Source organism: Argiope bruennichi, chromosome X1 (genome assembly GCF_947563725.1).
Source record: "Argiope bruennichi chromosome X1, qqArgBrue1.1, whole genome shotgun sequence".
Classification (NCBI taxonomy): domain Eukaryota; kingdom Metazoa; phylum Arthropoda; class Arachnida; order Araneae; family Araneidae; genus Argiope; species Argiope bruennichi.
This window is the reverse complement of record NC_079162.1, coordinates 92501395-92789752: the sequence shown is the minus strand read 5'-3', so window position 1 is coordinate 92789752 and position 288358 is coordinate 92501395. Positions and strand designations below refer to the sequence as shown.

General features: G+C 29.9%; 2 protein-coding genes across 7 annotated transcripts; both read right to left on the bottom strand.

The window, feature by feature from the left end:
- Positions 1 to 50430: 50430 nt before the first annotated feature.
- Positions 50431 to 161587, bottom strand: LOC129958177 (spermatogenesis-associated protein 13-like). 6 transcript variants are annotated; one of them, XM_056070439.1, is made up of 16 exons: positions 123982 to 124086; positions 75119 to 76075; positions 74265 to 74408; positions 70418 to 70498; positions 67554 to 67707; positions 66674 to 66798; positions 65729 to 65905; positions 64569 to 64757; positions 62849 to 63028; positions 62165 to 62269; positions 61804 to 62061; positions 61557 to 61682; positions 60995 to 61079; positions 59422 to 59580; positions 57873 to 57950; positions 50431 to 54440 (listed from the first exon to the last, which is right to left on the bottom strand). In XM_056070439.1, exons 2-16 carry the CDS (start codon positions 75974 to 75976, stop codon positions 54232 to 54234), a joined length of 2928 nt encoding a protein of 975 aa, XP_055926414.1. In that variant the 5' UTR covers positions 75977 to 76075; positions 123982 to 124086; the 3' UTR covers positions 50431 to 54231. The 6 variants fall into 6 exon arrangements, with proteins under 6 accessions (XP_055926414.1, XP_055926412.1, XP_055926413.1 ...); XM_056070437.1 differs by lacking the exon at positions 123982 to 124086 and adding an exon at positions 121831 to 121939; XM_056070438.1 differs by lacking the exon at positions 123982 to 124086 and adding an exon at positions 121831 to 121939 and having other exon boundaries at positions 75125 to 76075.
- A 1027-nt stretch (positions 161588 to 162614) lies between these two features.
- On the bottom strand, positions 162615 to 233481 carry LOC129958178 (uncharacterized). Its single transcript, XM_056070441.1, has 3 exons — positions 233084 to 233481; positions 164299 to 164601; positions 162615 to 162707 (listed from the first exon to the last, which is right to left on the bottom strand). The coding sequence occupies exons 2-3, from the start codon at positions 164575 to 164577 to the stop codon at positions 162684 to 162686; spliced, it is 303 nt and encodes a 100-aa protein (XP_055926416.1). The 5' UTR covers positions 164578 to 164601; positions 233084 to 233481; the 3' UTR covers positions 162615 to 162683.
- Positions 233482 to 288358: the final 54877 nt, after the last annotated feature.

Below are 288358 nucleotides of genomic sequence, written 5' to 3'. Positions count from 1 at the left end.
CCACGACAAAATAGTTTTAAACTTCAAATTTTGATAGACTTATAAGTCATATTATTTTAGAAACCTTATACTGTTCTTTCTCCCATCGGGGGCTCCTCAGAAAGGAAGATGAAAAGCTTCCGGTATGGTGGTTGGCTCTCTCCACCCTGGTGGATACAGGAATTGTAAGGGTTGCCTACTTTCTATTGATGACGGGACGTACTTGCTACGGGAATGGCCGTATCGTAACCTGTGATGGCCCTTAGGATTCAATCGTAGTTCTCTCCATTGTTGCTGTCGCGGCAATCCAGTCATTCAATTTTGACCTGTGTTGCAGGGCAGAATGGAGTAGTCAATTTATGATAAGACCATTCTTTTACTTGTGCTATACATTTCCCTAATTTAAGTCTTTCAGTTATATCACAGGAAGAAGTAGGGTTTAAAAAAGTTTGCTCTTTGAATATTTTTTGCTTGATACCTAATTCTGAAATCAAATCTTAATTTTAAACACAACGAGATTTAAAAAATTAAAACATGGCTTATATTGAAACTTATTCTGAATGAAAAAATAATCCGAATTTAGACCTTGATCATCAACAAATTAAAAAAAATCCAGGATGAAATATTAGTTGCAATAATAAAATCGATTTGAATATTTCTTCGACAATGTAAGATAAGCGTAAAATATTTTTAAATGAATTAAAAACAGAAAAAATAATTATACTGCAAAAAAATTATATCATTGATAAGACAATTTTTTGAATTTTAAGATGATGTAAAGATAATTATTGCATTCTAATATTCTTAAATTACCGCAGGAAAACATCAAAAAGTTGCTTAATTTCAATTAATTAAAATTACAATTAAGTTTTAAAGATTACTCCTAGGTGCACATTCCACCCTCCAAAATAAGTATTTGCTAAATTTAGTAGCTCTAAATTAAAATAGTTTGGCCTGTGGAATGCCAACTCAGACACGCACGCGCAAAAAGAGACACGCATTCATCTTTATTATAAGTATGCATAACTGAACGAATGCAGAAGCATTATACATTAAATAAAACTGCAAAAAATAGGAAATTAAAGATCTGTGTAAGAAAACAAGATTTATCTTTCGATACACGTATTTACTTCGAACTGACTTCATTGTGTTATTTTGTTTTGGGAGATTTAAGCGAAGAAGAAAGTTTTGGGCGAAAGCTAAATATATCGCGTACTATCCAAATTTCCACATCATATCATCATGCGAGTATTTAATTCATAACGCCATATTTAACGAGCGACATTAAAAAAGAATTGGAATCGGTCCTCAGATTTATTAACCCCTATTGTAAAATTATTGCATCCAGTTAATCACGATTCAATTATTCGCTGTTATTTCACTACCGTTAACGATAGCTGCTTTTATATTTCTATAAAAAAAATCTTTGTTTTAATTGTTTCAGCTAATGCATGTGAACCACTTCAACCTCCAGTCAATGGTTTTGCGACATGCGACACATGGCAAGATGGACGTTTGTGTAGTGTTTACTGTGCTGAGGGTTACCATTTCGCCACGGATCAAATAGTTCCAGAAGCTTTTGAATGTAAAGCAGTCGGTCGTAGCGGAAGCAAGTGGCTCCCTTTGTTAACCCACAATCAGCATTTCAATTTTCCGATCCCAGATTGTTCGAATAAGTTGAACCTTTAATTATTACAAAAAAAAGTCTGCAAAGAAGGTTTTTTTTTTTCATTTTGTTTTATCAAGCGTCTATTTTTTTTTTTCTTGTATATATTTTTTAAATAAATTTAAAATAGTTTTTTTTTATTATTTTCTATTGATATTATATATCCAAGGTAGATAAACTCGACAAATCCAAAGCGGATTAGCGGGTAATTTATCTATATATAAAAGGCTAACGCGCTTACACAGAAATAATTCTTATTACTTATTGTCGAATAACAATAGTGAAGTATAAACAAACCGCCGCACAGACGTTTCAGATTGCTTTAATGAATGTTTTCGCACTTGCACTTAAGTTCAATGCTTTGTTTAGCTGATAAATAGAGCTACAAAATATTAGAAATGCTCGGAAGAGATTTCTCGGTGTCACCGAAACCTTCATTCAATCAAAGAAAAAAAAAAGATGTGAAAGGAATCAAGATAATAGAAAAAGCGACAAGCAGAAAATTTAATTGAGCTCAAAAATGGACTTAACTGTCGCCAGATAGATAATTGCTTTGACTTGCTATAGAAATTGATGGTAACCTGTAAAACGGATTGCAAAGATCTGATATAAATTGGCGAATGGTAATTGTTCATCAGACGTTAAAACGCTGCTTAAAAAAAGTTCGCAAGATTTCATAGCTTTAGTGAAATTCTTAACTAAACAAGTAGTGTAATAACATACATATATCAGATTTTTTTTTCTTTATGTAAATGATTTTAAACATAAAATATTTATTTCAGGATTTTATTCGTCACGTCATATATATAATGTGTAGATACATGAAAGATATTAGTGGGTTACATACCTTTTATGCTGAAGAGGATAGCTGATGTCAAAATAAGTCAAAGATTTTATATATAAAAAAAAAGAGGAAACATATTTTATATAAAAACTCTATAGTATCTCGTGACAAATCCGTATTTTAAAATAAAAAGAAAAATTATATAACCAAAAAAATAACTTTAACTTTCTGTTAGTACAGCTCCAGCACTAAATCCACAAGATCGTACGCCAATATCAGATTACTAAATCTAGCTACTCTTTATTTAATATTAAATATTATCTGTATATTTAATATTTGAAGACAATTTACTACTTGGCGATAAATGGCTTTTTGGCTACTTGGCGATATTTTAACTTGGTTCCGTACTTTCAGAATTGAAGTGCCAAGCTCTGATGCAAATATTTAGCTACTACGTTTAGCTGTAATTTATATTATACTGGCAGCAATAATTGGCGAAAAATTAGTGAGTCACAATTTTTGACAATATTTATTATTGACAATGAATGCTGCTGTGCTAACCGCAAAGTACTCAACAAATTATCTATTTTAATAAAAGAAATATCATCAAAACATCTGTGAAAACAAAGCAGTTTTTTTAAAAAACAAACTTGTCAGTAAGTCGTTTTCTGCAGATGGGTGTTTCTTTTTCAGCAAATTTATCATGCCATCGCATGAAATGCATCAAGTTCGTTCTTGAAATTGCTTCTCACTATTGATGCATTTCAAAGCCGCTTCAGTAGTATAGCAAAACAATAAAATTTCAAACAACTTTATAAAAATCCCTTTTCACTTTAAAAGATATTTTTAAAGATTATAAAGTGAATTTTCTTAAAAAGATGTTGACAGGTTTGTTCTGCTTCTGAAGTCAAAATTTATGATTATATGTAAGATAGTTTTCTAATTTTCTTTAGGGCGAAGCCCATAGTTTAGCTATCGTTTGAATCGCATGTATTTCACATTTGCTTTCTAATTAAATTTCTGATTTCTGTTACTGTTAAGAGATGGCGAAAAAAAAACCGGTCATGTAATTAGATGTAGTCCGATTCAGATGCTTGAGTTGATCCAAGAAGTGTGAAACAAACGCTACCGTATTCCATCTTAGTCGCTGGCTTTATAAAATGCATTTCACTTACAGAATTTTGAGAGCAAATACATAAAATCTGCGAAAGCTTGTGCTAGCAGGACTTTATATTCAAGTTAGAATTGCTTTTTTTATTTACAGGAATTAGCAAGCGACAAAGTGTCAATGGATCTATTCAGTTTAATTACAAAGTGGATATTTGTAACGCCAGAATAGCGAATAAAATGAAAGAAAAATTTGTAAATACTCTGAAGGTTAGTATACTTTTAATTCAAAAATTTTAATTGTGTTATTGTTTCTTTGTTGAACTATTTTTTTATTTCGCTTTTCTCGCCGTTTTCTCTTTCATCTCTTAAAAGCATACAGAACTCGTATTCTCACGTACTTTCTTATTAACAAAGAAAGAAAAGAATATGAATTTTTTTTCTCATACCCCAAGTTTCTGAATAAGTTTTATATTAATATATTTTTATTTCACTTAATATGATAATAAATTTCCATACATGGTATATCTTTAATAGTGAATTAATTAATTTACAAATCTGTTTTTGCTATTATAAGATCAAAGTAGGAATGAGAATTGGGTGGCTTTAGTTCAGTTATATCAACATCCCGTGATTATATCACTAGAACTATATTGTAACGGATCTCATAATCGGTCAGATGACGAGGACACCTGAAATGGCTTCCCCCTCTCCAAACTTCTGGACCACACCATCGGGAGGGCATTTGGTCTAATGGCTTTAACGTGCATCTGACTTGCTTACACGATGGTTCTTCGATGGATTTGGGTCTCGAACCAGGAGCCCTTCAGTCCCGAAAATGAGACTTTACCACCAGGTCACCGCGTTAAGAGAATAAGGAGGCAGAGTTTTGATTAGTTAGATTACCATTATGATGTTAGCAAGATTTACATTGTTTTGTGAGGAATCTAGTTTTGGGACAGACTTCTCAAATTAAAACCAATATCAGTTAATGAGGCTCCACATAAGCCAGCACCCTATTCTCTAAACTTCTACACCACACTAACGAGACAATATTTAACCCCCAATCAATTTAATGATTATCAGTACCAAATACATGATGAATTTTCAATAGTATCGTATCTCAAACACAAATTTCTCAAACTTGTGGTGTTAGGACACTTCTTTCCAAGGCTCCAAGTGATAAAATTATTCCTCAATCTTATTTCTAACTAAAAAAAAAAAGGAGGGACTGGAGAATGAAGTGGTTAGTATAAGAAATGAAGTAGGGATGGAATAAAGGATTTTTTTTTTTTTCAGTACCGGTATCTAATCAAGGATATAGCATGTGCTAGTCTCTACTATTTCAACTTCAATGACCATAAATGCATAACGGATTCATGTTATAAAAGGGATATAGAATGCGTCATTTGCCTTTTTTGAATTATTCCTTTATTACGTTTTTGTCGAATAGAAAAATCGTTTGAGATGAAGAGATTAAAGATTACATGCTTTGTAGGGATTATACAAAACCCGACTTTTTGAAAAACCGGTTTTCGAATTCAATATTTCCAAAAAACCGGTTTTAGCCGGTTTTCGAATTTTTGTCAAAAAATGGAAGGGAAAATATTTTATTTAATTTATATAAAATAACAAACGAAATCAATATCAAAGTCAAAATATATATTTAAAAAAATTAAGGATTACATATACATATTACTTGCACAAAATAACGAAAACTCAAACAAAAATTTCAAAAAATATTTATATTATTTTCACTAATTTTAATTTCTCCTAAGAAAATAGGATTTTAAAAAACATAAAATATTCACTGAACGGTGGCTAAGTCTTGTTCTTATTTTGGACATAATATTGGCTGAAATTGAAAATACTTGTTCACTAGCTATTGAGCTTGGTTTTATAGTTTTCAGGGCATGAAATAACAAATCTGTTTTTTTTTTCTTTTATTCGTTTCCACAAATAATGAAAATTCAGCTTACAGTGTCTTTGTATTTGTTTTTTTTTTTCGGGGTCTTCAAGAAGCTTATGCATTTATTTTTCTATGACTTCTTTTAAAAAAGCATTACTCTGATGTAGTATCTTCGGTTTGCTCTTCATCAGAATCGGTTTCCACATAAGAATTTGGAAATATTCAAGACAATATCTTTCCAGATAACTTAATAGTTTCGGTTTTTGGAGCTAAAGAAAGTGCACTTAATTTCTTCTCTGAACGAGAAATGTTTTGTGGATTTTGCAAATACAGCAAAAGAGTTGGTAATTCTACTTGTCTTCTTTCTTGAATTCGTTCTTCTAAAGCATAATAATTTCAAACTTATTTCAGTATTTAAATTTTTTAGCTCAATTAACAGAAATTCAAATATGCCTTCACTTGTTAATAAGCTGGCATCTCATTGCCCTACGCCTTCAGCTGCTAGACGAATCGGTCTCAACCAATAAAGTTCAATTTTTTGAAAACGAAGAATTTCCAGGCGTACCGGAAAACCGGTTTTCTTAATTTAAAAACCGATTTTCAAATGTGACAAATTTTCTTTTAAAAAACTGATTTTTTAAAACTGGGTTTGCAAACCGACAAACCCTAATGTTTTCTGTTGTTGGAAAAAATATGATAATATTACAGCGAACTAACTTATTATATTTACAAAATGTCTTCTATAAAAATGTAACAAAAAAAATTTATATTTCACCGAATTTCCATATTTTTTTTAAAATTAACTATTATTCTTTCAACCTTAGTTGAAACAAGGATGCATGTAAAGTTTTCAACGCAGATTTCATTTCTGAAACATTTTTTATCTATGCGCTTTGTAAAATCCTCTCAAATAATTTTTTTTTCCAATTTTTTTTCATCATTCCTCTTTTTTTTTTTATTTATTTTATAATAATCCAAGGTTACTTGATAGTATGAAGGCTCAACTTAGAGAGAGTCAGTTCACGATGACATCTCTGTGGGAAAAGTGTCCGTTTCTCCAATGTTAAGAAATGTGATAAATAACAAATTTAAGAAAACTTTTGGTAGCAATTTTTTTTATCAAAGCTTGAATATTTTTTATGGAAACCTTAAGTTAAAGTATAATTGATATGAAAAGCCCAAAATCTTGAATATTTAACAAAAAAGAATTAATAAAACTCCATCTCCTTCCCGGTAAGGTCTTCATATAAGAAATATGGAAATAACTTCATTTAAAAACCTTAAGCTTTAAAATAAGTTTAAAAAATAACTTAAGACAATAGTTTTTTTTAACTTGATAATTATTTCACTTTCGTTTATAAAATACACATTGGTAAAAATTGTATTGCAATTAATTTCATCTAACTTAATCAAATATTTCTCGGATACTATTTAAAACTAGTTTATAATTTTGAATAAATAAAAATAACTTATTTATTACCAAATTAGAAATAAATATTATGTTTAAATGAAAAAAAAAAGAACCAAATGGAAAGAAATTAGGAATCTGGCCTGAAAACTTTTTCAAGGGTCACCCTCGGGCAGGGGTCAATATATTCACGACGGGTCAATAGTTGCCTGAATCCCTGCCTGAGGTTGACTCTTGGAAAAAAGTTTTCAGGCCGGATTCATCATTCCTTTCCCCCCCCCCCTTTTTGCGTTTAAATTTAATATTTATTTCTAATTTGCTTATGCTAATTTGTGTTTTAATTGTAGCAGCAATAGTATTTTCTAAATACAATGTTTCTTTTATTAGTTTGGTTCAGGAAATATTTATTTTTAATTGAATTTCATAATGATTGCTTTTTTTTATTGATAGTTTCTTGTTATTTATTACATAACTGTTTTTATCTTAAAATTTGTAATTGAATTATGTGAGCATGTAATAATTTAAATTTAGTTGCGTTCCAAAAATTATTGTCGAATCAGTTGAACGCGTACTCCATTTTAACTTCATTTCTGAATTGCGCTGGCTTTAACTTTCCTGCCGAGATCAAAAGGCTGTATCAGCAATTTCCTCTCTAAAATTATACAAGTTCAAAATATTTTCACACGGGCTCTTGTTTTTGCTTTCCTAATCGGTATGCTGCGATGCACTCGCATTTGCCTAAGAAAATATTGGTTGAAGAAAAAACTGGGACCATTTCCTTAAAAAATAAGAATTGTTAAAGAACTCCACTCTTGTTTCTTCAAAGAATGGTATATATACAGGGCGATTATAATTAAAGTTACGATTTCAAAAGTCGATATTTTTAAAACTACTGGTCAGAATGACTCATATTTTAGCAATACAGTCGTGAGGCAATAGAATTCAGAAAATGATTGGATTTTAAATCAAATAATAATAAATCCATGACAGTTTTCTACAAATTAAAACACGGATATTATAAGCAATAAAAAGTTGTGATGTGATTTAAGATGGTGTGGATACAATACCTATTCTTGAAGCTAGGAATAAATTTATTCCTTTAATTTTAAACCATATGAAATAGTAATGAGGTGCGAAATCTCATGGTGACATAATGAGCGGAAAGGCTTATTGCACGTACCCCCCCCCCCCCACTTGTAGATCCTCCCTGATAATAACCTGGATTACTTGGGATCGAAATAATGTAGAATACTGTAGTATAATGCCAATATACAATCCACATGCATGATTATATGCCTCTCAATACAGTGCTCACAAACGTATTCGGATTACTAAATTTGAGCGATAAATTGATTATTGGTTAGTTATAGATTGTAAAGTGATGAATTTTATTACGATACGAATCCTCACTTCGTCATCTGAATTAATTAAATTGTAGAAATAATCGGATGTTGAAAGATGTTGATGTATTTCCTTATGACAGAAAGACTACATATTCAAACCTAATGACATAAGGTTGTTTAGATTTGACCTGACACTTTTTATTACCATCCAGATGCATTTCGAATACGAAGATTGGAAGTCAATGGCTCAATGACTCGGACTGTGCCTTTACCGAGGGTAGTTTGTATTTCCTTAAGGAAGCTAGTATGAAGCCATAAGTCTATTTGCTGCGATACGAAGTCCACTTTTGTGATCCTTAGTGGAAGGTCATACATTTTTTGTCCACATCTTAATACCGAAATGTAGATTTCTAAATTATTATTTATCCCAACGGGGAACATTTTAAATATGAAGATGAGAACTATGGAATAAGTCAGCAAGTTCTCTCTGCCCTGGAAAGTGCAATAATGGTGGTGAGATTGTATTGCCCCTTTCCGATGATGGAATGTACTTCCTTCGAAGGAATGATGTGGGGGGGGGCAATCATATACATTCTGTAACTAATCACAATCTAAGGGGTATTAAATTAAAACTTCCACAATGCCTAGATATCTAGGACCTAGATGCCTAGGCATTGTGGAAGTTTTCATTTATTGCTTGTGGTCAAAAATTATTTCGCTTTCATATTTTTCTAAGATATAAATGTTTATGTTCATCATTTTTTACCTCCTATAGTGGAATTTGAAAATGAAAAACATCTTATATCTAATATTTTATAGTTCTGTTTGACCTACTGTTAAGTAATAAAGGCATCTTTTATAGCATTCTTTTGGACCAATTGGAGGCATCATTTGCCCAACAAGTGTAGGTTGTCAGCCCGGAAATGTACAAGTATCTTGCGGAAATTATCCACATCGAAAGTTCAAGCGAAGTGTGTATAGTCAAAATAAAGTTTTGATTGTAAACCTAAGTGTAGCTATGTTTCAAGTTGAAAATGAAGTCCAGAATGGGATAGTTGCATCAGAGGTAATTATACGAAACATACTACAGCAACAAATAAGTAATGATTTTTTTGTATACTAAAATAGCGATGATTTGTTTTTTATTCATATTTTCTTAATAGAGGTAATATTTTATTAATATTTGAACTCTAATGTTTAGGTTTCAGAAACCAGTGAAAGCTATTTAAATATGTCTGGACTTTTATTAAAAGAAATCGTACCAATAACTACTCAAACTGTGAAAGAAGTTTATAATACAGATTTTATAGACGTTCCAGAAATCAGCCTCCAAGTTAATCGGATTTGTTCTCCAGGTCAAATTACGATAAACAATTCTTGTGGTAAGTACTAAAAATGTGATTTCATTTGCTTGTATATTTGTAGAAAATAACATCTCAATACCATGAAATAGAAAAATGCAAAGATTAGAGTGAGCGAATTAAATCGCAATGAAATTTATTGATATATGTCTCTGTAAAGCAATTTTTCTATTCGCAAGATAGATAATTTTTCTTATTTTTATGAAATTTATCCCTTTTAATCGTATAGTATCTATTATTACTTACGCAAAACTTCTGGAACAAATTCCTTGCTATTTCCCAACTCCTCCGATATCCATCGTAGAAGACAGTCAATGATTTTGCAACAGCATCTGTCGCACCCGTTCGTTGTTGTCGCTAGTCACACTTGTTGAGGGTTGACTTGAACGTGTTTTATCATCGATAGATTCCTTTCCCTCCCGAAAACGTTTAAACATGCACCAATATTGCATGCATTTCAGTGACTTTTTTTCCAAATTTGTAATAAAACTCCATGTTAATAAATTTCTCCATTTCAATTTGACCTTAGTTTTCGTACACACGCCGTTGAACTGCCCGTAGCAGAATAATCTGAGCCAATTTTTTGCGCTCCTTGCTACGTGGCGTCCATATGTCCTTTCCTGATAATACGCATTTTTCACTCGCGTTGCTTTTGAGATATCAATCCATTCACCGAACTTTTTAGATGCACCTTGTATAAACCTTTTATTTTTAGACCTACTAATATATATTAAGGCAGCGTTTAATGTTCTGATGAAAAAGATCCTAAAATCTAATTTCCATAAAAGTATCCTTGCAATTTTATAGATATAGCTGAAATGTTTTTTAGTTACTCATAACTAAAATAAATAACTGATCATAAAAAGTAAAGGTCAATTATTTTCTTAAAAATAAAACATATATTTTTTCGCTACATTTTACGGATTTTCAGTTCCAGAACCATTTTTTTTACAGTGAATTGTCCAGCTGGTACTTATAAACACGATACTAAGGAACAGTGCATCAACTGCCCGCGAGCAAGTTACCAAGATAAGAAAAACTCTTTAGCCTGCCTACCTTGTCCATTGGGTTATACGACATACAGAAAGAGATCAAAGTTCTTTTCTGATTGCAAAGGTAATGAGAATATCTATTTTGCCACCGATAATTTATTAAGTTATGGTTGCATTTGATAAATGCTTTTACTAAAATCTGTTATTCAACTTTCAATCCAATATTCCATTTTCCACTGCTTTAAAGTAAACTTTACATTGAAGTAGTCTTATTGCATCTTACCGGCCCCCTTTTCTGGCTCTTAAGTACATACACAAATGTTTGAAGAAATTTCAAAACGGCAAATGTTAATTTTTAGGAGTGACTCGTCCATAAGCACTGCGGAAATGCAGTATCGGTAACTTTATTCAATGCGTATGTCACCGTTAAAGCTCGAAAGCAGTTAATGTGCCGATTACCTAGGTAATCTGCAGATTAACTGATTTTCTCCATTAAAGTGCGGAATCAAGAGTTTTCGGCATTTTAACTAGTTAATGTTCATATTAGCGGCTTTTGTGTAGTTCAAGTTCAAAATCTTGGTTACCTCATTTCCTTTCCCCTCTTCCTCGATTTCCAGTTTGGTTTCGCCAGCGTCTGTTCGCCGCCAGTTGCTTTTATTTCTCATAATTTGCGGTAGCTGCCAGTGTGTAGCATAATTCATTTTTTTTCCAATTTCGTTTCTGCCAGTTAGCGCCTGCATTTCGGTTGTGATTTTTTTTTTTAAAGCAGAAAATTTAGCTCAAATTATGCAGGCAAGCGCCGAATTGGTGAGTAAAAGGAAGAAATGGGTCTTCGCAAACCTCTTTAGTAAAGATTCAAAATATAATGATATTTTAATGACAAAACGAAAATGCGATTGCATAATTGGAGATGCAAAGCGAATAAAAATTTTCCAAGAAGAAAGGAACATCTCGAGATTATTGAATAATTCAAAAGTATGATGTGTTGACTGCACAGGCTGTAAAAAAACTCTTTGAGCCTTAGTCAGATGAGCGAGAAATTGTGAAAAGATTTGTCCATGCCGAAGACATTTAATTTAATCGTACAGAAATGTTGCTGTTATTCCAGTAAAGACCTTAATTTCACTTTAACGAGTGCCGACTAGGTAAAGAGCAGGTTAACGAGTGCCTAGTAGGTAATGTGCAGATTATCCAGGTAATTCTCAGAATACCTAGGTAATTTGAGAAATGAAACAATTTCCCGCACTTTAACGGATTATCCTAGTAGGTAATGTTCAGTTTATCCAGATGGTTCTCAGATTAGCTAGCTAATGTGTAAATTAATTGATTTCTGCACTTTAGCGGTAACATATAACTATTATAAATTTAATTTTGTGCTTTGATATCTAAATCCTTCTAAAATTTAACAGCCTTGCTTTTAGAGCTTACAGTTTTCGGAAGAAACGAAGAAAATCAAATGCATTTTTTATGAATTAATAAGATTTCTCCCATTACCAATTTTTGCCGCTGTGCACCCGCATTAACGAAGCGTACTCGTCTGGCTGCACAGTTTGTGAAAGAAAAAACATACTGCCGGAGATCTTTCTTCCCTTCCAAAGATATTTATAGCTGAGTTCTAAACATTTTTAGGAAGTAAAAATTATTTTTGGGAGCCTGAAATTGTGATGCTAAGAATGAAGAATAATTATAGATTATTAAAAATAATTTAAAAGACGTAGTAGTTTTTTTTCGTAAATAAATGCAAAGGTAACATCTCTACATTACGAATTTTTTAAACCTTTGAAAATTCATGCTTCTTAATTGTTAAACCGCAGTCGAGTAAATGCTTATACGAGTGAAAGAAATATAAGAAAAAAAATCGAAAATTTCTATTCTAAAGTCAAATTTTTATTTAAAGGTAATTAAAAATGAACTTAAATTATTCGCTTCCCAGGGAAAATTTATCTAAATCAAATCAAAAATATGATTACTATTTTTACTTCATAATTATTAAATTATACAAAATAAACTAGATAAGGCAAAATTTAAGCTTTGCCGAAAGATATCACTGCACAGTGTCGGATATGTTAATGCCACCCCCAAGTCTACAATGAAAGATCCGCCACTGTAAAATTTTCCCTTTTATTTTCTCGTATACGAAACATAAAAAGGAAAAGTTTATAATTGTCGAAACATTCCATGTCGAGGTTTTAATGAATCTGAGTTTATTACACATTTTTGGAATTATTCCTTTATAGCGCTTTGAGCTATATGGCTGATATTTGGCCTGTGTTGACAAGGACTTTTGAACACAAATCTTGCTGGTCAGATAATGTGGAGGAAAATAAATACAAGTTGATTTATAAGGAAGTATACAGTTTCAATGCACTATAAACCAAGAACAATGTCGGATATATTTCACCTGTAACAGAATAGTATGGGGTTATTTTAAGTTTTGTTAGAGACAGTCACTGATGTTCTATATGTGATCCCTTAGAAGGGGTCGTACGTTTTCTTTCTTGACTCTGCACAGAACAAATTTACCTTGGGGGAATCTCGCATGTGTTGCAGTATGAATTTGTGATTCCCTCTTCCTCAAAAAGGAACTTTGTGCTTCCCACTGACATGAAATGTTGCTTCCTCAATGAAAACAACCTAATTTTCAAAACGAAGCTGCATATCGGCTCAAAATTCGAAGCGCGCTTGTTTATCGAAGTCATTCAGATTTTGCAATACCTGCACATTGCATATAATCATTTTCACCTTCTTTCTCAAAATTCTTCAGACGGTGGGCTGAGAAATCTGCACTTCACGATTAACCCTCCGCGTTGATTTTTCAGGGCTTCGTTGAATGACGACTTCTTGCGCTACAGTCAGTCGACCAGGACTTATACCTTTTCACAAACAACCTGTAGCTTTAAATTTTTCATGACATTCATAAATAGATTTTCTAATTGGAACTTCTTTGTGAATTGTGATCGAAAACACCAATGCACAATATTTGCGGATTCCGTTTTACCAAATTGAACACAAAAAGCCTTCTCAACTGCAGACGCCACCAATTCAATTGACACGCCACATGACACACATACTACTGCCTATGTGACTTCTGTCAAGAGCTTAACACAAACTTTAAGAATACATCTACCTTACGATTTGCTAAGGTGGTTCGTGTCTTTGACTGTTACTGTTTTACAGCATCTGGAAAGTGTATACTTCTTTACAAATCACTCTGTACAATTAATCAATAAACTTATGAATATACTATAATATTGGATAATATGTGTTAAAATTTCTGGAGAGTATGATTTAAATACATATTTGATACGTTTCAGCCCCCTGTCAACCTGGTACTTACTCTCGTTCGACTTTCGAGCCTTGCCAGCCTTGCCCATTAAATACATATCAGGAGAAAGCTTCAAGAAAAGAATGTTCCAGATGTCCGAGCGGATTGTTTACTTGGAGAATCGGATAAAATTCATCTAAAGACTGCGGTTGTAAGTTGAATTAATATTTTAAATTATAATATAGCTATATCAATATTAACTGTCTTCGGTGATCAGTTGGCTCTTTAGCTTGTAAATAATAATGAATTAATAAAGTTTAAGTTTTGCAAGATATCTAATATAATTATTATTGTATTTTATATTAATGAATTTGAATTAAAATTATCCAATTAAATAATTTCACAATAAAATGACTCGTCTCTTCTTTTTTCGAGATGTAAAACAGTAAAATGTTTCGATGATTTTAAATGCTACAATACATTTCGGAAGAGATTGTCAACATTTAGTACCAAAATCAACGATTAAATTTATGTTGATCTAAAATGAAACTGGAAAAATAGATGAAAAATGTTCAGTGTTAGATAAATCAATAGAAACATGAAAGTTTATCATTGTCTAAATTAAACGTGAAGTCTGTATCTGTACTGTCTTACTGGATTCATTTAGAAGTTTGGTTCAGACATAATATGAAAAAAGATTAGGGAATATTATTCGTGAAATCAGACAAATGCTTGAAAAGTTATTGTGTGTAATAATCACTTAGAAAATCATTCATAAAAAATTAAAAAGTCATCCTTTAATTATTTAAATATAATTCCGAAAAATCATTCAGGATGTGTAGTCATAAATGCTTACAATTTCCTGATTACTTAGTTTTAATTTTTTTTTTCTTTCTCTGTTGTTAATTTTGATCAATTGAATGAATACCTTTTATTGAATCTTGTAACCAACCGAAAAAAGAAAGATAATACAAATGGTCTTAATTTTTTCTACTTTTTGTCGCTTTGTGCATATTATATTGGTCAATAAAAATTGTGAGTTTTAACTAATTGAGGCATTATGGCTACGTTTGAGTCCACTTAGCCTTTTATTTTTTCACAACCGGGTATGTCGCTAAGATTTGCCGAAAAAATTGTTTGAAAAATTAAATTGTCGTTTTCATTTCCTTATTGTGTATTTGATTTAATTTAATTTTTTTCCACCTGAAATTCTGTACTTCTATGCTCTGTGCATTAAAGGGTTAAGCTACATTCAACCAGGTTATTCAAATACATATTTTTGGAAGTAAACATTTTATCGAAACTTCTGAAAATACATTATATGTTTATAATTTCACAACATCCACTGAAACCATATTATTTATTGCAGCTCCATGCAAACCAGGATCCTACTCTGACACGGGCTTAGAACCTTGCAGTTTGTGTGACTTCGGATTTTATCAAAATCAGCATAAGCAAAATGCGTGCGAAATTTGCCCAGATGGTACCACCACAAAAAGGAAAGGTTCTACAACTCTAGAACAATGCAAGGGTATGATTTTGAAAAATAGTAATATATTATTTTTAAAAACATTGACTTTATTATATATTTATTGAGGTGTTTCTATTATCAGTTTCCTTTTTATAACAGTGAATTTAAAAAAAAACTATAGATGCTTAAACATGCATTTTACTGAAAGAAATTCATTTCTTATTTTTTGTAGAAGTCAATATCTGCAAAGAACTTCATCCATGCTCAAATTTTTCCACGTGTGTGAAGATGGGAAACAGTTACACGTGCGTGTGCCCTCCTGGAAGCTTTGGAAAAGATTGCAAACAGAAAATAAATTTCTGTGAACCAGATTCATGTTTCAATGGAGGAACTTGCATTGATAAACTTGATGGTTACGTGTGTTTATGTCCTGAAGGTTTCTCTGGGCAGAACTGCGAGATCAATGTGGATGACTGCAAAAAAAGTAAAAGTGTTTCTAACTACTTTGATATATTTGTGGCGCATTCTTTTTCTATATTTCTAAAGTATGATTTGTATACAGACAAACATATTCGGAAGTAAACTGACAAACGGCAAGGGGTTGTTATTCTTCAATTTCGAAGATAATGATTTTTGTGGTAAAAGTTATACCAAAGGTTTTCTTTTGCCTATTGTTTGACAACGGACTCTAAAACCCTCCGCATGCGTTAGGAGGAGTTTAATTAATTAAAATAGGGGTGAGAGGAAAGTTGAAAAGAGGGGATATTTACATTTAACAATAAAATAAATTCGGATTACTACAGACTGAATTAAAATAATACGGTCAGAAGCGACACGATATTCATATGCACGTGAAAAAAAATTGAACAAAAAAGTATCTAATTGGGCGAAAATCAGGGTCAAAGAATGACGAATAATTCCGGAAATGTGCTCATACTTCCGCGTCTCTCCCCTTAATGAGATAGAATCGTCGAAAAGTGATCGTCTCAGAATACTGAAACGAACAGTATGACACTGAATAAGATCTCTTTCTTTATTCAGAGTATACTGGCCTTTATATAGTACTTTCTTTATACTTTTTTATTTTATTTCTTACTGGGTGATTTCTTTTGGGGTCCTTTTAAGTCCTTTAAATTCAAAGCAACGTTTCGTATAGACAGGTAAGTAACGTGACCTAATTTAAAGTATGCCGAATTTATTCGGACAGGGTACAACGCACCTAGCGGCGAAATAAGGAAGTTACGAAAAATAACTATAAAAAAAAGAGATCTGCCAAAAAGTCCAGTTAGTAAAATGTATGCTATACCATAATAAAAATACAGGGAAACGCTTCATGGAGTTATCTGTAAAATTCGAGGGGATATTGACTGTTAAAATTATGAGCTGAACGACGGGACTTGAAACAAGTTTTGTCCAAAAATTGTTAAATGTATTTACCTGTATTCCTACCCCCAAATGTGTTTTTTAGATTTTTTTAAATATTATTTTTTATTTTACTTTTCCCGTTGCTTAAATTTCACTTTACCGTTGCTTATCTCGGTAAAACTTTTAATTTCAATTTAGACTAACCTTTAGACTTTTCTTTCACGTCGCGGAAAGTTTATAATTTTAGTAATATCTCCGCTAATTTTACTAGTAACTGAATGATACTTTTTCTTGAATTTTTACTATGGTGTAGAGCGCATTTTGCTAATTGGACTTTTTGGCCGATCTTCTTTATTTTTTATAACTTCCTTATTTCGCCGGTAGGGGCGCTGTAATGTGTCTAAATAAATTTAACATTATCACTTTACTTTAGGTGCATGTTACTTGCCTGGCTATACGAACACCGTTTAAATTTAAAGGGGTTTATCAATCACTCTGTGTGTGGGGGGTGGGATTTTACCGTATCACCGAATGAGATATTATGTAATTTAGATTATTATATCCTAAAAAAGAAAAAGGACGAAAAATTCAATAACTTAGAAAATCTTATCGTGGTGACGAATGATAATTTGGATAGCGCATAAATAATTTCCTAACGATTTAAAAATTTATTGGAAACACTGATTCCTGAAAAATTCAGTGAAATGCTCTTTCTCCTTTTCTGTTGGATAAGTACGTTCCTTCGGTTATACTCCCATTTTTTATTTTTGAGGAAGTAAAAAAAAAAAAAAAAACTGTTAAATTTGCTTCACCTGAAAGGATATAGATTCGCTTCTTTAACAATTTTGTAATACCGTCAGCAAAAACAGCATTTCGTACCCCAGATTCAGAGTTAAATTAATAAATCTTCGTCTTCATTTACTCAAGTTCATCATTATTGAAGAATTTTTCATTAATTTTTTTTAACTCTTTGCTCATTTCGACCTGCATTTGTTTCTTTTTTTAGATTTAATAAATCGCTTGGGTCTTAGAAAATTACTCAAATGAAGTGGCAGATGATGAAGAATAAATGCCATAATGTGCATTTATTCTTTCATTACTCGCAGTTGAAGGTTATACGAAAATAAAGGCCAGTTAGCATCCTAATTAATGATTACCGTTTTATTTTCAGATCCCTGTTACAATAATGGGGAATGTATCGATCTTCTCAACGGTTTTGAATGTGCTTGCCTTGAAGGGTTCACAGGTTCAAGATGTGAAATAAATATTTTTGATTGTTTACCTGACCCTTGCCATAATGGAGGAACATGCTTCGATAAAGCAAATGTAAGGAATCCACTAAATTACTTTTTGCAACAAAAGGCATTTTTCAACAGTGAAGTACATTTTTAGCTCATTTTTTCTGCTACATTTTAGTTACAGATTTTATAATTATAAACGCCTATTGTTTCTGAACATCTTGATGCGGATAATGTTATGAATTAGATATTTTTTTGCAATGAACTTATGAACTTAACCATAATTGGCAATACGCAAGGCTTGCCAACCATGGCTTTCCATCAAGAGCTTTTAACATCACGAATATTATAAGCACTTGACGGAAAATCGAGTATAGGCTGAACATTCTTGCTGCAAAAGGAACTCAATTTTTTCCCACGAATTGAAATTTATTTCGCCTTTTCTTATTTTTGCAATTTTCAGAATGATAATTGTCTTTCATGGCCACCTTCTATATTCACTATAAGCTATAATAATTGAATGAAACAAGTTAGATAATTATTTTAATTTCAAATAATAGAACTAATATAAGCTAAATAAATTTAATGATTGTGAAAGCAATATTATGATGTCCCCATTCCTTCCAAATAACCAAATCTTGCATAGAAGTTTCTCATTAGTATCGTCAGCTGCTTTGGAAAAACTTTGATTTAAATTGATTATAATCTCACCAAGTTAATCAAGTATAATTAAGTCTGGGAGCTAAGTAATAAGAACATCTTCCAGTGTTGGAAACTTGATAATTTGTAGCATCGTGGACGGACATTGATTGACGAACTTCCACTGTCAAGTGTCGCACATTCGTATTGGACCAATTCGTATTCGTAGTGCACATTCGTATTGGACCAATTCGTATCCGTAGTGCACATTCGTATTACAGCCAATTCAAAGAAGATCTTAAACATTTGAAGTGAGCCATTCGTTTGTGTGTAAGCAAGGTTACACAGTATAAATCATTTTCTGGAATTAATCAAATAACAATTTATATTTTACTTTCTTTAGATTTCTGCTAATATACTTACAATTCGTTAGACAGAGGTTTCTTTTTCTTTTGGGGAAAGAGACATTTTATTTCCGTGGTCAAAGGCATAGAACACTAACATTCTCTGATTCGGCATTGATAGATGCTCTGTACCGAATTTTAAACTGCATATTTTTTCATATTTAGTCAAAAATTGATTAAGCATGTATTTATAGAGATGACTACATATATTTGGCATTTATGTTTTTATTTCCAATTTTTTTTTATATTTTTTCATTTTTCTTATTTTATTTCACTAAGAGACCTTTGAGGGGAAAAAAAACGCTCTTTCGCTGAAACAGAAAAATATTCTTCAGTTTCATAGATCTCTAAAATGAAAAGGGCGCAGAAAAAAATATCTATAATCTTGAAATCCTTTTTTCCTTATTCCGTTAATTGTTCACTTTTCCCGTCAGTTTCAGCATAGCCCTCTCGTTTTCGACATCTCCAAAATTGGAGTGTTCGAGCATTTCCTGACGTTGAATAATAATTGGACAAACGTTAGGTAAAATATAATTTGTCTAAACATTTACCATACTTTGAAGCAGAAACACTTGTGTTTGTAGCTGTTGAATCTTTTAACTCAAACTGTGGATCAAACATTGATTATCATTGACGTTATCATAAACGTTGGAGTAACATTTTGAAACATCGTGTAGAGTCAGTTCCACATTAATTTCTGCTTCAAGGGACATTAATATTGCCATATCATAAAGAAACTTCATGCTCGAAATAAAGCAATATTTCAATTTCTCTAAAACTGAATCTTGCTGCAGAAACAGATCTGTGGTATCTGTTATTTATCTTCCATTCTTTGTATGCACGCTTTTTTAAATTGTTTTCTTTTTAACGCCTTGTTGCACTTTGACGAGTCTGACTCATGATAACATTTTTGAACCAAACATAAATATAACAAGTCACACTTATGAAAATGATGATCAGGCCAAACGTTAGCATAACGAATCAGACGCGTAAAATGAAGATCGAGGTATATATAGTGCTTAGGCTTGGGTAGTATCATAGAAGCTTTGTGTCGTTTAATCATACATAAGCTAATTGTCTATATAACTATCTTTGACACTGTAAAAATGAATCCATTTATCAGTTACAATTTCTTTATTACAAACTGCTTGCTTAAAATATGCTATTTACTTTTAGATATCTTGGCGACGTCTTATCTAATGAACTTTGTCATTTTATTATTTATGTGTTGTTTGCTTAAGTGTATTGTACACAGTATATATAATATAAAAAGGTTAAATTAGTTTTGAATTTAGCAAGATTTCTGTCGTATGAAGCACGCATATCCGCATTCGTCTCATATTGCAACTGTTATCGCTGTAACATTCCCCGTTTCCCAGTACTGATAAGACATTTACAGCCAGCTGTGTCGTCGCTGTTACTTACTAAACTCCTCGAGATAGCCAGATGGTGGATCTTTTCACCTGGGTGGTCTCGCATCTGTTCATTAGCGACTACAATGAAAGACCACATATGGAATTCCTCGTCCAAGAGGTATTGATAGTTCCTTCAAAGAGAAAGGGGTGTCCAAACATCTGGATGCTAGATGTTTCTCTTTGTGAAAGGACCTTTCCACGACCCACGGGCGCCGCTGAGAGAGCATATTGCTGAACCCCGATTGGCCGAAAGAGAGCTGAAAGGGCAAATGTAAATTAAGAGGCGGATACTGTCGCCGAAATAAAGTGTGGAGATTTTTTTAGAGGAGAGAAGAAACGAATTGCAGGAGACGGTTGGACTACGCCCACGAGTTCGGAGTCTGAGAAACTACCCCTGGTGTGATCGTGTTGACGTGGTGGAGAACTGAGTTTCAAGAAAAACCTTTGACTTTGATTGTTGTATCTCCTACTACAGGTGTAAATAACTATTTATTTAACCAAGATTAGAACAAGTTGTTCTTTTGTATATATAGGGCTATAAAATAAAGAATTGTCTACAAATTCTGCTTCGTTATTTGATTAGTCTAGATCAGGACATTACACCGCACATCGAGCTGGCCCATTTAGCACGCGTCTTCTCCTACCGACCAGGATTTCGAGTTAGTTAATCGTTTAAGGATTAAGTATATTTGTATGACATAAAAAAATCTATTCTGTCATAAGTGCGATAAAAAGCTGTCAGATTCATTGTTATTTCATAAAACTCAAAACATTTCAAATGAATATAAGTATACTAATTCAAACGTTTAATGCATATAACCAATGCATTCAACTTAGATAACTTTTACAATAAACTGGTGGATTGAATTGTAATAGTTTTATTAAAAATTAACGTACATTTCTTTTTTCGTTCCATCTAGGGATACAAATGCTGTTGTCCTCCGGGCTATGCAGGCAAACGCTGTGAAATACAAGAAAACCCATGTGACAAAATTGTGTGTAGAAACGGTGGGGCATGTGTCTCGGATGGAATTCAATTCGAATGTAGCTGCAAATCTGGATTTGAAGGAAAATATTGTGAAAAGAAAATTAACTATTGCTTGAACTATACTTGTCTCAATGGTGGCTCTTGTGAGAATGGATTTGACAATCCCATTTGTAAATGCACTGCAGATTACATGGGATTTCATTGCGAGAAAGGTAATACATTCCATGATATTAAAATGATTTACAGTATCTTAAAACTAATGCTCACATTTATCTATATGTCTAGAAGAGTGTATTATTTTTTACTGGCTGCTAGAGGAAGAACACATTAATATAAAAGTTAAATACATTTATAATTACAAACAGGGTGATTCAAAAAATATGGAGTAATTTGAAAATTATTAGCCCACTGAATAAATAAAAACAGAAATATGCTGGTAGCACAAAAAGAATGGAAAGCAAACAGGATTTTTTTTGTCTCGAAGCTAAAATTTATTAAAAGAGTAATTTATGATTTGTACCATTAAACGTCTTTATAGTTGTCAAAACATGCATAATACAGAATAAAACAATAAATGAAGTAACGGTTTTCAAATGATTATTTTCTTTTTACAAACGTAGATATCAAATGATGAACCAGACTTTTCGAGTATTGAGTATTATATTTAATGGTATGGTCAATTATCATTTTTTAGTAACTAGCAATATGTCCATTTTCATCGGTTTACGAAATGTCAACTTTTTAAATATTATTTTTTACTTCTAAATCATATGCATCTCCCTATTTTTAATATGAAGCACAATAATGTACAATTTCTTACCAGAATTTCATCAGAATCAGAATTCTCAACTTGAACAACTGAGTTGCATATTTTTAACCCTCATGTTCATTTTGTATAATATACCATACATACAACTTAATAAAAATATACTACCACTATAAAATAAAAAATATATCTAAAATATATAAAATAATATATATATATATATATAAAATAAAAAATATAAAAATATGAAATATAAAAAAATATATAAAATATAAAATAAGCTACCTATATACATTTTTTTTTTTTTTTTGCTTTTCTTCAAAAAAGCAATCTTGCCACGATAAGAGTTAAATACAAGAATTTTTCTTGATATAGCGAACAAATATTTATATTTTCTTAAAACAATGGTTTATTTTTTAAACAAGTGTTTATATTTTTATAAAGGTTTTATATTTTTATTTTACAATGGGATTTTTTTCATTATTATAAAGATTTTAATGCCTTCGAAAACTGAATGATCAGTGATCATAAATTGTTTATATATACGATTATATGTGTGTGTAATTTTTTTCAGAAATTATTCCAATATATTCTCTGAATTTTAAATCTCCCATTACTTCGAACTTTGCAAAAGTGGAAAACAGACTCTTCTTGCATGCTATCACTGTTTCTTTCTTCATGCGTACTCAACTTAAAGCTCCTAGAAAAAGGCCAACTCCACTTTCTTACAGTTACTACGACAAAGAGAGGAATGAACTGGTTGACAACGCTTTAACTCTATTTGATGTCAATAAGATAGTGCTCTATTTACATGGACAGATGCTACATACTGGATATGTCGCCAACAGGAAAGTTTGAGCTCATGTTTTTTTTTTTTTTATCCTACTTTTGTCTTTGATAAATTTATAAGTGACCTTTTATTTTCTTTATAACAGTTGCGGTTTCGTAGAATGTTTTATAAAAGGTTTTACATGCGAAATACCTTTGATAGTAGGATTTTGAAATATTTCTAATTTGAAAAGATTATCATTAAAAACTGTTTTCACACTGGGCACAATCCACAAAACTGAAAAATTGCCAAATGCTGCAACCGAATCAAAGCTTTTAATACTTCTGTCCAAATTTGCTTTCAGCATAGATGGTTAAATATTAAGCCAATCCTCTTTGATATAATTTCATAATGTCATATTTCTTAAGCTTGAATAGACAAAATCGAATTTTGTCAAAGGAATTAAAGAATTAGGGTGGAATGAGCTTGAAATAGTACCGATGCAAATATTGACCCAGCAACAAAATTAAAATTTAGGCATCTTTGGTTGTGCAACACTGAAAGAAACTAAGTTTCACGACATAACTGTGTCATTAACTCGTAATGTATTAAAATAAAATATCGAATATCTTAGGGTTGTTTGGGAATTGATAAGAATGTTTCTTGTTTCATTTGTCCAATCATAACGTTCATTTGGTATTTTGAATCATGAATTCATATTCTGAATATACTCTTTCCAAAGTACCTACGAAAATTTTCCAGTTAAGTACAATTTTATTAAAAGTACAAAGACCAACTACAATAAGGAATATCTTGTGTTAAAATTTCTAAACCTTAAATATTTTACAATAACTAATTTTATGCTTTCAATAAATATATATGTTACTGTCAATGCGATTAATCGGTTATTATTAATAGCAACAGCGATTTGTATTAAAAATATCAGGTAATTATAATAACTGATCGATGTTATTAATCGATTAGTCACTTTTAGCGGTTATTATGCTAATAACAGATTATTCACATTAATCATTATATATATTCATTAAATTTTCGTATTAAATAACAGTTTAATTTATGAATATTTCAAAATTCTTTAGTTTAATTATGATAACTCTTAATATAAACTTGCTGACGAGTAAAACTTTGTGACGAAGCAAACAGATATTAAATGATTAATAAATAACAAATATTTATTTACGTTTTATCATATAAAGATTGAAAAGTGGCACTGTTTCGTTTTATTATTAATTCATCAGAGCTTTACTCGAATATCATAACTTTAATCGTAAAATGTTATTTACATAATTTTTGATAGTTACGAACTTCAAAACAAAAATTTTATTTGCATTCATAAATAATCACAATTTATTTATGAATTTCTCTTTTCTTGAGAATATAATAAAATAATTCATTCGGTTTGAAAAAAATGTGAAGTATTTTCCAACCCTTCAACAAATTTTAACCAAAAATAATTATCAGTTTTCAGATATTCATTCGTGTATTTAAAGAAAATGCATATTAGATACAGAAATTCGAAACACATTGTTGTTTGACACTAAATAAACATATATTAAACAAAAATAAATTCAAAAGTTATAAGCTTTTAATTTAGAAAATATTACCCCCTTAGCTGTTGCAGCTGAGATTTATTAGTTCGTGAAATAATTATATATTTTAAATAGTAAGCAAGCATTAAGTCATTCACAGATGTCATAACTTAATTCATGTATTATGTGGAATTTAAAAACAATATTATTCCATGGACTCTTAACTAAATCTATATAATAGCAACTTTCCAAAACCAAAGATGTCATCGAAATAGATAGCAGAGGAAATATTCAGTTAAATAATAAAGAAACATTGAGAATATGAGTTTCAAAAGATTTGATAAAAAAAAAAGGAATTACTTGTTAGAGAAATTATGAAACAATTATAAATTTTACAACAATATTCTCAAACAGGCTCTTGTCTCTGACATTAATGTTCGCTAGAATGAAAGGAATACAATTGAGAATCGAACTGAACGCAACCAATCGCATAATTAATTCATATTATTGAAGACTTAATAAAAATATATCTAAAAGAACTTTTCGGGATTTTCAAAAAGAATAATTAGGCAGATAAAATGAAGAATAAGTAAGCTAATAACAAATAAGCAGAACAAGTAAGCTATTTTCAGGAAACAAACTTTTATGAAGAGTAAAAAGTAATTTAAAAATATGGAAACTTTAACCTTCCAAGACTGACGGGACATCTAGGTATATTCAAGTTAATGCAACGTTTTTTAAAATCGGTCTTAAAAGAGGTTGTAGCATACTTGAAATGATTTTTCTTTTTTAATTCTTAGTGATGCAAACTGGCATCATTATGCTGTCACTTGGGAGAGAAAGGAAGGAAAGTGGTCCTTCTTTGTGGATGGAAAATCCGTCGTTAGCGGTGCACATGTGGGGAGAGGAAGATACATTTGGCCAGGATTTTTTGTGTTGGGACAAGAGCAAGATAGTTTAGGTGGCACATTTAGTATATCTGAAGCTTTTGCTGGAGACATTACTGAAGTAGGCTACTTATTCAATATATGATTCCTTAAAAGTTATTTTTTCTTACTTTGGACACCTCTTAATATGATCGCGGTTAATGTTGTCATTCACTTTATATTATCAAAATCCTCTGGCCCCGAACAGGCATATTCAAATTCACTCAAAAATATTAATTTAGTGCGATCACTACATCGTTTAATGTTGTCAGGTTTGTAGTAGAAAAATGACCGATTCTTCGTTCCTCAAACTCCGCTAATGATTGTCTTTCTTGGAATTTTTTGCTGCACTTATATGGAACCATCTGGAAATCATTTTCCCCTCGGATGAAGTTCACTTTCTTGTATCTGGACTAGAGTGGTCCAAATCGGTTTAAACTGACAGCTACACAGCCAGGTCCGGCTTAATATCTGTTGAACCTTAAACCATTTTTGCATGTTATTGAATTATGAAAGCAAAATGGATGCATATATACAGAAGTGGTCCAAATTGTGGAAACCTTTAGGAGGAAAAAAGCATTTTTGAGATCTGATGACTCATAACAATCTTATTATCTGAAATACCGTAAAATTATGTATCATTTTCAAGTTCATTTAACCAAGAATTTAATGAACAATACACAACACAAAAATTCACAATTCACAAAGGCATACACAAAAATTCTCACTTTTGATATTTAATACTCGTTTGGATAATCTTTGACATCAGTTACAGTCTTTCAGTGTTATCCTATGGAGTTCATCAATGCTTTTAGTTCCTCATCTATTATAATGTGACACTGTGGTTGAATTATTGCTTCATTTAATTGGGTTTTATAGCTAAGTTTCGTCTCTGTAACAAGTTACTTTAGTCAACTCCAAAATTTTTTAATTAAGTTAAGGCCCGGGATATTCCTAGACCATTCCAATAGTAAAATACGATTGTCTTATATCCAATTTTTACATACAAGGTCATAGAACATAACGCTGTATCCTGATAAATTGTAAAATTTTCATTATCTGGGAATAGATTCCATGAGGACGGCAGTAGTTTAGAAATTAATATTTCATTTAGGTATTCTTGGATATTTATATTCCCATCAATCACACTTATTCTGCCCATGTATTTCGATGTCGTACAACCCCAGATATATTATAATAACTGAGCATTTAACAATAGATGCAATGCAATCAGAAGAATATTGAGAAGAAGAATTGAAATTTTCTATTCTTCTTCTCAAGTATTTTATGTCATCACTACCAAACTCTGGATAAAATATAAGTTCTAGGATGGAATTATTACCCCATCAATAGTATTCTCCTGGGAACTAGCCCTCTATTTACCACATATGCAGATAGCGGCAACATTTCTTCAGTGAAAAAATTTTTTCGTAATGTCAATATTTTTATATTCAAATGCTCATACATTTTACCAATATTTATAAAGAACAATCCTTATTCTGCAGATCCGATAGTCAAACTTCGCCCTATCGATATTGCTTCGTTCAATGGTGGTGGGGTGGTCGGCTGTATATAAGAAAAAAAGTCAAACCTTGCCCATAAGGGAAACTGTGGAAATTGCCTCATGAGGCGAATTGTAGAAATCTGCCCACAAAACAAATTGTAGGTAGCAAGAAACGCATTGATAAAGAGGATGATTGCATAATTGACACAAAATAAAAATTTGTTATAAAATTGTTTGCTTTAATTTGAAGAAAATTGCGACATCACATGTTAGAAAAGCTATTTTTTTTTATGAACAATCTTTATTCTGCAAATACAATAATCAAACTTTGCCCACAAGGGAAACTGTAGAAATTGCCCCATGAGGTGAATTGTAGAAATTGCCTCATGAGGTGAATTGTAGAAATCTGCTCAAAATACAAATTGTGCGTAGCAAGAAAAACATTGAAAGTAACGATGATTGCATAATTGGCACAAAATAAAAATGTATTATCAAATTGTATGTTTTAATTGGATGAAAAATGTAATAATAATAATGAAGATACAAAAACATTTAAGTAATGCGCATCAAGCAAAAAGTCGTGCAAATATTTAAATTGAAAGATTAAAAATAATCCTATTAAAAAAAAAACTTTATGAGACGGAACAAAATGGAAAATATGGAAAAATAGCCATTACTTCTTTGAATTTCCTTGCTATCTGGGATAAGATTCAGCTAGAGGTTTCACTCAGTGATTATCACTCCAAAGAGAATTCAATCCTCATGCGAGCGGTTTACCTTTTATAGTCTCCCAAGAGAGTATGGAATCTTTTAGCAGCATCTCCGAGTCTCAGCTCCTAATAGAGGTATCCCCATAATTTTTGTATTTTTCCTAATCGTCATTTTACTGATCAAAGTCTCCAGATGGCCGCTAAATCTGTAGCTAAAGTCGGGGTTTATTGGTTTGGCATCCATTCAGCATCCATTAAAAATGTATAATTCTCCCTAGCCTATTGCTCAGAAAAACACTATTATAGATTCGTAAAAATATTGTTCGCTCTTTCTTCCTACTTCATTTAATGTTTTAATTCCTAATATCAAATAAAAGAAATTTCTTCAATAATTTGTTTTAGTTTAATGTTTGGAACTATGCTATGTCCCAAAACGAAATTGCATCAATATCTTCCTCCTGTGGCAGAGCCGGCAATGTTGTCTCTTGGTGGAGTGTTTCATATTACGTGTATGGCAGTGTAGCTGTTTCAACTGACAACAATCTATGTCAAGGTAAGGATTATCTTTCCAATTTTAATTCAACTGGAAAAAAAATCGTTCTTACATAATCTGATTTTCTTCGTGCTTAATTTGTGATTTTTATTTCTTAATTTATCACAAAAGCAAATTTATTATAAACATTTAATGCCTTCAGTTAAATATATCTGGTAAGCCGATAAAATTATTCATAATATATTTTTTTTTCTTTGTATACCAGTATAATTTTTGGATCAAGCTAATTCGAGAAATTAATAACTTATTTCAATTTTTCCAGAGCTCTGGAAATGCACTCATTTTATTCATTATATATCACCCCTCAGAGGGGTAAAATCGTCCAAAAGTAATGGTCCCGGGTTCTTGAAATAAACAATAAATATAGTCTTTGTTTCAGCATTTATTTGCTGTAATAATGCAATTTCTTTGCCATATAAGAGCACACTTTTAAAATTGATATATAGACAAATGAATCAAAATATTATTATATTACTATGTTTCAGACGAGAGATTTGAATCTTGATTAATTTATTACTTTTTCTTATGCAAAATGTACAAAGAGAAACTATTATGATTACCAAAAAATTTGACCTCCAAATTTTTCTTTCTCACTTTCAAAATATACAAGGAGAAAATATTGTGATCACCAAAAAATTTGACTTCCAAATTTTAACGAATCTGTATAGTTCAGACCTCTGCGAAAAACACAGTTATGTTTGTCTGCCTGTGAACAAGATAAGCTTGTGGACAGCATAAAATCTTTGAGCTATAAGGCTGAAATTTTGTATGTGATATTAACGCTAAATTTCTATATTTCTGTGGAATTTTGTAATTCCGTACACAAGAAGTTTGTCTGAGTGTCTGAATGCAAGTAAACACGAAAAGTAAAACAAAAAGAGCTAAATAGATAAAACTTGGTACATGGTTTTAACATCTAAAGTCTCCTTATCAAATTTCGATAAAATACATCAATGTATTAATCGTCTGTTTGTATATTCGCATACAAGTAAATAAGATAATATGAAATCAAGACTTCGATAAATGAAAACTGGTATGCAATCTTGCAGTTTAAAATTGTAACTTTATGACAAATTTTGATTTTAATCACTCGAAAAAAGTCGTCCAAAATGCAAACTTTGTCTCTTTTTTTTTTTTTCACTATATTACGAAGCATAAACTGCTATTTCGGGAATTTGAAAATGTTAATCTGAGCACTCGTGGCGTTCACAACCTTGACCAAGGTTAACTTTTTGCAGAGAGGAGGGGGAAAACCTTTTTAGTAAGTATATAAGAAAGTTTAGGAGGAATGTAAATTTGCCATCCTCTGCTGTTATGAGTAACTGATTACACTTTCTTGTAGAGATCTCTTTTTATTTATAGACCAAAAACGTAAGAGATGGAAATTTACCTCATTGCGTAATAAAAGAATTAAAAAAAAACTCAAGATTCGTTGAAAAAGAAGATATTTAGTAAATTCTAAAAGAACTGGTCAGACTACTACAGGATCAGTATAGGACAAAAAATAAATCCCTTTAAAAAAATACTTTCTTTCTGTAGAAGGATATGTCAGCTCTACTGTGTAAACTATCATTTTACTGTAATCATTATTAAAACTAATAATGTAGGTACAACTAATTAGAAATTAAATTGACTCCTTCGAATTTCTTCTAACTAATTTACTGTTAAATGCATTCATATCAGTGCATTTTACTGCATTTCAATGTAACTTTCATTGCAGTTTACTAAAATGTAACTCTTTACTGCATTTTACTGTAATCAGAATTAAAACTAATATTAAGATTTTTATTAATTACAAACGTAACTCCGTCGGATTTCTTCTCGTTTTAAATGATTTTTTAATAATGAGACTGATATCATGTTAACTTCATTCATTGCATTTTTTTACTGAGTTTTAATGCAACTTTACTGCAATGTAACTTTTTACTACATTTTACTGAAATCAAGATTAAAATTAATATTGTTACTAATTTCCACTTCCTGGTGATTTTTGATAATGAGTCTGATATATTATTTCCTTCGCTGCAATACTTCATAAAAAATTAAGAAACAGTATAGGATAAATATAGCTTCTTTAAACAACAAGAGAGATGGCACAAGTTTCATTGTATTAAAAAAGTATTCTTTCTTGTTTCCGAAAATTGAAAAAAGAGCTCCAATTTGAGAAAAGTGTATTTTGGAGTTAAGACGTTGATAATATGGCAGTGTTTATTTTGCTAAATTCCGAAATTTTTTTAGATAAGTGGCAGTCTAACAAAAATTGAAATTTTTGTTCAAATTCGAACAAAAATTTGAAGTAGGTGCTACTAAAAATTGTATCTACTTTTGGGTTTTAAACATTTATTTGAATATGCACAAACACTAATTTTTTTTCCTTTTTGTCCTTTAGAAATTGGAATTTGCGCGGAGAAAGACTGTCATTGCATTAATTCAACAGAAGAAAAAAGTAAGCAAAATCACTCTGTGTGGTGTTTTTAAAACGAAATATGTCTTTCATTCTATCTACAATGATTAAAAAGTTTTCTAGTCAGCTATCTATGCATTTCACAATTTTTTGGCCTTGTGACTCAGCCAAATCCCTTAATCTTTAAATATTATTATATTTATCAACATTTATAATGAAACGACGGTGAATAACCAATCATAATTCTAATTTTCAGAAAGAATTAAATATAATGAAAGTGAATTTAATAAATACCAAACTCCAAATTTGCTTTAAGTAAGCTGAAATTTCAGTTTTTTCCCATTTAAATGTATCTATATTTTACATGTATATAATAAACAATTAGTTAACAGTATTACAGTTATTAACAAAATAGCCATCTATTTTCAAGTTTTATTAACACTAGGTTTACCAAGGTTTTATTTTGACTCTTCTGAGAAAACTTTTCGTTAATTTTCAAGAAAATTATTGCCGTATTTTATGAGCATATTTTAATTTATTTTTATTTACATTTATAAAACCATAAAATCTCAAATTATTCTTTTTAGTTTTGGTGGAATGCATATAGTATACCTACTTTTACCGAAGGGGTCATTTTGACCATTAGAATAAATGTTGAGAGTAAATACAATATATATTTTATATAAATACGTAACGGCTTGATAGGGATGGTCATAGATATAAATATTGATATAAGTATGCGTGAGTAAAATGTGCGTATATAAGAAGCAAGAAGACGAAAGTCAGTCATATAGAAGCTATTATAGGTTATTAGTAAGAAGGCGTGTGAGTCAATGTTTTGGTAGAAGAATAGATGGTCGTGAAGAATAAGATTAGAAAATAAACACTTTTTTTAGTAAATAAACACAGAGGAACTGCCTTTTTATCACACCACTCCTCAACAAATATGTTGAAAATAGAAAAGTTTTTTTTTCTACTTTGACTTCATAATAGGTAGGTCAGTTTATATTTTTTCTAATTAAATACCGAAAGGGGTCATTTTAATCCCTTTGGTAGAAATAGGTATATGCCAACTCATGGAAAACCTAGTATTAAAAGTTGATATATCCGGTGTTGATAGAGATTAAAACACCTTTAAGTATAATATTTATAACATAAAAACTACTTTTATATAAAATAATATGCGAAATACTTTTATCAATCGGTTTGAATGAAAGTTAGTATATTAATTGAGCCAGACGCTTTATAAAAACAATTGATAGCTAATTTTCTTCTCTAAGACCAACAAAAGTTTTGTCAAAAGATGCATTAACATAAGAGAAATAAAAAAAGTGGTAAAATACTTCAAATCTTAAAAAATACAAAATTTTTGTTCGTTTCTAGTTAGTTAAACATTTAATATCTTTATTATTATTAATTATTAATTATCTTTTGAAAAATTGACAGAATGATTATATTTCATGTTCTATAATAAGTGTGTAAAATTTGATTTCTCACTTGTTCGGAAGAGATGAGGAACATGCGTGCACACACACACACACTCGCTCACTCGCTCACTCACTCACTCGCTCGCTCGCTCGACTGCATAGCCATAATGATTTCTATTTATATTAAGATTTGAGAAGGGAAAAATTGCGAAGCAAGTTATAGTTATTTTGCACACATTTGAACAAATAGTCTGCATTGACACTTTCCATTACTCTAGAGCTGAATGACATTATTGTTTAATAATTTTGAAATCTGTTCATGCATTCAATACCCCCTCTCCATTAATTTGTAAACCTCAAGCCCTTCCTAAAGAGTCTTAGTATAACTTAATATCTTAATACTGGATCATGCATCGGTCTCTACTAAAGACTGAGACGCCAATCTAAAAGTAAATAGTTCTTAACATCGTTATATCGCAGACGCTTGTTGGGCCGCGGTAATCTGGTGGTAAAGTCTCGGCTTCGGAACAGGTGGGTTTCAGACTGAAGGCCCGATCCCCCCGAAGAACCATCATGTAAGTGTGTCTGGTTCACGTTAAATCCGTCAGAGATAAAGTCCTCCTGCTGGTGTGGTGTGGAAATTTGGAGAGGGAGTACCAGCTCAGATGTCGTCCTCTTCATCTTACCGCGGTTCAAAATGACGAGGTCCATCCCAAAATAGCCCTAGTGTTGCTTTATAAACGGGGCGTTAATATAACTTAACTAAACTAGACGCTTGCTGAATTTTATAGTGAAAAGTGACAAACTTAAGCTAATGTATATTTGTCTACCTTTCTAGCTATTGCATGCCAATATTCGGTTCAAGGATGCGAGCCAAATCCGTGTGCCAATTCTCAATCTTGCTTCGTATATAATTCTATAGCATTTTGCAGATGCAGTAGTGGATTTGATGGAAAATTTTGCGAATATGGTAAATATGCAAAAAATTATTTCATGTTTTTATAACTTAATATTTAAGAAAATATATATAAAAAAAACTTTGTTTTCAAATACAAATGTCTGCCATTATTATCGAATGGCAGCTTAAAATTTGCTTTTAACAATTCGAACAGCAGAATTTTGATAAAAATTCCAACGATATTTAGAATTCTTTTTTTTTTCTTTCTGGTTTTTGCAATTGCGTTTTTCTTTCTATTTTAGATTTAAATGAATGCTTAGAAAACAACGGAGGATGCAGTCATGTATGTGTTAATACCATAGGTTCTTATGAATGCAAATGTCCCGATGGCATGATTCTTTCAGAAGATAATTTGAATTGTCAAGGTGTGTAGTTTTTGTTGACACTTGATTATTCCCATCATTTTTTATTGTGAAAGTAGTTTAAATGTATGCATTGCTTAGGTGATTTATTGGTTTTAGAAAGATTAACTTTTTCCTTCATTATCATTCATTCATTTTTAACAGATACCAGCTTCTGTAAAGTGGATGATGAAGTACACTTAGTAAGTATAAAATTTGACACAATATACATGAAAGTCTGAAATAAAGTAAAAATCTTGCGAATTTCTGATCAAATTGTATCAAAAGAATAAAAGATTTACTCTGCATTCTATTACAGGATGGAGAAACTTGGACTACGTATTGTGGAGCATGTACATGCAAAAGAGGAAATGCAGAATGTGTTAGAATGAGTTGCATTGGTTTGTTCTGCAATCCTGTAAGAAATGTTCTTAAAATATATTAAAAAGTGTTTCTAACTAATGCATATTGATTATAAATTAGATTAGTTTGCTAAAAAGTTTTGAGCAGATAATTTTTTTTTTCAGGACTACCCTTGGACTCATCTTCCTGGAGAATGCTGTCCAAAATGTGTTTCGTGTAAGTAAATCTGAATATTTTTTTTAATTTTTATTAAATATATTATTAAAGAAGTTTTCATACATTTCCCCTAACGTGTATTCAGTTTTTTTTTTTTGTATGGATTAACTTGTTTTATATAAAAGTTTCATCGGCTTTGATTTTGTATTAAGACATGCATAGCCGAATTAAACACTCTAGGAATCCTTAAGTAAAGAAATTCTCTGGCACCCCTTTCCATTCCCCAACTGTGACAAACTGAACAAACAAATAAACTGTGACAAACTAAAAAAAAAAAAAAATTTAATTGCAGTGCATTTTTAAGAAAGTTTGTTTTAAAAAAAATCAAGATTCAAATATGAATTCGATTATAAACAAAATAGTAAAGAAATTGCAACTTTTTATGATAATCTAAATATTATTTAATTAAAGGATCAGGCAGTGGTATATTTTTTTTAGAATTTAAAATAACTTTCAGTTTAAAAACCTGCTAAAATAAATAATCAGGCATCCGATTCAAGTTACATTCCAGGATATGACTCGATACTTAATTTTACTTGAATAAGTTCGAGTGCACGATCAGTATAAATAAAATTTATCTGTAGACATCGCGCACACACACACATGCGCGGGCGCGCGCGCAAGCGCACACTTACTTATTTATTTATTTATTTATTTACTTACTTACTTACGCATGCACGCACACTCACACAAAAAAGTTGGAATACTTTGGGCTCTCTTTCTAGAGCTGTGGAGCCTCTACGTAATTGTCTAGTTTACCTATTTATTAATACGAACCTAAAAATATATGAAATCAAAGAAATAATATCTGCATTAAAATGATAAACAAACATAAATTTGTTAAAGTAATGTGGGCAGTTTTTTATTCGCAGGACATATTGTAGTGTTTGTTTCTTTTCATATTTTTTTCATATTTTCTTAACTTTTTTGCTCGTATGCCATATTGACAATTTGATTTCTCTGTTGCTGATCTGTTTTGCCCCTATCTTTTCTACTTTTAATATCAAATTAGTCCTTTGGATGGCGATAGCTGTAGGTTAAATGCTAGTTAACAAGAACCATTTGTTCCATTCTGTGTAATCCAAAACTGTGAGCTTTTTTACATGCTCACATTCTTCTTCGTTTCATTTTTATCTCTTAATGCTCAGATTTTTATATGCGTTTTATTAACCAATTTATATCTTCTTTTTATGCATAAGTGGAGGGAAAAAATAAGTAAATACAATTATAGTAGTAATTGTAATCGAAAACAATCGTGAAGTAATTGTACTTTGTACATACAAAATGATAAATGCAAGATCCCTTTTGAGACCCTCCACTGGGAATAAAAGACAACTTCCAGGGAAACATTATTATATTATTTGCAGTAAAAAAGTTACTCTAAATGCTTAAAATTATTGGAAATATTAAGTTTAATGACATTTTCTTAGTTATAAATGTAAAATTAAAGAAAAATATGGTATTGTTTTGGATCGAATTCGTGTTTGTCAATAGATTTCTTTTCTTTTATATTGGTTTAATTATATAGTTGATCATTTTGTGGGTAACAACTGATTTAAAAACTTAATTTTCAAATTCAGTTTTTTACCCATATGTGTATAAAGTTTTTTTTTTTTTGAAAGTTTTATGTTTTTTATATAATCGTATTAATTCGTTCTCTATTTCGAAATTACTTTCATTTTTTTTCTTTTTTATATTAGCTTCGGCACAATTTAATATGATTAATAGCGATTCAATTGCATTCTATTTTAGTCTTTCACCGTTACGATTGATTGTAGCTGGTTTTTAAAATGTTTCTACAATTTTGCTCTCAGGTCTGCTGGTTCATGACTTCAACTTCTACTCTTTCATCCATTCTATTAGTTTATTTTTTCATAATTCTTAAATAAAAACAAGCAAAACTTCGATTCTCCATATTTATAGCCGACCAAGGTGCAGAAAAACTATTTGAAACCCTAATTTTTTTGCAAAGTAAAAAAAAACGAAAACATATTACTATTACCTGTTTTTTTTAATGCGCGATTTTGTTTTTGCTATTAATTATTTCAGTAAATTTGCAATTTCTTTTTCGATGCTTAGCATAGCAAGTGCATTTAAACATTATGCACACATGCCTGACCGAAGACAATTCGTTATTAATTTTAATTTGCTGAAAGAGCGCTCATCATTTATTATATTAACAATATTAAGCATTTTATAGAATGAATTATCAAAGAAATATATGCAATTTAACTTAGTAGGTATGGTAAATGACTGTACTTTGTTTACAATATGTTGCACATTTGCACTAAGCTGTATTATATCTGAAAACTTAGTAAATTTCAAAACTCACTTATTGTTTCAGTTAAATTTCTTCCTCCTTTCTCTCCATCCCGCTATTACCGTTCAGAACCTTATTTTAGTTCTTGATTATGTTGGGGGTCCTCTCAATCGTGGAATGGCCGGAATTGTCAATATTATACTTCAGCTTGAAAAGCCAGTCTTTCATTAGATTGGAAAGTTGGAGAACTGTTGGACCAATAATCACATGGAGAAGATAGCTGTTTATTTCTAATAATCACACGATATTATTGATTCAAAAAGAACTTTTTTACAGAATACATGTTTTACAGAACAATTTTCAGAATACATTCTGAAAATTGATCAACTATATATAAAAAAAGAACTTATATTTCTGCTTTGTAGTGTCTAGCCTATAAAAATATACAATACTCCATCTTAGAACAAAAATATTATTGCGAATGAAGTATGCATAAAAGTGTAATAAACCACCACAGTACTCTCCCCTATACTTTCTCGCATACACTATAATAAAGAAGACTAAGCTGCTTAAAATATGTAAGCCTTGGGCAAAGACATAAACACCATGAGTGTGCAGCTTTTTATTTTGTGAGTGACGCACGAGAGCGTTTTGTGTTTCAGAAATGTAGTGAAGAAAACTGGACGTGTTTTTTTGGACGACTTTTTTTTTTTTTTTTTCCCCTATCCACTAAAAACAAAAGCTTGGTGGATAAAATTTGGCAACATTTTTGACATCCAGAGTACAGAGATGTATATAGCATGTGAGATAAATTCATCAAAGACTTAACAGTCTGTCGATTTGCACATTCTTATATACATGTAAATGCAATGCCTCGAAAACGCCACTCTTAAATTGAATATGTGATAGTTTAAAATTACTATTTGATCTTATAACTAAAATTGTAGTTTTGTGTCAAATTTTGGTTTCGATCGGTTTTCTTCAATGTATTACGAAGCAATAAACGCTCGTACGCTGGACTTTGAAAATAAATATCTGAGTGCTCGTGGCTTTCACGGCCTTGTTCAAAGTTCACTACTTTTATGTTAGAAAGATAAGTAAACGCCTTCATTAGGAAATAGATGAGAAAGTTTCGAAGAGAACTCTCCTGCTGGTTTATCATGTTAACATGAATCGTGGCTGATTGCATATAATATATAAAATTTGCGAATTAATCTTTAACGACTCTGCTGAGCGATGTTGTGGTTATTTTTAACATGTTAGCTATCACTGATATCAACATACTCACACCTGAGATGTACACTTATCTAATTAGATTACTCCCTTTTCTACTATAGTAAGAGAGTAGAGAATAAGTCATCTAATTAGATAAATGATGTGAATCATAGGCAAGAATCATAGTACCGAATGCTTTAAAAGTCAATAGAGAAATTTTTTTTTCCCGATTCAAAGAAAATGTCGGAATTTAGATAGTGCATAAATCGACACGTGCATTATTTGTCTAGGCAGAATTCGGAGAAATTTTCCTTATGTATTTTCTTTTGTGTTGTCTGTTTTTACAGTCCTTCAGTATAGCTTACTAATTTAATACACACTCCACAGTCAGATTGTTCAGTTTTCAATCAAACATAACTCAATTTTAAAGACACGAATATGAATTTTTTGTGTTTTAGCTGCACCACCAAAGGAGGGTTTGGTTAATCAAAACAAAATTTTAAAAATGAAACATTATATTTTAAAAATCCATCAATTCGATTCTGAAACCGTACCAAATGATTATGTAGCGTTTTTATGTAAGCAATGCTATTCAGTTTGAATAAAAGGCAGATTTAGCAGGTATAAAAGGGAGTTCGAAGTAACCGATGCACCATCGAGTACCTGCAAGAATACAGAAATGAGAACGGGTCCAAGACAAAACAGAAATCCAATGAGTAATTTTATACCAGCGTATAGAATCTCTTTTCAGTCATCTCGACGTACAATGACATACTAAAAATGTTTCATAGTGTTAACAGAGAAGAAAGAATTGCATTTTTCTTTTCATATTTTAACTCCTTACAACGATCGAAAATTTGATAATCGAAAGAGGTTGAATTAATGAGATGAATCGAATAAGGTTAAGAGGTTGAGGTGAATCGAATAAGTTGGGATAAACGAAAGAGGATTATAAATGCTATAAAATTGTATTTATATTCATCTCATTTGAAAATTATAAAGTTTTAAATTTAATTCTTTCTTTCATTGTATTTCTTAACAAACACTTTATTCTCCAGATGCATTTTGTTCCATCTCATCCGCTACCACTCTTCACTTGTTTGACAACAGCTCCATTACAGTTTCCGACTCCTACGATTTCACACTGGTTGAAGATGGTAACATTCAAGATTATTATATGAAGAAAACGGGTATAATGATGCTGTAAGACCATTATCTGAGAGTATGTATTCTTATCAGGTACCTAATTTCAAATAATGGTTTTTTTTTAAATTGTTCAGACAAAAATCTATCCCAAATGAATTATTGCATTGAAAGATTTTATATATATGAATTCATCGCAGACCTTAACAGAGCACGTTGGCAGCATTTAAATGAATTTAAAATTTCTACTGTACAGATAAGTTTGCAGTATCAAAAATATATACATCTCAGATAGTTTATTTATAAAACTCGTGCCTTCTAAATTTCCTAATAAGGAAATGGAGCTGTTTAAGTTGAGGGTTACTGTAATGTAAAACACATTCCTAAGCCCTGTTTATTAGGGTGATTGGGAAACATCAAAAATTCGTTTCATGCGACTATAACACGAACAATGTGCGATTGTTGAGAAATAACTCAAGGCGTCAAACGAATAATGTTTTTTGCTCCCACATGGGCCTTAAAAGTGGTCTTAAAGGACTGTTTTCATTAATTTTCAAGATTTCGATTTTTTTCCCTGTTTCTTTATTGTAACATTAAATGTTAAGTACTCCACTTCTTAAAAATATTTTTTTTTTATCGATATTGGTCTATTTTTACGATCCCGCAACCCTTCCAAATTTGGCAAAAATTATGTGATACTACTTCAATATATAATTTTTAAGTCCGTAAAATTACAGCATCTTCACAAATAAACTTGCTGAAATGCAACAAGTCGATGTAAATCCATAGCAAAAGATTATTTAAGAGTAAAATCCTATCTATTTATTATCTTTATATGTGATTACATGCCGAAAATTAAGTTCCGAAATTCCAATATTATATGTTACGAATAAATGGAAAGAATGCAAAAGGTAAAAAAAATTGACATTTACAAGCAACATTTTTATGTCAATTATTATTATTTTGCATGGCATTTTGATGGGAGAACACGGCATGACGGACCTAACCCCGAATTTGACCAAAATATACCATGTAAGGATTGATGGCATCTCCTCAATATTTCAAATGTCTCAAAATAGCCAACTCTTCAACAGATTTTGCATATCTGAGATTCTAGCTAATTGCATGCGGAATAGGTTAAATATTAAAATAAAGAAATCGTTCAGAAAGCCGATTCACGCGTTTAAAGTAATTAAAATACTCATCACCATTCCGAAAACCTACTTAAAATTAATACAGGAATAAAATACTTTTTTTTTTTTTTTTTGCTCTTTACTGAAAGCACGACATTTATCATGACATTGGATGACAGAAAACGTATTAGAAAATTGGACATCAGACAAATTTTAAAAATGACATCGTCAGGTGCAAAAAGAAAAATAATTAGGATAAATATAGAACTGTAAAACAAAAATAGTATAGAAATTCGGGCTGTAAAACAGGAACGAAAAAAATATCTGCAATAGTGACTTTTATCAACAACTTTGGTTTTCCAGAATTCTTAGGTTTTTTTCGTATTTTTGTTTGTGATACGTTTAATATTCGTTAAAAATTCTTCGATTCTTTTTAAATATTATACTAAAAATATTTTTTTAAAAATTGACTAAATTACAACAAAAAAAATTATATTGTGAGAAACTTTGTATCATAAAAAATATAATTTTTTGAATTTTATGATGTAAACATTATTTTTGTACTATTATATTTTCGGAACTTTTCTCGGGAAAACGCCAAAGTATTGTTTCATTTTTCATTTAAATTCTAATTAAAATTTCCAGGGAAAAATTACCACCTACCAAATTATGCATATGCCAAGTTCGGTAATTTTAGATGAAACGTTTGACCTGTAGAGCACACACACACACACACACACACACACACACACACACACACACACACACACACACACACACACACACACACACACACACACACACACACACACACAATTTCAATTTCCTAGTTCCACGAAAGATTAGACTACACCAAAAGATTTTTAAAAACTACCGTTATCTATTTTTTTTTTTTTTTTTTTTTTTTTGCATATGTTGCAAACTTTTTTTTAAAGAATGTATAAAATTTAATAAACATTGCGAGTGGAAACTCGGAAACAAATAAAAAAAATATTTGCAGCATTTTCATTTTCAGCAAAAGAATGAACACTAAAAAAAAAACTTTATTTAGAAAAGTTGCAAGTTTTAGTTAATATACGAATTAAATATTTCATAAATTGTCTTTAAATTTTCATTATGGCTCATTACATTTGTGAAGAAAATTTGAAAATTATCCACTTACTATTCTGGATTTATATAGAGTAGAAAAAATTTTTTTTTTAATTTCACTTTAATTTATAAGTTTAAAAGATATAAAGTGTTATGTTAATTTTATTTACAGAAAAAATCTTTTACAAGTACACACGCGATGACATTATTCATTTACATTCTTGTTTATTGATACATAAAATTTGCAAATGTCGTATATGTGCTGAAAATTAAATTATTTACTATAATTTAATAAACATATTTTGGTTGTGAGAACCGATACATCTACATGCACATATTGTTTAGTTTTATGAAGCTAACTTAAACTAAAATAAAACAAAGTAATTGATTTATTTAATAGAAAATTACTTCTTAATACTGAAAAATATTAAATTAATTTTTTTACAATCCTTTCTGGAAATTAGCAGTTATTTTGTCATTGCTTATTTTTTAGAAAGGGAGCATGAGTCTCTCTCTCTTTCATCAGAAACTAACATCTCTCTCTCTCTCTCTCTCTCTCTCTCTCTCACACACACACACACACACACACACACACACACACACACACACACACACACACACACACACACACACACACACACACACACATCAGAAACTAACATATGTTAGATTTTCCAAGTGTAGCTCTACATTTAATTTTCAGCTACCATTATTAGTATTGTTTTCCAACAGATTCTAAAACCCCCGCGCTTCTGCGCATGCATTAGGATGGATTGAATTCGTTAAAATAGGGGTGAGAAAAAAGATGAAAGGTGGAGATGTTTACATTTAACAATAAAATAAACTCCGATTACTCGCGGACTAAATTAAATTAAAATAAAATAATAAGGTCAGAAAAGACAGGATATTAGCATACACGAAAGAAGAGAGAGAAAAAAAAAGAAAAACCTGAACGAAAAAGTATCTAATAGAGCGGGAATCTAGGTCAAAGGACGAAGAATTCCGGAAATGCGATCATCCTTACGGTGTTTCACCCCTTAGTGAGATAGAATTATCTAAAAGTGGTCGTCTCAGAATACTGAAAACGAATAGTACGAACAAGATTTGAAAGTTTTTATTCCATTACAGTGGATCAAACTCAAACGGTATATTTCCTTATGAAATTAAAGACACAATGAATCTACCCGAGGAGATCATTAGAGTGCATATTTTTTGCAAAATTATTAATAGGATAGATATTTTAAATTAATTTAAGGTATCCAACTAGCTTGTAAAGATGCTTTTCCCAGAAACAAATTTGAATTTTTTTTATGATCTGAAAATAAAGCCCAAACTTCGTAGATTCTAAAACAGACTTTGTTTTTAATATATGTAATGTATATTTATAGCTACAGAAGTTTCAATAATACCCAACAAATAAAAATGAAATCGGAAACAGTGGTATTTTTAACCGAAAATAAGTGATTTTATTTTGTTTTTACCGTAAAATTCTCCAAAATAACATTTGATAAGTTTATATTAGCTCTCTACCTACTCAGTTTGTTCAGGTTACTCAGTTACTACGTAGTTTGCTTATTTTTAATATGTCTGTTAAAAAGTCATGAACACTACATTTATTTCCCGTGCATTTGGATGAACTAATTTACAAGTACAATATCTAAACGCATTTTCTGAAAAATTAATATTTCACTTTCTTTGGTTCAGAGCAAACATGATATCTCAAAATTGATTCAATAAAATTTCATAAAATTTGGTATGCATGTGTCCAAAGCATATGAGGGTGAGATAGACCGCGGATTTTAAGATAGCTTCATTTAGACATGTTTTACAGAAACTTTAAGTTCAAAACCTAGACAAATTTTGACAAAAATTCCTTAACGGCAACTTCAAAGGCTCAAAAGTTTTTTATTTTTTAAAATAATTTTTATCTTGTGGTCTGCTACATTTTATGTATTTTACGCTATATCTATGTGAAATAAAACTTATATATTTCCATTATTTTTTTTAACTTACTCTGTTTTTCCTAACATTGAAAATTTTGCCAATTTTTTTATTAAATAAGCAATTTTTTCGAAAACTGAAGCAATGAGTGCAATTTCTTTTCTTCTAATAGTGACCTTTCAAGTCAATTTTAACTATTTAGTACAATAAAAAATGTTTATGTATCATTTTTTAAAAATTCGTCTCTGAACCTAGTCGAATACCTTATCATTCGAATTAACAATTTATTCACGTGCTCCATTGTGATTTACTGAATTTATGAGGGGGAGATGCTCTATGTATTCCTGAATATACCTTAAAAGTTGTAAAAAGTGGAAAAAAATCAACTGTTTTTTCAATCAGTTTTAGAAATTTAAAACGTGTGTGCGTGGGGGGGGGGGGGTAATTCACTGCTAAGTTATAAACACCAAAACCTGAAACTTATATGTTAATTAAGAACAAGTGTAAGAATATAGAAAAAAACGAAAATTAAAAGATCTTTAAGAAAATTTTATGGCTATTAAAACATCTTACGTATACTTTCTTTTAAATTTTTTCAACGGTACTTTACTCTTTCTCTCATCTGATGATACATGTCTAATTGTTGGAGAAACCCAGGCATTACGGTTAAAATTGTTGTCTATCAAACAGTTTTTGGACATAATAATAAATATTACTTAATAATAATTTATTAACAAAACTTTTTGCGGTGCTTTTAATCACCGCTACTCTTGGATTTTTGAGGCTCCTAAGCGCAAATATTGAGAAGCCCCAGCAAATTATTTTTTTATTGTTTCATGAATATTATTTCTCAATGGAGAAGAAGCAAAATCAGGATATCAATATATTAATCTTACAGGTAAAGAAAATTAGTTATTGAAATGACTAAACAAACAAAACTCTCCTGTTAAAAGATAAAAATGAATGGGTTCAGCATCATTCGCAATTGGATATTTCAAATGGCTAAATGACCTACACATAATTTTTCTTGCTAATATCTGATGTTAAATGACTTGTAATTTCATATTCTATGCTGTTATCTTCTAAGTTATTATTTCTTCTCTGTATAAGCTATTTTGTATGCGTGGGTTTGGGAATAAACCGTAATGCATTTTAAAATTTTATAAGAGTTTCTAAGCTAAGTGCACGATAGCTCAATGTGAGATTTACTACATAATGGCAGATTTAGGTATATTACGCCACTAGGTAGTACACATTATGATGCCTAAATAACTGATAAATTTAGTTTCACATTTCAAACTTTAAAATAAATTTCTAAAATCTTGATTAATTTTTTTATTTTAGCAGTTTTGTGAAAAATACATGCTTTTATTTTTTAATACGCATATTATGGGGAAAAAATAACTTAAATGATAAAAATCTTGAAAATTGAACCATAATTATTATTAATAATTTATTTGCAAATATGAGCATTTATTTCTTATGATAGATTATAAGGAACAATGAATTTCAAACAAATATATCATTCAAAATTATTATATTACCGAACATGTTAAGTGAAATATAATACAATTAGTTAAATGAATAATTAATTTCGCAATACATTATAATTAATTTTAATTAATGACTTTATTCATTGTAAACACACCTTGTATTTCTAACATTTTAAAATTTAAAGAATTTCAAATTAATGTAGTAATTAATCTAATAATATATTTCAATTGATCTACCTGCGACTTCCACTCAACTCAACGGTCCTAGGCAGCTGCCTAGTGGAAAGTCTCTACTGGGTATACACTCGATTAACCAACCTTATTGGAACTCAGCTTTTGATACGTTTGACATATCAATAAGTGTTCTGTGCTTAATAGGAAAATCTTTTCATACCCTATTCAAATATTGCGCTAAACTGAATTTTATTATCACTAATATCTTGTAAATTGAGTTTTGGAAGACTGAAACATTAATTTACAAGATATTAGTGATTATTAAACAAATCATATTGGTAAAGGATTTCACGAAATATAACGATATATGTACTTAAATCTCTGAAGAATCCATAAAAAGATATAAATTCATATTTAAAATACTATTAACATCAAGAAAAAAAATGCCAAATTTTCCATTGCCTTCGGTTAGAAATTAGATTACATTGTTAAAGTATATCAATTTTTTTTAATGAATTTTGGGGGAAACTAACAAAAATCAGGGAAATGAATAGTAAAATGAACAGAGCGTCTTTCTAAATATGAATTATATATCTATCAAAATTTAAAGTTAATGCCTTCTTCAGCAATATATTTTTAAGACCAAACTACATAAAATATTTAATTGAAAATTTTAGCAACCATTTATCCTGGCAAACTAGTTGGTCGACCAAAAAAAAAAAAAAGTTCGCGATAAAAAGGTTTTGTGCATTACAATATTTTATGTAAAAGTATTTTTTTACCTTTAAAATTTTAGATACATTTTTAAAAAGTGAGTATATTAGCGTTCAGAATGACATGAGTGCTAATATTATATTTTCACATTCTCACTACTGACGCTTGCTTTACGTAGTCGTCAACAGCTTATCTGAAAGTGAAAAGGGCAGCGGTGACCTGGAAGTTAGGTCTTAGCTTCGGAACCGGAGGGTTTCAAGTTCGACAGAAGAACCCTCGTGTAAATGTGTCTGGTGCATGTTAAATCCGTCGGGGCCAAAGTCATGGAAGTGGAAGTTTGGAGAGAGGGGTACCAGCTTGGGTGTCGTCCTCGTCATCTGACAGCGGTTCAAAATTATGAGGTCCGTCCCAAAATAGCCCTATATTGCTTTAAAACAGTCAATGTCACTAAATTAACTGATAAATGAAAACTGTAGCATTAGTTATACTTGCAAGTCTCTCATAGTTTGCTCACAAATATTAAAATATAAGGAAGTTGTTTCATCCCGGGCAATGGCGTGTATATAATCTGATATCTGATAATAAACTTTGATACTACAAGTAATTTTTAATAATTGTATTTATTTATATTGCACAATGCTGTAGATTAGCTTCTATTTTACAATTTTTAAACAATTATAAACTTGAAGCTACAAGTAGTCTTAAATGGCTGTATTCTTTCATTTACTATCCGATATCATAAGCTAATTAAATATTTTATTCGAGTGATTTGCATTCAATCGAATTTTTCTCTTTCGGTGTCTAGGAACATTTCAAAAGAAATTGACCCTTAATTTAATATTGTGCGTTAGTGCTCATTATAATACAAATAAGCTGACTTAATTTATCAACATCTTGCTTCTGCTAATACATCCCTTTTCCAAAATTCTGCACCAAAGTTCAGATTTCTAGAGGAATCGGATTTTGAACTAATAACCCACTAGTGACCAAGAATTACCACAAATATAAAATCCGTATAAGAACTAAATATTTTGATATTAAGGTTGACAGATTCATAGATTTTTTCAGAAATCAAGTCATTACAATACCGAAAGTTTAGTTCTATTAACGTTTCGTTTTAAAGGAACTCTAGCACTATTTTTGGGACAAAAATCGTAATTTTAAACCGCAGTCAGATTACGAGGGCAACATCTGAACTGGCAGCTTCCTCTCCAAATTTCCACACCACACCAGCGGGAGGACGTTTGGCCCCGACGGATTTAACGTGCACCAGACAAGCTTACACGACAATTCTTTGGTGGAATCGGGTCTCGAACCTGAAACCCTCAGACTCGGAAGCCGAGACCTTCCCACCAGGCCACTGCAGCCTACAATACCGAAAGAAAAAATTAATCTTTGGGAAAAACGAATATTGAGCTTGCAATTCTAATTAGTCATTATTCTATATTGATTTTGCCTATTCATTCAGGTGTATATTAAAAATTAAAATCTTTAACTTAAACCTAAAAATTTTCATTTTGCAATACAAATCTACAACGATGTATTACTAAAGACAAATAAATAATAATAATAACCTTTATTACACACTAATCTGTTTTTCTTGGAATTCAGTCAATAAGCCAAATTCAGAAATATACCATCGATAAATTAGTCAGATTATCATAAATATTTAGTACGGAGGTAGGAAATGAATCAATTTGATTTCATACAGCATAGCATTGCAAAAAAGATGGGATAGTGTCAATAGTATCCATCTATTTATTACTTAATTTTTCTTGGGTCAGTAATAAATTTATACTAAAATCCTGTCATAAGGTAATATTAAAAATTTAAACAGAAAGGAATGACTTTTCGAAATCTTTTCAATTTTATTTAATTCGTATAACTAGATTTCCACTAAATTGATTTTGCCAACTGTTTATACGGAAGCTTTAATTATCGAACATGAGAATATGAATACTCAAAATAATTTATTACCTATTTCGACTTGAATCTATAGTCGGTGTTATTAAGATATGGCTAAAACTTTTGCAACTTTTATCTAATGAACTTATGAGAAGTATATAATTTAAAATGCCAGAGTGGCCAGCATTTCTGCTGTTTGAATTTTACTGACATTTTTCCACTGTTTCTAATATTTTCAGTCGCTTTATTTTATTCTCAATAATTATTGCACAATATGTTCTTAACTGGATTTGAAAATTTTTTCTACTCTCTTACCTACAATCATTGTAAAATAAAATTTTATTCTTAGGGGGAAATTTTTTTTTCACTAATTGAATTTCGGATAAGTTTCAATGATAAAAAAACCTTTCCCTTTTTTTGCAAATATATTAACCAATACTAGAAGATACATGCTCATCTAGACCGACTTGTAGCCAAAACAGTAGAATCTCAGAACTGTATGTCAGATTTACTCAAAAATACAGTACAAAAGCACTCCACTAATGTGCACATGCTTAAGAATGAAATGATTTGTTTCCTTCCATAGGTTCTCCCTATCCACACTGTTCACCAACATTCATTTATAAATAATTTATAAAATATTTATAAATAAAAAACATTCATTTATTTATAAATAAAAATTCATTTATAAATACGAAATGAAATCTCGGCATCAAAATAAAAAAAAATTCTTCAATGAAATTAAAATTGCATTGACTTTTAGTTCACCAACTATAATAAAATAAATCGCTTGTACGCTGGCTCAATGTTTAGCCCATAAAATAGTGGAAAATTGGTCCTTATGAATTTTCTTTATTGCATAAAAAGAAATGTTTTAGAGAAATAAATTTCAAAAAAGATACCATGAAAGAATTTTGTAAATTTTTGTGGCAACCAGTTTTATATGCTTCAAGTAATTTTTTATACGGTTTGATGTATGTCTACTTATAATGTGTGAAACAAATTAATTTCTCGTGTTTTAATATTATTTTTTGTTTAATCTATGGGGAATTTTAAACGAACACAAAATTAAGAAAAAAAATTAAATATTAGCAATAACGTCCATTTCATATCGTCTATTCATATAAAGAATTTTTTTATTGTGCACTATTTTTAAATATTTCGTACATGGATTAAAGTTTTACGGAAGTAATTGCAATAATGTTCCATACTTCATAATTCAACAAAAAGATGTCCGAGAAGAGGGGAATAATTATTATTGTTAAATAATTAAAATAAATTGTTTTGGAATTATAATAATGGGTCAATATTTTACAACCAGTTTTGAATATTAATACCTAAAATTCATACTTTCACTCTAGTAACACGTGGTACGATTTGTTTGATGTTCGAAAGAAGAAAAGTTGTGTGTGTGTGGGGGGGGGGGGCTCTGTCTATATATATATATAATCTTTTTAAATAAAAGAGAAGCATTAAACTTAAAATGGTAACAGGAGCTGCGTTTTAATCTGGCTGCCTTTTGCAATTGTACGCAAAAACATTTTCGCTAATTACGTCGATTGTTTTTTTTTTTCAGAACGAGCTAACAAAAACTTTCGGCAAAAATATTATATATTTATACATATATGCAATAAATTAGATAGGGCGGTAAATTCTTTCTCTTCCACAATCTAGTTTAGACTATCAGTAAAAATTTGATTTTCTTTGGTTGCCAACGATGTTTCATTCTACTTACGAAAAAATACCAGCGAAGTATCATGTTCGATAAAAATTACCCTCTTTAGAAAAAAAAAAAAAAAAAAATAAATAAAAAATCGTTTTTATAATAAATTTTCCTGACTTTTCCCGACATCTCGGAATCCCCTAACGATTTCCGGTCAGCTGGCCACCTTCTATATATATTAAAATATTTAAACATTTGTATAAAATGCTTTTTAACTCAGAAAAATTAAATTTCTCTGAAAGGTAATCTAATTTATAGCTATTTAATTTCTAAGAATGTTTACTTTCATTCACTAATTTTTTTTAAAATTTTCTTTGCTAGTTATTGGTTATAGAAAATAAAAAAATTTACCTGAATTAATTGGATACTATATATTATGTGTGACTGTAAATGTGATTAATCAGTAATTATGCATAATTATCTTATGTGTAATTATCAATAATCACCACTAAACTTATTTGTGATTATGAATAATAGTCGGTAATTATACGCAATCACCAGTTTATTACATTTGCCGTAACATATAATTTGAAGTAGCAGTCATTGCTCTCTTCATACTTTCAATAGAATAATCCAAGAATTTCAATTTTTGCCAAGATGTCTATATCCAAGAACATCTTCATCAGCACAGCGAACTGAATGAATAGAAAGACTGAGAGCAGCGGGGGAAAGAAAAAGTGATCGCGACAAAATATTCTGAGTCTGTGTAGTTTTATAGAAAGGAATTTATCGACTCCGAATTTTGATGCCATGAGAAAATGAATACTGTAACTTCTATATTATTTGGGTAAAAGCTGGAGTTAGAGTGTTTAGAACATATATAATTTCATTGAAATTCAGCGATATTCCTTTTTTTTTCAGTAATGTTTAAATTCACATAAAGAAGGAAATATATCAAACTGCAAATCAAAATTTAATTTTAAAAAAGTTAAAAGACTGGTATATATTTGGATAAAGACTTGTTGCAAAGAAAGGAAAAAAAAAAAATCTATATTAAATGAAAACAAATTCATTCTTCAAAGTATTTTCCAAATTAAATGTCAAAAAAGCAAAGCTTCTAATTATTTTTACTTGTTCTTTTAGAGATTTTATATTTCAGAACAGCAAACAATATGCAGATACAATAAAGAAAAATTAACCGGGGAAAAAATAAAGTGAAATCTCGAAATTATTTCATAATAAATAACGATAGTTTCCAAGATCAATTCAACATGCCAATGTAGAAGATTGTTCACTGTTCTTATATTTGGTGTTGCGCTATTTATTGAACGGCATTTTACGAACAGCAAATGCAAATATCTTGTTGCGCCATGACAAGCACGTGTTCCATGCAAAATTAATAAGACAAATTTTAAGACACAGTTCCAGCAATAAACTTAAGTGCTATGTAAGATAAGGCTGCAGCAAAGTATTTCTATCAATTGTTAAAAAACGAAGTTAATAAAACAATATTTCCTATTGTATTTTAATTCACATTTTTGTTTTCTGATTGCATTACACAAATTAGAAAAAGAATACAATTATGTTTATACTAAAAGGGAGTTTGCAAATGTCATATTTTTATTGAGATCCACCCACATCGATATGAGCAATGACTCTTTTGCAGAATAAATTGTGGAATTACAAGCATTTATATCGTTTTGATCCTCATTTTTTTATTAGATTTATCGGTTACGATCTTTGGTAATAGTAAATAGATCCTAGAATATGTAAGAAAACCTGAACACAATCGTGCAATTTTTTTTAACACAGAATGCATTGACAAATTGAGTAACAAAAAGAAAGCAAAAAAGAACACGCACGAACAATAACACACTTTAATATGAAATGATATGTTACAAGCAGAAATCTATTGGGGAAATGTGATAAACTGCTATTAAAATTCATGTGCCATCTTTAAATAACTTCACATATATATATATATATATACACAATTCATGAGCCAGTACACCAAAGTAGTCATTATAAATAATTTATACATCTAAACATATAATTTTACAATATATTTGAAAAAGCCATTTAACATTTCTTCATATTTCTTTCTGAATCACGAAGGCTACTGCAATTTTCAAAACTTAAGTCCTTGATGGAAACAGTTGGGTTCAATTGCAAACAATAGCGAAAAGTACCAAAGAAAAAATATACAAACATATTTCTAAGACAATTTCTAAATTTTTCTTAAAATTTTCAAACAATGCAATGTTAATCGCCAATAATTGATAACCAACATTTTAAAACAGCTTGCATTTTTATTCATAAAACTACGAATCAAATTTTACAGAAAAGAAGCATAAAGAAACAAATATTTACAATACATTAGTAATATGTATGTACAAAACTGATATCCAACCTATTAATTTAGTTTCAGCTTCCTTAGAAATGCTCAGTAGTAATTCGCAACATTAAATACATCGGTTCAAAGGTATTAAAAGCATCTTTCTTTAACCATTTTAGATGAATGGCAAAATTTAAGTTAAAGTAATGAAAGTAAAATGCTAACAAAGATGATACATTCACATGGTCATAAAAATTTTGGAATCTAAATTAATTTTTGTAAAAGCTCAAGATTTGCTTAATAAGCCTATAATGAAGTTAACTAATATTTAAATTAAAAGGACTGTACAAAATAAAAATTATAAAATAAATTATTATTACAATTATTATTTTTCTATTGAAATTGAATGTGTATCGAGTCAGTATCCATAGGAGTCAGTTTCCAATGGTAACAAATTTAAAAGATTTATTAAGTTACAGCTACATAACTATTAAATTATGTAAAATACAAAAAAAAAAAAAAAAAAAAAAAAAAAAAAAAATCTTTTGAAAACAGGTAATACTAAAAAATTACAGTATTTCTAGGATGCAAATTTGAAAATAGGGATGGCGTCAAAATTTGTCATATAATAAAAATATATATGAAAGATCATGGACATTTAATAAATGCGCATGTATTTTTGTTAGACAGTAAAAAAATATGCAAGATTCTCAAACTTGACAGTATAATTGCACGTAAAAAGATTTAAATATTTGAAGAAAAATAGAGTTCCAACTAAATAAATATTTTACTAAACCGTCAGAAAAGACGTAAATGAAGACGGTTTGAGCTTCAAAACTAAATGCCTCAAAATGCCAGAATTATTCTTAACCAACAATAACATTAACATAACTGAGTTTTGCGACTATGTGCCATTCAGTGTTATCACAATTGCATGTAAGAAAACTCTGGGGCATTAATATGGATAGAAAAACAATATAGGTGATGATTATATACAGTGAAGTTTACAAAAAAAAATGTTTTCCATTTTTTTTTAAAATTATATTCAAGACCATTTATCTCGCCCACTACAATCTGTACAGATATACATTTAAAAACACCAGCAGGATGCTTTGGACTAGGCAAAACATTGCAGTTTATGTCACATCAATGAACACGAAAATGACAGCAAAAATTATACAAATCGTGCAACTTTCCCCTAATAAGAAGCAAAGTACAACAAAAATCACATGCAGCACATGCTTTGCAGCACTACAGTATGAGATGAATTCAATTATTAATCACATATATTAATTGCATGCAAATAAAATCTGTAGTATATCAGAAGTATTTTAATATCCAGTCCAAAAGTTTCTTTTGGGTGTAGTTCAAACATTGTTGTTAAGAAATTCATATATGTATACTTTCTAAATCGGGCATTTAAAACAATTATAGAAACAAAGATATGTATTTATGTCTTTCAATACAAACAGGGAAAAGTTTCCAACTAAGATACGGGTTTCAAATGATTAATTCAGTCAGAATGCTGATGTTTCCTTTTATAATACAAATCAGTTAAGTAGTAATAGCATGTGAAGAATGAACCAGTCAATTAAAATTCTTAGGTTATTATGTTATAAAATATTTGAAATTTCAATCCTCGCAACAAGTTCTATAATTTATTCTATAAAACTATTACCTTTTTGATACATATTGTAAAATAATACTAAAGATTGTATTCTTGAGTAAACAATTAACAACTTTATATTATACAGGATTTAAAATCGTGTTTTAATGAACAGGTTATAAAGCAGCATTAATTTGCTAATACTATGAAAAGGTAAGATGAAAACTCCACAGTAATTAATTCATTTACATAGATTTTTATTCTTTTTTTTTTAAATATCAATACTCAAATTCTCATATAATAACAGAGGATGTTGCAGTATGTTCGATTTCAACTATAAGATTAACTGATTTTTAATAAGTAGCTATCATCAATACATTTTATATTGATAAACTTATCATAACATAAATCGCTATAAAAGAAATTATCACACAAAACTTTAACAGGTTGCAAGGGAAGAAACTGAAAGCAAATATTTATCTCCATCAGAGGTTAGCTTACAGCTAAATTATTTCTTAAATTGTAGTTTATTATTATCAATGAATTAAGTTTCTATGGCAAATGAAAACGACAATCATGAAAAAAAAAAAAAATGTATTAACTTCCTTCAATCTATATCTTTAGAAAAACAGGTACAACAATATGTGTTTGAGTGAACTCTTCCTTTTAATATTAATAGACATCTCAAATCCCATAAATATTTATACTATTATTTACAACAATAATAAAATTATTCTTATTTAATAGAGAAATTATAAGTACCTAAAATATTCATGCATTAACTACAGCAAGTGTTAAGAAGCATAAAAAAGATTCACTTAAATAAGTGTATGGTCTGTTCTTATTTAAAATGTAAAGCTGCGAGATCAAAATACTGAAATTCAAAAAACAAGCTGAATTTTCAAAAGAAACAGTTTTGTTGATGAGACAATTGTATTTTTAAATCCTACAGTTCATAACTTCTAGGCAAATATACTTGCACACATTTCAGCACATACATGCAACAGTTACTCGAAGAGATAAAAAAGGAGAATGGACAATGAGTTGATATGCTTTAAATCGCTTACAAGAACAGCATAAAATATGCTGTAAGACACTGAATCCCAGATCCATCTGTTAAATGAAAACAGTTGTTACATCATATTTTTTTTTCTCTGCATCATAAGAAAAAAAAAAGCTCTTAATATCTTAAGAATATATAGATAAAAAAGGTATATTTAATAAGTTACTAAAATAATCAATGCATAAATATCTAATTAAACAGCCTGGCTGAAAACACTATTTTAAAGCTTCCACCAGGTTTTAAATTATTTTATGTAATTAATGCTGAATATTAATGTCTTCATGATAAAAAAGAAGATTGAAACAATCAATGGAAAGATTGTATGCATATATCACTCTCAAATGCGTGAAAAAAAACACCTTTTTTGTAGCGCAAAGTACCAACAAAATTAGTACAGACATACAATAATATTTTGAAGACAATTTCTGTTAGAAGTTTCTGACAAGTGAAAATTTAATTCAGACATAAATAAATAAAAGATTGATGCTCATCGTAATCTGTAGCTTGACTGCAAAACTAGAGTCCATTCTTTTAAAAGTTTAGAATCCTTCACCAGAATTTACTGTTGGCAGTACTTCTGAATATTAATTAACTCCTACATATAGTAAACGTGTTGTAAGTACGACAGAACTGTATGGCACCTAAGCTGCAAAGTCTTCTGAATTAAAGGCAAACTTTAACTCTTTGGTTTTTTGCCGCTTCCAAAGTGAAACCAGCCAGATCCCTTTTTCCTTGTGGGACCTAATTTAGCACCAGCCATGATTGCTAGTTCAGGATGAATATTTGAAGGAAGGCTTCCACTGCGAGATTTGGCATTTGGTGAATCAAGAAGAAGCTCTGTAACAGCAACGTCAGGATGGCAGCGTCGACCTTTTGTAAATTTTGCTAAAAAAAATTTCAATAAAAAAATTATATTTTTTGTCAACAATATTTACATCGCAAATGAAACTCGAAGTAACAACAACAAAATATACATAGACGCATTTAATTTTTGAAAAATATATAAGAAATAAATACATTTAAGCATTTTAGCTAAAGTAATGATTTTCAAAACTATTTCATTACTATTTCCTATATTTTCAAACTATGTCATTACTATTTCCTATACCAGTAACTTTTCATCACAGCTGAAATTCTGCGACAGCCCCCCCCCACATAATAATCAGAATAAATTAACACACTGAAATAAAGATTGGTTTTAGGAAAGAAATCAACCTAAACTGATCACAATCTTTCACACACTACACATTCCCATATTCAAAAAGAGAAGGAGTTCAAAAAAATTAAAAATTCGTAATTTGTAGTATAGTAATTACATACTTTTAATAAATGTAATATAAGGCGCAATTAACGAAATACATTTCGCACACTTCTTTCCCGGTACTTAGTTACCTTAGGCAGTGCATAATATGAGGCCCCTCTAATAATAAGATTTAGTTTCCCAATTCAGCACATTTATATTAAGAATGTATTTTAGGATAATAGTTTTTATTTTATTAGTTTTATGACTATGTACTTTGTTGATATACATTTATTATAAGTGCAGATTACCTGGTATTTACATTTGTACACACTATTATCAAAGTAGACATATATTAGGATATTTATAAAACCGAACAATTAAGTGAATGCAGTGGAACTTATAGGAACCTGACCAATTTTACTAAATACAATGTTAATAATTTACTAACATTTTATTATTCATAGAATTTATATTTTTTATAAATTTATTTGGCAACTAGGAAAATAATGTTGTTTAACCTAGCAGCTTGTGAACCCATCTCAGCCTAATAGTCCTAAGGCAGTTGCCTATTTGGAAATCCTCCACTGCATCTTCCATAACAAACTAGTATTTTTTAATAGAAATATCCCGGTAGTAATGACTGTCATTTATTTTAAAAGGAGAAAAAAATTACACAACATAATGATACTTGACATGTTTTTTTTATACAAATAAATGGACATATGAAATAATTCTTTAGCATAAATAATGGCCTTTGAAAGTTTTGTTTTAGAAATTATTTTTTAAAATTATTTTAAGGAAAATCATAAATTTTATTTACTAACTCATGACTTCACGGATTCACGTTTATACACAATTACATTAAGCAGATATTATGCTTTTATAAATACTGAAAGGAATAAGTGCATGCAATCAAATAGTTAAGAACCTGCTCAATTATACACTCATGTCCAAAACTAAGGTCAAAAAAATGTTTTTTCAAAGTAATTCTAAATGGCTACCAGTAAAATTTAAACAAATTATATCTTATATATTGTGAAGAACCGGTAACATGATATTAACCTTTGTTGTGGGAAAAAATGTTGTTTAGCATTAGTTTTTGAGCAAATACTGAAATTAGACCGTTTAGGCATCGGAGAATTTTGCCTGCAATTTTGTGAATATTGCATTAAAACAAAAAAAATTTAACCTGTTTCCAGTGAAAATGAGTTCTCATAATCGTTTAGATGATTCCTTCAGATGGAGAGCCGTTGGCAGGCTCTGGGCAGACTCAAGCGGAGGTGGCTCGATGGTTACAAGTGGCACCGAAAGTGGTATCCAAGTTGTGGAATCAGTTCCAAACAAGTGATACTGTAACCAGGAAAGACGGCCAAGACTATCACAGAGCAACGGCGCCTGCACAGGATTGCTATTTGGCACTAAGTGTACGACGACATTGACTGACAACGGCTCCTCAACTTGCTTGTGACCTTGCTGATGTGTCTGGAATAAGAATTTCCAGACAAACAGTATACAGACGTCTAGCAGAGAGGGCCCTTTATGCCTGGCGACCAATTGAGTGCGTCCCTTTGACTGCATCCAACAGAAAAGCCCGGTTGTTGTAGTGCCGAACACATCAGTCTTGGGCACAGCAAGAATGGTACCGTGTTCTTTTCAGTGTTGAGTCGAGATTTACCACACAGAGTAACACTCGTCGAATCTTCATCTGGAGAGAAAGAGGAGCTCGCTATCATCCCTCCTACTTAAAAGATATCGACAGATTTGGTGGCAGAGGAATCCTTATCTGGGTTGGCATAATGTTGGGCAGTCGTACACCACTGCACGTATTCGATGCGGTTACTGTCAATGCTCATCGCTATAGGGATGAGATCCTTGAAGCCTATGTGAGGTTATTCCGGGGTGCTTTTGGCCCAGACTTCATGTTTATGGACAATAACGCGCGTCCACGCAGAGCCCAGATCATTGATGATTTGCTTGAGGAAGAGGATATTCGACGTATGGACTGGTCCTCGAGGTCTCCGGATCTCCATCCTATTGAACATGTTTGGGATAGTCTCGGAAGAGCCATTGCACAGCGTAAACCCCCTCCTAATATCCTCCAAGATTTAAAAGCCGCGCTTTTGGAAGAATGGGCTTTGTTACCCCAAGCATTTATTGACACCCTCATAAACAGTATGAAAGCTCGTTGTGAAGCCTGTATAGCAGCGCACGGTAGTCACACTCCATATTAGACGGGCTTTTCCCGAGATAAATGCTTTATCTCTGATTCATAATGTAACACTTTTTGATATACCCTGTTTCTAATTCCCAATTAAAATCTTTTTCATGTTGTTATGTGTCTATGTTCTTTCTTCCATTATAGTGTACATCTGTGCCAAATTTCGTGGCAACACAGTGAATAGTTTTTTTATTTTTCGCAGATTTTATGTTTGTAACCTTAATTTTGGACATGAGTGTACTAGACAAAATATTCATATTAGACTAATATTGTATAGCCGAAAGAATTTATAATTTTTATAGATTTATGTGGCAAATAAACTACTAACATTTTCAATATGGACCTCCCTACCTTTTGATCTTACAGCACAGCAGTCTTAGGCAATTTTTTTAATATGCTCAGTTGAAAATTTATCAATGCATTATTATTCTGCAGCATGTGGCATAACATATTTGACATAAAAAGTTTTTCTTTTTATTCAGAAATTAGTATTTCAGATAACTGAATTGTTTGCAGCAAAATAACTCACAATGGTTGTCCAAGTTTAAAGTTTTTTTAAAGAAAATTTAACTTTATTATTATTTTTATGCAAACTATAATTAACTTAGTAAGAAATTTTGTGAAGAGGAAAAAAAGGCATCAGATTTTTGCAAATCCGAATATATTAACAAGATTCTCAACAAAATGGAAATAAGACCATTCTGACATTAAAGAATTTATTTTGTCTTAGAATGCAATTAGAATTTGAGATACCGGACACATGAATTTGTATATCTAAATATTTTTAAAATACATAGTTTGAAACAAAAATTAATAATTCAAATTTGCAGGAGCCTTAAAAATTTATATCGATTACCTCTTGGTCGTTTAGGTTTGTGCTTGTTATGTACAGCTAGTCTGGCACTTCTCTTGGCTTCCTCCGTAACAACAAATGCTGAGAAAATAAATATTAAATCATGAAATTTCTACTTTTAATTTTCTTATACAGTTCTATAACAGTTCTTTTGTTTGAACAAACCATATAATAAGCATCTAAACATTTATTAAAGTTATTCAGCCCTCATTTAATTTCTATCACAATAACTGAAAAATATATAAAAATAAATACATAAAGTTAATCCCTTCATAATTTCACTACAAAAAGTTTTACAATAAAAAGAAAGCAAAAACATAAAAAAGTTTTGGGAAGTGTTCACATACACAATTTGAACAGATAAATGCTTTGAACAGATAATCGGTGAGAAAAATAGAGCAATTTCAAGTTATTTCAACAAATAATTTTGGAACAGAATAAAAAACATAAACTAAGAGGGTGGTTGAATTTTTTACTGACTTTTTGCCAAAAAAACATGTTTAGGAAAATTTCAGAACCCTATTTAGTATCATCACATTTATTTATTTATTATAACTAGCCGCTTTTAGTAACCAGTTTGTTCACCCATATTGCCTTTTTAGGTTGTTAAATGATTAATATAGAATGTATTTTTAAAATGTCACCTTGCTATTTGATATGACTGAATTCAGTTGAATTTGTTTACTGCAAACTAAAGCGGAAGTGAAAAACCTACTATGGAGTTAATGACTGACAAAAGCATGTGGCTGAATGTTTTGATGGACGAGTTTAAATTCCTTTATAACATTTTAAAATATTGCTATATCTAGTTACTATCAAATTGAATAAAAAGATATTGTTAAAATTAAGAGAAAAATTGTAGGAAATGGAATTGATACCATTAGAAAGGAATTTTTTAAGTTAAGATAATAAAAACACCATTTTTGCAAGATAATTGTTTTGAAAGATATTAACTTTTGTAAGCAAGTCAGCGGTTACTCATTTGCTCAAGCCTATTTTTGCGCTAGATAAAACTTTCTATTTGCATTCTTTTTATTGCAAACTACTCTGACTAATTGAAATTTTCGATTACACAGCAAGCCCTCTCCAAAACATTTCACATATCTTGCATCATTATTCGAAGCTTTGAACTCAATGCAGCTGAGAAAATATTTAACGAAGCAGTAGGAAATTCATTTATAGTTTACTGTTGCCATTTGATAATAAAGAAAAATAACGACTTCTGTGCCATGCATTAGCATTTTACAATTATAGATTATTTATAATATAAACAAATATTTATTGAAAAACCCATATTATAATATTCGGTTACTATTAACTCTCATTTTTAAAAAAATTTAAATAATATATATATATATATATATATATATATATATATTATTATTATTATTATTATTATTATTACGAAATGTTTAGCACAGATGGAAGAAAGAACGATACGAGTTAACCATGTCTTTTCCAATCTATTTCTCATTTAATTTTCAGTTTTTAAATGAGAAAAAAATTAACAGATAAAGTAATAACTTCTAAACAATTCCATAAAATTATTTACCTTGTTTCTCATCATCACTAACCCGTTGTCGCTCCGCTTTAAAAGCGCGTAACCATTGCTCTTTTTCTGGGAATGTCTTAGCATAAAACAAATACCATTTTTCTTTGTCCTTACAGTAAATTTTCCATGCATTCTTTACATTAACAGCAAACTGTGAATCTAAAGATAAAAGTAATGTTTATAATCACCGCAATGAAATGTATATATTTTTTTAAAAATTAGAAAATGACAATCATATATATATATGTATAAATGTCCGGTATAAATTTCATATTTTACGGTCAGAAAAAAATTAGTGCCAAACTTAAGAAACTCAAAATAAACACGTTGAAATTCATTAAATTTCAAGTTCCTTTACATATTTCTTATTTGATTATCTCAAAACTTTTATTTCTCAAATCTAAAAAAGTTATAACATTATGTGTTAAGATGGAAATGCTTAAAAATGAAAAACAATTTCTTCTAACTGATGAACAAAAGCTAAACACATATAATTTCTTGAATTATTTTACAGTCAGAATACTATTGTTTCATAGATAATTCATAATTAGGTTCACTATTCATTAGCTAAAATATTCAAGCTAATTACAGTAAAATATTTCAACAATCGCATCAGATTATCAAAAACATCAGATTCCTTAATTAAATACTGAGCGAATACGTATAGTTAAACATAGACGTCTGATTAAACGCTTTGTGAAATTAAATTATTTGGACATGACTAACTAAATAATAGTTTTTATACAGGGAAAATATGATGTAAAATATGCCATATATTTTTACAAATGTTCATTTGAATATTCACTTGTTAATCGAAATTTCTCACAATTTTCTTACAATTCAAAACTATGCGATAGTTTCTATAGCAATTTCGTGACTATAGAGTACTAATGTAGTATGCTAGCAGGAAAAGGAAATAATCTTAAATTTTTATTATGCAACTCAACAATAAAAAAAATCTGACAGAAGCATGCTTTTATATCAGAACTTGTTTATTTCTATCTAAAAAGCAATATTTAAATGCGAACATTTCTTAAAATTATGGAATAGAACTGTATCTTTTTAAACGAAGTCGATAGTTTTTCTTCACACAGGTGAATAACCAGTTACAAATATAACCTGTTTAATTGCAATTTTATGATGGTTTAACGAAAACACTGAATGACATAATAAATAAGATATAGGATGACCAGAAGCATTCACAATCAAATTTAAAACTACCATTAAAAATCGCAACTCATTTCGTTCCCCACTCCCATGTTGCGATTAACTATTGACCACAGTTCACTCGAAATGCTGACAAACCCTTTAGATAATAATTCGAGATATTTTTTTTAATCTTTCTATTCTAGTGTTTTATTCTTTTTATAAATCTAATTATTCTGAAAAAAAAAATCACTTAATTTTTTAAAAAGGAAATAAAATGAAAATGTGTCTAGGAATTAAGGTTGCAATCAAAAATCAAAGCTTTTTGGTTTGAATAAAAGACTAATTTTTATTTAAATTTGAAAGAGCATGTCAAATACACAGCCTCTACTTAAAATTCTTAACACAAATAATTTAAGTTTATTACCTTTGCCATCTTCAATATCAACAATATCACAGTGATCAAGATTCAATCGGCCCTTGTAAGCATATGTATGTCGTTTCAATAGATCCTGTAAAGATCCAAAATACATAAAACTAATTGAATATCCTTCTCTTATATCATTTTCATACATACTTCAGATCAAATATATTTCTAAAAACTTTCAAATTTTATCTTGCAGAAATCGAATTTTATCATGGATAACATGAAAAGCAGTTCTACACTTTTATTACTTAAACAGAAAAATATACTGTTAAACACTAATACATTATTTTATAAGAAATTCTTGAAAATAAAATGTGAATAAGTACAGAGACTTTAAAATAGAAAAATGAAGTTATCTATATTAACACAATTCTTAGTACCCTGATATGAAGTTCTACAGTAAAGGAATAAAAAAAAAAACTTAAAACTGTTTAATTCAATAACTGAATTTATTTGCCAATAACAATATGCAAATTTCCATAACTTTATAACTCTTTTTAGCTCAGAGCGCAATGGGCATACACAAATGCGCTTACATAATTTAAAAGAATGTAATGATTACCTTTTTGCAATATATAAGCTGATGATCAAATAGAAACAAATAAATATCTCGTGACCATGAAGATGAAACTCTAGTGACCTCTCCACAATGAATAAGTACTGAACTCGTATCAAGAACATCAGGACCCTACAAAAAAAGCAAGTACTCATTGGACATAATAAATACAACATCATTATTGCATTGCTAATAACTTGTACAAGAAATAAAAAATAAAATGTGTACATATAAAAATAAAATTTGTACGAACCTCCCATCCTTCAATTGTACTCTGCCACTCAGCTAATCTTTCTAAGCATTCCATTCGCCGTTTGCGTTCATTTACAAGTTCAGCAACTTCTTTCATTGCAGCTAATGCATTTGAAACAGGAACATGATCAGGATGATTTTCATCAGTAAATTTCAGTAACTCTGCCAGTTGTAACGGATATTTACAAATTCTTTGAATTGGAGTCAATAAAAAGCCATCTAGTGAAATATCTATCATTTCTTGCAGAAGACGACAAGCCTAAAAATATTTTTTTTTTTAATTCTTAATGCTTACATTCTTATACTTTAAAAATAATTAGATAATATACTTAATATAAAATGAAATATGGAGAAATACTTACTTCAAAAAAATGGATATACTGAGAATCACAATAAAGCTCTTGCAATTCGCTAACAGCCAATGGATGGTTATTACAGTACTGGGAATATATTTTAAACTCTTCTTTCTAAAAATAATTTGATAACTTGAAATATTAATTTTGACAATTCTCAAATATTTTTTTCAACAAAAAAATATAATAATATATAAAGAAAATTAATATATAAAGAAAATTATCAAATCAGAATGCAAATGAAACTAAATACTTCACAGTAATCTACTTGCTAATAATAAAACATTCTGTAAATCACATTGAAAAAGTTTTTACATTCATTCATACGAAATAACTACAGTAATAACAATTATACAGTATCCAACTTGCAAGATTAATAAGATCACTTAAAAGTATTGCGTAAAAAAACAGTGAATTAAAACAATTATTCATAAGGCCTATTAAAACAAAACTTCTTTTCAGTAATTATCTTGATCTGGCATGCACAAAAGTTTTTTTTTTATAAATCAACATTATGATAATATATAAAAAATTACAAAATACAAGACATTTTCAAATTATAAATAGACAAAATCAACATCTTCATTTTAAAATAAATTTGATGAAGAAACAATAAGAAGAGGAATACTGAAATAATAAGCAAGAAATAGAAATCTCTGATAACGATTCTTAATAAATATAAGACAAACTTACATGGTTCAAAAAACAATTTCCAATTTGGCTTAAGTGAGGAGATTCTTTATCCAAACACTCTTCCAATTCTTTGAGGAATTGGCTTTGAAAGGTATAAATTTCTTTAATATTTCCAAATACCGTTTCAATTCTCTCTTTGCTAAACATATCTGGGCGTCTATGAACTTGCTTTAAATAGCCCTGCATTGATAATAAATTCAAAATTATATCATACACGAGTTCACAAAACAAAATACCACTTTAATGCAAAAACACAAAATTATTTTTTCATTGCACAACTGAGGTAAAGAAATTAATAATGATGATGATACACAAGTGCACGATGAAATAAACACTTCCATTGCAAATTAGAAGCATGATGGCACAGATCAATGAATTTCCATTAATAAAACAAAATCAACTCGCTTCATTTAAATTAATATGTTCGTAACAATATATATTTTGATTATGGAAGGTTAACGAAATTTTTTTTAGATAAATGGGTTTTGTGAAAATAATATTAATTTTTAGCTAATACAAAATAGCCTAAGCTTAGCAAAAAATTAAATTTTGCGTAAATAATAAAAAACGCTTCTTTACACGCGAACACTGCCTTTTGTAATTATTTTTGATTCATATATTTTTTCGAAAATCACTTAACTCAATAATAGCAATTAACAGAAAAGTTTTTTTAAAAAAATTAAATATTTCAATCATAAATCTATCGAGAGCTTAAAAGCTATCTCTAGAGATGTTTTCTGGCTCAAATAAAAAGCAAAAAACATCGCTATTATTTGCCAGAATCAAATGCGCGAAATATTCAAGAGATTAAATTTAATGCAAGAATTAAGAATTTAGACGGCAATAACGATACCAAATTAGATAAAATCTACTATTTTTATCATATCAAGGAAAAAGAATAAACACTTACCTCAAGTTTATCTATAATTTACTTCAAAAATAAAAATTTTGAAAAATTTATGCTTTTTTGCTTGTCAACATTTATTCCTAAATAGTTCACTTATATACTTTTTGAACTTATACCGTTTTTAAAAATGAAAGAATGTGTTTTCACAACACATTCTTTCTTGTCAGAGTCAACAATATTTATTGCTTATTCTTGCTCATAAAAAACTAGCAATTTTTTCAAAATCTTCCAAAGCGGGTGTGAAATTTTCAACTGCGCTGCAACATTCTGAGTATTGACATCACTCAGATAAATTTTAAAATGTTAATAATTTCAATTTTGTGTTTAACACTCAACACATTTTCTTTTCTAACCAAATGCTCTCATATTTCAGTTACATGTCGTGGTGATTTAAGGCTGTTCAGATTTCCAACCCGGCAGCGTAACTGTCCTTTTAAACTAATTCAGATAACTTTAGTTCAGACAAAAGAATATGAACCTCATCCCTTGGGAAAAAGTACTCCCAAATATATCCTTATCAGAGGAGCAAAAAATTCTGTGAAAGTGAATCGTTAACGCCGTTTGACAAAGTTGGATTGGCTATTTCTCTACTTCAATCCTAATAAATTTTCAAACAATGTAGAGATCACACAAAACGAATATTTTTTATGCATCTGAATGCGTTGTTTTGGGACCAGAAGATTTTGGTAATATATAAATTGAATTATAACACAAACCATGATCACATTAAGATGCGTCCATTATATAACTATTTGTATTTCAAAAAAAAAAAAAAAAAAAAAAAAAAAGGAAAAAAGAATTCATATATATTACCTCAACAACATCTTTTAAATGTTTCACATAATCTCTTTCAGTAGCAACAATTTCTTGAACTATATTAGCCCGAACTTGTTCACAACTTAGGTTATTCATGCTAACTTTACAAGGTGAATAAGGAATCTGAATACCATCTGACTGCTGCCCATTGAAGTGAAGGGAAGGACCTCGGTGACTCACATATAGCTAAAACATAAATGTAAAATCAGCAAATATTCCTATCTAATAATTTTTCTAAGACTATCAAGCAATAAAAATGCACGATATAAACTGCTGGTAGTAAAATCAAACAAAAATAAAAATATTTAAGATATTTTCATAGAATTAACAAACTTATTATTATATGCATATTAAATATAGTCTACAGTGATGACAGCAAAATGTTCATATGCATCGAAATAGCAAATATGAGCATTTCCACTCCATTTTCACAAGCCAATGAAAATACTTAATTTTAACATTTCTACCTTTAGGTGTCTTATTAACAAGATAATAACCGAAAATCAATTAAAAACATCAACTAAAATTCACATTTTAATATAAAATTGAAACATTATTTTTCATAATGTATTATAAGAAAAAACTTTCTAGATGCATCGATGCATTATGATAAGCCGGCAACAACATTGTCTCCATTTATTAATGTTCAATGTATAAAATTTAGTTTGGCAAAAATTCTTTAAAAGTCAATAATTTGAATTAAATGGTGAAACTTAAAAATGTAACAATGGCCACTTAGGTACACTTTAAATTTTTGATATCCATATTTAGAAAATCAATTCTTAAAATGCAAGCTGTTTTTTTATGATTGTAAGCTAAAAATACACTTCTTCCTTTAGTATAAACGCATCGAAACAAATACATACTAATTTGAGGCATACAGTGTAATATAATATAAGTATGTTATAGTACTTGAGAATATAATTGAACGGAATAAAAAATATGAAATAATAAAAGCAATAAAATTATCATTTTTCTATTCATACCAAGACAGGCTAAATTCTAGCATAAGTGCATTTACACAAATTTGTAACTAAGACAGGCTAAATTCTAGCATAAGTGCATTTACACAAATTTGTAACAACTTAAATTTTGTTAAATCTTTTTTAAGTTGACAAGTTAAGGGAAGGAAAAAAGTTAAAAATTCGTCAACATACCCTAACAAAAGCAGATGGAAACCACCCTCCTTGTCCATCCTTGGTTCCCCACCACCAATCTTGATCACTTGTATCTGTAACTTCTATAATATCGCCAGCTTGGAATGGTAATTCTTCTGAATCAAGAGTTTCATGATCCCACAAGGCTTCAGCATACATAGTACCATCAGCTGAAAGCTGTTACAAAAGTAGTAATTTTTTCTCAATCAATGGCATAGGAAATTATATTATATTTTATATATATTAGAAAAGTGAAATTAAAAATTGGTACTAATGTAGACATACTTAAAAGATCATATTTCGCTAAATAAAGGCTTTCAATAAAGGCTACATAGATGTTGATTTGGATTTCTAACAGATTAAATTCACAATAAATTTTCAAATACTTCGCTAACAATATTATATATATATATATATATATATATATATATATATATATATATATATATTCAAATAAAAAATTTCTTAATGTTAAGGGAGAAAAAATCTTGAAACAATATTAATTTGTGATACATATATGTTATAAATGAGACGAAAGCATATTGAAAGAAGAAAGAGGACTGCATTTAATGGCACCTTTCGTAGCTATATCATTAGGCAAAAGCTGGCTGCATCTTTCAGAGGATTTTAGTTATGTATTTATAGGCTCAGGGTGGGTCATTTACTGAAAAGTTAGATCCAATGAAGTTAAAAGCAAACACAATTCAGAAGGAAGAGTATTTCTGGGGTCTGAAAATAAATTAAACCTTAAAAACGCAGATGATTCGAATTTATCACACAAACGTAATAAAACATTTGGCAAAACAGCAGGAAAAGAGTTCTTAAAATAGCAGGTATATCCTTTTTCTTCATGGTAAACAGAAAGTTCAATTTTTAGTAGTATACAAAAGAGTAAGAAAGCGAATAAATAAAATCAAAACAAAGCTAATACAATAAACTGCTTACCTCCCAACAAGTGTTTGATCTACGAGTTGGACTGCAACAGTAACTATGATATATATCACTTTCTGAAGAAGCTTCATCCTCCGATGATAAACTACCTTTCTGAAAGCTATCATGATCAGCAGAACCTTTAAAGAGTATTAAAAATTATAGGAATCAGTAAAAAGACATCAGGTAAAAAATAAAGAGGATATCTCCAAATCCAAATTGAAAATTCCTCAGGAAACATGATCCCCAAAATAATGCAATTAATGAAATCACCAATATGTATAACATAAAAGAAAAACTTCAATCTTTAAACAACAAAATAAAAAATCAAGTTTCTGTTCTGGAAAATAATACAATTTTTTTAAAAGCACTAAGAATCATTTCATTTAATTGCGGGTGTAACAACGATAATATAGGTTTATATATTTTGCCTGCATTAATTTTAACCATTTATTAAAAATTAAAATCTTCATTTATTTAGGAATAAATACTTTTTTTTTATAGCTTAATACTTATTTGTTACTGTCAATTAACCTTAACTTCAATTATTACCAACTTGCATAAAAAAACTAAACTAACTATAACTTTATGAAATTTCATAAAAAAGGGGACTACTAACTATACTACCCCCATGCGAAATCATACCAATAAGTTTTCCTAAAATTCATTTCATCACAGTTCCCTACTCAATCTTCAAACTTACTTTTTACAATATATATTTCCAGAGAGAATTAATATTTTTCGTCCAACTTTAAATGCTTGTCTAATATCAAAAACCAAGTAAAAAAGATAAATCAAAGACATTAATAACTTAAATTTGTTATTATTATAATACAGACTTGCAACTGATGGAAGTTGATTAATCAAATTGCAGAACTAACTGCAAAATAATTACCATGAGTAGACTCCCTTAGGTTATGCAGAGAGCCCGACATTTCAAGTTCCACGGGTTGACTAATGGAACGTCTGAGACGATACCGGCCCTTATGACGGCACATAAGTAACCGAGAATGCACTCTGCACAATTTTACAGGATTGGCTCGCCAAATCTAGACAAGGGGAAAAAAATTTCAATAATCTTTTTTTTTATATTTAAACTAATCAGAGTGTGATTTAAAACATTACATTTAAATACCATATTGAACATTTCATTATAATTAAACATATGATCAGTTATTAATTACCTTTTAGCTTTTATAAACAGCACAAAGTTTATAAGTATATTTACAAAATTCCTGAATTATTTCTTAGAAACAATAGAATAGAAATTTTAAAAAAATATGAAAACCCAGTATTACAATTAGGGATTGCAATACCGGACCAAAATTTCAATACCGGTATTCGGTATTTTTTAAATCTTAATACCGGGATACCGGTTTTAATACCGGTATTAAAAATTTTAGAAAAAGACAGAAAACACAGGTGTTTCTTTGTTTTATTTGCCAGTTTTGTTAGAGAGAGTAAATATCACAAAAAATAATTTGTAAATTATAAATTATAACAGTATATAATCACAAAAAAGCAAAGAAAAATCTTATTATTTAAATCACAAAAAAAAGTGTAAATATCACTATTCAGTCTGTGGTACTATTACAAATTTTTGAAATGTGATCTTAAAAAACATAATGCATCATTTGTACTGTCATTAAGCATGAAAAGTAATTTTGTGTAAAAATTACCAGCTGTCGAAAACGCTGTTTCGGCATCTACGCTAGTTGGTGGTACTGTTAGCAATGCGCGATACACTTTTTCCAAGTATTTACCTCTCCGAGTATTTCTCGTCTTCAAATAAATCGATTTCTCGTCGGATGGTTTTGGATATAGCTGATTTCTGTATTGTATTTTGGTTCGTTGAAATTTTTTTATTTATCGCTTATTCTAATTTTTGTTCAAGAGACAATTCCTTTTCACTATCGACAGTAGTGACATCCTACTCTTCGATAATTGAATCGAATTCTTCTGAATGTGGATAGGTTTGTGGGTAAAAAATTTTAAGAAAATTTACTATAAACTTAATCAGATTTCAATTTGTTATCTTTTCTTCTTTTCCATTTTCATTTTTAAAATCATTTTAATTATGTAAATACCATAAGACATTTTCTATTTCGGTATGACTTTCTTCTGTGCGATTTTTCAATGTAACATATAATTCTTCAGATAGTGATGTGTGCTGTTCTTTCAGTGACTGCAACATGAAATTTATTGTTGCATTAGCTGTTAATAAATTAGAATCTCTCCGACATAATGCCTCAATAGTCAGTTTTATTGGAAGTAGAGCAGATATAGTTCTGGATATTAAGTCGAATTCTCTATCTGAAAAATTAATTTACAGGTTTAAATCAATTATTGCTTTTTGGATTGGATTTCTCAGTTTCAAAAATCGTTCCATCATTAGGAGTAAATTGTTCCAAAGTGTTTTAAAATCTAATATTAATATATATTACGTTTTATTTTCAGTTAGTATATATTTTAGTATATATCCTTTTTATAGGAGAACGTTTAAATATCTTAACAATTTTTCGAACTTTATAAATTATAGGAAGCAATTCTTGATAGGTTAATATTTCATCCTCATTAGCAATATTCTTCTTCAACAATTACATTGTCATTATCTTCATTGTCAATATCACTCTCACTCTTACTCTTACTCTTTTCAAAGTTGGAATTCGAAATTTCTATATCCACAGTATTTGGATTCTTCTGTTCTTTATTTTTTTGGTATAATACATCTATTACTCCTAATTGAATTTCATGAGAATTGCACAGTTGCTGATTTGCACCAATCAACTGTCCAACTTTTTTCATAATTGTTGCTCCATCAGTCGTTATAGATACAATATTTTCTTTCAGGGATAATCCACGTTTCGCTAATTTAGATTTAAGCAATTAACCATGCCATTAATTAGTTAATTAATTTCGCCTGTTATGGAGACATAAAAACAAAAGCGTATACTATTTTGCAATGTTCGTGATACCTGAACATATATTGGAGACAATTTTAAAAATTCCTAGTAAATACCGAAAAACCGGTATTTAAACTTGTGAATACCGGTATTACAAAATTGTACAAATGGCTCAAAATACCGGTATTCGGTATACCGGTATTGCAATCCCTAATTACAATATACATAAAAAAAAGTTCATTTCAATTATTTAACATAAAATATTACAAAAAAACATTTAAATCGTACTATCTCAATAGTCATTTAATTCATAATAAAAATTCAGTATCATCTTTATGTAGCAATTTTCATTTTTTTTTATGTTTGTCATAAGTACATATAAAGGACATTTATAAATTGATAAATTTTTAAAAGTTAGAATTTTTTATTACTTTTAATAGTTTGCAAAGAAGGGCACATACAATCCTATAATTTATTTTGCTTCAAATTCAGTATAAAACATCAAATATGTTTTATTTCATTACAAAATAATTAAACTGTGTCAACTACTTACTGATGTATTCTGACTAGTACAAACATATATTTTCATTTATTGTCATATTTAATATTAGTTCAAAGCAGTGACAATTGAAAAGAAAATTTAAAATATTAAACTGTGTGACTATTAAGCAACTTTCAACAATGCTCAGGCGAGTTAAAATACATTCTATTATGTAGAAAAAAAAGATGAAAATATGGGATAGTTTTAAACCACATAATCCCAAAGAATTAATACTTTAATAAATGCAAATCTATGTGATTAAGGTTGGGGGAAAAAACTGAAATTTCAATTTAAAATGTTACAAATTAATATTACCTGATCGAGACTAGTCAGGTTTTTCTGCTGGTCTTCCGGATTTACAGTATCTGGAGGTGTTCTAAGATCTTGTTTTCCATCCTAAAAAGAAACAATTAAAGATTATAAATATGAAATCGAAATAATTAACAAAATTTTAAGCAGCATACAAATGCTCAATATCAAATGTCTTGAGCATTGTAATACAAAATTCATGCAAAAGCAAGAAATTTACCCTCTTTCACAGATACTACTGTTCTGCACGAACATTTTCACTTAAACATTTACAAAAATTCTCTTTAAATAACAAATTATAAGAACGTTTATAACTCTTGAGAAAACGTGTTCATTAACATATTCCTGTTCAATGTTATAATAACAAACAGACAGACATGTAAACTAGCATTAAAGTGATCAAAATTTTATAAATAGAACTCAAAAATTACATAAACATTCTTGTAAATTTCATTCTTACAGAGAAAGCAGCTAATGTGCTTGCTTCCAACTGTTTACTGAAAAATAACTTAGACTCATCGGTAACGAGCTCGCGATTATGCCGGTTGTATTTTAATATGTACGAGAAAATGCCGCTTTTCACCTCCCCAGTTCTCAGAGGCCTATTCTGTTTTATCCATTTAGTTTTCATTCTCATTTAATGTTAAAAATAATTTATTCGAAATTGTACCATCCTTTTTCAACAGATTTTTTTAAAGGCATATATTATCATAGTCCCATAAACGGAAATATTTTGGCGTAGTTCGAGATGAATTAACAAGACAACCAACATATATTCCATAAATTTTAATACTTTTATTAAAACTAATGATTTTTTACAAAAAGAATTATAATTGCTACAATACTCAGAAATTCGAGTACAAAAAGCAGAAGTCAACCATTTATTAATAATAAAATGTCAACCAAGTCAGAACTATTTAATTTCTTAATCAGTTTTTCTGTAAACTACGCGTACATCTATTAATACAATAATTACTTGGAAAAATAAATTTATCGAATATTATATGGATTCTGATAGAAATGAAAACGATAAAACATTCCCAAAGTAGGTGTCATCTAATTAGACTGAAAAAAAAAACAGTGAAGGGGTTAAAACGCAAATTCGGAATGAACGAAATGTCAGAAAAATACAAGATCCGAATTATTTTCTTTAGTCTTAATAGCAAAATTACCAACCAAATCAAAAATATATAGTCTGGGTTCATTTATTTTCAGAGAAAATCAATGATTACAATGTATTGCAGCAAAATCATAGAAAAACCATTTCCTGAATATTTAAATGAAAACTGAAAAGAAATTACAGAACAGGTGTGTAACTGAGAACTTTTATTACAAGGAGATGTTTGTCCACTTTTTCCCGACAGTGAAAATTAATTTCTTTATCAAATCGATTCTTCTTATCGCTTTTCAGTAACAAAAACGAAACAATTAATTTTATATTTTCTTATCATACACCATTTTATCTTCCGATCATTATTATTTCATCATTCTTGAACAACAAAAAATATATAATTGTAGTGAACACGATGAAGGAAATGCAAGAATAATGCAGAAATGCTTAATATATGTTAAAATAGTAAAGTGCTATTTCACAGAATATTATCAGCTATTTCATGGAATAACTATGAATTCTATGAAATGACTGAATTACACACTTTAACGGTAATATATAACTTTTTACAGTGCTACATGATAATCGCATTGTTGAATTTCTAGTGCCGCATTTGCTACATAGCACTGATGATTAATTTATTATAACACAACGTAAAATAGGCTAACCTATATCACATAAGTTAATAAACACCATTACTTATATTAAATAGATTGGAGGATAAAAGACACGTTTAGAAACCATTAGTGGTGACAAACTCAAACTCTGAACTGTAATTTGATGAAAGCATCCGAGAATCACTCCATTCCCTAAATTTTCCAATCAGAACAGAGTAAGGAGTGTTTGATCTCCCGGCAATAATTAATTAAAGTATGGTAAGTCCCCATTCCACCTCACACATAGAGAATTTTAGAATCTGAACTCTATTCCTAAATTATTCCATATCCTACGAAACCTAAACTCTACCCATTAAAGTCGAAACAATCTCATATCAGAAACTGGTACGCAATATCTTCCTTTGAATGAACCACAGCGTAAAATGACACTTCTGCATATATTCATGGCAAATTACCAAAATGAATGTAGGTATTAAAGGGAAGGTAACATTGGAAAATACAATTTACTAATTGGTTGAACAAATCATTAGCTATTCTTTATTCAGATTATTTTAAAGAACTCCAAAGTTGCTTTTTTCTGGTATTATGTGGGAAAAAAATTCTTTAATAGTATTCTTCTCTAAATTTTGGAAAATTAAGAAAAAAGTGTAATTTTTCACAATAAATAAAGGAAATCCGATTTTTTCCCCCGCATGTGGTTTTGATATGAACCTTATCATATTCATATAAAAAATGAAGAACAAAAATATTCGTTATTGGTTGCGAAAACTTCAATTTTTCTTTTGCCAAATTTTACGTTGCTAGTTAAACAATGACATATTGCTTTCGGTACCTTTCCTTTATAATATTCTAATGATTTAAAAATTAGTAACAACAGTGATCACACACTATTTTGATATTATGAAATTCACTTTTTTTTTTTTTAATATTCTGCTATATTAAAAATCACAATTACAAAATACAATTTGTAAATAAATAAAAAAAATATTTTAGAATTGATAGCCGAGAGGGGAAGTTAATATAGATCAAAGATGGTTCATTATCGGGTGTAAACAATCAATTACATTTGATAACGGCTCTCCAATACAGGCGACGGCTGGAGATAATGCAGGAAATGCTATTTCGATTAAGAGATACGGCGTTATTTCAAAGTAACTGAAAACCTTTTTACATAGTTTAAAAAAGGTTCTCGTGTCGTATTTGCGGAGATTACAAACCATACGAAAACTGCAATCTCTTCAACATGATTAGTTTTAGTATTAATGCCATAGGTTATTAATTAAAGGCAAAATTATATCACAAAGTTTCATATGCACACACTTTATAAACAATAATCCATGCAAATAAGGAAAGAACAATGATCGACTTTTGAAGTATTTATATTTTTTGGGTCAACGAGATACATTTGCTATTTTTAAACAATGGTGGTACAAATTTCTGAAAAGAAATCAAATTTGTTGTGGACGAGGTAAAATTCGAAACAATTATGAAGGGAAATTCCACAAACAATTCATGTTTTCCTATTGTTATCCGCTTAAATATTCACTTCCACTAAATTAATCGCTGAAATTTTCATACATTCAGTACAAACGGGAAAGCATACTCAAGTCATCCGAAAAATATCGCTTTTGTAACAAAAAATTTGAATTCTGTTTTTCGCTGAATCGTACAGTGATTTTCAGAGTTAATTCTGAAATAAATACAAAAATAGCCACGAACTTTGTAGTTTTTATTGCTTGCAAAAATGTACCTACATATCGAAACAATAAAATGCTAATAATTTGTTCACCCATTTATGTAGGGACATGGGGGGAAGCGAGTATATCTTGCAAAAAAAAAAAAAAAAAAAAAAAAAAAAAAAGGCCCACATTCATTTCTCATTGATACCACACTTTAATTAAGATGAAAATATTTACCTAATTTTGTAATAATAAATGTCATTTTACAATTTTTACAGGTTAATACTGTTGTCAAATTAAACTAATGAGCTTAGATAAAATGTAATCTTTTAAATTTGTAGTTTAACAAATTAGAATCGTTCGAGTTTTATTAGGATGACAGAAATTTATACGAAAACTAAACGACTTAAGAATATTTGACAATTTTCAAATATTATATTACATACAAGAGTTTTCGAGTCGCCGTTATTTCTTGTTATGGAGCAATCAACAACTACTGGACGTTGTAAATCGTTCGTTTGTGGAGAATAATCTGATGTAGATGCAGTTCTTTTCCTTAGAATATGTGGATCAATTCCAGTGAAATGAGGCTGAGGAAGAGAATTAAAATTATTTTAAGTATTCAAATTGGGAAAAAAATCGAATTACAAATTTAAAAAATCCGTAAGATTTCCAACTCATTGTTAAGATTTATTAATGTATGAATCATTTGTTGTCAGTTGTATTCTGAATCTATAAATAGGTCCTACATTTGCAATGCAATTAATTTCATGAATCTTAACAATAAGGTTATGAGAAAGAAAAATTCGCCTCTGAACAAAACGATTAGACTTTTGGGGCTCATAAAAGAGGAAGCAATGAATTATCACTTGCAAAAACAATGAAGGAAGAAGTAGCCTCTACATGGATTAACTGATTCTACATTTAAATTCGGCATAAAAGAAATCATAACAAACCAAAACACATCTCTCTCACTTTAATAAATGAAAAGTTGGAAAAGGGGAAATGAGAAAAATATTCGATTTTACTCTTCAATTCCGAGTTTTTCTCACGAAAGGTGGTGGGCAAAATTCATTCGAAAAAGTGACCACTATTATTTTGATAAAAAAAAAGGGGGCAAAGAAACAATAAGATCGGTGGTAATTGCCAATAAAATATTAAGTATAAAAATGTAATCTAGATATAAAATTATGAATAATATAGCTTTGACATAAATTAGAAATTAATAAAAAAAACAATACCAATTTACGAAATATTTATTTCTAACACAGACGAAGAGAGATTTTGCGCATGAACTTACACTTACCATGCGACATTTATCCACACCTAATTTATTAGCAGTATCGAATACACTATCAACACTATCACAGAAAAGACTAGTACGCCAATCTGTTTTTCTTTTATTTCGTTTCCTGCAAGTAGAATAGGTCAATGAAAGATCTCTTCGACGTACACTTGGACTAGTCTTTTTATCACATATATTAGCTGGTTTTGATTGGCTTTGGTCGACAGTTAAAAAATTGTTTTGAACATTAGAAGTAGATTTCTCTTTCGGAGAATCAGCTGGCACTTCCGAATTACTGACAAGATCCGTTGAAGGTTTTGGAGAAGTTGGAGTGCCAGCATTGGACGCAGATTCCGACTTCTTTTTAAATCGAACAGCGAAACTTTTGCGAAATCTTTGGAGGAGACTATCGGCAGGTGAAAGTTGGGGTGTTGAAGTGTGTAAAGGCAGATGTCTGTTTACCAATCCTGAAGATGGTTGAGGAATATTTGAAATTTGGTCGACAGCACATAACGAAGGTTGCGAAGAACTCACTATATTGCTAATCTGCCCTAGGTTTGGTTCATTCTCCGGCTTTAAATCGTATTCTTCTATGTCATAAAATTGAGAAGATGGGCGCTTTTTATTGCTCGAGCTCTTCTGCTCATTTTTATTCCATATTTCTGATGCACTTCTACCTTTGGCATATCTTTCTGATCTACTGGTTTTATTTTGTAGTCGAAGAACTATCGGCGTTTTGTTTTTGTTCATGGATACAGGAACCTTGTTGTTCATAAGCTTGCTGTCAGAGGTAGCTGGCAAGTATTCCTCCAGTACGCTCAAATTGCTGCTGCTATCAATCTCATTCAATATATAATTTCGACCTAAGCCCATTATTATGCCGGACTTTTCTTGTAAGTCTTTATCACCATTTAAGGCACTTTGTGGAGAATCCAATTCATCGACAATTGAAACAGTTTTCTTTTCGTGTTTCTAAAAAAGGAAAATAAGAATCAGTATAAGCACAAAAGCAAAACATACTATATACACATACAACATATATACGCAATCATATTGTTATTCAAATATTTTATTACTGAGTTTTTGACACTGAGAAAAAATTTGGCTCACTAAAATATTATAGAAAACTATAAAATTAACTTTTTAAAAAGTGCATTTCACTTTACTGCCTCCCACTAAAAATGAAAATTAAAACGAATCTTTCATTTTTAAAGGGTGGGACAAGGTTGCATTGCTGACCTTATAAAAGGGTGGTACAAAGAAAAGCCACCTATCAGTCAGAGGTATATGCGGTTAGAGCAACTCCTCCTGATTAAAAAGGTTTTATTTCGTATCATTTATATCGGATCTCCCTCGGAAAATTAGATTCCATTTTTTCTCCTTCAAAAGTACAGGTATGAGAAAATAACTATACAAGTACAAAAAATATTAATTATATGATTTTATCGATTTTTTGAGTTGGACCATTTGATACATATGAAAACATGCACCTACAACAATTTCGATAAAAACGCAATAAAAAAAATATATTTGAAAAATTTAAAGCCAAAGAGTAATGATACATCTATAAAAAATAAAACTCTTGAACAAAAATTTCCTTATCTCTTAAGATGGTATCATGATATTTTTCTTTTAAAAGTTTCGCCTTCAATCCACTCTAGACAGCCTACGACAATATTTAAGCTGATGCTTAGGAGGGAAAAAGGATGGCTTCGATTTAAGCCTGGAAAACCCCACTATCTTCAAGACCTAAGTTAGCCTTTAACCTTCTGATTTCTGTCTCGTATCTAATCCTACTTTTGTAATGGGTATCATTCCAACTTCCTCGAAAAATTTTCGAATATCGTAAATACTACAGTTCCAAAACGTTATATTAATTCCACAGATTTAAAACAATTGTCAGTTACAAATCTGAAGCACTGAATTGGATCTTTTTTTATCCATTCGTAAATAATTTGCACCGACTTGCCATTCAAAATTTGATCTGCATTATTTTCACATTTTTTTTTTATGTACTTACACGTTAAATTAAAAAAATATACATATTACGCACTTATCTTTTACCCAGTTAAGAGGCCGAGGGAACACATTTTACTTATTTATCTTTTTGACAATTATATTAAGAAGAAATTACGAGATGCTTAGAGATTTTAATTTTCTCTGGCTAGCATTTTGGTTATTTAAAAAAAAAATATCCTGTAAAACAGGAATTAGAAACAATTTTAGATTTTTCCTATCTAAGTACAAAGAAACACCTCTTGGAGCACTTGAGAAATATAAGTTTCCAGATCCCTCCACCCCCCCCCCAACTTCCAAAACCATTTTTTTTTTTTATTGATTTAAAATTAATTTCCATACAAGTTGTTTAAAGAAGTAAATTTTAATATAACGTAATTATAAAATATTTAATTGTGGGGCTATTTCCAAAGAGCAAATTCAATAAAAAATTCAAAATTTAAAAGTAATTTTAAACAAACCAGTAAAAAAACGAAAATATTTAGACTACATTAAAAAATTTAAAATCGAACATAACTAAATTTATAAAGTAACGTTTTAAGTAATATGAAACAATATAATATAAAATTTGCAAAAGGAACGCTGTTAGAATAAAGTTCCAAAATTTAAGATACTTGATTTCAATTTGAGTAAGTTGAACAGCACGGCCCTCGTAAATTAAATGACCAAATTGAAATTACAAAAAAGATATTTTAAGACCTCGGAACCTCCAAGGCAATGGTCAACTTTGACTGTTTAATATTCAAATCCTATTTCTGATCCTTTGGGTCATGGGTTCAGATCAAATATAAAGTCTCCTCGTTTTATATAATAATTTTTTTAATAAAATATGAGATAGCGTTCTTGTTTTACATCTCAGTGATTAGTAAAGGAAAATGTTTTAATTACAAATATTCTACAAAATATTTCGTATTAAATCTGATAGATAAGATTAACAGCTTTCGCGAGCATTTCAAACCAATCATATAAATAAAATTTTATAGACCATGTTTCCGTCATTTGCAAAATCACGGCTTTAGGAAGATCATTCTTGGAAAAAAGAGAGAGAGAGAGAGAGAGAAAGAGATCACTATCAGAGCGAATTATCATTTGTAAATACAAGTCATCCACTAACATGAAGCAGTCTATTCAACTAATGATCAGAAATAACTAATATAAAAATTAACATATTATGAATTTTAATCTTTCATATGTAAACCGTCTTTCCGTTTCTTGAATTAAATACAAAATTAGGAGAAAACACTTTTCATAAAAGTAAAGAATTCACAAATCTTCAACACTAAAACTGAAGAAATAATTCGGGCAACAGCATATAAATCGTGCAAAATCGATAAAAATAAAGCAAAAAAGACCTTACCAATAAGCAAAAGAACTGATTAAAGAACATTACCCTTTAAATTTTCCGGATCGTTAAAACAGCACAGAAAACTTCAGGGAATTCAGAAATTAAGTCACTTGAACGAGTTTTAATGAAACAGCGTCTCGCGAGGAAACGAGACAAAGGCGTCGATAAACGGAGAAGAAATTCCATAGAATGGCGACTTTCTAATTCATTAATCACTTCAATAACGTTAAAAGTTTAGGGGACAGCGCGTATTTCCTGTCGTCTGGAAGTGAAAACTTTAATTTTCACGCTATCACTAGGAAGACGGTTGGAAAGATAAAGCATAAAAATAACGAAGATATCGACAAGATAATGAAGATAAGTATTTTCTTTAGTATTGATCATTTCAAAACACAGGAAATGTTTATTACGATCAGAAATGAGAAAGCTCGCATAAACAACGATTGTCAGCAATGCTTTTATTTATACATTTAAGTCTTCTTAGTAATGAATGATATAGTTGAAATTTTAGATATTTCAAATGCAGAAAAATGATATATACATTCTGTACAGATTAGTAAACGTAATGAATTCCGAAATTAATGGATTATTTTCCCCATGGGCAAAGACGGTTGTTATAATAAAAGTGCATAACTGAGACCTTGACGGTTTGTAAGTGGTAATTTAAAACTCTAATTATACGTTATAATTTGCAAAAAATCAATGGTAGAGTCGAGAATGTTAAGAACGAGGAAATAAAAATTAAAAATAGAGATAGATGGAGATACTAATATCAGCGAAGCATAACATAGTTGACAGTGAAGTAATGTAGCATCTCACGAGATTCATTTGAAATAGAAGAATTCTATTAACTCCACAAGTTAATTTCACAATTTAAAATAGACTTTTGTATCACAATAATATTATAATAGCATAAATGTTTTCCAAATTACTTTCCACTGATGTTATAGATTTTTAACATTTTAATGAATTTTTATCATTAACAGATAAAATTTGTTCGAAATATTTTATTCTAAACTTAAAAGTAAATCCTTATATTACAGTTCAAAAGGAGAGCCCATTTAATGTTTAATGAAATGCGTAAAAGAAGAGCATCCATTTTATGAGTACATAAGAATGAAATTTCTGGCAATTATTTATATAAAAACAATCATTTATCACTAAAAAAGTTTCAATGCGTATTCAACAAACTTTGCTTAATGGAAAATGAAATATGAAGAACACATCTTCATATTTCATTTTCCAATACGAAAAGAAAGAGAATCGTACTACCCATCCAATAAAATTGACCATAAACTTCAGATCAACAATGCTAGTTGAAAAATATTAAAAGCAAAGACTTGGCTATAAAACTTGTGTACATGTATCAAATTGATTTTAAGAGTGCATTTAAGATAGAAGTTTTAGAGCTAACGGCGACGTGGGATAAAAATGATAGCACAATAATAAGGCAATGAAATAGGAAAGAGCGCAACCATGCCTTTAAGTTGAAAACGCAACTAAATGTGATGTACAGGGAATTTTCAGCAATGAAAACAAACACCTGCTACTGCTTTAAAAAACTCAATGACATCGATATATTCACATGAAGGTCGTAACATTCTTAGCTGCACGTACTTCTCCCCATATTTCCTACAAGTAAAGCAAAAACCTAGCAAACAGTTGAGAAAAATGCGAAAAAGTAAGATTAACATAAGGTGATTAAACAAATCAGACGTGTGCATGAATATATATTCTATCATGAACATCGGCCAAGATTTCCTCGGGTTATGAAAGACCGGATGGTTGAGCTCTGACGTGTGGTTAGCGAGCCCCAAGCGGTTTCCGAGAACTATAATTAGTGAAATAGGCAGGTTGTACAAATTGAACACAATATGACATTTGGCAATGTCATGCGTCCAGAAAGGAGTAGTAACAATAAATATTAACAGTCTTTTAATTGCGAATGAAAACCCCTGATGTATGAGGGTACTAATCTAGTCTAACATGATGTTAGCCAAAGTTGTGAAAAAGCAACAAGAAAAGGGATAGAAAAAGAAGGGGGAAAGGGGGGGGGGGCAAAGTATATAAGGAGAGAGAGAATTACCTAAAAAAACTGCGAAAGAAAACAAGCAGCTGAAATGGCAAAATTATGGCAATAAATTATCTTTGAAGGTTACGGTTAAACATTTAGAATGCTTTAGGAGGAAAATTAGTATTTAAAAAAAAAAAAAAACTTTTATTAGCATTTTCCAAGAATCTCATAAAGCATATCTTTTTAATAGTGCAATAGAATAAAATTTCAAACATTTACTCAAAATTTCTCGCATTAAATGTAAAGATAACCTGGAGAGCTGAAAAAAATACCTGTGCATTTTAAGTGAAACGAAAGTGCTTGTTAAAACTTCGAAATTAAATTTGGTTACAATTTACAATTATTGATAGCTTAATTTGCACAAAAAGATTAAAAGATATTTTGAATTGTAGCTTTTGCGGAACACCCGTTAATACGAACAACAACTATCCCCTCACTTCTCAATTCATACAACTTTTAATTTTCTGGTTTCAGAGTTCTTTCTCCTTCATAGTTAAAAAGGGAGGGAAAAAGCGGAAAGATTAAAATTACCAGAAAACCAGGCAATTCATGAGAAAGTAATGAAATAATGGGAAAGCAAAATATAAAGGAAAAAAAAAAAACATTCACACATTGCCTTACGTAATTCATGGACATACTTCATCGTAAATATTGTTACTCAGTCAAAAGGGAAAATATTGCTTTGCAGGAACTGTTAATCTTTCAAAATAAAGAAAGAATTGGAAGTCATCGTTGCGTAAATCAATCCATATTTACCGAGTTTTATGCACGTTGGACGACATGAAGTTAATTTTGAGGTGAGAATTTATGAAGCAAGGAAAATTAAAAATTCCACTTCAACAAATCTAAATGCTGTAGACATTTTCATATAGAAAATATTTTTTGAATAAGATAAAATTAACATTCTCCAGAAATTTAAAACTTGTTTACTATTGGCATAAATAGAAATATTATTTGGAAATCTTAACCTTTTCGATTCCGCTAAATAATAACGCCTGAGTCTAAAATTAAAATGCAACGCATTTCACAATGAAATTATCTGCACTTCAGAAGTTCTGAAATAAAACAAGTTAAAAAAGACAAAAACAAAAAATCCCACACAGCTCTAGTTTTCAAATAACATTCGCCAAGGATTAAACACATAGTAAATAATTCTTTTCAAAACAGGGTTTTTGATTTTGCAAACTAAATCAGATGAGGCATAAATTCACACTGTTGGGAATAATTTCGAGACAATACATCCGTGCGACCGTGAAGAAAAAAAAAATATATCAATAGAATCGCAAAAACCGGAAGGCCAAGGCCAAGAATTCAATGAGATATCCTACATCAATAGAGTAAATGTTTCTTTATTTACAGTTTATCAGCAAAATTGAACAGTACAACTGTACTCTGAATAACCTAGAATGACATAAATGTGCCTTTAAAATGATTAAATCTTCATTGTCTAGAAAAATACTCAGTTCAAAGAACAAAGAACAAATGGGCGAAACGTCAGTTATATTTTTTTAACGGTCAACGAGCTTAAAACGTCAGTGTCATTTTGGGCAAAGGCCAAGTTACTTACGAAAGTGGAAAATCATGTTTTTATTAAAAGAATAAATGGAATAACTTAAAAAAACGTAACTTATTTCACTACGTTACTAAAAGATAAAGAAGTTGTTTTAAGATAAAAACAAATGCCTAGAAAACGATATCTTGTATACCAACAGATTTTTACAATAACAATTTCAAATAAAATACCGCGTTATCTGTTTGTCACCGTATGCTCTGTGAAATGGAAGCGCGCTTTGTTTATTTGATATAACCAAGCAGAGCGGTAAAATTAGTGGTGATTTATATAGTAAAATTGGCATTGGAGTCAATTAAAACAATAAAGCCAATCAAAAGGTGTTAACATAGAAATTTTCAAAAAATATAAATAATGATTTAGCAGCTGAATTCAATACATGTGCAGAGCAAACAACGACCTAACAGCTGAATATAGTACATGTGCAATTATTAAGATGGTGTATTTTTTTATTGTTACTAAGAAATAAAGCTTTATTTTTTACACAGCAGCAAATTATTCGAATCAATATACAATTTTAAATGAAATAGATTGAAAGCATAACTGAAACATATCACATTTAACAACAAAAACAGGAACTTAGTTGAATTTTAAATGAAATTTATCCATTTATCGTTAAACAGCACATGGTTAAAAATTTGCCATTTAAAAAATTAAACAATTGAAATGTAAAACAGATCATTTATCTAAAATCAGGCATTAGTGAGTCAGCAGAAATGAGTAAACTAATTGCCACGACCAAGAATTTGACCTCAAATAAACTGCAAACAAATGTCATAGCCATTTGGCCCATGATACAAATGATCATTCAGATCTGTAGCGATCAATGACTATCGATTTGAACAGGGAATACATGTATTAGAGGGAGAAAAAAAGAAAAACTCTCCGTGTCATTATCTGAACATTTTTCATAGCACCCCATATTCTCAGATACATTAGTTGCTGAGATATTTTTTCGAGGCATGAGGGGCCTCCACGTATTGTTAATATACAATAAAACAATCAATTCAACAATTAACTTCTGCCAGGTAGAAAGATCAAAAGCGTGACAATATAGTGCATAGATTATGATAAAAATAAATTGTTAATACAAGCGATCATAGCGAAGAAAAAAAATGTTTTAACAGATGCGGCAGATATTTGTAGGCATGTTATGAAAGGCAAGAGTTTTGTAGCTTCGTTGCTGAAAGTACAATTTCGCATGGTGTATTTGATATGCATTAATAGCGATCGATCATTTTCTACCAATGTAGTAGTATTAAAATAAAATATAACTGTCTGGCAACCTGGTCGAAATAAACCCGTCTGTCCAGTGGCGACAGGAAATTCGGTCAAGGTAGGAACTTTAATTAGATCGACATATCAGCAAAAAAACCACAAGGCATGTCTGGCGAAGGCTATCTTTAGATATCTTTTTTTTCTTTCTACCGATTGAAATTAGAGGAAAAAATGCCAAGTTGAAAAAAAAAAAAAAAAAAAAAAGGAAAAAAAGAATGAATGATTGTATACCAATATCTCTCATTATGAAGCAACAAAAAATATATTATATCCTATGATGTCGGATTTGAAAATGCCTAATGTAAACGGAGGTGACAATTACAAATTTTATATACTTTGATTGCTTCTAAAAAAGGCTAGTAACACTTAATGTCTGTAATGCTAGTTGCCTCAAAATTTATATGTATTTCATTATTTTCCTATTTTATTTTTTGAAAAAGCTTTAAAAATTGGCATATTAAAACAGTTGTTCAGTAGCTAATTTTACCGAAAGGCTTTTAAGACAGCTATAAAAAATAAAAAAGGATCAAATTTCTAGTATAGTTTTGGTAATACAACTAATGGTAGAGATAAAAAGATTTTTTAAATAAAAAAAATAGATATTATGGATGACTTAAGACATTGAAATTATATATAAGATGTCAAGAGCAATTCATTTAACTAACAATCTTATACACATTTATATATTTTATACAAATTTTATTTTAATATTTAAATATAAACGGCAGATAAATCAGAAATGATTTGCTAGTTTCATTTTAGGTGTATGTTGCACAATATTAAGGAGAAAAATAACATTTTGCATTTTCCCTCCTCGGAGGGATAAACATGTTTTTCAATTACATTCTGTAAAATTTAATGTCCCATAGATGATTGCTAAATTCTTTCCTTGTTTTCAGAAAATCGATATATTTTGAAAGTTACAACTTCTTTAAAAAAAATTCAAAAGACAAATCAATATACCTGGATTGTGAAAGGATTCTCGTTAAAAGTAGAATCCAGTTCATATTAAAGAATTATAATCACGAAAAGATCTCCGAGTTACCTGCCACCATCATTTACAGCTCTCTAGTAGGAATACTGGCCTTGATGCGAAAGAAGAAAAGCATTTACAGACAGGAAGAGAGAGAGAAAAGCAAACCGTGAGAAAGTGAGTATTTTTCGTTTGTATTTGCAATAATCGTGAAATGTGCTAACAGTGAATAGGTGACACGATGTTCAAGGTCTTGACATAGTTTAAGGTCGCATCTCTTTTATACGTACAATGGGAAAGATGACATACAATATGCAACATGAATAAAATGTAACGAAAATTTTTCTTGCGAGTAAACAATTCCTTCAAAAACCAATAAATATCATACTTTTCTATAATGAGGAGGGGAGGGAACGATTGTGGAATTCGGTTTCTAATTTTACTTTCTACCAGAAATATATAAAGACATAAATGGAAGACTTTTGGCTAAATTTATGTCCCATTTTGAAGCAATAAGAGAATTTTTTTTTTTTTTTTTTTTTTTTTTTTGCGTGGGAGGGGACAGAGTTTGTGATCTTTTACAAGAATAATTGTTAGTATGAACCAATTAAAAAAAAATATTATACGATATCTTAAGGGGACGGTGGACGCTATTAGGCACTTATGTGAATTGTTCATTTAGGATTATGAATTGCTTTATGCATATCTACTAAAATATAAATACGTCAAATTTCTTTTTAAAAAATTAAAAGATATGAATATTTTTTTTTAATTTCACAATATTCCAGGCGAATTAATTTTTATTTTTTTTTCTATTATTTTTCCCCTTATTATTCAATATAAATTTGTTTGGAACAAAACTGTGTATAATTTTGCAATTCCAATTAAATGCTCATTTTTTACAAATATTTTTAGGCACACTTACTGAATTTTCATAAGAATTATATTTTTTTCTGAACTAAAATTGATTTTTAACTATCTTAAAACCCCCTAAATACAAAATGTATACCCTATTTTCTTTTAATATTTAACCGAAATATTTATTAATTTCCTCAAAAATTAAGACACCTGGAGCATTTCAAAGATATTTAAATCTAACAACAATGCCATTTCGAGAAAAGTCATTAAAATGTACTTTTTTCCCCCAGGCCTTTCAAATGTTCATTTTATTGAATAATACATTTTATGACATTATTTTAGTTGAAATTAAACATATATTTTGGAGATGAAATTATAAAAATAAAAAGTCTTTTTTTCATCCATTTTTGCTTATTTCAAAGTCCACTGTCCCCTTAACAAAGTCCCAACCAAATGAAAGAAAAAAAGAAAAAGAAAAAAAAAAAAAAAATCAAAATCCACCGATCTCTCGGCATAACCCTCAAACACTGCTAAATATGAATAAACTGTTCATCTACCACCAACTCCTATTTCTACAATCAAAGAAATAATTAAAATAAACAATAAAAAGGGGAATAATAAAAATCTTAAATTATTCATTAGAGGGAAATATACCAGAAGCACCTGACATTAAAGGAACTAATGACTAGACATGTCAATAACAGGGTCCATAAATCACTACACAAAATCATTGGCAAATTTTTTTAATGAATTTATAAGTTACGCCAAGAGGGTGTTATCACGATCAGGTTTATGATTTATGGCAGCATAAAACAGTCGATTTCCTTTAATATAAAAATAATAAATTCCGAAGAAAATTACCTGACAGGTATTCTTTAAAATCATTTACTTTTTTTCAAAATCGCAGGATTGCAGAGCAGATTTATAAGACGTATAACAGCTGATTCTTACAACTAGTAATAAGTCTCAACCAATAATATTATGAAAAGCATAAATACTGAGCCGTAACATTTAGAAGGTTTAAATACCACAAAAAACTCATTATGACAGAGTTTTTATAGAAAGAAGACGAGAATAGTACGAAACAAATACAGTATGTAAATACGAAGCAAAAAAGATAATCAAACAGAAAATTGGAAATAACTGCAGCTTTATTTAAGCCTTGAAATTACAGCCTTACGAAAGAGTTCTGGGAGTAATGTCTTATAAAAATCATTAGAACGTCATTAAAATCAAAAATCATTTCGCTATGCAAATAAACAAAAACCAAATCGGTTACGTGTCTTCATTATTTTGGTTAATTTACAGCTTGAATTCAAAAGATTCGAGCTATTCATTACAGGAAAATGTAAATTAAACTAACCGAATTAGATATACACAGATGTTATGAAACATTTTCTCATTACGTAAATGAACTCATTATTTTCTTTTATTAGAAAAATAAATGAGGGAAACAATTACCAGGTTATCAAAATATTTTTATTTAATAAACATAATTTTTTATTTATTCCTTCTTTTAGACCGATATTAATACATAAATATTATACACACAAAAGCTATTCAGGGCAAGGCAGAGAAAATTTTTATGATGCGCAAGAAAGAAGTTGAATGAGAGGCGACTAAAAATGCTCATAAAATACAAGAATAAATATTCGATGGCTTTATGAAAAACATCGGGGAATGAGTCTATGTAAAAAAATCCGAAAACTTTGAAAAAGCTCGTACAAAAATGTTTTGGAATTAATACTCAGTTTGTACGCTGCACAAGGCCTATTCGTGTAGGATCTCGAAATTTTCAACTCTGATCAGATGGAAAGGATATACAAATTTCCACCTTCTACTACTGTGAGTCATTCAGTTCCTGTCAAATTAAACGTATAAAAAACTCGCATATAAGCAGTGGATTATCTATGGAATCGGTTTTCAAATCCGCATTAATCTCAAAGTGGAGACTTCCTGATCAGGCTATGCAGTAACCAATATAAAAAAAATAAAATGGCGAAAAATTATAGCAAAGAGCCACAACCAGGGGCAAATCCTTATAAGGAATGTTAATATTTATTAACATCTGCATAATTCGTTCAAACGAGTGGAAATTTAAATCTCGTGCACGATTTTTGTTTATGTTTGGACAGTAAATGTTCATTTGTTCGATTCATATAGATAATTAAAAATCCAGATTTCTGATAGATTCGAACCCCATCCGCAGTTTACGTTCATACATCAATTGCTCATTTCGTTTTGCTTATTAAAAATCTAGATATCGAATACACTTGCAGTTTATGTTAACGTAACAAGTAAGTGATATTATATATATCTTCTTGATCTAACCATGCAAAGAGGATGAAATTTAATCGTCAAACCAGTTTATAACAGCTGACAAAAACAGCGACCAAACAAAAGTAAGCAAGAGAGAAGAGAAATTGAAATCTTTCAAGTGGGAGGTCCAGACTTCTACCGTAATTTCTTTCCTAAAAGTGACAAAAAAGTTAGGAGGGATTTTGTTCATATAGGAGTTATCTTTGTCACCAAGCAGCCAAAAGTTACCTCCGTATAAAAAGTTGCCTTTGAAAGAAGCTCGGCCAAATGGATCTTCAATAGCGATTCTCATTTTCAGTTTGATGTCCATTAAGAAGAATCATTCCACATAGGGTAAAAGGAATCTGCTCCATATATATAAAAAAAAATGAATCCAATTTCACAGGAAAGAAGCAATCAACAGTAGCGTGAGTGGAATTTCCGGATAGAAGACGAGAGGAAATGATACAGAAAAAAAAAAAAAATGGAACTCGAACAATAATAGTTCGAAAGAGCAGAAAAGGACAAAAATTAAGCGTATATGAAAAAGAAAAAAAAATAGCAATACATTTTGAAATCATGAAGATGTTTACAAGCCTTATGCTTTATCTAACACAGGATATCCTCTAGCAGAATTATTTTAAATCATTTAAGAGCATTGTAGAATCCACAATCATGATCAATATTCCATACAAACGCTATCACGTTTCACATGACAAAGAACAGACATTTTAGTTAACTGTCATGATATAAGATAAGAATAAATGTCCCAAAATAATTACACAAAACACGTGAATTCGCAAAAATTTTATACTTTTACAAAAATAGAATACCTGATCAAGATCTTGTAGTAAGGAGATTGTGATACTCGACTTTGCTGCCGGTTAAGGTTATAGATTATTATTGCTATCAGAAATTCTTTTTATTTTCAGAAAGAATCATGCAATCTGCGTGATTTACGTCCATTAAATTTACTTTTTAATCAAAAGAGAATTCGCCTGCAAAGAAACAATTCACATACAGTATGTTCAGGAAAAGGTTAATGGTCTAAAACTTACCAAAATGAAACAAAGTGAAGCACGACAGTTTTTTAAACTATTCTTGTAAAAAATAATAAACGAGTCCAGGAATTTCTGTTAGTACATTTCTTTATATTAGTACCAAATGACACAGTCACATGACGCTACGACTACTATATGAAGTAGAGTTAAATTTAAACCGATGTGTGAAATTATTGTATAGATTTGTGGCTATCATTAACGTCTTCGGCTATCAATCCAGAATATTATGCTTAGTGCCAGACGGTACACACCATCATAGGACTGGTTAGATATTAACTTTCCTGTGGGAATGTTTTGATAATAACGTCACTGCAATAAATTACTGATTGGTCATCGTATTCGCTGGGCCTTAATCTGGATGATTTCTTCCCGCATAATTCACTTAAGGACGTGGAGAAAATCATAAAGTATCACTCCATTAGCGATATTATAGAATGTCGTAGCTAATTTCCTACTTCACTTGCATGGAAAAGGTGGACATTTCGGAATTATAGTATTTATCCAACAGTTTTCAAATTATTAACAGCTTCTAAAGCAAAAGAGTTGCCTGTCGGTGGCATTTTGAAAGAAAAAAAAAAGGGGGGGGAGGTAATATAACAAATTTCTACTTCCACTCATCAATTTCTTACAAGAATAACCTCAATAATTGCCATAATTTTCTAATTATTCTATTCAAAAAAAAATTGCCACCATTTCCTGGATAAATAATTCAATTATTAAATCAATACTACAATAATTAAATTACGAAATGTAATTGCCTAACAAGACACTAACAACAGCATCATTAAATTCAACTTTTTCAATCAAAAAATGCGAAATTTTTTTTAAAAAAATTTATACATCTTTCGTAATGCACAATAAGGTTTATAGACGGATTACATAATATTATGTAATTAGTACATGAGCTACGCAATGAGAAAGTTAAAATTTGGTGATACGTTCACGATAAATAGAACTTTACATCTACGCTATTTAGCAAGCGTTTTTTAATTTTCAAATAAATGCGAACTTAAAATTTTAATATTTGGACTACAGAGATAGGTTAAGTAGTAAATGAACAGGAAATTAATAGTAAAAAAGGGATAGCTACAACGAAAGAAAAAAAAACTCTAAAAGATCTCAGCCTACCAGCATTTACATGCTGGTTTCGCAGCATGTCGCGATAATTTAAATGCTGTTTAAGAAACTGCATGCATAATTAATATGCGTTCAAGAAAAAAAAAAGATGACAGGTTACAAGTCTGCAGAGCAGATAGATGAACTTCAGTAAACCTAATTCGGTCATTAACGTTTTATCTACATGACTGCTTCAACACAATGGCTGCAAATAAATTATAAATTGAAATTCATTAATGGTAACTGTGAAAACTGATTGCATTATAAGCAGTTTGATTGGACTTGTGAACTGAATAAAACGGAACTGGGATTTAAACTGCTACCACTGGGCATTTTATTCCGAATTATTTCACGTGTCAAACTGATATGTTTTCTAACATGAATATATTCTGATTTTCATTTTCGGTATGGCTGGCTTTCGCTTGAGTTTCTCATCACTAGGTAACGCCCTCTAGTCAAGGAAGGCTGGTTCAGAAGAATGTAATGGGAATTAGCATATTCAAAATAAAACTCTACCGCTACTGTTTATATCTTTCAGTTGTTTTGGAAAAAGGAATTGTAAAAAAATTAATCGAATTTTTGAACGTAAAAAGACGCTTTTTTTTCTTTCATAAAAATAAAAGAAAGGCATGACCTAATCAAAATTAAATATAATATTACAAACTTCCTTGTTTTGAAAAATTAAAAAGAAAAAGAAAGAAAGAAACTTGATCTGCTGCATTTCGTTTTGAAATGCACATAATATACTCTAATAATAAGATTACTAATGCTTTTGAGGAAAGAAAAAAGTATAACAAATAGAAAAACGAATCAGTAGAGGAAATTTTTATTCACACCATTTAAGAGAAAGTTTACTTTAAAAGACACAAATTCGGTTTGCTGCAAAAATGTTTTAACACCATGAACTTTTTTTCTAATCAACATATTACATCCTTAAGGCAAAAGCACAATTTTCATATTATTTTCTTCATGCATAAAAACAAATTTTCGAGAAAAAGAGCAGAAGAATGACCTAAAAAAGTTTCAGATACTTCTTCCCGGTTGATTACAAGTGCTTGCTTTTTGGTATTTTGAGTTTAGATGCAACAGAGACATCTTGGATTGCTTAAGATACTTAACAAAAGCAATCACCCATAAACAAAATACATGGGTCAACTATGGTAGGGAGCGATGATCGGATGACTTCCCACGAAAATGAAATTTCTGTTAGCTTTTATTCGTCGCCAATTTTTGAAAAATGTTACATGAATTTAGATTGAAGTATTTATCATTATAGGAGTTATGATGCCAATGCTTAACACAATTTTTAAAAAATACATCAAATCCAAGATAAATAAATGCTGCACGGACTCTGAATAAGTAAGTTCCTAATAGGTATTTGACTTTATAATAGGAGAAAAAATGTAAATCTAAGCACGTAGTACAGAAGTTCAGGATATCAGTGTGGTTGCTTTGAAGTTATAAACGAGAAAATCACTGTTAAAAGAACCAATAGTAAGGGAAACAGATTGAAAGTTGTTTCTTTCCCCACAATATTTTATTTTATATATTGTTACAGTAGAGAAGGTAGAACAATCAATGTTGATTGGATCAGAAGGGTTTTGTTTAATTACACAGAACTATTTGCTTTTTTTTTAAAGATGAATAAATTAAGTAATTAGAGACGACCTCCACATCAATTGTGCATATAGCAATGTAAACTTTAGTTTCTCCAGAATTATTTGCGCAGATAAAGAGAATTTGATCTCTTCTCTAAATAATGGAACGGTCACGTTTGCAACAACTTCGTAATTATTAAAAGGGAAAAGTGAACGTGTTTAATAAGTCAGTAAGAAGCAACGCGTAGCACATAAAAAAACATTGACACAGGAAAAAGAAGTCATATAAATGAATGAAAAATTATAAAAACATTAGAAGTCGGAAGCAATTGTGATAACCAAAAGTTTCAACTGAATCTCAAGACATTTTCTAGTGACAAACACGCTATGAAAAGGATTTCAAAATAACTGTTTCGCAAGACACTCTATAGGTAGCATTTTTGTGGTTAAGGTGGAAAGACCGGAAAGCAAGAAGAATCTACTACAAAAAGTTTGCAATTCTTTAAACCTAAAAACCTGAACAAATGGCCAAACAAAGAAATTTCAAGTTGGATTGATGGTCTGCATGGGGGGGAGGGCAGACCGCAGACAGTCAGGGTCAAAGGAAGTAAGATATCTGATATGCAAATCAAAGCACTTTAGAGTCAAATCTCTGTTAAGCTTAAAGTGGCGTTTATCCATATAATTATTCCAGTCAGGGCGCGCAGTCAATGCACTTGTGCATTCTATGATAGTTAATGGAGTTGCTAATAATTTGCTTCCACCGCTACAAACTGCAAATAAACATTCCGAAATTAGCATAGATGAATTTCTTAGGGACAGAAACAACTGAGCTTTACGGTTCAGCGAGTATTATGCAAAATGGATTCCGTAAATAACCTTTTCTCCTGTATCTATAGAGACAGACGAAAAACAAACTGCTAAATTATAAGAAAGGTCAGAAGAAAAATAGGTAAGAAAAGAAAAGAAAAGGAGAACACGCGTTTTGCAATACGTTTTTGTTTGTTTCTCAGAAAAATAAAAACAATTTTATTTCCCATTCAGAGAGAGTTAATTTAAAACAAACTAAATTATGAGTTCTCTTGATATTTCTTATGGTCAACTAATGCGTTCTTTAATGAGTATCTATTGCAAAAATAAAAATAAATGAAAACCAATGGACGTGATCTACAAAAGTTCACAACAAAAACTGTTGAAAAAACTAAAGTCCAAGATTACTTGTGCAAAGCCAATATCCGAAACAAAATATGACCTAAATTTGAAATTGCAAGCCAGATGCTTATTAAACAGAATAAAAATATTAGTGTTATTATTTTACTAAGATAAAAACAATTTTCCAATACATGTAATTATCATGAATTCATTCTACCTCTTACGTCAACTTTGAATTATCAGACTTTTTGTATTTATTGTGCAGAAAAAACAGCAGTAATTTTTCAGCACAAATTCTTCTTATAAAGTTGGTATATATATTTAAAAAAAAAATTTTCTTCGTAATTTCGAATCAATTTTAACTTAATTTCGAGCATACTAATTGATAAAAATTTATTATAAATGAAATGTTACATCAAATAATTCTCCCTTTATCATACATAGCTGCAAAAGATCCAAAATCAAAAAAGATAAATCTCAGATTATTCTATTGTAATTTAACACATTAACTGAGTTCAAGAAAAAATACCCGTCTTCAAAATAAAAATAGCCGAATAATTTATTATTTGCATCCATTTAAAAAAGTTGTATTAAAAATTAAGCTCATAATAGAAGTTATTTTTAAAAAGTTAATTATAAAATGGAATTAAAAAAAGTACTGCAGAAAACGAAGAAAATAACAGCACTTCACAATCTGGAATTTTATTGCTTTTCCAGACTTTATTTGTTCTCTCCAATTCAAAGCTTAAGAAAAGAAAGAATTTTCCAACTCGTATAAACACAATCCGAATGAAGAAAAAGCAAGTAGAATCGCCGATCGTGATCTTACGTTTACGAGGTAGAAAGAATACATATTCTGGAAACTGGTCACGAGAAAGTCAGGATATGCCAATAAATTTAAAGCGAAAATCCTAGAAGCTTTCCGAAATGACGGCTGTGGTAGAAGAGATAACGATACTTTATAAATTTCTTCAGTTATCGATTAATATCAATTTTCAACTCCAAAGCTACGAGTGTCATTTCGATTAATCGTCGCCTTCGCAATATCCATTTTAAAACAGGGCATACATAAGCATGATGCCAAGGACAGTGGATTTATGTGTTGTTTGACAGTTATCATTGAATTAAAAATTTGACCTTCAAACTGGGAGCAGGCCGCTAGGATAAAATAGCGGTTTAAATTAAAAAGGATCAAAACACACTAAATTATATTTAATTTATTTTATTTAAAGTTTAAAATTAAGTATAACATGCTTGAATAAGGAACCTTCGTCGCGAATGAATATATTTTAATTGGACGAGTCTACTTGAAAAATAGAAATGAAACTAGTTAGAGAAAAAGTGTATTTGAGAATAAATGTTCATAAATTCACACACACACACACACACACACACACACACACACACACACACACACACACACACACACACACACACACACACACACACACACACACACCAGAAGATTCAAATAATCCGCTATTTTCTTATTTCAAGTACACAAGACACAGCATAGATGAACAGTTTATAGAAAGAACAAAATTGAAAAGGGCTGGAAATAAAGTGACAGAAAATTTTAAATTTTATTCATATTTCCATTAACCGTAATTTTAAGATTCTTTTTTTCAGTACTCAAATGATGAATCTAAATTGGAGAGTTTGAAATTATATGACAAAGTAACATTAGTGCAGGTTCTTCAATTTTAATAAGAAAAAAACCCATCCAAATTTGAAATATCTCAGTTATATTTCAATATAATTTTCTTTCTGGTAATCACTACTTAATGCTTCACTGGATTATTTTACTACGCACAGGAGTAGTTTGAGATTCAAAAAATTTTCCACACATTTATATCTATGGTCGCAAATTCTCAACTATTTAGGTAAAATTCAATAAAGAATTTAAAAAATTCGACTGCGCAATATTCCAAACTTCCCAATGAAAGTAAAAGTAATGAAGCAAGTGATGGAAACCTTCAAATTATAAAAAAAAAAGACTTAAGTTATTACTAATAAAAGCAGGAAACAATACATTAGCATAAAAAAATAAAACTGAAGATGAGAAAATGTGAGAAAATAACTGAAACGAGGTAGAGCAAAACAGAAGCGAAGGTTAAGAAAAGAAACTCTTAAGCAATTTATAGCGTGATGCAGCACCTTAAGTATAAACCATTTAAGCCTTTATCATGAATATGCATTTTCTTTGTTTTCAGCACAATTTAAGGAAACTTTTTTTTCCCCCTAGAATGTGTGCTTTCTGACTTCAGTTCTTTCAGAGTCACGTCTTCGGAATTAAATAATTTTTTTTTTTTTTTTTTTTTTAGACTTCGGCGTGTTGTCGCATAAAGAATGCAGACAGAAGAATAGGCGGCGAAAAATATGATTTATCGAGTTACTCGAACAGTAAAATCCCCAAGGAAAGCAACTGCATTATATTCTAGAAGATAATCTGTAAGATTTGCAGTACAGAAAATTTTTCAACTGCATGAGATTAACGAATTTTTATGTTCGCACTTCTAAGCAACTGCTCTGGGAATACAAGGAAAGGAAGGCGATATTCAAAACCACAGTATATACATTGTCACAAATTTTAATATTTAACACGGAAAAAGAAGAAAACGAATAGGGAAATTGTACATTTTTCGAAACAAATAAAAATAAATTAATACAACGAAGAGATCATGTACAATGCAACTCATTTTCGTGAAGCATCAAATAATTTATTTCTAAAAATTAATTATCAAAACAAATTACATCCGATTACATTTCAATTTTTTTTTCCCCACAAAAAATTATTGAAGAACTCTTTCACTCATTTCCTAAAATCAATCGATTTTATTTCTTCGAAGTTTTAAATTAAGAATCTAAAAATTTATTTAAAAACTTTAAAAAATTCTTTAGAGAAACTTAAATTCTTATGAGGAATTCTTTTATTTATTGAATTTAAACAAAGCAGTATGACAGGACTTAGTTCAGATCTTAAGGACCAAAAATTCAGGCAATATCATAAATCTAAAACGGCATGGCTTTATCTTTCAAGATTTACAAAACGAAATAATTTTTTGCCGGTTGATAAAAAAAAAAAACTATTGAACTTCGCTTGAAATTCCTAACGGATTTTGATATCGACACACATCCTACAGTAATTTTTTTCGTTATTTATTGATAAAACATTTACAATAAACAAACAACTGTCAGATAATAAAATTTTGGAAATGTTACGAGCAACTCCAAATGACACGAGATTAATGTCTAAATAGAAATTAAATAATTATAAATTAAGACAAAAAAAAACCCCAGAATAACATCTATATTCTTCATACTTTTTCTAATTTTTGACATAAAAAGAAACCTTCCTAACATTTTGTGAACAATCAAACTCCTTGTCTCCAACAAAACCACTGGAAGACTCTTCAGAAATTTAATTTTCTTTTCGGTTACTTTCTTTAGAGAAAAAAAAAAGCAATCACTTTCACTTAGAAACCTTTTTCTAATAAAATAAAGCCAATTTCACAGAAACAGCATTCTGAACAGAAGTACTATTGCAAAAGAAGCAGGTTCTCTTACTAGTGAAAATGTGACATTTTCCCGATACATATCTTGAGTACTCTGTAATGTGTTCAATCGGACGTATTAAGAGCTGGAGAGATTAAATTGGTAACGAAAAGCAGTAAGGCAATCGGCCCCCAAACAAAAACGGAGCCGACCCAGCGTGGGTAAAACCCATCGGACTTGACGCCAGGCTCGTATTGATCCGCAAGAGGTGCCCCGCCCCTCCATGATACTAAGGCCACCGAAGCGATTCACCAAACGGCAGATGCTGCCTTTCAAAAAAGACGTCCTTCACCGGATTTTGATAAAATCTTTTTTTCTCATGAAACAATTGAAAATCCTTCCTTTAACGAGTTCAAAAAATAAAAATTGAAAAGAATTTCATTCCCCCGAATAATTTTGAAGTATGCAAAACACTTTCTTCAGGGCATTGACCTCTTGCCATTCAAATTTTCTTTAATGTTTAATTAGATGATACATTTTATGTGGAGGTGTGCGGGAGAACTGCTAATATGTGCAGCTAATATGACATTTGGAATATTTTAAATTTTGAAATAGTTTATGTATTGAGTGGTAAAGAGCATGGGAAATATAATTTTAGTTTAAAAATTTTAAATTCCGATAAGCCAATGCCAATATGTCTGGGTCATCAAATGGTATCAAGGCATAAAGAAATAGTTATCAGCAAGTATTGCTGATTATATAATGTTAAAATTCGTAATTCGTTAAAATTCATATACTCAATATCATGGCTATAAGCCATGTCTTCTTTTTAAAACTATTTTTAATCGCGGCTCCGTGTCGGTTGCACAAATATCACGCGACCTTATTTTTAAATGTAAAATTGATTAGCGCTGTCTAATATTTATAGAAAACGGAAGGAAAAAATGATGATTAACATAAATTTGGTTAGTTATTTTTTTTTTACAAAATTTCAATAAATTATTCAAATTAAAACAAATATCGAATGGTTTTCGAATTATTTCTGACTGCTTACTTTGAAGATAGAACCACTTATTATTTGTATTTTTGAAATACCAAAACGAATGCTCTGGGCCCCATTTGGAGTGCAGACCCCATAGCTTAAAAAATTCTACTATAAATAATCGAGTTTAAGCGGAAGAAGGGGGGCTTAACCCTTTATTTACCGACAGTAAATAAAGGGTTGTATATATTATAAGGGTTGTATAAAAGTATTGTTTAAATCCGGCTGATATCGTCATAATATGACTATTTTTTCTAACAATATTTGAAAGAACACGAAGAACGTATTTCCAATGGAAAGCAGTAGATGTCAAACTAAAAATAATATTAAAAATCTTTTATTATTTATTTAATTAATTAAATTATTTTAATTAGAAAAGTTTTTTTTTTTCTTTCTTCTTCCTGGATTTATTCTATGTCAAACCGTAACTAATGGTTCAAAAATAAATTTGAGAAATTGATGGTAAAATAATTCGGTAAATAAAGGTTTAAAGTCATTTAGTAAAATTGAATTGTATCAAGAAAAAAAACTATCAGTCAATTAATGTGTGTGTTTTTTTTAAACATTTTAGATTCAAAAAGATAAGCCAGCTAATGCGAAAATCTGAAATTATCCCGTCAAAGAAGAAACCTAAGGAATGCATTTTGAATAATATAGAAACAAACTAATATTTTACTCAGCAGCGAATACTTTCACCAATAACACTGCTAGACATGCAAAATGAATTAATCCAATTATGGGTATTACCATTTCTGCATCCGCCTATCTGTGTCTGTCAGCGTCTGAAAAGCCTTAAGGCATGTTCCTACAACCTGAAATACAATACTGAGAGCCTCTAAGCCATAAACATGACTGAAATCGCGAATGGATTTTGTATGAAGCCATAGCAAACTCTCTATCGATCAGAATGTCAACGTGGTTCAGCAAAGCATGAAGTAAAATGAACAATGGGTAAATCCATCAATTGCTTTAAACATGGTATCTAAAGGGAGTGATTAAGAGAATATTACACTCAACAGATAGATTTACTCATTGTTTTGATTTTCATTCATGCAAATCAATAGGAAAAAAAAATAACCATAAATCTTCAGACTAAATGGGATATAATCAAAGTTTTTACATAGTCTATGTGGAAACAAAACCCTAAAATGCTCGCCAAATTATTGGCATTGAATAGTCTTTTCCCTTACATTTCACTTTCAAATACTACATTCACACAGACAGAAAGCAATAAATCGGTTTTCTCTACTGTTAGCTTTTATTTTTTTCAAATTACAATTTATGCTTTTATATAAATATTGCCACTGGATACATTTTCAAACTTCACCTTTGCATATAGAAATTTTGACTTTTCAAAAAACCTAACGATAGAATAACAGAACAGAAAATGAAAAAAAAAATTGAATAAATTTATAGTAGGAAATATAATTGCATTACAGTTCTTAAAAAAAAGTGCCGGGAAAAATGAAACAACTAAACTTGATCTGACAAACTGATTGCAAAAATATATTACGGTTAGATACGTAGTATAAGTTAATAAGATGAGATAAAATATAAAATAAATATTCTAAAATAACTAAACTATATCTGCAAAAGTCACATTTAAAAAAAAAATATTTCTTCCTTTATTCAAAAACTTCACGCCATGTAAAACAGGGCGGTGTGTGGTTTTGGGGATGCTTTACAAGACGAATAAATCTTCTTTTCGCAGAAAACCACTATACAAAAACACGAAATTTAAAGAGTGTATACATGATTCTAACAAACAGCTTTGCAAGTAGCAGAAAATGCCTGTTGGACGAGAAAAGTGATTCCACTTTTCAGTGGAAATTTACAAAAGAGGAAAGAAGAAAGAAAAAAAAGGGGGGGGGGGTTGTTAAAGAGGTGACATTTCGAACGAAATGACTCTACGAAATTTGGTATGCGCATTTTATTAGAGCCGCCAAGAAAGAAAGTGAAATTTTTTAACGGTTGGCAGTTTGGAAAATGGCAAAACCGTTGAGCGAATTAATTTTTAGGTAAACAACGCATATACAAACTCTTCGAAGCGCATTTTGGAAAAGGTATTAGAAATGAATTTGCAGCTCCTTCAAGGAGGAACAAATGGCTCTAGGTGTTCAAAGGAAATGAGATGCGAAGAAAGGCGGCACGCTAACAAGAATGGTTCACACTTTAATTAAATTACATGCTTAAAAGTGTTTACTAAATAGTGCTTATGTTGTATGGCTCTTTTAAAAATTAAAGTCAGATTAGAAGCCTCATATTTGTCTACAATATTAACTCCATATAAATACAAATTAAAAGAAAATAATTTAATGAATTTGAAATTTTTCTTAATAGTTTTCATTTAAAAAAAAATGGTGATTCTTTTTGACATCGCCAATAACCGAAAAATATCGAAATCGCCTACATAAAGCATTCATTTTTACAGATATTTAACAATAGTTTAAAAAAACAATTTAATTATGTATTAAAAAGTTTATTTTCATAATTTTTAAATTTCAGTTTATTACAACATTAGGTGTTGTTTTTTTTTAATTTTAGATTGCCATAATTATTATATATTTTATAAAATCGCAAAAAATTCCAAGTGATGTCACTAGAATGGAATCAAAATTAAATTATATGAGAAGATTAACTGACAATTAAGTTTTGAAAATATTAAAAACAGAATATTGTTCGTGGAGAAAATATAAGTGTACAGTATTTTACAATTATAGTACATCAAAAAGTAAGTGAAAAATCTTATTATGAAATTCTATCTTTACAAAAATGAAACATTTCAAGTTAACCAGACAGAATTAATTAAAGGGGGGAAAAATCATTCTAAGCTAAGATTCCTTTGTTTCATATCATGTATTCTTTTATTAATTTTACAGATAATTTAAAACAAAGTACTGTTTTACTCAAAATAATGCGTGGCACAGTTAACACAATAGGCAAAATAGAATATTCTTGTTTGGCTATTTCGTACTAATTGCCGAAAATGGAAGTCCAATATTTATTTTAGACCTTTTTAATTCGGGCGTTGTCAACGAACAAACGCATGAATAATGTAAATGCGCATCAAAGACCGCTATAAGGTTACTGCTTTCTTATCTGGCCGCTGTCGGAAAACAATTCAAACCATCAAAAATTAGTAAAACAATTCCTTAATGACTTATTAAGAATAAAAATTCATAATTTTTAAAAAAATCTACATAAATTTCACTACTATACATAATATACATAAATACTGTAATCATAAAAAGCATTTTTCTCGCTCCAATTTCTACTCTTCATTGAGCGCGTCTTCAATGCCTCTGGACGGAAAATGAAAACAAGTAGGGAAAACATTTTGGAAATGAGAAATAATAAAGGAGAATCGAAGCGTAAAACCGTTAAGGCAGGGAAGAAAGAAAAAAAAAAAAAAAACTTGTTATTAGGGATAAAGCTAGGCAACACTTAAATAACCCACAGACTATCTGCGAGTACTTTAGTCCGATGCATTCCATTCACGGATACGAAAGGAATCCTGAATATTTGATGTTACGAAAGAAAAACAGAATAAAAGATAGCCCATGTTTTGAATTATTAATAAAAGCCTTGTTTACAATAAGCTGTGATCCAATATCTGGAATAGATTTAAAAAATTCGGAGTGGAGTAACATATTAATAAAATTGTAGGACTGGCATACATTTGCTTTTAAGACTATTGTACGAGCAAATCATATTTATTTATTCAACAGCCAGAAAATGAATGTTATCAAAATTATGATGATTTATTTATGGATCAGAGGAGGTATAAGTAATTACTCAGATGTATTGCATTGAAAAAATAAAATCGTATCTTTGACCCTAGAAAACATGATTTTTTTTACAAAAAAAAAAATCGCGTGTGTTTGAATAGCTGCATATAATTTAGTAAGGTAAAAGAATTGATTTATTTTTTCTGGCGAAATTTTAACAAAACAACTAAAATGTGCCATTTGGCTACATTATGAATTAAACAATATCCCAGTGACACAAATCACATTATAACACTTCTGCAATAAAAATCCCTTTTTTTTAACAATGCAAAAAAAAAAAAAATATTTTGATAGCATTTTTAATGTTAGAATTATCCATACAACAAACATCTTAGATTTAAAATGAAAACTTAGAAAAATACCAATTCTAGTACGGTTCGATCTTTCTTGCAAATGCTCATCAAAACGCAATTAAAAAAAAGGATTTTCAAGCATTTATTGTTGTCCTTTGAAACGGTCATGTGAAGCGTTTAAATGGAAATGAAAACGTGTAGCCAAATGGCTATATGATGCATTGTAAGGCTAAATCTACATAAGTAAGAATGAAGAATCATCTTGTGGTAGAATGTAGATCATTATAATCCGTGCAATGGAAGGAAGGGGATGCATGTTTTCGGGAACATTTCTTTAATGGTCACATTTCACACAAAACAAACACAGAAAACAAGACAATCCCGCGCGCACACCTTAACAGAACAGCGTATCATCTCATTATTTACAATCGCAGTGCGCCATGGGATGCGTACCTAATTAGGCATCGCCATCTATTATCCAAAAGAGAAGATAGAGCAATGCAACTACTACAGTCTTTAGATAACTAGAATACAACTAACCATTTTAAAATAACATCTAAAATGTAATTATGTTAAACACACAATATTGAACCCGAAATTAAATGAAAATCCATCAGTTTAATCGCAATAAAATGTATTGCATCAAATTTATACAATAAAATTCCGTTTGAAATGTCAATAGTTCTTTAATAATAACCATGTAGCCTAAATACTTAAATTTTTAGAATTAGACAAGCAGGAATTCGAAAAAAAAAAAAAATCATTAGCTACTTACAAAAGAGAACAATTAAAACATCAATAAAGATTCGAAATTTAGATCAAGAAATTCAAAAGGAATAGAACAAAAAGAGAACAGAGTTCTCATATGCATGAAATGCCAATTCTTCCTTAACAGTGACAGACAAATCAATTTTACTATAAAAGGAAATGTATCGGTTAATTATATTCTATTCACAGATCAAGAATTTAGACGCGATGTGAAAAGTTTGGTGATTATTTTCGCGAACTTTGCAACTCGTTCTGTTAGAAGGAAATAGCTTACTAAATCTTTGATTCCCATGCAAGTCCCGAAACGATCATTTCCCATGAATGAAGAATTCACAGAATTCAGGCGAGATGAAGGTTTGATAGGATGGCGGGTTTTATTGGCAGTAGAACCCAGCTTTATTAACGGGAGAACGAGTCAAGTTTCGTTTGCCACAATTCTGTTCTTTTAAGATAAAATGAGAGAGCAAATGGGAATTAGTGATCAATACAGAAACGAAATAAATAATAATGACAAAGAAATATGTTCTAATGGAATCTTAAATTCTCATTCCGCTCTTATCAAATATCAGCAGAAGCTACGAATATTACATTTACATTAAGAGATTATAATTTACTATTTTATGATAAAAAGGCAATTTAGAAATTACAAAGAAGTATCGACATTTGTAACAAACCTTTTAGTGTCTAATATAATTTTAAAAAGAGAAGTCAAAACGTTTTATTGAAGCAAATCGTGGATCTTTGAATTAAAATACTACACACTCATCTTTTTATGAATGTCTAGTCTCATAAAAGTTATTTCTGCTTATATAAGATGTAATATTGTTTTAGGACACGTTGGTTGCCACTTGAGTCGCGCGTGATTCACAACTATTTTTCAATAAGATTTTTTTTTTCCCACCATAGTTAAGAAACAGTGAAGAAGCGGTCATTTAACTAGACAAATCAGCGGTTTCCAACCTGAAGGGCACAGAATGCTAGTGATTTATGTGAAAGTGTTTTCTTAATTTTATTTTCATATTTATATGTCAAATAAATAAATCGAATAAAATATGACTCGCGGCTGAATCTATGAAGCTTTAATCTAGATAATGATTCTCTCATAGAGACAATGTCAAAAATCTCATCGAGGGCTTTTCTTTTATATTGACCACTTTAAAAAAAACATTATTACATTAGGTCAGCTAAGTAATAAATTTTCAGCTTGAGCTATATAAGCATTATATTCTCAATCTTTTTATAATACGCTTTACTAATAACTGACATATATATGCATCTATTTTAAATTCATACATTTAATTAGTGGGCTTTAAAATATATTTTAGACAATAACTGGTACAAACAACTAAATAGAGAACCGCTGGGATAGATATTTGGAATCACTTGCCAATTGTAGCAGTGAACGAGTTAATATTCTATTATGATGATCAGTGAAAATTTCGTTCAAGCAGATGCTGCCAAATTGTTAAATACTATTAGTTTATGATATTTCCCCCTCTCCCTTTGTTCAAATGCATACTTTCAGGCAACTACCTTCGTCATTCTATGAACTACTTTCGATTATAATCTTATTACAATGAGAATAGTTAATCAAAGGAAATATAGCCCGAATCTGTTCTTTCAATCTCCAATTGAAAAGGTCATTTGAATATTTCATCCAATTTTCACGACAGACTTTTCAATCCCATTTCAATATTATTAACACATATATCTAAAGAGAAAATTCGAATGTAACTGAAAATTATTATTATTGAATTAAAACGTGTTGGATAAAAGGAGTTCTTGCGACTTATTTTAAAAGCAATTATGAAAAGCCACACAATGCTTTAACGCAAAATTAATCAAAACACAGCTGGGAATTATTTACTTTGGACCAAGGATGACAGGAAACAAGTTTTTTAAAGAATCGCAATGAAGAGGGGGAAAAAAAGGTGCAACCTAAGTCAAATGAAAGTTTCCTCTATCAATTGCGAAGACTGTTTCCTCACTTTAAATACAGCATACTAATTAACACATCTGAATTGCCCAATAGAAGTCAAAATGTGATTTTAATTTCATTAAAAAAGAAATTTTCCTAACTCAGCCGCATTTAAAGAAAAACTCCATAGATCATTGATAGATTCGATTCATTATTTACATAATAAAAAAAAGTTACTACTGCATAAAATTTTTAAATATTTTCTGAAAATAGAAGGAATAAACGCGAAAGTCTATAAAATATAACTTTATCACTGTAAAAATCTTCTAAATATAATATTTTTCAAAAGTCAGCGACAAAAAACGAAATTTCTGTAATGTCACTGTCAATAGTATTTCTGAAACAAAACCGATAATCCTATATCTAAAGGCATCAGAGTCTGCGCAGATAACAAACTGTAAAGACGAAAAACAAATGTCCGAACATATATTTGAATTGCTAAAAAAAATCAATTCCTTTTAGTATAGCAATTCTAAAAATAGCATTACTTTGAAACTTCAAAAACATGGAATAAAATATATACACTGAATATTCTATTAACAAATATCAAAATGCTCCTGAAACAATGTGATCTGTAGGAGAGACGACCCGCGAAATCCCAAACAACACAAACAGAATGATAAACAACGTTAAATTCAGTATAGTGAAAAGCAAAACAATAAAACAAACGAGAAATTTTTCATATAAAATCAAAAAATTATAGAACGTATACTTTCACATTCTAAACAGTTTTCCATATGAATTCTATATACATTTTTCAAATATCTAATTTCTATAATCATTGAAGGGTAAACGCATATAAAATGTTTGATGGCGGAACCATGGATGACTAAATTTCAGTTTCAAAACAGGGCCGAATGTAAAAAGAAACAGGAATTTGAGAAATAAGGCTACTTCCTGGAAATCATTTGAATGCAAAAGGCTACGAGTTTGCATATTTACTAGCTTTGGATCGAAAATAACTAAGGAAAGCAACATTTGCAAGTGACTTCAAAAACGTGATTATACTGTAAATCTAAAAAGAAAAAAATCACTTCTCCAATATGTACATATCTATCAAGCAGATCGACCTAATTGACAAATATTATCAAAAAGTAGTAGATGAATATTTCAAAAATAAAAAGGACGTCGCATATGATATAGATAAACACAAATGCTCTAGTAATGATAAAAAAACAGCAAAGATAGGAGAAATTATAGGGTATTTTTTGTACAGTCAATATTTATTATAAATAAATTACTGAAATTCTTCCAAGAGGACCAAGGTAAAATACTCCCCCCCCCCTCCTTTAATCAACGTTGTCACTATGGGAACCGAAAGAAGACTAACAAGAAACACCTTTCGTGACACAAAGATGTATTAATAGATTCTACGAGAAGAAAAATCAACGTCGCCTCAGAGTACATAGACTTCTCCATGGAGACTAATGAGAATAAATTAAAAACGCGGAAAGTGTTTTTTTTTTTTTTTTTTTTTTTTTTTTTTTTGTAACAAGATTGATTTGTTTACCTTTTAGTCTACTAGAAACAAACTGGTCAAAAGGTTTGGTTAATTACAGGGTCCAAGAAATATATACTGTCATATTTCATTTCGACCCGTTTATATCAAAATGTCTTGTGTTAAATTTATCAAAATCGTTTATTGACGCTAGAAACACTTTATATTTTTTAACCAATCTCTAATTATTGCACATTATCATAGGATACTCAAGTTACAAAAATGAAATATCTAATATCGCCGGTGGTTCCAACAATTATATTAAAATATTACAGTATAGCTTTTTGCATGCGGCACTTTGATACATGAGATTTCTAGAGAATGCACAGGTGTTGGATCTGTTTCATTTATATATTTTACAATCATATTCCACTCATTGATGATACTTGCGAACTTGTAATAACAAGAATGTTTGAAGTGTTTTTACTAACAAGCATTTAATAAGTAATAATAATTTAAAATATTATTTCAATCTAATCTAGCAATAAGCAGTTTAGAAATAATTCTCCGATAAATCCGCCCGCATATTTCGTTTCACAATTCATTTCAAACGCATCGACTCGACAAAAACCTTTTTTCATACATCGCTGAAAAAGAATCCGTCATTTTGTATAACGTACGAGTATTTTATCAGCTACATATGTAAAGTACATAAAGTATTAAAGTAAAGCAAACATTCCATACTTCGAATAACTATCTAATTAAATTACTGAATTTCATGCAAAACCAGCAACACATTACATAATTTCAAAGAAAATTTTTAAAAAATCCGCCTATTAGACTTATATAGCAGTAAATTTCGGAACGAATAAAACTTCATTTCATAAATTTAATAAAGATAAAACAAATTAAAAATATTAAGAATATTTCTCCTATAACAGAATTTAAAACAATGCATTTTAAGTTGACACTACAGTAGAACTTCAAACACTATATTCGAAAACATGCAGCAATTTTTTTTCAAGGGGATTCAAACATTTACGAGGGTTAATATAATTTATTTTAAAACACAATAACCAAAAAACTTTTAGAATTTCTTTATCCTGTTTTACTCGGATGGTTTCTCTCAAGCACCATTCTACAAAGCGCTTCATTCTAACTTTTCCGATAATTAATAAAATCTTCTCAATTGTAAGAAAATCGCAGACAAAATTTTTCGAAATAAATAAAATTATACTTTTTATTTCCCGAAACAATAAAATGAGGTCTTGCATTCGCTCAATAATTATGCATCTAATTACTTTTCTAAAAGCAAAAGGCTAATATTAATCCATGAAGATGTCAATATATTTCCAAAGTTCCTCATAATCTAGTCTAAATCGGATGCATTGATTACACAATTATTTTAGATTATTTTAAAATTTGCAGATAATCGGATGGAACCTCTTGGCAAGTTATTTACCTATCATAGCGGAAATTCTCGGCTGGTTAACACAAGCAAAAATTCAATCAGAATCGCAAATGATAGATAATATTTGTAGAAAATTCCAGAACTTGACATTATTCAAAAAGTAAGCCTTCGGAGTTGAAAATAAGCAGAGCACACCAATAGTTTGTAAAAAACTGTTTTCCCATCGGAAGCGCGCCTCAAGTAGGTTAACAAAAAGTGAAAAAAAAAAAAAAAAGTGAAAGGAAGGGAGTTCTAGCCACAAGACTATGAATTAACTGTATGATATATTTATTGGCTGTCGTCGCCGGGGAGGCGCTTCGTAACAATGGGTACGATAAGTGTCATTCATATTCCAGACAAATAAAATGAAATAATCCAGAGACTAAGACCAGGCCTAATCAGATCAGATGAAAAAGAATAACATCGGTGTTACTCACTCACTCCATTCGGAAAGTACAATGCATATCGTCAGAATTCATTATATATAGCTTGCAGCCATGATATCCAATGGGTAGAAATATTAAAAAGTCAGTTCATTATAGTATTCTAGGAATCCTAGTAAAATTGTTTTTAAAACTGAAATCGACTGCCGACAAATTGTACGATATGAAGAGCATATTTAAAAAAAACTTTGTTTTTTAATAACAACTATCTTTTAATGAAAACTAACAATTAATGTGCAAAGAATAGAAAAGGATGAATAGAAAAGTTTTCAGTATTGAAAGTTTTCATATGGCATATTCAGCTCAGCAACTTCAAGAATAAATATTTCTTAACATTAAATTCATGAAGCGAGTCAATTTCACTCATCGAAGATTCCATTACTATACCAAGATATTCAGAGATTCCATTACAATATATAAAAAAAAATCTTACAAACATGTTAGTTTAAATTATGTAATTCGTCCCTCTGCTTATTCTTTAATTTCATATTTTCCATAATCACTTTTATTGTTGTGAGTCAAGTTAATTCGTTAAATCCTTTTATAATTAGTACACATGAAATTTTTGTAATCCTTAAAGAAATTTCTAAAAAAGATCTGAAATAATTGATTTCAAGAACGTTAAAAAATTCAGATGTAGAAATGCAATTTAATTCTTGCACAAAATGTATTTCGGAAACAGTTTATCTGTAAAAAAGAAAAAAAAATGTTTTCGAAGAAATTTCCATGGTACGCTATACATTTAAAATATTTTAAAATTGTTTTTTCATAAAACCTCATTTTGATTAGTTCCAGCATAAATTGAATGTATAATCATCTCTAGGTAATAACAATCAATTAAATCTTGAGTTAAAAAAAAGTCAGATACGAACTTTATTCAAAGATAAAACAAATGTTAAACTTAATCTCCTCTTAATCCTCAACATTTATTTGCTTCTTTTACGTTATGTTCGAATGCACTGATTTATAAAGGTATTTATTTATTTATTTATTTTTGTTGCAAATGCGATGGGAGTGGAGAATGTCGCGTCCTGCTCTGAAGTAACAGGATTTTTGTTTCGAAATAGAATTTATTAAGTTGAGTGGATCATAATGAAAACATAAAAAAATATGCATATCGGAGACAGCAAAAAAGTAAACAAAAATAAAAATGTTTTGAGGCAGTACTTGGAAAAATATTTACTATTATAAGACATTTTTCAATAGGCGGTGAAAAAGTAGGATACTTGAAATGCTTCAAAATGATGAAAATAGGACAGTGTTGCACGTTTATGAAATAGGACATAGTAATAAAATAAAATGCGAGAAAAGCAAAATCGTAAATATTCAAATAATAACCTTTTCAAGGATAATGATATGTGTATATTTAATTTTCTTTCAAATAAAGAAATACGAGAAAAGAAAATGAAAAATGGTTTTAAAAATTTAAAGAACTTTTTTTTCCTTAATTTTCTAAATAGCAATTAGTAAAAATTTATAAAACGTTAAAAAAAATCGCTTAAAACATTTTTTTTTCTGAAGAAGTTAAAAATAATTTAAACTAATACTCAGTTAGCACATTTTTTACTCAGCTAGCACATTCAGCTAGCACTAATACTCAGCACACATTAGCAGCAAATTTTGAGAATAGAAGTCAGAAAGTTTACAACATGCATTTTACCCTATCAAGCGCCAAGACGAGTAGGATTTCGGAAGTCCACCGCCAAACGAAAGTTCGCTGGCGAGATTGGCGGGTATCCTGCCGGCAGGTACCCGAGGCATGATGTCTCCGAACTTTAAATCGCGAAAACAATCAGATTTTCTAAAAACAAAGAAGTAGTCACACTCCGGTGAGCAGCAGTGAAGTCATCTATCTGTATGACGCCAATCAACGTTGGATTGTTGAACTAGACTTCAAAGGAATCGACACAAAGTAAGGAGTTTTAAAGTCATTTGACAACTCTGATAAGAGTAGGTAGTATCCAGATGCTTCAGAAAACGACGAACTCAACTCGCAGTTTCGGGCTACTGGACGACAGAAAAGACATGGCTACTTCTCGCAAGGCATGGAATTATTTTAGAACACAAGGATTAAAACTTAACATTATTTATATTTTATGAAAAATTGAATATGGAGAAATTTCTAAGTATAATTTTAATGTCATTTTTAATTTAATTTTAAAAGTTTCTTGCATTTCTTTAAAATTTATTAAAAAGATAACCACTCTGAGAAAGAGGTAGCTGTATATGACCAAACACGAGAATGAAACTGAAACGTAACTTTATACAATTCATTTGTACAAATGTTGAACCATTTGAACGTGAGTTTATTTGCTTTTGAAATTCGTATTATTATAAATAAAGTATAATACTAGCAAAAAAAAACAAAAAAAAACGGACGTCTAGACGGACAAAAATCAAATCACGCAAAAATGGCTGACATGATAAGAAAGAAAGAAATATTTGAAATTCGTTACTCGAATAAATTTAGTATTTCCATCAATAAAGGATTAATTACAAACAAAATATTTTTTCATTTGTTTTCCACTGACGATTTCAACTAATGCAATGAACTAATCCAGTTATTTTCTGTGTAGTTAACGGTTGGATTAATCTTTCACTGACTGTATGCTTCTTATCAAAAAGCCAATTATTTATTCTTAGCAACCAACTTTCATTATTATTATTTTATTTTTTTAAGATAAGGAAAATAAAGCATGAAAAAATGACGTCACCAAAACACAAGCCAGAAGCAATCCTTAAAAATCAGCTTGAATGTAATCATTAGTCGGACTATTTTTGATTATCCTTTCGTATTCTTTACTAATTGAAATGAAAAATAAAAGCCTATTGGAACAAAAAAACTTTTGACGCCAACCTCTCACGTTATCTTTATGAAAGTTTTTCTTTAAAAATGTAATGAAAAACGACATTTGTCAGATACAGTTAAATTAATCAATATATTTAGATTATATTATAAAATTAGACATAACATACAAATCACCATAACTAGCAAATTTCAATAGATTCCAATTAAAACATTACTAAATTATTAAAATTGCACAATTTATTAGAAAAATGAATATATGGAAATGAAATCAATTCTGAAGATTTTTCAAAAGCGAAAAACAGAACAGGGCTTAAATTTTACAAAAATCAAAATAAATTAAATATTAATCAAATCTAAAACAGCTGAAAATAGAACTTATCAGCACCTACAGGTATATCAGTTTTTCTGTTCATAAAATACTGATATTTTATTGGTTGGTAAATGTTCCAGTTTGAAGTTCTCAAGGAATACAGATTATTCCATTTAAATACTAGCATCGATCGATATGAAATGGAAAAGTAAACTATAGAACAATAAGACGATCCAAGTCGTGAAGGATATTCCATTTTGAATAACAAGAATCCCCAACAAAAAAAGAAAGAGAAGCTTATTCGGGAATTTCATTCAGTGAATTCCGGCCGACTGCATCGGTTCCCACCAACGCTCAATGGAGCAGTTTTATTTTTTCACGAGCATAAAATCCCACAGGACTTCAAAAGTCTAGAGTATTCGCTCTGTTGTTCTTGCGCAATGAAATGAGACCACACAGTTCGTTTACATACAAACAAGACCTTAAGATCCCTTTACAGATCAGAAACACAGAAAACCGTTGAATCTAAAATCTCCAAACCTGATTTCATAAGCCGATGATTCATCTGCTTGTTTAAAATCTTACTAGTCAAAATTGAATAAGTTCGATTTTATATTTGTTGTTTAACTGTTAAATTAACATTTTAAGCCTAGACTTATATATTTAACATCTGAATTAGAATAATCCCGTTTGGAATTTATTGTTATTTCAATTCATTTCATTCAAGAACATTAAGGACACCTGAGATACTTCGTGAAAGATATTCTTGTCGTAATTAAATTACGACAAGAATAACAAAGTGGTGATTAAATTACTAAATTGACTTAACTACAGAATTAAATAACGGAAATTTTGTTATTCAAATTCTTTATTACATGCAAAGGCATTAACTACTAATATTTTAATGCAAATTTATGACAAATTTTCTTGTGGAATAAATTCTTTTATGACTCCCTAACATTGTGAAAATAATGTAAAGTTATATTAGAAACTTATTTAAAACCATATGTTTATTATACATATTAAGGAATTTTTCAACGACTAAATATTGTAACATTGAAATGAAAGTCATTCATTCAAAGAAAACTGAAAAATTTAAATACATATTTTTAATGAATTTTATCTTGCATGTTTTAATACTCAGATATAGAAGTTAATTTCTGACGTACAAAAATTTTAAAATATTAGTTAAATAAATCAATATTAGTTAAAAAGATTTTAAGACATTAAACTATTATGAGACAACTGAATTGCGACCCAACTATAATGTCAAATGAGAATGTTTACTGTTGCGCGAGTGTAATAGTTTATGATGAGCACATAATAGGCAAATACTATGCTGCTCGGGAAATGTCAAGTTAAAACTGTGGGAGTGGCGATTTGTAATGACAGATAGACAGAAGATTGAAAACTCAACAATCTCAGAAATACGTCATAAACAGGGCAGATGTGCTTTAAGTAGGATATTTATAGCCAATTTAAAATATGTGATTCAGCATTCCCCCCTTCCCCATTCCTCCCTTGTTAAAGTGTCAGTGAAACAGTGCTTATAAATTCGGTTTACGATCATTGTATTCCCAAAATGAATAAATCTCTTCAGTTATTTACTGAAAAAAATTTTCAACAGTTAAAAAAAAAAAGTCCATTTGATAAAAATTTAAAAAGTTCAACTCCATTTACGTTGCAATAAAGAAAATAATAGTTTGCTCGTAATGGCTCTTAAGAGAATTCTTAAACAACTTAAAATTCAAAGGACAAAATTACAAACTTGAAAATCAACTAAAGTTCCCAAAAGACGAATTAAAGCTGTTCCACTCGAGTAAAAGACGTTCCAGAAGTCATGTTCCAGTGAACTAAAAATATTTTATTCTGAATGTACTCACCCATGTACCACTTTCCCTTACATAGATTAACCGAATTTCGAAAGCGAGTAAAGGGTGAAAAAAACGAACTATTCAGAAAAAGAAAAGGAAAGAAAAAAACGCATCTAATTAATTGAAGATTCGTCACTAAAATAGAAATATCCTCCCACTTGCTTCTCTTAATTGTTTGAGACACTTTATGCTACAATGAAAGCGTCGCGTGAAATTCATTCTTTATTTCACTAACTGAATTAAAACTTTTCATACATGGGTCGACTAAAAAAGCTTTAAAAAATGCTTATATCCTTCTTTCCAAGAAAAGTCATTTGTCTTGTTTTCCACAGTCCAGACTTGTTTGAGACAGTTGGAACAAGACTTCATCATTAAGAGAGGCGACTTCTTCACGATCAATGGTAAAAATCGCTAAAGGGAATTCGTCACTCAAAAAGTTTTTAGAAACGGGTTGGATAGAGGAGGAGGAAGGGGGCACCATTTGACTAATAATTTCACGGAACGAATAGAAAGACGAGTCTATTTCCGAAATCCTAATAAGAGGGTGACATCCCAAATTCTTATTGGCCGTTAGAACGTTCTCCAAAACTATGACAACGTTTTCGGGTAACAAAGATGTCATTAGATCATTAAGGTATAGAGGAGACAGCGTACTCGTATACGCCTTCAGCCAGACAAATGAATAGGATAATGGATGCCATCTATAGAAATAAAACACTTCAGGAATGTATTTACTGGTAGGAATGATGGAATTTTTTTCTATTTTATCAGATATATTGCACACACGAATATCAGTATCAATAATTCCATCCATGTATTCCATTCGGAAAGAAGGTTTATGATAACACCATATTTAATAATTTGTGTAGGAAAAATGTAAAAATAAAAAAAAATAAAAATTCAACTTGATAGGAAAATGTTACCATTTATTTGTTAGCTAGTACTCCAAACACAGTGTTTAACTGAAAAACAAGTTTCTTGACGTTTCGTTTTAAATGAAAACAAAATATTAAAAAAGCATATCGAAGATTTTGATTTTTGGATTGTAGATTATAAAATATATAAATACTAGACTGTTTATAATCGTTTGATGCACCAAACGTTTATAAAGTTCATTCATGAAATATTATCTTTATGTCTCCTTGAGCCTCAGAATTCAATTACGCCACAACAGGATAAAAATGTTTTGTTTTTTTTAATTTTATATTTAGAGCTGAAGAATTCCATTAACATATTAATGATGTTAATACCGCAAATTAGTCACTAAAGAATAAGAGATAAATTCAATAGACTAAATAAGCAAGAATTTTCCTATAAAAGCATAATTTGCCATTTAGAGTGAAAATAAAAAGCAAAAAGATCACGAAATAGGACCAAGAAAGAAATTGCTCAACTGCCAATTTTCCATTTATCTTTTGTTTCAGATAAAAATATTTCAATTCAGGAAATTATAAAATACATATCTATTTCCATATAAAAACATTAAACGCGCATTTAAAATCATTATTATATTCAATATTTTAATAATTGCATGTAAATATATATATTTAGTATCCAGCAATAAATTTAATATAGGTATATGAAAAAAAAAAAAAAATCGAACTATGAATCCTTTCTCAAAATGAAATTAATAAAGCTCTCAGAAGACGCCCTTCAGTCAAGTTTCTAATTTATTTATTTATTTATTTATTTTTGTAGTTACTAATATTTTTTTAAAAAAAAGCAGCGCTATTTTGTAAAAAAATTATCAAAAATCTGAATTAAATTTTCTTCTAAATTATTGCTTCATTTGTAGGCCTTTATTTTTTATTTTTATTTATTTATTTGTACTTTAACGCATACTTGGTGTCTCAGAAATTTCTGCAAACCAAAAGGGATCGTGAAAATATAAAAAAAAAACTTGTTTATTGTGAACATAAATGCAATTATTACTCAAATTTAAGGCATTGAAACTGGGGGAGCGGGCAGTCAGAAGAATTATACCTCATCTGTTTGTGTAAACCAAAGCGAACCGGCTAACTGTTTATAAACAAGCAGTTGTATGAAGGAGACAGCAGAAATGATGCGTCTGGATTCGTAGACTTCCTTCAGAAAGTGGCGATCGAATCTTCGTCGTGAAGGAAGTGAAGAATCGTGAGGAGGGAGTAAAGGGTGCGTGTGAAAGGGGAGACGCCAAAAACCTATCCCCACTCAATCAGATACACGCTTGTGTCTCAACATCTGGCCAACTAAATTATGTACGCTTTCAAAAGATGTGACGTCTCGTGAAGTAGCTAGCAGAAAATGATGGGCCATTTCTAACATGGTTTTTTTTTTTTTTTAAATCTTTTCGATTAACACTAATTTTGCTGATAACAACAACTCCATAGGTACAAAACGGCGCAGAATAGCGCCACTGTTATATCAAAATGGCGAATGTCAGATTTGCCAAAGATTTTTATTAATGCAAAATACGTGTAAGTTAATTACATTTACTCTCAAATGTGACATGCGATAGTTGTATGTTGTCATATCATCCAAATTTCACATATTTCGAAATGTGTTATTGTTGGAATATGACATCGGATATAACGACAAAGATATTTTTGATTGGTTTCTTAATTTTAAAAATCAAAATTATGCATGTTTTGATGTTTGCGTGTTTTTTTGTACTAAAATACAAAAATTGTACTTTGTTTTAAAAATACTGAGTGACATTACATCGTCTTAAAACTGAATTTGAAACAAAAATTTACAAAGTCTACTGACTTTTGATGACTTTTCTTTTAATGCTTGAATTTTTCGAAAAGTATCCTGAATTACGAACGGAAAGAAAAAATTCATTGAAGTTGGGATAATTGAATTTTACAAATATCTTACAGGCAAGAAAACATAAAATTTATATATGGAATCGTTTCGTTTAAAAGAAATACTTATTGACTCCAAACAAGCTTGAATCCTAGGTAGCAAAGACAGACGCCAAGTATCATGAAAAATAGATTAAATTTATCGTTATACTTGTTATTCTTTTAATGCACATTTTAGAAATAAACTCAGAAACTCTTTTTTTTTTTTTTTTTTGCTGTTATAGACTTCAGATTTCTAATTTGACCCCTTTTTTGCCTCCGACCGGGTGGATTACAATGACAGTTCTGTTAATCTAGTTTATCAATAAAGGAAATATTTCAAATGCAGAAAAATATACCGGAAATTCTACCACCGGAGAAATGGCATAATGTTTCACGTACTTTTGAACTAAATCATGGTTAAAAAGAAACAGACATATCAGCAGACTGGCTTAATTTAAATGTTTCCTCATCCATCTTAAAGCCAGAGATTGAAGTCGAGATAAGATGAGATAAAATAAAAATTTAAAATCGGTTTGGTTTTCCATTCGCAGCACAACAAACAAGATATCTGTCACAGAGCCAATTTGCATGAATACGTGTTTATGTTTCTCGCATGCCTGCTTATTTAAACTCAACTCTTATCTATCCTAGGAAAAAGTTATTCAATGTTTCAAGCTCATTTAAACAGATGTGATAAAATTTACTATCACATACACAAAAAATAAAGTCAAAATCTGTTAGTTAAAGGAATTGTTTATGCTACTGTCAATTTAAGATTTTCGTAAGGTACTTAAAATTCAAGCAACAGTTAATATTTACTTCATATTTAGAAATATGGTGTAAACAAATTAGGAGATAGGAACTTCATTTTTAAAGATAAGTCTTGTTATAGAAACAGCAGAAGGAATGTGTTATCTTGAACTTAACCAAAGTTTATGCTTCTCTTCTGCTATTTCTTGATATATAAATTATACTGTATAATGTACAGAACTAGATTTTAGGTATGTATTTGTCAACTAACATCATGTTAATCAAAACGAAAGCAGAAAATTTACGTAGGAATTAATGACCAAAGAAAACTTTTTTAAAAATAAAGTTAAATATTAATAAAAGTACACGAATGAAAAATAGGATGAAAAAATAAAATTGGTTCGAATTTCCTTACAACAATAAAAAGTATTGCTCCAAAAGCGTAAAAAATTTATTTCGAAAAAAAAAAAATATTTTGGAAAATAATTGCGCAGAAATAATAATTAAAAAAATGATATCACTGAAAAGCTCATTTTTATGAATTTCAAAGCAGTATGAAAATGTTTTTTTAGCGATAACATGTGCCGATTTATTGAAGAAAACATTAAAAACACGATAGATATTTAACTAAAAACTTATTTGGGAACCTCTTTCTTATAGAGTACCTATTACCCAAAAACACGTTCTAAATATAGTGCTAAAGGTCGACCGGATCTATGCGTAACGATTTTCATACCACGCAATTTACAGATAGTATGTCAGCATAGAAAAGTAATTTAAAAAATACAGAGAGAAATCAATAAAAGAATCAAAGATAGGGGAGGGACCTACAGAGGTAAAACGCAAACGACTATTTTTTTTGTGAGGAGCAGGTGCACACGTGTTTTAAATCTTTTTCTCCCTTTAACAGAACAGATAGCGCTATCTCAAAAAAAAAAAAAAGAGGGCTGCATAGAAGTCAACTAAGCTCACTGCTGTATCTCATTTCCTCTCATAGCTTCTCTAGCACCTTATGCAGGCAACTCAACGCCATCATATATTTTAGTACGATGAGAAATCCATTATTTTCCGTAAGTAAATTTCAGTACAATCGGAGATCCATTATTTTCAAGAAATAAATATAATTTTAATAATAATTGTCAATGTTTAGAAGTTATTCATTTTATTTTAACAAAAATAAAATAAAACTTATTTATTAAAAGTCGATTTCGATGTCGACTTATACAGCAGGGAGTATACAGGACTTACGGGAGTATACAGGACTTGCAGGACTTATACAGGACTTACGGGAGTTTCACTTGAACACGTTTTATTAGAGCGAGTTGTTTTAATTCTTTGATTTTTGTGTATAATTATGAAGTGCAGGCAATAATTAAATATAGATACACCAAAATAAATAATAAAAATCCACTAATATATTAAAGTTTGCCATATTATTCTTAACAATATTAAGCAGATTTTCTAATAGAGAAGTATCATAAATTACGACCTTCAGGCATCAAATCCACTTTTAAAATTCTTCTAATTACTAGTCATGCTACAGAATGATTATCCACTAGGGGGAGAAAATAGCAAAGCATTAAAGGTTCGATTTTATATATTCAATAAATTAATGAAAGCTCAAAGTTCTAGATTCTTGACATTTTTATTCACAAAATTATTAGAAAAAAAATCTATCATTGCCCAGTAAGTACACAGAATTTCACACAGAAAAAAATCTTTTAAAAGCCCAAAAGCAAAATATTTTAAAGGAAATATTTCAATAAAATATCTAAAGAATAGATATTCAAACTATAAGAAATCACTATACAAAGATATTTATATAAATTTTTGCTATTAAATGAATTTTTTTCATGCAATAACAAGAAATTTACATTTACTAATACTAAATTTAAACGCTAAGGAAGATAATTTATATGTTATTCCTAAAAATTTATTTGTATGTTATTCATCATCTGTTTTCAATGAAGAAGTACTCCGTTGAATGCTTCACCAATCTAGTATGCATGGAATTTTAAAGCATTGAATTGAGTCTTCAAAATGTATCCGCAATAATTACACAAATAATTTCTTATACCAAATCTCATAAGCAAGTAAAATTTCTGCTCGGTCATTCCCCCAACTCGTATTTCTTGCTTCATAACTGGAATGAGAGTTAGCACACATTTCCAATTCTATGAGCAAACGGAGTAAAAGTGCTTTGTTCATAAGATTAATGAGAAAAAAGAAATAAAGGAGAACGAAACGAAATACGGAAAACAATGCTTCACCTCGTTCGTAGAATTGCAAACGTTTAACAATGCAGGTTCCTAATTTCAACCAGAATCCCAAAAGTGAAATTCCAGGATTGTTGTGGTGTTTTTTTTTTTTTTTTTTTTTTTTTTTTAAAAATCATCTAACAATTCTTTTTGCTCTTTCGAAAAAAAATTTCCACCGTTATCGAAAGATACCATGTTCCACTTTGTTTTGTGGCCATTCTTTCTATCGCTTTGTAGGTACAAAGCGACAAGGCTTAACCATTAATGGTTGGTTGGTGGGACCCAAAGGAGAACGGACAAAGGGTGGCATAAAAATCAATTTTCGTTCCATTTCATAACATAAGTGTAAAATAACATGAACGCTGCGTAGCTGCAAAAACTTCCAGCAAAGAAAAAAATTGGTGAAAATAAAACCGTTCGGGTAAAAAGGATTAGCCAATAGAAATCTGAATTGTTTTGAAAAGGGAACTGGAATACGTAAGGCATATTAAGCCCTATATTAAACATCGGTTTTTCTTTACTCAAACAAAAAAGGCATGCATTTCTTCTCCGGATTTACAGATTGGTGTAAAAAAAAGAAAAAATAGGGCTCCTAAAAATAATAAAATCTTTCATGTTTATACTTGATATTTTCCCCTTCATACTGTCTACGCAGAATACTTCGCATCCGTTTACATACCAATATAATTGAAAGGGGAAAATGCGTTTTACACATTTGAATTTTAAATATAAACAAAGGATGAACATTTTTTTTAGAAATTAAAGGTTATCATCAAAGATTATCACTAAGACTATCATCAAAAGTTATCATTAAGTTTTAATGTTTCCATAGTTAAAACCCAAAATTTATCGTTAGTAATCCCTCTATATGTTTTATTAAATTTGACTATAAAAATGTAAAATACCAAAAAGGACTACACTTTTTGCATTTTCATAGCCACTAATATAAAATAATTAGTTGTTACATAGAATTATAAATTATCAGCTTTCAATATCATGCAAGAGTACACAAACAGATTACAATAAGAATTAATATAAAAAAATTAACGATGATCACTATTTATAAAATTAACGTAGATCACTATTTATAAAATAATTAAAACTTAACTTCACAAAAGGGAAATTTAAAAGTATGAATACTTTTCCTGCATTTTGCTGATGCACATAATTTTTTTTTAAACCATTGAAGTTTAGAGGAGCATAAGCTAGTATGAATACAATTAAAAAATCAATGCAAGAAAATTTATGTTTTTAAGTTCTTGCTTTTTTTTAATTACAAAATTCACTATTATTATACTATAAAGAGATGAAAAAAATCCGCTTAAAAGCGAAATTTAATTGAACCTTACATAAAATTGGTTAGGAAAAAAAATTGCGAAAATGTAAAAAAACAATTGGAAAGAAAATTTCATATCTGATGTCATTAAAAATTCCCCGAGGGATGTGATTAAAGTATTACAAATGTCGCAAAAAATATTAAATCCTAATTAAATTTTTAAAAACAAAATTAATTATTCGGTACCTATATTTTAATTTTATTGAAAACCTAATACATAAAAAATTAAGGATTGAAAAATTACATTTAGAAGTATTCTTAAACTCGTAACATAGTCTCAAATTTAACCCGAATTTGCTGAGTAAGAGCGGTGCGATTATACGGTAATATATCTCTTGTCGGAACGATTTCGCAGTCAGACTTCCGCGGAAACATCCCACGTGAATGCGCAATGAAGATTCTCTTTTGCTTAATATGGATTTATTAAGGACGATAGTGAATCATTAAACATTAGTTATCCATCTGCTACATTAAGCTATGCGATGAATTGTATAAAAATTTAATGAAATCAAGGATAATTTTAGAAATAAACATAAATACAGCAAGAGTGAAATCATGCTAATGAATTATGAATGATAATTTGATATCAAATACCTGCAAGTCAGTGACATTAAACTTATAATGCCAAGCCATTTGTTCATCTAATAGCATTAAAACATATCTTATTAATCATTTTATCACAGATTTCTTAATTTTATTTCTTTAGTAAAGTAATATATGAAGTATGGCTAACAATTAGATATTGGAATTCAATTTAGTGAATTATAAGAACTTTACATGGTCGGCGATTCGGCCAAACGAACCAATTTAAACTTGCACAAAACATTATCAAGTATAAAAGCATGGTCCTCTTTAGACGCCATGCAATTTTAATTAACTGCGTAAAATTTGCGTAAATACTTCGTTTCAAGACCGCCCCCCCCCCCATTTTCCTGCCCTCGGTGAAAGTACTATTTAACACCACCAGTCCTTTCTCTTTTTATTTGGAAAAACCTTACATCCTATAACGTAAAAAAAATGTTTATGATGTAAAACGTAAGAAAGAACCTGACAAGCATTTAAATATTCCGAAGCCAGTTCGTTGAAAAAACACATTAATTCTATTTTTTTTTTAATAGCGAAGATATCGCGAAAAATTTGTCTACCTATTATTTGAACAGTAGAATGCTTCCCGTACCATATCCATATACTGCTAATTTAAAAGAATGGGGGGGGGGGGGGGCACCCGACTAAATAAATGCAAAAAAAAAAAAAAAAAAAAAATCTGGAATTTTTGTTTTCAAAACAACATGTCAATAGGTTAAGGAGAGCATAAGTTGTGCGAACAACCAGACAACAGAAGAATAGCTCAAATTTAATATCCCTTAGGAAAAATCAGACCAGAATAAAATGCCTGCCAACAGAAATAACAAAAGTACGCTAAGGCACATAGCACGAAGCGTTTTGGCGGAAAAAAGAAAAATCAATTGTCAGCCTTGTCAGTATCAATAATGGTGTGGCAGCAATTCTTTCGCCGAGTTTCTAAATATTTTGTTCGGAGGAAACCACAAAAATTCCCAGCCAACGAAGCCAATAAAGTAGTGAGCATAGAATTCTCAGCAGAAGTTAAAAAATGTTGTTCAAAGCTTCAAAAGTAATATATTTCATAAATAAAATGAAACGAGCACTATTAACACATAACAATAGATTTCTTGAAGGAAAAAATTAATTATCAATTTAAATAAAAATTAGTTTTTATTAAAATACTGGTATACTTTTTAATGGTATAGTAAAAAAAGCAGCTATATATAATAAAGAAAAACTATGATCACTCCTCCTAAATTTTTCAGATGATTTTAGTAAATTAATATTGTTCGGAAATAAAGTAAAAGTAATAATATATTTCGTAATTAATAAAGTGCACGTTGAAACGAACCAAAGATTTAAACATTAAGGCAATCTAAATATTTAACAAAAAAAACCTAGTTATTTCATTAAAAACAAAAGAAAAACCAGAATATTAAAGAATTAAAATGGAGGAATACTGACAACGAAAAACTTGCCGCTTATATTCATTCAAGCTTAAATGGTAACATCAGGTTACTGTACATAACTGTTACAAACATCATGTGCAAGTGCGTTAATCGAATAAATATTCACGATGTATCACACATTTCCATCTTAATTTCCCAACCTCCCACACATATACAAGATCACTTTCATTATTAAATAGTTCCGGAGTCAAATGACAATTAGCAAACGTTTAACATTCGAAGACCTGTTACTGAATAAATAATGAATTTAAAAAATAAACAAAAAAAAGGATGAAAATACTCTCTTATTGCTTTTCAGATGACATTCTCTGTCTGGCGAAACCCATAAAAAACAGAATTTAAATAGATGATGCTCTGTTAGCTGCGCTATCGTTGCTCGTTCAAAACGTGCAAGGAGAAGTAACATGTGTCGATTCTATTAAGGGTTATTTCGAAAATAAATATTTTCATAATTATCTTAAACAAAAGAAGATGGTGAACAAGATTTGGACTTACATTAAGGGCGGTGCGCAACCTCATAACGCAGAAATCCCAATGTGTTCATTACATTTGATGTCATTTAGAGCACATCGCAAGAGACACAAAGCTCCTGTTGCAACACAACTCAACCAATGCTCTGAGCATTGAGATCTTGGGGATAATTTTCATTTTAGGGTTGCCATAGGAGGGCTGGACAGCACGCCAAGTGCGAGATGGGAAAGTGATCTGACTTCTCTCTTACGATGTACTTGCGAAACGCATGAATTAACTGGCACGTATCATTGTTTTCTGGAGATAAAAGATTTAAAATAATACACTTGGATGCAAATACACTTTCATATTTCAGGCCATCAGACAGACTGAATTTTATTCAGGGCTCACTGGGATGTAAGAAAAGCTTTATGTTAAGAGTAAAAACACAATTCTTCTATGTACTTCTGGTCCCGCCCTCCAACAGAAATCCGTACATTATTATTTTTTGCGTGGGAGGAGGGATCGAAAAAACAATTAAAAAAACATGCTTAAAATTAGGTTTTTATTTTAGCAAACATATTTAAGCTGCTGTAATTAGAAACATTTAAAGAAAATTTTGAATTTTTTCGAATAATTGTATTTAACAAAATATCACTTTTTTTAAATTAATTACTGCTTCGTGTCTATAATATTTTTGACATATTTGTATAGTTTCAATGGCAATATATATGAATTTGATTGAAAAAATGGTACAACAGTGCAATTGTTAAGTGTTATCATATATATGATAACACTTAACAATTGCACTGTTGCACCATTTTTTCAATCAAATTCGATAATAAAAAAATTTTTTAAGTGGATATCTTGAGTTTCTAAAGATTCTATTGGATGGCAGCAAGGGGACGACGGCGTCTATTAGAAAGAGACAGAACAAACCTTAAAGCAACATTAATATAAATTAACATTTTAGGATACACAATCCTGGGTTACCCAATCATAAAGATAATTGAATGATAATTCAACACTCTATTTATCCGAAAAACATAATTATTCTAATATTGCAAGGATTTACAAGATAAATTTAAAATAAAATAAGTAAAATGAGTAGGTTTCTCAGCTCTGAAAATGGTAACTTTCAGAATAAGGTTTTTATTTATTTAACTACCAACTTAGCGAATTTAAATTCATATTTCATATATTTTTGTTGTCAAATAGCACTTAAAAATATTTTAAAAATTCGAAAAATCTTATTTTATAAAATTATTACTCACTCTATAGAACCTAACGAAATAAGCTTATTAGTTTACAAAAAGATTGAATTAAATATAAGATAGATTAGATAATTAGAATAAGTAATTTTGTTATTTATTTTTTTAAAGAATTTAAAATAATTTGCCACTTCTTTTCTGAGAGAACGTACATGAAACACGTCAAAATCAAAATTTTTAAGTCGAGATCAGGGCTAAATCACAAAAATATCAAACAAACAATTCTGTCTTAAATCATCTCCGGAAATAAAGATTACAGAGTAAAGCTCTAAATATTTTTACTGATAAATATTAATGATTCTTCTATACTAATTTTCCCTCAAGTTTGTCAAAATTTAAGACATTGATTTTCCAAGACATAAAACATTTAAAAGAATATAATAATTAATAATTTAAATGCGATAATTTTGTCATTGGCCCATTTTCTCTGGAAAATGAACTCTTTAAAAAATGCAACTAAAATATACCAACTAATACCAAGTTAGCAACAAGAAGCTAAAATATTTTCATTTTGATATACGAAATCTTGATGGCAGACAATTCATTGACGAAAAGTTGCAAAATAAACCAAGGAATGTATAATCACAGTTTTTTTTTAATTATTATTTACAACAGTGGATAATTTACATCTTGTTCATTAAAATAACATAGAATGAAAAACAACACTATAAATGGGATATATGGGATTAGGTAAATGCAGACGATCTTCTGGATGACTTTGTTGCAATAAAATCATCAGCCAGTTTCATACTTCAATATTGGAGAATATCGTACATTTTTATGACTAAAAAACTTACATATTGCATAGTTATGAAAACTAAATACTGAATGACAATACGGGTAAAATTTCTTTCGTATTTCAAATTTCCCATTATACTTCGAAAGACATGAAAAAAGTTGATACACAGTATTGAAAAGTTCTTACCTCTGAGTTCGCACTAAAACAAGAAAATAATCCCACCAATATTTGTCAAAATGTTTCATTTCCAAAGCTGAAATTGTAGATCACAATGGAAGAAATGAGTGGCATACAATTTTCAAGCAATGATTCAGGGAAACGCACGTCATTTGACGAGAAAGGAAAGTCAATTTTTCTCACGTAATGTTTAATCAGCTTTCCCATCACTCAATTTTTCCAAGCTTACTGAATCGAAGTCATCCGATTGCTTCAGATCTAACATCACCGGTTATTCCATTTTAGTGCTGAACTACAAAACGGAAACACCAGCAACCTTTTCTCGCCAATTATAGGATGAAATGCCAAATATATAAGGAAAAGAGTTTAAGCAGATTAAAAGATTTCTCTCCTGCTGCCATCTACATGTGACACAAGGTACTACAATTTGAATATACACGCAGCCAAAGGGATACACGTGCCAGAATTATGAATTTCAAATCCCCTTCAAAATTTGTTGCTGTAAGATTTCTCACAGTAATAATCATTAATTAATACTGACAATATTATAATTATTTCGCAATCTGTGATTAGAGAAGGCATGAAAGGGAAAAGAAATATGGAAATAAACTGCTAACACCAGAGATTATAAATTTTGAAAATTAAGTTTAATGACTCATTAAGTTAAAGTTGTAATATCTTCGGATACTTTTTCTGACACAAAGAATATAAAGCATTTAATATCCTAAAAATATTTTTAATTCATTTTGCTAATATATTCCTTTTTCCCAAGAAAAACCAAACAAGCGAACTGGCACTAGAAGAAAAAATTTTCAGCAAAATTTCATAATCTAAATATCGCTATTTAAAACAGAAATATCCTTACACCAGATAAAAAGAAAGAAGAAAAAAAGGGAAGGAAAATAACTTTGGAGAGATAGCAGTTTTCCATTTTATCAGAATATTTCTGCTATTAAAAAATTTTTGGCAAATTGAATATAAAAGTCAAACGCATACCGCAATATATACATTAGGGATTTAAAAACAATGTTGTATGCAATGAACAAGCAACTCAGCTAACAACTAATACGAAAAATAATACTTAGACGATTTTGATGCTATTTAAATTTAGAAAACAAAACTAAGAACTTTTATTATTATTATTATTATTATTATTATTCACCTTATAAGGAAAAATAATTTTAACAATATTTAATTGCCAGAGCATATTTAAACTTAAATATAAAACGCCTCAAATTTTCCAGTCAAACGAGATAATCCTAATTGCGACGGAGCAACAGCAGATGGCACTAGTAACCTGTTACCACAAAGACCTGTTCGGATGACAGGAATGTTGACATTCGTCTCGCAGACCTTCTGGGCAGGACATTACATCATCCGACATTTCACCCAAGATTTAAATATTCGTACCTTTAAATACTTTGAGGAATTTAAGAAGAAAATTAAAGATTCTACTTCATATTAGATAAAATTACGAATCATTTTTTTTAATATATTAGAATAAGAATTTAATATATTTATAAAAGTCTTATTCTATTTTATATTACATAAAAACATCATAAATTCTAATAAATATATCTCTTAACATTATTTGAAATTGCACAAGGCACGAAGTGAATTATTGTCGCAGCCTTAGAAATGCTTATGATTTTTTAAAACGCTCCTAAAATTAATCCTAAAGTTAAACTGAATAATAAAATGAAAAGGAAGTAATATTGTAAATAAAACTTACAAACTCTGTAAAAAAGACAAATTAAAAAGAAAATGAAACTTAGTAAACTATAGTAAAACTCTTTCAAAACCTTAAAACGAAAAAAAAAAAAATTAAATAAACTATTCCTTTTGAAAAAGCAAGAAATAGGAATAAAAAGGACTTCGAAAAGCAAAATAATTTGAAGTATTTACAGAAGTGCACAATAAGGCGATATGGACAAAAATTCTCACTCGGAAAAGCTCGATTATTTTCGATTTATAAAACGAACTATTTATTCGTAGAATTCGGATAGAACACAGAACGTTTGTATAGCGAGCTGGCGAGGATAAATCTAGCTTTGGGCATAGTATTTTTTATTCGCTTCTTTCATGTTTGAATTTATAAAGAAAAATAAATGGACAAATATTTTGTCATCGCAACGCTCGAGGCTTCTATTCCTCTAATCCCCCCCCCCGTCGCTACGATTCTGTTCATTCAGCAATTTTCTTTCGATGTTTTTTACTGGTTTTGAAAAACTAGGATATAAAAACTAACAGTAGGTAAGGTAATAAAAGCCAAAGAAAAGATTTCTAGACTTTCTAATAATTGGATCTTTACCTTAAATGTGTAATATTAGTTGAGCAAGATACACCTTAACATCCTAAAAAATTCTATAACTTTCATTTTTAATTACAGATCAATATTTTCTATGTTCCCATCCAAAATTTCAATTTCTAGCCAACAACAAATATCAAACGTACTCTTAACGCAAAACAGACAAAATATATTAATTTATACACAAGTTCAAATTTCCTCGTAGTTTAACCCATTAACTGTCATGATCCCCCATTTGGGAATTTTATGCACATTCCTCGGTTACAAAAATATATTTGGTACGCCTGACAGTTTGATTTCATTCTATAAACATCAGTCAGTATTGTGTGTAGCAGAAAGTGCATATTTCTAGACAACAGGAGAATAAATTTGAAATTCGTCTGTACACTGAATGTAATAGAATTGCCATATTTGAAGAATTATATTTTTTGGTTTGATTTTTATTTTATAATGAAATACCGTACATAAACCTGTAATTTAGAGTTATAATAAACTTCTCTTACTTACTCAGCCTTTTCCTTTTATTGAAATGATTTTATTGACCACTTTATAGTAATAAACTTTATCAAAAATATCAAATATTTTCACAGCAAACCATAATTTGAAAATAATTATACGGTTACACGACTTTTTATGCGTATATATAACTTATCTGACTTAAAATTTCAACAACAAAAATTGGCAGTTAATAGGGTTAATATTGTGCTGGTACTTGCTGTTTTCAGTTCGATTCTCGCAGAGTAGCGTGGTTCTTGATGCACTCTACAAAGCAGAGAGGAGTACCACAGCTCATAACGCTTTTCAGAGGATAAAAATTAAGATTCACTGTAATATGTACAATATAAAAACTTAAAAGTGAATGTGCATCAGAATCAAAAATATTAAACTCAGATATAATAGAAGACATATATTTAATCACTGAATTTAATAGTGACTATCAAGTAACTGTTTTCAGATGATATATGTATAGGGATGGCATGAAATGCTGGCATATAAGAGCTTTCTTAATTGATCGAGCATATCATAGAATTTTCAATAATCCAAAAAAATAACCCAATTTATGTTCAATATCCCAATCAATACCTGTAAAATCAAGAAGTTTATCACGATCAAAACAAAAGGTTTCAAGATTTAAGATTCACCATACGTATCATTAGCGATCAAGAAATATTATGTTCAATGGTTATAAAAATAGAAAATGAGTTTTGAAATGTATTAAAAATTATGAATTAGATAAGATCGCGAAGTTTAAATCAGCAACAGTTTTCTGCTAAAGTGAATTAGAAAAGCTCCCTCTAGGACCACAATTGTACACAATCGCCTAGAATCAGTTTTGAAATTAACCGCGGCTGACAAAATAGGCCTAGAAAGGAGATGGTAGCAGAGTAGAATTGCCAATTGTCAAAAAGTCAAGTTTTACCATTCTTTTTAACATATACTTTTTCCAAATAAATCTACGTTTTTATTTATTTATTTTTATTTAATCCCCTCCCCCAGCCTACAACTTTAGACCTTGTATATACGGTTCGTACTATTTGAGTTTGGCACCGCTGACATTCATATTTTTTAAATAATACATGTTCGAAATCAATTAATAATTCGATCTTCAGCTTTGCTTTCCAACAGAAAAGAAAAAAGAGAGAAAAATAAATTCCAAAGTATAGGATATAAAAAGTAAGAAAAGAACAAAGTAAGTGACTGAATTATTAAAATTTTCACTAATAATTAAGTTGGGAAATAAATGATATTTCAAGCAAAACACAAACAAACTATCTTAATGAAAATTATGCAACGTAAAATGTCAGCCTTTTAAAGACGTATTCAAATTTAATGAAATCACAATATTTCGTCATCATCAAGAAACAAAGTGCAATTATTCTCTGAAAACCAAACGGAAATGTACATGTTTACACGCATTAAACATGAACATATTAAAAAGTTGCTAAAGAAAAGTCTATAAAGAAACATTCATTCAGTCAGTAGAAAATCTGCTTTTACTCGGAAAGTAAAACTGAAATCAAAAGAATTCCAAGACTGCATTTATTTATTTATTTATTTTGCTCCATTTTATGCTATGATTTCTTTAAATCCAAAAAAGAATTTTCTTAATTTATTTTTCAATCCAAATAGAAAATTTTGCTTATTTCAAATCACGAAACGTACAAAATAAACAAAAGTTTATAACTTGTTTACGTCTCCAAGCAAAGAATAAACTAGTCACTATCATTTATATCAATTTCTACCATGTGAAACATTGAAATACGACAATGAATTTTCAGTCTGTTCTCCAGAACAGCAAATATTAATAAAATATAATACAAAAAGAATGAATTTCAGATATAAAATAGGCATTTCTCGCAATGCGAAAAAACGTCTAATCTCAAAATATTCATCTTGTCTGACAAATTTAAAATTCGACCGAAACAAGACTATTTATTTTAATAAAGTGAGGTGGGAGATGCCTGAAGCTTTCGAAATTTTATAACTCAGTGATAATTTTATAATGAACCAAATGAAATATTGTTGAGGTGCAGATCATCACGAAGAAAAAGCAGTCATGTCGGAAAGACATAAAACTTTTATTTTACACTGGAAGCATAGTTACGAACAGGATTAAAGATGAAATTATATTTCAAATATTACTTTTAATGGATCCGAGTCATGACCATTTGAGAAAAACGCGAGCACAAAAACTTCCAAGTACGAAAAAACAACTGGCAACTTCCGTCAACTCTAAAGGGAGCTTCCAAGTTTCAACAATAGAACTGAAACGAAGAATTACTTGTGTAGTAATTTAAACAGTTAAAATTACAGCTACCAGACTGTGAGATGAAAAAGAAAATCACGCGCAACTTAGATGCTAAAATAGTTCTTAAATTTAAATTTAGAGGTTAGAAAAAGAATTTTAAAAAATCAAAAATTGAATTTATTACGTACATATAAAGAAAAGCAACTTTAAGAAAACTTTTGTTTTTACATCGCCTTTCGACAAAATTTTTAATTTTTTATAAACATGTACTCTCAGAAAAAATGTAACATCTAAAAATCGAGTTAGTGTAGCTCGTGAAGTTAAAAAAAATATTTAAGGAAATCTTTAATATTTTTCCATTAACTGAAAGTTCGTAAGGTTCCAGCTAACTAATTATACACATTAGTGGCAAATCTAATTTCATTGAATATAATGAAAAAAAAAAGTAGAAATTGGATTAGCTGCGGGAAAGGGAAAGACTCGCGATGTCTTTATTAGACTTTGGAACAAATACATGGTTTAGTTCAAGACTCAAATATTCCTTAATAAGTTATTTTCTCCCCCTCAAGCTTTCAACAACTTACCTTTAATTTTTAAATTTCTATTAAATTTTGAACAAAATCGATTCATATGAAGTATGTCTGTCCGAATGCAAGTGAAAGCGAAAACTTACAAACATAAAGAGCTAGATTAATAAAACTTGGTACACACTTCTAACATCCAAAGTGTACATCCATATCAAATGTCATAGTAAATCCACCCACGGGTTAGTCATCTGTCGGTTTGTACATATGTATGCATGTGAATGCGTTAAATCAGAAATGTACTGATTTAGGTTAATGAAATTTGCTACCTGATCTTATTATTAAAATTGTAATTCTGTGTGACAATTTGGTCAAATCTGTAGGCAGATGTTAAAATGCATTCTTGCTTTTCTTTACTGTACCACTAATTACAAAACACTCAAGTGCGGGAATCTGAAAACTAAATTCTGAGCACTCGTGGCGTACACGGCCTTTCTGAAGGGCCACAATTTTGTGTGGGAAAGTGGGGGGAGGGGTAACACTTTTATTAGAGAGTGTGCGACAAAATCTTGGAGAGATTACTTCCGCTGATTTTCGAATCAGATATTCGGCACTTGCTAATATAAAGTGAATGCAATAGTTACTAATACCAGTAATCGAATTTTCATTTATTAATTTGCAATAATTTTCAAACAAAACTATAATTGTTATGGTTAAATTGGAATGTAAATACTAAATATAGGTCAGCATTCTTTTGAAATGACGTGAATTGTAACTTGCATTCAACGCTGTACATGTAAAATGTAATAGTCCGATGCTATAACAGCATAATCTAATTTAATGTTTTCACAACGACAAGTTAACGCTAGTCAGTGAAAATTGCGAGAAGAAATAGACAAACGTCAAACCTACGTAAATCGCAGTATGCACAGCTGGAAGACTACTCAGAAACGGTACAAGTAGTCAAATTAAAATTTAATGCATAATTTTTACTTACGCTGCTCATCAGTGTTTAAGACATTCAGAGATAGACTGAATGGAAATAGTCAACTAAAGAAAGCAACAACAACAACAAAAAAAAAAAAAAACTGTACTAAAAAGATGGATTTTTAAGACAAAAACAGGACAATATATCAGAAAAGCTGTTCTGCATCCAATAAAAACATATTATCAAACGTATTCTTTCAAAAAAATCAATGTTTTATTTAGTATGTACAGCAGTTCTTAACTCTAGACATATCACGACTGGTTGTAAACTTTGTGGATTAGAAAATTTGTATTTAATATTATACCCTTTTCTCAAGTGGCTTCATGATTTTACGTTAAAAATACATAGGGGAAATTTATATTTAATATTCCCCTTTTTCACAATTGGTTTCATGATTTTATAATAAAAATTAATATAATTAAATATTCACTATTTATTTATTGCTTTTTTTTTTTTTTTGTTCAAGTAAAGATATGTAGTCTACCGTTATTTACAATGGCGGATTCAAACTAGAAAGGTAAACATCTACATAGAACTGATGGGCTAAAAGGGACCCCAGGCAGACCGATTAAAAAATGTTAATTGCTTATTTTCCAAATAAATTTATGGGAAAATACAAATTATAATAACAACATTTATAATTTAAATTATATAAGTTCATATTTTATTTAAAATTGTATGTGTTTACATTGAATTATTAAATAAAATAGAATTAATCAGATATTTATAACATACTGGAATATTAATTATTCTTTTGAGTGATTCGTTACATTCCTCTTGAGCAATCCTATAAAATAATTTTTAATGCTAAATTAGATTAAAGTTTATTATTTCGTAATAATTTATCATAAAAACTAAATGTTTTTAATTGTACTTTAGGAAATCATTAACTAATAAGGTTAATATTTCAAGAATTTTATTGATTTAGTCACTTTTTCCAAGAATACCTATTAAAAAACAAAAATACATATTTTCACAAGGTTATAAAATAAAATAAATTATTAACGTTAATTTTTTAAAATTTGTAGAAATGTGAAACTAAATTAATCTGTCATAAAACAGCCTCGTTATGTGCACTGCTTGGGGCCACCAAGTTCCTAAATCCGCTACTAGTTATTTGCCAAGACAGGTAATTTGGACTGACAGAAAATAATGTATTGCCTTATAAAGTCATCGGATCAGAACATAAGTGGTGCTTAAACATTCCAAATATATATCCTTGAAAATGAAAGCTGAAATTCGAATCTCCAGTGCGAAAGATTGTCCATTATAATGTTTTAGAATATAGATTTTATTGTCCATATCAACACTGATAAAAGCACGCGGAGCGAAATTTTTTTGTCTGTCTGTAAACGCAATAGCTTTATAGAAAGGGAATAACAAATTTTTGCTGAATTGGTATCATGGTTATCAACAGGAAAAATATTTTTAATCTCTAAACCGGCGTGAACACGGTGCCGTCGCCATTGATAGTCTCGAACCGGCTCGAAATATTGCTTTGTATACCGAATAACAAGAAAAAGAAATACGTTTTTAAAAAACGCTCGGACTTACTTCTATTCTTCACTGGACACGAAAATCTTATAATTATTGAACATATAAAAACACCCACTCCGTTCCCGCAGAGGTTTTCCCATGTATTTGACCATTCGAAAAGATTTTGTGAAACTCGTGATAATAAACTATAACCTCGTTAACATGTTTCGCACGTTTTAATGACCGTTGAGAAGTTGAATAGCATCGAACAAAAGAATCCTTTGAAAACGTGAGCTAGTTATGAAAGGATTGGAACCATTTGTCATCAAGTCCGAATCTCTTCCGTATTTTTACAACGCTGTTTCAGTACATTTTTTTCAATTCGTTCAACCTCAATCACAACAAAGTCAAACGAACGCAATGAATTAATCTGCAGCTATCCTGAATTAAAGTGGCTGTTCAATGAGGATAATATGAAGAAGAAGAAGAAGAAAATGTGATTTACTTTTTCAAATATATCGGATTTTAGAATGAACTTATATCCAAAATATCAAATGTCAGAAGAAATAATTATTAAAATTTTAATCAATTCACTCAAACACTAATTTAGTGAATTAAATTAAATTAAAATTTTAATTTGATTTGATTCACTAAGATTACATGTAAAAGAGTGAAACTATTAAACATATAAAAAAAAATTGAGAGAAATACAGTTTGGAAATGCTCGTTTTTAGCTCATGGCCTCTTTTTTTCTACGCAATTTCCAACTGCACTAGCACACACATACTCAACAGATACTTATGTGATGCATTTATTTAAAAAAAAAAAAAAAAAAAAAAAAAAGATTTAAAGATAGAGTTTGAGTTGGAAATCAGAATAAACTAATCGACAACATCCTCACAACTGAGCTAGACATTATTCTAAAACGGAAAAACACGCTTTCTTTCAAAATTCAATATGGTTTCAAAGAAATTTTAATTACCCTACAGGTGATATTAGCAATTATTAAATGTTCACCTTCAACGTTTATAAAATATTAACTGATATAACCTGATATTGCTCGCAGACAAAATAATTTCACGTCTAATGTTTTTAATGTAAAAGCTATATTTGGACAAAAAAAAATTATAATACACGAAATTATTTTAACGTCTGAAACTTTTCTTAAAATAAGAATATCAATTGAACTAGACGACTATAAAAATCGCCGACAAATTCCATCATTTCGTTTGAACTGAATTATTCGTTAAATTTGGAAAAAAAATCAAATGAAAAAAAGGACACATTGCTCAGAAATGAAAGCATCATTACATCATTATAAAGATATAAAGCTGAATTTTAAGATGATGTAAAAATATTTCTTATAGGATAATTTGTTTCGAAAATAGTAGCTACTAAAAAAATTAACTACAGCGAAAAAATGGCGAAATTTCGATTAATTTCTAATTAAATGAATATTTAATTTAACACTTTAAAAAGGTGTCAGTATTCTTTTGTCTGAAATAATGTGTGAAAATTTTGGTTGAATTCAACCCAGTTCAGATTAGCAAAAGTTGTAACTTGGTCCATTTTAGTTTTCACCCAGTTAGTAATCGAAGTTTAATGAGTTGAGGAACTTTTAGAATATATAATTTAGATAAAGGCACGAAGTAAATTTGAAATTCACAAAATTTTTTGTCAAGTTAGAAACATTTACCTGAATGATTAGTTAAAATAACTTGAATAACTGAAATAAATAATTAAAAAAAAAAAAAAAAAAAAAAAAAAAAAAAAAAAAAAACCAGAATCATTTGGTTCCGAAAGCAAGAAATTTTTTTCCTAAAATTCTGAAAAATGGAACTGAAAAACTAAATTCTGAAAATTCTTCGTACTTGAGGTAATATTCATACTTATTAGGAAGATTCGAAACTTGCGTCACTGGTAGACACTCTCCGAAAGTTTGCATCACATTTAATGAATTCACCTTACCACCGCAAATGAACTTTTCGTGACCTAAGGGTGGAAATTCTTAACATATTTTGAATTGGAATTTTGCAAGTTAAATAACAACGCACGTGATTTTCATTCGCAGTTTGATTTTCCAAAAAAAAAAAAAAAAAAAAAAAAAATTACTTTTAAACTCAGAACTTTTTTTAAATACTTTAATTCCATGCGTTCTATTACTAAGATGGAATGCTGAAACAAATTTTTCATTTACTTCATGAGGCTCCAGTTTAGTTAGTTACATTAACGTCCCGTTTTAAAATAACACTAGGGCTATTTTGGGACAGACTCTCGTACTTTTAAACTGCGGTCAGATGACGTCCTGAAGGGTTAGAACAAAAATCCACAACTTGTAGAACACGTATTCCTGAGATGTTAAGAGATGCGACAAATTAGGGATACGCGAAGGTAATGTTGGTTATGTAAAAAAGCGCAAGACGAACGAAATTAACATTGAACTACTACAGATCAACCACAGAAATTTTACAAAAAACTTTACCGAAAAGTTTGCATGAAAACACGCAGCTCCAGACTTAATATCATATTAATTTTCATTTGAATCTAATTTTATAAAACTCAACTCCACGAACCAAGTGTAAGAAACAGAACAAGTGTAACAGAAAAAACTTCTTGCATTTAAAAGTTGATTATTATGATGAGTATGTGCTAGTCTTCATCATAAGTTAATATGAAATTATTTCATTGCTGTTTTCATTTGACTGGACGTACAAACTCAATAAAATTAAAAATTAAAAAAAGATCTTTCAAACGACTTTAAGTTAATTCCATTTGTCTAACTCTTAAGCAAACGTAAGCCCTAAACATTATTCATAATTTCTTTGCGTGAAAGGGTGTTTGATGATATATGGCTGTTGGGGAAAACGGAGGGGGGGGGGATCGGAAATAAAATGATAAATCAAAGCGGGCGGAAGGAGACAAATGGTGGGAACAGCTGCGATAGAAAACTGAAATTTCGTACAAACAAAATCTCCATGACAATTCACTATTCCAGTATTTTCTACTTAACTGCCAACTATCATTGATTAAATTAATTTGATTTCGTACCCGTGGCACCACCTGGTAGCAAGTTTGGGAAACAGTAGATCTAAAGATTGAAAATAAAATCAGAAAACAATTTTTTAATTCTGTTTTGTACACTAATAATTTTTTAATTCTGTTTTGCACACTAATAAAATGTTTGTTTTTATTTTTTTTTAAATTACATTAAATTGAAACATTTTTTATTATGAGTCCCAACCAAATGGTCTTGGGAAGTACTGGCAGTCCAACCAAAATAAAGATTCTTTAATTTCACTACATATATTTGAAACAACTTCGATTCTAAGCATTTTCATAAAATGTTCCCAGAAAAAAAAACTTTTTTTCTTGCATATCTTTAATTACTGCTTGGTTACTTTATTATATTCACCAATTTTTTCTACTTTACGATCGTATGAATTAATGCTTGGTTAGTCTCATGTTTACTTGTTTATTTCTGCATTTAAAATCGTATGAAATATTTTCTATGCGGGGTCGCCGATCTTTGAGATAGATATTTAAATGCTATAGAAAAGAATTTTAAGAAGCTCTAGTTAGATATATCTAAATCCTAATTTACGTTAAAAAAAACTAAATATGTAAATAAGTCCTAATGAATGCATCGAAAAGACAAGAATGGGTAAAAACAATCCAACGAAAACAAAAATGTTTTCATCTACTTATTGTTATTACACATTTAAACTTGAATATTCAAAGACATTTAGCGAACAAATAAATACACCAATGAAAATCCAGTCTAGGATCAAGTACATTAAGAAAATTAGGTTACACATCTACAAGGTCTTCAACATACCAACCCACCTGAACAGAACTGGTTGATAAAACTTAGTAATCAAGGCACAATCGAAAAGTTGCCGGTCCTGGAATGAATTCCTTTTCCCCCAGTAACTACTTTTTAATTGCCTACAAAAGTTCAACAAAGGCATTGCAGGTAACCATATAAGAAACAAGGAAGGCAGAGCAGAACCATGTAAAACAGTTAGTGGGAAGTAAAACAATCTTCATAGGTAGAAATATAAACACGTATTAACCATGTAGGCTAAAATAATAAGCATGAGTCAGAAAACAAATTTGAAGTTCAAACAGAATAAGAATCTTATTCAAGTGTAAAAAGTGAGGGAAAAAAAAAAACCTGAATTAAGAAAAAGAAAGTAATTAATGAACTGAATCGAAATTAAGAAGTGAAAAATAATTGAATTAAAGAAAACTCGATAATCAAAGGGCAGATATGCTTTGTGAATGATCCAAGGTTATTAATCTCAAAATGTTAATGGAAATCTTCAATCAGAAATAAAATAAATGTTTTAATAGTTTTAAAAAAAACCGTGGCTTTTTTTTTTTAATATAAGGAATAAGCCAACAAATACAAGAATTCAAATTTTAAAAAGTACAGAAAGTCCGCAAATATAAAAATCTACTGTTTATTACGACAAAGTATATGTAGGCTCTTCACTGTACATAAAAATTGTTCAAATGCATTTTCGAGATAATTTTTGCTCTTTTTCGGTCATTTTGCGGATTACCCTCAGTTGCTGTATCACCCAATTGTGTGAATAAACAGGAGTTAATTGTGTTTTCTTATTGTATGGGTCTTGATTCATTGTGTTTTCTTATTGTGTGGTCATACAGATTTCACTTCAAAATAATGTTAATTCTTACCACATTTATTGAACAAAATACATTCAATGAAAATCTAAAATATTGTCTGATAGCAGTAAATCATTACCTAAACCCATTCCAGTTCAGTTTAAATTTCTTCCGAGTTATCCAGGCATAGTATGGCCAAGAATGGCTCTTGCGCCAATAAACCAAACAACAACCGAGTTACCCAAAATTGATTTGACCAGTGGTGCTCTATTTGTTAGTGACGTTAAAATCAATATCGTGGAGGACGTGAATGATTTAACCGAGCATTAGGAAAGATTGCCCATACAAGAAATCATGACTATTTTGATTTTTGATCTATTCCATCGCAGTAAGATACATGGGGAAAAAAAGGATTGTTTTATTTTCCATTCATAGTTTTCACAGATGGCGATATATCTCCAAGTTCCGTTAAATTCATATAACATGGGTAAGAAAAATTGATTTTTTTTTCAAACACAATGCATACCGCCAATACAAAAATATGAGGGATTTGATTTTTTTAAAACTATGGAATAAAGAGCTTTTTTTTTTATTTTCGACTTGTTTTGACTAGCAATTCTTTAACCCATTTGCAACATTCGAAAAAGAGGAAAATTTGAGGTATCGACAAAAAAAATGTATAAAGATTTTTTTTTAAAAAATGAAAAGCAAAATGACATATACAAAGTATTTAAAATTTTATTTAGTTCAATGAAGTTATACATTCAAAATAATTTGAGAAATTAAATTTAATAGTTTTACACAGTATGACAGTACTTAAAATTATCAATACGGGTCTAAAGGCAGTTATCACACTGATAAAATGATTTTTTTCCCCCTTTTTAGTGATTAACAAATTACACAACGTATACGAGCTTTCTGAGAGGAAGTTATTTCAATAAATATTAAAGAAAATGTTAGCCAATAAATCTTGATGGACAAGGAGTAATTTCTCATGTTGCTAATGCTTTTATTTGTTATTTATTTTGTTGAATTATTTCTTAATTTTTTTTCTTGGAGACGTGTACTGTTCTGTTTTTACGAATAGCTTTGAAAATAGCGTTAACTGTTTTTGATGAGTATGCTCGTCATGGAAAAAGTACATTTTGCGTTATAACGAGTTTACTCATCAGGAGAAATAAGTAGTAAATATAGCTGAATTTTTCCGACACAATTTAGATACGCATTTTCCGAAGAAATCGAAACAGGTAATTGGTTAAAAAGAACCATATCAATTTTTTAATTTCCTGATATCGTCAAATAATATGGAATTTGATCTCCTTTTGGAATCATGACTTTCCACGAAGTGCGTGCAGAGGCTATGCACTCTAATGTTGTGTTCTTGTGCTCACAACAAACTAGCGCGCACATCAGCGCTTTGGTGATAACGGCAAGAAAAATTCCGAGCATATGTGCGCTTTTGAAGCAAATGAGTTAAAGAGACGCAATACATTAGATATCTTAAAAGAAATCATTCAATGAATCTTACAACAACAAGTAAATGGGGGGGGGGGGGTATTTTGCAATGGAAAATGTGTGCGGAAAAATGCGCACTCAGGTGATAGAGACAGTGTTCAGATCGTACCTGAAAGCGAAGCACTGGCATTAATCGTCTTCGAACATTCATCTATGAACAGAACAATATTTAACATTCTGACCATAACTGCATAACGAATTCAAGAAAAAACATGATTAACGAAATTGTTCATAAGCTCAGAGCAATAAGATTTTAGTTAATTTTTGTTTCAAAATAATTCGAAAATAAAGGAATGAATCTCCTAAAAAGATTAAATATTTTAAAATATTCATTTTTTCTGCACCTTTTAATATTTAATATTAATTACATGTTTGATTAACGAAACAGAATTATTTAAAGGCATTATGCACAAGATTTAGTAAATTATCCCTAAATATTTGTTTTAATTTTTATTAGCTGCCAGTTTTATCTTGGATTTCGGGACAATATTTGCTTGGCATAATAGGATGCAGAAGATTTCGTTCAAATTTCATAATAAATTATTCATTTCAAAAATACGGTACAGTTTAATGATGAATAAATACGTTTGTTTTTTATTTTATTAACTGCAAATTTTATTTTAGATTTTGGAACAATTTTTGCCTAGCATAATAGAATGCAGATTTCCTGAAATTTCTTAGGAAATTATTCATTTTAGAAACGCAGTAAATAGTATAATAATGATGAATAAACAAGTACCAGATCTGGAAACAATATTATATTTTCTTAATCATTATATGCATGATAATGATAATTTTCATGAGAAAAACCAAAAGCCACCATTATTTCGTAAGACGCATATTAAAAGTAAACACATGCTGAATAATTAAAAAAAATTAGTTTATCTTTTCAGACAATATTTGATTGAATTTTGTTGAAAAGTAACAAAGTAAGAAGAAAGAAAAGTAAGAAGAAAATTTATAATAATAACAAATATTCCTTCCAATCATATAATTTATAGCAAGTTGAACTGAACTAAAATTGATAAAAACAGTTTTTAAAAACACACTTTTATTAATGTATTAAAAAGCGATGTTTTTTTTGTTGTTGTTGTTGTTGTTTTTACTCTCATTTTCAAGAATTAGACTTAATATCTATAATAATGAATTATAAATTTATGGAAGCTTAAAAATCAATTTTTTATAAAATTCACTATAAGATAGCATCAGTAGGAGGAAGTCAAAATATAATTAAACCAATCAATTAACAAATAATTAAGTTCTCTAAATAATACAATCGTGTATTTTCATGTTATACATACAAAGATACAAAATTTCAGTACTCAAGCGCATCACGAAAAGTTCAATTTTAACACGTTTTTATTAAGTCGCTTTCTGCTCTGTCTGTTCGGTGCAAATTTTGCAATCGATTTTAAACTAACTTCCCGATGAGTTAGAGACTTGAAATTTTAAATATAGTTCAGAACTCGATGACAATGCAATATTAATTCGCTTTCTTGCCCGTCAGGTTGTCTTTCAGCTTAAATTTTGCAATCGATTAAAAACTTTCATTATTGACAGATGACGCCGTGGAAAGTAGTTAGTGAATGTGATTGTGAATCTTTTATAATTCATAATCACAAATTTTCAGAACAATCTGCATGGAGATAGCAGAAAATTATCTCGTATTTTTTAAAAACGTGGTATATTATAAAGTAATTAAATAATTATTTATAAACATTCAACAAATCAAACTGCATAAACACGAAACTTTCCATCCAAAAATAATCTCCAATTTCAAAATAACATTTCAAACACAGCAATTATTTCTAAAGCATTACCAAATCAAGAACAAAGAAGTAGTCCGAATATTATTTGAGAATCATTAATGATTTTTAAATGCAAACAAACAGGCAATTTCTTTAAATAAATACTCTGAGTTCAAACATCCTTCAATAGACTGAAAATTTCACAATTTAAATATTGCTTAAGCACAATTAAATTGTATATTACGTCATAAATTATGCTCAGTTATGAGAAGGTATTTTCAATTAAATTGCATATTACGTCATAAATTATGCTCAGTTATCAGAAGGTATTTTAGACAACAACGCTTGATTATTACAAAATGTCATAGGACATTTCAAGGTCAACAATAAATAAAATATTACTTTTCAAAACACATCTTATTATAAAACTCATAATATGTATTTATTTGTTTCCTTTTTTAGAGTAATTGCATAAATTGTCGTGTGACGCATCTGCCATCATAATAATAGGCGAATAAACGGAAGACGCCAATTCGCATTTTACGTCAACAATGTATTAATGAACATTAATGACAAACACATAGAACCCATAATTTACAAGACAACAGAAAACGGAAGTTGCCCTTCCGATCTAATCCAGCAGTCAAGCCTAGTAATCTAGAGTGTGTTTGACCAAAATAAAGGGTCGGGTCCATCCGAAAACATTCACCTGCTTTGGAATAACATTTCCAATATTCCCCGAAGCGGTTCACTCGAGCAGGGTCAAGCAACACCGAGAGAAGTTTAACCCGTTCTTCGTTGGAATGCAGCCGTACACAGATTTCGACGAGGAACATGTCAGAAATATTTCGATCCATTAGTGTGGGTCACGACACGCGAGTAACATTAGCTGGTCGTTCTCACCAACCAACTTCCTCATTCAAAAACACACTTGAGAATTTGGCAACTGTTCGCTTACAGAAAATATTCATTCACAGCAATTGGACATGAAAGTACGGACTATACTCGATATATCTATCTTGATGACAACGAAACAAAAGAAAAAAAAATCAATGACAGGCAGCTAGCTGTCAAACACCTATTTAAAGGAGGTTCCATGTAACAGAATACCGATACTGTAGCTATTTCAGCGTACACTACGTTATTAAAAAAAAAAAAATTAAAAGGAAGAAAACCCAATATTTTTTATATATTCATTAGTATATTGATCCCTTTTTTTATGATTTAAAAGACAGTAACATGAAATGGGTATTTATTAACACCTCGTCTACGATTTCAGCGGGGGTATCATATGTATCCTCTAGAACAGTTCACATAAAAATCAAGGCGAGTATTTTTTTTTTTTTTTTAATTTGTCTCAATATGGGTCTCGTCCTTTCTCTGAACAAGTAATAAAAATGTTTTAACGAGCAATATTTCAACTTTAGTTACCCAAGATAGCAACTACAGGGTCCATTTCATTGTGCGGAATTTGCATAAAGGGATTATTCCAAACTTGTTTTCCTGCGCTACCCCCCCCCCACACCCGTATACTAGATGCATTTGTTTGTGTTTCATTATTTTGTTTGTTACAAAAGACATGAATTTGTTGAGTATCACTAAGTTGAGAATAAAAAAGAAACATTTTGATAATGAAGATAGTGATTGAACTTCTGAGTATTTTATAAATCTTGAGAGTGGTAACGATAGTGAAGATCATTTAGGACTTTTTGCTTTGTTTTATTTTCCATTTTCTTGCAAAATATCTGTAAAAATGTTCAACAAATAGATTTCAAAATTAATTTGAAAAATTGTTTATTTTAACTTAGAAAATTGCGCGAGCCACATTACATGTTTTTGAAATGCAAAAAAAAAAAAAACTTTTTAGATTCTTTTATTGTTCGAAAAATTTGCATTGCATTATAAATAGCAATATACTTAACTGCAAAAATATTTTTAAAAATTCTTGTTCGGAAATTATCAATAACCAGTCGTACTTAAAAAATTAAAATTATATTGAGCTGAGGGTTGTTTTTTTTTTTAAAGCGAGTTAACGAAATATAAAAAATTGGTCATGTTTTAAAAACGGAAAATAGAAAAATATTCACTAGCTTACATGTAATTAATATTTCTTTGTTTTCAACTATCAAATGTACAGGAAGAAACAAACTTAAAACGAATATTACCCCAAAAAGAAGTATTAATTAACGGTTTAGATTCACAGTTCAATAATTTCTCATAATGAACTTCGACACGCAAAATTTCAAACAGAGAAATGAATCGTGCAAAAACTATTGAATTTAAATAATCGATAACGATGAAGATCATTTGCATGCTACAGTAATTATACGATGCAAGATATATCGATTCATTTTGGAAGCATTTTCGTGAGAAATCGATCACAGCTTTCTTCAAAATACACCAACGGAAATTAAAATTTGTCCGAAGCTCAGTCATTTTTAAATTTCTTCACTAATTTTTTTCAATCTCAAATTCTTCTAAGGCTCAGTGAACTCACGACGTCAATAGTTTGGGTTTATTTTTAGCATCGTATCATGAACACTCAGAGGAATTTAAAAGAGGAAAAGGAATATTTTTATAATTATTTTCTTAAAATGCAAACTCAGAATATCAATCTGCAATAAAATATTTATAGATTTTTCCTTGTTGATACGAAATAGAATTTTAAATGAAGGACGCTCCATATAAAAGCCGATTTTTGATAAATTTTATCATTTTTTTTATCAAAAAATGCAATATTTGATTAAAACAGAGCATATCTTTTATATAAATATATGCGATATTCAGATCATGATTCGACTATTTTGGAACAAAGAACGCAACGAGATGATACGGGTACTATATTTGGGTCAATGGACAATAACGAATGTACATCCGCGCATATTGTTTCCGCCAAAAATACAATTTCATTGCAAGGAAATAACCACTGATATGAAACCTATATAACAAATTTCGCGTATAAAAAGCAATGGGAAAGATGCGAAATGCGTAGTAAAACAATTCTATCCACTATTCGATCAAAATACAGTTTTCTGTCATTTAACAAAAGAACCGAAATTTTGCTCATAAAACAATGGCCAGACACTTGTATGGCATACAAATTCTAACTATGACGTAATCCAAGAGCATTTTAAAACAGGAATCGCAGAAGAAACTGTATACAATGAACAAAGCATTTCAAAATCACGAAAATGTCCAGAATTCTTTCTTATTTCAAAACCGTTTATGCACGGGAGCATGTACAGGTTATATTTGTCATTTCGATGGCAAATGTTTCTATTCTTTCAAACAGAAGAGAAAATATCGCTATTTGGGATTAAAAAAAAAGAAGAAAGAATAGTGATACTAAACCATGAACTATTTCGAATAAAACTTTTGCAATGTTTGCAGTGCAAAGTTATTTGAAGAGGACAGTTATGAAATGTTTTAAGGTCCATTTTTATATGCTCATCAATCAATTCTTTTACTATTATGTCTTTTAATAATGTATGTGTTTTCTGGAGCTCAACAAATAAAATCATAAGACCTTGAAATACTAAACTTGCGGCAGACACACAGGACATTTTTTTCTGGCGGTTACGATAAACAACCTCAAACTGTTTTTGCACAAAAATTTCAATTACAATTTAAGGACTTTTTTTTTCGTGAAAAACTTTAATAAGTATTCATTACACGCTAAAATATTACATATTTAGACAACCAGAGGAAATTCTCACATAATCCTTAAGTAAAGACGTTATCTCGCTCACCGAACATAAAAATTGTAGACCTTGAAGGCCGTGAACGCTACGAGTACTCAGATTTTCATTTTCAGACTAGCTTTTATACCTGTCACTGTTCAAATATTAAATTAAATTATGTTATTATAGCGTTGGACTACAACATTTTTATATGTACAGCGCTGCGTATAAATTACAATTCACTTCATTTCAAAAGCATGCGAACATATTTTTAGTATCTATATTCCAATTTTTTTTTAAAACCATTATTTGGAAAGTGAAAACAATTATAGTTTTCTCTAAAAGTTACTGCAAAATGGAAATTCAACTACTGGCATCAGTAATCATTGCATCCACTTAATGCTAGCAAGTGCTGAATGTCTGATTCGAAAATCAGCGGGAGCAGTCTCTTCAAAACTTGTCGCATACTCTCTAATAAAGGTGTAATTCCCCTACTCCACCAACCAAAACTGTCGCCCTTGAGGAAGGCAGTGAACGCCACAAGTGCTCAGATTTTCATTTTCAGAGCCGCGTACACGAGCGTTTTGTAATTAGTAGCATAGTAAAAAAAGGCGAGTATGCATTTTAATGTCTAACGATTAGGATGAAAATGCCACACATAACAATTTTAGTATCAAGATCAGATACTAAATTTCATTAACCTAAATCATTGCATTTTGGAATTAACGCGTGTGCATGCTTGCAAATGAATAGACCGACAGACGATCAACTCGTCGACGGATTTGATTCAACATTTGATGCGAATATACGTTTTAAATGTAAAAACTGTGCACCAAGTTTTATCTGTCTAGTTTTTTACATTTTGTTTTCGCGTTCACTTTCATACAGGCAGACATACTTCATGTGAACGGATTTCGTTCAAAATTTGCTAGAAATCTTCAAATTAAGGGTTATATACCAAATTTCCTCAAAACATTCTTGAGTTATCGAGTTTATGCACAGTCAGATATAATTTCAAAAAATATATTCTTTGAATACGGGGAGGTTTGAAAAGTAAAAAGTAGAGGTCGACTTTTTTTAAAGGACTACAATACTTTCTTTTTGTATACTTCACATACAAGAAACTAAAAATCTACAAATTAAAAAAAAAAAATGAAGGAATAAAAATCACGTACATTTCTGCGAACATTTAATTTCAAAAAGATAAGGAAATAAACGTTGCCAATGCTAAGTTTGGAATAGTATTAAGCTGTCGTTTCCGGGGGACAAAGTGAACAAAGAATTTTTCGACCTTCGGGTTTTACTTTGAATAGCACGGCCCATTTTTGCGGAGACAAAAAACTTCCGTCACGCATTTGGTTCTGGCGTGTCTGTTATCGACCGACAAGCAACATGGGGATGGGATGAATGTTGACAAACATAGCAAATACTAGAGGTCCAGCAATTTGCTTCAGGATATCGACAAATAAAAGATACAGAGCAAAACGTAGAAATGCGCGACATCTGCGTGGATATATTTTGGTTTTCATGCTTGTAAAAATAAGAGGCAATAACAACGTAGATCCTTTAGGTGAAAAATACTCAGGAATTAAATGGGTTATACAAGGCAAAAGGTAGTGGGGTGAGAAAATTTGGCAGAATAATTAGCGGAATGAATTAATTCTCTCTATCGAGGTCATTTTACATATTTGCAGTAAACAATTTAGCCATACAAGTACAACAATGTGACTACTCAAAAAACAAATATACTGTTAGTTATAATGAATGGATAAAACATTGCCCTAAAATAAGAAAATCATCACGCGTTTACTTTCTTAGAATGCACCTTGAATACAAAATAAACAGAGGGTACGGTACTGCAGTATATGTCACCATAATATATATTTCTCATTCCTCAATGACGTAATGCACTTTTTTTTTTCGTAGGAAAAATCAATTTCCTGAATTTATAGCAGTTACACAGCATTTAAAACTGAATACATTTTTCTTTATATAAATAATAATTGAAGGGGGGGAAAAATGGAAACTCAATGAAATTAAGAATAAAAAATAACGTTTATTCAATCGATGACAAGGGGAGGAGATTTATTACAATAAACTACTAAAGAAAATATAAACATGGAAAAATTTAAATATCCTAGAAATATATCAAATATTAACGCAGTAAAACGGTTATTATAATTTACAAAAGTGAAATATTGTAAAAATGTTCTAGCCACTTTTACATATTTCACAACTGCTTTTACAATTGCTTCTACTCGGACCCTAGAGCCGCGACAGTGAACTGAACAATCCCAACAGTTCTGAATTGATTTCCCTCCCCCAATTCGATAGAAAAGCAATTTACAATTAAAGATGATCGTTTCTTTTAATATTTTATCTTTATTGATTAATGAATTTTTAAAATCCGCATGACAATTATTCTTTTTTTAATTTTGTTTCTTATGTATACAGTTATGCATGTTTATGAATAATTATTGTTTCCTAGTTCTTTAATCTACTTTTTTTTATTATGTTCCATATATAATATTTTTTTCTTATATTTTTTTAAATTTTTTAAATTAAGTCTTTTTTATTATTTTTAATAATAATGCCATCTTTTCAGTATAAATATTGTAGTGAGTTTCATGTTTTTCTATTCTATTAACGCTTGTTTATTTTCATTTTATAATTTTTTTCAGCTTTAGGATTTATGTTTTGTCCCATAAAACCAGTAGTATTAATACGGCCAGTTCAAATGTTTAAAAAGCAAATACTAATTTGAAACATAAAAGAATATCGGGATTTTGAAAAATGTATAAGATAAAACACTTTAATTCAACACTATAGCTCTAATATATATAAATTTGCTTCAGGATAAATAATTTTTCAAATATAATTTTTCCCCTTCGTCTTAGTCAATATTAAACGCAATAGATCATAAAATGTGCAAAAGGTTCACGAGTCAAAACACTAAAAGAATAAAATTTTCGACATCGTTTTACTTTTATTGAAACTTTCAGATTTTTCATAAAAATTAAAAATAAAAAAAGACTCGATTGCTACAACACTCAAATTTATAATCGTCGTTATCATGCTTTAAACTCTATATAAGCTAACTTTTTTTTTTTTTTTTTTTGAAATTATTAGGCATTTTAAGGAAATTTCACTTTGATTTGTCTTTTTTATTTCTATCGTCTGTAAACATATTAATTACAACAATATTTTGCCAGTTCATTTTTTACAGCCTTAAAAGTGCCTTTTCGACCTAAAAAGTTTCGGTCGCATTAAAAAAAATGACAATCAGAAGTACAACTGAACTGAACTGAACAGCGGTTGAGGTTTGGTGACGTAGACTATATTCAATGCATACGATTGTATTCATATTTCTCTGGGAATATGCGACATCTTCATTTTCTAATAGCAAGATTATTTGTACATAATATATAAAACATATACATCGTTAACTCAACAAAATATTTTTTTTTCTCCAGCACCGTGTGAAAACAATACATTGAGATATCGGCAGTTAGACCCGCACACATCGTAGCTTTGGCCTATATTTTTCGACCTCAAAGACCTGCTAATGACGTTTCAGCGGGTGGTATGCATGACGTGAAATAGAGAGGTGTCATTGCATAAATGTTTAAATATGCGTATCCGATGAAACATCAGATATATGTAATGTCACCTGGCAAAATAAGGCTAGAATTTATTTGCATCTTGCAGATAAACACCTGCCTCTGTCAACGGCCAGAAACACCCGCATTAAGAAAGAATCCAAAATATGTTGCACAATTTTCGGTAAATAATAAATTTCCCCTGCAAAAAACTAAGCGAAGGTTTCTTTCAGGAAAAGGGAATCATGTGAACAAACTTATTTGTTTTTTTAATACGCAATTCCATGATTCTGATATTTAAACAATTCTTCGCTTTTTTTCCCACACAGACAATAAAGCCGAAGGAATTTTCTTCAGTAGTCGTAACAAATGCAGGAAATATAATAAAACGCAAGTTGCTTAGGAAATAAATTGCTTGATGATTATATGCATTTCAAGAACGCATATGCAATACAATATTCTTTATACCCGTCATCAAATATACGTTTTAATGAGAATATTACGTTCAAACCTAACTATTCTTTATATATGAATATAATAATGCACTTTCAAATTAATCCTTTAATTGGCAAATGGTGAAAAGTTTTAGTAAAATTTTGGAGTGCACATGCTAAGTAAATAGGATATGTATGATATATTTACAGTTCTTAAAAGCTTATTTTAATTATTACCTAGAAATATGTGGGAAGGAATGTTTATAATACTCATTAGGAATTATAGACCTCCCGTATGAGCCAATGAAGATGCATATTGCTTCTGAGCAACCATGCCAAATTAAGGGTTAAACAATGAATGAAAACGAATGTTCTCCCTCAACATTCTTATATTTCTCCATAAATATGTGGGCTAAAATAACCTTTGAAAATATGGCAACATCTTATTTTCTTAGTGAACGAAAAAGGTCAATCCCTTTCCGTACAAGAATTTTGTTCTCGATTGCCCCTGCCAAATTTCACTCATTTAAGGCTTGGCACTGCTCAATTATCATGTACACTTACACATAATTTTACCGGAAGGATTTTGTCCAAAATTTCACATACATCTATAAATTTTAATTGAGAGACGACATGTCAAATATAATTAATTTAGGTTGGTTGATTTCTGGTAATTGCGTTTACAACACTTGTATAGACACACTTAAGGTGACATACTTTGTTCAAAATTTGATACAAATGCAAAGCTTTTGCGCAAATATCACTTCTTAATTTTATTCATGCATCCATTTAATTTTGAATAATGTTAACATACACATGGATGGATATACATTTTAATTAGGAAAATGTTCCATTTCGAAGTTGCATAAGGTTATTTCGGGGGCGGGCTTCTTAATTTGGTCAGATGAAGATAACGAAACCTGATGCAATACCTCCTCTTCTTCCTTCATATTTCCCCACCACACAATTTGGAAAGCATTCGACACTCGACAGATTTAACGTAACATTGCTCGTGGAACTGGACTCGGCCACTGCGGTGCAGGTGGACAGGCAGAAATACAAAAAATTAGCATTGTCAGGTTAAGAGAGGTTTAATACATGAAGACACCGAATGTAATATTTTCCCTTCTGGCATAATAAAATTTTTAAAAAAACAACTTAAAGTTACCTTTCACCCTATTTAAATAGTGGAATACGCAGTCAAAGGAATAATATTATTTTCAGTTTTTACAACCAAACATGACAAGGAGTTGATGAGGCAATACATTGCCCCAAGTGTCATTTACGAAATTAACTTTCTTTTACTTGTTGCTTATGCTTATGCAATCATGTCTCTCTTACACTGACATATGAACTTGTTTACTTTTTTACTTGGCTGACTCATCATAATTGAGACATTTAATACTTCAATTCATAAAAGATGGTAAAGGACAACCGATACACTTAAAGGCATCCAAGTTAATTTTGTTTTCTAAATTAAATGCTACTTTGACTTAATATGCAATTTCAATACGAAAAATTCTGAAATTTGCTGAAAAGGGCAGACAGACCGTGGGAAAACAAAAATATTAAAAAGTTGCTAAAGAATCTTGAAATTCACCATTGTACAAAATATTTTTAGGTGGTTTGATTTATTTGACATTCATCCTAGATCTTGAGGCAAATAAATTCAGAGACGTGGAATGTTTTTAATAATTTTTTTTTAACATTAAGAAGAAAAAATAGTTGGCAGATATATGATTTAAAACATTACATTAAAATTTTCTAGAGAGCAAGGTATAACTAAATTTATTTTTACCACCTAGACTATTTTATTTCCTTTCGTCCATGGTCACGAAAACATTTTCTTTTATAAGAGGAGTTGCGCAACTTTCAGTCATAAAGGGGGTATTCAGCGGAAACGGTTTTGAGCAATGATATTGACGAAATTTAAAAACATGAAAAGCTGGCCGTCAGACATACTTGTAGTCTGCCCCAAGGAACATAAGACTGTCGCAAATAGATTTTTCAAGGACATCCACTGATTAAATCAAACGACTTCTAACCTGAAACTGTCCTTGTCCACCTACACACGCAAGGTCTTTGACTTCAACTACCTGACTCGATGGAAGCAAACTTCGCCTCTTCAGCAAATCCGACGAAGCCTAATCTTTTTCTTCCGCATCTATCCACCAAACACATCAGTAGGCAATTATACTATTAAAGGTCCATGACATTGTAAAACTAGTGGTCAGTCCAGTTCCGCCTCCATGCTTGCAATAAAGATTTACGGGATATCGCCAATGTTTTAATCACTTGGGGAGGGAAAAAAAAATAAGATTTTTGAAAAAAAATATTACTTAGGAATAATTATTAGATAAGTAGTTTCTTGTTTCAGCATTACATTATGCAGTGATACATATTCGCTTCACTGGATTTTTTTCTGTCTTTTAGAGACAGACATTTCTAGGAAAAGTAATGAGCTCAGATTCATAAACAATCTTTGTTTCCCATCAACAGAAGTACCTTTGTGGCAGATTCAGTACAAACATCTTAGAAATTTCATAGTATTATGTTGTGCTTGTAAACGAAAACTAAAAATTTAATCTAGTTAGTTAAATAATTCACGGAACAAAAAAACAAAAAAAAAGAAAGAGAGAGAGAGAGAGAGAGAGAGAGATGGTAAAAAAATTTGTTTTATAATGTCCGCTTTCATAGAAGATAACTCATTAATATGAATGCGAGATTTCTACACGACCAATATTTTTGCATTAATGCACGAAAAATATATACCAATTTTAAATTATTTTTTAAAAATTTTCTTGTGTCTCTGATGTTTATTTATTCAGAGCTTCAAAATTTTTTTTGAAAAAAAGCGTGCAGAGTTAAGTTTTTGAAAAAAAGCGTGCAGAGTTAAGTTTTTGAACAGAAAATACAATAATTTTATAACTGGGTAATTAACAATTAGCTAAATCAAATTACTTTAAAAAAAACTTTCGAACATTTCAGAATTCAAAATTAAATAATATATTCATTTTTTATTTGTAAAAGACAATTCAACACACACAAAAAAAAGGTATGCGGGCAAGATTGATGTGGATAAGATTGAGAAATCAGAAAGATCTGGGGATAGTAAAACTCTTCTGTGGCTCCGTGGATAAGAAAACTCCGCTTCCGGCAGCGACAAAAACGGGATATGAAAAACCAGAGTAGGCTTATTAAATAGGCAAAGAAGGTAATTCGTGTGAAATCTGCCCCACAACGTTAGGGGGGCAAAACCTAGGAGAATTACTTTTTTACAGTATTTCTAAAGTTATTTAATTTTGTGCTTTCATTTAATTATAAAGACCGCGTGCAATCGAACTTATTCAAGTTAAAATCAAGTATTTTTTAAATTAATTTTGGAACATTATTTTAGTAATATTCCTTGTTACTTACCATTTGTAATTATTTTTATATTTTATAATTTTAGAGAAATGAGGTGATTTATAATTTCAAAAAAACGTCCGATGTTATTATTAAATATTATTTCGATTGTGTTAAGAAAAATTGCTTTTAAAAAAAATTAACTGTTTATTTAAATTTACTTTTAAATATCAATATTGATTTTAAAAAACATGATATTGAAAACTGACATCATAGAAAGTGATCTGTAAATAAGCATTTTGCTATTTCATTATTTCAAAAGTTGCAAAATAAATTAAAATCGATAAAAAAAATTGATTTTGATAGTTTAAAAGGGGAAAAGGAATTTTTAAATTTTTAATTCCAAGGCCTATTAGAAGGTTTAATCGATCCTGGAAAAAAAACTATTTAATAAGCATTAATAAAATCAAATAAGGTAACGTGGATCGAAAGATCATATTAAACTTGCTTTGCATGAAACCTGGTAATTTATAGAGAATGAGAAACTTTTTACAAGGTCTCAGAAAAGAAAGAATGTCTACCTGACGATAATAAACAAATACGGTGAACGAATTTTTATTCTGTGAAAATAACAAAGTGAATAAAATGTAATTTGCCTCAACAGAAAGACTGGCATTTCCTGTTTTGTGAGTTGAATATTACACTGATTTGAGATGATCTACTTTAAACACCAAGAGAAACGTTTGCAGAATTTGCAACTAATAGCAAGACCCTTTCTTAAAAAGACGGAGAACTAGTTTTTCAGCGAGCTCACACGCATTCCCACCAACCAAGTTCGAATAATCTAGTTTTTTTTTTACTAATATGAGCATATAAATCTAAGTAAGAAAAACATGTCTGAGGAAGATCCTTTAAGCCAGCAAAACAGAAGAATAATTTCTTTATTTTTGTTAACTCAAAATGCTTAGAAAAGCTCATGCGCCAATGAAACTTAATATTGAACAGATTTTTCAGAGAACATTAAAAACAGTTTGAACGAGTAAGATAAAACAACAGCAAAATCCTACCCAGCACTAAAAAAAAAAAAAAAAAAAAAAAAAATCTAACATGGAATTTTAGATTCGCGAGGGATTGATTTCGGAGAAAGGGGAACGAAACAGAATCTTTGAAAATATGCTCTATACACGATATAAAAAGACGATAGATAACAAGACGCATAAACAAGAATGCGGTTGCTATGGTAACAAGCTGAGGTAAACCGCGGCGCCGGAGGTTATTCTTAAAAGGTTTTATTCTTGGATTATTTTTTTTAACTAAAAATCAATGACAAACAAGACTGATGAAAGATTTTCTGCGAAGAAGGTAAGCTCTTTGAAGTGTCTTTTAACAATTAGTGCTAGATATGAAAAAACTTTAAATACTCCTGATAACATTAATAATGACTCGCATCAAATATCGCCAAAAATGTGAACATAAGCATAGATATTAAAGCAAAACATAAATAACCTATATATCCCCCCAACAAATTCAAATAATCAACCACTTGAATAAAAATAATACTTTTGCCAAACATAAATCGAATTCTAAATAATCATGACTCATGAAAAATTAGAAGTGCTGTTCGTTTTAGAAACATGTGCCTATCACTTTTGGACAATTTTACTGCACACATGAATGATATACAATGAGTACAAAGAACATTTTTTCGAAATTCTAGGTTAGGCGTGTTTTTTCTTTTCGCCGTTCCTTTCCTATGTAGATTTTGTTTTATTCTGTTTTTGAATTGAATAATCTTGTTTTAATTCGAAACTGTGTAATATTTCTATACATTGCTAAGTAAATAAAAATATGCATCCCTTCCTCCATCTGATATCTTTCCTCGATATCTTATTATTAAAATAGACAGTATACCCAGGTGTGCCGGTTTATAATTCTTAAAATTAAAAACTGTACCTTGGAAGAAAAATAAATACTTTAATCATAATATTCGCCATTGCTAGCTATATTATTTTACCGATTTGTCCTCCGATGGTGAAGGATCTCCGAGAAAAGTCGTTCCTATTTTCAGGGAATCAAGTTTTTAAACATCTTCGTAATTGTTGAAGTGTTGCTGGGAAATTGCGTCAGACATCTATAAAACCAAGTTGTAGTCCAAAGAGGCCAGGTCTGGTGAGTACGACGAGAAGGGTAAGAGTTCCCAGTCAAATGCAGAAATGATGTCTGGCGGCTTTCGCTATATGGGATGAAGTATTATCATGCTACCAAATCACTTTTTCGTATCTTGCAGTCCAATCTGGAAGTTTTTCGATTAATATTCAAATTGATTAATTGGTAACGACAGCGAACGTTATTCATTGTTCCGACAGATTTTAAAAGCTCATGATACACCTCCACTTTCTGATCTCATGAAATGCAAAGGTGTGGAATCGTCAAGTTGGAATCATCTAAACCAACACGCATTCACGTCTTATGTAAGCGCATTGCCACCATAAGTTTCCATAAAGGTACGACAACTTCCACTCGCGTTTGTTCTTTTGATTAACAAGGACAGCAGTACGTGCGGCATGTGCTCTTTATCTGTTTGAAACTAGAAATATTTACCTCATAAACACAGTATCATGTCAACTGGAAATCTGTTGCACATCAACGGTGCATAAACAGATACTATTTCTAGCAACAAACTGCCATAACAATTGACATTGTGAACAAATCCTTTCTCCCAGTGACGTCAAGAGAAAAAATTAAGAATTATTAACCGGCACACCTAATAACATTCCACACGGAGTAGAGAATACACCTAGTAACATTCTACATGTAATGTCGTCAAAAATGTCGGAAGAGACAAAGGCATTTTCTTCGCAGGTATATTCTTTACAGAACGGTGACTCCTCCCTCCCCTCCAACCCCCAATTTTTTTTATCAAAATTTGTAGATTTAAACATTTATTAAATTAAGAATAAAATGAAAATAACTGATACCAGGAGTTCATTTGGCTTAAAAAAAAAAGATATGTACCTTTATTGATTACCAAACCGATTGATGTTATGAAAATTTAAACACATTCACCAATTCTTTGATGCTCATGAAAGCAACCGCGGTACATTCACAATGACTGACATGAGATAAGTAACCAAAATAAAGTTGCGATTACCAAAAGGATTACGATTCTTAATTTCTTTTTAATGATGTTAATTTCGAAAATATTGAATCAACAATGAGGAAATCATCAATTGCAGAAAAAAAAAAAAAATCAAAAAGGCCAATATTAGGTCACTGGAAGAAGCGCAATGCAATACAAAATGCAAGCAGTAAGTAAAAAAATAATAGTTATTATGACATCCTGAATCAAGAAATCCGAAAATTAACTTCAATAAACACAAACTATCGGTTGGGCAAGAAATAAAAGGGGAAAAAAATGAAGACAATCAATTACATAATCTAGAAAGTCGAAGCGCAGAAAGTGAAACGTGGAAATGAGTTCAAGAACTTATCTAACAATAAGCAAATCATTAGATCTGTGGACACTTTTCTTCTCCAAACAAAATCGATTTCTGCTCAAAGACTTCTTTCGGCACGTAACCCATCGTTTTGGGCAGAAAAGAAGGGGGGGGGATACGGTAGAACAATTACATGATTTGATATTATTTTCTGGATTTCCTTTGTTACCGGCCTACTTCCACTACCCTCAGCTTGGACGGCCTTCGCCTTTTTTCAGCGAGACAGGTCAGGTCAACAACTTGCCAGAAATTGAGATTCGAGGAAGCTTTCCCCCTCTCCAATACTCAACTTTCAAATACCATATTCGATTACCAGTAACCCCACCTACACGCGACTTGCATATTGAACAACACAGACTGGTACATATGACGTAACAGAAACAATCATAAGTATGGAACTACCATGTCAAAAGGACAGGAAAACAACAAATTATTTTTTAAGGCACATGTGCAAGCGTCTGAAAATAAATTTATTAGCGCAGAAAGAGAATTATTGAGAAGTTTTTCCAAGGACTACAGACAATTTAGAAATTTAAGTTTTCGCAAGGGCACAAATCTTTTTAAATCGCATTAAAAAAATTCTTTGGGAATGTGTTAAGAATAATAAAGGACACCTTCAAGGATTTATTTTATTGTATAGATAAATTTAATTTCAGTTAAAAACACAGCACAAAGTTTTGTAATCGCCAGACAGTTAATGGAGCTATACATTGGAAAAACTGGGGGCGAAAATTTCTTTCTCATTTCCTACTTCCTTTCGTTACACATGAATTATTAATGGAATATACACACTCATTATGGCTTCCATAATAAATGCTATCAATTAGAAATGATGAATAAGAAGCTCATTATCGTTTAAATTCGAAGCAAAATCGCATAAAAAATCGAAGACAAATAATTAATAGCTATGACTCATTCATTTTTGGCACGATATCCAAACATTATTTTGAAACAATATTTTACAAACTAAACGAAATAAAAGGTGGGGAAAAAAAATAAAGAAAGGTTACACCGGAAGACTTCAAAATTTTTCTTTAATTTATTTCATTTTGATTTTTTACTTTATACTTGAATACTTTGCATTTTTTTTTTTTTTTTGCTTCATTTATTTAAAATACTACACTATTCCGAAAAAAGTAAATAGCCATTGAAGGATAAAAGCTCCCGAAAATTTTGCTACATGTGAAAAATGCAATTTTTTCAATAAATAAAAACATTTCTAATAACTTATTTTCACGAAATGTATCGTAGTTGATTTTTCAAAAAACAAGGGGGTAAGGGGCATCAAACAGTAGTATATTACATTTTTTTAAAAAAATAGTATTGGTTCTTTAAAAATGAATTTTAAAAAAATCCTAAAATTCAGGAATAACCTTTATTCACTTATAAAATTGGTATATCTTTACCAAGTATTCAACACCAAAAAAACAACCTCACGTTTAAATTCGGGGAATTTTTACCTAACAGAGAAGTGAATGACCTCGATTAGAAATGGGAGACGGGAACCTCTGAAAGGAAGCAAAGAAATTCAATATTCGGGGGGTGAGCTGACCTTGAACTTAACTCCCTCTGAAGAATACCAACTGAAAGGATCTGTTTGCAGCTATCCTCTTTCAAAAACATGAATGTGATGGTAACCTCGTTGAAAATACTTTAAGATGTCGGATGAACGTCATCGACAAGGTTTCATTAATTAAATGTTACTTTTTTTAAAAAACATTTTGATGATAAAAAGAAAGAGCAGCAAACATCTATTTTAACATTTCAGTGATTTTTTTTTTTTTTTTTTTTTTTTTTTTAATGTATGCTAACCTACATCACAAAGCACTTAGCGAATCGTGTCTACCATTAAAATGTAAATTTCAGGATTAGGCTCAAGACTGGTAGCATACATGACCAGGAAGCAGGTGGTATATTTCCATTCGGTTTTCCTTTAATAAAAATCTTTAAAACTAACATAGGTGAATATCGTTTATGGGCTTTCTAAAAATGAGTTCAAAGACATAACAGCTTAGAAAACTTCTCAGTGCCAAAGATATAATTAAATACAAGAACACTTATAATCACAGATTATCCTGCATTTAAAAACTTTTTCAACTATATTTATTTATTTATTTCTATAATAGAATAAACAAAAAAAGGATCTTACCTTGAACAGGAAACTCCAGACTTCTGTCCATTCGAAAAATCAATTCGTAAAATAACGCCCACTCGAAGAATCCGTTCGTAGAAAAAAATGAGATTCTGTCGAACATTTTCAAGCGGGGAACTGTAGCTACACTCCATTTTATAAATCTATATCAATAACATTTGTATCAAAGTACAAGAGCATCTAAAGTAATTGGCCCATTTCCTTTATTTTGAATTGTTTTAAAAACTTTACAATTCACATATAAAAACCAAGTTTCAGTACTAATAAAATTTTAAACATTTATATCAATAATTTCATACACAAAACATCCTGAAAATCGTATTGACATACACAAATCACTTTTTTAGAATTCGTTTGATACTTAATTTTGAACTATCATATTGCTACCTGAAAAATTCTCAAAACGTTAGGATGACTATTACTTTACGACAGCTGCAGCAAAGATATAACTTTTCGTTAGTAAATATATATACACTGAATTTGAAATTTTGCATAATTTAATTGACCAAAAGAACATAAAGCGAATAACACTCGAGATAAATGGGCAAAATATTAATTAGTCCTAATCTAGCAATTCTTAGAGACACGAAATCTGAACAGATTGAAGTTCTAATATCTAATAAATAAGAATTTTAAAGATTTTTCTGCTAAATATTTCAATAAATGATTCATTTTCTTAATTGGAAACATTAATTAAACATGTACTCACCAAAACACATGGCCGACTGGTACCCGGATGTTTGTAATCCAACAAAGAATTCCTGGTATCACCATTTAAATGATGGTGCTTAGAATTTTCACCTGTTTCTGGTCTCTTATTTTTCACATCTCGAAGAAAAGGCAGGACAGTGTTCCGACGATGCAAACGAGAAAAACATATTTTGGCCAATAAATCACTTTTTGGACTTTCGATAGTATATTCCTGCGTTTTTTGCAAAGGAAATTGCCAATATAATGACACTGATCGTCGAAGTGATGAAGCACAAGCACAACTAGCAGGTCTCGAAGGAGGCTTTTGAACAGAAATTTTAGTCTTGCTGAATGACTTAATGGGAAAGTCAAGTTTGCCAGACACTTTAGCCCCTCGGGCTGTTAATTCACAATAAGACAGACTTTTACGCAGCGATCCATACTTCATATTTTCAATTTTACGTTTGCTTCCTCGGGACCATTTAGAAAGAGAAATAACAGGTAACTGAGCAGCTGCATTTGAACACACTGGAACTTCTTTAGTTTTCTTTTTCAAAGAATGCAAGGAAAGAGCTCGCGTGATCTGTTTAAAATTGAGCAATTTTTTAGTTGAAGATGAACGTTCAGGACGTGCTAACTCGGACAGATCTGAATTATGAGTTGAAATAACTGAATACGAATGTCTCGAACCTTGGCCTCCAAGTAGCGAAGGGTCAAGACTATCTCCATATATCAAGTTATTGTTAGTAACATGCAAATTCAAGGTATCAGAAGTAGAAAAATATTTTTCACTCGAAACTTTAGAATTGTTTGACACCAAGGTTCCTGTGTTTTTTTTAAAGATAGAAGATTTTTGTTGTGGTATCTCCGAGTCACACTGATTTTCTTCTGACTGACCTAGAGACTCAGTATAACTTTTATCGCTCAGGTCATTATTGAAGAAAAGTTCTTTATGACAACAATTTTTAGGCTTCCTATGAATTCGATTACCCCATGACGTAATACATCCATCAGCCTGATTATGGTGGCAATGGCAGTTTTTAATGAATTCCTTTTCCTCTCCCGCCGGTGAACCCTGACGGTCTTTCCTGCGAATGGATCCTCTATTGCTGCAACTGCTGGAAGTCCTTTTAATAAACAAACCTTTATGTTCATTTGGTTTCAAAGCCGTCTCCTCACCATTGGTCAAAGAGGCGAGGTCTGAAGTATCTGGTTTGTCACTAATATTTCTAGATGCTTCCCCTTCTCTAACACTAGATAAAGATAATGAACGCCTGGATTTGTGACTAGGATATTTAGAAGTTGTTATAGAATTATTTTCATTTACTTTTTCATTATAAAAAGATGGAGAATCGCCGATAAAAAACACTGGTTTCCTTTTGTCTTTTTGTTTTTGAATCCAATTACTGACTTTACTTGCAACTCCAGCTTGGTTTAATTTTGAATCAGTACTTTCCTTTCCGTGAACTAGTTCTTCCATTTCACGAGCAGACAACATAGTACATTTTCTAGGACCATTGCTAAATTTAGAATTTGCTGGACGCAAGTATAATGGAGGGCTCGAATTTCCTTCATCTATAACCAGAGGAGCTCTTTTCAATAAAGAAATTTGAGAAACCATGACGTCTTGGTGGAGGCATGCATCAGATATGTGGTGTTTCGCACGGCATGCAGACTGTTTGTTAGGAGGTCCTAATTCGGTTGATTGGGCACAGTCGGCACAAAGCTTTGATTTTACATCTTGCATTCGAACTGAAACTTGAAAAGGCTTAGCATCCGCAGAGGAAATTCTGCATTCAATGGATGAAATACTTTGAGAAGATGTTATGGGATTACTACAAAGGTATTTTTTAGTATGAGACAAGATACTTCGACATTTATCCTCCTTAAGATTATTATTACTAAAATCACTGTCAATTGCAACTTTGTCGGAAGATGAATTTTGAATGTTTTCATAATTAAAATCACTAACTGGAAGTAATTTGAAAACGTCAACCGAATTTAATGAATCTTCATCAATAGAAGAATTCAATTTGGAATTTTCACTTGAAATAAAATTAGCTTCCTCATCTTGGTCATGTTTCATTTTCCATTCTTTCGGTTTGTAATGTGCTACAGTTTTATGACAATTATTTATCGCATGCATAGAAGCATGATCATGACGAAGGGATGCTGGCATAACGAAATGCAGCCTGTTTCGATTTGAGGATTCTTTCTCAGAAGGTATTTCATGCAAATGGGAAGTACTATTAGCTCTCTTTGAAAGATACAGGTGATTTTGAAAAGGCAATTCTCGTCTAGATACGTGCGCATGAACATGATCATTCAAATGAGCAATACATCTTGTCATCTCAACACGTTTGGACTCGGGTAACGAATCCAACTGTGATCGAGTTTGCCGTCTCATATATACCGTTTCCGCATATTTTTCCGCAACTTTTCTCACAGAATCTCTCATTGCACGTGAATTATATCGCCCCCACGATGCATTTGGGTCATGCTCTGGGCTCTTTTGATTTTTAACAACAGAATCGGGCTTATTTAACGCTGCATCTGAAGCATTTAGAGATAAATTTCCATCAGGTAAAGTTTTTCTTCTATACTTATACTTTTCTTGTGAAGGAAGTTTAGATACTCGCGACGATTCAGATCTATACATGGATGACTTACATTTTGGAGGCATTTTATTATGTAGTTGGGGAACTCCTGAAGAATCATTAGTTGAAACACTATTAACAGTATCGCTATATCGGTTTGGCACAAAACCTTTCGGTCTCATAGATAAAATTTGCATTTGATTACTGCCATCTGGATTTAAGCTTATATCTTTTACATATCGATTATTTAAATTTTCTGCGCATGATTCAGCTGAATCATTTACATTTGAAGGAGAACATTTTGATGCAATACTTATAATATTGTGCTTCTTAAAACGTCCCTCGTCTCCTGTTTGACGCTCATAAGAATAAGAACTTTCGGAAGGCTTCGAAAGCTCACTTCTGTAGGATTCAGCCGATAAAGAAGAAAAATTGCTAATGGAATCACTTTCGGATGGAACGCGTTTAGAAGGACCATTATCCAATCCAACAGCAGGGCTTCGGTAACCCTCTAATTCCATAATCTGTGCCCAAGCACTGATTGAAGGTTTGTCTTTTTTAATTGAAGAGCTCTCTGACGAAGCACTAGAGGGAGGAGATGAGCTGAGAGCAGTTGGATATGCATCATCATCTTTAGCAGAAAATTCAAATTGAAGCTCATCGTCGGAATCCTCCGAGACAGGTTTCGAAGGCTTATAACGCACTAGAATCGTGTTTGTACCTCTTTTTCCATTAACAACGTTCGATTTAAAAGTAGTCGTAGTCGAACACGTCTCGCCTTTATCGGAACACGAACTAAAAGTCGCGCCTTCTCCACTAACTACGATAACCCGACTCTTGTAGGCCACACTTGATTCTTTAGAACAACTGTGTGAGTTAACAGGAACTTTATTTGACTTCAAATGCAAAGACAAGGTTGCGCGAGCTGCTACGTGATCATTTGACGCTGCAGAACTCGTCATAGAACATCGTTCTTCTACCATGACCTGCTGGTTTGCATTACTTTTGATAAGAAAACTTTGAGAACTGCAACGTGATCCAGCCTGAGGCCGATCTCTTCTAAATTCTGCACCACTACTACCAGCCACACATAATAACATTCTGTCAAAATCATTGGACACAATCTAGTTTTCTGCCGAATCAGTACTTAGCTGCTAACGTTGATTATGGGCCATGTTTTACGGGTTCTAAGTCATTTTCCTACTTTTCCACAAACAACAAAAAAGGGGAAATCAGATTTTACAAAAAACAAGTCGCACGAGTTTCATTCATTTACATTTAATCACGACGTGACATAATTCCAGCTCAAAAATTAATCAACTTCTTCACAACAAAATTTGTTTTCCTCACAAAGTTGTAATAAACACTATGACTGGACTTTAAAAAATTCTTTGAATGGTATAAACACTTAAAATATAAAAGATTTATATCTTGATTTCTTGAATCCGAAATGCAATGGTTATAAATAATGACTGAAAGCAAATATCAAATTACAAATCCTAACAATACACTCGCTTCTAGTAAAAATACTATCTTCATTCATAACAATTTAAATAATTCAGTATCGAATAGTTATCAGTTTTTTAAGTCTCTCACAGAAATAAAAACAGAAACAGTGACTTACAGTTTCCGGTGCAGAAAAACTCAAGATATGACCACTCAGTACCACAGACACAACTTCTATGAAAGTAAATCCCAATAAGAGAAGCACGACGAAAACAAATGCACATGGACGCTTCGTAAATAACGCAACTGTCGACACACACGTTCAAAAATAAACAGCTTCCTCTGTGAGTTCAATAAAAAAGACAATCATTTCATCGTCGAAACGAAATCCTGCCGAGTGGACAAAAAGGGCTTCCCGGCAACCGTTCCGACTGAGTGAGCTATCGAGTTCTGAATCCTTACAAATCTCGCACGAGATCCCGTAAGGTCGATCCTCACCTCTCCACTCTTTCAGGTTATCCCCGGCACTCGTTTTTTCTTGTTTGCCACTGTCAGCTCCAAGACCAGTTCAACCACCGTGCTGGTAGCGGTTAAAGCACGCTAGTGGTGAAAGTCCAACGCGCGCGACTCCTGCTTTGCGTGGAGAGCAGGTTCGCCATTCGGTGGGAGCAGGTCAAGGTCGCCTTTGTTAGGGGCAATCATCACGGGGTAAACATGCCACTCCATCAAAATAAAACACATCGCGACAAAATATCCATTTTTTTTTATAGTTCTTTGTATTGTTTACAATGAAATGAAAAATAGATTTGATTTTGGACAAGAGAAAAATGATTTTAGAGTGCACGATATATTCCTGCATGTCTAACGGAAAAGTATTACAGGTATGATTGTAAAAATGTGGTTTTATACTCTACAGACGTTAACTTTAAAACATAAAATAAAAATGCTTATACAAAATTATCATCAATGTTTCTTTTTTTTTTTAATTAGATATCAGACCAAAATTTGAAAACAAAAATTTAAGAGAATGAAACCGGACGCCAAAAAATAATTTTGAAAGTAAAAATAAAGTTTCAATTCGTATGCAAATGTATAAATAAATTAAATAACTACATGAACGCGGGAGCCATCAATTTACACAATGAATAATTTTCAAGAACACAGCAATAAATTATTTCTAAGATAGACTAAAATCGGCGCGTAAACGCTTAATGAATTCCATTTTATTTATAAGATGAAATACACAAATATTAAAAGGCAATGTAGTAAAGGCAATATGGAGTAGAAATAGTAACATGACAGCTTCAATTTCAATGGAGGGACAGGAAAACATTCTAAATTAGGAGATGCGGGAGCTTCTAAATAAAAAAAAAACTACACTTAAAAACTTTTCTACTATATTAAAAAACCAAATAAAAGCAATCACTATTATTTCCTAAGTTATGAGAAAAATGTCAACTTAGCAAGGGGGAAAAAAAAAAATCAAGTTCCATCAAACCATTGAGTTGTGCTGCCATCTGTGAGCAACAAGCATTACTTTCAAATAACAGGAGACTCGGGAATTACAACATTTTAGAAAACGAACGGCAAAATGTAAATTATTGAAATTATTTTAGTCTCATACTTCATATCCACTTTTGAGGGATGGGATTCAACATAATACTCAGATTGTTTGTTTTTTTTATCGCAGTTTTGCTTTGCATTTTGAAAATATTAAACAACTATTAAGAAATCTATCCTTTCACGAAGTATTATTGAAGTAAAAATAAAATCATGGAACGAAATATTTACCACGAACAACACACGAAAAATAAAGTTGCAATTAAATAACATTAAGACCAGATTTAAAAAAAAAAAACACAGAAACGCATTTTTCCGTTAGAGAACAAAATACAGTGAAAATTTGAAAATTTTCACTCTGTAGGAAATGTTGTACATAAATGTAACAATTTTTTTTTTTAAAAAAAAGGGGGATCATTTTAAAATTTTGAATTCCTTCAACAAACAATCTTGTAACAAAAGACAAATAGCTGATATTTTACTATTAAATGTTTCATAACGGTAAAAAGTCATGTAAAAGAATCATTTCGATACTTTAAATTTGACTATGCTGCCATCTGTTGACATATATCAAACCTATAATGAACATTCGAACATTTTGGAGCTCGTTGTGTAGTTATACGAATTAAAAATTTTAAAAAGCTTTTCTGAAAAAAAATCTAGATACCAACTTAGTATTCAATCAAACTAAGAACGGTAGCATTTTTTCATATACAAATACATTTTTTCTTTGTTGATATGCAGGATGGATCCTAGGTTGATATCTAAACAGAGATAGACATAGAATTCAAATTTTAAAAAATGCTTTAAATCGTAAAAATTATTTTATGTTGTTTCAGTCAGTTAAAAAAAATCTTTAAAAAATAACAAATCTAAACTTTTATACATTCTCTCGGTTCAAATAGTAGTTTAAGTAAAATATTCCAGGCACATTTTAAAGTTCTCTTTTCTATGGCCAAAACCGGCTGATATATGAAGCTTTGAATATCACTATTGTAGACGATTTTAGATCATTTCAACGGCTTTCCCAAAGGAGATCATGTGATCAACGGCCTCCTATTGACCAAGGAACATGTTGATTCATCTAAAATAATGAAATTCAAAGATTCCTAATTTAGCCAGTTTTGATTGCAAAAGGATGCAACTTTTTTATTTAAAGTGCTAAAATATCAAAAATATTTTGACAAATATGAGAACTCTATAAAAATTTAAGTTTATTATTTTTTTTAAATTAAAACAACACGAAATAAACTTTAAGTGGGCGCCAAGTACGTAATCAACTCATCCCTGCCTTTTTACTTGTAAATTCAAATTTGCGAATGCTATAAAAAGTGATTTGTGTATTTATATGCAATGAAAAATGACAAGACAAAAAAACATGGTACTCACGACGTCTAGCTCATCGTAAGAATCTTCAGGATCATCTCCATCATACTCGTCGGGCACCGGAGTGTCGTCACAATAATGTAAGCCATTGAAATTTGGACCGGGATCAATAGGACTTGTTGGAATCTTTTTGAAGACCAAATGTTCGATATTACTTGGAGGCACAGCCCAAGTTTTCTGTTTCTTTTTCTTTCGCTTCTTAGTACTTTCTACCAGAGACATAAGCTTATTCCGATGCTTAGCAATGCTTCGGACAGCGACATTATCAAGCATGTTGGCCATGGACCCCACAACACTTTCAATGATCTGGAAAAAAAATAATAAAAGTTTAATAATAACAGGTTAATGATCAAGTTTCCATGTATTATGCTTCCAGTTTATATATAAAGTTTCCAGTTACCAAAGTATACTGGACTTAGAGATAATGAGTAAACTGTTTATCTTTTTAGAAGAAAATCTTTATCAATATTTTTCAACTCACTCACCCCCACCCCTTAAGACAAACTTAACTCACTCGCACCCACGATTCACACATTCGACATTTTGTTGCTAATTGCTAACCTGATACATCTCCAGCATCGGAAATGAGGCATAAAGTGCATTGATAGTAGTTAGGCATTACATATGTAACTCCGGTGACGTTACAGTGTCGAAAAGGCAATTAGAGACCATTCTGGCTCAAAATGGGTGTTGCTCTGTGCAGCAATTCAATACTTCGGTGTTATAGCAACTCAGATTGCAGTATGTAGTGCATTGATAGCAGTTAGTACACAAATATTTTCGACAATACACTTTCAATGCCTGTGTCGAAAAAACAGCAACAAAATCGAATGCACGTAACAAGCATAAGATCTAAGGTGTTTAATAATAACAACAACAAATATAATGTTTCGAATGGAAGAAATAAGCTAATGAACAATCTTAAACGCAAGAAGTGAGCAAATTAAATGAACGGAAATTCGTCATTGCTAACTGGTTAATATATGAAGTGCATTTCTATAGTACAATCGGTATCTGGGAAACAATAGTGAGTATTTAAACAAAAATCTGCAATATCTCGTTGAATGTTCGAAAACTAGACAGTTGGAGATTGGGAACGGAGCTCGAGGTATTACAAAAGGTAGCACAGCCAGTAGGTATTACAAAACCTACTGGGAAAAATGTGCATTTACTTTTAATTTAATGAAATCAATGATCTTATCTAAAAGTGAATTTACATTACTAGACTAGATTAAACGGAATTAGAGTAATAATAAAACAAAGATGACAATAACCGCTAATGTATGTATATACGTATGTAACATGCCAAATTATTTGTTTGTCCAATAGTTTGAGAGAATGCTGCGTTTCATTCATTTTTCAGCAGTTAGAATTTCCAACGATTGTAATATAATTGTACTAATATTAATCTCATCACTAGAGAACATGACGAAGAAGGGGAAAAAAAATGGTAACATAAAAACATAACATAATTTTTTTATTATTTGTTATTTGAAATATTATTTAATTCACAAAAGTACAATGGGATCCCTCCAAAAAAATCTTAGCAACGCAAATAACACAATTGTGCTAAGATATATTTAAGACATATCAGGTAAAAAAAAAAAAAAGCGGGACTTTTTTGATAATTTATAATGTAATATCATTGAGATTTATGACGAACGAATACATTGTAAGCAATAAATACAACAATCATCCGCGCTTATTTGCATGCAACAAAACTTCATAAACTTAAAAATGCAACAGATAAACCAGTTTCTGATGGTAAAAACAGATACAAAAGCAAACGAAAAATCATTATACTATATTATATTATGTATAAAGGTTAAAAATTGATAATACATGCACCTTTCACCCAATACTTTTTTTTTCCAATTCTTCTGCTTAATTTATGCCAGAATATGAGCCTTTGTAAAAAAATATTTCGACGAAAAAAACAGATTTTAAAAAATTAAAATATGAAAATAATTTTCAATTCATCACATAAATTTATCATATGAATGATCAACGATTCACTATTATGCTATGAGTTTTTCTAAGAACACACACACACACACACACACACACACACACACACACACACAAAAAAAAAATGTTTCAGCTTGCCACTCAAACATAACATAACACCTAAACAAGCTACAGAAATCGCGAAGAGAAGAAAATTCAAAGCAAGTAATTATTTTCTTCCTGGAAAAGATTTTCGCCGGATTTAAAGATTCTTTTTTATTTTTCCAAGAGATTTCAAGTACAAAAGTGATTTTGCAGATTCTTTCCGGCTTTCTAACAAGATATGCTTCAGATTTTTTCGGATGAATAATTTAAGATCCAGGAAATAAATATCAAAAGAAGAATGTGAACCTATGACTTAAGAAGGTGAACTTAATCAAATCAAACTAGTTGAGCGTTACTAGTCATTTAAAACCACTTCAAGTGCATTCTTGATCCTTGTTCGATAAGCAGCTCGTTTTTGAAATGTACGATACTTTATTACAAAAAGTAATAAATACAATGACAAAAAGAATTATTGAAATATCTTTCGGTGCCATTACTTTCAAAATAAAGCTTCAATATTTCAACCGAAGTTCGCCCATAACTTCATTTCCTTATAGAAAAAGAAGACGGTCTTCGCGTGTACACAACCGGATTTAAAATACAAGGACAGCCTTCAACATATTAACGCTCCAGAAGAACTTTCATTTATAAGTTAAACGGATGAAAGTAAACAATAAGCTAAATGGAACGTGCACACCCTCATGTTTAAAAAGAAAATTCTTAATATACTTATCTGATAAGAAACGCAATTATAGGATTAAATTTAAGCTTTAAAATATTCTTGTTAAATTACAAGCAAGAGTTGCTTTGACAAGGACTTTAAAAATTGGGAGAAACCAACTACCCAAAACATTGCAGAAACTCATCATAAGTACAATTGGAAAATATACTTCCGCTTCCTTAAGCAGATATTAAGGAAATGGACCTTTTTTAATAAAAAGATTTTAATAAGGGAGAAAATGTTTTCGCTTAGCCACTTCTCCCAAGCCTCAATTTAAAGTCATTAAGTATTTGGCGGAAAGAAGTTAAAATGAAGATCAACTACTTCTCTTTCTTCCTTCTTGTACTTCTCCAGGGATCGGCGAAATCAATTATTAATCTCGACTTGAAATGGAGTAAATCACTATTTTTAATCAACTGAAAAGAATGCTTCAGTGATATAATTTTTAAATATCGCTGCTGTAACATCAAAATGTCGTAAAAAAAATAAGGCAACTATATTTTGATGTAACAATTGCAATTCCTAACGATATACTGCATTTTTTTTAAAAATCAAACTTGAGTTTTATCTGTTGTTGACACAAAAATTTGAGAATAGATGCTTTTAACTTATATTGGTATACATAAGTTAGATGCAAGTGTAATATATACTTATAATACTTGTATTAATAAAAAAAAATTAACAATTTCAACATATGATTGACATAAAATAATGATATTTATACAGAATTTTAAATGCAACAATATTTTATACGCAATGTTACATTGAGAAAACTTTAAAAATTGTATTTGACTGAAAAAAAAATTGTTTTGTTACTTTATCTCGCCTCCTTGCAATTGTTGGAGCTTTCAAAGCCTGGAACTAAATACTTGTAAAATAAAATTTTACAAATCATTGTCATGAAATATTTAAATATTCTTAACTTCATTTATATATATATATATATATATATTTCTTCATTTGTGGGTAAAAACACTTGAGGTCTTTACTTAATTTTTTGTATTTTTATATTTTTAAATCATCCGACTTTATACAACGGTTATGAATATTTTCAATGTAAACTGCAAATATCATCCTTCAGTGCATTTGCGATCGAAACTTCCTGTGCAAATGTAGACTGTTAATAACATTTATAACTAACACCGAGTGGAAACTTTGTTTGCTTACCATTCTATGATTGCTTGTTTCTGTAAGAACGACATTTCTAAGAAATAATAATAAAGTTAATTATGATAGTGGGGAGAATAAGCATGTGACTTCACATAAAAGTAGTTTCAAAAATTGCTCTATTTCCACATCATTCTTGCTCGCATAAAGTTATAATAAAATGTAATTAATAACAGTTTTTAAAAATTTATTAGAATATTAAATAGCAGAACTTATTAAATTATTATTATTTTTTTAATTTTCAGATATATTTTTAAGCCACTACCAGGTGGCGCTACTATTGCGAAATCAAAAATTAATTTTCAGTTAATCGATTCATTAAATTGAAGTTCAATAAATATTAATCGTGTTTTGTCAACGAGAATGAAAAATATATGAAATTTTAAAAATTTCAAGTGATTAAAAATTCAGTACGCCTAATTTAATTGATGTCTTAGTTACAAAAAACATTAACAACATGTTAACTGACATTTAAGAGCACCAGTTTTCGATGTTTGTCATATCACATTCTTTTTCTTTCTGCAGGATGCTCAATGGATTCTTAATTCATATTGGTACGGCACTATTTTTGCATGATATCCAAGCATGTATACCCCCCCCCCCTTTTTAGAGTTATTTCTTCCAACCGTAACTCGATACTAAAATAACTCAATTTAAACTAAATAATAAGGAGGGGAATATTTTTGCTGTTGTGACTCATAAGCACATCGATTCAGATGCAAATTAACTTGAAAAATAAATGCCCAGTCGTATACACGTAGTAACCTATCTCCTTATAAGCACATACATAAAAGATGTCGAATAAAGGTCAAGAAAATTTCCGCTTCAGTTGCATAGCAAGAACAATACCAAAAGATGGACATGCTTAGTAGTGCATAATGCATCACTTCTATACAGGCAGGATTAGCTTACTCCAGTATTTAATAAGTCAAGGCATATTTAGGGAACGAGGATAAATTATTTATATGCTTTTAAAATTAAGACATAATTCATGATGAGGCCGCAAAATTAGTCTCAAAATAACGAAAGACGATTTGCATAATTCATTTACTTATATATTTAGGCAGCGCACTACAGTTAGAAACAGATGGCAAATACAAAATTTGCGGATAAAAGGAATTTACGATGGTCATATGAAAACCATACGCAACCATCGACCAAAAAGATATAATTAATATTTGCACTATTATAATGGCAACAGCTGTAGAAACGGATAGCAATACTTACACCGTTAACGTTACGGCCCATTTAGCATCGTGAACCGCAACATTTCCCTAAGCAATTCATAGACCAGAAAGCCACATGAATCTTCTTTCTATTTTTTGACCGAATGCACGCAAAATTGGAAGTAGAAATAAAAATTATAAAAAAGAGACGATTTAAAAATAATGTAATGCCACTTCCTCTGAATTTTCTTTCAATTACTTTATAAGCGAGATGTATACGAATAACTTAAAAACCAATGCGGTCGAGAACAGTCATTATATATATATATATATTCCTATTTTTGTAAATTAATGGAAATAACATTCCTTTTAGTTACTGAAGGATTCACTCGTTGCTTCTCTTTTCCCTACGCCAATATGCATTAATAATTATTATGTATTAATTAATAGTTATAAATGTACTAAGAATATGAATTTTCTCAGTTTTTTTTTCCTGTGCTTAATTTGACTTTTGAGCAATTAAAATTTTTTTTAAAATTATGCTTTTTAATTTTTTTTACAGCAATATAATTCAATATAAGAAAAAAAAATGAGCATACTTTTGTAAACAACTAAATACATTTGCATTATTTTTAATGTCTTTCCCATAAGAAAAAAAATAATAGCACAACAAGAAAATAATTCAAAGCGAAAAAAGTATTTTCATACATAAGAGAGATTTCATATTAAAAACAAAAGAAATGAAAAAAAGCCCTCCCCCCCCTAAAAAACCTACCACTAATAGAAGTAAGCATAGAGGGAAAAAAATTGACTAGGGAATACTATTTGAATTGATAATTTAGTTTATTTCAAAAAAAAAAAATTATTGCTTGTCCCAGCTTTCGGCACTTCAACAGCCTTTCGGGCCTTTAATATCCCTCAAAGCCGTTGGAAATTCTATTTGAGGCTGGCCCCCACTCCGACAAAAAAATTACAGTTAAGAAATGAGAATGTTTAGTGGTTTCGTACCCTGTTTACTTGTGGTAGAATAAAAAGAGCCGGCTATTATGCAATTTTTCAAAATTTAATTAATTTGATGGATGGACAGATAATTACGATCTGAAAATATAAAAATAGTGCATTGTCCTTGATAACACATAATTGCGCAAAAATTTTAAAACTTTACTACATTAAGAAGCGAAAGTAAAGTCGATTATAAAATCCCTCCTTTACAACAAAAAACAAGCCAAACGCACGACCATTGTTCATTGTTCGCCTATGCTCTTACATAAAATTTCCGTTAAGAAGAGTATGGGTATATACACTTCCATATACTATTTCAAAACAAATTTTAATACAACTTTTAAAAAAACTCATTTGTATCTAAATTTTGAAATTTTAAGAAACGATTTTAGAATAACTTCGCTAACTGGAAACCTACTATCCATAAATGGGATATTTTCTTTGGTTATTTCTACAATAATAATCAACCAAACCACAATGATATTCTTTAAAAAAAAAATCTTTTGGATGGAATGATCATTATCTGAAAGACAATACGCATCCTTCAACTAGGTCACTATGAACAGAAATGCCGGTTTTATGAGAATTTCCACAGTAAATTACACATGCATTGAAACTAACATGTTTTTCTGAACTGCGTAATTGCAAGGAAGAAGGAGGGACGTCATAATAAATTGGCCTGCATTAAGATTTGCAGCTGCAAAATAATTGGAAACTTAGCAAAAGCTTATTCCTAAGGGAAGGGGGGAGGGGTTAAAGAATCAAGTCAATTTTTATCGGAATTCTTCCTTAACCCCTTAATCGTTGAGAATATGCATCATACGGGAATCGAATTAACACTTCATCTCATAAGATAAAACTACATCATTCCCTATAATTCGATGCAAAACTTACAAATTAAACAAATATCTAAAGTATTCTATGGATTCTTAATTAAATCATTGAAACAGGACATTCCGTAAAAGGTTATCTAATTAGATCATGAAGAAAGGAAAAATATTAGGGGTTAATTGATGGACATTCTCATTCCAGTTTTCCAACGTGAGAAAAAATGCAATATAATCTTACGGATATCAAGAATTAACAATAAAATGATAAAATTAAGAATTAAAAAGTTTTTTTCTTCTCATTTCAGATTTACATAAAAGAAATTTCCGAAACCAAAAACTTAATATATAATGATAAATGATAACCAGAAATACATGATAAAAAAATAGTTCTATGTGTCATCACAGGAATGCTGGTTGTTTCATATAAAATCAGTCATTTTCCCAATTTTGAAACGAGTTTGCAGAAAATATTTTGAAAATAAAAGAATTATGAAGATAATTCTATATATTCTAGCTTCTAACAAAAAAAAAAGACGGGAGACTGACATTTAACCCTATCCACAATATATGTAATCCCTATCTACAATAATAAAGAAAAAAAACTGCCAAATTAATATATATCTATATTCTTTAATACTTTATAGGGCCATGTAGTTCAGACTTAACAACGCAAAACTTACTTAGCTTGAGCACTTTTTCAATTGCAACAATGATCAGATTTTCGTTTCTCGTATATCAAAGGAGAAAAGAAAGACAACTCTCTCCTCCTTCCTTTTTTTTTTTTTTTTTTTTTTTTTTTAAGTGACAGCACACAACATTTGTTTTCAAAGCAAAAATTCTTCGGCTTAAACAATAAATTAGTTGCATTTAGAGCCATTAAAAATATTTGGAATTATGTGACAACATTATAACATTCGCAAACAACAATTTCACAAGAGATGTAGCTAACATATACAAGTATTTTACACCAATAAAATATTTCGGTACATTTAACATACAACATTTTGATTTAATCATTACTGCATCTCTCTCTCAACCCACCTTCCCCTGCCACTCATCTCCTAGCGAGGAAAAGACACAAGTTAAGCAGTGTAATTCAATATTAATCTTTGCCGACCGGATACGAAATCTCTCGGAAAATAAGAATGCGGTCATTTTTCAGATCGAAAATAATAAAAACACTTATCTGAAAGGAGATATAGCTTTTACAGCAAATGTAGAAACCAATAAAACAGATTCGGAGCAAGTTTATCTTGTGTTACACTCACTCATTGGCACCTGTTTAACACATCAGCCGACTTGAATAAGCTTATGACGCAACAAAATTCCAAAGGAAAGAATGATTTTCATTACTGCGCGGTGAGGAAAGATAATCTGATCAAAAAGGTATTGCGCTAACCTTGAATCACTAACAATTGCTACACAAACGAAATCGAAACAAGAAAAGTAGTATATTCTTATCTAAGTTTCTAAAAAAATGAATTAGATAAAAATTCGAAACGCATGAACCTCGGCAGATTGTATCAAGAATTTTAAGTCTTTTCATAATCCTAATACAAGAATTGAAAATCACATGCTTATTTCATTACTACTGTGTTTACAAATATTAAAAGATAGCATAAAATACAAACTTTGGAATGTATCTATATATACACACAGTATTACCTACCTTTTACTACTTTTCAAGGGACCAAAGGAACCGAGGTGAACCCCAGAGAAAGCACAAAATCATTGGAAATTAAAATAATTGACAAAACAAACAAAACAAAAAACATGTAGCCCAACTAGAATCAACGGTCCATATTTACCATATTTATTATAATGGTCTATTTTTACTATATGCGAAATCTCAGGGCCCGTGAAATGCATCAATGTCTTCTTGTCTCCCAACATCCTTCATTTTCGTGAGAAATCTCAAATACTATTTCACTGTACATTCTCAATAAGGAAAACCTTGATAAAGACTCCAAGCCACAACCATTTTATCGATTGGATAATCTTTATTTTTTTTAAATGAAAATCCATGACCTCTCGATATATCATCAATGGTCATCTGCATTTTCGAGAGAAAATTCAAAAACGCCATTTCTCATTGTGCATTGATTATAAAATAGCATCTTGACAGAATCCGCCAGCTATAACCACTGTACGTAATATTTATTTCATACGAAAGATCATAGCCTCTAAATATATTATAAATAGTCATCTATCCTCCTCCACCTTGCCCCTTCATTTTCAAAAGGAATGACAACATAAAACTTTGACAATTCCCAATCTCATACAACAACTAGATGGATATCGCCAATTTTATCTACCAATTAATTTAGCCAATTTGTAAGTATAGCTAACCAATCAGAAAGCTCAAGGTTCATAGTGGATACATAATTTAAAGTAATGCTTTCTTTTGTAGTGATAATCTGATCCAGTTCATCGCTGACATGATTTAAATTAAAACTAATAGGGTAAGATAATAGTTAGGGGTCGAAGGCGGGCTAGTTACCACATATCTAAGAGTACCATCACAAAGTATAATAAATGATAATAAATCCTAGAAACGAGAACGTAAAAGCCGGATAATAATGTGAACAAAATAAATCAAAACAACAAAAGGAAACAAGGTTGCATCAGGAAAACAAAAGGCACGCAATCTATTTTAATGCATAAATGGAGAAGGAAAAATGTATGGAATACATTCTTGCGTCTTTTGAAATTTATTAAAAACAAAAGATAGACTGAAATGTATCCATAGCAGGTCTTAAATTAAACAAAACTGAAAACACTGCAATTCTAGCCAGAAATAAATCTCGTTTCTTCCTTTCTAAGAAAGCAGCTCAGTGCTTTCAAAAGATACTTACACATCCTGATTTGCTTAGTTAAAAATACCATTTACAGAAAACTAAACACATTACCGTTTGCTTAGGTTTTGAGGCATTGAAAAAGGAAGCAATAAAAAGATAGCAAATGACACTGTCAAGCTGTTACAACGGAGCAAAAAGGACGACTTTTCTAAAGCGTTCAGCTTCAAGGGGCGGGGGGAGGTCAGAGTGTAATTAGTTTTAGTTTTTCTTAAAAATAAAGAGCAACCTTCGTTAGAAACAACGTCATTAAATATTAATCAATACCTCCGAGTTTTCCCATAACTAAATGGATGTTTCTACAGATTATACATTTAAAAATTACACACAGGAGGAAAAATGAGACAAATAGCAAGCATTAACTAAATGTAGCTGCATTAAATAAGTAAGCCAATTTAAAAAATATTAGCAGATATGAATGGTTGAAATAGGTAATTTGAAAATTCTAGCAACATTTATTCAAGAACTAATTGAAATCATGCCAAATTTCCAAAATCAATTGCGGAATCTCTAATCTGAACGCAGAGATCTGCCAAGAATGCTTTGCAACACATTGTTGTTAGGACCAAACAAAAATAAATTTATGCTTCAAAAGTGCATAAAATAAAAAGAAAATATCTTCGCAACAACAAATTCGTTTTTTTTAAAGATGAAAAACATTTTTACACTAATTAAAATAGTTAACATTATAACATTCCATATAGAAGAAAATAGGCCATTTTACAAGAAAACTTTTGTATATATCATTACTGTAATATCAAAATGAATGTCCACTCACTGCAAAATATGAGATATTTTGATATAACCATAGAAACTACAAGCTTTATACAGCATTTTGTAACAACATACAAAAATTTGAGAGCAGATTTAGCTGACCTATACAAACGCTTTGTAACAAAATGTTTCGGGCAAAATTGACATATGATATTTTTATATAACAGGAACGATATCAAATATTTTAATGAAGAAAGCAATCCTACACTTGCGATAAAAAAAAGTTTAAAAACTCATTGTTTCAAAATGGTATAGTTTCCGGATCTTGAAGAAATAGAAGTTTGCTTTTCAGTCGCGATACTTCTTAGAATTTTCTTCAAATAAAAATCAACAAAGCTCTGTATCTATTATGACTATTACGAAGTTAAAGAAAGTTGCAAAAGTGTAATAACATCATTTTCTTAGAAATAAGTTGTGAATAAACTATTCAAGACTGGCGTATTTTGTTGTCAGTTAAAAATTTCTATAACTCTTTTGAAATGAAACCGATTATGTATTGCTTTGAGGACAATTGCAATAGTAGTTGGCTAGTATAGCAATAACTGGTGCATAGCCTTTTACATAGACAAACAAGAATATGGCTGCAATTTAAACAGAAAGATCAATGAACTAACTACGGCATTCAAGTCAATCAACAGATTAAACTTCAAATGATTGTATAATTTTACTTCCGGTGAATAATCGGTAACGCTCTTCCTCGTTCGTAAAAGAAACAACAAAAAATGGAAAAAGAGAGAAAGTTCTAATTAATAACGGACCTACATTCGCTTCTAATTATTAAGATCCACAGTACAATGCACTGACTCAAAATACGTTTGTGAGCAAGAGGTTAACATTAAAAATAGAATTGTGGTCACTTCTTACTGGTCATATTTTAGAAAGAAAAGTCATGCTAAGATTTTTCAGGGGGAAGGAGGATGAAAAACTATTTTCAGAGGGGGAGAGGCAGCCACTTGTATGTATGACTGTGCCTTTAAGAATTTTAAGAATCCTTCAGAGAGGGTACAGGGAATAGAAATCCGGAAGACGATCACCAACAAAGAATGCAAATTCAAAAGGCCGTCAAACGTTTAACAAAAGAGTCAAGATAAAGATAAATCTCCCTTTTTTTTTTTTAACACTACGTAAAAAAAAAAATTTTTTTACTAAACAAGTAACCGTATACTCTAAAAACATTAATTGACATTTAAGTAGTGATATAAAAAGAAGGTAAGATTAGAGATAATTTTCAGCTGAATAAAAATCAAATGGACTTTTTAATAGAAATCTCGAAACAAATATCTATAAAAAAAAAAAAAAAAATTGGCAGACTGAAGTAGCATTTAAAACAACAAATTCTCACAAATAATCCTTTCTACTACATACTACAAGCAAATTATCTAGTACAGTGTTACAATACCACTTATAAAATAAATAGACCAATTCTTTTGATGAATAAAATAAAGTTAATATATAGCCTCTTATTTCTCAAAAGCAAGCTTTTTATTACGTCATTAAACAACTCCACTGAATTTCAAATCGTACTTTTGAAAAACGCGTGGTATTTTTTCGGACAGAAATATTTCCAGAAAGAACAGCAACCAACTACGAATCTCGCAATATTTTTCCATTATCAATCAAAAGATCAAACCCAGATGTTTTCTGACTAAAAGAAAGAGAAAAAAACATAAGTGTTTTGCAATTAAAAATAAGATTCCAAATGACAAACATGGCATAAAACGATCATTTTATGAACGTACGTTTACTCAAATTCTGGTTTCTGCTGTGTTTCTGATATTACGTTGATGTACAATGAAAGCAGGACATTTATCTACACAGAAAAATGAATCCGAGTTTATTTTCTATTTGACATGCTACAAAGACATTTGAAATCTCATAATCAACGGTTATAAAAAATATGTAAATAATTATTAGCTAGATGAGTTGAAGTTTGCAAATGATTTAAAAATAATTTTAGATTGAAATATATTTCTTTCATAACTTCATTTCTTTCACCCGATTTGTTTGTTTTTAAAATAATTAAAGAATCGCTGGTGTTCAAATCCATTGTTTCTTGTTTGACTATCATTTGAATAAAATGAGTGAAAATGAAAGATCAAAGGTCAAATATGTAATATTTAGAGATTTCCAAACAGGATTTCATTGCCATTGTTGAATTTTTTTAATTCTAATTTCTCCTATCAACATTGATGCATCTAATAGCCATTACAATAAAGTATAATGCTTCTAAATAAAGTCTGCATAATTCAACTTTTCCTATACTCATTCCATACGAATTTGGCCATATAAACAAAGTAATTCATTTCATAAGCGCAGAAGAATAAACAATTGTAAAGAAAATTTTACAATTAACATAAGAAATAACAATAGGCATTAAAATAAAAAGAACCTCATCCATTTCGACGTAACCAAACACAAGCAAGTATGCCATTATGAAGATCCTGAGTAATGAATAATAGACAAGAATGACGTAAGGCACGCACCTTATTGCTCATCATAAAACAAACGAAGTACAAAAAGTAGTCTTGTACGTCAAAAAAATGACTGGATGATGCTATTCAACTCTCATTACACCCCACGCAAATTATGACGAGAGAAGATTCAACTTCTAACTGAAGGCATAGAAAAGGTTTTTTCAAGGAGTTTAAGGGTCTATCCGAAATACTCTCAAAATCGATTCATCTATATAACAATTTTCTCAAGTTATATGTTGATACTAAAAAAATTTTTAAATCAAATAATATTAGCAAGAAACAGAATGAGTTAAATAAGTAATATCATCAGCTCCTGCATTTTTCATCAGACCCTGATCAAAGCTAATGCTGAAATGCATGGCTTTAACTCAATAGCTACTACTTTTTCCCTTTTAATCTCAGCAGCTGGCAGGACAGGAACCTGCAACAAACAGTATAAAACATCACTGCGAGGGGGGGGGGTACTATTACAGGAACGCAACAGAAATGACAACTAACAAAATCATCAATTTCACGCAGGTGTATCTTCAATTTTCAAATGGCACAATGGTTAATCTGTCCCCCCCCCCTCCAACAACAACGTTACCTTCATTAGAGGCAGATGACTCTGAAAAGAGGAAAACCGTTAGAAATAACGCTTCAAACATCTCCAAAAGAAAAGAAAATAGCTGGGAACCAAGTCACTAACCTACTAGACACGCAAGATAAAATCAAAACTCATCAGCTGCAAAGAAATTTCTGAATTCAATAATGACATTCGCAATAAAACTAGAAGACTATGTATTTTCAAGTACTGATGACTTTTTTTTTTTTTTTTTTTTTTTTGAGTTAATGCAAAAAAGTGGGAATTTTTGTTTACAAAAAAGAAAAGATAAGCCCAATCGCGCTCCTCCACATTTAAACGGTCACAGTTCCGCTTTGTAATGTTGATGCTTCCTTGACCTACATCAAATCTTCAAGGAAATCCATTCTTAAATGCAATTACAGTCGTTACCTGTTCATTAAAAAAGGGAAAGCAACGTCAACGAAAGTGAAAATTATACATAGACGTTAATTAAATAAAATGAATCAGGAAAAATGCTTAAGTAGTGGGAATATCTTCAGAAAAAGCGCAGTTTTCAGAACGGTAAAAAATGTAAAGCTGCAATTAAACAACCTAATTTTGGTATTTCAGCTTCATCCTCTAATTTCCGAAAGGAGTTTGATTTGATAAGAACCATAAATTAATTTTTAAAATACAAATTATTAACACAAAATTCGGCATTCAACTTCAAATTTCAGGAAAATTTTACATTTTGCAATATAAAACAATTCACAACAACATTCGCGCTCCGTAAATTTTAGACTCAAATATTCTTTTTAAAACTATTATTTTCAACTTTTGTATTTAGTAAAAGATTACACAAAATGGCTTAAAACAATTGAAAGAAATAGAAATGAAGCTTATTAGGAGGGAGGAAATGGCATAAAACAAGCACTTACAATAGCAATACAATAATTCAAAATTCAGTGAACATATACTTTCATTAAAGTACATCCATTATCAAAAAATATCTGATAGATAAAAGAGCAACCAAATACGTTAATGGAATATAACGACTATAAACATTCATTTTACTGTATCAATATAAAAAACTTCGGAAATAGATAAAAAGCAACAAATATGTTCAGCCCCTATAATCTCTCTAACAAAATTTGTAATATTGTGTTTCCCAAAGAAAAACTGTTTTGGCTAAACGATTTCAGGCTTAAATTTGGAATGTAACATTCTACCCATCTCAACAAAGATTAGTAAACCATTCGCAAAGACAAATCTGAGTACTCACTCCAGTAATTAGCGCAAAGCGTTGATATTTAATAGATGATAATTAGCCATTTTAGACTTAAAAATTCTTCGACTAGTTTGGAATATAACGGTTGATCACGGACACATATGTACAATGTACAATCGCCAATAAATGTTCAGCATCAAACAAGAACAGAAAAAGCGTCTGAACGTGAGCGTTTACACTCAGAAACCAATTTAACATGAATAATGTATGCAAATTAGGAGTGATTACCATATAATCATACCGAAAAATTGATAAATAATAATAAAAGACTGTTGTACATTTATAAAATCTATTACTGCATATTATGCGTGAAAAATTTGACTGAAAAGCCTTCACAAATTTTGAATATAGGACTTTCGGATGTACATAAAATAATGGAAGCGCATCAGTGTATATTTGAGAAGTATTTGAAAGCAACACAATTGATGGCATTTCAAGATAAACTACTAAGCATAAATTGGACCTCCATGCTAAGGTCTGTCATCAATAACTATTTCTGTCTTATAGAAAAATAAAATGATAGATGCGTCTTCATCATTAAAATGGCAACAGTATATCTGGCTGTTGAAAATCTGAACAAGTAACCAATTCTGAAAGGTCTCGGAACAGACTCTTCATCTATCATTGTATCAATTGGGATGCCGAATAAACACTGGAGTGGAATTCTTATTCTGTACAGATAAAAAGATCAAACGTCTCAATTGCTACAGATCACGAAAACAATAAATGAGTGGAGAAAATAATCAGTTTGAACCAAGATATCAATTACACCGTGCTGATAATAGATTGGGAACCAAAAACAGAATAAATGGACACTAAGTGAACAGGTGCCGTGTTTCATGATAGAGAGGGCAGTATTATTTAGTTTTTTTTTCACGCATTATTTAGATTCTTTTAATAGTTGGACGCCGGATGGCAATCGATGTCTATATCAATTTGCTTATCATAAGTATCCTGTGATTTCAGTACCCTTCCCCCAAACAGGGAATAAACATTTCCAGAATAATAATAATGTCCACACCACTAATTTCACAAACGACTTGAAAAGCATGATGAGTTCTTTATGTCATGAACAATACCTCCCATTTCATTGGATCGATGCAATTAAATATTTAGTAAAGGAAATCGGAAAAGATATCAAGCGGTGAAGAATCAGGAAACCATCAAATATCATCACTATACATTAGAGATTGAGAAAGTAATCCGTAGAAAATGGTGTCATATTTATCAGGTCTCATATCAGTATCAGACCAGTCAAACCCACTACAGTAGTATCGCCGGTAATTTACAGATAATATAAGCAACTAAGGTATAATAAACTGGTTGCTGGATACACTTTTAATAAGGAAAAGTATATCATGTGGCGATGCACATACATATAATGAATAAAAAAAATATTACTTAAGCAAAGTGAGAAAAGGAAACATAAAAATAATAACAATAAAAGAAAACGAAGTAAAACATGCACATATTTGAAACAAGGAAGAGATCATATTGACAACCGTCTCTAATATTATCTCTCATAAATTTTTAATTATACAGAACAGGTAACTTGATACTTCACGTAATTCCATACACAGTAGTAAAAGAAAAACTAATGACATTGAACGAAAAGTCTTAATCTTGAAGCAGTTTGGATTGAAAATAAAGGTGAAAGGTGTCTTTATAATTAAAAAGGCAGATTTTATATGACTTGACAACTTCTGAAAAATATCAATCTCTCGATAAACGTCAATAGCAGAATATACAAATTAACAAGCATAAAAATATTTCCTCTTTTGATTATGAAAACATTTATTTCCCTCTAGGGAAAATAGGATTCTCATCTACAAATACACGACAATTAAGTCTACATAAAAAAAACAAATATGAAAACTAAACTAGTTTATCAGAGAATGGATGCTTCAAACGATTGTTTGAAAACCATGCGAAATGACTTAAATTTCTTCTTTTTATGTAATGAAGAGCTGCTACAATCATTATCTGTTAGTGAATTCAAAAAATTTTAATTATTGCTATACTAGTTAGAACACAGATCAAGTCATTTTCATTATGTTCAGTATTTCACACTAGCATGTATTTAAAATAAACGATTAGAAAGATAATGACAAGAAACATTAGCAGGGAAAATAGAAACGGTATAGTAATAAAAAAATAATTACGCCTACGCAATAGCTATTGCACATTTTAAAGGTCATTTTCAACAGAATGTCAACAATTTTTTCGCTTTACAATGTTTTCTGTTTCATCTTATTGCTCAATTCTTTTAACCCGTTAAGTTGATTAGATTACTGCCAGTCTCTAATAATCTTGCATTCAAGTTGAATTCAAAAAAGCATCGCAGAATTCATTTTAATCAATATTTTTATATTAAATAAAATTTCTACCATTAGAATTAATGCGACGCGGATATTCAAAACAAAAATAAATGAGCAATTTTAAATAAAATGAACAGAAAAAATCTGGGGGTTTGGTTCTCTCAATTAAGAATATACACTATTCGGTTATTACATTTAATTTGCAAGTGCTAAATAATAAACTTGCAAGTGATTCTCTACCGTTCATCCATATTGCATCAATACTGAAGTTGAGGTGAATAGGGTGAGGTGAAGTGAGGTAATAATACAATAAAATGACGATTTTCAAAAAAAATTTAACAATGAGTCATTAAAAGGTCAAAAGTAAAAAATTAAGCTGCTTTCACTGCTTGAGATGAAATTAAAAAGGCAAGTTAAAAAGATAAAGAGAATACAACAAAAATAAAGTTAGCAAAATTTACAGTCACAATGAATATGCAATGCACTTTTAACTTTTAATTCGTAACTTTTAAGTTTTATAAACTTTTTAATTCATTTTTTTTAAATTCGGAGAACATAAGAGATAGTGCGGAAATATACTTCCATTAGAATTACAGCGAATTTAAAACTTGATGCTCAAAAATTTAAAAGCAAACTTTTATACTAAAATCTCAACCAAGAAAATGGATCAAATTGGATTACAAGAAGGAAGAGCATTGTAACATTTTTATTTAATAACACTAAAATTTGAAAGAAATGGTTTAGTGATAAAAATATTTAAAAAATTATTTCACATAATTTTTCTGAAGTATTGATAAAAACCTTACAAATTTCTCAAGTTAAAAACAAAAATTAAAAAAGAACAGAAAGTTTTTGTAAATTACAAAAATTTGCTTCGAGAAGAATTTCAACGTTATTTTTCTTATTCTGAAACTAGAGTAACTTTGATATTCTTTAACGATTATTTTTATTAATTATCTATTAAATCAATAGTCAAAAATATATTTCATACTATTGATCAAGTACTATAAAAATTCGTAATGACACTAGAACTGAATTCAAAATTAACAGAAATATAACAAACAACTTAAGAAAGATATTCAAAGGAAAGAATACTAGAGTCCAAAAAAATTCTATATCATAGCAATCAACATCTGCTCCATGTACTTAAAATACAAATTAGAACAAAATAGAAAAACGATCAATCATTAAATTCGACACTATTTAAAAGACGAGTTTCTGTAGCATTTACTTATTTAGTTCAATAAATAAAAAAGCTCCTTCAAAAAGAAGTAATAAAACAAGGAAGAAAATAGGAAATATTAAGGACCCATAATTTTCGCCAATAGTCGCCAACTCGATCGAAGCATTAAACGGAAGAGGATACTTGTAAATATGTGCATCAAGTGTCAAGAAACAAAAGCGACATCATTTAAGACCAATCCATTCAATGCAGATATTAAAAACAGCGGAGATCATAAAATGAACAATAGAGTTACTGCCCATCTTGAATAAAAGGATAATCAAAGGCGATTCGAATGAGTTGTTTTAAGTGGATACTTCATAAAGGATGCTTTTGGATTAAAGGATGGATCCTTCTTCAGTTTCTACCAAATATTACCTCAAAGAAAGACGAAAGGCACTTTATAGATAAGAAAACTAAGCAGTTTTTACAAATTTATTTATTTTTCGTAATTCATGAAGGTTTTCTTTAAGGAGAGGAAATAACTTTTTCTTGAAGAGATACCGATGGTTAGATGACACTTGAAAACGCGTCAAGATGTTGTGAACTATAAGTAAATGAAGCATATTTCCGTTTAACAAGCAATAATCAATTTCAATTTTGCAGATTTCAGAAGAGGAAGAAACAACTGAATTCTTTTGCAATCGTTAATGAATATTTCTGTTTCCTTTTTTTTTTCTTTCGTATCTGGTATAAACGCTTGTGTGTGTGTGCGCGTGCGTGCGTGCGCATGTGGTTTTCGACAGAAACGATAGTACATGCAATGTCCTCTTCATACGCCAACATTCAAATCATGATTATGATTTTCGGTTACTACCATTCTTTACATTACTGGTAAGAACATTCTTAGAAAATAACAAAAAGGGGCACACACTTTGTTATACAAAAATTTTAGATGTCTTGCTGGGGACAAACTTTTTTCTGTTGATCTCTTTAGCAAATAATTTAGTCAAATTCCTGAATTGCTCCTGAAATATATAATAGTCAATGAATAAAACGAACTATGTGAAACTATACCAGATGCAGCTGTTCTATAAATTCTAAAAATGTCTTGCATATTATCCACAGACTTTTCACTTTAATAGAAATAATTTTAAATGAGCATTAATGTTCAACTTTATTTCAAATCACATAACATTGAATACCCGATCAATCTTTGCAAGACATTCAAAAATTATGCAAAAATTACGAATTTTAATTACTAATACACATTAAGATTTAAGCACATTATTTACAAATCTGATGTCAATGTTTCCGGTTATTTTCTAGATTGACTTTTTTTAATGTAGAATTCCTATTATGAAACTAAGATTTAAAAATTTCTACAATTTATAACCGAAATGCTTTCATTCAATCAAGAAATTAATTCATTAAGATATGACCACAACAGATCAAAGAGATTCGGTTTCACAAAGAGTGAGCCAAAAAAAAAAAGTTCAAGGTTAGATACCGATTTTATTATGGACGGGATTATACGCACTATGTAATCCTTCAAAACGAAACAAAAAGTTAAAACAATTTTCCACATTTAATTAATGTCTCGGTATTTCTACGGTGATAACAAGTCCACATCCAAAAGAATATTCCGATAATTACCGCAAACCAATTATAACTGAATCATTAATAGTAAAAGCGGACCACACCCTTAGTACGACTTCTAAAAATAATGAAAGCAACCATATCATTAAAACGGTAACTACAAAAAAAAGGCAATGAGAAAAACAACATAGGTGTGTAAAAAAAAAAAAGGGCATAGTTAAAAATGATTACTGTTTAGCAATAAATAAATTCCAAAGACACGCGAGACCATTATTTTCACTTTGACAATGGCGAGTGAATATCTCCGTAAACGAATTACTTTCCCCTGAAAGAAATTACGCACACGACAGCTTTCCCATTAGTGACAGGAAAGGAAAGCTTATGAATTAATTTGTTAGTACATCTTCTAATGTTGCCGGTTAAAACCTATTAAGGTTAATGAAATCATTTAACTTCATCTGTATTAAACAGCTGACTTGTTAATGATGGCATGAAAAAGCAACGAATCGGTCATTTTATTTTTCACGTTGTTGTCTTTTTCTATGACAAAACCATGTAGAGAAAAATTATGTACAAATGTAGGGGTTTGTTTTTTTAAATAAGTTAATCTGCATAGTGACAGATGTATGCGTTTCATTTGGACAACTACCTTTCTGAGGGGAAAAGGTAATTTTTCTATCATAATATGTGAGGGATCTCTACGATAATCATGGCCCAGTAGCTAATTCATCAACTGTTAGAAATAGACATTTGGAAAAATGGTCTAAATGATATAAAGCATTGATAAAATGATATTGCATTTTATGTAGTTTCACATTTAATCCTAGAAAAGCGTGACTATTTTTTTTTTTTTTTACAAAAAAATGTGTTTGGAATAAATGCACATAATTTAGGAAAATTATTTTTAAAAATTATTTCTTTCGTGAAATTTTTTTTTTTAAATTAAATGCAATAAAAATAAAAGTCCCTTTTTACCAATGAGTTTTCTTACAATGCAATATATTATATATATGATAATATTTTTAATGGTAAAGCTATTCATATAACAGCCGTCTTGGTATTTCTCCCAACCGAAATTTAATTGTAGTACTGCTATTGGATATATCAGTGTTTTCTACAAATACTTATCAAAAAGCATATTATAAAGCTTATAAATTAACAATTAATTATAGAAATTAACAATTACGTAAAGCTTATAAATGAGAATGAAAACGTGTAGCCAAAATGTAGAGTTTAAACAAATTAAGAAATCGATCCATTTTTAATACAAACATTTTTAATAAAAAGTTCTATTCTTCTGCGATCAAAATTGATAGAATTATGCAATATTGAATTTAGTTTATTTATGATAATCAACAGGTCTAGAAAAAATATCGAATGTTGATGGGGTGATATCCTTCGACTCAGCAACCGAAATCGGTTTAAATCGCTGAAAATAGTGATAGGCTAGGCTCCATAACTCGGTTTATTTTAGTTGCAGAAGTGTGGAATCTTTTTTTTTTAATTTTAATGCATTAACAATGTTTTGCTCAATATGACAAATAGAATCCGAGAACTAAAAAAAATTTAAGAAATCTTTCAGAAGTTTAGTTATTAATTCAAGCAATAACAAAAATTCTTTTATAAAGTATTTTTTCTAACTGGAAATATATGCCCTATATCTAACTGTTTAGAAATTACTTACTGGACCACGACTAGAATATATATATATACACACAGAGAGAATACGAAAATTATTCCTTAGAAAGCGAATATTTAACTAAATTTTTTTAAACTAATATAAACTATATAATACACTACTTACAATTAAGGGGAAAAATTCCATTACTGATTCAAAATTACATCAAAAAAGAATGTGTCTAAATTTTTAAAATCTTAATACTTCATCATTAATTGTTTCAAAATTAGCATTAAATACAAAAAAAAACATAGGTGAAAAATTCAATTCACTTTTTTTAAAACTTTCAAGTTACTAATATGCAAAGGACTTTAAGATTATTGAAATTTTGCACAAGAATAACAAAAAATGAGATAGCAGTTAGAAGAGGGAAAGCAGGCCATCATTCTAAGCTTCAATGTAAAAAGAATAATATATTTTCCATAAAGCCCGGAATGTTTAAAGTTGGTTATTACTATTACTAAATAGTAATAGTATTAACCAACACTATTCCTATTACTAAATTTTGTTTTCGACCAGTTAGTACTCAAGAATCAGTACTCAATCAGTATCAGTATCATCAATCAAGTCAGTACTCAAGAATGAGAGTATTATGTAAAAATGAGGAACTTTTAGAAAACATGAAGTACTTTTCAGAAGACAGCTGATTCAACTCAAAATACAAAACCGGATCCCTCTCCCAGAACTCTACACAGTTCTTTTCATACTTTAGCTGTCCTACGCAGAAAAACACACACAAACAAACAAAAAACTTTTCATAAGCGTTGCTTCACTTTTTGACCAATATAGTATCCGCCGTTCTAACGACCCTACGGTAGATAGACAAGTATATCATCATTACAGCATTATCATTTGTATACCAAGATAGTAGTAAGGCAATCATCGAAATGTCAGATTGTTGTTTTTTCATTGCCCATAGTATACAAGTCTTATCAGCCAGTCACAACAATGAATGTGTAGAAAAATCACTATGCTTTGTCTATTCCTTTCTCCAAAGGCCGACATCACGTCATTAACACAATAGAGTGGATATAAATGTTAGATGAAGATATGTTAAGATACCAGATAAAGACGTGAAAATAAATTTTGCTTTTGTACGATCAAAGTACATAACAATTAGTTTAATAATATATATGGATCGAATCGACATGCAATTGTCTTCCTCACCTGGGATCATTAAGAAACCAGCATGAAATGAAATCTGAAATTTAACTCGTGAAAAATGGGTTCATTATTCTTTTTATTTGCAATAATTCTAAAATAATTCTAGGAAATTTCTAATCAAGACTTGAAATATTGTGGCTAACACTTGGAAAAAAAACTGATCATAAAAAAAATTGCTTATAAGGTACTTTCCAATGAAACGCACTATATTTCCATCAAATAGATTATAGCGTTCAAGCCTTCAAAGTTAACTGAAAAACTACGATAAAGCCAATATTTGTTTCAATTAAATTGATAACGTTAACAAAGTTCCTGTTTCTTTTTTAAACACATACCATATAAAGGTGCGAAAAAACTGATGATATTTATGGCAATATAAGAGTTTTTAAATTCTTTAACAGTAACAGTTAAATGTGCATTCATATAAACAAAAATTTTCAAAGCGTGTCTTCCAAAATATCCATCTTCCTGACATAATATTTAATTTCTTGGTTTTTAAAAATTTTAAACTTTCAATCGTGATACCAGTATTTTTGGATAGCATAATCAGAGTTTAATAATATGTATTAAGCATTTTCATTAATAATGAAATTATAAAATTACTTACGGGGACAGTGGACTTTGAAATAAGCAAAAATAGACAGAAACATGAAATTTAATTTTTATCGTTTCCTCACCAAAATATATGTTTATATTCAAACTAAAATGGTGTTATAAGATATATTTTTCAATAAAATGAATATTTCAAAGGCCAAGATTAATTAGCACATTTTAATTACTTTCCTAAAAATGATATTGTAATTAGATTTAATTACCTATAAAATGTCCCAGGTGTCTTAATTTTTGAAGAAATTAAATAGAATTGATAATAAAGATTTCGGTTAAACATTAAAAGAAAATAGGGTATGCATTTTATATATCGATTTTTTTTAAATAGTTAAAAGAAAATTTTAGTTCCAAAAAATAAAATACAGTTAACTGTGCATAAAAAAATTTCTAAAAAATTAGCATTTAATTGGAATAACAAAATCATGCACAGTTTTATTCTAAATAAATTTATATTGGGTAATTAGGAAAAAATAATAAAAATAAAAAATTGAGTCACCTGGAATATTTTGAAGTTTTAAAAAATTATATACCTTTTTAATTTTTAAAAAATATTGAGTTTAAAAAGATGTTTTAAAGAAATTTGACGTATTTATATTTTAATACTTATGCATAAAAATTTTCATAACTTAAAGTGACTAATTCGCAAAAAAGCCTAATAGAGTCTACCATCCCCTTAAATTCGATACTTTGGCTTATGATTTATCTTTTGTTTGACGCAGTTTCGCCATATCCGGCTCTTGTGCCTTTAAATATAAAATAATTAAAACATCGCTTAAAATCTAAAATTATTACGTAGGATATCTTAAAATTACGAAATACGCAAATATCTAATTTTCTTTTCCAGCGCAAGAGAAAAAATTGTGTTCAAAGCAATCAAATTGATCAAAATATTTCTTCAAATATGAAAACAAAATCAAAATTTAAGCAACGGAAAATAAAGAGCTTTGCAGACTCGCACTATCTAATTACGAATAAAAATCATTTCCCTTTCCTGATTACTGTCGATCGTAATAGCGTCTCAATGATCACTATTGAAATATCTATATAATGACCCTCTTGCCTCCTTCCAAACAATGCCTTAGCGTGAAAAGAAAACAAGACGTCAGAAGATCTAATAAAAGTCGATGACATCAACATGAGAAAATCAATCGTGCATGCAATCCAAAGCAAGAGAAAGAATGACTTTTCTTGATGTCATCAGTACAGATTCTAAACGGAGGAAAAGTGAAAGGACACAGCAGATTTCTACAAAGAGCCCATTTAAACGCTTGGCCGCCTTCGTTTAGGTGCAGCTGGAACTTCTTAACAATCGAGTAAGAAGTTCAAAGTTAATTCAAGAGTCAATAAATATATGTTCCGATAGAAAAGCACAGACGTTTGTTTTGGTAAGAAGAAGAAAAAACCGTATAAGTCACTGTACAGATTAGTAAAGGTCAGAAATTCGGTTAAGAGACGCTAAAAGGGATTGTACAATTGGTAAAGAGTTGTATAACTTTTGCAAAGATTCATATTTAATATCATATAACCATTCCGCAAAAAGTATTATTGAATATAAAGCCTACAATTTTATTTAAAATCCAATAAAATTCTTTGAATTTTTATACTCGGATGGTGACTCTCACTCACCATTCAAGACTGTGCTTTATTTTGACATATTATTTGTTTATTTTTTAATTTTAATTGTTAAAAATACCTACAAAATAGTAAGAAGATGTGGAAAATAATTATAAGAAAATATAAATTAAAACAATAATTTATATGTTTATTTTGCGGAGCAATGAACAAGCCTCGTCTTAAGTGAATAAAAATGCATCGAATTACTTTTCCTAGTGCAAAGGAATAAAACTGAATATTATAAAACTGCGTTTTGATTTAATTTGATCAGGCACAAGGTCTTTCAGTCGGATTTGTTATTAAGCACTTTAATTTGGTGAAAAGATGGAATTTTATAATAGGATTTCCACTCATTTATGGTGTGGTAGAGTTGACAACACAAAACAATATTTTGATATATTTAAACAATAATAAATTCAACAATTAAAACAATCAACATTAACAATTGATTAATTTTGATTCAACACGAGAAGCACCACCTAGTGATGTGTTTGAGAAAATAATTAACAATTTGTTTATAATGATATATAAATTTAAAATTAAAAACTATAACAGAAATTTTTTTAAAAAATATCAGCTTTTTTAAAAGTCCTTTTTATTAAATTTATTCTAGTATTGCAAAAATACATCACTATAACAAACAATTCAATGTAAAGTACAAAATACGTATTTAAAAAATTGCCAGAAGTCACAGCATATTTCCTTATTAGTTTTTCTCTATTTTTTCGAAATTGAAAGCACAAAGAAATAAATCAAACTTCAATTCCTTTATGTCATGAAAAATGAAAACAATCTTTTTCATTCTCTCAGAGGAAAAATAAATGCCCGATGACTTATGTTTTCAATACCAGCATCATTTAAATTCTTTCGCATAAAGCTAGGAAGGAGGGGAGGGGGAACTAATATAATGGAACTACGTAACATTTCCTTTGTTAGGTCCTTCCGTTTACTCTACCGTTTTTCGTTGATCTCAGAAATACGCTTCATACCGAAAAGAAAACTTCGGAATTCTGTGGCATCACTTTTTCGTAGTTTCCGTTTAATACGTTTTTCTCGTTAGCCACGGAATCTAATATTTCTTGAATTTCACATACCATAAGTTATGAAAGCGCACATGTTTGCGATTTCTGTTACCAGAAATCGATTCTTCCGTATCACTGAAAAGCGTCAACAAAACATTTCCAACTGATAAAAAGCATGAAATTCTTTTATTTTTGATGAACTGCTCTCATTTTAACATACAATAAAGAAATTTTAAAATAATAAATTGAATTAACGTTTTTAAGCGCATCTTTATATGTGTATAAACAGTAAATTTTTATATTAACTATTTTCTACATTTTAAACTTGTGATCCATAGTTTATCAAATTCAGCACCAGATGGAGCCACAAATAACGGAACAAAAATTTAATTTAGCAAACGATTAATTAACAAATAAGTTATGAAAATAATTAAATAACATATTTTTAACAAGAATATATAAATGTTTAAAATTTCAATCAAATCTAAAGAACATCAAGAAGTAAGAGAAAAGTCGATTACAAAATTCCATCTTTGCACACTTGAAACAATTCAAATTAAATAAAAGTATTTGAAAATATTATGAACGTTGTAATCCAGATATAAAAACACTTGAATTATAAATAATACATCAGCATTTTGGACAAGTTTTAAGGCATACCAACAAATAGCAACAACACAAAAATCACAAGAAGAAAACTCCCAGAAAATAAAATCCAAGATTTAAATTTACTAAAAGTTGCAGTGATAGAATATATATATATTTTTCAGAAATTATTTGAAGAAATAAATTACGGCATTAAAAAATAAGATACGTTTCACTGTAAATTAAAAAAAAAATGTTTAGATATTCATTTTACCTCACAGAAATAATGGAGGGTGAGGTAATCAAGATATTTATGTCTAAAAACAGCAAAGAAGAATTTCAGAGGTTACCCTGAAAGTATTAAAATTAACATCTACTTGAAATAGCATCATTATAGCAATGATAATCTCCCTTGAATTCTTGGAACTGCCATGCGAAATCGAAAGCAAAATTAGGACTGTTCAAGCGGATGACAGACAATGATTATTTCAGATCAGGAAATTGCAATTTCACGAATGACATACTTAATCTAAATGCGGAAAATGGAATTTATACAGATTAATATAAAAGATACGCGGATGAAAAATGGGAGCGGGAATTCGTAACTTCAATGAAAAACAGAAATATTTCATTTTATATATCGGGAAAGAACTCTGATTCGATACTCGATAAAAACGCCATTTTGTACAATACATTACACTTTAAAAAGTTTTAATTTTATAATGCGATAAGATTTTTCAACAATCGCCAAAAGCTGTTATCAAATAAAAAGGGGGGGGGGGGGGGTATTTTTTTTTTTTTTTTTTTTTTTTTTTTTGCATTCCAATAAAGAACATGAAAGCAGTTTTCTATAATAGTTAAAATCAAGGAAAAAAATCTAATTAATAAAAAAAAATGCAATTTCTAGCCTTAACTACATGTATTTTAACGCAATTTTCTTGTATTTCAAAATTTTTATACATCTAGTGGCAATTATTAAAAAAAAATAATCGAAAACTGTTCATTAAATGCTAATAAAAACTGTTTGAATGCAGGCAACTGAAGAGTTATAATTCAATGAGTAGATATAAAGATAATATCAATGCTGCACTGCACTTTTTTACTTTCGCCATATGCAATGTGAAAAGAAAAAGACTGATCATCAAAAATTCCGACCTCAAGCTTTTGACGATTCTCTAAGTTCCAGAGACCAAAAAACACATTTTTGGAATTATGATTCTGAGAACACAATAATGCTATGGGCTAAACGGATGAAATTTGGTATGTTTTCTTTATACCAAGAATATAGATTTCATTCGAATTTTGTAAGAAATCCATTCAAAGAAAAGTTTGTCTATCTGTCCATTGCAAGTGAACAAGATTACTACAAAACATAGAGGCAGATGGGTAAAATTTGATACACAATTTTAGCATTTAACCTGTAAACTTATACTAAATTTTGAACCATATCGTTCGATGGGTTGACAGTCTATCGATCTAGACATTCGCATGTATATAAACGTGGTACGTACATCGAAAAACGCAGACTTAAATTTAACCCTTTGCAGTCGAATGTCCTCTCTCAGTCACCATTCAAGACGGTGCATCATTTTGACATTTATTATTTTAATTGTTAAAAATACTTACAGAATGTTAAAAAGGCGTAATTCCTTTTTCGGGGAAACTCAACATAAAACAGTTGCATGTATTTATTTTTTGGTGAAATAAACAGGTCCATGTATTAAGTAAATAATTATGCATCGTATTATCTTTCCGAGTGCAAGGGTTAATATGCGAACTTGTAACTAGCAGTTTTCTGTCAAATCTTGGTTTCAATCGGTCCATAAAAGGCGTCCAAAATAAATACTTGGTTTTCTGTACTATATTACTAAGCACAAAACGCTCATTTGTGAAATTCTGAAAACTAAAAAATCCGCGAACTCGTGGCATTTACAGCCCTTCCTGAGGTGCGCATTTTTTTTTTTTTATGCTGGGAAGTGGGAAAGCGCCTCTATTAGGAAGTATGCAAGAAACCATTCTATTTGGTTTTAAATAAGAGTTGTAGAGATCTACATTACATGTAAAACATGCAGGATAATAAAATTTAATTCTGATCTTAATTCTTTTAAAACGGTTCAACTAAAATTAATTTATTAAAAACTTTCCTTAAAAAACGAAAATGGTAATAATTTAACGTACAAAATAACGTTCTACGCAAAACAAGTTTATTAAAAATAATTTTAATGGCTTATTTGTCACGATCTTTTTCAATATCCTTTTTTTTTTTTCAAACAAGATACACATGCTGTTTGATGCATACAAAATATAAATTCCTTAATTAAAAAGTAGAAGGGGTTTCTATTTAAACAATTATCTCGAGAAATTCATCTAAAACTTAAAAAGAAAAATTTCGTGTCGAATTAAAGAAGGACAAACATTAAAAAGATCCGAAACCGGACCTACATCTGCAAGCAAACGAATCGCGGCTCTTTACAAATTTATGTTGCTACAATGCTCAGGAACAATATAATTCGAGAGAAAAAAAAAACTTTCATGCGAAACTTTTGTGCGAGAACAAGAAAAAGAATGGATAATGCACGAGTCGTTTTCTTTACAAGACATTTTAAGCAAATGTACATTGTTTTGAGTATTTGAGCAAAAGCACATTGTTTTTGATTTTCCTAAATTTTGAGTTAAGAATCACGCAAGACTAAGACGCTTATTCTCAAACATGAAAATCCTTTTATGAAATAGTATATTGTTCAGCAGTTTTTTGACAGGCAATAAAATATACTACACAGAGCTAAAAATTTCTAAAATTCAATTATTCATGAAGTCTAGAGTTCAAAAGCAATAAATAACAAGAAGATATAGAGTTTAAATAGAAGGAAAAATTACTATATATAAATACAGTGTTCTAAGAGCAATAGATTCGCCTGCAAACAATTTCGAAAAAGCAGGAATGTTTTCGCCAATTTCTCGTATACTTCTACAACTCTGCGTATTTTGTATTTAGTTTCACCGTATAATGTAGAAATAAAGCAAGCTTTTTTTTAAGCAGTACTTCATCCTTTTCAAAATATTTACCGATCTATAAAATTTTCATATAAAGTTCGCACTCTAAATTTCATATATCTAGTTTGTTACATTTTTTCGGATATCACGTTCGTATACGCATGGCATTTCGCCATATTTTTTATCCAAAGCAAGATTCCATCGAAGAATCGTTATGTAAACGGATGTGGTGCACGTTAAGCCTGTTGGAGCCAAATGTCCTTTCACTAACGTCCCGTTTTAAAGCAACACTAGGGCTATCTTTGGATGAACCTCGTAATTTCGAACCATGGTCAGATGCCAAGGATGACGCCTGAGCGGTCACTCTTCTCTCCAAATTTCCGCATCACACTAGCGGAAGGTCATTTGGCACCGTCGGATTTAGAAAGCACTAGACCCGTTTACATGCCGTTTCTCCAATAGAACCAGGTTTCGAACTTGGAACCCTCCGGTCTTCAAAAAGAGACAAAAACCACCAGGCTATCATGGCTTGCCCTTCAACTAGTGCAGTGGGAAAATTTGAAAAGGAGATGCAAACTCAGGTGTCTTGGTGGTTTTATACTGCGAGATTGGTTTAGTTTTATTAACATCTCAAAGAACTTCTTACAGATGGACTTCCTCCAAAATTGTATAGAGATTAACAATTTTGGTGCCAAGACTACCTACTAAATTTCACTCATCTTATATTATTCTGTTTTTTGAGTCACTGTGTCCACAGATATGCATCACAAAACGAGGTGTTTGGAGGGAAAGATCTCATGAAGTCTAAAATAAGAAAATTCGTCAAAATCTTCAGGTCGCAATTTTTGATGATTACAACCACTCCTAAACGTCGTATACAAGAAAATTTTAAAAAAATTAATATTTGAAAAAAAAAATCTCTAGAAGCAATTATTTTGAAGCTAATTTTATTCATCTATTACACTTATTTTACATTATTTGCTCTGTGGCTATTAAAATGATATATTACTCCATTATTTTTAAACAGGAAAAACTCAACATTCAAATGAATTTTAAAATCGGTAAATAAATTCTCCATACGCCGTGTCCTTCCTCCTTGCATAACAAAAAATGTAAATATGTTGCAAAGAAAAATGTTTCAAAACACAATTTTACATAAAAACAGACTAAATAAAAAATTCTTTCATGCTAAAACGTTAGGAAAAAAATAAACAATGAAACAGTTATTATAATTTACATTAGGTTGTTCAGTGACATATGTAGGATAATATTATATGCCCACGGAATAGCAATGAAAAAAATATTTCAATGAAACTAAAAATATTTTATTACAATTCCGTAAATATAGAAAAATGTTAAATATCTTAAAAATTCGAAGGTAATTCCTAGATAATTATGTAACTGCGCCGAAAAAATGAAAGAGAAACGTTACGCCTTCTAAACATCAAACAACATATTAACTTTGGCCACAGATAGTCGTTTTCCCGATATTTACGCGTAGTTTCTTCGGTTCAGCGATTTTGCCGAATGAAGTAATATCTTTTGCAAAAAGTGTAACGGTTCATAAAATACGACATTATTCTATCACTTACAGTCGACTTCATGTTCTCTACACAAATTTTTAATGCACGGTCATTTAATCTTCTGTCTACATACAACCGGCACTTTCAGAATTCAACCATTGGAAAATTGATTTGCTGTGGAAAAAGATTTCACGTCATTGTAGCAATAGGAAAGGAAACGAATCTACTTTTATACTTGCCTTTCCATCAATTAATGTTTGATTATCAACGAATTGATTCCTCAAATACAAAATGAGAGCTATTTTACATAAGAATTTAAAATTTTATTATTTAAGGAAAGTTCTTTGCATTTAAACTTCAAAGCTGTAAGAAAATACAAAAATTATGTATTTTCGTCTGAAGAAATATGTGTAGTTGATGTCATTCATAACAGTACGTCGCTCACAATAGAAAGTTGTTGAAATAAGGCTATTTATCAAGACTGGCATTTTCTACTGTTATTATCTGGTAAGTGGGCGATCGAATTGCAGATTCTTGGGAAATATTCAAATTTGATAAAGAATGGTAAAAAAATAAAGAAAAAAAAATTAACATGTAGTGACAGAATATGTCTTTGAACACAATACGTTGAACAGCTTACATTTATGCTACCTCATAATGAGTTTTCCCAAAGAGGGATTTTTTTTTTCATGCGAATAAAAAACTGTTGGTTTCTAAAGGATGAATTAAAAAAGGATTTTCCTTATCCTGTAAAAACGCTACATCCCTTTCCATATTTATCCAAGCATCTATTTGTGTTAAATGAGCTTTTGTGTAAAATTTGACAAACCATTTAGTACTCATTAAAAAAGAATCCTGGAAACAGACTTCATGTTAATTGAATTCGATGATTCAGGTTCATGGAAAAATAGGATTTTAAAAAATCACTGAAATTTGTAAAATTAATAAAAGAAAGCATCAGTACAGTCAAGAAAAAACTACTTATATGAAAAATGATCCAAGATAAATTTTATTATTTGGCAATTATTTTTCATTTATGGCATGTATGTTCTGAATTTTCTACACATAAGCCAAAGTAGGATATTAAAAAAAATTTGAACAGAACCTCAAAACGGTGGGAGCAGTAGCGGTTTATCCAGTTTCAGAGCTGCATCAACCTCTAAAATTAATTTTTAAAGTCAAATTTTCTTTTTTTTTTTTTTCATCGAATGTTTTAATTTCTCCACAGTCGATTTGCCTACTTTGCTACTCTGATAATTAATAAAAATGGGAAGAAACAAAAACTTAAAAATAAAACAGGAAAATGAATCAACAATGAAGAAAAAAATGACAAGACGATCGGGGAGATTCGACAGACAGTCAATAAAAGTCTACTGCGCACACAACTAATTGACTCATTTAAAGAAAAGCAATCTCTTCACTCTCTGAATTTAGAAACGCTGGAGCTGCAATCAGAGCAACTAAGCTTGGAGAGCTGGACATTTTTTTTTAACTACCATCCAAAGTTCACTTTCGTTCTGTCGTGTTTCTTCCCCTCCCCCCCTCTTCTTCCCTTGTCTCTCCCTCCATGGATGCTCACAAGTTTTGGTTCCGATTCTTGTTGCATTGACAGAAACATATCGGCTTCGTCGAATATTCATTTTTCTTTGCAATTCTTCGAAAAAGAGGTACATAGATAATTTTCTAAAATGTTATTCAGATAAATGTTTTATTGAGGGATAAGTTATTATTAATCATTAGATGTAAAAAACGACGAACGATGCAGATCAGTCATTGCACTTCTTATCTGATATTATTTATGGGCGAGCATTATCGAGTTTTCTGGGTGAAGATGGAAATGTTTGGATTAAGGAGGAAGATACTCTTTTCTGTTGAATGATCACTTCAACGTCCACATCATTTTCTGTTGACAAAACTACAAGGAATTATATCACATACTGTTCATTTAATATGTTTAAAATGCAACAAACTTCTAATGTAGATTAGTACTTAAAAAAACTTATAGGTAGATTGACTTTTTTTAATTGCAATCACTTCATAAATATTTTTTTCAGCACTGCTAATATCTGAAGTTAAACTGAATCTTGGAGAAGAATTGTTCTAAATAAAATATAAAGCATACAACAACAAGACCAACGGCAATTTGAGGAATATCGTCAATCTTATATCAAAATGTCGTACGTCAAATTTGCTAAAGCATTTTACAGAGTTAACTTGCTTAGGTTAAATACATCTGCTCTGAAATTGCTAAGTGTGACATTTAATTAGTGTATGTTATTAAAAAATGTGGTTCCAGCTATTGTATTGTCGTATGGTTAGAAATGTCGCTGGTAGTTCCACAGCTGTTATATTAAATTTCGTATGTTTTGCTGCTTGCTTCTTTTTTTTTTTTTTTTTTTTTTTTTTTATTTTTTACTAACGAAATTCTGTATGACAATTGTACTTCCTTCGTAATCGAAATGGGATTATGCTACTAACGAAAACTTCATATTTAAGGGGAATAATCCGTTGATGAAGAGAATAGAATAAATTCATTATCAAATAATATGGTCATTTTTTAATTTATTTATTTTTTTATTTTTTTTGAAATTCAGGCTGCATCTATGAAGAAAAAAAGATATAACGTCATAATTCAGAATAAAAAAATGCGCAAACTAGACAGCATGTGCAATTCTACTTGTCATTTGACTGATGTCATAAAGACTGATTGCATAATCGTTAAAAAAAGAAATTTAAAAGATTACATGACATATTTAAGAATTTAAATAGAACTAGTCTTAACTTGGTAAAAAAGTTTAAATTTCTTCACTTTTCTTTTTTTTTTCGACGTCTTCCAACGACTGACCTACCTATACAACATTTTTAATGCTAATCAAATTAAAATATCAATTTGAAACATCAAAATTTAATACAATATTTTGATGGCAGATTGGATAGCAAATAACTTCTTCCAATTTCGCTTCCTTTTTGTAATATTTTCGGAATTTTTAAAAGGTATATGCATGCCTCTAATTTTCATCATTTAGATTTCTCATTAAAATGAATTCTTTACTAAAAGCATTGCCCTTCCTACCGGATCTGAAGATTTGTAGTTCATTATAATCCATTACAGACTGTGTCACTACACCCCATACTAAGAATGGAGATATAAAAAAAAGACAAAAGCATCCGCCTCCACACTGTTTCTGCATACACTTCCGATCCATTGAACAACAAAACAAAGAACAGGTAAGAGAAAAACAAACCGAATCTAGCGTGTTAAACACTTCCCGAATATTCAGAGTGTGACGTCAGCCCTATGTGAGTACATACAAGAACCGCGTCCTTTCAGTACACTCACTCAACGAAGGTTAACCGCTGTAACGGCCTTGAAAGGTAACACATTTCACCTTTTGAAATGATTACATATAAATCCTCCAGACCTTTCACGCCTTCGACCGAATAGAAGTTCTTAAAATGAACGAGAAACTCTCGTTTAAATGTCCAGGTACTATTACAAGTATTAAAACAAGCGAACTTAATTAAAAGGATCATTTTCCTAAATTCATTGCAAAATGAATTGTGAACAGAATAATTAGACTTACACGCAATGACTATATGAATTACTAGATGAAATTCATCAGAAGCGCATACAATCATTAAAGGACTAAGAAAACTCAAATCACATTTCATCACTGTAATATCAAAATGTAGTATATCAAATTTGCCAAATCATTTATTTCATTGATGCAAATTATACAGGATTGAATACATTTGCTCTCAAATTGCTGTATTTTATCACAAAATACCATATGCCACTAGTGCTTCTAGCTATTATATCAAATTTTTGCAAATTTTACCGCTTGTGGTTTTTGACCTACGACATTTTGATATCACAGCGTCAATTTTTTGGAAGGAAAAGGGGGAAAGGGACTAAATCAAAACTTCGTTTTTCTAAAAAGCTTATGCCATATTAGAAATGCACGTAAAAATATACATTTAAAAATATTTTTTTTTCAGCTCATATCAAGAGTATTCCAAACTAAAATACTTTTTCAATTGAAACTGCATTTTGTATATGAGAAACATAATTTTATTCTTTGGAAATTTAATTGTTCCAGATTAATTCACAGTTTTCCGTAAGTTTGTCTTCTGTATTTTAACAAAGAAGTTATACATTATTTCCTTGAATATTGTTCGCCAAAAAACAGCTAAAGTAGCAAGTTCAAATTGAAATTTTATTTTTAATAAATATAATATTAGTTTAATAAGAATGAACATCAAAAGTGTAAAAAGTTAGCATCTATGTGCTTCGTTACTTTAACCAATAAAACAAAATAATGCATATCCACGGAGAAATTTAATTATAAAGGGACTTATCAATATATATGTATATAAAATAAATTCGAAGCTGAGCATAGTAATGTAAAATTATTTCTGAGTCACTCATAAGTCACGTTCCGAATCCATTTTATGGAAGATCAATTCGCCAGGCAATCCAAATTAATAAATAAAAAACAGAGAATCTCCTTATTTCGAAAATTATAACAACTGCCACCGCGGCTGTAGTTAAATATTTGTTTTAAACACAAACAAAACAATTTGGTCTCTATAGCTTCCGAACTTTTAATTATGATCATACGATCCAATCGCGTTTATTGCATAGTGCGCCATTATTTTCCAACAAGACAAGCTAATAGGAAAATCATTTAACACTTTTCAATCAACTTGATATTCATTTAGAATAATTGCAATGAACACATAAATTAGAAAATGTATTATTCTTGTTCATGAAGCCTGGTTTCTTCCAGGCTTAGAAAAATTAACCTCATCTCAGGCCGATTTATTTTTACACACACGACAACAATCTTACAAAAAGAGAATTGTTTCAGTATTTGTTCCTTACTAATCTAGCTGAAAATGTTTGATCAATTGCAACACAATTACTTCAGTAACTTTATTATGAGAATAATTACAATTATTTTTAGAATAACTTAATCGCACATTACATCATTTCATTCCAGTATACTATTATGCCATTTCATAAAGATGACGGTAATAATTCCCATTTACTATCCTATTACCAATCCTTATTGGATCTCTTTGAATCTTGGGTGATGATTATAAATATGAGGGATTTCCATTTTACAGTCACTGCATTTCCGTTTGTAGCGGATTGATATGGGCGAGGATAGATCCTGGGACCTTGTGGCTCGCAGTCGAGTAACAAGACCACAAGGCAAAAGTAATTACTCGTGTTTCGTAGCTGTTATCTGGCTTATAAGGTTCACCGCAGTACAATAGCAGTAGCGTCGCAGGATCGAACCTGTGACGCTAGGCTCCGTAGCAGCGTAACATAACCACTAGACAAAAGTGATGACCTCTGTCCAGAGGCTGTAAACGTTAATTGGCTATGAAGCTAGCACCACACATTTTTAATTTATATTGATGCAAATAAAAGCCTGAAATGCGAGCCATCGAACTCTGAAATCTGTTAACGCAGTCATTTACCTTCAAGAAGCTATAATGTTAACAATTATTACACAGTTATTGCTTAATTTAGTTTATTATTTTTAGTCAACTACTGCATCATAATTTTCAATACGCATAATCTCATGTAAACAGGTTTTATACAACTGTTAAATTCCATAAGCAACTACAACAATAAGATGTTTTTCCTTTTTTTTTTTTATTGCAAAACATTGTAGAGGAAAGAAATGAGTGCAGAAAGAATATCCTCTGTTTATATGCGCACTTGTTAATAAAACGGCATGCGATTATTTTTATTGCTACATAGCAACCAGGCACCATAAGCTTTAGGCATAATCTCGTATACAGTCTAAACTAAGCTATTCAGCAAAGAAATACATTTTAATCAGTCTGAGCATACAAAATATAAGGCTATTAGGAAAATGTAAAAATGATTTTTCAATTATTTTGGCACCAAATAATGGCACTCCTTGCAATAAACAAGATTTTTCAATTAGCTACTACAAATATAAAATACCGAAAAAATCTGACTAAGAAATTACGTTTACAATTTTCTTGACTTAATCCTTATATTTCAAAATAATTTTCATTTTTAGTAGCCTAAGATCTTTAACAGCAAATTAATGATATATTTCAATTTCAGAAAAATACATCCAAAGATATCTTTGGAATTAAATAGGTTAAAACAAAGGTCTCGAATGTGATTAAAAGTGATCCCATATTTAATTTCATGAAATAAAGTTTCAAGATATTGTCCAAGAAAATGGTAATTCCACCTATAGGGGATGAGCTCAGGGATCGTAGCTTGCACACAAGTATGCAGTTCAAACACGACTCCGATTACAGAAACTCGTTTATGAAAACGAGAGGCATGAAGAGGAGTCACGATTATTGATGATGACATCACTACGAATAACAGGCACTTTCTATTTAAGAAAGAATATCTGCTTAGAGAAGTACCAGTCGACTCGGCATGAAATTCAATCCATCTTCGACTTTTTTTATGACGAAAATCAATTTAAATATTTATGTCCGAAGATTTGTTTTAGCATGAATAGCATGGGGATACTTTTCCAACATTTTCACTGAATAAACATTGAAGGAATGTTTTGGAAGAACTTTGATTAATGTTTGCAACAGGTACTTTCTTTGTCTTAACCACGACCATTCCATTGTCAAGACAAAAGACTGGAAAGAAAAGTCACTGTGTCAAAAATAAGAAATAAAAAGTAATAATAATGAAATAATGTAGCGGCAGTCATTGAAATCTATGCGCAATAAACAATAGCAGTTAATACTGCATTTTAAAAGAAATGTCACGCCTTATTTCGAAACAGAAATAAAGGCTTTAAAAAGAATACATTAATTGAGAATCAACATACACAAATGAAAATAGTTGTGGATAAAAATTAAGCAAATTAAAATTCCACAAATTTCCAGTTCCTTAATTCATTTAATACTAGTCATCAGTTTCCTATATTTTATTATAATCTCGCACGAAAATTTCAATTTTTAGTTCCTTAAAAAAGGAGGAATATGAGCAAAAATAAAATTTTATAATTGTTGATTATTTATCCAAAATTCCCAAAATTATATCTAACTTTTCAGCAATTACATATGAGATCATTTTCTACATTCTGATTACAAGCAGCATTTTCAGATACAGTATGGAAATAAAAAATGTTTCTGTCCATCTTAACTAATAAGAATATAATTTACTAGCATTCCAGACTCACAAAAAATTTTGAAGCAGAACAGTAGGTGCAAACTGATGTAGACACATAAGTGAGCTCAACACCAAAAGCTTGCAAGATTAAAATCACATTATTATTAATTCCATTTAACATGCAAGTTTGTTCCAAAGAATTCCGGTTCTTCTGAAAGGGCATTCAAAAATCCTTCATTAAATACAAAAGACTCATAATGAATGCTTTCCCGCGAAGAACGATTCCTCGTTGAAAAGAGGTCTGCGATTGCGTGATCGTTGATCATGCCAATGGAAGAAAAACGCCGAAGGCAATGGGGAAAATCCAATTCAACAGAAGTTTCACTTTTAGCCTTATTTTCCCAGTTAAAGTATGCAATCCACAAAGGAAGTTAATTATCTCATGTATTTAGTGTTTACGTGAAAAATATTAATGATCCCTACCATCTTGAAAGATATATCAAGGAGTAATATTCAATCAACCTCGCCCGCGGATTTAATTTTCTGATTGTGAAAGAAAAAAAACAGCAGACAATGCCGTGTCAGAAGATCTAAATTAGGAAAAACGTATGCTAGCAAAGATAGGATCTTTCTTGAAAGTGACAGTAATATATATATGACACCTAAATCCATAGAAAATTTACGATTAAACAATAATAGCGGTTTTATTTTCTACTATTCCACATATCTGAAGCACCATCATCACGGTTGGTTGGGTTGAGTCGTTTTGGCGCAAGAGTCATATTTTGATCATGCTGCGCCTGCCATCATCATAGACTTTTGAGGAAAGTTCTCCTTATTATGAGCAATGAAAAGAAAAGAAAATACTAAGATTTTGCAACCAAACATTATAAATAAAGAGCAAGAATACAAATCTAGTGCTCGATTTAAATCCTTGAGTATATTTAACGGCTGAGACTCGTCACGCACTGGTTTTCCCTTAGTTATGGATGACGAGTAAAATTCATCATTCAAACTTACAATCTGCTTTTATACATTATTCGGTGCAACGGCAAATTAAATCTGTTCCAAATAGAAAAATCTTTTCAAACAAATCAGTACCCAAAGAATTAAGGAAGACTTTTGGAACGGAAACCCGCTAAATTGTCGAGTAAAGGAAATTACCGATTTCTTAATTTTTTAATCTTAATATTCTTAAACTCTTTTTAAGGGTGTGGAAAGTATACTTAACACCAAATTCATACATTTTTGTATGCAATTATGTAGACTGGCGAAAGTTTTCGTCAAATTATTCGACGGAACAAAAAAATCTAAATACTGCAGTTTTATATCTCACGTCTTAATGAAGTATCTTGATGTGTTAACTATTAATCAGGCAAATTAAATTCATTTTATATAGTAAGTTAAATGAGACATTTTCCTTAAATCGTTTTCAATTCGAAAAACATTTTAATATACCATTATTAGAAAAAAAAAATGTTTTTTAAAGGGTCAAAAAACGACTTAAAAACAATTACAATAATAATATGCTTTATTTATTACTTTAGACAAACTTTACATTTTTGAAATTATACAAACTTGCACTGCGCATACATCTATACAACTATCAATTTTTTATAGACACACTCTATTGTGTGTATACACTTCCGCAGCCGTTCTTCTTATTGTAATATCTATTCATTTTCCGCGGAGAGGTGATATTGGGTTCGACGCCATTGAAAGGTTCTCCATTGAAATACGATTTTTATTTAGTATTTATTTTTTGTCTATTTGCTGAGAAGCAATTTAAATAATAAATGCAGCATATTATGATTCATTATGAAAACATTTCACCCATCAACATAAAGGGTATGAAAAAAAATAGGTACATATCATTCAAAATTTTGAAATTAAAGAGCTCAAAGGAAATAGATTTGAGTATATATTCATAGCATTCCATTGCTGAAAGTCAGTACAAATTGGAAAAATAACAATAATAAAAAAATAGCAATAGATTTTGTTATTTTACTCGTGATATACCAAACCAGTCAAATTGACAGATCCCTTTAAATCCAATATTAAAGCCTAAACTTAAAAGTAAACTTGTTTTTAATGATTTTTGAAAGAATAATGGAAATAATGCTTTTGCTGAAAAATATCAAAAGTTTCTCATCATATTATTTCTAAGCTAAAGATTATATGCAATCTTAACACGTTAAGTGCCATGACAATTACCAGTTACTGATGGTATACTTTCATTTCAAATCTCGTCAGTCAATAGTGATCGATTTTATACTTTTCATTCAGGTCGTATCAGTCACTGTTGGCTAACAATATCATTTCTCAGATTGCGTTAACTGATGATATATATTTTTTAAAACTATATTCTCTAAATAAATTTTAATCAGGAGATCACAAAATAATGCACCTAAATACACGCTGCCTTATCGCAACTTTACATACATCTCTATATGTCAGCGTATCAAAGAAATCGGATATCACGGGCTAGACGGAATGGACGTCAAAACAGGCTTGGCGTTTAGACGCGTTTAGTAGATAACTTACCCCATAGAAACATATACTAAGATCATTTCTAGTGATTCAGTAGGTCTTCGACAGATAAGATTTGAATGTTTACAAGAATAACTTTAAACCAGATATATCCGAAGACGAGAATATCAAAACTTGCTTATCTTTTTTATTTAGAACAGTGGTTCCTAAACTATGGGTCATAATTTTGAATGGGATAGCGTAAAAAGGTAAGGAAATCATGAAAAACCTCCAAAACTCGTATCATTCTCGATCAGATTCTTTAATAGATGAACCCAAAAAATAAATAAATTTGATTAAAAGCATCGTATTAAAACTTATCAAACATATACATTAATACTTTTTTTTCGTATTTTTGTTTCATAGGGGAGGGAGTTCATCAGGACCAAAAACTTATGAAGAAAAATGATTTGCAGCTTCTTATATCCAATCGTATATGCGGATAAATCATTCTGAATGTTTCTGATCTCCACAAAAAAAGTAAAAATCGAAAATTTTAAGTAACTACATTTAAATTCAACTTAATATTTCGAATCTTCACTATCTAATTACTTATAAATTCTAAATTGTATGCTTTTGTTATGCATTTGCATTTCATTGTAATTGGAAGCACAGAATAGTTAAAACGTTAAGCAAATGAAATCAGTAAGGTTGTCTTAATAAGTCATTCTTACCATTACTTCCTGTAAGACTCAGATTCGAACTAGGGTTCAAGAGCAAATTGTAGCAAAATGGACTTACTACTGAAGACAATTTTCTATAAACAATATAGATTTATATATTCCATACTTTATCAGTATTAATGATCTTTCCAGATTTTCTGACTTCTTACTGGAATCCATCCGATGACTGATGGTAAGATGGTAACGATTCTGGAAATATGACTACCTTTCACAAATTCATACAATACGGCTTTACACTAAGCAAATTTCATTTATGTTAAAAAGAAATCTTGGAAAAAAGTAGTTGGTCGCAATAAAATACCCACAGGAACTGACCCTTTGATTACTAAAGGAACACATACTTCCCAATCACATGTTCAAATTACTACTAGAATAAAAATTATTTTGAAACTTATTCTAATGTGTCTCCAATGTAGAACAAAGTTAGCTGTAACATTTCATAATTAGTCATCTAGATAATGCTACCTATTTTCCCGCCAAAATCTATTGACTTTTCGTTTCACACATATGTTCGCCAATCTTCACCTACTGGAAAGCTTTGCCATATTTTTGCAATAGATATTAATTGCAAAAAAATATTGATTAAATATTTTAAATATATGAATAAGTAAACAATATAATTAATAAGCTTTCTTACAAAAAGTAATGTAAGTTATGGATTATTATGTCCATACCACAAAAAGGACACACAAAACATTTCTACCAATGGCTCTCAAAACCACAGGAGACCACCAATCTGTGGTCTCAAAACCGCAAAACAAAAAAAGTTTCAAACAATAAATTTGCATTATTTCGAATCTTTTGAATTCATTATTACAAAAAAATTGGGTCAAAAACATTTTTAATAAAAAAAAAATGTATATGTTGTCAAGGTGTTAATGCAACCGTTATTCACTAGATTATAATCTTAAAATTATCGCATTCCTGCTTTTGCAAAATTCAGTAAATAGCAAAAAGGAATCAACAACCTTGAAAATCAGAATAAACTATACAAATGCAGATATGAAACAAAGCAATGACAAGTCGGAGAAAATCTGAACCTCGAGAAAGTCTTCCACTCCCGAGTAAATCCTATGCAAAAGCTCAAAAGCTTGAGAACACGTTCTCCTGCCCGCGGAAATTAAATATTTATTTGAAGCGCTTTAGAAAGAAAGTGTCCGATTGCTCGGTAAAACACTACTCGAACACGTTCACTCATCCATCCTACAGCCAAAACGTGCTCTCATAGAAAGAAAGCGAACACGTTTCAAAGATTTATTTATTTTCTTGCAAATAATGCTTTGAAACTCTTTTCGAACATTACACATTAATCAAGAAAAAATTACATTCATTTTTGAAAATAACAAAATTTTTACTGACTTTTCCGAAAGTTTATAAAATATGAAAGATGGCATCTCAAGAAAAATAATGGTGCAAAAGATTTTTTATGTAGGAACTAAATAAATTGCAGGAGTGATTTCAGGACAGAAAAGAGTGTTTGAAGTCCCAACAACTGATAATTTAGCTCAGCTTGTTTCAAACTTTAATGGATCCAAATCCTACAGATTCATAATCCTAAAATCATATTATTCATAGCGACATATGATTTAAAGCGTCAGAAGTCTGGATGACTATTTGTAACTAGTCAAAATACAAGAATCGTTTTTTTTTTTTCCTTTATTTTTTATCAAAATAAAACATTATATTATATTATATATCCAACAGACAAACTTTTATTTATAATACTTGTATCTGACCTCGCTTTTGTCAAAACACATATTATTCAAAACAAAAATTCATTTCAAAACAAACCCTCAAGTTACATTATTCAGAGATTTCAATTTTAAAAAAATTAAGATTTCTGAAAAACATGGTCACTTTCCACATTGCAAAGTAATGTAGGAAGTTAATTTCAGAAATTTTACAAACAAATATGTTCAAAAATTTCACGTACTGTAAAATGTTTTTCTTAACTGACAGAAACATCAACATCTTTATATGTAGGCTACACAGTGTCTTCACAGAGGAAAACTGGGAGTTGTTTTAGAGTTTAAAAATAAGAAACGCCGTTATATATGTTCTTTTACTGTGAGAATATATTATATATATATATATATATATATATATAGTGAAACAATGCAAGATTTTAGTGCTCTCATTTTTTAGACACTTCTCCCTTTTTTAATATTTAGAAAAAGCAAGATTAAAGGAAAAACAAACAGAATATAAGAAACAAATAAAAAGGACATACGATCTGATCAAATACAACACATTAAATAAAATACCTAATTGATTTTTAAAAAGATATATATAATCTTTAAAAAACAGAATAATTTCTTCAGTACTTCCCGTTCCGGCGTTAATATAAAGTCCGAATGCATTTTTTGGTGATGTATGCCACTCCGCAGGTAAGATTCTCAAAATGATGGTCATTGGCTGAAGCAATGTAACATATTATCTAATACATTAATATAGTCATTTATCTCTTTCATCGATTTTAAAAACTAATAGATGAGAACAAGGAAAAATTCTTAAAATACATAATACATTACACAATTCAACAGATTCGACCATTACCATTTTTCTTCTTTAACTTTCAAATATTTTGTGCAGTCTTGCATCTTTGATTGTTATTCGAAACATATTTGCTCTAAGTCGAGTTAGGGTAGGTTACGTCAGCATCGATTTCAGAAATATAAAGAAATAAAAGGGAGAAATGCACGATAGCAGTGTATTGAATCTTCGCTTGGCTCCAACTAAATCTTCACGATTTTACAGGGCGCTGCTGCAACGGCCTGGAATAGTCAGTTACAATTAATACTACAAGAGAGATTATACTCCCCTTTTGGCTCCATTCCGTGACTTTTTGAACTAGATGTTATTTGATTTGCTAAATTTCGAGTATTACATAGTAAAAATTTTATCGAATGTCATAAAACAAAAACATAAGCTCATTGTAGTATGGTCAAAAACAATTTTATTTTTTACGAGATTTTCCAGATCTGTTTCAGTATTAAAAATGCAATTATTGTGAACTTCTAGCTTTAGTATATTTCCCAGATAATCGTCTATCTTCAAAGAGTTATTCTAATACTTATTTGCCTCCCTTATCCCTTCTTGGCCTATCTATTCAAGACATGATTTTGGAATGTCTCGGTCAACATTTCATTGTTGCAACGTTAGTGCAATCAAAACTACAACAGAGCTGCTTGGAAAACACATTTTAATCATTGAATGTCATCGATAGTATTCCAGAATCATGCAAAATTATAAGACAGCTAACAGAGATAACATCACTCATGACTTGAATATCAAATTTTTCAGACAGGATTTACGAAACTAATTTCTGCAGCAATTATTTGAACAATCCAAGAATAAAAGAGACAACTAAAGCCTGAAAGCTCTAGATACAATGGTGCTCAAAAGTTTCACATTTTTCGCAATTATTCGAAATAACCATCATTAATATTTTAAAACTGATATCTTATATAATATGGAGAATGGTCAATGGAACATTGGCATCTACGATATATTAGATATCTAAAAGATTTTTAAAATATTGATCGCCAGAGAATTTTATATAAATTGGCTGAAAAATAACTATTGGTTTCCAGACTGATACAGTGAGAATATATAAATAATTAGTATTTTATAATTTGCGAACTTTTTAGAAAAAAGTTTTATTTTGATGTGCGGTTACCAATGTTCGTCACAGCGCTAATGGAATAATTGTACCACAAATGAGTATACATTAAGTTTCTTTCAATAATCTCAGTACTATACATAAAGGCCACTTCGGCCACTTCAAAAAGTGAAATAAACAGAGAGCGATCGGCAGCGATGAACGATAACTCAAAGATCTGTCAAACTTTGCCGGCCATCTAAGGCGCTACTAAAACAGCTACATGTCGATCACCGATGACCCCTCATGACGACGAATGTGTTAACTGGTCGAAATCTCTTACTTTGCATTTTCATCTGCAGAAGTATGGTTCTTAACAGAACATTGTTGCGTCCTAACTGTAAAAATGAGTTACCGGAAATGTCTTTGATGATTAATTTAGATAAAAACTTATGCACCTTACAGTAGAACAAGATCAATGTGAAGTGGGCATCACTAGTTGGTTAAGAATATCTCAAATGATTGTATTCAGGTTTCGAAACCGATTCCAAATTACAAATACCAGAGCCAGGATGGCCGGTCAAGGTTGCTGAAGAGCTATGACTGCTATAAATGATCGATATGTGGCATTAAATTCATGACACCATACAGAGTTAAGCTCTAGAGAAAACTCTTTTAGTAAGTCTAACCACTTCGAATCACTTTGAATAACGACAATCTCCTACAAGGAACCCTTCAGGTCTTAAAACTTTCACTGTTTCAAAAATGGGACTGGTTGCTACAAACATAGAACAACAATCTTATTTTCACATAATAATCAGCTGTTAAGATTCTTTAAGTTGTGATGGCAGATCCCACTCTTCACGAGTAGAATAATTTTGGATGCTTGGACCATTTTTAATCTCGTATGAATATTTGAAGAAATTTAACTAATTTTATCACATTGCTGTTAACTATTTAATAATATTAGCCAAGTATGCACAAAATTTCATTATAATAAAACAGCTACTTTCAAGGTATCGCAAATTTCGTGCTCGTATCCTAACTATTGAGCATTATAAAAGAACAAAATAAGAACAAAATTTTCAAATACGTAGTTACTACCACTGTATCATCCATACATAACTGCCTACATTAGATATATTGTTGTTGATCTTACAGAGTGCGATATCTTTATATGAATTCAACATTCAATATAGATTTGATTCAAAATTAATTTCATTGATCACTCGAAAATAACAAAGAATAAGATTGAATCCCACGGATATATAATTCAGTTCTTTAAAAAAAAATGCCAGATTTTCCTTTAAATGTCACGATTTTAGAATGCTTTGTGCTTCACTGATATTGGTTTCCCTAAACCTAAACAGTTGTCGAAAACAAAAACAAAAACAAAAAAATCTAAAACAAGACAGTAATGTGTGTTTATTATTCCAGGAAATGTAGGCCAACGACCGTTCTTTCGAATATTTCCTTGACATCCTCAAACAAAAAAAGAAGCCCAATAAGGAATGAAGGTCAATTATGGGAAACTAGCAGCTCCTGGGTGTTCGATTTCGTGATCTTATTACACTTTTAAAAGGATGTCAAACACTGAAGATGTTGATAAACTTACAGTTAATTAAAGACGACCAAGTATAATATGTTTAAACAATTTCAGTATAAAAATGCGCTTTTCAAATATTTATTTTGCTGATTATAAACAAATTACTGGGGTTTCGCCATTCTCGAAAATAATATGTTAAAACAATTCGAAAACAAACGGAAAAAATTAATTGCATTAATTATAACACTAATTAAATTAAAGGAGCTTAGGAATAGTATAACTAGTCAGCAAATCTAATTCTGAAAGAAATGCTGACAAACTTAAATAAGAATCAGAATTCCCAACAGCAGCATACATAAAACAGAGGACCAAATTTAATGGGGGGGGGGGTTTCCCTCGCTGAGAAATCAATATACTAAGAAAAGAATAATCAGATCTAAAGTTAAACATTGCAAAGCAATTAAAGTTAAAAGAATAAATCGTCTCATAAATATAATAAATCGTCTTCAGAATAAATCGTCTCATAGAACAGTTCCAAATTTAGCAAAATAAATCAGAATTCACATGCGAATACTAACTGCCAGTAAATTAAGAACTAATATTACAAAAAAAGCCATATTGACCTAAATTGTTGCATTCTGTTCTGACAATTTTAATTGCTTATTTTTACAGATATGTTAAATATTAAAAACAAGTAGAACTTAAATGCATTTGAAATTAATACATTTTTAACTAGGAAACCATTTAGAAAAGAAATGTGACAGCTTCTGGACACGTTATAATGTCATTTACGAAATACATTATAATGTCATACGAAAACTAACGCTTGAACAGGTCAAAGTTGAAAAAAACAATTATGTGACCGTAACATTAAGAAAACAAACGAACTATACAGTCATTTGTCAAACATCTAGCGCAGGCACATCCACAATCGCTGGAGTGAAAAAGATTTATTACCTACCATATATAAACAAAAATGCGTACAAGAGTCAACTTTAATAAAATGCCTTTTGATGCTTATTCTTCTAAAATAAAGGTCGTTGTTATGAATACAAACGCTGTTAAATTTTGAATGAGTATATCAGTGGATATGAAATTAAAAAAAAAAAAAAATGCTGGGTAAGTTAGTTTAGGTGGTTAAATTACCCAAGCAATTTAAAAAACAGGCCTCACCAGCAATATTCCATAATAATGTGCCAAATACTGAACTAAATCTGAATGATGTACAATTCTTTTTATTGGATTCAAATCAAGTGACTTAAATAATACAAAAAAGATAATAAACAACCAGCGGATTAAAAAGTCAACTGAGTTATTTTAGACGACAGTATAAAAGAAATTATTCAAATAAGTTTAACGAAACCATTATTGTCGGAATTTAAAATGTAATTACCATAAAATAATCGTCTAATATTTTTTAATAAACTGAAAAGAAGTCAAACAATTCACAAAAATAAATGGAGAAATATCTGGATTTTTTTTTAAAAAAGTAAAAACACTTTTAATGGAAAGAAAGGCCAGTAGTAGGCAAAGAACAGTGTGAGATAATTTTAAAAGTTTGATCGGTTAAAACAGAATTTTCATATTAAATATCAAAGACCAGAAGCTATTGAATTACTGCATCACGACTGAAATTTTTTTAATTAATTTTTCACATTATAAGCACATGATTGTAACTTTCTTCGGCATGACGTATTCAAAATGTACTCAAACATTTCCCCGAAACATTATATATATATACATTACAATTTGTTGTTTATATTGTACAAAGTTACTTACAGAGAAAATTACCATGGAAAAATAGGTTTTTTACACTTAACCGCAATCTGTTTAAACTTAACTGTAAACAGTTTTAAACTTAACTTTTCTACTGGTTCAAGGGAAGAGTGGAGTCACCTCTTCCTCTTCTTTAACTAGCACACAAGAAAAAAATTCTCTAATGTTCCTTGGAAATTAGCATTAAGTCTACGCATTAATTCTTTAACATAAACCAATTTCAATGAAATGATCTCAAAATCAGGCGATAAAGACAAAAAAAAAAAAAAAACCTAATTTTAATCAATACCAAACTAAAAAAGTAAAATTAAAAAAATTAATTTACACGCAGATTGTTTAATAATAATTTTCAAAATTTTGACTTCGACAGCTATTTAGTATTCCGTCGATTATATTTATCATCACTCTAGCCCGATGTATTGATTTAAAGCTTCTATTTTTACTTCTATTTATTGATTCAACATTTCAAAACATCCTAGTTAGGATTGAAATATACATAAGAAAATTGTTACATACACTATAAGAAAATTATTATTTAAAGTTCTTAATTTCAATACCAAATATTAAGTTCAAGTATTTTGAATAGATTATGTAATCAATATATTACATCTGTTCAGAATAAGCTCAAATTTTTTAAACTATTATATGACTATTGCTTATACAAGTTTCTAAGCATCCCGATAACGCTAAATCCTCTCCCCTCTAAAAAAATCAATATCAAATTAGTACCGTATAGTGGTATCTAATTTTATATTAACCCAATTAATTACAGTATCAGGAAAGAGAAGCATAAAAGATCCTTAAATAGATGAGCGACGATTTTGTGTTCAACTGATAACAGCTCTTTCAGTACAAATTTCAAAGGGATAGCAAATGTCTTTCCAAATTCTAACAGCATCACTGCTATGAGCATAACTGATTTAATGATATATTTTTCAGCTGTTTTTGTAACAGCCCAATTCTACGTATTTTCTACTTAATGCATTATTTCTTAGTAGGAAAAGTATATATTATAAAAAGAAAAGTTTATAAAATGATTGTAGGTGATATTCTTGTTTTAATAGGAGAGTAAACCTTTGATTTTATATACAGGATTGAGTTGTCATTTATTAATCAAACGATTGCGGTCTCCTATCTTGCTTCCATCAAAGATATAACTGAGTGAGAAATTGGTGAATATTCATAAAGTCTTGACTCAAATGTATCCGTGAAACGAAAGTCTAGCCTACAAGCGATGATGTCTGAGGTGTCATCTTTGTCATCTGACCAAGGTTCAAAATAATAAAGACATCTCTGAAATATAAAATAGATTATTATCTAAAAGAATGATTTATCTAATCATTATTTGAATCAGTAAGTCTGCAGAAGTGTCGCAACACCATTTACAAAAATAAGAAATCCTTTATTAATTCTGTACTGACACCAATCCTCGTAGGTTTTCATTTAATCCAGTACTACAGTGAACAATTCTTATACTAAACGATGATGATGTGCAGTTCTGGAAGTTCTAGAGTTTAAATCTAAAGCAAAATCAAAGAAATATATTCCAACATGTGCATTCAAAATTACTTTTTATGATATATGATTTTTATTTATTATTATATTCCAAATCTTGCAATTTCCAGCGTTATTTGAAAGTAATTTAGGCATAGGATACTCAGGTTAACTTTTTCATTAAAAATAAATTAGCTTTTTGGCGTGTCATTTTACTGAATAGTAACATTCATGGTGAAAAAAAAATGTTGACTAATTTCTTTCAACAGAAACTTAAAAATTAAAGTATTACGTCGAGCGACTAAAATTCCTTTTAGTTCCACTCAGATACCAGCATCTGAAATTCTTTCACCATAGAATTTCTGCCAGTACACTTATTCAGTCCTTCATAGCAACGAATTTGCTAGACAAGAATGGCAGGTGAAATATGTCAAAATTTAAGTATAAATTACTTTAAAAAAACAAAGCATATCATCTTATTGGGCATTAGATTTTTTTAATCAGTAAATTAATAGGCAAACTCAGATGCAGCCATGAATATCGCTATCATGAGTTAAATATAAAAGACCGCAGATATATCAACAATCTAATGTTCAAGGTTACAAAAAGATCGAAAAAATAGCGCATTCTAATCTCATAAGAACTTCCGCTCCATCACATCCGGATAGTTGCATGGAGGAAAAAAAAATTATGCAGAATCTCATAACTTCCAATTTACTGATTAATAAATAATACAACTTAGATAGATTCGAAATAAATTGCACAAATAATCTGCAATTCTTAAGAAAACACAAACCTTATCTACAACTGATAACAAGGACGTTTGCCTTCGAGGCGAAGTTTAAGGGTTGGAGATCGATCACTGAATCGACCAAGGCGAAGAAAAGAATTCAGAATGAGTTAACTAAAATTTCGATCGCAAGTATCGCTATAAAAATAGGTTCATTCAAGGATAAATCTTTCCGAATCATTAGGCAAAATAAAAAGTTTCCTGCAAGTTAATATTATATATTAAAATATAATGATTTGTGCTTCGAATATCTTTTAAAAATACTCAAGAAAATTACTGCTGTTAAGATATGAAAGGGAGGGGAGGAAAACTTACCAAAGCTATTTTTTACAACGTAGTTACATTATAATTTGCTTGTTTGTTTATAAATAAATAGATTTTGATTATCGGCCAGTTCCTTTATGAAATGGTTATTAAAAGTCAGAAAAATATATTTATATACGTAAAAACAAATGAATATGTCTTCAATTCACTCACACAAATGAATCTTAAAAGTTAAACTAATTTAACTGCAAAACTACCGACAAACAAATTACCACAAACTATATACGAACACTATCTATAAACAAATAACAATGGCTAGACAAAAAGTAAATAAACGATGCAAAAACAATAATGCAACGAAGAACCAGCAACTACCTTTTCTTGTCAGACGAAATTTCAAATGCCAATTTTGTATGTAAAAACTAAAAAAAAACGGGCTGCAAGTAAGTTAACACCAAACTAAAAAGGTAAATGAAAGGACTGTATAATTCCATAATGTTGAAGAATAAATAATGTCGAAAGAGGATTCCAAAAACGTTTTCTTATCACAAGGAACAGGAATACAAATAGTGGATGTATCCGCTCCAAATCAAAACAACGCTCCAATTCTAAATTTAACATTATCAAGGGTGGTTCTTATCCCTCAGCACGCTGCAATCAAATTATGATGAAAATGATATGCACTAAAAATATCCTATGTAAGCCATTTTCTCACTCAACATCTAAATGGCTCATTGCAATTTACTTTAACTTTTCAGCATCCCAATTACTTAAACTGGTTAAAAACAAATTTAACAAATATTTTCTCATAAATAAGATGTTCAGCACAATCAAGAAAAAACTGTTCATTAAGCTTTGATTTTCAAAATATTTCACGGTTTTTATACGGTAAAATTGTTTAAATTCGCTTGATGAAAAGATAAAGTAATTAGTATACTAATAAATAGTACACTAGTAATTAGTTTAAACTAGTATAAAATAATTATTATATTAGTAAGTAGTTTATACTAGTATAAAGTAATTAGTATACTAGTAATTAGTTTATACTAGTATACTAGTAATTAGTTCACACTAGTAAACTAGCTATTGATATAAGTATCACGTTTTGAAAATAAGTAAGAAAAACACTCGCAGTTATAGATAGACCTAGAAATTTGTTAAATTTTCAAAAAAATAAAGTCAGAATAATCGGAATTACCCTTCATTAAATGTCATATAATGTAAATTTTATATAAAAAATACCTTAGGATGTTATGAGACAGAAACAGGTCAAAGCCTATATTTTCTAACAGCAACAAAACAGCAAAAAAGAAAACAGCTCCTACAAAATGGCTAAATCATTTCAAGGCGCTTTTCATCAAATCTCTCGGGAGCAGGTATAATTCACTTTAATCGCTGAAATAACCCTAAACATGTTTATCAAAACAACTGTAAAAGAGCAGCTTTAAATCTCCAAATAAATAAATAAATCTCCTCCACTAAATATTTCTTAACAAGTACTGACACTCCGAAAATATAACCCCATTGAAAATGGAATACGTCCTACTCAATCTTCCACAAATATCAACAATTTAAATCGTTCCCTTAGAGAGAGCATTCCGTAATGGCTTCTCCTAAAAGGGCCCTAAATCTATTAATAAAAGCCAAAATCGGGCGACTAGAAAACAGCCGACAGGAAATCGCCGCCGTAAGTGGATAAATGGATGGAAGGAATCTTGTTTGATTCCCTTTATTTACAATGACGAGGTCGGGATCCTCTGCCATTCCATCGCCAAATATTGAAACGGGAAGATCGATAGTCCTCTGGCAAGGGTAAAAACTGGAAACACATGATCTTAAAAATGGCGAAATACACAGTAATTTTGCAATAATGGAAGATAAAGATTAGATGATAAAGAGAAAATATATTTAAGAAAACCAGTTTGTCTAGAAGAATATGGGCATATAGGCGTCGAAAATCCGCATACACTCGTCAGAACGGGCTATTTTGCAGACATAATCACATTATGTTATGTACGGACTACGAAAACAGGCGACTTTAGTTAGATAACATTCTATTTTAAAGATACACAATGCTTATTTGAGGACAAATTTCATAATTTTGAATTAAATATTCAGAGACGAAGCACCCAAGATGATTGCCCCCCCCCTAAAAAAAACTTCAACCTCATGCCAGCAGGAGGGCATTTGATCGTCGATACATTTTGCCTGAGTCAGGTCCGCATACAAGGCTTATCTTACATGGAGTGGTATCTCGAACCTGTCATTCTTCGGTCCCAAAGTCGCTTTTCCAGCACCAAGCTGGATTCAGAGATATAAATAGGTAAAAGTATTTAATGTCCATTCTCTTTTTTATAATAAAACAACAATAATTATATGATCACACGGCTCGGCGTGCAACGGTTCCATGTTTATTTTGTATTCAAGGATACTATTCTTTTAACTCAAGCTATCAAAGCCTGAATAAATAACTGAGAAAAAGAGTAATCTACAAATCTTAGGTAGTAGCTACAAGTAAGAATTGAGATGTTGATGATAATCCATGCGTACCAAAGAATATGGTAAGCATTTGCCATAAACCCCATTTTTATGCAAAGCCTGATATTTTCTGCCGTTATATGTTGTACGGACTCTTTCTGAGCATTCAGCATAAATTTCAACTTCGGTGTTTTTATTTCATATTTGCTTCATGAAGCAGTGAATAAATTTATAGTAAAATAGCCATCTATGCACAGAACTTAGTTAATAAATCGCTTATACTTTTCATATAATTAGTTTTCAGAAACTAAATGACTTTTCTTTCATCAATAATCAATAGACAAAATCAAATTATAATTCTCACAGCATGTGATCAAATTAATTTAATTTAGTTAAACTCAGTAAACAAATAAGAACACGATATATAAGTTAACGCTATTTTTATGCTCTAATCAAGACAAAGAAACATTATTTTGAACATAACAAACTGTCGTACTGTTCTAAAAAAATTATAATGCCATTTTGATACTGACGATACTATTATAATCTTGATTACGCATCAGTCATAATATGTCAAGTAATTTTCATTGCATAATTTTTGCTAAAAAACAACATGGTTTGAACACCTTATACCTATATTTAGAATCAAAGTCATTTTAATTTTATAAATAATATTGGAATAATATAAAATATACAAAGATAATTTGATTTCTTTTATGGCGTTTCATCACATTATGCAATAAATAGATGAAGGATATAGTTTGTTTTTTCAACCAATTCAGTAATGTGCTCACAAAGTTTCATAAAAAGGGCACTCAACAGGAAATGATTTAAATTCCCTAAAAACTTCAGCATTTGTTTAAGAACAAAATATAATGAACATGATCATTACAGCATCACCCATTTTTCATATCTGCTGAAAAAAAATATCTGAACATACTTCACAATAAATAAAGCTCATCATTCCACACAATTGAGCATTTATTATTTCCACATCAAATATGTCACAAACTTCTGAAAATGATAAATTTAAATATAATGTAACAAACTAAATTTCATCCCGAACGGGGAAAAAAACAAAAGCATATTTTTAAGCTTAATCTAACTCATCAAGTAGATAACCCTAACACACTGATAAAGTATGAAAGGAAAAGTTGAAACTCGCTTGCCCTTAAGGGTCTGTAAGGATTTAGAGCATGAAGAATAAGCATGGAAAACAGCGTCTAGGAAAATGCTCCTGTCATTAAATTATTTCTAGAAGGAATATATTGCTCCCTAAACTTCAAAAGAAATTGACAGTAAGTTACGATAACAACAACTCTTCGAGTTTCAAAGCTTCCGCTGCACAAGTTACTACCTTAGAAATTCCAGCAGGAATAGAGAAAGTTTTCAGAAGTTTTGCCTTAAGGAGGAAAAAATTTCGGAAATAAACTCAGCACAACAGGAAAGATGTGATTTAAAACTGTTTTATTGCCTGTTAAGACTTTTTTTTTCATTCGAACGAAAAATGATTGGCTGATAGTGAGCTGGCCACACTTTTCTAAATACACAAACAGAAAAATGCATATTGAAAAATGTTTCGAGTATTTTGAAGCTATATGAGGCTGGTTTGAGAAGGACCTCGTAATTACAACTTTGGTCAAAAGATGCGGATTAATCAGAAATGACGTTTCCCCTTTCTCTAAACTTCCGCACTAGATTAGCAAGCGCACAAGCTAAAAGAATTTGCCTTTAATACAGATTAAATGTGTACCATAATGGTTTTTCAGTAGAATCGAGTTTCAAACTCGAGATCATCCGAGAAATGATCATCATGCCACAGCTACGCCAAAAATAGTTACAAAAAAAAAGCCTACTAAAATCTAGAAAAAGTAAAGTAAGTTAAAAGAAAATAGGTTTCCAGTTTTACCTATTACCTATGATAACTATGATTACCTATAACTAAGAACTAATAAAATCTCTTTACATCTTATGCACTTCATCTAGAACATTATATTATATTATATATATATATATATATATATATATATATTAATATGATGTCTCAGAACTTACGCAGCTTTGCATATGAGCACACAGTCGTTTCCAAAAGGAATTTTATCATCAAATTATTTAACTTTTACCGATGCTAATCAATTTAAAATTTGTTGCAAACCCTTATCTTAGTAACACAAAAAGATTGCTACGTCCATAATAGTTCAACATATTAGCGGACATTACAAAAAAAATCAGCAGTCATCATTTAAACAGTTAACTGTTTCGACCTCTTCGGAAAATGCTAAATGCTTCTAAATTATGCCGCTAAAATTTAGCGATAACGAATATACTCGCCAAACACAGAGTATGTATAATATGAAATTTTGTAATGAAAAGACTTTTTTTTATTTCAATAATCACATTTATTTATTTACTTAAACTAACATACATTTTTTTGCATATGAATGAACAGAAACAAAAAATTAATTCATTATTTTTAATTTGCTGTTACAGAATGGTACTGAGCAAAGAGCATGGTACAACGCAAAATAATCTCTTATTTGTTCCTTTGATTTCAACTTGGCCTCAAAATATTTAAAACCTCTTAAAATTTACGAATATGCTTGAGTTTTTACTGAAATTTTAATTCAAACAGCAGATTGTCACTACTTATTACTCTTGACGAATAAACTCGTCAAAACGCAAAATGTTGTAATTTTTCCATGACGAGTACACTCGTCAAAAACAGTTAACTGATTAAATCTTCCAAATGTAAAAGACAAAAATCGGCATATGATATACAATGTTCATTAAATACAACAGACACCTTCAGATGTTTAATAAGAAGTTCTTTTAGAGACGTTTTGAATAAATATCATGATTCTATAAATCATTGAGTCGAACACTTCTTGGTTAATGGAATGGAATATGATGCTGAATGTGCAAGAGGATCGCTTAAGATAATTCAGAAAAAGTTATGATCAAATCAGGAAACGTTTAATCAAAATTGCTTAAATTAAAATCATTAGTATTATATACGGAAATTTAAACAAAAAATAATCTACATTTTCAGCAATATCTACTTTAAAAAAGAATTTTAACAAAAAAAATTAATTTTTTACAACTAACCAACTATATTTAGGCGAAATACCATGATGGCAACTACATTTATACAAATTAAATGCCTCACATTGTTTAGTGCTGGTTATATCCAGAATATGCTGAATGCTTTGTAGTAGCCGGCTGGAGCAGATTAGCATTCAACTACATTAACGATACGCAAACTGAACATTGTGCATTAAATTAGCACTCAAGAAAAATCTCGACAAGAGTAAATGATATTTCTTGATCCATTCATTGGAAGTGTACTGATGGCTAGTCATTCATTCATCCATCCATTAAACCCTTCATCCGTCGCAAAGAGGTTAATGAATCGTCACACGAACTGGAAACTACTCATTTTCCATTAACTTAACTCTATGAATAGCTATAGTTAAAAAAAAAAAAAAAATGTGCAAACACAAAGATAACTTTAATCTGATCAATTCATATTGTAATGATTGCATAATATGAAAGATAATGTACAACGTCTGATAATCGATAATTATATGAATCAATTATTTAAATTCTCTGTCAATACATTATTGTTGCATAATTCTATGACTGAAAAGTTGCCGGAAGAGCAACTTCGTTAACTTTATATTTAATATGACAGTCTTGTCTTACAAAATAAATTTTCTGAACGTAGAATAGCTATTTCTCGTCTTAAAGTATTTAATTGTAAATGAAAAGATTGATTAAAAATGAATATTCGAAGATTTAATTGAATATAATGTTTATTTCAAAGCGAATTTCTCTCCAAAATACAGTATTCTCTCACAGCAGATTTTTAACTTGACAAATAAGAAAATTATTTTACTAGAAGCCATTCAGTACAAATATGGAGTCATAAGTAATCACATAACTAGCATTAAGTTCTGCATCTTGAAGGGAGAAATGTAAAATTTAGAAAACTGTTAAATTAAAAGACTAATCCAGCTAATAAAAAATGAGGGAAAAATAAAATAAATAAATGAAAAATATGAAAAATAAATCATACTGAAACTGCTGGTTTCTAAATACCATTCAAATAGTCAATGGTAGCTAAAGTTCGCAAAGCGAAATAACCAGTGCCGCTTATCATTTAGAATTAAGTAAATAATTATAGAATATGAATTAAAAGTTGCTGTATTCGAAGAGATTTTAATTCTCACCATCAGTAATTGATAATAAAGCTATACTTTACCAGGAAACACCGGAATTTATATTTTAAAGTATCCTCCGTTTTAAAGTCAAGCGATTGCACATAAACACGTAGAACGCAATACAAATGGTTGCATAGTAAATTTTACAAAAAATCATAATAAAGCGAATAAGATTTCATTTTTATTAGATAAAAAATTAAACATCGATCGTGCCAAAATGAAGATTTGGATTGACGTGTATGCACGTCGAAAGCAACTTAACTGGTTAAAACTTTAGTTGCTTAATATAACACGCAAACACACATTTAGCCCTTTATCAGTGATGGGATCAAGAGTAGCATTAAGTACTACTATTCTGTGGATCACAGATATGGGATTTCGCGGCCAAGACTGAGAGGATGAAAGGAAAAATTCTTCAAAATAAAATTCTTCGTATAATGACTAATGCTTCAAGGTATATAAAAAACGATATAATCCACACGAACCTCAAAACTGGAGGGGAAAAAAAAAAGATTTTATCATGAAAAACTTTTCTCCAAATCTCGCAATCTATATAATCCCTCGATATAGTACTAAATTTTTGCTCACAATGGGGGATACGATTATCCTTATGTCACTAAAAAAAGGGGCCTTTCCTTTTCTTAAACCCCTCTAACTTCTTTGCAACTTTAAGAAAATCCTCTTTGTCAGGAATATAACTTCTCAAGCATACTTTTGTTAATTTCACAATACAAAGATTGAAGACAATTCACCAAACTTGCTCTGTAGCATATCCCTGCTAAAACAGAACCCAAAGGAAACTTATCAAAACTTATTATCTCACCAAAGAAACTTATCAAAATTTTATTAAATGACGCACTGAAAAGAAATGCCCATACCTTTTACATCTAATTTCAGGGGTAAAGCGCAGTCAACTTTAGTAGTATTTGTTGCCTAAATCGAGTCAAGAAAGATGAGAATTGTTACTTTCTCGTATACGAGATATACAAAAAGATCGTATTGCCATCGAAAGAAAATTCGAACTCGAGACTTAGACGAATCTCTCCGCTGCAGATCTCCTTGAATCCGAAAAACACATTTTTGGAATTATATACAATTATATGAACACGTTAACTCAAAAACACCTAAAGCTAGACGAATGAAATTTGGTATAAGGTCTTCGTATCAAATTTGTAGATTTCCTTTAAATTTAGAACGAAATCCATTCAGAAGAAGTCTGATCGGCTGTCCGAATATAAGTTAGCAGCATAACAACAAAATGAAGAGAGAAAGAAGGATTAAATTTGGTACGCAGATTTAACATATTAAGTGCAGATACCTATCAAATTTGGAACCATAGCTGGCAAGAAATTGACCAACTGTCTATCCGTACATCCACAAGCATGCAAACGCAAAAACTCAAAAACACAATTACTTAAATAAATATTTGATATGTGATTTTGTAATTATATTTGTAGTTCTATGTTAAACTTTGGTTTCAATCGGTAGGAAAAAAGGCGTCCAAAAAAATTCGGTTGTGTGATGCTTGCGTATTAACAGTATCCCAGCGATTAAGCGCCTAATACCCTCTTTCTTAATTATTGTTCGCCAATGGAATGCAGTTATAGTCTGTGTAATTTCTGTAGGCGTTTCAAGGAAAATTGTTTTCCCTACTCTTCACTCTTTTTCCTTCTCCGTTGCCATGGTTTCGACAAAACTTTTTTTTTTTCCCACGCCAGTACATTTCGGGAAATACCTTACCTTCGAAATACTTTAACAGCTGTGTAAAAATAAAAAAAAAATAAAAATAAAAAAAGAGTGACACTGTTATCTGCCTCAGCGTTGTGAGGCAGAAACCAGTAACGAGGTAGAAATTGTGACCTTGAACCGCCTACAGAAAATACTCAGACTATAATAATACACAAGTGTCATTTATCAACGAGTGTACGAGAAAATTACGGGGAAACACTCCGGCTCGTTTATTTGTTTAAATCTTAAACGGAATTATTTTATGCTATAAAAATGAGCTAACGAATATAATTTTCACATTATATTCGTTTTACATAATGCTTAGGACGGTTTGGGTCAATGCAATCAAACTGAACGCATTTAGAGTCTGAGCCAGACAGGACTTCAAAAATCAGATTTATGCAGGACTAATACAAATAAAGTAATTCTGTTTTTTCTCTTTGTTCACGTTTCAATTGACTGAAAAGTACAGCTGTTGTCTATAGTCTAGGTTTGAAAAATACTATGTGACTGAAAAATATAAAAACAACTTCATTTTAACAGAGGAAGTTGAATGTTAGATTGAATGTTAGAGTGCATGAAGTGAATACGCACCGATCATTCTCACCAAGAAGAAAGAGATAATCTGATCAAGATAACGCAGAATCTTAATCCTTGTAACTAAATTTACCTTAAGTCGTAAAGCAAGATTAAAGTAAATCTATTAAGAATTTTTAACCACCAGATTAGAAACCTTTGTTAGAAACCGAATCTTTGATTTCAAGAATATGATAAGACTTATTTTAAGAAAAGGAAGTACTGAAGAGTTTATTAAAATCCATTTGTTCCTTCTAGTATAATACATAAAGAATCTTCCAGAATATCGCCCTAGAATATCCTGTCCATGTTACTGAAAAGTCTGGGGTGCAAACCTGATTATCTGGATACACAGAGAAAGGAGGGGGAAAAACTAGAAATGATCTTTTCCGCGCAGGCAGATTATAGAATAATAAATGAACTTCAAATATTTGCTGATTGAGGGATTTTCTATCAGTGCCGAAACGGCGCTTCAAAGCAAAAAGAAATGTTTTTTCTTCTATTCTATTAAGACCAAAATCAGTAGGGATTGAAGAAAATCTGAAGTCGGCAGATTACACTTTTGGCTTAAGGGAAGAAGTAGTTATTTTAAGAAATAAAAATCAAAATTTATGTGTTTTCTTCTATGGGAATGACAAACTGGATTACGCACTTTTTTAAACGTTAACAATTCGAGTTTCTAATACTCCATATTTAATACAAAAATATTTTTTTAAAATTATAATTTTTTTAATAAAAAATCATGCAATTCATTGAAAATTCTGCCTTAGCAAATAATATGTTAGTTGGATACTTATTTTAAGCTTCTGAATCGTTCGCATTTCTATTTAATGTTATAGCTACCATTTATCCACTAAAAATTACATCGTCACTTTTTAAAATAATTAACATTTATTTCATCTAACTTTTAACCAATTTTGAGATTTATTTATCAAAAATGTTGGATTTCATCACAAATCAAAAGCAAAAGATTGCATTAATCACAATTCACAGTTCAGCATTTCGTTTGCAAACTATACTGTTTACTTATACTATTACTTATATTATTATACTACAAACTATACTGTTTACTTATACTATTACTTATATTATTATACTACAAACTATACTGTTTACTTATACTATTACTTATATTATTATACTACAAACTATACTGTTTACTTATACTATTACTTATATTATTATACTACAAACTATACTGTTTACTTATACTATTACTTATATTATTATACTACAAACTATACTGTTTACTTATACTATTACTTATATTATTATACTACAAACTATACTGTTTACTGTTATACTATTTGCAAACTATACTATCAAATTACAGAGCATAAAATCATCATGTTGTACAGATGAATATTCAATTCAGTATTGGAAGGAGAGCTCTTTTCAAATTAATTCTTCAGGGGGAAAATTATGATATTCTGTCAGGTAAAATATTAATGTAATTATAATTGTAAAGCAATTCTGTTAACTAGATACACACACAAATCATATCATGGTTTATTATATCATTGTTTAGTAATCGATTATTTGGTTTAACATGCTCTTTTAAAGAAACACAAGGGTTGTTGTTAAAGACCAATCCATAATTTTGAACGGTGATCACAAAATGACACTTCAGTTGGCATTTCCGATACGCAATCTTAGTATAATTTTTAAGATCCAGCTGATTTTTCGAGTCACCATGCTCATACACATGATTTATTTTCAACTATATTAAGACTCATGGCTCAAGATCTTCTGGCCAGACTAAGATTCCACGATCAGATCATCCCGGTTCTAGTATTCACTAGAATTCGGCAAATGGAGAAGTTTTAAAAATACCAAAAAGAAAGACAAAGTGCATAAAACATTTTAGGGTGGCTGTTCTTTCTTCTAATCAATAATAATATATCTTATTATTTAAAGGAAGAATCAAACCTAACTTACATCATTGTTTAAGCTATGACTTCATGTAGCTTTCATTAAAACGATTGTAGCTGCAAGAAAAATAACTACATATCCAGTATATTCCTACAGATTAATTCGAATACTAGAGACTGCTGTTGAAACTATACAGTTTATTAGTAATAAATAAATTCATCACATTTTAATAAGTTTTAAAATAAATTATTAAATTTGTTTAAAAAATCGGACACGTTGCAATTCCCAAATATCCCTATCGACATTTATAAGCAAGAATTACGTTTCTGAGATCAGAAGTATGAATAAATCGTCGAAAATTTATCAATGGATTTTCGAACACAGTAAATTAGTTGCTTATTACGATGGATCGAGTTGCGACATATGTCAAACAAGTAGAGAACAGTTTTGTTGCTAGGCAAATCGTGGTAGCAGAACAAACCAGACAGATGATTAGTGGTTAAATTTGCCCCTGCTGAGAATTGTATTATGAATGATAAAGTGTTTTCGAAATGTCAAGTCGAAACAATGTGAGAAGTGATTTGTAACGGTCGGTAGTAAGAGAGCAAATCAGATAGAAATGGAGACAGGCTCCACAACTGATGTAAATATTCAACGAAAACATTTTCGTAGAATACGTGATGCTGAGGAACTGAATTCTTTGGGTCACCATAGGTCAATTTTTATCTCGAACGACCGTTTTCTAGTTTTAACAGTAAAATGAAATAAAAGTATGAAGATTAGAAACTAGCTTGCCGGCAGCTGGATGATTACTATCTGGCTGACTGAAAAGAAAAAAAAATTATGGACTTCTTTTTTTACTCAAAAAAAAAAAAAAAAGATATATAGGAGCTATCGTGCTGCCACAAAAGCAAAACTACTATTCTGGTCAAAAGCAAATTTTGGAATACTACTAGATTTAGTGATGGACTTTTCTTGCAAAGGAGTTTCTTATCAATATTGTAGGATTTTAAATGGCCTTCAAAACAAAAAATGTATGTGATTAATCATACATTTCATTAATTATTACAATCATTAATATTTCGTGTATGTAATACACGAAAGACATAAGCTAGCGGAAATTTAATTTTGTTGGTAGAAGTAATTAAAAATGCTTGCATCAACTTGCATATTGTTTTAAGTTGTTTCTATGGAATCAGTGAGATGAACTGATGTCATAATATCTAGTATAAACTGTTCAGCAAATTATCTGCAAGATAATGACTGAATTGATGCAATTTAATAAGTAAAAATAGTTTGAAAGCCTGGCTAATGACGTTTATTTCGTCATTGTATTAAATGTTGAAACCCTTCGCAGGGGGATTTGAGAGACGTTTACACAATTTTAGGGCGGTTCGAGGTCGTTTAATGTTTTAAATGAAAAGAATATTTTTTAAATGCTCGATCCGACAGATTTTTTTTTTTTTCCCCCTCTCCTGTCTGCATCGCAATTTCCATGATAGAAGAGCTTTTGTAAAATTTCCACGATTTCTGATTTCCATTCCTATTCCACTATTTTCCAAAATCCATCAATAGTGGTGGGTTTGCGCTTAGAAAGAGCTCTTTTCAACAGATCAAAGGCACAATAGTGTGTAGGTGAAAATCTAGGTGCTTCAAAAGAATATATTGAGAAAGTACATATGCAGTATTCATTTTTTTTAAACAGTGGTATGAGAGTGGTTCTTTTTGAAATGTAGTTTTGTCTTGAAGTTTCACTGTTTCAAAGTCACTGAAATACATGATAAACAAAGTCACTGGAATTTCTTCTGTAAATACATCTGATCTTGATAAATTTGTTCTTGATAGCTTATTGAGTAAACTTTAGCAATTTTTTCCCCACTCTTCTTATTTTGAATTTCTCATTGTAGGAGAATCCTTAGATAATCATAAACCCCTTATTGAAACTATTTTTGCAATGACGAAACCAAGATTGTACATTTTTTTCGTTACGTTTTCGATAGCAAATAGACCTATTTTTATTGCAGACATTTAGGTAAATTCATGTTGAGCTACATGCCACGGCAAAAGCTAGTGAACATAATGCTTTTATTTTTTTTAAGCTATCAACCATGGTTTATTTTATTTATTGTTGCTACAGATGTATTTCAAAATTTTGTAATTGGTTTCTGCGTCCGCGGAATTTCTCGTTACCAGTGATTTCATTTTAGAAATATTTGAAACAATACGTACCCTTTTCGGGTACTCGCTTGGACTTTTCTCTCTATGTAGAAGTGATTATTGATGGTATTTCTTTTTCCTATTAATAATGTTGCTTCTTTTGTTCATAGAAATTTTAACGCCATGCATTTCACTACATTTTTGAATTATAAAATAGGAATATTTTTCTTCGGAAACCGTAAAAACGTATCCTTCGAACCACACATGCGACATTTTGCAAGAAGAATAAATTTAAAAGTAGTGGACGTTATTTTTCGTTTTAAATGATAAGCTGTTGCCATAAATTTTTATTTCAAAACATTTGCTTTAGATTATTTTTTTTAGTGATATAGTTCTATAAATGTGTTAATACCATCTGCACATAAAGAATGGTACCAATGAATTCCATCTGTGAGTTGGAAAGTATTCCAGCAATTTCATTCAAGGAAAATTCATAGGCATCAAATTTTTTTGATAAATTCGAAATTTCACTTCTTAACATTTACCACCCTCAAGTTGTAAAGAACTAGTAGTGAATAACGTTTGGCAGTTTTCTCTAATTTTTCAATAGCACATTTCACTTAGACATTTAAAGTATTGTGAAATAGATTATAGTAATATAAAAGTAATGCTTCGTTTGCTTAGCAAAATCGCAACATTTAACAGCACTTTCTTGACATGTATTTTAATTATTTTGATTAATATTATTTTTGAAATAAAGCGAAAAACGAAGACAAAGTTTGAAAAGTAAAATCAAGACACTTTACAAAACACATTGTAAAATAAAAAGCAGCAGAATAATACTTCACTGAGACAAGTGATGTTCTTAAAATCATGCAATTTTAATAAATCCCCAACTTATTAATATAATGCAACAAAACTTAAAATGCAATGAATTTTGTTCTCAGCACTGATATGCTATACAATTTTGGAATTCCGAAGAATTTTTATAACTACTATAGTTACTGCAATACAAAATTACTTAATTTAAAATTCTTTAACAATCGAAAAATAATTCTTAGAAGCTCAAAATACTTCTTTTTTTGAAAAATTCGTTGAACAATTCGCAGGGATAATAAAGTTTTCTTTTCAAATAAAATTCATAACTCAAAAGTACTTATTGTTAGATAAAATAAAACACAAATGATAAAAAAGCTGCAAGTCAATCAAAATGATTGAAACGTTTTCAGCTTGTGCCAACTTTATCCAGAGATCTCTTTACTGTGTGAATGACATTAAAAGTTTATACATTCATTTTTCAAATGCAATTTATTTCATTTCTTTTCTAGCTATATCAGATAACTAGTAAAACTCAGTTTTTTTTTTTTTTTTTTCGAAGTTTCTTTGTTATCATTTCCGCATATATATATATTTAGTACTTTTCTCTTTCAGCGTGTATTTACCTTTCAAATAATAAAACAACGCGTTGTAGAATAAATTTTTGATGCTTTTTTGTATCTTAATTTGCAACTTCAAATGTCATAAAATAATGATAATTCACCTAACAACATGGGGCAATTTCTTATTCGCCTAGATGATAAAAAAATACAATCGGCACATATAAAAATGTACAAAAACGAAAGAAGTTTTTAAAAAATATTATAAAGATCGTACTTAAGGTCCTCAACCAATAGAGGGTTTGCATTTTGTACAATTTGTAACAGCTACTTTTCTATTTTACAAGGCAAACGACATGGTCGGTTGAAAGGGAGAAAACACATAATATAAAAATGTAGAAACTACGGAGTTATTTTTTAGTGACTTAGTATAGCTCAATTCAATTCAAGCGGTTTTTTTGTTTTTTGTTTTTTCCTAGCTAGACTTCTTTTGACTGATAATATCTACTTACCAACTGTTTACCATTCTAGATGTTCAAAAATGTTTCTAGATTCGGTAACCGAAACAAACCATAACAAAATATACATTTTCTTTGACATAAAAAATTGTTATATCATTCTAAAATAGCACTGGTTTACAGCAAAAGCAGATTGAATTTTTTCTCAATCTTTAATCAACCGTGGCCTATGTCGTTTATATTCCTACCGAAATTGATTAGTTAAATTATTTAAAAAATGATCAATTTCGTTTAGATATAAAATATTCTGAAATAAAATTCCGCAAATTTCATGTATTACAATGAAAACCTAAATTCAGCAGTGAAATTTTATGAAGCAATTTCAATCCACAAATTTAGGCTGGCTACTTAGAATTCATTTGAAGGAATAAAATAATCAAGCCAGAAAAGAATTGGTTCGTTGGATAACAGGATGCATAGCATTTATCCTTCAACTACAGCTTATTATAAAAAAAATATTACCAATTCACACAAATAAAACTTCACTTTTTTTTTTTTTTTTTTTACTTGACTTTTAAAAATAGGTGAAGCGAAATGCAAAATAATAAAGGTCAATTAGCATCTGAAGAACTAAGTGGGTTGTACTAAATTACAGGAGGAAAAAACATTCATATTTAATGAAGTTACATTCAGAAATAGTTTTGAGTATTTATTTTTGGTATCTACAGTTAGTAGCCTTTTGTCATCAAAACTGTTACTTTTCTTTATAACTAAAAAAAGTTCTAAAATATATAATGTCCCTTAAATCTGTGGTCCAGCAAAATTCCCAACAAAACAAAGCAGCAATATTATAGATAATTCAGTTCTCATAAAGAATTATTTAAAAAATTCAAGCAAATATTACAGGCTGCTAATTCATACTAATACAGAAGTTTGGATAGACTGTGAAAAACAAAAGGACTTGGGAGTAAGTTGAACAGTTGATGGGAGAATTTGTGTTTAATATGCATAATTTATAAGAGCAAAGGAAGTTAATTAATAAAGCCAGAGTAAATACTGAATGCTGAGAATAAATACTGACAATACAACTGATGTTAATAATGAACAGTTAGTTGATTGAAATGAAAATAATTAATATTAGAGACTATATTCCAAACTTCTGTATAATTATGAATATATGTAAGCTTAAGACCCTTTTTGCTCAAGATATTTATTAAATGTATAAAAAAATTTCAGAATTTAGAAGCTAAATTTTGCCCTCTATCCCCTTCCCAATCTAAACTATACAAAAACTCTTTTTATACTTCACTGTATATGTCTGATACAATGGAACTTCAAAAATTATCTTGTTTAACCAAAGAAATGCCTTAAGTGCATCAAGTTAAGCATATTCAGTGCATTTAGAATAAAAAAGTAATAATTTATCTACAAGAATTTATTTAAAATCAAAATTTTAATAATTGTATTTTATAAAAGTTTGAGATTAAATATATTCTTTTTTAAAGTACCAATTATTAAACACAATATAACAGAGTATTTATTTATTTTTGCTTTTAGAAAACATAAAAGAACTGGCTGGTTTCTTAACATCAAACAAACAAACAAAAAAAAAAAAAAAACAGGAGTACAGCTTTGGTTTGACATATAACATTGAAAGTTTAAGTAACAATTTATTCTTATCGAATAGATGTTAAATAGATAATTTTAATAGATAAAAAAAAAGACAGCTCAACAAAATTTTACTTTGTACCTAATTACAAAACTGACATTAGAATTTAAGAAAACAAAAGAACTATAATTTTTAAAATTATCATGGGTTTTTCAATGGGATAAATGAATCAAAAAGGCACCCAATGAAGTTTCAAAGCATAAAATAATAACAAAGGTAATAAAATTATCAGGGCCAAAAGAATTCATGAATATTTATCATTGCAAATTAAATAATAACAGATATGTAAAACTGAATAAATTTAAAAATCTGAAGGACTAGCTATTCTTATTCATTGATTTTTTCACTCATCTAATGAATAGTGTGGTGGGGGGGATGCATAATACTTTAATTCACATATTAGAAACAATTTCCAAAATTAATTTAAAATGTGCCACACACTGAACTATCATTTTCATTGCAGAATATAATTTTTGCACTATTTTTTAGTATGGGAAATGGCTAGGAAAGTGATATGAGAATTTCTTCTAATTAAAAAAATATACAATGCAAAAGATTTTATTTAACAGATTGTGAAATATAATGCGACAAAAAAAAACCCTACTTAATATTTTATGTATTTAAAAACCCTAACTATTGTACCAAAAGTAACAAGGAAACTGAGACACAATTATTAAATTTTAATAACTAATATTTTATCTTAGATACATGGCAGATTCTGCCTCAATAAATGTTATAGCTTTAAATAGAAAAGATTTTTATGTTCTTTACAAAAAATGAATTTCATTTCTTCAACTAATATTCAGCATATAATTACAGCATCTTATTTCCAATAAATGCAAAATCAAAAATGTATTTAATGCAAAAAAAAATTATGTTACTCCCATTATAAAACATTTGATTATGTATTTCAATAGTTTTTATAACATTTGCATCCTTTTTATAGCATTTATATTATTATTTTTATTAAAGGTCGAATTGTGTAGATGAAAAATTCGTCTAGAGATATCAAAAAAAAAAAAAAAAACTGATTGAGAGTGTAGTATTAAAGATAAGACTTCAAGTAAATATTTAACTATTTACAATAAATTTTCACACGTGTACAAATATATGTACGTAAAATTAACGTGTGAGAAGTTTGTTTGATTGCACGCATATCTAAGATAACACTTAATGTAAACACTACGGTTTCTAATCAACTCGTAAACTGCATACATCACGTTATGAATATGATATTAAAATATTTATCAGATATCAAAATCAAATATCAAAAAGATATCAAAAATAAAACTTACCCTAATACAGCATTATCTAATATATCCACAGTATTTAAATATAGAATGAAAGAAAATAAAACGGTATTCTGTCGAATTTAACTGGATACTAATATTTCTTCACATAGAAATACCATCACTTTTGATAATATATTCGTCGTAACTTCACGTGGTTTATTTCAGTAGTTCTTCGGAAAACGAGACATTTTCAATATTTTCGCCGTATACAACTAAGTCCACTAGACTACATATCACTTTGTTTTGGTTTCTGAGATGAAAATTGAGTGAAAGTTTCAACTCGAGAAGTAATAGAGGCCGCAGGAAAGTGGGCTGTCCTTCAATCGCTATCCAACGAATTTTCACAACCTGCGAAAACACCTGCACTGACAAGCGGACTGCCGTCCGGGCCGATTCAAACGCAGCAGACAATCGTCATAGGTTTGCTACCACCGCAGGGTATGCAGCAGGGTTGCTTGCTACTAAATCATCTCGCCAATGCTCCTCAAGGTGGGCGAGATTGGGTTACAGAATTACGCATTTAGCCTTCTTTTTGCACTTTGTTACCAAAAACTGCTAATTTCCTCCGTTTTATTTATCAAAGCCCAGGAGTAAAAAATTCTATTGAAATGAGCGATTTTTTTGCAGACTTTGGCGCGAAAGCACTGTAGACAGGAAACGCTCGTTCTTTGAATAAAGGTAAATCTGTTTCGCGAAGACAGAAATGAAGAATTTTAGATATTTCTAAACATGATCGTTTTTCATTTTCCTTGGAAACTATATGATTCATAGTACTTTTCCAAGATGATACAGGGTAATGACTCAACTTCTGTGTCCCTTATTTAATTAGTTTTATTTGATTAAATTCAAATAAAATTAGGTAACAGAAAATAAGTTCGGAAGTCCATTCTATTATCCTTTCTCTTTTCCTATTCTCTTTTTCATGCATTTGATATTTGCAGTATTTTTTTAATATTTATTCGGGTATTTTTTTTTATTTTACTGTTTTTGAAATCAATATTTTTCTTAAAGAAATAGAATATAGAAACGTCATTATGAAAGTTAATGACTAAATGCAAACATTTCTGTAATTTTTTGTGATTTTCTCTTATAAATATTTATTATTAAAACTTTACGAAAATATTTGTAATTAATGTTCCCAAATTCAGTTTTGAAGCCAAAATTTATGTTTAAGAATCCAAATAAGCTCACAGTTTTGATTATCAGCTTGAAATTCAAATCAAGCCATTCTTCGTTTATCTTCTATTAATGAATATTGAAATTTTTTATGCATTCAGTATTTAGAATATTTCACATGTTACGAACTTTGTAGAATAAATGTCTTCCGCCTTACTGGATTATCAACACCACTTTTAATTTTCAAAATTGCTTATTTTAGCTATCAAAAAAGTATCACACTTAAATAACGTATCTGTGCAAAGAATATCTACATGTTTAGTAAAAACTTTTTAGTAAATTTACCGAATACTTTTCTCGCCATAGGTGACTTTAATCAGTAGCAATATCAGCACAATTATCAAGAGACAAAAAAGTGCCGATTTGAGGGATGGATCACGGAGTGCAGGAACTCGATGCTCTTAACCTCCGAACTTAGCAGTTGATAAGGGTATTAATGTGGCAATGAAATTATTTAGTAAGTGGTTGTGCATGAGAATTAATGAGACTATTTAATGGCATGTATAATAATTACTAGGGAGTTTTTTGAGAAAGAAATGAGAAAAAGAAGAGGGAAGTTTGCGTTATAAAATCACACCAAAATTGGTCCAGAGTCAGTTGGCGTGTTAAAGCTGTTGTTACGTTCAATTCATGAGGAGACGATCAACAGAAAAGTGGTTTAATAAACTAATTTATCTTTTGAATGTTTTATGTCATAAAATACCAGTAGAATTATTCACTAAATTTTCTCTGATCAGAAAGCTGAAACTTTTACATCGAAACTTTACTTATTATAAAAATGCTATTCCTTTATAATTATTTTTATGTTAGATTTATTTGTTAATATTATCTGAATAATTACAGTTATCTAGATTGTTTTACCTTCAATAATCGAACTTTAACCAGATATATTCTCCCAAGATCAGATCAGAAAATTAGTAATAGTATAAAAAAACGCAAAAGTAAAAATATGTTTCAAACCGTCTGTCATGCATATCTTTTTCAATACTGTGGTAAAGGTATGCTTTATTTTTTAAGTAAAATCATTCAATAACATCCTGACTACAACTACTGAACTGGATTTCTTTTTTCATTTATATAATTGTGTTCTCTAATTTGTTAAAATTTTAGTATTGAAGAGTTAACTGCCTTTTAACTTTCATAAAAATTAATTTCTTTTATTTTAAATAGGATTTATTGCTTATTGCTACGACTTGGAAAAAAGGAAGCTTTTTATAGGAATTTATTTTCTGTTATATAAAATGATTTATAAAGTTGTAAATCCATGCACTCATAGAAAAAAAATTTCTAGTTTCTGACTTTGAAAATAAAGTAAAAAAATAACAAAAATTTTAATGTGAAAGGTGGAATAAACTAAGTTTACTTTTCTCAACATTTTTTGAAACATTCAAATTTATTAAACAAGGATTTGTTTAATGAATTCGATGAATTTAAAAGAAATCTTTAAAATGTTTTCAAAGATTTATTTAATCTGTGTGCCTGCTTCCTTTAAAACTTAAATATTATTTATTCGGTTCTCAGTTTAAATATCAAAGTAAGAAAACAGTCTTTATATTTTTTTATATCTACAGCGCATTCTTATCAAATGAAGTTTTATGTTTGGTCAATAAACTTGATTTTCAAGAACAAAACGTTATCTGAGATTTGAACTTTTAAAATTATAATGATTTCGGTCCCCGGGGAGTTCAAAATGCGTATCGATTTTCTTCTACAAATCAATAATTGTTCTATTTTCCGGCGAGATTAAAGTCCATATAATTAATCCATTTTCATCTAGAAATCAATAATTGTTTTCTAGTTGTTTATAGGCGAAATCAAAACTAACCAAAAAATTTCAGTTTCCATATATTAATTTATGCTCATTCTTCGGACAGTTCAAAAAGAAATTGAATTTCTATTTTTTAAAAGATATCTACTTTGATATGGCGATATCATAGCATAAAATCTGAAGAAAAAAGGACGTTTATTAAATTAAACGAAACTACATTCTACAAAATGTAGGTGACAATTCTTTGTGAGTGTCTAAAAACATCGCCTAATTATCGATCTCTGGTAAACTGTTTATGTGACAAATGTTTTAACAATAAAAAATAATTTTGCTTTAAATAATAATTTGATCAGATTCATCCAGAACACAATAGAATCAAGCGGCTTTACAATCATGTAACAAATGTAACTGCATATATCATTTAATATCGAAATAAATGCTACACCGTGTATCGCACTGCATATGTTCCGGTCATATATTATGCCAGTGGCGCTACAAGCAGACGAAAAGATACTTTTGATTGACATTGGAAAAGTAAAAATAATATTGCTGTTACTTCACGTTTATAAAGCCAAATATAAAAGTGGGTGTAAAAAGTACAATATCCCAGACGCCATTTATTTTTGGTACATCACTCCGTACAGTAACCGATGACACTAGATTGACATTTTGTTTAACATTTTTGAGAGTAAAAAAAAGTTCACTTTTTTTTCATGTTTTGGCTCTAAAAATGTAAAAGAGTGAAATGGTAGACGAGCGAAAGCATTTTTTTTTTTTTTTAACATCCTGAGTTATTAAAAGTATAGATTGTAAAAATTTGAAAGGAAAGTTTTAAACCTATAACGTGCTCCGGCCGGTTTTCCTGGTCGTGAAAAATGTATATGCATGAGTATAGCCGAACATTAGAAGGCAGCCGGCCTCAACAAAAGGCAAAAGCGGCGAGAGACTCGTCTTTTCCCGCTTATGTCGGTAACTTGCTTCAAAGTAGGGAGGCTAATCACACATAGTATGTGGATTTTTCATGCTGCTTGTTGTTTTTGTTTTTTGTATTCATCTATATTTGTTTCTAAAATTTGTGTTACGGCTAAAAGAGTAAAAACGAAACATGATTTTTCTTGTAAATATTTTATAATCAGAGTGAAAAATTTTAATAATTTGTCACATTTGCATTAATTTTACTATGCCTTTAGGACGCCGCGAGCTGATATAATTTATCACCCTTGATTTGCACATGCGCAATTCACGTTTTCTTCTACCTATAAAAAATATTTCTTAATTTTTTTTAAAAGAAATTTCGGAAATTTTTAATTTTAAATGCATTTGTTCAGAAAGTTATTGATGGTATTATAGCATGAGCAGACAGCTGCAATTTAATGGCACAATGGCAATATGCCACAATGGCACAATAGCTTTATGCCAATGTTTCATTAGGCATAAAAAAATTTTCAGCACGTTGTTGTACATGCTTATATTCTAATTCATAAAAATATACAATAGTAGTCTTACAAAAAATTTAGAGCATTAAATTTAAATTGCCAAATTTCAATTCAATTCAGATTAAATAAACTCTGATAAAGCTAACCAATATGAATGATTCTACTGTAAATAAAAAACAAAATTAAGTAAATTAGAAAAAATTTGAAATAGAAAGCAAAAAAAAAAAATCCAGATTATTTAATTAAAATTCTAATGTGAAAACTAGAATTATGTTATCAAAGAAATTGTAAAACAAGAAATAAATACTTAATTCAAACAAAGAAAAATAAAATCTTTACGATACAAGTCAGTATCGTCTCTTTGTTTATATCAAAAGGATGTATGTCAAAACAATTTATTGATACAAAATATTTGTATAGATTACTTCCTCAAATCGTTTTATGCCATACGCGACTGCTTATGTTGTCACAAAATGCCTTATGTCGCTGGTGATTCCAACTATTCAACAAAATTGTGTGTTTTAATGTCTGCATTTGTGGCATACTATGACATTTTTTATATGACGAAATGTAAGAATCACAGTGAATTCCAAATTTAGTGTGGCGATACACTTTGCGTGTATCACGTGAACATGAACTGACACCACTACTGATAAGCCAGCGACATGGGGAGGTGGTGAGGGTTGAGCTTGTTCCATAGCGGAAATGCACGGCATCCAGGGGGTTAGGTATTATTTTTGAGCTCTCTCCCTACCGTCACCAGATTTTGTTTAAAAGGTGAAATAAAATCAGAAATACGTTATTTTCACAATAACCTTTATGACAGGCTGTCAGGACATCTATATTTTCTTGCGCCTCAATGTCGCTAAGCCACTGATTTGACCACTTGTGAGACAAACATCGTTAAAATAAGAAAAATATTATAGATATCCGCTAAGGACTACCACCTGTATGTTATCAGTCAAAACTACTAAGTAATGCATATCTCTAGAACTTCCATCCCCTAAAAACGAGTTCCTGTAGCCCGTCTAGGAATTTGAGGTTTTATCTCTCTGCTTTCAGAAAGCAGTAAATGTAAGATTTGGTGTTAAAAGTAACTATGAATGGCGTGTATGTGAGTCCCTAGTGTATCGTAACCGATGTTGCTTTACAAGTTTTCTAGAATTTTACAACTTTTAACTGGAATACTGTGGTGAGCAGGACAAAAAGGAAGTCATATTTCTCATTCTGATTAGAAAGTGATTGATGGTTCGAGTATCTCCTTACATACAAATTACCATTTTTCCATGTGAGAAAGCTGTTCTTCATTCGAGAAAATTTTCATTTTTACATTCTTTGATGATAAATTCCTCAAAACGGAATACTTTTTTCTTCTCTTATTGTTGGTTCTTGTTTGGAAAAGTGAAATAGATATTAACACCAAGCTAAACGAAATTAGATGTTAAAAAAATCATTGTTTCATCAAAAATTATCAATAAAAAAGTTTCTGTTAATGGATTATAGTATCAACAATGGTGAGTTAGATGAGAAAATAAAAAGTTATGTTGTATTCAAAAATAAATATGTTTTATTTAAAATATAGTATTCGCATAAACCAGATATAGAAATTTGGATGTTCATATTCTAAGGATAGTAGATAATTAGCTGTTTCGGGACAACTTGAAAAGACAGTCAAATGCTGTAAAACTGTCGCGACAAAAATTCATGTGCGCATTGTGTTTGTTTAATGGAATCTAGATTATAAAAAAATAAAGCAAAATTTATAATTCTATTCTTTAAGAAATACATAATTCTTTTATATATAATAATTATTCTTTTAAGGAGATTTAGATGGAAATTAAATTAAAATGTCAATTAAGAATGGAAATGATATAAACTGTAGTAAATTTAACAAAATTAGAATTGAGAAAATATCTATTTTACATAAACATTTTAATAAATCATTATATAATAAAACATCATTATAATACTTAAAAATATGTGCTTATAGTTTCTTAAAAGCCGATTTTTAATAACACAGCAAGGCAAATTTGAAATAAGCCATGGTTTGTCCGGAAGATTAATATTAATAAGGATTTACAACTTTTTACCATTAATGCCTTCCCAAAAAAAGTGTCATCAAGATTCTTTAAAAATTCGACAAAAATGATAATATAGCAATTAAAGAAACACAAATTTCTGTTGCAAATCAGAAAAAAACGTCAGAAGACCAAGACATTGACAATTTGCCTTAAAACCACAAAAACATGACTCTGTGATACGAATTTGCCAATGATTTCATAATCTTAACAATCAACTTCACTTTCACTCTTTGTTTTCTTTCACTCTCACTTTTTTCTTTTATATTTTATATTGAACCTGTTTATTCATATTTTAAGATTCTTTACTTCCTTATTTGAGGAAGTACCTTAAATTATTCATATACATTTTAAGGCACTTCCATTTTTGCTATGTAGTTGCATTGAAATGCCACTTCTTCAAATCAATTGCAATAGGTTTAAAATCTTTGAGTTTTATAGCTCCACGAACTCTCCCACACATTGATTCTTAATAACAGTACAGGAACAAATATTTCACTACACTGTACTTTTAGATAATTTTCTAAATGAACCAGTAATTAAAATAATGGTATAAATTAATAAAAAATTGAAATAGCTATATTTCTCATTTTAAATGTTAATATATATATTAAATTTAGACAAGAAATAACCGTTACGGCAATTTTATTTTCCTTTTCTTTTCCGGTCTATTGTATTTCTATCCTTCCTTCAGAATAATTGTATTTACACTTACTTTAACGGTATTTGCAATTATGCAAAAATTATTTTAATTAAATATATCTTAATTAAAATAATTTATGTAATATTACGTCAACAGAATCTTTAGATATAAAAATAATTAATTTTGGATATAATCAAAAATAGCTTTAAAATGGAATTAATTAAATTATTATCGTGATTTCTCATTAAAATTACTTCCAAAAATGTATTCAGAGAAATATTTCAGGAATTTAAAAACAAATTTCCAAATAATATTTTTAGACATAGAAAAGATAAGTAAATAAGTTTCACCGTGGGTCAAATTCTAAATTCTTCAGATAATTGTTTACAATGTTGAATGTATTAATGACTATTTATTACTTTTCTCTCACTTCTAAGAATTCTAAACCAGTTTCATTAATTAGAATACGGTAAAACAATTTTGTAAGAAACAATTTAATAAAAAAAAGTTTTTATTTATTTATTTATTTGTGATAAAATACAAGTTTTGCTCTCTGTCTGTTTCAAGTTCTTTAACCGATCGCTCAAACCTGAAGAAAACAATTAATTTATTCCTTGAAAAAACCCTGAAGCAAGCACATGAAATTAATGATAATATCCGGACACAAGTATTAAGTTAAACTTGAATGTGATGTTTTATTATTGCCATTTCTAGGAAAAATCGATTAACGTAGATTCTACGAATTAATATCCCCGTCCCATTCGTTTTTTATCTAAAATTTATTATAAAGCTAAAGAAAGAATAATGTTAATTAAAACCAGTTCTGTTTAAAATGTGTTTTCAGAAAGAGCAAAAAATAATTCTCAGTCAAAGAATTTATTTTGATTGAGCATTAATGCACACTGATACAAATCTATACAATTTTGTAACATCATATCATTAATAATGTTAGTTCAAAAAGAATCTACTTTTTAATATTTTTAAATTAAGTGCAGTGTATCTAGTAAAAGTCTGTATGCATATATATTTTGTTCATTTGAAAACTCTTGTGCAAATGAGCTTATTTATCCAGTTTCCTCCAAAAAAATTACAAAGAAAAAATGCTTATATTTACAAATTTAAAAGAATAAGGAGATAATTTATTAGACAATATATTGAAACATTGCACACAGCATATTAATAAGATTAAAAAGGAATTTAAAATAAACATCGGAAAGGAAAAACGCATTTAACAAAGAACTCCGGAAAAACGTTCTTTGTACTCGTTTCTTATCATCCCTTTGCAAAGCAAAATTGTCGAAAAGTAGTAAGCAAGGATTGCTGAAACGAACAGTAATTGCTTTATATTTTATGCACGAATTTGTGATTTAACGCAATCACAAAATAAATGATAAATTCCATGTATTTTTTATGAATCCAACATTAAATCATTCAAAAACAGCCACTAGTTTACTAGAAATATTGCTTTCAATAGAAAATTAAGAAGCACATTAAACTATGCTAGAATCCGACATTTAAACAAACGAAAATATTAGCATACTCAGTTAAGAGACAAGGCTTAGCCACAAGATTTGTGTACAAGACAGGTGCATATACACGGAAACTCTGCAGCAGGAAGAATTTGCATACCTTATCTTTTTTTATTATTATTAAACTTCTTCATAAAACACAAGCGCTTTCGTATTTCATTTAGGTACAAAAGCTATTATATCTTGTGATGTAGCTGTATTTCCATGAATTCCTAAAAGAAAAACTAAAATAATCAAATTTTGAATTATGAATAACTACGTCTTAATGGGAGGCAATAAACCACCTGGAATAGGCCTATAATAATCGGATATAAAATCATTAGTTGCATCTTTTTCAGCCTGTGGAACAGAAATCAAAATATCACAACAGTATCCTGAATAGCGGCAGAGTGCAACACTTCAGAAAGAACCACCTGTTCTTTCAAAGGTGTCGCATAGTGGCAGAGCGACGGGAGGAAATAAGGGAGGTGGGGGGAGTATAGATATCCCGGGCCTCAGTCACAGGGAGCGGCCATGGAGGCAGAAATTTACTTCGATTGTGTCACTTTTTAAAGCCATATCTGATAAAGGGCCGAAAAAATTAAATAATGCCCCGAGCACCATGTACTCTCACTACGCCACTTGTCTTGAAAACTAGTGAGTGAACATCCAAGAATTGTAAACACGCAGTTGATTCGATTATCAAATAGAGGAATAGGGCAAATATCTGCGATCTCCTTAATTTTGGAGGTACCGGGATTTTTTTAACATTACTTTCTAGGTAATTTAATTTTGTGCCTTGATTTTATTTACAAGAGTCGTGTATTTTTACTTATTCTGACTGAAATCACGTATTGTTTAAATCTTCAGAACATTATTTTTTGAATTCTTCGTGTTTTCAAATCGCTTTTTCCTTCCTTTTCTCCCCCCCCTCTTCTGTTTGCATTAGGCTGACTGGTTCACTAATAGACAATCCTAGAAAACTGCTTGAATATGCAAAAAAAAGTTTTGTAATTTTTTTTTTAGCATTTTGTCTAACATTATATTGAAATTAAAATTCATTTATATGAGAGATACTGAAATCATGCCTCTTGCAGAAGATCTTTAAATGTTTTGTTATTTCAGTTTATCAAAATGTTTGTTTTCAAAAACAACCTCTATAGAGATTAAAATAAAATAAAAAAAATACTTAAAACATTTGGCTTTGGAAGTTGTGGAGGAACTCCTGAAACCTGCGTTGTCTATAGGCTTCTAAAGAGTTTAATCCGGCCTTGAGGTTGACATTTTATTTCTATCCATTAGCATGACGCCATTGGTCAAGAATTTCTCCTCAACTGGTTCCCGACCTTTCAACATTGACAGGAAAAGCTATATATAGGCAAACTGTTGCAGGAAACCGTATTCATTTCACCTGCGTGCAAAATACCAGTAATATACGTCTCCCTGTTGATCTGATGCAGAATTGGCTCAAAAGAATTGGGATTCAAAGCACCGCAGTCAAACATGACTGTTATGAGTATTGATATCTTAACGAATGAATTGATATTTGATCTACAGAATTGATTCTGGACTGTTTCTGATCTAGGGAATGTAATGCCAGTTATTGCCTGCAAATACATTCATACAAAGGCATTGGTTGATTGTTTGTGTAGAAATTGCTATCAATGGACCATTAATGTTCACATCTTCTTTCTCAATTCTGTGGCCACTATATGATATATAGATTGAATATCTTTATTAAATAAATTGCTCATATTTTGTGACAGTGGACTCTGATATCAATATGACAAACAGAAAAGCGAGAGAATACGGAGTTGACATTATCAGGCAGTATCTAGAACAATAAACGATGCTTGTATTGGATGACTGTCAAAAATTTCGATTGAATTAAGCAAGCATGCATGTCACATAGTTGAGTACACTTTATATTTTGCCCATGATTTTTCTATATATTAGTTCACTAGAATTAAAAGTCCTCAAAATAATTTTCTGCTTTCCGTTATATTAATTTTATAATCGAATTATTTATTGTTTTACTATCGAAATATTTTATTTCTATTGTATGTTCATTAGATTTATTTAAATACTTAACAGATATAATTTCTCCTTTTTGTTTCTATAATATTTTAATTGCATTATTTAAACCCTAAATACATCAACTGTCTACTTTTCATTCCTAATTGATCTATGTTCGTCAGATTGCTCTGTGAAGCTGTATTTTTGGAATTTTTAATATATTATTGCTAATTAATAAATTTATCTCGTAACTGACTTTTATTTACTTGAATAATATGCTTTCAAAATCTTCTACTCTGAAAACTGACTTAAGTGAAATGTCAATTACAGAGAAATTTCCAGAAAAATTCTTTTCAATCTTTCCTGCCCAAACCATTTTGTTAATTTTTATTTGTAAGCCGAACAAAACCAACCGAAATTCTTCTTGAAGTTCATTGGTTTTTATTTCAGCTTCAATTTTACATCTGCCGATAGAAATCATTCAACTTTTGTTTGATTACGTTTCCTGTGTAATGAAATAAAAAAAATACTCTCAACACTATTTTTCCCCCTTGGAGAATGATTTCCTCCGACGGAAATTATGTAACTTTTTATTTATGTTGTTGACCTGAATGAATAAAAAAAAAAGCTGTTTCCTTTTTATAATTTTCTCCGGACTAGGATGAAATCGATGAAGCCGTTGAGTATTCTGTTTATTTATTTATTATTTTCTTTACCGCAGCTGCAAAAAAAAATGTTATCTTTTTCCCTACAGATTCCCTATTTGATAAAATAAGTAAACAGTTGCAGTGCTAAATTGGCTCTATGTATTATGTTTATATCGACACAGTTCATTTTTTATTTTATTTTATGAATATATGACTCTTAAGATCAATCTGCTTAAATTTGTTTTGTAACCACCGAAAAACATAAATCTATTTTATTTAAATCAGACGAAAAAATTATCTGCGTTTGAGAGACTTTTTTTAATACAATTACGAATCATTAACTACGGATTAATTTTTCAACCTGAGGTTACTGTATGTATCTTACTTGTGCATTCTGTATCTGTCTTTTAGTGCCTTCACAAATCATCATCGTAGTTTTTTTTTCTAACTGCTAGAGAGTATTTTAAACAGACTGCCAATGTTATCGCAAGTTCTGTTGTTGCTTTTAACAGAAAATAAAGAATACCTGACAGCAGTTAAATATTTTTTCTTGAGCATAATTTTTTTCAAATTTTTTCTATTGTTGTTTGTGTTTAATAAAAAGTTATAATGTTGAAAATTATAATTTTTCAATATGCTTTATATAACAGTAAAATTCATTCTAATGTGCAGCTAACCTCAAACAGTGTTTCACGTTACTTTTTCCCGTGAAGGCATACCATTATAATTTTGAAAAATAATATGTTGTATCTCAGGATATCCCAAGACTCAACAGGGTTTGTATGAAGTTTAGTGTTTAATTTTAAAGCACTCCAGCTAATCCAGATCCTTATACATAAACATTTTTTATATAATTTTTTTAATAATTTTATTCGGGAAAAGAGAAAAACATATATTTTTTAGATTGCCCGAAATTTCCAAACTGCTAATGTTAATTCCTGTATTTAGTTGTTGCTAAATCTACAAAATATTCTTTTTAATACGTATTTATTTTACCTTTTATCCTTAACCCTAAGGTACGATATGAGTTGTACATTAGGAGACTTGCCAGAGTGCACAATTATTTACGGCATTTTCAAATGAGATATAATTAATTTAAAAATTGTTTCACTATCATTAAATGACTGGCTTTTATAGAGTTCGAATCCTGTAATCTAAACATCACTCAAGTTAAACAGAAAATATTTTATTAAAAATTGTCTCAAAGTACAATTGAAAGTCACTCTCCCCTACATCCTACAAACATAAACAATGCAACTGTTTTTTTTTTTTTAACTCGTCTAAAGACAAACTCTAAAGTGTTCTACATCTAATGGATGAGTGACTTGGCGTGGATGATAAATAAATTCGTTTTTTTAACATATAACAGAGCACTATCTTAATTGGTTTTGGTATAATTTTATATTTTTTCTACTGAAAGAATTTTTTAAAATCAAAAATAGTCCGTTCTATACTCTCTTATATATAAGTCGAACAATTATTGTTACTCTGTTAAGAGATTTTCGAACTCTTTTTTCAAAGCCTTTATCAGTCACCAATATTTAAAATAATAAAACAATCAATAAAAGTCTTTATTTAAAATATTGCATTAATTTTTTTAAAATGCATATTTTAAGTTCCTTTATTTATTTTATTTTTTATTTAAATAATGCATTGATTCTTAACTCCTAAGCGCATTCATATTTTTGAATAGAATTTCTGTTGAATCAAATACAAAAAAAGTTTAGAAAATACAGTTACTTCGGGAACTATGCTACTACATAGTTCTTCCACCACTTCCTTGACATAGAATTAAAAGATAGAATAAGTGCATTTTTTTTATAGTAGCTCTCCTGACTCTCTTGAAAAGAATATCCATGAAATATAAGACCACCATATTCCTTCCCCCCGTCATGAATATTATCTACTCTAAGAATTCAAAAGCCAGTTGAGCATTGATTCCGATTCCTGAAATACCCTTTTCGATGAAATATTTCAGCGAATTTCGAGACATTCAAGGAAAATAACATATTGTATTTCATAAACATCTTTTCATTGATTCTATGTTTTATTCACGTTTAAACATCTGAGATACTTTTCTGCAGAATCAATCAGAGGAAATCAAATAAAAAAAACTTTTTAATATTATTTTATTTATTTGACTTTAATTTGCATATCGATTTACTGTATGTTTATTGTATCTAAACCTTCTCATGCTATAAGATTTACTTTTTTTACTTTATCGTATGCATAGTAAAGAGAAAGTATAGTAATCGTTAATAATCCAAGTTTTAGACCTCCCTCAGTTCGAAAAACCCATTTTCGGAAAATGTCCATCTGTGACAAAGATAACTCCAAAAGGCTTTTACCTAGACGGATGTAATTTGGTGTATGGCCTTTATACGAAATTTTAAGATTTCTGTTAAATTTTGAGCGAAATCCGCCCAGTAGAAGTCAGTCTGTTCGGCTGTTCGAATATAATTTAACACGATAATTACAAAACTAAGAGAGCTAGATAGATAAAATTCGGTATACAATTTTAACATCTATAGCCTAAACACCTTTCGAATTTTGAGCCAAATTCAACGAGTGATTGATCGTCTGTCGGTCTGTACTTTCAGAAACATGTCAACGCGATAATTCAAAGACGCAAGGACTTAAATACGTCAAATTTAATATGGAATTTTTTGACTGCAGTTGTAGTTCCGTGTCACTTTTTTGCTTTAATGGATTTGGAAAAATGAGTCTAAAACACAAATTCGATTTTCGGATACTATTAACCAGCATGCCAGGTATTAATCGCCAAATAACTCGCCATGGATTATATAATAGATTCATTAAAAATGATATATTAAAGCCAAAGGTTAATATTTCGTAACTATTGTACACAAATGCCATGCAATGCATTCTCTGGGATGACATCTTTATTAGAGAGTATACGAGAAAGTTTTTTTTTTTTTTTTGGTTTTGTGGTGGATTTTGGCGCAAGAGCCATATTTGGCTATGCTGCGCCAAAGAAAGTTTTGGGGAGACCACTTCTACTGGTTTCACTACGGGTTTACTTGATTATTTCATAACCCTATTCTACAAAAAATTATTTACATTAACTAAACCGAGCTGAAAGCTTTAGTAATCATCAGTGATTGTTAAATTATAAAACATCATCTGATCAAGTTCTGACTGAGAACAATATTTTCTAACTTGATTAAGATACTCAAAGAAAATATATTTCCCGCGACCAATCCAAATGAAACATTTCTCTGAGCTCACCTTTCCACTACTTTTATTTTTAAAAAAAATTAGGGGGGGGGGATGTTATATCAGCGACGCTACGAAAGCAATCCATTATGAAAAAGGTTGATGCAGTTCCTACCTAGTAACATTATTAGCGTTGCTTTCAGAAAAGGGGAGCAATCTTTCTAGCTGGAAATCTAGTATATTTCCTCGAAATTACTTCACTTAGATAGAGGAGATACTCCTCCGCATCGAGGCGAATCATGGTAAAAAAAAAGTTTTTGGACGAAAATGCAGGGACGATGCATCAAAATAATAATTTCTTGAATAAAAAGAGGATAGTTTTAAAACTCACAGCGAAATTTATAAAAATGCTTTGCAAGAACACTTTTATATATCTTTTTGAAAATCAAAGATGTAAAATGTTACACTAGAATATCTCGCTAAACGCCCTTTTTTTTTTTTTTTTTTTTTCTTTTTAACTTGATTTGTTTCATGTTAGTAGAGACGGAATTTCGCAAAGGAGCAAAAAGTGTTAAATTTAAATGACTGTTTTTTTTATTCACCTTTATTTAACTTGACATGTTTCAGATTTTTAGAGATGAAACTTTACAATAAACTTTCTATCCTTTTTCTTCTGTGAAAGAGTTTTGAATTTTTTTTTCTTGCATGTCATTAATAACAAAATACTATTTCAATACTTGTAGACTTAAATTGTTAATAAATCAACCAATTGAAGTAAATTTTTATTCCATACGCTTGGTGCCTCCTAGTTGTGAATTTCAGAAAAAATTGATTTCAAAAGTCAATAATATTATACATATTGACTCTTTTAAATATATTATATCTATTTATAATTCTCTATTATAATACTATATATTATAATAGAGAATTATAAATTAAAGACCTAAAAATAAATAATAGTTAGAAAAAAATCTAATTTTTAATATAATAATACAACAGCGTTTTTAGAAACTGCTTTAAAAATTTATTAAGAAACACTTTCAGTAGATCCGTTGTTTTTTAGCAATATTTCCATTAGTCAATCGGTTTTCAGCAACATCCTTTGTTTTTAGTAATGTTTTAACTCAGTCGTGTCATTTTCTGTTTGTTTAGATAAAATGTGTATTTAAAAAAGGATCATAATTTTAAAATATTTATTTAACTCTTAAATTGTGTTGTTTTTTTCCCTGTATTATCTAATTAGATGACACCTTAGCTTCCGAAATGTGTTGTCCTACTGGTTCAACTAAAATTCATGGAATATTTGATGTGCGTAATCCTGCGTAATTTTTGTATTGAATTATAGTGTCAGTTAATGAAGCGATAATATACGCATGATGCACGGCCACAACAATTAAGGGGTTAAAAAGGCTAAAAAAATAATATGAAATAGGCTGAACTATATTTTCCACATTTTGAATGATTAATTGCAGAAAGCATGATAGTTTGTAGTAATGTTTTTAAAGAATTATTTTGCAATAAATACAAAAGTGCATACGATGTGATGTATATCTAAATTGTAGTTTTCACTGTAATATTTTTTTTTTTCAGAAAAAATGCATTTAGATATTTGTTTTCATACTAGTAGACCGCATATCCAACTTTACTTTATTTGTAAAAAGTTCATTTAATTGAAAGTTTTAAGGATTTATTGCTTGGTAAATTTCCTTATTTTTCAACACATGACGATTATTAATCATCGATAATTAATTTCGATAATCTAATCGGTAATCTAATTACCTATAATTAATTAATAATCGTTACTAATACAATATAGCATAAATTCTACGTTTTTCAAGAGACTGACGTAAAATTACATGTAATAGAAATTTTAATCAAAAACTTTGATTATTACGAATTCAATGCCAGTATTTCAAATTCATCTAAAAGTAATTATTTAAAAAACATTTACAGTATATTATATATGGTGCCAGTAAGCATAGTATAATTATTTATTTCAGAGTATTGAGAACAGTAATTAAATTTTAAAACTAAGCATTTATCATAAAAGAAAGGAAGATCATACTTTACTGCATATCTTGAATACTAAATGTATGTTATACATTGTATATACATACCGGTATGTGTTTAATAATTATATAATTGTTATATTTAATTATTATTGTTTATTGGTTATTAATTGTTTAATAATTATATAATTGTTAATTTGTATTTATTTCTATGAAATTTTGAGCAAAATCTATTCCAAGAAAATCTGGTTGGCTGTTCGAATATAAATTTACAAAATAACTACAAGATGGAGAGATCTAGATAGACACATTTTGGTACGCAGATTTAACATCTATAGTGTAGACTTTTAACAAATTTGGAGCCAAATCCTCAAAAGGGTTGACCGTCTGTCTGTCTGTACTTTCAGAAGAATGCAAATGCGACACTCAAAAACGCAATGACTTAAATATCAATATGGTATGCTACTTTTTGACTATAATTGTAATTCTGTGTCAAATTTTGGTTTCCGTCGATGGGGAAAAACGCATCTAAAACACAAATTCAATTTTCAATTACTATTAACCGCATACCAGGGATAAATCGCCAAAACAGTGCCAAGGATCACACGATAGATTCAATAAAAATGATGAATTCAGCCAAAGGTTAATATTTCGTAACTATTGTACGCCAGTGTCGTGAAAGGCGTTCTCTGCATTACCAGAGGTCCATAATTTTTTGAGGTGAGGGGTGTACTAAAAAAATCACCTTTATTTATAACTGCTGGGAGTAGATACTTGTATAACACTTTTATTAGAGAGTATGTGAGATAGTTTTCGGGAGACCATTTTCGCTGGTTTTTGCAATGACCGTAAATGAAGCGGTATTTCGATCAAATGACGCATAAATGTAAACACTTTTAAAAGAAAACTGCATCATCGATGGCTTGCTTTACTTTATAAATATTATTCCTTGCAATGCGATTATCTTTATTTTCTTGTTTGAACGATAACCATGAATTTCCTTTCAAGTTTGTTGAATATGTGGTTATGACATTTGCCCAGAAGTTGAAATTTATTCCATGACAGTCATTCTTTCTTAATTTACAGCAGGTAAACCGAGACAAATTGTTTGGTTTAAAAATTTCTACGTTTTCGTTAGGAATATCGTCAAGATTAAACCAATTTACTTCGATATTTATTATCATATCTTGAACTTCTAGTAATTTAAAATTCTTTGGGTATTTTAAATAAGTTTAAAAGTATCGAAATGAACCATTCAACTATCAAAAATAGTTCTTATAGGAAATCAATAGGAATAGGTTCTTCTATCAATATACATTTTCCTACTCTTAAAACATTTTTTAGTGATTTTTAAAGAGCAGAGATATAGCTCTTTTAATATGGGTTCTCATGCAAGTTTTTGATTAAACATCTTAAATTAAACTCTTCAATTTTTAATTCAATTTCAGGGAACCCGTACCTGATTCGACCTTTTCCCTCTTTTACTTGTCTACACTTAGGCGTTTGCATCATGTGCAAAAGAACACACGTTCATTGTAATAAGATTTTAAATTGTAAGAACTTCATAGTTCATAATGTATAAAAAGAGAGAAATATGTGTTTAATTAAATTAAACACATTGCTTTTCTAAAACATTCATTAAGGAATGTCCTTAAAACATATATTTTCAAGAGAACAAGTGCCATGAGCGTTTCTATTAAATGGCAAAAATGTTTTACTATTATTTTCTTGGGGAAGTCAAATCAAATGCCACGTATCGTAAACAAACACTAAATCATGGTTTTTGTAGAAAAATTACAAAATGTGTTAGTTAGAAAATAGATTAAGAGAAAGAATTTCTAACATAGTATGTTAAAAATATCCAGATTGAAAAGATATAAAACTACAGTTGCTTCCTTCAAATGATGTGATTTAATACAAATCTTCCTACTGAATCTTGTTACGAATTTATAATATCCCAGTGTAGTAGATTTCTTGGTAAGGAAAATAGCTTTACAGATGATGAATGGATGCCGAGTCAAAGACTCCGGACCTTAACAACAAACTTGGCTTCCATTGGCTACAAAATCGAACATTCCAGAAACAGCAAGAATTTTGGCGACAGATCCATCAGGGAGAAAGTTATAGTGATCTTTCTAGAACCTTCTTTTCCCTGTCGAGAAAACTACAAAAAGCCGGGAGACGGAACTGAAGTAAACAATATGGAATCGTGCATTGAGTCAGTAATGAGTCGGAAGTCGAATTCAGCTCAAGCGAGTTATCAGTGGAAAGTAAAAGAAGTTTGAGAAGCATGAAAAGTTGTGTGAAGTCTCTCTCCGATTTCTCTCTGAACACTTTATGCTGATAAGGTTGTTTATTATCTATTTGTTGCTTGTGTACTGCTGTTTACTGTAAGTGCTGTTCTTGTGTACACCCCGGCTGTGTTTTGTTGTCGGTGTGTTCGTATTTTCATTTTGAATAAGGCGTCGTTATTTGTTTTATAACTTGATGAACTTTTTTACTATACGCACACTGCACCGGACCCGTTGATTTTCAGATTCGGAAATTTCTGTAACTATATTTAAACTCTCAGAAGTCTCAGAGTCATTGTTCCGCTATGTATTGCTGAGCTTCTCACTGAAAATGAGCTACAAACTTCTTCCAAAATATAAAATCAAGAGTTTCGATAAAAAAAAATTTTTAATGAAGCTAAATTCTGATTCTTTTGCGCCCTAGCAGACACAACTACAATCGATACCGTTTGTTTGGAACAAAAGATTTCGGCACAGTTAAAAAGCTGTTCCAGTTACGCGAATTTCAACTTTAAACAAAAAAGAAATTTTTCTTCTTTATTGTATCAGTTATTTAACAGACATATAAGTCATAAGTAAATAATGATGATATTCATGACTTGTACATATTAAGTAGAGAAATATTGATTTAATGCTTCGACTTTCCTTTCAGAGATGTTATGTTTGGGATGTTCTTATTTATTTTTTTAATCTTTCTATAATGAGATTGATTCTTACGATTCTTCTTCTTCTTCTATACGAAACTGATTCTTTTTTGTTATAAATGTCGCGCTGCTGTAAAGTTTCGCGCACCAGACAGCGAGGGTACAATGGCTTTGAATTTTACCAAACAAAGCAGTTTTACTTGAAAGTGTAAAATCCTTTCTTGGCATCTTGACAAGGGATGAAAATTCAATAAAAAACAAGTTTATTCATCTGTTATTCACGTGAAGAGGTGTAGTGGTAATAGTAGACCAAACGTTCTCATGTTTCTTCCATGGGTAACGAAAAATAATGCACTAGCAAGTCACAATGATAGGTCTGAACATCTCGAAATATAATCTTCGTCCAAGTAGCGACATCAAATTAGTGCGACATCAGAACCGCTCAGACTTTACTTGGAAATGCATCTTCTACTGTTCAAATTAAGTGGAATTTCACACCAATTAAATGTTTAAAGTATGCATTAGTTTATTAATTTGCTTAGGGTTTCTTTAGATTTGTCCCAATTAACTAACTGATGACCAAATAATCACAATCAAACATATATTCAAAAAATTTAACTCCATGAAATTCTTAGATACTCTACAAGTTTAAAAAAGATAGCAATAATCCATTAATTAATTTTCAAAACATACTGTCTTTCAAAAATTAAATTAAAATATGTTATTCATCAATTGGAAGAGTTTCCAACTTCATCTTAGAGTCAATCACTATTTTTTTTTCTGTCTTTTTTTGAAAAATTATGACATACTAGAAATGCAATTCATTTATAATATAAGCAAAAATAGCATAATTAATAATAATTTAAGATATTCATAACGACTTTTGATATAGCTACTAAAAACTTTCAATTAGAGTTGCCGAGCAATCTATTTCACGTTGAATGTATGGTGAATTTAAATTCCCTATATTTTTAGATTTAAAATTTCTCCCTCACAAAAATGAGTTTTATAAAACATCATTCATGCAGCAATCAACATTTTTATAGGAGTTTTTTAAATGCTAAAACATTTTCAGGTTTCAAAATTGCAGCACTGTTTTGACAATGAGATAATAAAGGAAATAAGTTTATGCAGACATATTAATCTGTCTTTTATGTTGTTCAGTAACATAACAAGAAATTCCAGTGTATGGGAGAAGTAAAACAGCTGCTGTTATTTCCGAACAAATCAAATATTTTCATATTAGTAGAAACCATATTTTTAAAAACGGAGCATCAGTTAGAAATAACGCATTAAACCAGCGTTATTACTAACATTATTAAGATTTTAATTCCATTCTGATGAAGAAAGTAACTTCCCAAATTGTATCTTATATTAGGCCATTAGGAAACATATTTAAAGCTCTCTTTGGGAATGAGGTTTTTATTTTACGACCTTTAGGATTTTTCCCCCTTTTTCAGGACGATACTTTTCCGTGATTCATTTATTTTCCATATTCAGCTTTGACATAGAACAGCACTCGTTATGGAACCTAATACACGCGATCAAAATTCGATTACTCATCGCTGGAAAAAATGATAGAAAATAATGTAGAATGAAATGATGTAGAAAGAACTATGAAGATGAAACAAAATTCATGTATCATGAACAAAACTTTTTTTAAGAGTATTAAAATTACACTATTCAATTATTGCACTCCATTTTAGAATAGCAGACATATTAGGTCGTTGCCATAAATTGTCTGGTTACAATGGACATAAAGTTTATAAAGAGGTCTAATGGGCATTCAATTACTGAGGAGGAAATTTTCTGTTTCTGTAATCAAAAACTTTTTTTTCAATACAAACGCAACATTTCCGCTTTTTATTTCAGTTACTTTTTTTTTTCTTTATTCATTCAGATTAATGACTAATGTATTAAAAATTTGGAAAAATAAATTTTTGCCTGATGCATACTAACAACACAAATGCAAAAAATATTACTAAACGATAATATATATATAAATTAACCGGTAATTTTGGTTATATCTGAAATCAGACCATTTTCGATGACACCTTACTTTGAAGCGATGATATTAATCTATCTATCTATCTATATATATATATATAGAGAGAGAGTGTCTCAAAAACCTCGACCACAGTTTTTATTCCTTAAATATTGATCATAGACATATACTGTAAATTATAAAGTTCCAGAAAAAAAGGTGTAAAATGTTATGAAATCGATTAAAATTTTCAAGGGATTAAACTTCAAAAAATACAAAATTTAAATTTTTATACGAACTTCGTACAAAAAAAATCCCAGTGAGTAAAATGTGCCCTATCCTCTAGCAAGGTTATGTATAAAATTTCAGCAATTTATCACAAAAAGTCCCAAAGATATGAAACTACATAAATGCTGACTTAAACCACTTTTCGATGCATGGATATGAGCTCGCAAAGAGGAAAAATCATCTCTGATGTTCTTGTTTTAGGGGTCATACACAAATTAACAAAGAAAGTAATGATTGAATAAGTAAATAATAATTTTGCTATTGATTGGTTCAAAAGTGTTAAAAATTTGTAGAAATAATAACCTAAAGGAAATATTACATAACTTAAAGGAAAGATTACATAAAGGAAAGATTACATAAGGAAAGATTACTTAAAGGAAAGGTTACATAAGTTTTTTTACAAATCCATTGTCTGTGCTATTTTTAAGCTATATTCTGTAATTCATGATATAAAATTTTAAAGTATTTTTCAGGAAGCATAGATTTTAAAATTTGTATTTAAAACTAAAGATATAAAGCATATTTTATTTCTGTATGATGCATTCCTGCGTCGCGTCATCTGCACTGAAGCTGTAAACATTTGCATTTTAATTTGCGATTGATCCTTCTCCAACTTTGTTTTAACATATGTTTGACAGTTTTCATGATAAAATTCTGAAATTTTGTACATGACCTTATTAGAGAATGGGGCACATTTTACTCATTGGGGAATTTTTTTGGGTCCGTATAAAAATTTAAATTTTGTATTTTTTGAAGTTTAATCCCCTGAAAATTTTAATCGATTTCATAAACATTTTGCACCCTTTTTTACGCAATTTTGTAATTTACAATATATGTCTGTAATCAATATTTAAGGAATAAAAGCCGCGTCAAGGTTTTTGAAACACTCTGTATAGAGATATAAAGTTAAAGTATGTGGCACAGAAATCGCTCTTATTACTTATTTTTGAATGGCAACAGTCAAATGTAAACGAAGTGTCACACAGTCGTTTATTCAGTTGCACTTAATTCAACACTTCATTTAACCAATGGAGCAGTAAAACAGTATTATAAATTCTTGTGGACTTATCGTATCATTCCATTCAGTCTGAGGGAAGACGATATAAAAAAAAATCAAGATAATTTAAATACGCGTCAAACAAAGTTTAATCGAGCACGAAATTAGGCTTAACCTTCGCTAAATGGATAATCGCTATGTCTTTACTATGGAAATTGGCAATCATATTTTCCTAAAGAATTATCACAAAGAAATGGTTCTTGCACCATTTTAAAATTTAAAAAATTACCATTTTAATGATATTAATTTCATTTCCGCACAATTTTTTCCCTCGTTTTTAATATTTTCTATTAATTTTACTTTGGTTTCAATCTGAAACAAACGGTTGTGATGAAATTCTAACTCGTCCATCAATCATCATTTCAACTGCATGTCTTTACCAGTGTTAAAATGAAAATTAAAATATTGCCTTTTTTGGACATTACTTCTCAAATAAGATTTTTACTTCCGCTTTTATTCGTATATACAATTTTTAACTTGCACTCCAATCATTTGTAGAAGACTGCAAATTCATATCTTTCATTCATATCAAATAGCACGTTGAATTAAAAAAATACATTCCATATTAATCGTTTCATTGCTTAAAACAGTCAATAACTGGGCAAACAAGTTATTCGTCAAAGGCTGGCAAAACAAACTAAAGGGGGGGGGGCAATTCGGCTAGTAATTTTTTCGGTTTCGCCATGAACATTTTTTACTCTTGGATATCTAATTGCAGTTTGTAATCCTGAAATGTATTGAGAATGAAACAAATTCAACTCTTTTTGCATGCTACACTTGTTATGCATTAAAATTAAAATTACATTTTTAGTATTACAATAAATACATCGATATATACTTAGTAATAATTCATAGTATATGAATTACTTATTTAAAAAACACCTCACTAATTTCACGATTTCACGGGAGTAATTACGATTATTTCTTTGCAATACAATACGCATTTTTTGGATTCATGATTTCAAAGGCTTTTCGGATAACTGGAGTTTCACTTTATGAATTTATGTATTGACTTGTATTGTATTGTAGTTATGTACGACATGTATTTACTATGTTTACTGTATTATGTGTTTATCCAATATCACTTCTGAATGGCTGATATGAATTTGGCGAAGCTTAATACACATGTTTCTTTTTGGTCAATTTGGTGAAGCTTTATACACATGTTTCTTTTTGGTCAACTAAAAATATTTTTGGGGTAAATCAGCCCCAATCCACCGCCTTCTGAATAGGATGAGAGTAAGTCATTTGAATGCGTTTAACAAATGGTCCAAATGCTATGCATTTCGATTCAAGGATTTGGGATTAGTTGTTAAAATAATTAACTTCCTCGTTATTATTATCAATAATTTATTCAAGAAGATATTTAGGTATGTAATAATGAAAGTATGAATGATTTTTAATAGAAGCTAGACAGTTTTACTCATTGCAAAATTGGCAGATATTAAATTTGTAGTCCTTTTGGAGAATTCTTGCATTTAAATACTTAAATGTTTATCAGTATTTATTAGTTTAAAATAGGGTTATTTGTTCCACCATTTCTTCTCTTGATATTTTTGGATAACTCAGTACATAACTTGCTAATAACTTTACTCTTTTTTTTTTCATAACAAACATTGTGTGTCTTTTGAATAACCACTGATGCTTTCTTTAAATCATTAATATTCTTAATGTTTGAATAGTTTTATAATAAATCCGTTTGAATTTTGTTTCTAAATCTATTTTTGGAAGGAATTTACATTGATTTTTATATTTGCATTTACACACGTTTTAATGCTGTCGTATATCTTTAGATGCTATTTTTTCAAATTCTAATCTTTAGTAGCATTTTTCTACAAAAATATCACAAATGAAAATCTAATGCATATTTTTTGTTCAAATTTGATATAATAATTTCTCAATATGTTTTATAGTTCTTGAACTAAAGAATAAATAAACTACTCTTTTAGAAATATTTTATAGTTATTTTAATACTTCACATTGTGAAAAGAAACAGAAAATTTCATGTTATTTTTCATTCAAAACCCAATATTTAAAGAATTGATAGAAATATGGTTTATTTTTTATTTCAGGAACCAGATAATATATTTCTTAAGCTATCTCTAAAATTTTAAGCAAATCATTTGATAATCCTCTAAACTAGAAGATTCTTGCTTTATTCCTCTTTTTAGCTTAAAAGGCCTTCTTTCCAGTTTTTAAAAGACTTTTGTTACTTAAGTTTTGGTTTCATACATGTTTATTCAATCTTTTTTATGCAAAAATTTAGAAATATAATTATTTTTGAGCGTTTTTTAAAAATTCTATTCCGGACATACCTTAAAACGCGTTATTTGCTCGAAAATTAACCCATTTTTTCGAGCAAATTTCATATAAAAATAGATATATGTAAATCCTCTCACATTTAATCTATAACATAAAAAAATTGCAAGTAATTTTTATGGTCGCCTTCATTGACAAAAAAAAAAAAAAGAATGTAAAGATAATACAAACAAAAAATTAACCACGTACAAATAAAAGCAAGTAAAAAAAGTTTATCATGATTTGTAATCAGTACAAAAAATGATAAACTATCTTTTTAAAAAAGCCAGCTACTTTCATATTTTGATACCTGAAGTTTCCATTTATTTAGTCCATCAGATGATATATCGTATAAAGCAACAAGGGACAAAAACCACTCACTCTCTGCAAAAGTTTCAGGAAAAAGGTACGTAACGAGTTTAGGAAGAAATATATAAATTTTTCTTTGAAAGGAAACATTAAACTCCACGACCTGTCCATTATTTTTTTTTTTACCTTAAATAAAAAGAAAATATGAGAAGGGAACGACAAGATGAAAAATGTAAGAATTCCCAAAAGGAATTGCGAATTTATTACTACGGTCTATTTTGTATTAAAAAGCGAAAAAAGGAAATACATGATTGCATCCATTCTCCAGGGGCTTCCCAATTTTGTCAAATGTGATAAAAACATTACTGATTTAAAAAGAGCAAAACTCTTACAAATATAATTACCATGCAATGTTAATGAAAAGGCTTGAAAAAATAATCGAGCTAAGCAACTTTAGGAGTGAAACCAGATATTGTATTAAACTAATTTTTCGAATAAATCGCTTTATCGCAATTTTTTTTTATTTTGCTTAAAAATCTTACTGTTTGCAAAGTCAAACATTTTATCTTGGGAATCGAATAAAATAAATTTATTTCTATCATGAACGTTAGTTGCCCATTAAAATTAAGTTTGAAATTAACTAAAATATTTTGGAAGTAAGTAAGGGCTACGAGGGATTTTACTCAAATCTAAGATAAATTGCCTATAGCTCGAAAATCTTATATATTTTAAGATTCTTTGATTATTAAAAGAATATTTCTCGTTGGAACGACTTTTTAGAAATTATATTTTAGTTAATCCTCTCCGGATTATATGATTGTTTGTTAGTTCAGGGTTATTATAATTAAAGCTGGAATTTCAAAAGGATGTAAAAAAGAAACACTGATTAGAATGACCTGATATTTCATCTGAGTATTCGTGGAGCAATGGCAAGTTGTTTTGCCAAAGAGAAAAAAGTTCAAAAGTTGACAAATCGAATCAAACAATCGTAGATTAAAAAAAAATATCATCTAAGATTGAACCAATTAGAGTTAAGAGATTGCACAATATCCTTTATTAAATTATAGAATGAAGCACTCTTATAACTCAGAAATATTGTAATTTTTTTTTTTAAGTAAACTTCCAATCTAGAGAAAAATGAAAAAAGAAAATTTACTTTGAGCTCTCATAGCACATTTACCTACCCACCATTACAGTGGTTGTTTAGATTAGAATGAAAATAGACCAAAGACCGAGACGATAGACCATAGGAATCAAGGTCAGATATAGATGACATACACAAATTGACATTTTCCACACAGACTGATGAAATAATCTTGGATGAAAATGATCCCTAGTTTCCTCTAAATATGACATATTGCACCTCAGATGTAGTCAAATTAACAACACATGGTGGTCAAGGGTAGAGCATTGTATACTTTCACACTTAAACCTCTATAACTAGTTTTGATTCGGATTAGAAAAATCAGAAATTACGCAAAACAAGAATATCAATATGTCTGTAATATACATACACTAATATCATTTTTTAATTATATCAAAAATGTTATGTTTTATTTGTAATACTTTTTGATAGTGAAATCAGATAAATATTTTTATTCATCGAAGCATCCATTTATTTAAAATAGTAACAAGTTAAACTAAGTAATAAATAGTTAATCTTTGTATTAAGATAAAAACTCAAATTTTGTCGCTCGTTGCGTCTACAAACAGAAGTGGTCAAATGTACAATACTCTCCTCTATGTTGCATTGATTGAAATTTACGCTCCACCAACTGAATTATAAGCTATGCATCACAGTATTTTTATTCATCAAAATATCCACTTCTTAAAACAGAAACAAGTTAAATAATTAATAATTTATCTTTGAGCTAAGACAAAAATTTCCAAATTTTATCGGCCGTTGCTTCCACGAATAGAAGTGATCAAAGGTACAACACTCTCCCTTACTTTTGAAAATGCGTTGATTGAATTTGCACTCATCCAACTGAATTATAAGCTATGCATTAGAGTCATAAAGTTTGAGAATTCGATTTTGGTTTCAAAATTCTTAGAAAATGAAAAATGCGCTGTCATGCAGTTATTATGTTCCAAATGGAACCATGCGTAATGACATTCACAGTACGATGGTTGTCTTATACTTCTATGTGTCAGTGTTACACTAGGCCGAGCAGTCAGTCAACTAATTTATCATCAATAATTTTATTTTTAACACTCGGATGGGTCGGTTGAGGTGCAATTTAATTTTCATTGCATTAAATTTCGCAATAAACTCAAGAACATTTTAGGAATGTCCAGGTTAAGATGAAAGTTAAGCAATAGAAAACCCGAACAAGCTGGTTATCTAAAGTATTTTAAGAAACCAGTACGAGTTAATTTTTTAATCAATTTAGTCGATGTAACTTGCTATTACAAATGATCTAATATTTTCGCAAATCAACTTTTAAAAGCATTCTAATTAGAACAATGAAAATTAAATTGTCTAAGGCAACTAGAAAGGCAAAGAAAACAACAATAGTACAAAAGTGATTAAAGTTTCTAATAAAAAGTCAACAAGGATATAAATAAATTATAAAACATACCCATCAATGATGCCAAGTTATTTTCAGTAATAAAATAATTTATGAAATTTGGAAAGGATGCATTGCTTCCTTAAACAATGATTCTTATAAGCAATTTATATCAAATATTTTCACAATTTATTCCTAAATATTCAATAATAATAAACCTTTTTTTTTTATCATGAAATATTTTAGGAGGATTTCTTTTTAAAAAAGTGAATAATTTACCATAGAATTTCAGTGAATAAATAATATCCACAAATGTATTGAAACAGATTTTAGAATATTTTTATAGTATTCAAATATTATTGATTTCCCTTAAAAAATATTCTAAAACAATATTCTGAAAAAAAGATCGGTATGAAAATGAATATTTGTCAGTTAAGTGTGATTACTAATAGGGTGCATAATTATTAATTTTTCTTATTTTGTAAATTTTTATTATTTAAAAAAAATATTTTCCTTCTTTTCATAAAATTTATCAGGAATGTTGAAATGGTATATTAGGTTGAATGTTTGATCAGATTGTAAACGGGTTGCGAAGAGCTTACATGAGAAATATTTTAATATGAATACTTAACAATTTAATGAAACACTACACAAAACGCAAATACCTCGTTTACTATTTTTGGAACCATTTAGATAGACAAAAATGAAGGGATATTGATTGCTTGATTGCATTTCATCAACGCCGAGGTTTCGTGCGAGAATTCTCGGTTTCAGTTAGTCTCCATTTGAAATCCATTTGCAGTGAATCACTGAAGTGAGGTGCCCGAACACGGTTTACCGTTGTGTAACATCCTTGAAAACAACGGCCCATTCTTTTTGATGATTGCTCATCCGGAACGCTTTTTCATCGGTGATCGAAACGTGTTGCACTCGAGCAGACCACTCTTGGAGTAACACGAAATCAATTTGACATTCCTCAGAGTCAGGTGTTTAACACTTCGTAGGTCAAACATTTACCCACGTGTTTTACTAATTCTAAAATTGAGCTACATTAATACAACTCATTTATACAATAATTATTTGTAAAAATGCAATATTATCTGTTATTAAAAGTGTGTTTCGTCTAATTCCAGAAACACTCTGATTTGTACGAGATCACTATTAACAAGTACCATGGGCTTATACAAAATTCTTTTAGAAGTTGGGGTAATTGGGAAGTATTGGGTTTATTTTATTTTTGTTAAATTAATGCCTTTTTTAGAAACTGCAGGAAAGAGGTTGTTTTTACGGGGAAGACATTTAATTTTGTTCCATGTTCAGATGATGAATTTGAGACTTGATCCAGAAATCTCCTTTTCTGCCTCGTAACAGAGGAATGACAGACTTATTGTGCACTAAGCTGGTACAAACCTCTTGGCTAACAAAATTAAGCTAAAAAACCGCATATGTTTCTTATCAATGAGTAATAATATTTTCTCATTTTGTTAGAGTAATGGTGGCAAGTAATCATCATGAGATTTTCCCATAAACACCATCTCAGTAACGCAGCTTCACTAATTTCGCTTAAAAATTCAGATAATCATGTTTCATAACAATTTACATCCTCGTAAATAAAAAGCCTTATTTCAACTTAATGATTGGAATTTTAATGACTAAACGCTATGAACTCCTATTTCCGGTAACGAAATCTCTAAATTGGACAGAAAATAAGAATCCAAAGAATTTTTCTCATTTAAAAATGCTGTTTATATTTCTTTGCCCTCATTCTTGTGAGAATGATGAGAGTAATTAAGCGTCTAGACGCCATTCACTTTCTTTAAAGATTTGCAACCAATTTTTCTAATGACTCAACCAATACAATCATAAAAAATGGTACTGTTAATGATGTGGGAGGTTTTCTGCAGAAGTTTGATATGTTCGGAAACTGTCAGTTCCATAATTAAAATCTGTTTGTAGGGATTCGGTTTATGGTAATCGTTTATTAATTCTTTGTAATTTGGATCAATATTCTGAAAATACTTTCTTTCAAAAAGAAACATCTTTTTATCCTTAAATGTCGAAGAAAGTAATGAAAAAAAAATCATATCTTAAAAGTAAATGAATTCATACTTTTCTGACCATTAAAGGAAAAATGTTATCATAATATTGATGGTGTCATTTCAAATATTTATCAACTGCAATTTAATCACGAGTAATATCGTTTTTATTATATGTTTGATTCAGTAAAGCCAAATATGTCTCTTTCCCTATTAAAAGCCAATAATTCTATAAAACCAATGGGTAAAGCTGAGGTTTTTTTTTTTTTAAATTTTTGGTGAATATAAGTGTGATAATTTCCATTGAATTTTTTTAAAAACATTCTTTAGTGATGCTTGGCAAAGTAAGCGAATTTTCAATAGTTTTCTACTCAGTAACACAGTGATAAATAACGAATCTCAAGATTTAGTATTTATTACTCCGTTATATGGAAAAATTATAAAACAGAACAGTATTCAAAACAATAACAATGACAAATCACTAAATAGTTCCTTCTACAATAATATTTACTTAACAAATTTTGAATAGAGTTACAAAAGCGTATTAACTCGATTTTGTTTGTTTGTGTGCATGTGTGTGTTAGTTGGAGAAATATGAAAACAAAACAAAGCAAAACAGGATTCAAAAGAACAGAAACGACAAATTGCTAAATATGTTCTTTGTTACAGTAATATTTACTGAACGAACTTTGAATAGTGTTTTAGAAGCTCACTAATTCGGATTTGTGTGGATTTTTATTTACTTATTTTAGAAGCGTATATTTTAATTCTTGAACTTTTTGCTGCACTGTTCATTTCTGTATTATCCAGTCACAAATTTTATTAAGATAAGTTGGAGTTAAACATAAAACTAATTATACATTGAAAGTTCTATCACTGATTACTTTAACAATTCTTTAAAACACTGGAGAAAAAGTAAAAGGAAAAAAATGATTGACATCTCTTTGTGTTTTCAATTAATCTTTCTTAAAGTTGCAAAGAAAAAAATACATCAGATATGTTTTGGATAACTCACAAAATGTGCAATGCATTTACTTAGATATAATGTATGTGTGTGCTTTAGCTATATTAGCATTGAAACAACTCTAAAAGAAATTACGTGATTGAATTGTTAAAATCTGCATTTCGGTTTTCTCAAGCCATTTTGATCAGTTGACCGACCTGTAAAAATATTCAACGATCAGTTATTTACTTAACGAAATTTGAATAGTGTTATCGCGTTTCTCATACAAACAATGAAATCGCTTTTTTTTCTTCAAAGCCCTGATCCGAAAATCAAGGAAATATCTGATCTGAATAGAAAGAATACGGAGACATTTTCCCTTTCTCTACTCAGTGCTATTTTCCGGGGCGATCATCTGTTTTCCTTACGTGCAATCGGATCGATCTTGGAGAACGATTCTTTTGAGAGCTAACTTTCCTAAAATAGACTCCTGTCCGGGAGACTGAATTAATCATTCCGGGAATCTCGCACTTTCTTTAAGGTGACATTCAAATATTTCTCACTTGAGACTGACAGGTATGAAATGATGATTGCCTCAATAATTTGTTCAAACGTTTGATAGTCTTCAAAACATTCGTAATTCAATTTAAGACTTGATATAATTTTTACAGCTTGTATGTCAATTTTTAAAAACGTAAGACTAATATAAAATGATACGCACACACACACATACTGTATTCTCTGCTCGTGTACGTTTTTTTTTAAATCTCCGTCTCTTATTTTTACAGTGTTGTCCAAAATTCTCAAAGCTATTTACTCACATTTTACTCACATTTAAATCTATTTACTCACATTTAACTATTTACTCATAAGTAGAAAAAGCTGGATTTTTTAGTAATAAAATAACAGTTATTTTCGAATGTGCACTGCGTAACCAGATAGCAGTAGGTGTTTCTTTTTAAAAACTCCAACATCAGCCCGTTGTTAACTATATATCTCGGTCTGCCTTGTCTCAACATCTTTACTCGAATTAATGGTAGTGGTGGATTCAGTGCTTTATGGCCCTAGGCAGTGCACTTTATGATGTTTTTTTTTTTTAAAAACTAATCAGTTTAGTTTCAAATTTCAATAAATTCGTAGCATATTCGTGATTTATTTAAAATTAATCTTTTTTTATTGAAATAACTTTATGAAAATGTATTTGCTTTTATTAATCTATTAGGACTCCAGACTACCCCGCATCCATATTTGTACACAAAATTATTGAAATAGACATTCGGTGTTTATAAATACTCTAATAATCAAGTGAATGTACAAGAACATGGCCAATTACACATGTCAAAGTAATAATGTTATCTTAATATTTTATAATTCATAGAATTTTTATTTTCTCCAAACTCATTTATATGGCAACTAACAAAGTGTTCTAATCCATTTGCTAACGGTTCCCTCTTAGTCTTGCGGACGTAGGCAGCTACCTAGTCTGCTTAATTGAAAATCCGCCATTGATTATTGTTATAGTTTCCATTTTCCCTTTCCCTCTTTTATTCTTTTCCATTTTCTTCTATTCATTTTTTCGTATATGAAGTACATATGAAGAAATTATTGTAATCATTAAAATATTTGACCAAGAAAATGGCAAATTTCCACGCTTCAGATTTCCCAGAGTTCATTTGTGAAACGATAACTCAAAAATACTTTGAACTAGGCTGACGAAATTAGTACATAATCTTTATACCAAATTAGTAAATTTTATCATATTTTAAGTGAAATATGAAAGTTTGTTTGTGTGATCAAGTATAAATGGACAAGATAAATGCAAAACGTGGAAAGCTGGACGGATAAGATCTGGTATGTAATTTTTCCTTCTAAGATCTTGCAGATCCGTTCCTTAATATCCGTACTTTTAAATGTCTTGAAGAGTTATGAAAGTTGATCGTAGATTCAAGATTAGCCAGGAGAAGCTGAAGGTGTAGTTAACAAAGTGACAAGTATTAGGCGATTGCCTGTTATGTTTTCGAACGTAATTGCTTTCGAAAACTCCTTTGCAAGACTTTTGAAAATGTCATCATTAGTGATTTGAAAACTTTTGCAAAATGTTTGGTAAAATCTTTATCTCTCTGAAATACTAGATTCAATTCCAGTCGATCTAGCAAAGCTATATATAAATGCATACAATATTTAGAATAACAAAATATAAACCGTTAGAGCAACATTTTTGAATTTTTTGTATTTACGTTAAGGTTATTAAATTTGGCAACAATAATTTTTTTGTGCTTCATATTGCGTTTAGATATATACCACATCACAAACAAGTATTGTAAACACTTTAATGTAGCTTTTTCTTCTGCTGTAAAGCTCAAAATTCATTTTACTTTCTTGTATATGAAGTATACAGAGAGAAAATATTATAATTGTCGAAAAATTCAAAATCGAGATATTGAAGAATCTTTATAGAACCCCTGAGTCAGAAAAATATATTTTGGCATTATGTCTGCCTCTCTCTGACCACGATAACTAAAAAACGCTTTGATCTGATAGAAGAAGTTTGGTATATGTCTTTTACACCAAATTTGTAGATTTCTATCAAGTTTTGAACGAAATTCATTGAAAAGTCTGTGTGCAGGCTAACTGAATACAATAAACTGAACACAAGCTAACAAGCAGGCTAATTGAATACAATAAACTGAACACAAAGCTAACAAGCAGGCTAATTGAATACAATAAACTGAACACAAATTAACAATCAGGCTAACTGAATACAATAAACTGAACACAAGCTAACAAGCAGGCTAACTGAATACAATAAACTGAACACAAGCTAACAAGCAGGCTAACTGAATACAAGTTAAAACAATAACTGTAAATTGAAAAAAGATGTATAAACAAAATTTATTACACCGATTTAGCATCTAAAGTATCAAATTTGGAACCAAATCTATCAAGAAGTTGACTGTCTATCGGTCTGCATCTTTTCATACATGCAAACGTGATAACTCAAACAAGCAATGACTTAAATAAATTAAATTTGATATGTGAACTTGTGGCATATCAGATTTTGATTTCAATTGGTTGGGAAAAAGGTGTTTAAAATGCATACTTGATTTTCTGACACATGTGTTTCAGGGAAATCACTCTCTCTTGTTTTATTTACTTACTTATATTATTATTATAAGTAAGTAAGTAAAATTATTTACCTACTTATTTATTATTTTACTTACATTGCTGAAATATAGATTTCAGTTTCAAGATACTTTATAAAATGAAAAATTTCGTATTGTTTTCATTCTCTCCTATTCTGTATTATCCGAAGAGAAACAAAATTTCTTTGGATATTTTCGCTTGTATTGCTCTGGATTTAAAGTTGAGTTTTATCCCTTCCAATTTTTCATGGGTAGAAACTTTTTATTTGAACCGAATTTGAAACATCGAAATGTTTTTTAATGTACAATGATAGAAAAATAATTTTAAGAGGACTATTTTCGGAGTATACTTATCTTCAAAGAAATGAAGTGATTTTATTAAGAAATGCACTTAAAAGTAGAAATGATAACATTACCAGTGGGACTGTAGCCCTAAAACATTTTCGCGTAATCTCTAATAAAATTACTATCCCTTCCCTCGCATAAAATATGGGGACCTTGGGCAAGACCATGAACGCCACGATTGCTCAGATTTTTATTTTCGCTCATGAAAGTTGTGTGTTTCGCAATGTAATAAAGAAAATCGATACTTGTGTTTTATTAACCTCAAGACATTGGCGAACAAGGCTTACGGATGAGCTTATTAGCCTGCGATCTTTGTCGAGTTTTTTTGCGATTAGTCACTTGGATGCGGTTAATACACAAATGCCAGAAAACTAAGTACTTATTTTGAATATATTTTACTGACCAATATAAATCAAAACTTGGCACAGAACTGCAATCATATTCACAAGATCGCGTATTAAATTTCATTAATTTTAGTCGTTGCATTTCTGAATTACCCCATTTACATGCATGTAAAAGTACATCCCAACAGACAGTCCAGCCCTTGTCAGGTTTGATTCCAAATTTTATACGGATCTATAATTTAGAGGGAAAATATGTGTGCCTAATTTAATCTATCTCCATTTTTCCTTTTTGATGTTATCATTTTATATTGTATTCGAACAGCCGTAGGTACAAACTTCTGAATGTATTTCATGCAAGATTTGATAAATATCACGAATTCGATGTTAAGACATTATACCAAATTTCATCTATTTAGCTCAAAATATTGTTGAATTATCGTGATCACAGACAAGCAGGCATAATATCACAATATGCTTTTCGAACTCATTGACTCTATGAAGACTCATCAAGATCTTGAGTTTGAATTGTTTGGCGATTACAATATTTTCTCTTTGTATACTAACAGATAGACATCAGTTCCGTAAGTCATCCATTCATAGACAGACAGGGCGATAGACAGATATAATGCCAAAACTGTATTTTCTGAACTTCGGGAAGTCTGAAACATAGAGAAGTATTCAAATCTCGAACTCGAATTTTTTCACGAAAACAACACTTTCTCTATACTTCATATACATGAAAGCAGAAATGATTCCTTATATGACATTAGTTTTTAGTTGTTCTAACTTTTGAAAAAATCCGAAAAAAGAACATTTGTAGATCATCAAATGATTCTTTAAATTCTCTATTCGATTATAGCACTTTGGTTGCTTTTTTCAATTTTCTATAATTTTAAAGAAACTAATTTTAACTATAGCCCCAAAAGGTGAGAAAAATAATAATGTAAGTGTATTTTAACTAGGCGAAAATAATAAATATAAATGTGTAGAATATTTTCCTTAGAAATGAGTGGCATCGCATTTTTGAGAATGCATCTTTCGGCAAAAGATTTCGCGCTGTGTGCCTTTTCTGTGGATAGATTAAGCACCAAATTTATTATATATTTACAGTTTTGGTATAAAGACAACATAACGAATTTTATTTATCTAAATCTTTATCGTTTTCTTTTGGAGTTAATTCATTCGCTTACACCTGAACAGACTGGCAGATGCGCACATATATTTCGGAAAAAAGACAAAAAAAAAAAAAAAAAAAAAAATGAAGACAAGGAAGAATTTATGGAAATCTAAAACACTGAAAAAGTTAGGGGCCAATATATAACCCGAAAACGATAAAAATGTACTCAATTCATGAATTCAATTGTATTCAAAGCTAGTCTGAGTTTTTAAAGCATCCAATTCTAACAACAACAATAAAATTACATAGATTCTTGTTTTGTATTGTAAGCCTAGAATTCGAGTGTTTTAATTTGAGATTAAATGTTCCAGTGGACATATCTGTACATTTTGTGCTCAAAGGAAAGGCAAACATTCATATCATAACAACAACAATAAAAAAAAAAGGGCTTTAGAAAGTTTAGGTAGATTCTTATTTTGTATTGTAAGCCTAGAAATTCACAGATCTTTAAATTGAGATTAAATATTCCAGTGGACATATCTGTATATTTTGTGTTCAAAAGAAAGGTAAAAATCCATATCATGTTAATCAGCACTTTTTGTTATCTATTATTTATTTTATTTTATTTTTATTCATTTATTCGACGTTTAAAACATTTTCTGAATGTAGAGTTCGTATAAGATAAATTATAAAATACACCGTTTATTTTCACTAAAGGAATCGATTTCGAAAAACTAATATAAAGCAGCGGAGGCGTTCGCTTGGAAGTAAATACGTCTCCTGTTTTCGACATGTCATTCCCAGAAAATCAGGATTACTCCGGAAGCTGTTTACCAAAGTATTAAATGCGTTCACTAAAAGGCTTTATCTCTAAGCGTCTCATCATTAGTCGCGAGTTGATTTTACCAGCAAATCGCAAATTGACGAGACAGCGGAGGCGGAGGCTCAAAAGATTGCCGCAATCTAATGAGCTATTTTCGGTATATCAGGAGAAAATCGATTTTCTAACGTCTATAATGCAGAATTTAAAGATGTCGCTTTTCACCTTTTGAAACCTTTTAGAATATTTGTCAGTTTTTAATTGCTCTTTAATGTCATTTTGAAGGGAATGCATAATGGATTCTAAGAAATATTTACCTATCTAAATTTAATGAAGTCGTATTGATCTCTAGGGGATTATTTCATTATCAAAATGAGTTAAAAGCTTTAAAATCGCTTTCGGTAATTGAATAGAGAATTTGTTTTAAATAAAAGTCCCTATTATCGATGGTATCCATCTAAACATTACTTCAACTGATTTTCGTGATATTTTTTTCTTTAAGACTTTGAGAGGATTAATTTATACTTCCTAGAGGAATTTTAAGCTCTAATTTCTATTGTTTTATTAAATATTTCTTAATATATTCTGCTGATCAATGACGTTGAAAAGAAATAGTTAATAAGAATCAATGGAGATAATTCAAACTATCTTGATTCAGACAAAAAAATGTCGTGATATGAGACAATTATAGAGAAGGCGATGTTTTGTTTTTGGTATAGACACGAACATCTGCATTGTCTCTTTTAAGGAATTCAATAATATATATTTGATGTAATCTTGTAATTCTATATTGTATTTCCAGCTCATTTATTACTGTAATATTAGCTGTGATGATTCTTATGAAATATATTCAACTATATAGGTGGAAAAACAGTGTCAGAATGGAAAATTCAGAAAAATCATAAAATTTGCATTCTAATGAGCGTATACTGAATATGCGAAAATGCTGGATATAAAGTTGTTCGCCATTAGATACATTAATTAGCACTTCTTAGGGAATGCCTGGAAAAAACAGGTGATATATATTGCTTTCGAAGGTATATTTATCGTATCAAGGATTTGATTATCTGGTGGCAGGGTGCCGGCTTCCAATTAGGTGACTAATGAGTTCGAGACCAGATTTATCGATTATAAGAACCTGATGTATGTTAAAACTGTTGTCAAATGTCATCTGATATGGAAACTTGAATAGTGAGACTATCCAACAACAGTTAACAACTAGGAAGTTTATACCCAAAAGGCATCATTTATTTTTTTAGAATACTGAACAGAATAGGATGTCTTCTAAAAAAATAAATGATATAGGATGTCAATCCAAGAAATCAAATCATTATTGTAAGTGTATTTCAGCTAAAAGACATTGTTTATATTTCTTTAGTTTACAAAACAAACATTACTACAAAAATGTAAGCAAAATATTTTTGTATTGAAATGGTAAATATTATATTTCGAATATTTCTACTGATGACTTCATAATTTTGTGATGCATATAAATTTCTTTTAAACTAATTTATTAGTTTTTGCATAATTTTATTAATCAAATCGAAGCCAACATTTTCGGCTTCAGTTGGACAATACGATGACAAGAGATCTTTAGGCAGAATTCATCATAGTAAATAATTTTATTAAAAGGAGAAAAAAATATCTCACTTGATAGTGAATTATTTCTATAAAATGCTTGCCTTTATGACTGGACTAAAATACACGCATTTTATTCAGGGAAAAAATATTTAAGACAAATGTTTGCTTATATCATTAATTAATAAAAGAAAAAATAAGTAAAAAAATCAAATTATTAAGAAAATAAATTATAAAGTAATAAGAAAATGGATCATAAAGAAATTAGGAAATAAATTATAAAGTAATAAGAAAGAGAATTATACAGAAATTAGGAAACAAATAATAAAATAATAAGAAAATTAACTATAAAGAAATTAATAGATAAATTATAATATAATAAGAAAATTAATCATAAAGTAATAAGAAAATTAATTATAAAGAAATTAGGAAATGAATTAAAAAAGTTATAAGATAATGGGAGAAAAATTATAAAAGTTCTTCACCCGGTAGATAGAATTACCCGGTAGAAAGAATACCACTTAAAGTACAAATATTTCTAGTTTGTTTCCTACCTAAGAAATTAATTAATTCATTTATTTGAGGTGACTTGACAACAGATTCAAAGGATCAGATCAGAAGACCTTTGGTTCAAGACCCGATTCCAGTGGTGGTTGAAAAGTTCCATCCATCCCCAACAGCCTTTATATAGCTGACTATGAAAAATAATTTTAATTTCGCCCTATTTTTTTTTATTTAACTTAATATATTTCATGTGTGTAAAGATGGAATTTTGTATTCTATTTTTTTATTAACTTCCTGATATCCTGCAGTTTTGAAATTTTGTTCGTTCATGTATTCTCAACAAAAGTACAATATTTCCAGAAATTAATTATAATTTAATTTATTAATTTAATTGAAATTTGGTTGCATAAGATTACTGTTATTTGAGAGTAACTATGAGAAAATTTTACTTTCAAACTGCCATAGTAATTATAATAATGAATTTTATATTAAGGATTAAAAAGATGGAAACGAATTACAATGAAAAAATGCTATTTTTTCTTTTATATTTGGTTTTTCCCCCTCTGAATCTTTTTGAAATATTTTTATTTAAGCTATTTAATTATTAAAAAGAAAAATAAGCATTCAGAAACATTTTAATTAGATTTTGAAAGGAAGACATTTTACACGGTCTAACTACTGAGAAAACGGACGAGGAAAAAAAAAAGATATAGATATTTATCCTAGCTATTTAACGTGAGAAAAGGAGAGTAACTAAAAAGAAAATCTTCCATATAATTATTACTTTTATCATATAAGTGAAAGCATTAGACTTTCCTAAAGACAACTTCTTGGATTGTTTCACACGTTCGCATTTCTTGACATACGATTAATATCACTTTCTTAGCTAGATTTCATCGCACGGTAAATGTTCTGAATGCAGAATTACTTCTTTGCTTTTGAAATAAGAATAACTAATAAGATAAATCAAGCGGTAAAATCGTATTCCATGTGATTCTCAGAATATCAAACTGTCTAATCAGGGATTAGGAGATTAAGGAAGTCCCAAAACTATCTGAAATAATTAACTGTTAAAAACTTCAGACTTTTGATTTGTGTTCTAAACCAGAATTGGGTCATACTCCAATTATACTTTGCATTTGAGTTTGTCATAAATATTTTTTTTTTAATTTATCTTTACTTAATTTTTGAAATCGTATAAATTCACGTTGTAATAAATTTTCAGTTCTATTTTTTCCTGTAAAATAAGCTGTCCCCTATGATATGTAAAACTTTAGTCGTAATAGCATGCTAATCTTTTAGTTAAACGTTCCAAAGAAGTACTGTTATCTTTAAGTACTGTTATCTGTACTGCCCTTTAAATTCAGAATTATTATGATATTTTTTTGCAAAAAATTATATTATACGAAATAACTTTTTTTAGAAAACGGTTATTTATATTTTATATATTTTTATTTTAGCAGCAGGTTGACCAAATTTGGATTAAAGCGAAAATTGTTGCAATTCAGATGTGTATTTTAACTGTTTCAGTATTCTTATTTCTTTTAAATCACGTGTACTTAAACGGGTTTAATGTAAATGATCTTAATAAAGTTAGCTTCACAAAAAATTGAAATTCTATAAGAAAACTGTCAGTACTTTAAATGATGTAATGCATTTGTACCTACTATTGAATTTAAAACAGATGTATGATAATATAAAGAAATTTACATAAGGTAATGTATGGATAAAGAAATAGGGAATTCTGATATATTGTATGTGAAAACATTGGATCACATATTGCAATCCATTAATATTATCATATATAAAAATCTATACACACAAAATAATAGGCAAAACCAAAAAAACGAGTCCCGAAGTCCCATCTACTGGTCTAATTTCGCCAATTTTCAATTTACACAAAAAGCTTATGGCCTCTAGATATACTCTCTATCCCTGCTTTTCCCCCATCACCCTTCATTTTAGAGTAAAATTTTAAAGCACCACTTAACTATATATTTTAGGGAGAAAAACTTTGTCAGAACCTCCCTGCTATAATCATTGTACCGATTTCGCTAAATTTTATTTCACAGGAAAACTCATGACCCCTCTCCTAGATTGTCTTCCCCTTCATTAAACTTCCATTTTCGGGAGATATCGAAAAATAAATCTTTGAAAGAGTACCTAGCCTTAACAACTGGATTGAATTTGCCAATTTTATTTATCACTTTTAAAGCATAGCCAATCAATCAAAAAAATTTTATGCTTATTGAGCAAGTATAAATTACTTCTTTTGTAGTAATAAAATATAATTCATTAGAAATTAATTGACTCCATTAAATACTATTGATACGGTGGGCGATCACTGAAGGCGGCTAGATAATATAATTCCACAGTTTTTTTAAATCATTGAAAATTATTATTTACTTTTATTAATAAACAGTAAAAATCAACACTTTTACTTTTATTAATCAACAGTAATGAACTTTTTAACGTTATTTTAATTTGTATGTCCACCATATGCTATAGAAACTAACCTAGCATTTTAAATAAGCCCCTTTAAACCTTAAATAAAAACCTTAAATAAACTATTTTTGATGTTTACACAAACTAAATAAAGTAACACTGGTCTGTAAAAGTTTGCTCTGCACAACCGCTTTTAAAGAAGTCGAATGCTGTTTAAATTCAAGTAATCTCACTCTTTTCGTCTTAGAAAACGTGCCTAGAATATTACTTAGACTTTAGCTTAAGCATTATACTTCCACAAAAGTTTTTTCCAAGTTTTCAAGATCTTTTGCATTCTTTCATCATTAAATTTGCAGTTTTCTTTTTCAGAGTTCGAAGCAACGTTGTCGTCCAAGACAAAAATGTAGTCGGCAAACGATAACATAGAGATCTATAACATGAAAATTTTCTCTTTATGTATTCTAGTCATGATTATGGCATTGTCATTCCGCTAGAAAAAGCTGGAAGATAACGTTTCTAGAATTAAAGTGTGAAAAAAAAAACTTTACAGTGTACAAAAGTATAAACAAAACACATTTTTCATGTTTATTTGGGAAAAAATTCAGTATAAAAGACAATTGTTTATATGTTATGCTTGATCTTATAGGAAAAATAGTTGTTATTGGGAGATAAAGTAGATAAATATTATGGTATGTTTTAAATTCTTACATTAAACGCTATATTGTTAAAATAAGCCAAGAATCATCCATCTGCCCTCTTCTTAGCTTATGTTTAAGCAGGGGAGGAGGAAGAAATAAGCATGAAATATTCATGAAGAGTAAAATATAAGCTACTTTTCTATACAATCGCATTTTAACACCTGTCATGTTATGACGTGTATCTTGCATAACATATGTTAAGTGTAAAATGTCAATTTATAACAAACCATTGAAACTAATGGAAAGAGAACATCAATAACATGCAAGTGTGTTTTAATGATAATAAATGGGTGAAATGCGATCCGAATGCTTCTTCATGCACTAAATTCAAAGAAAAAGAACCTGACGTCGACGAAAAAGAAATGTGACGCCAACTGAAGGAAGATGTCTTTTTGCAATCGCTTCAACAAAAAAGAAGATACCGCAGTAAACATCTAGGAGACACACATATTTTAAAAGTCGAAAGCATTTTTATTTATCCCCATGTTCTTAAATGAGGCAAAAGATTTATGACATAAAAATCAAAAGAAATAAAAATAATGCTACAATAGACTTTAGGTATTGAAAACCTGAGAGCAAGGTTTACAACCCAATCTAAATAACTCATTAATATTGAACATTCATGAAAATTATTTGTCCAGAACGGGTGAAGCAAAGTCTTTCACTCAAAAGCAACTCACTCACCTACATATGAACGTTCTCTGGCCGTTCCAGGTCAAGAGCTATCACATGGGTTAGTCAGACATCGGCATACTCCAGTGAATGCGACAACAAAAGAAATATCAAATGCAAAGATACCTTTCAAAAATTACTAGTCATAAGAAAATGAAATCCTTCAAAATGAGACAACACAAGTGACGAGAATTAAGAATAAAATCATCAGTCATAAAGAATTAAAGAAGTTCCAAACGAATGCTTATGGTGAATACTGTATACCATCAACCCTAAGAAAAATAAAGAACTTACATTTAAATTTAAATATTCGCACTCGTATTGCTGTAATTTTTACTTCGATGTGAAATTAACAAGTAAGACATTTGTTTTTTTTTTAATGTAATTCCCTGCAAATACTTGAGAAAACTTATGTAAATTCAGAAGTGCTGTTCAAATAATTACATTTATTCACTTAATTCAATTAATTTTTTTTGGAGATGGTGTCTTGAACTGTAAAGGGAAATTTTAAGTTCAAAATTTGACAATTAGTTAAGTAAAATTTCTAACTATAAATTAACTATCCATTAGACAGCATCTAAATGGCATTCAGAACATCGAATTAGCACATAATACAATCACCATAAAAAACAAAACAAATACTGATAATGAAAATGGTTACAAGACGTTAGCTTTTTAGATTATCCTTTGTAAATGATGAATGATATTCTCACCGAGTTCAATGACTTCTAAAAGGAATATATAGCTATACGCTTAACCATGAGTTTTAATAGTTCAGGGCACACGAAAATAGTTTTAGATGTTTCGACGTTCAATGAAGCTTTAAGAAAAACACCATTGTTTATTGTAAATGCAATATTTTTTTTAATTATTTTTCCTACGAACATTAAGCCGTTTTCGTAAATGCTTCATTTGAAATTTAAGATTTAAGCTGGAGCAACGAATTTTTTTCTATACATTTTGAGTCAGATTCTAATGTTTACATAAGTTTCCAAAGCAATCCTTTTTAGAGGTAATTAATCATTTGCGGTTTTACACCTCGTGTTGCAAGGACATTGTGGGAATGCGTTTTATAGTGTTTTTAAAGTAGTTTTTGGAAGTAAAGAAACAGTGACAGGCATAAGCGTCTACGTTTTTATATTCACTGCTTTAATATTAACCTTTCAGAACTATTTTAGAAAGTAAACTTGTTGTTGCCTTTGTTCTGTTTAGTTTACGAAGTATACAAGTAGAAAGTATTTCGCAATTTCGATTCACCACAGCAAAATATGATCTCGAAATCTTGATGAATCTCCTCGTTTTAAACCTTCCTGAACCAGATACAACCATTTTTGGTGTAATGTTCATCTGTCCACCAAGAGAACACAAAAAAATGGAACAAGATAGCTGAAATTTGTTTATGCTTCTTCAACAATATTGTAACTTTATATAAAATTTTAAATAAAATCCTTCAACGGGAAGACTGTATGTCCACGTGTATTAAATGCAATAACTCAAAAACGGAAAGAAATAGATCGGTGAATTTTGGTACGTACTAATAACATGTATTTTATAGATCAGTTTTAAACTTTTACCCATGTCCATCAATGAAAAAAATTATTCATATATCAAACCACGTGTATATGAACAAGATAACTAAGAAGCGAAACTAGTAGATAATTTAGCATTGCTCTTTCAATCTAAATTGTATATCTGTATTATATTTTGAGTCTATTAGGGATTATGTACTCTTCCAAAATGTATAGTCAATTATCTTCATTATTTTACGAAGTTGAGCACAAAATACTCCATGTTGTAGAATCATACGAAATAGTCGATGGTAGAACTTTACTTTTCATTATATTTGTTCCATTGTCGTCTTTTCATTTTTAACACGAAATGCTTTTGTGACTAACGTTATTTAATAGCCATTAATAATACAAAGTGTTTATTTTAAAATGCTAAATACAAGAAAATTTTCCATTTTGCTAAAATTAAACAGTAAAGCGTTTGATCGAGAACTATTTTTTATTTTTTGTAACTCTGCAGAAATTTTACGAATAGTGAAAGTAACAGAATCAACATAGAGATCTGATTTTTGAGGCATGACGGGACTTTAAAACATACTTTTTCTACTTAGCTATTACCCAAACTGTTTTGCTTGAGTACGGCGATAAGTTCCTTCAATTTATGTTAATTACTGTGCGAAAATAATAAGAAACGTGAGCGAGAATATAAATTATATGTAAAAAACTTTTACAATAACTGTTTTTCTTTTAGATTTTTTTTTTTAGAATCTCGTTTTATAATAACATGGTAACTACAGTTAACAAAGCCTTTCAATCAAAGAACAAATCGTTTCGATGACATCAACGTATAACTACTGTGATATTTTCTCACTAGTTTAAACACGTTAACAGATTTCTTAAATTAACTTTCTTTAGTGTGATTGGCAACAGTATTTTTATAAATTTTACTTTGTTTTATGAATTGTAAAATTCATAAAATTTTGACGATACAATGAAAATAAAAAATATATAACTTTGAAATATAGTAATACCTTAATTTGTTTTGAGTATAACACTAAAGCGTAGAAGGGAAATAATTCTCCAAGAATCTTTTCCTATAACGGGAAAGTTTCAAAGTGTTTTTTTATGAATTTTATGTTTAAGCTGGGCAGAAAAGAAATGGAAAAAACAAATAATTTTTTATTTATAGAATTTCATAAAAATTTTAAATGCTGGCTTGTCAGAAACTGAAAATTTAAATAAAAAGGACCATGGTCATGGAGATTTTTTCAATACTTAAAGAATGACAATGATTACTTACATTTATTTTTCTTAGAACATATTTCCAAAAATAATGGTGTTAAATATGATAACTTGAACTGTAAGCGTTCAGTTGCTAGATGTCCCCCCAAAATTTTTAATATCCTGATTTCCCATTCATATTTTCTTCTCCCTTCCTTCGTATCCCGTGGTTCCTTTCTTGCAAGGTCGTCATCAAGACTGCTTGCCATCTGTTTCACGAACTGGAAGTGAAGATTGTAGATTGATTAATGAAGATGAGAAAAAAAGAACCCTGTGAAATAAAGGCCGAAAAGATAATGAAATACTGACTAGCGTGGCCAAGCAGTAGGGGATATATTAGCACAATGTTTGTCGCATTTGAGTATGTAAATATTAGTTAATACCTTGTCACTGTTTTTCATAAACCTATTAGTTAATGACGTTGACATCCACAATTGTACCCTTGTTGAATAAATTTTATCAGCAATCGAGAAGTAAGTTGTTATGACGATTTCATCTGGAGATAAAACGTAATCGAAATAAAAGATATTGATCTTTTCTTCTAACCATGCTGTAATTATTCCAAAGATAAGAAGCCAAGCATCATGATTTTGAGTTCTGAAAGTATATCCTCTTATGGAATTCCCGATGGAGCCATTGTTTATTATGTCACAGATTGATCAGAAATAGAAATATCGAGCATCTTCATTTCCCAATCACGTTTCCGTGGTTTCTTTCTAGCTGGGATTAGGCCGCATAGTTGAAAAATAAGATATAAATGAAAAAAAAAAACAACAACCAGAAAATAGACATTAATACATTTTTGATGAATTCCCGTTCATCGGTGGCATTCCAGCAGAGTCGGCCGCCGTAAAAAAGTGAGGTCTACTGAATTTTTACTTCATTTTCGGACAACCACACTATTTTGGTTCATTATTAATGAAACTCGGCTGCATTACATTGCATTTTATTGATGGCTGAAATTCACAGGTTGCAAGACAGCACATTGAATTAATTTCACCACATCAGTATCTGCAACTATGAAGTCAGACGAGCTCTTTTCCTTGATTCTTATTTTCACGAGTTTACACAAGAAATTAGAATTCATATGGGAATTTTCAGTTCGTACAGAAAAAGTAGACTATTTGATAATCAGATAAAGAGCTTAGCATATTATTCATAACCAGATTATATTTTCTTTGAATTACAAAGCGATACTGAATGAAGAACTCAGAACACATCAATTATCAAAAACAAAAACAAAACAAAAATCTGTATAAAAAGAATAAAATATCAAACTTTGCATTATGCAAACTATACATGATAGAAATACATAAATGCAATTATGCATACAGGTATAGAAATTCTGTCATAAATCATAGCAGATGGCTGCTATTTCAAAATGAATAAGCTGTTTTGTTTTCAATTAAGTTTAAAATTTACCAAAGCTAATTTGCTAATACTGGCACATGACATAGTTAATACCCCCCCCCCAAATTCAAAGTAATTTCCTGTATTTGAAAATTATTTCCGCCAAAATGCAGTACAATTTAAAGAAGTGATATTTTAGTTTTATACAGCAGTTCTTCACAAATTACCTCCTCATTTGAAAGGATTCAAAAATTTTCAATTTCTTTAAAAAATAGGTTTTGTTGACAAGAATGATACTAATCACTAACTATAATTTGTCAAGAAAATAAATTTACGTCTTAGAACTATTGTAACACAGTTGTAAAGTAGGTTTTAAATCATTCAAAATCTTTTGGAAAGTATTTTATTTTCGCCTATACAAGTGATATTTTTTTAAAAAAGTTTAGCTATTTAAAGTAGCCGTTTCTACATAAAAGATAAACGGATCACCTAAAAAGTATTTAATACCTACTCCACTTCATTTGAAAAGAAAAAATAATTTATTTTAACATGAGGTAACGGTATTAGCAAGTTTAACAAGAATTTCTTCCGCCTCATTTCATATAGATCCCGTAAAAATCAAATTGGTTTTCAAGACTACTTGATACGAGTTCTATGCTGAGTGGAATATATAATACCAAGATCCTTTTGAATACATGTACTAAATGGACTATTTGGGGGTGGGAGATTAGCAACTTGTCTGGAGATTTATTGCTAATTACCTGTACAAAGGAAATGTTATCGCTTTTCATCCTATTGATTAGCAGTGAAGGACTGAATACTAAATGGTATTTAGTGGCGTTAAGCTTGGAGTACTAAAACTGTCTGTCCTCGAGGTCATGTTTTCGATTTTCTCTCATTAATACACTTCCGAGTTAAAAACAGATTAATTTTTAACTCTTTTAAGTCTGAGTCATTTATATTATGTAACACCCTACAGACTTAGGATTTTTAATACTTTTTATTATTTTTTTAAACTTTTAAGAAATTAATCTTATTAATTTTTTTTTCCTTAAGAATTTCAAGTTTTTTATTCATAATGAAGAAAGTATTTACATGGACTAAGAATTACAATTTAAATGAGAAATTATTGAAAAAAAAATATTTTAAAATGAAAAAAGTTTCCTTTAAGAAAACATCGAAATTTAAATTAAAAAAAATAAATAAACTTGATTAAAAACTTAATGATGCTAAATTATTTGCATATGGTAAATTTGAATGTCGTTTAGTGACAAGTAAATAAAATTTGGTACATAGGTTTATCATCTAAAATATAGATATTTACAAATTTCCAACTAAATCCCTCAAACGATTGAACGTGTGTCATTCTATACTTTCGCATGCATGTAAACGCGACGAATCATAAACATAATGATTTGAATCAATGAAATTCAGTTTGTTATTTTGTGATTATAATTGTAGAATCGTTTCAAATTTTGGTGTCAATCGGCTAGCAAAAAGGCACCAAAATTACATATTCTCAGGATGGATCCAGTAAAAAAATGCTAGATTCACGCCAAAAACTTATATTTTGTAATTATCGTTCACCAATGCCATGCAAATTATTCGCAACTTTAACTAGGGCCTACAATTTTATACAAAGGGAGGAGGATAATACCTCTTTTAGAAAATAAGCGAGTTATTTGTTATTTAAACCAGTACCTTTATTGGAAAATAAAAAAGCTTCAAGAAAACCTACTAACGCTGGTTTTTCCGCCCCAGAAATTAAAACAGACGTTCAGAGAATATTTGAAAGAATCGCCATTTTATATAAGACGGAATTTAAACTCGAGAATCAAACGTTGACCTTGAGGTTAGTTCGCTTCATCGAAAACAGCAGCACGAATGATACTTGGATTTAACCGTTTTTGTTTCGGTTTGTACAAATGCGATGCGACGAGCCTTTTTTTCCTCTTCGTCTGTTTTATGGTCAATTATCGTACCACTAAGCCATTGCAGTTTCATTTCTCTCGCATAGCTAATTTGTGAGGAATTTCTTATCACTCTGCTGAAAATTTTATTTATAGTTCAGCAATGGATTGTAAAACCCTCCGCGTTTTTGCGCATGCGTTAGGATGGGTTTAATTCTTCAAAATAGGGGTGAAAGGAAAGATGAAAGAAGGAGATGTTTACATTTACTAGTATGTAATAGGGAAAATCCAAGGTCAAAGGGAATACCGGAAATGCACTCATCGTTCCGCGTCTCACCCCTTAATGAGATGGAGTCGTCTCAGAATACGTTGACGAACTATACTTATCTTGTTGTATCGCCACATGTTTGACAGCTAGCGTGATTATTAATGAGAGAAGATAAGGATAGAAACCCTATGGGCAATGGAAAGGGACAATAAATATTATCTTGTACTTGGAAATAAGGGACACGTCCATCCTGTTTCTTCGTTAAAATTTCCGTCTGGATAGAGAATTCAGATTTCTTTTAGTCATAATCTAACAATTAACTACACGAATTGCCCATTATCAACTATTGGAGATTTTAAATATCATCATGTCTAATTTTATACATAATGATGAAATTTAATTTTTCTAGCATTTTAACATTAGTAATATATTTTTAAAATTTATAAAATATTCAATGAGGTAAATTATAAAATGAATAGAATTTTAGAAATTATCGGAGAAATAAACTTAATTTCTTCTGGATATTGGTAATCTTTAGGGATTAGATTTTTTGAGAATTAATGTGAATCTCATTTTTTCACGTTATAAAATATACATTTTTCATTTCAATACCTACAAAATTATTACATACATTCAATTATTTCAAAAGTTTAAGAGAAAAACAGATTTTAAATGTTTTACAGAAATGAAATTTGCTTTATGGTGATGCTATTCATTTACTGTCACTGTAATATTTTGTAGCTCGTAATATTTTTTGTTTGCATATAAAAACTTCCTATATAATTGCAAAATATGTACACATTGTAGCAATTTTATAGCTTATGTGTCAACTCTATCTCAATATATAAGAAAACAATTCTAATTAATTTATCGAAACATCACAATTTTTTTCAGAAATTTGATAAAACAATTTAAAATTGAAAAATAATTTTTATAATACCCTTATTTTTTTAAAAAAAAGGCTGTATGGATAGTTTTGGCGGCCTCCAAACTAACCATTAGTATAGATGTATCACCTAGTATCATCAGTTAAGTATCATCATGTAATAGCATCATTAGTTTAGTATCATCATGTAACAGTATCATTTCACAAACAGGTTTAGCCAGCTTAGTAGAGAAATGTTAAGAAAATAAGGGAGAAAAAAACTCATAATAATGAAGCGAGTTATTGGAAAAACGTGCCTTATTGTGAATACGAATTTGAAAAAAAATTACACAAAAAGCAGTTTGAACATATACATTCAATTATACATTTTACTGGTTATTTTAAAAATCTGCTATTTATTTCCTTAGCATGAATCTTTGGCATACTTTCTGTAAATTCATTATATAAAAATCGTAATGCACAAAATGTAACCCTCTACAGGGCAGACCACTGAACTTAGGCATACCTAATTCAAGATACATCTTGGGTTATAGGTACTCACTGAAAAATGGTTTTTCAAACTTTTAATGAATTTTTAAGTAATCAAAAATAAATCGAAAATTTAATTTTTTTTCGTTAATAACTTTTGAGCATATTACCGCTCAAAAACCATTTATAATTCACTTTAATTTAAAAAAAAAATCAGATTTTCAACTTTAACAATTATATTTTCATACAGTTTTTTGTCTAATTTTAATTAGTCTTACAAAATGAATTTTAAACACAATTTGCAAAAATGCTTTCTATAATTACAATAAGATTCAAATCAGTTTCATTATTTTATCAAATCTTCTATTCGCATTATTTTACTAATGTTAGCTATGATTTTTTAAAAAAATTCTTTCTTTGGACATAAATTTTGAAGCAGAATTTTCATCTTCCCTTTTATTAATATGATAATACTTTAAAGCTGGCATTCTTTCTGCAAACTATCTATTGTAAAAATCTTTGCGCACAGGATGCAAAGACTGATGCAATTAGGCTAGATAATTCAAGCTTGAAACATTATCATACAACAAGGTTTCGAATTAAAGGTTCAAATTTCTACCAGTTTTTTTGTTGTTTTTGTTACTTGTTTAGGAAGTAACCAAAATATCAATTTACCGTGCATTTCTTCAGCCGTTGCGAAAAGAAATTCTGCCAATTTTTTTGATTCTCCGTCTCCTCGCATGTGACATTAGTATAGTACGCCCTTTAATTTCAGCAACGGCTTGAACCATTTACCCCTTTAACAGAGAAATGATTTGCAGTTGCTACATCAAATGATTTTTGCAGACCTTCAATATTTTTTAACCATCATCTCTACCAAACAATATTGCCCCCGCGCCCTTATTTTTTAAAATTGTCCGATAATTTTTATAATTCTGCTTTCTTTATTTAATACTCAAAAAGTATTTCTTGCCAGTATCCACTGGCTAATTGAATTTCTACAGACTGGTCGAAATTATTGTTTCTGTATATGAAAAGTGGATACATTTTGTTAAAATTGCCACAGGTTATTTTGGCTTGCATCATATACCATTTACACGGAGAAAGAATGATATATGGCATATTGTCTGAATCTTATTTAGTAGAGAACTATCTGATATGCAGAGCATTTCACGGGATTAGTCCTTTCATATACAATGTTTTTAATGTAGAAAATCCGTTTGTATAAAATATTATAATATATAAATAAAAAATACTATATAAAAGACAAAAAAATAGTGGAAGAATATTTCAAAGTCCTAACTTTGTCCAGCTAAAGAGTAGGTACCTACCTACAAAATTCCTTCATTCAAAATCCTCTGAGTTAGATTTTCTAAAGAAGTGATGAAAATTTAAAGAAAAATTGCACAAAAATTATATTGATATCACTGAAAACGTAAAAATTTTAATTTTAAGATAGTGTTAATTTTTTTTTCGTATTAATTTCATTCGAAATTTCAGTAGAAAGATAAAATATTGATTAATTTCTCACAGCCCGAAACGTTTGCTATCGATGTACATCTATTTCATTTATTCACGAGGGGTTTACATTTCTTGTCTTCGTTTTAGCGATTGACATATGCTTACTTTTAGGCATTGTTAAATCAATATGTTGAAACAAATGAAAACTGGCAAAAACCTTCCTTAAAATAAAACAAAATTTAAAAAAAAGTAATGGTCGAGAAATTCAAGGTTAGCATTAATTTTAAAGCATTTAAATTTCTTTAAAAATAATAACTATTGAAAGAAATATTGTGTGAAATTAAAATTGAAATCATTGAAATGGTAAAATCTTGACTTTTAAGAAGATCTTAAAACATTTCTTCTAAGATTATCTGTTCTGACGTTACCTGTTGAACATTTCTACTTATCTGAATAGAAAATTAACTTTTGCACTTTGAAAAATTGGCGGTATTGTTTCTCTCGTTTTAAAGACTAAGTGTACAAATTTTGCTTGATGTCAATTCAATTGTTTAGGAGATGTGGAATTTATCTACATACATAGATTCAATGACTTTTCATTATATTGAGATTATATAATTAATTCCTCATTATAACTCCTTGAGAAGTTATGTTTTTTTAAAATTTTCTATTAAATTATTTATTATTTATTTCTATTAATTATTTATTTTAATTTTCTATTTCTATTTTTAGTTTTTAAATCAGGTATTGCTTTCTTATCCAATAGGGTAATTAGGCTGTAACCCAGGACAGCCATTATTCTGAGGAATCTTAAAATTTTACTATACTGGATTTATTCCAACTTTATATCCAAAATTATTAAATTATAATTTTAAATATGTTAAAAATAAATATATGATAAGTACTTATAACTAAATAGCCACTGATATTGTTTATGATTAATATTACATAAATATGTAATAGGATTTAAAAAATATGCATGTAGAGATAAACTTTGAGCAAATCTTAAATTATTCTAGAAAAAGAATTTGTTTACACTGCGGAAGAATTCTATTTAGAAAAGGCGCTGATATTCAAAATTGTAAAGTTTTAATTCGGAAAACTGGTCATTGCTTTTACTTTTCAATTATTTTTTAATTAGAAAATTTTCGTTAGGCCCCAAGCTCTCAAAATTTCAGTTATGATTCTGAGGGGGATAAAATTACTCTAGCCAAGGGCATTCAGTTTTTCAAGACGGTCTTGAAATTAGGCAGTTATTCTGATATTAAATATTTTTTTAGCTGAATATCATCAACTCAGAAAAAATCTTTTTGAAAATGTTGTCCAAGATAGCTAATTAGTTAATTAATTCCTTATGACCTTGCTAATTTAAAAATCATCTTTATATATATTTTATCAAATAACAATAAAAAAAATAGATGAATAAATAAGAAACCAAAACTAAAAGATTAAAATATTTCAATTTTCATAAATTGAATTACAATTTTGAAATGAGTTAAATTATAAACTAAAATGTTTTTATATCTCAAAGTTTTCACATACTGATAGTTTCAGATGTTTTAAGAACAAAATATTGAAACGCCTTTTAACGAAAACATACCAAATGTTTGAAACTTCAGTGGTTAATAAAATTATGTTGGAAAGCAAAAATTAGTGATAAAAATATGCTAATTATTTTGGTGAATAAAACGATTTATTTAAAAAATAAAGTTTCAAATCATAAAATAATTAGCAGAGTGTTATACGACATACTTTAAAAATATTTTTAACATTATAATTGGTGATAAAAGCTATTTTTTTTTATTCCTATGAAAAAACTAATCACGGATTAAAATTCCTGGATTAAAAAATAGCTTCAGCCTCCATAGTGAGAAAGAACTTTCCTTTAACTGCAAATGACAAGCGTGTACTAATTTCTTTTTGATTTAATTCAAAATCGAAGTCTATCCTTTCTTAAATACCTTTCTTATCCTTTAAAAGTGTGCAGCTATAGTTCAATTTTAAATGATATTGAAGAACTGAGCCAAATTTAAATGCAAGAAACGTTTCCTAATTTTATTAGCAGCTAGTAATATAGGGTGTTCATTAATTATTGTCGGGGTTTCCGTACCTCATAACTTTCAAATAAAAAATATTACACAGAAACCGATTACGTATTCGTAAATTACAACTCAAAGAATTTTACGTGGCAACAATGCGATCTTAGCGCATTTGCAGTCTGGGTAATTATGACGTCATAAATAAAAATGGCGACCGTGCAAGAAAAAGCAATGTGTGTATTGTGGTTTTTCGAAACTAAATCAGTCATAACTACTCAACGTCGCTTCAGGACCACGTACAAGAAAGATCCTCCTTCGGAAAATTCTATCAGACGCTGGTTAACACAATTTCAGGAAACTGGTAGCTTTCTACACCGAAAGGGAGCGGGAAGACCGAGCACATACGACGATATGGAACGTTCTCCATAACCACTTTCAACTGAATGCCTACAAAGCGCAAATTGTGCAAGCTTTACATTTTAATATCATTAATAAAATTCTTTGAGTTGTAATTTACGAATATGTAATCGGTTTTTGCGTAATATTTTTTATTCGAAAGTTATGAGGTACGGAAACCCCGATAATAATTAATGAACACCCTATATTAGCAAAGCTGCAATTTAACTATTTTCATACATAATTTATTCATGAAACTCTTATTTAGATGCAACAAGGGACATAAAATATTTCGGTAGCACCATTCCAATTGAACTATTCTCATACATTCTTAATTTATTCATAAAACTCTTATTCAGATGCTACAAGGAATATAAAATATTTCGGTAGCACCATTGCAATTTAACCACTTGCATACATTTCTTTTTATTCATAAAACTGTTATTCAGATGCTACAAGAAAGATAAAATATTTCAGTAGTACCATTGCAATATTAAGAGAGATTTAAAGGAAGAGGAGATAAATACTTCATTGCTGATGTTTGTGTGTTTGTAAAGTATTTGCGTTTTCCATATTTCTTAAAATTCTTTTGAGATAAGTTAAGAACAAATTAAACGCACAAGATTTATTAGATAAAAATAAGGGGGAAAATTACTAGCTTCCCCAATTACACAACCTACTGATTATTTGCAAATTTCTTCCAATTTGGAATGTCAGAGGTGGAATTCTAGAAAGCAAGATGGAAGAACTATGCATTCATCTAAACTTAAATCTTGGTAGTTCATATGAAATTTTATTTGAGATTATTTGACAAAAGATAAAATGTTAGCATTTTGTGAGGAAAAGAAGTATTGGAGGAAAACTACTTGACTTCCATCATATGCTCTTGACAGCTTTTCTTAATAAATAAATAAAAATCTTCCCACTAAGTTCTTTTATTCTTCTTCTACTTCTAATTAGAGATTTTTCCCATCTAACCGAAGAAAAATTAAAAGATAATTTAAATCATGAAAATTTCTACGACAGATAGCGGAAGCAAATGTCATCTCCCCGGCACAAGAACAAAAAAATCCTTTTGAAAATTTTGTCGACGATAATTAATCAGCTAATTAACTCCTTACGATTCCTTTCCCACCTGCTGGTTGAACACTCATCTTTATAAATGTGATGTTAATAAATAACAATAAAAAATAAGCAAATAATTAAAAAAAAAAAATCTAAAACTGG

Bases quoted from the DNA above. Each gene is read 5' to 3' on its own strand.
- LOC129958177 (XM_056070435.1), bottom strand. From the start codon at position 161,003: ATGTTATTATGTGTGGCTGGTAGTAGTGGTGCAGAATTTAGAAGAGAT. The intron at 59,581-60,994 runs GTAATAAACTTA...TTTTATCTTTAG, and splicing joins TGATATTGAAGATGGCAAAG to ATTCACAGTTTGCTGTTAAT. The intron at 54,441-57,872 runs GTAATCGATATA...AATTTTTTTTAG, and splicing joins CAAACCTAAACGACCAAGAG to CAAAATTTACAAAAGGTCGA.
- LOC129958178 (XM_056070441.1), bottom strand. From the start codon at position 164,577: ATGGCCAACATGCTTGATAATGTCGCTGTCCGAAGCATTGCTAAGCAT. The intron at 162,708-164,298 runs GTGAGTACCATG...TTTTTTATTTAG, and splicing joins CTTACGATGAGCTAGACGTC to AAGCTCCCGCATCTCCTAAT.